The following is a 288,358-nucleotide window of genomic DNA, read 5'->3' on the forward strand; positions in this document are numbered from 1 at the left end:
TCCCCACATCTTCTAGTATGGTCCCTGGGGTGGGACTATGAATGTCACATCTGTACCCATTTCCATCCCAGGAGCCACACCAGAAGATGTGTTCCTCATCAATAATTTCTGTCAATTATTGTTGCCTATTCTGGGTTAGGAAATTCGTGGAGATTTGAGGCTGGAGGCTGGGGAGGGCAGCCTTTGGTTCCCTGGGCCTGATCCCTTCAGGGCCTTCCAAGTTGCTTTTAATTGGGGATGCTAGCCTCCAGGTGGGATCTGGAGAGCACTCGGAATTCCAGCTCATCTCCAGAATACATAGATCAGTTCTCTGAAGAAAATGAATGCTTTGGAGGCTGGAATCTGTGGTAATGTACCCAAATGAGTTCCTTCCTCTCCCCGGGTTTCATCCCTATATCTCTAGGACTTTTTCAGCCTGCGTGTGGCAACCCTACACCTCATCCCAGCTAGTGGTCAGGGTGGTCCTTACAACTCTATTTTTAATTTTACACATGTGTGAATGCATCAATCCATTATTGTTTCAGATCTTTGGATGCACAGTTTGGGGAAGCAAACCAACCTCCCCCCTCCCCCCCCCCAAGCACAAGAAATCCACAGATAAGTACTGAATCTTTTAAAATACACTTCATTTTGCTTTAGAGGCAATAAGGAAGGAACCAATAATGTGTGGATTCAGATTCTTTCAACATTCTTTTTCAAATTTCATTAGAAGCCAGAAGTCTGCTTCAATTTGATCTTTCTTGCATTAACAGATAAGACATTATAAATCTTACTTTGTCCTTCTTAGCAATGAGGATTTCATAGTGTGTTGATGTTTATGGTTATCTCTGATGTTTATGATTATTTCTTTAGCACAGAGAGCACATGGCAAATCATGCAGAGGCAATGAACAAAGAAATGCATTTAAGGAGAGACACTGGTGCTAGCAACATACTGATGTCAGGATTTTCCCTGTGTTTATTTATGTTCTTGAAATAGAAGGGATGAAGATTGATCTCAAAATCCACACTTTTTGAATATGACAATTGCTTGCATATTATCATCAAACAGTGGTACATGAAGTACCTATTTATGAGTTATGATGGTATTCAGGTTCTTGCTCTGTTTAGCTTTATGGAAACCATTACATGCTTTGGCATAGTTTAAAAGGCATCATACAAAAGTGTTTTGTTTTCTAATGAGGTATATTCTTCATCTAGTTGGCCTGATTCTTTCTTCTGATTGGTTTTATCGACTTTCTGCTCTGTTCTTATGTGCCTTAACCAAAAGGGATCAATCCCCAACACATGCATTCAAGAGATGTCAGTCCAAGCTGCTCAGCTTGCGGGCATGGGAACATTTATACATATTGACATGTGCCTAGAGTTTGGGATGCCACTAATCCAAAACCCACGAATTTCGCACCTAATCTTCTGGCTGATACTGCTTTCTACCAGGCACTAAATATAAAAATGTCACAAATGGATGCTTGTAATTACTTTGTTCACTCCCCCTCAAGGACTCAATAGAAATAGAGAGCGTTTTAATCTATAACGGCTTTACAAGCTAACAGGGCTAAAAGTTAATTAGAAATTAAGTCTGCATCCTGGGAAAATTATTTATGTTAAATCGTGTGTCGCTATATAAATAATATATGTTCAAACAGGCAATTGTAATTATTTTATGCTTAACGATAAACGGAACGTATTATTCCGTAATAGCATCTTTTTGCCAAGTCCAGCTTCATTTTCTCTCTCATAAAATGAAATGATGGTGTCACTTTATATGCAAGTCACAACTGTTTTATTTCAATTCTGCCCTTTCAGAACCTGCCTTAGGCAGAAGCCCCTTCCTATTGTATGACTCTTCCCAACTTTTCTAAAAAAAAAAAAAAAAAAAGGGCATGCATATATAGCCTCAAATTGCACACACTGTTTGGAAAAAAATTGGAATCTATCTATAAAATCAGTATGTGAGATCTCAATATTCTCCCCATAGCTTAACAGATCTGACAAGATTACATCAGCCAGCCAGCCCTTTAAGAGAAGCCAGAACAGTCTGCTCCTAAATGCATTTAATGAAGGATTTCTCTCGTAAAACAGTAAGCGATTATTTTTTCTCACATTCATGTCTTGCAGCAACAAATACCAAGGAAAAGCAGAGTTTTTTTTTAAATGATGATGTTACTGGGATCCTTTTCCCTTCTTTGTTAGCGGAGGTGTTGTTAATGCACTTCCCACATCCATTTAAATGCAAATCCTCATGCAAATAATCCTTTGGTGAGGAGAAGAAAAGAATGTGTTCAACTGAAGACAAAGCTGGGGGATCATGGAAAGCATGAATAGGGTGTCAGTGGAGGGCTGTACAATTTTTTTGTAAAGCCTTTTAGGAGACCGAGTGAAAACATATTAACTATTGTGTAAATACCTTCTCAATAGATTCCTCCAGCACTGGATTGATCCTGCTATGAACAAACAAAATGAATGGACAAAAAATATATGTGCATATTCTGGGCTCTTACAATAATATAGGCACCCGTAAATGCATATCATACTTGTGCTTATCTTTCCATACTGTCTTTTCTCCAAATGTGTACAATGTTCTGGAATTTCCTTAGACACTATTCAGATGTTTACACTCCCTTTCCAGAAGAACAGTAAGGGAAAAGAAATATATTTAGGCAGGTATATAAAATCTGACTACATTTAAGAACAACCATTCAGCTGAAGGATTATCCGTCTTCTTGTACAAACTTCTAATTCATGCCATTTTACAAGCTAATAGAATCTCACAATCTTAAAATGACATAGAGGTTTTTATTTTTGTCATAGCGTTAATGACAATCTCATGCCAGTGATTTAATAGATGTAGATCTACATTCCTATCAAGAGGGAAACAGATAATTCCCTTATTCCCACAGCTATCCCCATGCTTCCCACTGTGGGCTGATTATTTGCTTCCATGCATAATTCAAAGTGCTGGTGTTGTCCTTTAAAGCAGCGGTCCCCAACCTTCATCTGGTCGGGGACCGCCTCCGGGGGTGGGGGAGAGCCAGCGGCCCGGCTGCCGCAGTTGCTCAAAACGCGCACGTGTGGAACTGCCACGCATGCACGTTTTGGCCACCAGGTGGCGCTAACACACATGCGCAGAGTTGCCACACATGCGCGTTTTGGCCACCAGGGGGCATAAACGCGCACGCGCGGCAGTTCCGCACGTGCGCGTTAGCGTCGCTGGCGCGCCGGCTGCCGCACTGGCTGCCATGCTGGCCTCTTCCCCCCCCTCTTGCTGCAGAGGGGGAGGCAGGCACGGCCACTGGCGGCCCGCTTTGATGGTCTTTGCGGCCCGGTACCGGGGGTTGGGGACCCCTGCTTTAAAGTATAGAACCGTGGATTCCTCAATGTGGACTCAGAAGAAAAAAGGAAATCACGAGGCACTCTTCCAAGAGTGGTTGCTCTTCCAAGTGCACTTTATGAAATCCCCAGACGATTATGAGCATTTTGCCAATGTGATACTATGACTACTACTGTGACAATATATTGGAAGAGTAACCACTGACGAAGATAGAACAGAAAGCGGGTCACTTAACCTAGGACCCATTTTGGTTGACTCTTTATGTTTGATCATATGTTTGACCATTTAGACTTGATGTTATAACCTTTTCACCTATAAACATAGAGAAGACTACTATATCATTGTGCCTGGTGTTGTCCTTTAAAGCATAGTATGGCTTGTGGCCAGAATACCTTAAGTATCACCTACTCCTATATGAACATATCCAATTACTATGTTAATCTTCAGAGGCTCTGCTTCAGGCGCCTTGATCATCTGAGGTTAGATAGGTGGCAGGTAACCTGAGAATAAGCCTTTTCAGTAGTGGCACAGAGAAAATCTTTCCCCAGGGACAGCTAGATTCAAGTCCAGTAGCAACATAGAGACCAACAAGTTTTGAGAATCACATCTACCTTCATCAGATATAAAGAATACTCTTATTCAGGACATACCATTATTCAGGATGGTGAACAATAAGGCTGACTGCAGAGTTCCAAGAGGATCACCACAAACTGGTTGAGTGGGCAACAATGTGGCAAATGAAGTTCATTGATAAGTGTAAATGGCCATGATCACAAAGATGCACAGTCCAGAAACAGTTAAAATTGTGTCCCATCGACTTCAGATATATCCATTTAGCTTTCAAACTGAAAGTAAGGAGACTTTGAATTGCTTAGCTTTGGTAGCATGTAAGGGGCTTTTTCTTACAACGGAATACTTTTAAACTGAGTGGGAAAGAATAAGCAAAGGAGTTTGTGCTCTGGCTTGCCCATCTAGTTTCTGGCCTCCTTTACTTGTTTATAAAAAGAACTACTCAACCCTATAGCCTGCCAGGAGTTGTGCCAAAACACATGATGGGAAGTAGCACAACGTTGTCCTCTCCACCCTTACTAGTTTTCTGATGGCACCAGTTTATACTTAAAGAAGGCATTACATGAATTATGGACTGATTACTACTAACCTTTGTGCTATCTGTATGTAGAAAATCCTGACAAATGGAAAAGAAACAGTCTACCCTTGTATGCTGGAAGAATTCCAGCAGCTCACTTTACAGCTCTGTTACAGCTCACACACTACTAACTTTACCTCATAGTCTTGGGATATAAAGTTTGCAGAGGTATGGTAGTCTTACAGGGACATCCCTCACAGCTGTAACATTTTAAAGGTTAGGGGATACTGGCAACCAAAGCACACCAGGAGGAAAATCAGGAAAGTTTCCTTGGGAATTAAACTTTCCCACACTCTTGGAAGATATATTTTGAGATGGTTAGGAACTGTGGTTTTCACTTCAAACACAAGATTTTTAATCACCACTGTTAATGAAATTAAATCTACGTGTATGGGTATTTTAATCACACCAAGAGGCACTGAAGCAGAATATTTAATTAGAGTGTTTTTATTCTGGACTGCCCCTCATCTCTAAGCAAATCTTTTGAAAAAGTGAAGGCTAACAATGTGAAGAAAATTAGAAGTCTCTGTACAAAGAATGGGCAGTTAAAACATTGACCAATCCAAAGGACTCAGTTTGGATATGCATGACTGAATGTATGCAGTTCATCTGTTCTATTGACTGCTGGTACTGGCAAGAAAAAATACTGAGTTGTACTTACCTGTAACTGTTCATCAGCATCTTCTCTGCAGACAAATATTGGGACTGCACTTGCACAGGCCATCAGCAGACATGTTTTTAAGCTTAAAACTCCAAAGTGAGATGTCCCTCCCCCTTCAGAGATTTGCATGTGTGGTTTTTTCCACTGAACACATCACATGCTCCAAAGGTGTAACTCCAGTTCCCTCAGTTCCTGTCTAACCATTGCAGATTCCCCTAATTAACCTATGTTATTGTAATCACTTATTCTTAATTAATAAATAGTGAATTTCCTAGAACAGAAAATGTCAGTAAGAGTTCACAGTGAGGCATGAGGGAGGGAATGCATGTCTGCACAGAAAGCATTTTCATATTCTGTCTTCCTGCACAGCCCCACACTGGGACAATTAGTGAGCTGTACCTCTCACTGGAACAGAGCCCAAAGCAATCACTTTTCCAAAATCAGCTTCCTTTCTTGCCTGCAGTGCTAGAGCAAAATGCTTCATAAATGTGTCCTCAACTGACAAAGTCAGCTACACTCCCTCATCCACTGAGTTCCCTGCTGTTTCAACTCTCTGAGAAACTAACTCACTGGCAAGGGGGGCATGTCACCAATTGAGAGACCTAACTACCACCTTGCATATAAAAAATAGCACCTCGAATGGTTTCTATTTGTGTTAAGCCTTCTGACAAACCAGTAGGAGAAGAAGTCATAAGGCCCAGCAAACATTGGATGGCTCTCATTGACTGCCAGTATTTCCTGGTACAGCTCAGCACCAGAGCTCTGATGCTTCTGGCTCTGCCAGGAGGCAAAAGGGCCCTGCCTTGAGTGCCATCATGGACAGCTTCAATAAATTGAACTTTATGAGACAGTTCAAGGCAAGACTTTTACAATTCACCATCAAGGCCAAATTATTACTAGTATACACAACCTTCAGAATTTGAGCATATAAGGATTCCCAGGTGTGATCTACACAAGCCAGTCATCCAGCTATGCAAAAATAGTGCAATTTTGTGTTTTCAAAATGAGACTACCACATCAGTAAACCTGATAAAAACTCTTGGCATTGTAGCCAATCCAAATGTACGAGCAGAGTTTTGGAACATCCAAGAACCTTCTTTTTTTTGTTGCGGAAATAGCGTCCACTAGCTCTCACCCAGCTCAAGCAACCAAAGTGGGTTAGTTGCTGGGGTCGGTGAGGGATACCACTTGTCCCTTTGATACCTGCCCATCTTGGCTCCTCAAAGGGGGTGGCCAGCAGATAGGAGGTCAGCTCAGGGATATTATTAATCTCTCCATGTCAACCAACGAGTTCCCTGAGCTGCTGAAAGGGGCTGTGGTTCACCCTCTCTTCAAGAAACCATTGCTGGCCCCAGCCATCTACTGCTCAATCTCACATCTTGTGTTTCTGGGTTAGGCAGTTGAAAGGGCCACAGTGGACCAGCTCCTGGCATTCTTGGATGAAACTTCAGCCATCAATCCATATCCGTCTGGCTCCATCCTGGCCACAGGATGGAGAGTGCACTGGTCATCCTGATGGATGATCTCTGGCACCAGCTAGATCAGGGCAGGTCAGCCATTCTTGTAATGTTAGATCTGTTGGTCGCCTTTGATGTGGTTGACCACAAGTTATTGGCTCACTGCCTTGCCAGGACAGGGACAGCTCTTAGTTGGTTATGCTCCTTTCTCCAGAACTGGACCCAGAAGGTAGCAGTGGGGAATGGGTTGTTGCACCCCTGTCGACTCCCTTGTGGGGTTCTTCAGGGAGTGGTGCTCCCCACAGTTCTTTATAAGCTCTCTGGCATAGCTGGTTCAGAGTTCAGAGTTTGGGTCTGGGCTGTCATCAATATGCAGATGACACCCAGCTCTGTCTCCCCATGGACAGCCATTTGGACAGCCATTTCTCCAGAACCATGTGCCAGATATTTGGAAGCTGTGGCTGGATAGCTTGAGCAGAGTTGCCTGAAACTCAACCTCTCCAAGATGGAAATCCTATGGTTGGGAAGAAAGAGGGCAGAACAGGAAGCATGCTTACCCACCCTGGCTGGAGTGCAACTGACCACTGCGCCCCAAGCTAGGAATTTGGAGGTGACTTTGAATGCCTCACTGGAGGCACAGGTCAAGAAGGTAGCCCAATAGGCGGTTTCCACCTGCACACGGTGAGACTACTAGTGCCCTATCTGTTCTCCAAACAGCTATCCATAGTAATCCATGTGACAGTCACCTCCAGAACTGATTTCTTTAACTCACTCTATGTGGGCCTGCCCTTGTCCCTTACCCAGAAATTGCAACTGGTGCGAAATGTGGCTGCTAGGGTCCTCACAGGTACTTGGAGGGCGAACATCCAGCCTGTGCTAAGGAAGCTGCATTGGTTGCCAGTTGTAGCCCAGATCCGGTTCAAGGTTTTGGTTTTGACCTTTCGCAGTCTGGAACCCACATATCTGCAGTCCCACTTGTGTCTCTATGCCCCCCTCACTCTGAAAGCAATAATTTGTTGGTCATTCTCTGCCCCAGAGAAACCCATCTGGCTTTGACCAGGGCAGGGGCCTTTTTGATCCTGGCCCCTACTGGTAGAATAAACTCCCAGAAGAGCTATGGGCCCTAAGGAAGCTTTCAGCATTCCACCGGGCTTGCAAAACAGAGCCACCAGGTCTATGGATGAGGCCAGTTTTTCAGGGCATAGATCTGTAGCCACCCCTCACTAACAATTCTTTGGCATCTCTGGTGGTGACCAATTATTGCATTACTATCTCCCCTAGGTGGGTGTACCACCATAGAATGGGGTTATTTTTACTGCCACGTTGTTATTATATTATTTTTTTTAATGGGGGTTTTATTGGGCGGTCGGTTGTATTGGAACCTGTTTTTGTAACCCACCATGAGTTGGTTCACCGAGAGTGGCAGGCAATAAGTCAAATAAATAAATAAATAACCTGCTCTTCATATCTGTGTCAGAACCATGTAGTTTCTGCCAAGAGTTAGGGTTGTTTATTTATGTTGCTATGTAGATCTGTAGTTAATCTGCCCTGTTGGCCAAGTTTTAGTGCCCTGATATTCCTTCCTGCATTCCTCCCCTCCCTTCCTTGTATATCTCACTTTTTCCCCATTCATCTCTCATTCCCCTCCAGAATGCAACCTTGGGATCTCCCTATCTGGTTGTTGAGACTGCTTTTCCCATGTTCCCACGGGATTTGTGTGTGTGCAGGATCTGAAGTTATATGTTGTACCCCATTCCTTTTGCCTCAGATTTGACAATGCCTGGCTTATTCAATACTTGCTTATTCAATAAATGAAATATTTTGCTTCAAGTCATGGGTTTGATTTCCTGGGTAACTGAAGATCCTCACAATCTGTTGGGAATACATGTTAGGCCAGTTGGTGATGTTCCTGCATGTCTTCTATAATAATGGAAGGGGGGGGGTAGTAAGATAGTAAGGTCAGAAAAGCCCTCAAAATTGGGAATGCTAGTATACTGGGAGTCTCAGAATATAAACAATGTGGAATTTTATCCTTTGGGCAATTCTCAGATGAGGCAATATCTGTCTCAAGACCTTTAGCCATCCATAGCACTTACTTTCATTCAGCATTCAGAGGGGCTGCTGGAGAGAAGGGGAATAAGGGAAAGATACTTTCCATTGATGATGTGTAGCAGTGGTCCCCAACCCGTGGGCCATGGCCTGGTGCCGGGCAGTGAAGGCCATGGCGCCGGGCCGCGGCTCCCTCTCCCTGCCCCCCCCCCCGCAGTAAAAAACTTCCCAGGCCGCAAGCTTGCGGCCCGGGGAAGCTTCTTACTGCGGGAGGGGGGAGAGGGAATCAGGGCCGCACCCGCGCATTACGCGGGCGGGCAGTTGCCCTTCCGGTCCCCAGCCTCAAAAAGGTTGGGGACCACTGATGTGTAGGATCCAATTCTAAGAAAAGAATGTAGTTAATGTGCTTATTATGGGAAATATACATTCATCAGTTGTCTGCCCATGTCCCTTTCATACATGTTCTTTAGCCCACTTTGGCTTCTGAAGAAAAACTTTCTTTAAAAAAATCACATTAGGGGTAAAAGCTGATTTGGCACCCAAAGGCAAACATTTTTTTTTAAATCAGATATCTTAAGGATAGAATGCTTTTCTCCCACAATTCATGAAGCTTTAATCTGGGTTTTCAAAATCTTGTTTTGATTTGGCTTGTGTTGTTGTTGGTTTTGCATTATATTCTTTAGTCAATGAAATCTTTTTTTAATGTCTGCCTTCAGAAGCTGAAACAGATTTAAAGAATCTATATGAAACGGGTCTCAGGATGACCCCTCAAATGTGTTATGTTATCCTACAATAATATACCTTGCACTTGGTACTCTCAAATGTGTTTTATATCCATATTATCTTCCATTCCTCCACTGATATAGGGATCACATCAGAAGGCATGCATTTAACAAAGGTATGTGTTGCATTCTGTATTTTTAACAGATTGTGGGCTCAGTGATTAAAACCAGGATACTATTGTGTGGATTTCTGTAGATCAGTTTCTCATCTTCTGAATGCTCTTTCATGAATTCTGTATAGAATTTTAAGCGTCTGAAACCAATTTGTCCATTTTAGACCATTGCCAAAATGCAGAAACTAAGCCCATCTTTTACCTCAATGCAATTTTGCCATTATCATTGTGCACTTGTTTTTGCCTGCTCTATTTACACAGCAAGATGCAAGAATAAAATAATACCAAAAAAAATCTTCCTTTTTTCTTTCTTTTACAGCCTTCAACTGCACTTCTTTGGGGCTCTCTTAGTGCTCATATGGCGGGCAATTCTCACAGACCCTGAAGGATTATAAAATCTGCTTGGCAGCAATTCCTAAAATCCTTCAGAATTGGCTGGCTGGCACTCAGGCTTTATGAAATAAATGTCTCTGTGGATGGTGGAAGCCATAAAGAGTAAACCCAAAAAAGCAAATGAAAGTTAAAAGAACTCTAGGGGAACAATGTGAAGCTGTGCCCCCAATGTCTATTTCTCCCCTCAAAAAGAAAGTGTTCTAGAATTTTCTCCCAATACATTACTTAAGGGCTTCCAGCTCATAATGGGCAAATTTTGCTCACCTTTTCTGTGAAGGTGGCATAGTTATTCTGAATAAATTCTCCAACAAATGAGTTTGTGGGGAAACAGTTTTTGTTGCCACCAAAGAGACATTTAAAAAATGGATTTCAAAGAAAAATAATACACTGCAGAGATAATATATGCACAGAGACTTGTTTCATACACCTTCTCATGCTTAAGGGCCAAATGGAAAGAATCAAGTAAAGGTTGTTGACCTGTTGTATATCTCACTTCCAGATGATATGTAGATCAACTGTACCAAAGTATAGTAGTAGATCAAATAAATAATTAATCTCAGTCTAAAGCAACATTGTACCATAAACTGATAGTAATATGGCTTTAAATTTGCAGTTAGTCATGTTTTAACCTGTTTTCATGATGCCGAATACCATATATTTATAGTTATGATGCAATGTGTGCTCTTGCAGCACATCAAAAGGTAATGTGCACAATAAACAGTTGGAAGTTTATAACATCTTTGTTGATTTAAGAAAGCCTTCATACAACAGCTAAGGCTTTATCAAGCACTCAAGTGGCCAACAGATTCAGTTAAATTATTCAGAAATCCAAAAAGTTGCATTGCTATCCTACTTTCTTAGTACACATTCTTTCAGAACCCGCCACCCTCTAGATGTGGTGCATGTTACTCACAGGTGTCCTTCAAGAAAATTGTGAGAGGAAACAACAAGAGACCACCAAGACAGCTAACCATTTTAATGATACATTATAAAACTATTAAAATAAGCCCTCCCCCAAACATACCTAATTAAAACAACTTAAAACAGAATTAAAATACAAATCAAATAGTTAAAATACATACCAAATTAAAAACCTGGATTAGGAAGGAAGGATGATTTGAGGGAATGCCAACCAAAACTCAATAATACCCACTGGCAGAAGGCAGCAACAGAAGTAGACAGACAGCTCTCCCCTAGCTTTAGTGCTATGACCAATAAAAGTCTCTCCATGGTTGCTACCTACCTAATTTCAGAAAGCAAAGGCATGTGGAACCTCAGTTTGTGGGTTCTGTGGGTTCTGTGGGACAGAACGTGGAATGAATCTTTCAATAATTACCAAAATATACAAAATGATATATCATGCTAATATGAAATTAGATCCCCCCTTATTGCTGCAATACAAAGTTTAGGTGTTGTTGAGAAAATAAATCTAAATTATTTTCTTAAATTCCTCTCAAGAGGCAAAAGTGTGAAGGGTAAGGGTCAGTTAAATGGAAGGGAACTTGTATAGAAGTTTGCCTCACCATGCAGCTTCATATGTTCAGTCATACTGGTGAAACCATCAATGCAAACTTAAAAATCATATATACAGTACTTCAAAAACAAAACAAACTTGAGGGTATTGTAGCAGAATTATTAGTATCAGTACTCAACATATCTGAAGGCATGTAGAAAAGCAGGGCATATGCAGGACATGCTTTTTGTGCAAATTAGATTTTGACATCATTCAGTGGTACACACTCATAGCTAAAATAGGCTAGTTTTTACTACACATAAAATAACAAATTATGTAGTTGACATTAATGAGGTTTTATCAGAATCATTTTTACAAGGCACACCAATTAATAATTTTATGGTTGAAAAGGCCCATTTTTAATCTTTCCATTTGTTCAAATATCAGTTAGTGAACTTGCTCTGTAACTACCTTTTTCGTCTTCCTTTAATTAACATAGCTATCCATAATGTTAAAAGTATAACATCTTGACTAAGTTCATGTAGCGCCCATTCCCTCCTCTTATACACAGGGCCATTTCGCACGGCTTCAAAATAGCACAATGGTTGCTAATTGGAAACGCTACTAATTTGCCATAACCCACGACGTCGTAGACAATCTGCAACAATCCTGAAACCGACCCGCAAAAAGCGCTTCGTTGTAGCGCTTTCAGGGGAATCCAGAAAAGTGGATTCACCCTCTGGATAGCGATACACTCCTGCAACCAATCTGCAACAATAGCGCTAAAGACCTGTGCGTTACCATTGTTGCGGTTTCTTCAAAGACCCTCCTCCTGAGCCTGTCCTCCAAACTTCCGGCGAAGCGATCGCCATTTTTTTTTCTCCGAGCGAGCGGGGATAAACGCACCAGCGAGCCTCTTTCTGTTTAGAGGCTTCCCTGGCTTCAGTCCTTCACCTTTAGTCACTAAGCACAAACCACATAAAAGCCCGTTTGCTGAAATAAAGTCCCTTTATTTTTTACACATTAATTCAGCCGAAAATCGGGCCCGTGAGAGGGGGGGGGGATTTTTTTTTTATCACTCGAGGCAGCGTGCCAACGATCATACAATCAAACGACAGCTCACATTAGGCAGCTGGATGGGTCTCTCCGTTGCAACGAATCTACCTAGATTCGTTGCTATGGGTCTGTTTTTTTTTAAAAAAAACCTTTCTTAAAGGGAAAGGGGCTGTTTGGGAGCATGCTAACGGCTGCCCATTGGCTGCTTGACGGCCAGGGGCGGGATGAGCTCGGCAATAGCGCTTCCTTTCTAGCGATTTCTGCCGAGACCGGAAGCCTGTGGGAAACGCTAAAAAACGCAACTGATTCCACTACAAAGGCAGGTATGCATAACGACGAATTCCACTATTTTAAATGGCGATTTTTCATTCCGCAAACAATTTGCAACAAAGATCCCCGTGCGAAAAGGCCCACAATGTTGACCAAGTGTTATTTTAGAATACATTCACTTTTAATTTAGTTTTGGATCCATTTTTGTATTTATTAATTTGTTCATGGAGCTCACGTTTGCAAATTAAATGAAATAGTCCACCAGTATCAGTTATGAGCCACTTCACAGAAATAAAACAAGTAATACTTCAGTTCACCAGATAAGGATAAAGAATAGATTTGCAAGATACATTTTCTAGACTTTCAGATTAGAGATACATAAAATATTTGTATTCCTCTTCTTGTGTTTCTAATGAATTTCTGTTTTTCCTTTTTAATACTTTCATCACTAACAAAAAGAATTGGAAAGGTTTTATAGCAATTTATCACTCCTCCCACTATGGTTTTACCATAAAGCTTTTGCAAACCCACAACGTCACATCTGGTTTTTGGTAGGTAGTATCAGTGTGCTGGCATGACACCAGCATACCGGTGCCCACCCCCAAAATGTTCTCAGGGTTGCCATAGGTAACCTGGCAACCCTATACAGTTAAAATCATTAAATGACCCTACCTCAGCTGCTATAATACCATCTTGAATTATTTAATGTTGCAGAAAACTGATGGGAAACATATGTCACAAATCCAGAACACTTCTGAAAATGATATGATCATTGGATGTTATGTTTTCCTATTCTTTTTTAAAAACGGGGTTTAAAAGAAGGAGGATAGGTGATTATAATGAAAGAGTTTTCTGGGCCTTGAAAAATGGCTGGTAGGGGGCTGTTGTTTTTTTAATTCATTGATTTTGGGCTGATCCTGCGTTGAGCAGGGGGTTGGACTAGATGGCCTGTATGGCCCCTTCCAACTCTCTGATTCTATGATTCTATGATAAGAATAGTTTTTTTTTTCTTTTTAGCATTTATTTTATAGGCATTTGTGCATTGTCTGCCGGAGCACCAAAACAGAATGACCATTCTCAGAATTTTTAGAAAACCAATAAGAAGTGTAAAGGAGGGTCTGTGGCTCAGGGACAGAACATTTGTTTTGAATGCAGGGAAAGTCTTGATTTGATTCCTGACAACTCCAGTTGAAAACATCTGGTAGTAAGTGGTGTGAAAGACCATTATCTGAGGCTCTGAAGAGCTGCTACCAGTCAGAGTAGAAAATAGTGACCTTGCCAGACAATTGTCTGACTTGCTATAAGACAGCCTCATATAGTTCCTGTGTTTGTTTCAAGACTGCAGTGCTGCAGAAAGAGAGACTTACTAATCAAAAGAATGTATACAGAGAGAGAGAGAGCGTGCACATACTGGGGTTATTAAAAGCTTTAATAGGGAAGCTTTAAAAAATGCTCTGCATAACAGCTAAAAAATGCAAAAATTCACTTGCAGATTTTCTGGCATCATATCTATTTTGAACCTGAAGGAGTTAGGGAAATAAATGTCACATGCTGGGAAATTAGGACAGAAAATGTTGTGTTTTAAAGAACAAATTTTGAGCCCAGTAGCATCTTTAAGGCCAATGAAGTTTTATTCAAGGTATGAGTTTTCATGAGCATGCACACTAGAATATGTGTTTTAAAGGTATGGGCAACATGTTTGGGCTGACTGTATAAAATAAGGTGATCAGATTTTAACATTGGTAAAGCGGAACAGGGGGGGTTCTTGATTAAAAATTTGGAGCAACAAAAAGTTTCATAGAACACAAAATTAGTATTGTAATATATATTTTTAAATTTCAACATAAGTACAATTTGCCAGGTACCCCCATATGGCCCTCCAAAAGTGGGACAATCTGGTCACCTTAGTATAAAAGGCTAGGTAGCCATTGAGGAAGTATCACATAGGCCCATTATGCACGGCCGCCCAAACGGCGATTTCGGGTCACATGGAAAACGCGGAGGGGGAAGACGCGACGCACACCGGTTATGCACGGGGCGGGGTGCGGCGGCGGCAAAACCCAGAGTAACCGATTATGCACGCGGAGATCCGGGCGCCGCTTCTGGTTGTGCCCCGGTCACCTGGAAGCTGCACTTTCTTCCGCATTTCACTGACGCGGCTTTTTCGGCGGCATGCGCTGAAGCTGCAGCCGGTTGCAGTAGGCTCTGTGCGTTATCGGTGATTTTAGTCGCCGCCATTCCACCCCGTATGTGCATTATTCCCCCCGTGCATAATGGGTCTTAGTTTAGCACTTACAAACAGCATGTGAAGTGCTGTAATTTTATCAAGTTTTCCAGAATTTGTTGCTAAGATTTAGGCCATAAAACAGACAGTTGGACCACTATTCACTCAATATGAAGCAAGCAAAACTCTGTCTTTCCACTGGGTAACGTTTTCTGTTTATTCTTTTGTATGTCATACAAGCCCATTAATCATTATAACAGTCTCTCTACCTCATAGGAGATCTGAGAAAATGATAATGTTTTATGTAAGTAATTAATCCTGTAGCAGATGTGGAGTTTCCAAGACTGCTGCCATTAAGAGTATTGACAGTCTTCAGAACAAATACTAAGGCTTTGGCTCAGTAATGATTTTAATATGATAATATCCAGCTTCTCATAAAAAGGGAAACATTCAGGCCCAAAGTTTTATGTAAGTGTTCTAATTGCCAACTGTCTCAGAACACATGATGGGTTTTTCATATTCAGAGTGTAGAATAAACAGCACATAATTAACATTCTCATTGTAAATCCATAATCCTTCGTACTTTGGTTGGGTAAAAGCTGTCCTGCGTAAAGCTAGGGAAGGATTCATAATAAAAGTTATCCAAGGGAATAAATGCTACCAAGACTAGCTGTGTCTTATATTATAGGTGGGAAACAAAATGTATGACACCCTTGCCTTCTAAACATGTGAATGAGCTCACCACCCATACCTCTAAACACTGAGCATAAAAACACCTTTCTCCAACCTCCATGTGTTCCACATGTTGACATGAGGCATACATGGGTACAATTGCAAGTGTATGGAAATGCTACTCATGATTCCTGGGAATGAAAAATGCACTTCCACATCTGAAGTGTCTAACTATACATTATAAAGTCTTTTGGGTCACCACAAAAGCATTAAGTCACTTTCAAATTCTCCACAGGGCCCATTATGCACGGCCGCCGAAACAGCGATTTGGGGTCACATGGAAAATGCGGAGGGGGAAGACGCGAAGCACACTGGTTATGCACGGGACGGGATGCGACGGCGGCAAAACCCAGAGTAACCGATTATGCATGCGGCGATCTCGGCGCCGCTTCTGGTTGCTTCCCAGTCACCCGGAAACTGCGCTTTCTTCTGCGTTTTGCTGACACGGCGTTTTTGGCGGCATGCACCGAAGCTGCGGCCGGTTTCAGCCGGCTCCATGCGTTATCGGTGATTTTAGTCGCCGCCATTCCACCCCAAATGTGCGTTATTCCCCCCCGTGCATAATGGGTCCAGGAAATGCCAGTGTCAAACAGGCATACCCTGCAATTCACATTTAACTGAAATTATAATTAGGCCCTTAAAGAAACTGCTGAGAAGGTAGACTAACTATATCCTTTGGTGTCCTAGATCACATATTTGTGATATGCTCCCTGCTAGAAGTATACCCTATTGTGATTCCTATAACTGTATAGTTAATTGTCAGTAGGAAAAAATAGGATTTAAGTATATATGCATGTATGTACTGCCGTACACTGTAAAACGGAAGCAAATGTCTCCTCCTCGAATGTATTAATGGAACCTTTGGAATGGAATCACCAGGCTGTTTTTCTCTGATGCCTTCACCACTTGTGGTTATTCTTACTTTTGACATTTTAATGGCATGGATGGTTAGGTGACTGGTTGTAATGAAGTTAAGTTGTTTATTTATTTTAAAAATGTATTCCATCACTCCAGGAGCATGTTGATTATCATTATTATTAATAATAAAAAAACAACTACTATGGTAACTATAGAGGAGGAATTGATATAGCATTGGAATCACACTAAATTTTTGTTAAACTGTGTAGTTACTATTCCAAAGAAATTCCAGGTGATAATACTAAATATCATAATAGCTGCCATACTGATATTAACTAAACCATGGGAAATAAAGAAAATATCACTGAAGAGAAGTTTAGAGACTAGTATGTGCATATAAAACTTGCAGTTCTTCAGAATGATTTAGTACTGCAGGAAGTTTAAATTTGAATAGAATAATGATGTTTTTAAAATGATAATAATAATATAATAAAAGACTATTATTTAAGATATTATTTAAAATTACTATATTTTATTATTTTATATATTATTTTTAAATATTAATTAAAATCAATCATTCAGAACTTTAACCCAGAATAAAAATGTGGACCATAAAAGCAGACCCCAGCTTAATCAAGTTAAAACAGTGATAAAAATATTAACCTGTTAATTTAAAGTGTGGGTAAACAGAAACCTTTTGTCCCAATGCCTGAAAGAAAACAATGTAAGTATCAGGCAAGTGCCATGAGGGAGACATTCTATAAGCAAAATGCTTCCAATGGGAAAAACCAGACACCTTGTCTTGTTGCCCTGAAGGCAGGGGCACTGAAAACAGGTTTAGCAGGCAGACTTTAACTAGCAGTGTGGGCAATATAGGAGGAGGCACACAAAGAAGAAGCACATCATCTTTCTTTCTTCTGAACATTTTATTTATGTGTTTGTTTGTTTATTTATCTTTACATTTCTATCCCGCCGCTCCCACAAAGGCTCGTGGCGGCTCACAATAAAAACCCCAATACATAAAATCCCAATGCCTAAAACCCCAATAAAAACTTATCAAAACCAATAATTAATCTACATAGAACGATCCAAGCGTGGCAGTAAAAATGGGGGGGGGGAAGAATCCCCTTCCTACCAACACTAACCTCAGGATGGATGGGGGCTGATGACCTCAGTCTGCCTAGTATCCCCACTAGATTTCAAAAAGCAGGGCAAGGCAGGAGGGGCCCAGATGTACTCTTGCGCGCCAGCCTCAACCGTAGACCTGGCAGAAGAGCTCCATCTTAGAGGCCCTGTGGAATGCCGGAAGCTCCTGCAGGGCCCACAGCTGAACAGAACCCTGCCCCTCTACTAGAATGTCTATCTCTGCAAATCTACTTCTTATATTTATTTTCACTTTTTATATCAGAACTACGTGTTGGAGAGTAAGAAAAGGAAAAATAAGAACCCAGGAATTTATCAGCCAGGAATTCATGGGAGCATTCATGAAAGCATAAATCAGACAAAATAATGGAGAATTATGAAACAAAGATTCTTTGGGACTCCCTGTTGCAAATAGATAAGCACCTGAAGCATAATACCCCTGATATCACACCTGTAGGGGGGGGGGAATGAGAAACAGAGTTTAGATCACTAACACTGGATCCCAGGAAACAGCAAATACCAAGACCTATGAATAGAGTTAGAAGCCTCTGGAAGAAAAAAGTGGCTATGATGCCAGTTATTAGTGGAGCCTGTGGATCAGTGCCTAGAAGTTTCAAGAAACACTTTGACACTCTGGGCACTGAGGAAATAATGGTAGTGTTGCTTGGAAGGGCAGACAGGACTTACCCTGGGTGCAATTTGCCGCTGCAGGGAAGCAGTCACCTAAAGAGCACACAGGGAAGGGGACTACAAGTCCCATAAGCCCCAGGGGGTGGCAGCAGTGCTGATTGGTGTGCTGGGAGGTGGCGGTTTTTGGGCATGGGTAGGAATCATTGGTTGAGCAATCCCAACCTGTGTGCTGGCATGCTCTAGTGGAGGGACCTCCATAAGAGGCCGTGGGTAAGCGGAGCTGGGTGGCCATCACTCACGGAGGATGCCCCTGAATCCAGATCCACATTTCCGGGTGATTCGGTACGCGGCAGAGGTTCACACCTCAACGGGTTTCATAATTTGGTCACCTCCCTGTAACATCCAGCAGGTTATTGGGGGCACGGGGAGCCCGGCGGGATGCCAGAGGACCCGGCGGGATGCCAGAGGGGCCCATGCATACCTGCAGGATTAATCTATGGCTGCCTTGTGGCTAGTGAGCCACAAGAGGGCTGTTTCCTAATTCCCCATGCTATCCAACGCTCAGTAAAATGTTGAATAAAGTTGTGGCCTGTTTAAAGCCAAATAAAAGAAATGTGTGGCTCTGTGTCTCTGCAGTGAGAAAATCTTCCCCTGCAAGGCAATAGCAAGAATCCTGAGAAGATACTTCTGCAATTCCAAACAACGTGTCTAGATCTTGAATCTCAGAATATCATTACTACTCAAATATCTGACTGAGACAATTCATCATCAATATTATTATTAATAATGAGATTACTGGGGTATGTGAGTGTGTATATACACATGTGTGCAAATGATATTCTAAACTTAAATACTGAAAAGAAAAATACACTTGTCCTCCAGCTGTCTATTATGGGCAGAAAATATAAAAGATTGATGCAGAGACCATGGCACACCATCTTCTTCAGCTCAGGAAACTTTCCCCAGAATTCCATGTCAATATCAGGGTACTTCAGTTAATTTTTACTTTTTATGCCTGTCAGTTTGGTCCTCCATTTATCTCACTTTGCATATATATTGGGCTACATTGATATTAAAATAATGCCAAATATGCAGTACAAATTTACAAAGGAAGACGGCAGCAGCAATTATTCATTTATCCTTGACCCAAAGCAACTTGCCAAAACCTGGCTTCCCTGGTTTTGAGTCAGAACACATACCTTTTATTATTTTACAGTAAAATTGTTGTATATTGATTTTTATGGTCAATAAGGTAGATAGATAAAGGGTGAATAGTAAATGGATGGACAATCACTGGGGAGTCAATTCACCAAAATACCCATTCAACATGCCACCAGAAGATATAGAATATGCAATAAAGGTAAAGGTAAAGGTATCCCCTGTGCAAGCACCGAGTCATGTCTGACCCTTGGGGTGACGCCCTCTAGCGTTTTCATGGCAGACTCAATACGGGATGGTTTGCCAGTGCCTTCCCCAGTCATGACCGTTTACCCCCCAGCAAGCTGGGTACTCATTTTACCGACCTTGGAAGGATGGAAGGCTGAGTCAACCTTGAGCCGGCTGCTGGGATTGAACTCCCAGCCTTATGGGCAAAGCTTTCAGACGGCTGCCTTACCACTCTGCACCACAAGAGGCTCTAGAATATGCAATATTCACCACTAATATGAATTATATATGGTTGCCTCATCAGATCATTGGTCCATCTGGCTTAGTGCTATCTACTTTGGTGCCAGCTTTCTTGGGAAGGAATCTTTACAGCTAGACTGCCTGCTGTGTTTGTTACTGGGATAGCACCTGGAAACTTTAGTGTATAAAGCCATGCTAAATAATTTCATGGGGGTTGTCTTTTCTTTTATACTAATCTAAATTTATTTTTGGTTTTCTGTAGAATCTGGCAAAACATTGCTTGCTTTTCCAGGAGGATACTGTCATCTGGATTTGTTATCTGTACAATAGTTGAAAAATCCTTTAGCATATCTACTGCTGAACCGAGCACAATAGTTGAAAACCCATTTTATTTTCTCCCTCTTGCTCTGATCTGGTCTTCTCCTAATTACAAAAGGCTATTAATAAAGAAAAAGTAACCACTGGAAATTACAAGGAAATCTTTTTGAAAGAAAGAAGCTTAATTTGAAGTGCTATTTTTAAGTAAAAGAAATGAGGGTTGGCTTCATTATAAGGCATCCCACCCCCAGGGCCAGAGAACCATGCAGCCTCATTTGTGTGTGCCCTCATTTACTTTAAATTTATTATCCAGAAGTGAAACCCTCCTGCCCAGACAACCTTGGAAGTTTCAAAATTTAGGAGTACCTCAGTATTCCATGCTCATCCAGCTCCAAAGTGGGACAAATCATTCCTTCCAGAGCTGTTTCAGCTCAGGAAAATGGTACAGTGGGAAAGCAGAACCCCTTCCTCTCCGCTGCGCCATAGTTTACAGCTGAACTGGGTCCCGCAGGCTTTTACAAAGCTGTCACTAACCACTGCTGTATAACTGTGGGGAAAGCACATGGGGTTTGTGAAACTAAGTTGGACAGTTGGTAGGAACATCATGGTATGATCCTGGATGCCTCCTTATCAATTGAGGTGCAAGTCATCTGGGTAACCCACCTGGCATTTTTCCATCTGTCAGTCAAGACTGCTAGTGTCCTTTGTCCTCATAGCACCTGGCCATAGTCATCTCTAGGCTTGACTTCTGTAACTCACTCTATGCAAGCCTTCCTTTATCCTTGACCCAGAAATTGCAGCTGGTACACAATGCAGCTGCTAGGGTCCTTACAGGAACATCTTGGAGTGCCCATATCCAACCAGTGCTCAGGCCAGCTGCATTGGTTGCCATTTGTGGTCCTGGATCAAGTTTTTGGCATTAACATTCAAGGCAATCCACAGCCCAGACCCCACATATCTGAGGGACTACCTATTGCCTTATGCCCCCTGCAGGGCTCTCTACTCTGTGCTTGTAAACTTGAATGGGCCTTGATACATATTTCAGAGTTCTGGTGTTTGTTGGCAGATGACAGTATTATCCTCCAAACTCTGTGACTGTGATGGAGGTGTTGTCTCTCCTAACTATGACATGCAGGGACAAGCAGTTTCAACCTCTTCCCCACATGCCCATTTTGTATCATCAGATCATCCAGGGCAGCCACTGTTGGTTCGGTTGTGAAAATCACCTTACTTTGTGTGATTTTTACAAAGAGCCACTAGCAGCTCCATAAAGTGGTTTCAGGACCCAAAACCTTTATGTGGCTGGTAGGGGCTGAAGATGCTTCTTCCTGCTTACCATAGTTGCCTGTAGAAAAGAGCTGCCATGCATCTGTTTCGTGTCTGAGACAAAGTACTTGGATCATTAACCAACAAACAACAAGGAGTTTGTAACATGTAACACGGCCCTGGATTAAAATCCCCATTCTGCAGTTACCCTCTCTCAGCTTAGTTTAGTTTACCTGGTTGTCATGGAGATAAAATAGGGAAGGATTAGAACCATGTTTGCCATCCTGAGCTCCTTTGACAGAGGGGCAGGACAAAACTGCAGTAATTGGATTTTTTTCATTTTAACTGGGAACACTAGTGTCTGGAGCTGAGATTGTCTACGTACAGAAGCCACTGAGTGGAAACCAATGCCATCTGATCCCATATTTACTTGGAAGTAAGGGTCACAGTTAAATGGAATTTATCCCCAAATAAGTGTGCTCAGGGGTTGCATCTTCAATAATATACTGGTCCCAGTGATTTTAAGGGGACATGTTTGTTTACCTTTCTGTGATTGAAACCCAAAATGTTCAGTCATTGCCTGCTGTACAAGAATATTTAACTGCAGTTCCTTTGTTTGGTTTGAATTTCTGCGCAGAGGATTCTTCTGATTTTATTTTCCAGGTTCAAAAATACACTTCTGAAAAATCAGCCCGTGGCATAAACAATGGAGACATCACACCATGCTTGTTTGGGTTTCTGACAGTACTATGAAAGTCCTAGGCAGACACTTTTCTTTTCCTCATCAGTGATCCTGTGCCTCACAACAAGCTGTGCTGCTCTCTGAAACTGATCTCGGCCATAAAAATCCATGCATGATATATATAGTCATTTATATTCTAGGCACAGAAGATGAAATAATTCCTGTGCCATGTCCATTTTTGTGGTGTTAAGGCATTCTCTTGCTTTGCAAGCAAAACAGTAGATCTTTCATTTGGCAGTGACATTCCACAAAGTGCTTATAATTCAGGGCTCGCTTATCAGCTGTCCAATCTCCTTCTCTAGGGAATGTGTCAACCATCAAAAGCAGTGGAGGAGTTGTGCAGAATTTTAATGGCTTCTATTTAATCAGATTCACTTTCTTAAGGGCATTTAATCAATGAGGACAAGATGTAGGCAGCTTTTTAAATAAACGTGTCACTTTAGCATAATCCACAGCACATCTGAATGTATTTGTTTATGAGATTCTCCAAACATGTTCCTTGTTGCTCAGCTGAATCGATAATCTGTAAATCAAAACATGTTGCATGCCGTTTTAAATCAGCCCTCCAGCAATATCTTTATTCTGAGTATCCAAGGCATCCAGAAATTTTAGATCAGAGTGTATTTAATATCTGTGTTAATTTTACTGCTATAATATTGAGGGAAAGGGAATGTTCAGTTCTGTTAATTGTGAAATTGCCTTTCAAGAATCAATATAATTAATTTCTCTCCAACATTTCCCAATTTGGGTAGTACGTAGGGATTTTGCTGCATGAATACTGCTGCTGTAGTATTTAGGTATTATGGGAAAGGCTTCAAGATGGGATCTGTGGTTTAGTGATGCAGCATCTTTATTTCCAGAAGGTTTCAGCTAGGAGTGTGCTGTTTGACACTGCTGACCTACTTGGTATTATATCAGACTAAACTCAGGCTTCAAAGGCTTCCCAGAATGACTCCTGCATCGCTTATCATCATGAATTAGTTGTCAGAAATTTAATGGCACTTGCCTGTCCATTTTAATGTTTCTCCTCATTCTCAGGGAAACAGCATTTCTCCAAGCCAGTCTTAAACAATTACATCACACAACTTGCCTTGGCCAATCACACAATCTCCCTTGGTTGGGAGGGAAGATTTAAATTGCAGCCATCCATCACATGGACTGTTTTGCATGACATGTATGATACTTGTGTGCTGCTCACTGCATCTTGGAGGAGATTCCTTGTTTGGATTATGCTTGACCCTGGATGGATGGATCTTGCCTGGACAGCACTTCATATCAGACTGCTCAGATCAATTTCTTATAGCTACTAGTTAGCCTTCCCTCCAACCTTTTCCCACCAGGAGTTAGTAAAGAGAGGACATATTTTGTCACTAGGAGAGGGATTCAGGAGATATTTATTCTTGTTCTTGCTTTTGATTCTTTGCAGTGCTTTCTTTTGACCTAGTACATTTCCTTGTGCATGTGTGCATGCTTCTGAGGAATTTGTTTCTTGTTTTGCATTGTAGGGTCTCTTTCACAGCATTCCCCTGATCCAGTAAGGTAGTCACTGTCTTGAAAAAAGAGATAAGGTTGGTCTGACATGACTTGTTCTTGCGAAACCTGTGTTGAGTCTTAGAAATCACAGCTCTCTGTTCCAGCTGCTCAAGGATCGACTGATATGTTCCAACACTTTGCCCACTACAGATGTCAAGCTAACAGGTCAGTAGTTACCCAGATCTTCCTTTTTCCCTTGCAGGATGGTACCAGTAATTATTAGTCCTTTCTTCTTTCATCAGGGCCATCAAGGCAGCTTACAGATTTAAAAAATACGTCATAACATCCAATTTTAATAGCCATTGACACCAAACAAAAACACATTATTTTAACAGCTACAACCAATAAATAAAATTCACATGCATAAAACAATGATTAAAAACAGGGATCACTGTGGTGAGTCTGTCAGGCAAAGAGTCCCAGAGTTTTTGTGCTGCACCCATGAAGGCCCTGGGTTGCTACCTGCCTAATCTCACAAGGCACAGAGGCACCAGAAGCAGGGCCACCATGATTACCATAGTGGGCTCATAGGGTTGAAAGATGTAGGCAGACCATCAGCTGTGTAGATCCCAAGTCATGCAGGACTGTCAAGATCAACACCTGCACGTTTAATGGTTCCCAGAAGCAGACTTGGAATCAAACTGTCCAAGACTGGAGGAATATGGTTCCTATGACCCCTTCTAGTCAGCATTCTGGTTGCAGGATTCTGCACCAATTAGAGATTCTGAACACTTCTCAAGGGTTGCCCCATACAGAGTGTATTACTATAATCCAATCTGAAAGCAACCAGAGTACGCACAACAATGGTCAGATCTTTTCAGACCAGAAAAGGCTGAAGCTGGCAAACCAGTCAAATATGGTAAAAGACACACTTGGCTACAGCTTCTTTATGCATCTGCTGAACTGCACAAAGAGCTACTTGAGATACCAACTGCAAAACGTAGTTCAAAAGCTGAAAGAAAAGCCCACAATGGCTGTGGAGAAAATCCACAGAAACGAGTAACTGATTTACCTGGAATCTGATAATAAAATTGTATCTTACACTGCTATACATGTCAGCTTTTCCCATATGGTTTTGAATGGATTTGGTAGCAGAATCTACATATGACATTGCAATGGATTGCCTGGCAATTTTGTGCAGGAAACGTAAGTCTATAAACTGCTAGATATTAGGTGGAGCAAGTGCAATGTAATGTATCTGTTCTGGAGAATGTTATCCCAAAATCTCTAAAAGACACCAAAGGAGTGAAACACGCTTACAGACACACCTGAGAATACTTTGAAGATTACATATTTCTTGTTGCTGTTTCCTTGGTGCTAAATGGCTTTAACAGCTATTTAGAGAAAAATACTGAAATGGGAATCACATTACTACGTAGATACAAAAGCCCTCTCTCAAATGTATATTCATGTTACAATTTGTGCAGTAAGTTGGTTCTTTGAATTCAAGGACAAATTAAATTCATTCTTGTGTGTCCCACTGGAAACGTAATGTCCCATTAGCTTCTGAACAGCATTAGGGGAAATTCCCTACCCCACCCCCAGTCTTCTAGCATTTAAGCAGCATCTGATAATACCAAAGAAAATCTCTACAGTTCTGGGGGGAGGGAATAATCTTTAATATGGATCCCCAAAGTTACTTAAATCAAACCATTATGTAAACTGTGTCACAACCTTTTAAAATATATCTTTGTGTTAGCCTTAACATCATTATGTCCCTTTGTGATGAAAATGGACGTTCTATATCCTGTGATAATGAAAATAGCCACTTTATGTAGTTTCTGCCTGCAATTATCCAGGCTTTTCTCAAGCTCTAGAGAAATCTAAGCTAATTGCTTTGGGATTTTCACCACATTTCCATAAATTCTCTGTTAATTTTTCATGAGAAACTGTTATTGCAGTTGGCCTTAAAGTTCCCATTGTATTCAATAATGTAAAGAAGTCATTTGTGAAAACATAACCAATTCAACAGCCCTTGAATCAAAGCTTTCGTCTTTTTATCTCGCTAATATTCTCAGGTGAAGCTAAGTGTGACTCATCCGAATCATTCAGAGCTTTTTTCCCCTTTATTTTGATAGGAGTTTTTCCCCCTCTGTGCAAAGCAAATCTAAAAGGGGTGCTATGTGGAGCACGACCTTGTCATTATAGGACATGAATTGAGTTTGCTTTATCAGACAGTTTGGCTTGATGAGAAGGTATAAAAGCAATCCCACTGCCAAGACAAAGAACTGCCTGACAGACCAGGAGCAAAAATGAAGCCCATATCCAAGGGGAATGCTTTGCAGCTTGTGATCTCATATTTGATTTATTGATTGTTTCAAGCTGAAAGCCACAGTTTCAGTGGGCTCTAAATAACAACAAGAGCAAATGTGAGTCTATTTTATTGCATCCACTAGTCTAAACCAAAGACAAATTCTCTGTGGGGGTCAGAGCAGAATTGCTGCAAAAACTACAAAAACCTACCCCCAAATCTCACTTTTCCAACCAGCCTATTCTTTCTTCCATACACATTTATTTACTTTGGCACTGTCTGTGCTCATTGCTCATCCTTCCCAGTGTGGTCATGAGACCAAATCAGGCCTGTGGAATCTACTCAGCAGGAACTTTTGTTGCAAGTCAGCCATTCCACATCACTCCTAATACCTCTCCCTATGGCAGACTCCTGTGAGGAAGGTGGGGTAGAGAGCCTTGCTTGGAAGCTGGCAACCCTAAGAGGAGGTCTCTCTGTGCACAGCAGTCTTGACCTTAGTCAGGTTTATGCACACCTAGGTAGTGTGGAATTCCAGAACATGAACCCACACTAATCTGGCAACCTTACCTCCTCTCTGCAATGTTTTCTTGACCTGAAATAGGTCAGGGGGTGCTAGGTGGCTGTGGGGGCATTACACAGTTTTGAGGCCCCACTTCCAGACTTCAAGAAATATGTTCAGACCAGGGACAGCCAACCTCCAGGTGGAGCCTGGAGATCTCCTGGAATTGCTGCTCATCTCCAGACTATAAAGCACAGCTCCCCAGGCAAAAATGGCTGCTTTGAAGGAATGACTGTGTAGCATTGTATCCCATTGAGGTTTAGAGATACCAGACTCCAGGTGGGGTCTGAGAATTCCCTGGAAGCACAACTTGTTTCCATGCAGTTAGGCTGAAGGGAAAGCTCTTTCCCCTCACATGCATCCCTTCCGCTCTTACTCTTACTCTTTTAAGGAGCAACCATGAAAGAAGCATATGGGCCCATAACATTTTATCAATGGGGACAGATGGAGCAGGGGGGACACCTGTGTACTGTGACTACCCCCGTGTGGATTAGGGCAGGGGGATATTTCTGTGTCTGTGGCCTAATTCACACAAGAAAGGAAATGATGCTGAATGCAGAACAGGGAGGAATTGGTTGCCATGTAATCTCCCCCTAAGAAAAATCTCCAGTCTGATTTTCCCTTCCCATCTGAAGACATGGCTCTGGAAAGCTTATTTGGAAGCACTATGCCACAATTCCCAAAGGTCAGTCCTCTCCCACACTGAAAGAACATTCCAAACCACAAGTTATTGACACCCATCTCTCCACACCCACACCCTCATTTGTCACCACACCACTACAACCTCCCACCCAACACACACATTCAACCCCATACCCTTACAGACTGAACAACTCCTCCCCTTCCTCTTCCCACTGCCAAGCTCTAGTGCCCATTGTATTCCTGGATACAATGGCCTTTGCCTCTTTTTAAGTACTAAAAGATAGCTATGGCTCTTACATCTTCACTGGACTTTTTGTTGCTAGCACTTCCAGATTGTGCTAATTTGCCAGCTTTCTCTGAACATTATATACAAAACAGCTATTGCTCGGTCTTTCTCGCTATTGTTTTGAGCAATCTCAGTATTTATTTATTTATTTAGTTTCATAGAATCATAGAATCATAGAGCTGGAAGGGGTCATACAGGCCATCTAGTCCAACCCCCTGCTCAACACAGGATCAGCCCAAAGTTTGACATTGTGGAGGCCAACAGAGTGCTGGTAGCACAGAGACAGCTGGTATCTACCTTTTCTAATCCATAACTAGCTGTTTAACGATGGCTGGGTGGCACAACCAGGTTCAAGTCCGTTAAGGAGGGAAAGGACATCTCTGTCAAGTTCCTCCTTTCCCCTGTGTGCACTAGCAGCATTCAGAATTGCAACAGCAGCATTCAGAATGTTTTAAGCTGAACTGACAGGGGCTTATTGGCTTTCAGTAGGAAGAAAATGGCTTTTGGGCTTCCATGGTCAATGCTGGGGAAGCAATTGGGTTACAAATGGAGTGCAGCATGATAATGCATGGTAATGAGCAAGTTTTGGCTCTTGCACACACAAAAATTATATTTAAAAGACCCAGCATTCTCCAACTGACACTGGAAGGAGGAAAGAAAAAGCCCATTCATGCCACCCTATGCATGCTCTGCCCATTAGCATTTTTTTTACTACCTATGCATTTTGATAATGAGGAGTTCTTCAGTGAATAATTTCATCCAGTTGGGGATGGGTAGTAGGCATTATACCCAGATAAATGTTTCTGTTGAAGCCAATGGAAAGAGTTATTGGATTGATTTCCTAATGAGACTTTCTATGTTATACCACTGGATACAAAGCTTTAAAATGTCTGGCCTGAATGCAAACATTTGGGTAGTGGTTGGTTGACTGTATACTCCTGGCTAGTGGAATATTCTGTTCTATAGGTAAGCATCCCAGTGAATGTCATCCTGAGTCGGTAAGTGACCCTGAATCTTGCTACCAAGAAATGCGAAAAACACTGACTTTTTAATCCTCTCAACAGCTATTTTTTTATAGACTAAAGGGCATACTAATCTCCCCCCCGCCCCCCCACTACACAAAGAGACCTGTCTTTGGTATGTATGAGTAAGTGAAGTTTAGTGTTAGCACATTTTGAACTCCATTCGCTGATGTGGAGAAACAATCAGCTCCTGGAAATCCTCTGGGAAGACCATGTTCGTGTGCTTTTTGTAAATGACAATTCTCTTCGAAAAGCTAAATTGCAATAACTGTGAATCACACATTGCTTTACAGGATGTGAAGTTGCACTTCGAATGAATTTCTTTTGCAGGCAGCATTGAAATGGAGTGTCCCCTGACTGCTGGGTATTGGTTGGCTTTTCAGTGGTGGGATAGGTGTGAGGAGCAGGAGACTGTTTCAGCTGCCAGTCAGGTAAGAAGGGATTTTTATGCAATGCATTAAGTTATGCAGACAGCGTTGTCATTACTTAACTGCCATGGAAGACTGTGAATGTATCCCTGTTGGTTTTATTGGGGAGGGGGTTGTCAGGCTCTATAATTCACACATCATTAACTGCTTCATTAAGACTCCAGCAGGCCCACTGGGCCTGAAAACTGTTGCACTTTCAAGACAATGCAGCTGAATATTCACTGTCTGAGCTTTTCAGGAATCTTTAGTGATTGGTTCACCAGGTTCTTGAAAGTAACAGCTTTTAAAAGCATTTTTTTAAACACCAATTTTCGAGGTCACGGACTTTAAGCTACTATTTAATTTTCAGCAAGTTGCTTCTTTTCCTGCCAGCAGCTAGAATGAAACTTCTATCGCTTCAAATGTGCAGTAATTCAAGAATATCTGTGTTTCTTGATTTTTTCATGCTCTCCCCTCCCAGAAACACTTTTTGTAGCAATTACACCAAATATAAAGTTGTGTACATTTACTTTTAAGGTGAAATCTGTATATTTATTTGAAGCACATTTTAGTGGTGCCTATTTTTAATCTTGTCACAAATAATGAGGAACGTCACAGATTTCCCCCTCGGTGATTCTTAACATAAATGGAATACTCAAAACTGTATAGAATTGCATGGATATAATTTAGGAAGTCTCTGGATGTTGCCCTGACTGTTCAATCTCTCTCTCTCTCTCTCTCTCTCTCTCTCTCTCTCTCTCTGTCTCTTTTCACTTGCAGGCATGTTTTCACACTTGGGCGGAGATGGATGGGGCTGCAACAAATGGTAAAGTGACAGCCATTAATTACTAACACAGACAGTTTTTATTTCTCCAATGTTTTTGTGAACTACAACTGAATTTAAGGGCACTGATTGGCTGTTTTAGCAAAGAATTATCATATGGCATCATATGGCTGAATTTGGATGTTGTGACACAGTTTACTAATTTATCATAATTAGCTTTTGCCTTATATTTCCACTGTTATGATGGTTGTTCATTAGTCTAAGGAAGAGTGCTTACACTCGAAAACTCATGCCTTGAATAAATCTTTGTTGGTTTTAAAGGTGTTATTGGACTCTTTTGTTGTTCCCTCTCTCTAGTTAGTGTGATCTTCACTAATAGGCATGTCAGGAAACATTTTTGCTAAAAAGCATTCTTTACTTCAACAGCACAGGGTTGTTCCAGGATATCATCTGGAATGAGATATTGTTAATTTCATCTGGTTCCTGGTCTTCATGTCTCTTCCATCCAGATGTTTCTACAGAAGTTTTTTACATTACCATTCAAAACCGGATGTTATTCATTCTTGGCCCAGTTTTGAGTAAAGCAATACAGGGTTGGGTGTTTCATACAGCAAATTCCCTTCCATTAATGAGCCATCTTGAAGTGCTATGACTATTTCAAGCAGTGTCACTTTTTCCCCTGCCCTTTTTCACCACACAATCTTCCTTAGAGGGTTTTTTTGTTGTTGCTGTCATATTCTAGCTTGGCCACTATTCTGCTAAATATAGCACTTCAGTGCAATAGTGGCACCACTGAGATGCCTTGAATCCACTGTGTCAATGGAATCAAGACATCTCTATGGTGCCACACAATAGTGCTGAAGTGCTATATTGGTTTCAATCTATAGCACTCAGAACACTGAAAAACGCCAGTAGATGTTTGTATGGCAAAAAGAGCAAGGGGAAAGTGGCATTGCAGGAAGCACTATGGCCATTTTAAGCATTATGGACATTGTAGGAAGCACTATGGACCACAGTGATTCACAAGTACAATGAAGGGGGAGAACAGTATCCCTCAAAAGTGGCTCAACCACATTTTGCTAACCTGTTGCAAGTGGGTTTATATGAACAGGTAAATAAATTCTGCTAGCAGACATTTACTAAAATGGAATTAAAAGGCAGTTAGAAACTGGCCATAGTGTTTATTGATATATGCTGAACATGGAGATTCAATTTATTTCATAAATGATAACCATTGAAAGATCAGAATTCCAGCTATCTAATGCTAGTAGTCACCACTACAACATATGGCAATGGATTCCTAATTATATTGTACATTGTAGGGGGCATTACTTTTGCTATCCAGAACTGACTCCCCATCAACTACACTGGGTGAACCCAAGATCTGATACAGTGGGAGAGAAGGAAAAAGCTCTTTCTCCCAGTTTTCTCTATACCATGCATAATTGTACAGACTCCTACCATATTTCTCATTAGCTATTTTTTAAAACTAACATGTAATGGCATTCTGACACCTTGATCATTTTGGTTACCCTTTTCTATACCTTTCTCGGTTCTGCAATAACCTTTTTGATATCAGACTGAACACATTATTACAGATATGACCATACCATAGATTAGCGATCCCCAACCTGTGGGCCGCAGACCACATGTGGTCCGTCGACTAATTGGAGGTGGGCTGCGAAGGACGTCTTCTCCCCCCCCCCGGCTCTTTACTTCATCCCCCCCGGCCCTTTACAACACACTTCGGGTGTCATTGTCTCCCATCACTCCCAGATGGGACTATCTTATTGCAGAGAAACAAGCTCAGGGTTCCCATTGATTGAGTTAAAATTTCCATGAAAATAAAATGTTCCTTATGTTCATTGTTGTGGCTGTATCTTATTTTGAAGGGATGTTTAAACATTACCATAGCGATCGGGCCTCAGTAAAATTGTGAAGTGTTGAGTGGTCCCAGGTGATAAAAAGGTTGGGGACCACTGCCATAGATGTTATGAGTCCTAATGGGTTGCACAGGTATTGTAGTCAAATGCCAAACTATATGGTTATAGCTGTACTTACCTGACTGTCTGTCTGTCTTGGTTGATCAAAATAGATTGTGCAGAATTCAGCCCCTGAAGTATGGCACACAGAATGGGAAACATAAGATCATAAAATCTTGTTTATGTAAGTTTTTTTTAAGCTATTTGCAATACATTTGTTTAGGGCCTATGCATGAGGTGTCTTCACTGAAACTCTCTTTTCTTCTGATCTTGTTTCTTTGACAGGAGTCTTGAAGTGACTCTCACTAAAGAGTTTCATTATATTCTCTTTGCAGTCTGCTACATGAAATAAGTGATACAGTACGAGAGTGGTATATAAATATAATAATGATGATGATGATGATGATGATGATGATAAATATTCCTTTATAACAATCTAGGTGCATAATGAAAAGAATAACTGATTGATGACATGCCAGCTGTCTGAGTTTTTATCCATTAATTTGTAGTTATGCTGTTGGCAATTTGAACAGAATATTTGCTCTCCTAAAACAGTCTCTGGGTAAACATCCTGTCATCAAAGAGATTGTTCATTGCTTTGAGGTGTGATGCGAAAAGCTCTACTGATGCTTTTTGGTGGGATGCAGAAGGTCTTTTCTGAGTGGTTTTTTTTAAAGGTTCTCTTTTATATTCTCCATTAAGTAATGCACAGATATCTATCTGCTCAGTTATGGGCTTAAAATCAAGGTTAAATCCCAGATCTCACATAGAAGGTATTATTCTTGGCATTAGAAAATGTCAGTATTTAAATGTGAACTCTAATCTTTAATGGGAGGCTTTGGTCTCACTAAATGTTGATAACACTTTTTCTTTTTATCTTGTGTAAAAAGAATATACCAATGACAATGTATCATTCCTCTAATTCAGAAGAATGTATATGAGGAATCCCTTGTCACAAACCTAATTAATGCCTGTTACCACCTGTGAAAAGTGGATGATAATGTAAATTAAAAATAAATTAAAATTAAGAAAGGCATAAACAAGGATTTTTTCCCATCCGTGATTACTTTTAATAAACATTTTGGCTTTCAAATATACCAAAAGCTGTCCCTGGAAGGATGGGTGTTTTAAAAATCAATACCACATTATCTAGACTTGGTAACACTTTCAAAGCAATCTGTATCACACAAATATTGCCCAAAGAAGGATCCGAACAGTCCTCAGTTCCAAAGTTTCTCTGACCTAGGTGTAAACTGCATGGAACTTTTATTCCAATCCCAGGTCAATTCAGTCCCTGCCGTCTACACAGAATGCAATTTCCGTTTTGATTTTGTGCGATTTAAATTTTCTTTCTGCAGCAAGAAGTATTGATCCGGAGTGACCCTACCTTTATTGTGCAATATCTTAGAGTGCTTTTAATTCTCAATATTTTAAGATTTGGATTGAGAAAGCATGCTGTTTTGAATCTGGGCATTGCTCCCTGGCAGAGAACCCCTGATTGGCCAAAGCTGATCATGTGACAAGCTTGCCTTAAAGGAGAAGCCCCTAATTTCTCTCAACTTCTGTTGATCTTGGATTTTTTTCTCCCTCCTCTGCCTTCTTCGATCCTCTCCCCCCCCCCCTTCAAGAAAAGAAAGAGGCTCCCTGCTTGGCTCCTCTCCCCCCGCCTTTCAAGAAAAGAAAGAGGCTTGGCTCCCGCCCCCCGTCTGAACTATCTTAACCACATGCAGAACACTTTTCTTTTTCGATGGGGGGGGGGAAGAGGAAGACCCAAGTTCAAATCGATCTGAATTCAACAGGATTGACAATGGAATAAACAAAATAAGTGCAGACTCTGCCCTAGATGGCTCCCTGGTGGTAGATGTGGTTCACACTGTATCTACATAGACTTCTGCACTAAGATAGGAAGTTTTGACTGTTACTTCAGAATGCAGATTTGCTGCAATAGCAATAAAAAGAGTAAGTGATAGAAGAGGCTTTCCTTTCCATGAAAGAAGGTCCTTGCACTTGAAAGATGATGCTGCAATAAAAAGCTTCTTACAGTGGCTCTCATTTTTCCTTCCCTTGTGTCATTTTGTCACATCAAGAAAAGGATAATAAATCTATTTGTATTAGGACAAAGCAGGAGTCCTCAATCATCTACTGGTTCGTTTAATGTTTTGCTTGCATGTAACTATCATGGCAACCAAACATTCAAAAATCTGTTGGTATGAAATAAGCTGAAACATGTCTGAGCATTTTATTTGTTTGTTCAATTTATCTGCCACACCTCTCTGCATCTTTCCTTGGGGCAGTATACAACGTATATGTCTACAACAGTGTTAAAATCAGAATATAAAAACTATAATGATAAATAATATTAAAAACTCCATCCTATTGCTTCATCTAAACATCTCACCCTCAGTCGGGAAATTGGGAGTGATCCTGGAGGCTTCCCTTTCTATAAAGGCCCAGGTTATGGGAGTAGTGCACACAGCATTTTTCCACCTATGCCAAGCAAAGCTTCTAGTGCCCTACCTGTCATCAGATTGCTTGGCCACAGCATCCATGCAATTGTCACCTCCAGACTGGACTTCTGTAACTCACTCTACACTGGCCTGCACTTGTGCCTGACCTGGAAATTGCAGCAGGTGCAAAATGCAGCTGCTAGAGTCCTTGGAGATTCAACTAGGGCCAGGGCCTTTTTGGTCCTGGCCCCGACCTGGTAGAAGAAGCTCCCTGGAGAACTGAGGGCCCTGATGGAGCTTTCTCTGTTCTGCAGGCCTACAAGTGATGTCAGTGTTTTTAATGTTTTTATGTGATGTGAAGAGCCTCTTGTGGCGCAGAGTGGTAAGGCAGCCATCTGAAAGCTTTGCCCATAAAGGCTGGGAGTTCAATCCCAGCAGCCGGCTCAAGGTTGACTCAGCCTTCCATCCTTCCGAGGTCGGTAAAATGAGTACCCAGCTTGCTGGGGGGTAAACGGTCATGACTGGGGAAGGCACTGGCAAACCACCCCGTATTGAGTCTGCCATGAAAACGCTAGAGGGCATCACCCCAAGGGTCAGATATGACTCGGTGCTTGCACAGGGGATACCTTTACCTTTACCTTTATGTGATGTGGGGTTTTATTCTGTAACCCACTGTGAGTCATTTTACAAGAGAGGTGGGTAATGAATGAACAAATAAACAAATAAATAAATAAATGGCCCTGGCCCTAGCCCTGGCCCAGGTTGAGGCCAGTCACACTTCTTTAGGGCCAGGGACCACCAGCATATTTATATGTATCGTTGTATTCCTCTGGGAGAGGTGATGCCTTAGATACACAGAGTCTTTAAAATCAACATCCCTTCTCACACTAATTCAGCTCCACTGAACTTACCGGCATACATCTTTAGGATCATAGGCTCCTGAAACATTGTTATTTTTAATTATTTTCACTATTTAAAATTGTATATTCCAATTTTAAAGAATTTTATATAACTTATAATAAGCAACAAAAGCAAGTCTCACATCTTAAAAAAATAAGCAAAATGCACAACATTTATGCTTTCAGATAGCAGAACACCAAAATTACTTTTTAGGCACTGAGTGTGAGGCGGAGAGTTGGAAGTTAATATGCTTGGAAAAGAAAAATTATTTTCCTTATGCTTTATTAATGGCGTAGCAAATTATTGGGGAACCCCTAATTCATAAGTAAAACAATTGTGGAATAGCTTTTAAACTAGAGGAAAATCAATTAAAGTCCCAATGTCCCTCTCTCCTCTCACCCAGACCCACCCAACAGACCACCTCTGGAAGCTTATGGGGTTGGTGCAGATGTAAAGCCATATGCACAATGCCAGTAGCAGGCAATAAAGGCTGATAGCAGGTAATCTCCCACCACAATGGGAAATTTGGCAAGCCTACATATATTCATGCTGTATCATTACTATTTGGATCTCATGCAGGATTGCAATTCTCTGGCAATCCTTTTTTATGAAGTATTTTCACAGTGGCTGTAGAGGTGCTAACCATTTTTACTCAGACTCTCCCTCAATGTATATTGTTCCAGGATCCATTCTATGCCTTCAAAATATTATCATATGAGAAAAGAGGGGAGAGTGAGGGTGAGATTATTGTGAGGTCAGAATGAGGTTCTTAACTTAGTGTGTATATCAAACAGTCTCATGGACAGAGGGAGAAATCTAAATTTGCTGACCAGTTATTTTAGAAACAGAGGAATAAATTCAGTGATGTTACATGCTTTTCCTGCACTGTATGATTTCTGGTGCTTTCATGGTCAAAAAGAGATCATGGAAGGGTGATGATTTCTTTATGATAGTGGTTCTGAAACCAGCTGCTGCCACATAGACAATGTTGTTCCTTGAGAATCTCCCAGTTATCATGAACAGTTTTCAAGTATGTGCAAATGACTATAGTGGGGAATATATGGCTAAGTTCTTTTCCATGAGTAAAATTCTGCTTGTGGCAGAATTCAATAACCATGGCTTATGAATACTTCATTTTTGCAGTCATAAAGAATTGATTCAAAACACATCAGCACTTCTAAAATGCAATTTGCTTCACCATCAGCTAAAATTATAGCAAAACACCTTTATGAGTTAGAGGCATGCAAAAATGAGCATTGCTTATTAGCAGGCAAATTATATATGTGCATGTTGTGTGTATAGATTCACACAAACGTTTCTTAGAATCATAGAATAACAGAGCAGAAGGGACCTCCTGGATCATCTAGTCCAACCCCCTGCACTATGCAGGACACACAACCCTATCGCTCATCCACTGTAACCTGCCACCTCCTTGAACCTTCACAGAATCAGCCTTCTTCTTTCACCATACATTTGCAATTATTCATGCATACTAATTTGTTTTACGATAAGGACCTAAATATAAGGATCATGTGTGCTGATCCATGTATGCCTATCTACCCAACTGATACCACTGTTATCCAAATAGGATGTTCATGAGGATTGTTCTTTAGAGAAACTCAAAATAACCAGTCAGATGGTAAACTGGAAATGCTTTTTATTAAGGGTAAATAAAGAGGTACAGGAAACACACAACACACACACACACACACACACAAGGTAAGTACAAAAATAAGGGAGAAAAAGGGAGACAGTATTTTGAGAAAGTCAAGATGTGGAGAGGTCCACAGATTCAGCAGCAAAATGACCAGCATTTCATGGAAGAAGGGATCCTACACAAATATTGGGGTTATATATGGCACCCAGAACACACACACACAATGTGAGTGGCTAGATGCTCTTGATATGAGGTGAAATATTCCCTGAGGCAATTATGACATTTGCTGCCAAAATGACTAATGACACCACCCAAGTGGCCCATCCCTATGAACAACCCACCCCTGTAGGGTGGAGGGATACTGAAACTAAGATTTTTAGCTGATGTGGGTTAGATGAGGAAATAGTACATTTAACTATTTTGTTCTTAAATGGTGTAAACCACCCTGAGGAGGTAAACACTGTGCGGGGTGGTATGGAAATTTAATTATAAACAAATAAAATAATCATTAGATTGAATTTCTGGTATTATACAATAAATTAGGGAAAACATTGATGAATTCCTGGGTTCCCAGAAGATAAACTATGGTTGTGATTGCTTTAATTGGGATAAATCATAGAATCATAGAGTTGGAAGGGGCCATACAGGCCATCTAGTCCAACCCCCTGCTCAACGCAGGATCAGCCCTAAGCATCCTAAAGCATCCAAGAAAAGTGTGTATCCAACCTTTGCTTGAAGACTGCCAGTGAGGGGGAGCTCACCACCTCCTTAGGCAGCCTATTCCACTGCTGAACTACTCTGACTGTGAAAATTTTTTTCCTGATATCTAGCCTATATTGTTGTACTTGAAGTTTAAACCCATTACTGCGTGTCCTCTCCTCTGCAGCCAACAGAAACAGCATCCTGCCCTCCTCCAAGTGACAACCTTTGAAATACTTAAAGAGGGCTATCATGTCCCCTCTCAACCTCCTTTTCTCCAGGCTGAACATTCCCAAGTCCCTCAACCTATCTTCATAGGGCTTGGTCCCTTGGCCCCAGATCATCTTCGTCGCTCTCCTCTGTACCCTTTCAATTTTATCTACGTCCTTCTTGAAGTGAGGCCTCCAGAACTGCACACAGTACTCCAAGTGTGGTCTGACCAGTGCCGTATACAATGGGACTATGACATCTTGTGTCACATCTTGTGTCATAAACTATAGGCATTAAATGGTTCTCAGTGACCCTTTAATTACTGGATGGTAAAGCTACCCTGCCAACAAAAGTGCATCTAGTCAAGGCTATGGTCTTCCCAGTTGCAATGTATGGCTGTGAAAGTTGGGCCATAAGGAAGGCCGAGCGTCAAAGAATTGAGGCTTTTGAACTCTGGTGCTGGAGAAGACTCTTGCAAGTCCCTTGGACTGCAAGGCGAACAAACCGGTCAGTCCTAGAGGAGATCAGCCCTGGCTGCTCCTTAGAAGGCCAGATCCTGAAGATGAAACTCAAATACTTTGGCCACCTCATGAGAAGGAAGGACTCCCTGGGGAAGAGCCTAATGCTGGGAGCGATTGAGGGCAAAAGAAGAAGGGGACGACAGAGAATGAGGTTGCTGGATGGTGTCACTGAAGCAGTAGGTGCAAACTGAAATGGACTCTGGGGAATGGTAGAGGACAGGAAGGCCTGGAGGATCATTGTCCATGGGGTCGCAATGGGTCGGACACAACTTCGTACCTAACAACAACAAAGCTACCAGGTTGTGGTAAGATGTTACATATTATTAATTTAAGATAAACAGATGCAGAGGAAATGAGATTGGTAAATAGACAAGATAAGTTGCTAGTTCCTGGAAAAAGTATTGTCCTAAATTGTGCATCTCCTTGGGGTGGAGGAAGTCACCAGTGGGTAAACTGTTCTTTCTCACATTTACTAAACTATGTGTTGTCTGGCCTCCATATCAGCATCTTGTTGGGGATAGCTGGTATATTTGCACTTATGAGCTGGCTGACATCTACAGGCAGTGTAGTGCATTTAATATTTGAAGAAATATTATAGGAAGTGTGTTTATAAGGTAAACTGCCCCCAGTTGGAGAAAGGTCTAACCGCTAACACTACTGTCACCAAATACACCAATAGAGAATGGGGGAGACTTGTTTTGGCAGTATCATGTGCAAAAAGGATCTAGGAGTCTTAGTAGATCATACATTAAACATGAGTCAGCAGTGTGACTCAGTGGCTAAAAAGGCAAATGGGATTTTGGGCTGTATCAAATGGAGTATCGTGTCCAGATCACGGGAGGTGGTGGTACCACTGTACTCTGCTCTGGTTCGGCCTCACTTGTAGGCCTGATGTGGCAGCCATTGTGCGGAATCAGCCAAACTGTATCTAAAGTCAAGGAAAAAATAAACAAGAGTGATCTTACAAAAGTTGATTATTTAGATCCGTTTCTTTCCTGGACTAAATAACCGCTGCCTCTTATATTTCACTGTATCCAGAAATATCCTTTTATCCTCACAATTTTTGTTTTGTTTTCTGTCTTGTTTCATCCTGGTGAAATATCTTGCAGAACCCAAAACTTTATTTGCTACATTGTGCCACTTGTGCCTGCTCTAATACAGGTATTATGTGACAGTTACTGTTGTATATTTGCACAGTTACTAATTTATATGAAACAAGTTAATCTCAGATGTAGAGATATAAATTAGATTTTTCTTTCCTTTACTTTTTCGAGAAAGTGACTTGTGAATCTCAAATGACAATTATAGCCAGTCTTAACTTCTACTCTCAGAAAAGCCTCTTGATATGAAAATACATTCAAATTCTGCAACTTTTGGTTGTAAGAAAAGATACAAAGGAAAGGATACTATGTCTTAAACTTTCATCCAAGGTGAAGAGTGAAAAAAAATTAGGCAGACAACCCTGTGTGGGTGAGAGCAGGACACCGTGCTTTGTAAAGGCCAACTCCCTTAACAGCCATGGAAGAAGACTCCTTGAATGAGATCATTTTGACTTCCTTTGCTCACATGCTAATGTGCTAATTCTTCCTTTTAGCTAAAGCAGGTCAGCCGTGTATCAGGGTTCAGTGCTGCATTGTGTGGTGTTTCCGAACCCCTGGAGACTCTGCTGTGACTCAGGTCTGAGGTATGTGACTCAAGTCTGCAGTTTCTTGTTGTCACCACAGCTATCCCAGGCCTGGCATTCACAGCAACTCCTTTTGTACTTCCCCTGAAATCTTAACAGCAAAGAAACTTGGCAACCAAAGTGCTAGAAAGCAAACATCGCATGAGTAGGCTTGGTTTTAAAGCAGGCTGCCACTTGAATGCTTAGCAAAATGAATTGTGTGTGTTCTGGCCTACTTGATAGCCCACTAAATTTTAATGGGGATTTTCTCATGTTTTTAGGAGTGCAATCCTACTTCAGTGAGAAGACATTTGCCGGCAGCATTTATTTCTCTTTTCTTTGTGAGTTTCTTTTACTTAATTCACAGATTTCTATATTCTCAATTTCTTGTTATTACTATTCCACTGAATTATTGTGCCATAAGAATGTAAGCATCCTGTCTTCAGTGTGACACTGAATTTGAATCAGAGCGATTCTGCTATATTAGAGCTAGACTAAATAAAGGGCCTTATGTCATAAAACTAAATGAATCTTACAAACGCCACTGTTCACTGTATGTCCAGTCTATACCTATGTACTTTCACTGCATGGTTACCATAGAAAAATGTCCAGAGGGGATTCTTCATTGTCACTTCCACAACTTCTTAACCCAATATGGCTTGGTTCACAGCAGTAGTAACAGCTGCAATTTCTTGAGCCTTCCTTGTTCCAGGAGAACAGACTCAAAAGGCATCTCTAGGTTGGGGACAAGTAGGAAGCAGACTGTCCACTCCCTTCTTTGGCTAAATGCTGAGTGCCATGGACTTCAGGGAAGTTAAGTGTCTCCACAAAGAAACGGTATACTAATTAACTGAAGGGTATGGCAAAGCAAAGGTCAAATACTGATGAGTTCTGTAATAATATACTGCCACTCAGCTCAAACTATACACTGTACATGTGATCACTATGGAGACTTGCTGTCATACGGCCATGCTGAGCTCACTACGGCAGCTCATTTCCAAAATACAGAAGAGGCTTAATTCAGATCTGGACTACAGCACAGTTGGGAGAGGGGCGGTGGTCTCACCCCTGCACATTGGTGCAACTTCTGGTTTTCCCCCATTTTTCTCCAGTCTTTCCCCAACCTGTTTTACACTTCTGTTTTGGGGGAGAGTGCAGTAAACCCTATGTGGCTTATGTGTGGCTGGGAAAGTTTGGATTTCCCTTGTCCTCTCTAGACAACAGCCATTTCCTATGCACCTGCCCTCACAACAACTATTTCTTGCACTCTCCTTTGGAGATTTTTTGGGGGCATTTTTAATCAATGGTTGAATGTCGTTGTGTCTTTGTAATATTATACCAGTCCATGTTAGCTGGTTCTTTGAATTTCAAGGTTTCTCCCCACCACCACCACCACCCTCACTTCAGTTTTTAAGGGAAAGGCATGTGCCTACCAGCAAAGAGTATCATTTCTGTTTATGAAAAGCAGACAACCTGGTAGATAGTGGGTTACAATGAGATTCAATGACTATTTTTTTTAATGCTGAAATAACCTTGGTTGTACCTCTTGTGGTGCAGAGTGGTAAGGCAGCCGTCTGAAAGCTCTGCCCATGAGGCTGGGAGTTCGATCCCAGCAGCCGACTCAAGGTTGACTCAGCCTTCCATCCTTCCGAGGTCGGTAAAATGAGTACCCAGCTTGCTGGGGGGTAAAGGGTAATGACTGTGGAAGGCACTGGCAAACCACCCCGTATTGAGTCTGCCATGAAAACGCTGGAGGGCGTCACCCCAAGGGTCAGACATGACTTGGTGCTTGCACAGGGGATACCTTTACCTTTACCTTTAACCTTGGTTGTACAGTACGAGGAGAGGATTCCTGCTACTGGGAGACTGGGAAGCAATGGCAGAACCTGTCATGTAGGAGCGGCTGTTCAGCAACCACTGCAGGGATGGGAAAACTACTCAAGTCTCTCCAAGTACAGAAAACATCAGAGGTGTTAAAGGATTAGTGGAGGAGAAGATGGAGAGTGTCGACAGGCCAAACAAAATATTTCCGTTGATCTTCAGTGTGGAAAAAGTTGAACAGATGCTTATGCATGAATCATATTTGTTAGGGAGGTTTTATGAAGAATTAAGTCAAATAGAAGTGACAAGAAATGAAGTTTTAAAGTTAGTTGACAAATTATACATAAAGACGACATAAGGTCTGGCTGGCAGCAACTCAAAAACAGCTAAAGAACTCAAAAGTGAAATTTTAATTGTTTAAAAAAATCCATGCAGTATGTCACGAAATTGCCCATGTTGCAAAGATATAATTTTTTTATAAAGGAATTTGGAAGGAGCTATAAAGTTATAAGTCTGCTAGCACCATCCCAGATAAACTGGTAAAAAGTATTACAAAAGTAAGAATGATCAAGCATATGAAACAGAAAAAAAATCAGCATGACTTCAGAAGAGGGAAATCCTATTTCCCCAACCTTCTAGAATTCTTTGGGTGTGTTAATACATAGATAGATGTGTAGCTGAGTAAACAATATGAGATCAGACCTTCAGAAAGCTGGTTACAAAATCTCTCAGCAATGGACTCTACATTAGCAGCAATAGGATCAGATGGTCACAGGGTTCAGATTGCATTGAATACCTTTCAACTTGTGCAGTATGAGAACAGGCTTCTTGGAATGTTTGTATGACCCTTGCTTCTCCTGGTTGCTTAAATCTGCTGAGGGGGCTAGGTAGATGCCTCCGTTAAAGGTAGGGCAATCACTCCTACTTTGAAACATGCAGTTGTACCTCCACTCCTTAAAGAAACATTTCTGATAGTTGAATAATTACCATCCAGTTGGAAATGAACCATTCTTGAGCCAGGTGATTGAGAACTGAGCCAGCTTGGCTGAGAGAATCCGGGAGAGAGCTACAGGGAAAGTGATGGGTGATGTTGTTGTTTTGCCTTTCCTAAATTGCTAAACTACTGGAGAGCATTAACTGAGGTTGCTTTGTGAGAGGACAGAGCTTGAGAGTGAGTGGCTGCTTATAGCCTTCTGGAGAATGGTATTTTTGTCTGGGTGTTTTGGGAACTTTTGTCTGGTCTGTTGCTCATTGAGAAAGGTTGGTTTGCCTGGGTCTGATTGCAATCCACACCTTCTACTTTTGCTGCTGGGAAGCAAGGCTATGGGTCTCTGAACTGTAAGGCCCCTCCTGGACAGAGGCACAAGTCTTTGGTGCAAGTCGAAGGGCAACAGAAAAGGGGCTCTTAGCCTGGGAAGCAGGTCTAAGAACCCTGCATAACATTATCTACCTTTAAACCACTATCCAGTATTTTTCAGAGAGTGCTACAGACATGATTATCCACCTACTGGGTGGAAATCATGGGAGTGTGCTCACTGCATGGAGCATGTGGTTCTTAGGGGGCAGTTTCATTCCTTTGAACCTAGGGTATCTGACCTAGAGAAGCTGAGATAGAGAGTGGTTTGGGGAAGAGACCCTTAAGGACTTGCCAGAATGGTTCTGCTCCTGTGTTGACAGCTCTTCTGCTCAAGAATGAGACTCTTGAGGTTAGAGGGTGTCAGTGATGAGGAGGATTGTGACCCCTTAGAAGGTAGGCTTTTGTTAGTGAGTGATTTGATCATTGGCAATAGAGATAATAGGATCTCTGACAGGGGTTTTGACTGCATGTTGACTTGCCCACCTGATGCAAAGGTTACACACAATAGGCACTGTCAGATAGTGCTGAGAAGGAGTCAATTGTCATGTTGCACATTGGCACAAATGACAATGGGAAACGTAGTTGTGTTTTCCAGAGGGAAAAATTTAAGTTATTAGGCATAAAGTTATAGGGCAGGACCTCTAAAATAGCATTCTCAGAAGTACTGCTGGTTCTACACTGCTGGTGCCAGCTAGACAGGCATAGAGCAGGGGTCTCAATGAGTGGGTGAGAAAGTGGTGTTGGGAGGAAGGGTTTAGATCTAGGCGCTGCTGTTTTTATTGGAGCTGACAGCAGCATTCAACATAGTTGACCACGAACTTTTGATCTACCCTCAAGCTGACATAGGAATTAGGGTGGGTGACAATGTGGCAAATGAAGTTCAATGTTTGTAAGTGTAAAGTGATGCATATTGAGACAAAAAACATTCCAGCATCAAGTTTAGGCTAATGGGGTCTGAACTTGTTAAGATTGAAAGAGGAAAAGATGTTGGGGTCATAGTGGATAACTCAATGAAAGTGTCAATCCAGTTTGCTGCAGTGGTGAAAAACTCTGTTAGGGATTATTAGGAAAGGGCTTTGCTGGGCAGCCCATTCAAACCATTAAAGAGTTGATCCCTTAAAAGCAGCAGAAGAGGGGGCCAGAATTCAAGCCATTCAAGTAGAAGTGTCCCATCATTCATGGTCTGTGATGGTTGTGGTGACCATTTACCAAGAGAAAATGTAAAACCCTGAGGGGTGACTGGATGGGCCAGAGATCCAGGAAGTCTGAGTAGTTTTCTCACTCCCACATGGGATGAAACAGTGTTTATAAATTGTTTGTTGAAACAGTGTTTATAAAAATGTTTGTTGAAAAAGTGGTTATACAATTGTTATAAAATTGTTTGTTGTGAGAGTTCTCACAATGAAGGGAAGTAAGTAGTGGTGAACTACTCAGAATGTATTTTGGGACCTGTATTTGGTATAGAAACACTGGATTACATGCAGTGGCTGGGAAGAGGGATAGAAGGGGAGGGATGACAGCATGGAGACCAGGGCAATAAGTATAGACCTTTAATGCGAATTAATGCCTACCACCCAGCAGTTCACAGAAAATGTGACATACCTTTTTCTCATATACTAAGTTTCCTATCTCTCTCCATATATAAACATTACATATTAGGGAAAAGTCGAAAACCAAGAGGATTTTGTTCTTTCGGTTCTGATGGTCAATTTATTTATAAACTATTCAAAATGACCCTAACTCACATTAGATTCACTAATGGAAATTTGCATGTGTGCACTAGAGAGAGTACCCAGCTTACTGGGGGGGTAAACGGTAATGACTGGGGAAGGCACTGGCAAACCACCCCGTATTGAGTCTGCCATGAAAACGCTAGAGGGCGTCACCCCAAGGGTCAGACATGACTCGGTGCTTGCACAGGGGATACCTTTACCTTTACCTTACTAGAGACAAAGTGCTTCCCGCAACTATGCCTTACTTTTTTCTTCTTCTAGAGTTTTAGGGCTTTTAACCCTAAAGAATGGTAACTCAAACAACATACAGGAACAAAGCTTTTATTAGAGGCAGATTTTAGGAAAATGGGTTGTTCTCGGTTAAAAAGAACCATGCCTTTCCATAATGTACCTCTCCCTAAATCTCTCTGTTTATATTAGATCATCTCAGCCCAAGCAACATGACAGCATGTCTTACAGGGATCAGACATCAGTCTGTTTAAAAGAGACTTTCCCCCCAAACATCTGTCTGCCCTGAAGCTATGGTCAAGTACTTGGTGGAGGTCTGATAATTCTGCTCTTTTCCCCTTGTAGCTGTTCAAGTCTTCCTTAACTTGATAATATTGTGATAGTTTATTGCTGCATCATTTTGCTTAGAGAACTAAAATACAAATATGTGGTTGTACAAGCATAAAATCCACCAATAATGATCTTGTAATGTTTCACTCATAACCTTCCTACAGAATCCTGCCAATGGTTGCTAGGACCAGAATGCTAGGTTTTGGTCTTATCCAGCAAAGCAGTTCTTATATTTTGATCAGCAGATGAAAAAAAATGAGACTGGTATTGGGTGTAGGAGGGCAATTTATGCCAATCACTTCCAACATCCACACCTTGCAAGAAGTAGCGTGATACATCTTTATTTAGTCTGCAGAAATGCAGAGTGCCCAGTGCCTTTATAAGCAAGCCACTCATTTAGATACTATTCATTTAGTATATTTGATTTATATATTCATTCATTTGATTTATATACCGCCCCTCGCTGTGACGTCACAGGGCTGTGTACTGAAAAATGACAGCAGGGTGAATTACTGGAGATGGCTGGAGAATATCTTTAGAGAAGAAGAATGGCATGAGGTGATCTTCATTGAAAAGTCTGTGGGAATTGGCTGCCTAATTCCCTTTTATGCCGCTGACAATCTCCCCTGCAAGGCTGTCTTTAGTTTCTGGACTCAGCCACTGTTTCCTGTCATTCACTTCTCAGAAGGTTGTTCCAGCAGGAGCTTTGAAAGCTTTAAAATGCAGGTTCGGTGTAAAGTTCACAAGCAGAGCCTTAACTAGAGCTTTGTAAAACACAGCCTTGAGAAGCATAAGCATGGACTCCAGGCGATGGTTTTTGCTCAAAGAGTGGCGTGTTCTAGAATAAAAAAAGAGAGGCCCTGGCAGGCTCCCCTTAGCTCACTGGAACATTAGATTATTCACTTTCCCCAACTAATCAATAATTGTTATAATTAAAATTGATAGCTGCAAATAACATGACCAAGGGCCTCTGCCAGAATCCTGATTGTACATTTGGCTTGGGAAGATAGGTGGGAGCATGGAACACTTATTTTCCAATTTGCTTTTCGCTTGGTGCAAATTGCTTTAGCTGTAGCCAGCTGATTTAGACCTTGCCTAGAGGTACAAGAGATTAATTGGGAGCCACACTCTCATTGCTTATAGAATAGTCCCTGTAATTGGCGAGATTTGTTAGTGCCAGTTATAAAATAACTGAAGTGTCCCACTTTTCAGGGCATGCGGTTATTATTCGTTCAGCATGGTGCAAGAAGGAAACAATTAGAACCTCTCAAACAATTGAAATTGCTTTTAATTCTCTGTGTAAAACTGCTAGCCTACAGTCAATATTTCATAGCAGCAAACGTCAGTGTGAGTATGGTATTGATTCCCCTTTGCCTTCCCCTCCCCTCCCCCCATCCCCAAACTGAAAGCCACTTCAGGGTGCGCAAGTGAGAGGAGGATACCCTTGTTGCAACTTCGCTTCAGATAATGAAACCATTCTTGGTCACTACAGGCTTCCTTTGTCTCTTGTTACTTACACAGCTGATTACTAAACAAAAGGCAAATTCATCCTGCCTTCCTGACTACCCAAAAGCTGAACAACAGCAGAGCTGCTGCTTCAAACCAAGCGGCTACCCGCCTGAATTGAACAACAACAAAAATCTTAGCAAACCAGGCTCTAATAGTATTCTGCCAGCACCTTGAAAGAACAAAGGCACTGCTAGATGATGAACCCGTCCACACACAACACACACGGCATTTTATCTCAAGCAAGTTGTTAACTGCATGGCATCAGATTACTCTATTAGCACAGAGTCAGAGTTTCCCAGATCCCACCGGTTTCCAAGCTAAATGCACCATCTTCAGAATAAGAAGTTCGAGAGAGAAAATGGCTGCAGATTATTCTGTGTAGAAAGAACTCTCTGCTCAGGAGTGAAGTAGGGAGAGTTAACAGGGAGAGCTCTGCTTTGTTTAGTTTGCCTTAAAAAAAAGTATATCGAGTGAATCAACGAGCACAGGGAGCAGTTTTTCTTCAGGACAACGGTAGACCTAATGCATTTCAAGCTCTCCTTTGAGGGAATGACATAAGATTGTCATGCAAGAACAAGTGTTTAAATAAACACTTTACAAAGCTGGCGTTGTATTTCTTACAAATAAATTAGTAATGAGCCTCCCAAAGATGCCTGAACCCATCCTTCTTTTCAATTTTCCCAATTAGAATTATTCTCCGAGAGTTGCTGTTTGCTTCATTGTGGGAAAGCTTCCAGGTACGCACACATTATCTCGATTTATCTTACACGATAAATTGGAGCTCCAACAATGGAGAATGGGATTGGAAGAACAGCATTGGAGACAGGATTGAAAAGGACCCCTCCCTGTAATATACCCCAATCCAAATATACCCAAGTCAAATTACCTGTGTTCCAGCACTTTTTAGCTTTTAAAAGAACAATGTCTATTGTGAGTCTTAGACATGCCTATTTTGGATCTCAGTCATTAGTTATATAGAGGCTCTCTATGTACAATGGAACAAGTTGTCTATGCCAGAAGTCAAAAGCATCTATTCAGTCCAGAAGAGTATTCAGCTATCCATTTTATTCTCTTTAAATAAGATATTCCTTCTATATGTTGACTTTCTCTAGCTGCCTCCTATTTTAGCATGAATGCCATTATTTATTTATTTGGATATTCATAGCTTGCCTTTCTCCATAATAAGCACCCAAAACAATTTCATTCTTCTCTCCCGAATTGCATTTCTGTGTGGATATATGAATACATATAGAAGAAGGAGGATTGGCTCTTGGTAATCTTATCTATAATGTTATACCAAGGATGCACACTATATATACTGAAATTCTTTACAGTACATTTCATATTTAAGATCTGTTTCACAAGCCCTGCTCTTTAAACCACTACCCCCCCCCCATCCCACTTCAACAATGAGGTTGTGGTAATCAAAGACAGGACTTTTAAAAATAGTGGTGACTTCCATATGGAATACCCATTCCATTGAGGCTCACCTGGCACTTGTGTTGTTTTCCTTTAGGCCCCAGGCTAAGATGTTTCTGTATACCCAGACTTTTAATTAAGGGGTTGATTTTTAATGCTGTTATCTTAAGCTGTTTTTACAGTCTGTGTTTTGTAAACTGCCCTTGGGGAGGTTCCTGGAGAGATGGTATTAAAAATTCAAATCAATCAATCATTTCAATTATCACTTAAGTTTATAAAGGTGTCCAATAATTCCCATAGCATTGTAGGTTTACCATTGCCTCACAGGAAAGAACTCCATGTTGGACTTAATCCTGATAAGAGTTGTTGGACTTATGTATTATGTATCAGTGTCAAATCACATTGACTACCAGTTTTCGTTTGACTAAATGTTTCTGTACTGATATTTAAAGATAGCATTCTTAAGAGAATAATTTATTTGGTTGTATGGAAGAAAGATGCATGCTTTCTCAACTGTCTCCACTTTTGTTGTTTTATTTTGATTCTTAGGGTCACCAATGTTGTCCCATTCACAGAAGCACCAGTTTAAGTTAGGGTTCTTCCTACAGTTCTTGTCCTGAACATTATTTATCAATGGCTGTATCATTTACATAAGTATAATCACACTGTAGAAATGTATTTTACACATGTGGTGTGGTGCTTACCCAGATTCAGATCTGCATTCTTCCATGGAAACCCCTCAGGTCACAACTGGCCTAAGTGACCTTCCACCATTGTTGTGAGGATATTAGGGAGGAGAGGAGAATGATGGGAGCTGCTTGGGGTCCCCATTGGGGATAAAGGTGCGGTGACTCTCCCAGAGCATTCTCTGTCCTGGCCCCCACCTGGTGGAATGAGCTCCCTGAGGAAATCAGGGCCCTGACAGAGCTAAAAAAGTTCCTCAGGGCCTGCAAAAGGGAGCTCTACCACCAAGCATTTGGTTGAGACCAGGCATAACCATCAACATCTGCAGGGCACCTGCCCCCCTCCCTCCCAGAAATCCATCAATGCATTCTGGTCCTGGACCTGGACCTGTTTGCACTGTTACCATTGTTACAATCAGTGTTAATAGTATTAATGTTATGGCTATCTATATGCTATGGGTTGTTTCTTGTATTGTTTTCTATGTTTTATGTAAACCACCTTTAGCCTCTGTGGAGGGTAGTATATAAATAGAATCAATAAATCAATAAATGAATAAAACAATAAATAATTAATTGTGCCTCTCCACCATTGTGCTTGAGGCAACAGCATCAGAATTAGCAATAATTACAAGAAATATATTTATCCGTTTCTTTCTAGCCTTATTTTTTCCTTGAATCTTATATACACACAATAGAAAATTCTGTGTAAGTAGTATCTCACACCACCAAGATTCAATAGGATCTATAAAGACATCAAAATGAATGGCTGGAAGTAGTCACAGATGCTAGCTTTTAAGATGCGATACAGGGTTGTTGGTTCCTCTTGGAACGGTGGATACAAGTGTTCCGTATAGTGAGCAACATGTTAAGATAGGATTCTTTTGCAATCCTGATGCATTTTCTAAAAATGTTGTCAGGGACGATTATAACACATTTACTGACAATTTCTTAGTGCCTAATCCTTTCACTTCCCACCCTCTCCTTCCGTTGTTTTATTTTAATTTGCATACAACATCTGCCAGAAAGCAGTGTGCCCTGAATTTTAATTGACAGGAATGGCTTCAAAAGGTAGTGTCACCTGAAAAGGATACAGATGAAATAAGTACATATTAACCACAACACTTGTAATTGAAAAATAGTAGAAACCAAAGCTTCACTGCACATTTCAGACAATGCTTTGTCAGTTAGGGGAAAGAATGATAGATCATCCACGATGGAAATAGGATGAGTTCTTGCTCTGATGCTACCATTTGTTACTTATGTCAAAATGGCTGTGACTATTATCACTACATGGCACATCATGTTTCATTTGGGTTGTATGAGTTCTGTAATTTATGCTTCTATTTATGTTTGTCAATTTATGTTTATAAGTGTATTTTAAAAATGAAAAATACCTGCTAGGAATACTATTTTCCTAGAAAATAAGCATCGCAGCACGAGCAACTGGAAAATGCAACATCCCCTTTTATTATTTAGGAACAGAATAGTTTAATCCATCTATCTGCTTAATAGCATGTTATCATTGAAGACTTTTTAAAAAGGGAAATGTGTTTTCTGATGTTTTTCCTGTGTGCCAGGATTGCCATCTGTGCCATGCTATTGGTGTCATCATTCTCCCACTCATAGATAAATGAACAAGCACACCTTGTCATAAAGCTGCCTTTGGTCTACACGTGCATGTAAGCATGTTCCTTTTTTTCATCCTAGCACCATTAGTTCAAATTAGTTAAAGTCCACCCTCCAGCTATTTCTGCCTGGGCAGCTGATCTTTATAGTCTGGAGATGAGCTATCATTCTGGTAAATCTCCAGTTCCCACCTTGTGTTTGGCAACCCTAAGAGATGGCAAATGACCTTGTGATTTAGAAATGGGGCCTCAAAAGGTACAATGATTCAAAGTCCCCAGTCTTTCTGCCTGCCTCTTTGTGTATGTCATTCTGAGGAGCAGCCATTGCTGCCGCTTTTCCAAGAGCAATCCAGGGGTCTCTGTAGCCCAGTGCAATCCTTTTGCAGGGGCATGCATGAGTGAGGAGAACATTCTCCTTCAGCCTCACTGCCTGGATATGAGGAGAACTTCTGGGGGATCCTCAGATCTGGGTAGCATCTCTAAAGCTTAGTGGGGTAAAATGTTACAGAGTCCCCCCTCCAAACCAGTAATTTTCCTGGGAAGCTGATCTTTATAGTCTGGAGATGACCATTAATTTCAAGATATTTCCAGGGCCCACCTGGAGGTTTGCTTCTCTTGGGTTGGAAATATTCCTTGAGGTTTGGAAGTGGGCCCTCAAAAGGATATAATGCCTTTGCAGCCACTCAACCAACAATATAGAGGAGCCCCCTGGCCCATTTCAGGTCAAGAAAACATTGCAGAGAGGAGGTAAGGTTGCCAGATTGGTATAGGTTCATGTTCTGGAATTCAACACTTCCCAGGTGTGCTTGAACCTGCTTTTGGCTAAGATCAAGGACTGTTGTGCATAGAGAAACTTCCTCTTAGAGTTGCTAATTTCCAAGTGAGGTACAAAACCCAAACCAAACCATGAGCTAGTGCCTGTTGTATTACATGCTTTACTACTTGTTGTTGTTGTTGTTGTTAGGTGCGAAGTCATGTCCGACCCATTGCGACCCCATGAGCAATGATCCTCCAGGCCTTCCTGTCCTCTACCATTCCCCGGAGTCCATTTAAATTTGCACCTACTGCTTCAGTGACTCCATCCAGCCACCTCATTCTCTGTCGTCCACTTCTTCTTTTGCCCTCAATCACTCTCAGCATTAGGCTCTTCTCCAGGGAGTCCTTCCTTTTCATGAGGTGGCCAAAGTATTTGAGTTTCATTTTCAGGATCTGGCTTTCTAAGGAGCAGTCAGGACTGATCTCCTCTAGGACTGACCAGTTTGTTCGCCTTCCAGTCCAAGGGACCAGCACCAGAGTTCAAAAGCCTCAATTCTTTGATGCTCGGCCTTCCTTATGGTCCAACTTTCACAGCCATACATTGCAACTAGAAAGACCATAGCCTTGACTAAACACACTTTTGTTGGCAGGGTGATGTCTCCGCTTTTTAGGATGCTGTCTAGATTTGCCGTAGCTTTCCTCCCAGGAGCAAGGGTCTTTTAATTTCTTTGCTGCAGTCCCTATCTGCAGTGATTTTGGAGCCCAGGAAAATAAAATCTGTCACTATCTCCATTTCTTCCCCATCTATTTGCCAGGAATTGAGAGGGCCAGATGCCATGATCTTTGTTTTCTTGATGTTGAGTTTCAAGCCAACTTTTGCACTCTCCTCCTTCACCCGCATCAACAGGCTCTTTAGTTCCTCTTCACTTTCTGCCATTAGAGTGGTATCATCTGCATATCTGAGGTTTACTACTACATGATTATAAAAATTGAGTCCAGTGGCAACTTTAAGACCAACAAAGTTTTATTCAAACTCTGAGCTTTTGTGCATGCACACTTCCTCAGACAATTGTCATCTCCAATGTTGTTCTTCAGAGATACTTTTTCTAAGTACCACATATTTACATCTAAGAGAACTGAAGTAAAACCTAAGAGATTTTTTGGTACAACTGAACAGGTAACATTTTATCAGGTGTGGGATGAAATGGGTGCATGGTAATGACCACTACCCTGCAGTGACTGAAAGGGAAATGTTGGTCATGGTTGATGCCATGTATGATAGCTAAAATGCATATCAAATGAACCCTGACATAGTCTGTCAAGTGTGGATGTCTAACCTCCTTTTTAATGTGTTATGAGCTGCAGGGATTCCTGAGTTTTAATAACTATGTTATACCATAATTTCTTGTATGGAAAGGCAGCTCAATTGAGAAATTAAGATCTTATTAAGTATGAGATGGCAAAGGCATTTATCTTGATTTGTCTTTATAATGATGAAACAGTAGGGAGAAAGAAGTCCCTTTTATTGCCCTACTGATACTGGTGACTGCAGATCTTCTAGCGACACAGAACACTTCTAACTGCCCCACTTGAAACCCTGCAGACTATTTCACCAGCATAAATGGAGTCAATAAAAGACATTTGTTTATCCATTTTGTACCATATTTCAGGATCAGTCTGGCAATGATTGGGTATACGAAATATTAAACCAAGCTGACCTAGTATCTGGGAAGTAGCAAAATTGAGCCAATTTACTCAGTGGACATTACACAAGCCAATATTTCAATATAAATCTAATGCAAAAGTACAACTTGTGTAGTATCTTCTCTTTACAAAACAGAAAATAGCCAGACTCAAGCCTTGAAACAGATATCTAACAGATGTCACTGTTAAAGTTAGGCAGCTAGGTATTTGCATGTTGCTAATAAAAAAGTGAATATATCTGGACAATATAAAATGTCTGAACAGAAATATATATTTGTGTGTGTATATATATATATATATATATATATATATATATATATATATATATATATATATACATACATATATACACACACACACACATATACACATACACACACATATACACATACACATACACACACACACATACATATATATGCCCATGAGCATAAGAAATCTAGCACACTAAATTACATTTTGGATACTATCTATCATTTCCGGCATGTTCAGAGTTCCCAAGTAGCCTGAATGCCAAAGGCCTAAATAACAGCAAACTGCTGAATAAAAATAATTCCAGATGGGGAGCTGTGTTAGTCTGTAGCAGCAAAATAAAACAGGAGTCCAGTGATACCCTAGAGACAAGCTTTCATGAATCAGGGTTCATGTCATTAAATGAAGACTCATGAAAACGTACGCTGAAATAAATGGTTACTCTCTAACGTGCCATTTGATTCCAGCTGTATTTTGCCAAATAAAGAACTTTCCACCCAGATTTGCAGCCTCTCTTTTTTGGCAATGGCTGGGCACCTTGGCATGCACTCATCACACTGGTAAAGCCCCAACAGAGATGGGAAAACATTATGGAATGCATCCACCGGCATGTGGAAGAGCGAGGAGGAATGTCTGGTGCCGCTGGTTCTCACTCTGAGATACAGCCATTCGAAATCATTCCAACTGCTGCTACTGCTTGTAAAATGCATATTGATGGGGCCTCAACTGCTTTTCTAGAATCCCCTGTGTGGGGGAGAGAAGGAAAAAAAGCAATTGTTTACATCCCATGGATATGGGTGGTTCCTACTAAGCTTTTTACACATATTCCTAAAGAGAACATTTTTCTAAAATGAGTATGGGTGCGCTTCTCATTTAAAAGTTAGCACATTTAATGTATTTATTTATTATATTCATATACCGCCCTCCCTGGGGGCTCAGGGAGCCTTGTAGCATGAGGTAATCAGCAGAGTTTAATGCTTACGACTTTGATGTAACTGTTCCTTAAATTTTTATTTATTAAAATATAAATATCATAAAGCTGATGCTCTCTTCAGTCTTGAGAGTTTTACTGTTTTATTCCGGTTTAGAGAGATCTGTTCTGCAGTAGTTTGTTCTTGCTCTTTACCATTTAGAATTGAGGAAATCATTTACTTCCCCAAGGCCATGTTTCAACATGATCCTTGTTTTCCCAGTATCCCTATTAACTTTCACTTCTTCATAGAAGTTTCAGGTGAAACTGCTCTTTCATTTTCTTCTTATGAACAAAATCCTGTAGCAAATAAAGTGCTATTTTAGTAATAGCAAACTCCAATAACAGAAATTATATAATAGGAAAATGCTATTCAAATTCAAAATGCTTTTGGAACGACATAGGAAGAACTATACTAGAATACACTGAAACAGAACTGCCAGTATCGGTGGACTGCTCAATGGTTCATTTGCCAGTATTAAAAGCTGTTTCTGAAAGCGTCTAGTGCAATATTTTTTTATTTCTCAGTGTTAAATAAGGACCATTCCAAGTGATTAACAGTGGTGTTACCTGCCAATTGCCAAATTTATGGTAATAATTATTATCACCATGTATTAAGGCTTGCTTAATCAAAATAGATGAAAAATTCAGATTTGTGTGTGTGTGTTGAAAGCAATACTTAGCACATACAACACAGAAATTACTTGTAAAGACCTGGATCCGAAAGGTTTCTTCAGGCATGCCCCAAGCCTTGGGTGAACCCAGTAGAATTGTTGACTTCTTCTGCTTTGAAAAGCAGACTATTTCAACATATCACTAACTGCTTTTGCAACTCTGCTCTTTCAAAAATTGATCTATGGTGCAATGTTGGGTTATTTGAGAAGCACAAGCCTGGAGCCATTTGGATATGTACAACTAATACAGTTTGTTGGATCTGATCCTGCACCTCTAGCTGTGTGTGCGTGCACTAGGGGTGTTTGTCTCGCCCCCCCCCCCCCGAAAATCTTCCTGCAGGATCAGTTGGGCAGCCTGGTTAAGATCAAATTGCACAACACAGCCCACCCAGGAACCCTGCTGGCCAGCCTGGATTAAATAGGGCTGCCCAACAGACCCCTGCCAAGGAGCCAATCCAGCATAAGAACTCTCTGTGCAGACTTGGCTGGGGATATGTTATACAGCCAGGTTTGGGTCGGGCTGCCCAACAGAGCCTTCTCAACAGCCAATCCTGCAGGAAGAGTTCTCCTCACAGGCTCAGCTAGGCGGCCTACTTTGTACTGGACTGCTCGAGAGAGCTGAACCAGGAGCTGAACCTGTGGATGGAATTCTCTCTGGGGCTCTGCTAGACAACCTGGTATAAACCAGTCTAACCAACTTAGCCTGCCAGGGTCCTGTGGGGAAAACCAGGCTATTCAGAAAGTACTCCTTGTAGCCTCTGCTGGGGCTCTGATTTGAACCAAGAAGCTGATTCTGTGGGCAGAGTTTTCTTTTTGCCCCAAGGCGAAATCTAACTAAGGTCAAGACCTCTTCTTAAGGTTGCCAGCTTCCATGTGAGGCTCTCTACCCTACCTCCATCATGGGGAGTCTGCTATGGGGAGAGAAACGGAAGACGATTGGAAACGGCTTTGAGACACCTGAGGCCTGCTGGGTCACTGCAGCCCCTTCCCACTTCTCTCAGACCTCTCACAGCCCCACATCCCTCACAGGTTGTCTGTTGAGGGGAGACCAAGGGAAATGGTGTTTGTAAACCGCTTTGAGACTCCTTTGAGTAGTAAACAACAGGTTACAAAAAAAAAGTTCTTCTAAGTCGCAACCATGAAAGAAGCATGTGGGCACATAACATTTTATCACTAGTGAAAAAATGGAGACAGAAGGAGCAGGGTGGCTATCTGTGTACTGTGATTACCCCATGTGTATCAGGGCAGGGGGACATTTCAATGTCTGTGGCCTAATTCACACAAGAAAGGAAATGACGCAGAACTGTGAGGAATTGGTTGCCATGTAATCTCCCCCTAAGAAAAGTGTCCAGTCTGATTTTCCCTTCACATATCTGAAGACATGGCTCTGGAAAGCTCATCTGTAACCATTATGCCACAATTCCCAAAGGTCAGTCCTCTCCCACACTCAATGAACATTCCAAACCACAGGTTCTTGACACCCATCTCTCCAAACCCATGCCCTCATTTGTCACCATGCCACCACAACCTCCCCCACAATACACACATTCAACCCCATGCCCTTACAGACTGAACAACTCCTCTCCTTCCTCTTCCTACCGCCAAGCTCTAGCACCCATTGTATTCCTGGATACTGTGCTGGTAGTTTGGATGTGGATCTGGTCACAACAACAGCCGTGCCATGGTCAGACCACTATGCTCTAAAGGCTCGGCTAAGGCTCCCACCACCTCCTCAGTTGGGCGCCGAGCAAATTTTAGCTCGCCCACGGAGACTTATGGATCCAATAGGATTCCGGAATGCTCTGCGGGAACCAATGCCTCCTGGCACTTCTCTCAATGGCCTGGTCAGTGACTGGCATAACAGACTGCTGACTGCCATTGATAAGATAGCTCCCCGACGCCCTCTCCGGCCCCGTCTCAAGCGAGCTCCCTGGTACACCGAGGAGCTTCGCGACAAGAAACGGGAACTGAGACGGCTAGAGCGAGTTTGGAGGAAGACTCGTGACGAAGCCTCGAGAACATCTTATAGAATGCAGATGAAAGCCTATGAAATGGCGGTGAAGTCAGTAAAACGCAATTTTTACTCGGCTACCATCGCATCTGCAGACTCACGCCCAGCTCAATTGTTTAAGGTAGTTCGATCCCTCACTGCCCTGATTGAAGGGCAACAAAACAGTAGCCAATTGGATATCAGCTGCGAAGTATTTGCGAGTCATTTCGCGGACAAAATCTCGACACTCCGCCACGACCTCCCTCCAACCTTAGATACAAAAAGTGAACTAGAGGCCCCTTGGCCATCTTTGGAGAAAACTATGAGTAACTTCAGACGACTCACGCTGACTGAAGTGGACAGGATTCTAGCGACAACAAGACCAACTACATGCCCACTAGATCCTTGCCCATCCTGGCTCTTGAAAACAGCTGGCATAAAGATAATGGGCCCCCTCCAGGAGATAATAAACCTATCTCTAACAACAGGAGAATTCCCGGAGGGTTTGAAAGAGGCTGTGGTACGTCCACTGTTGAAAAAAACATCTCTAAACCCACAAGAGCCTAACAACTACAGGCCCGTGTCTCACTTAGCGTTTCTGGGCAAGATGATAGAAAGGGCAGTCGCAAACCAACTGACAGAATACCTGGAAGAAGCTTCGGTCCTAGACCCATCCCAGTCTGGCTTCCGGCCTGGCCATGGGGTAGAGACAGCGCTAGTCGCCCTGACGGACGACCTCCGTCGCCAGTTGGATCGAGGCGGGTCAGCACTGCTGATATTATTAGACCTCTCAGCAGCGTTCGACACAGTCGATCACGAGCTTCTAGCTCGCCGCCTCATCGATGCTGGAATACAAGGGACAGCTCTTCAATGGCTGATCTCCTTCCTCCAGGATCGTGGACAGAGGGTTGCAATAGGAGAGAAAACATCAGGCCGCCGGCAACTTACTTGTGGAGTCCCACAAGGAGCGGTCCTCTCTCCTATCCTATTCAACATCTTCATGCGCCCTCTCGCACAGCTGGCACGGATGTTTGGGCTGGGTTGCCATCAATATGCAGATGACACCCAACTCTTCCTCCTGATGGATGGCCACCCTGACTCTCCCCCAGAAGCATTAGCCAGCTGCCTAACACATCCTCACTTTATGGTGGCAAAAATTGAACCGGGGAGAGGGGTGTGTGTGCTCCAACCATAAGATATATGGTGCATTCAGTGGGAAGGCAGACACTTGGGGTGCACCAGGACACCCAGCCCGGCTTCGGCTAGCTTTACTTCAGTGCTGAAGCTTTGGGGCTCAGTGAAGGTGTCCTGGCGCTCCCTGATGTGCCCTTCCAGTTGTGGAAGGCCAGGGTTTTGTGGGTGGGTGCTGTGCACAACAACCAATTCTGCAGAGGCACATAGCCTCTTGGAAGAGAGGAAAGAGCCCACTGGGGCATTTCTCCAGTGGCATTGCCAGCCTTGGCCCAGCTTGGCTCTGAGGCTTGGTAACCGGGTGGGTTCTTCCAAAGCCTTTTGGGGCTCTCCTCGGCCTCTTCATCTCTGACAAGGCCTGCGGCACTTTGGGGCGTCCTCTTCCAGTGCTGGTAGTTTATTCTGATTCCCATGTCCCTGGATGACCGCTGTTAACTGAGCATTCGTAGGCTTAACAGAGGGGCTTTTCGCACGCCTTCAAAATCGCACATTGGTTGCCAATTGAAAACGCTATTGATTTGCCGTTATGCACAACGTCGTTGACAATCTGCCACACACCTGAAACCGATCCGCAAAAAGTGCTTCGTTGTAGCACTTTCAGGGAAATCCCAAAAAGTGGATTCACCCTCCGGAAAGCGATACACTCCTGCAACCAATCTGCAACACTAGCGAAAAAGACCTGTGCGTTAACATTGTTGCGGTTTCTACAAAGTCCCTCCCCCTGGCTCTCTCCTCTGATCTTCCGGCGAAGCGATCGCCATTTTTTTTTTCTCCGAGCGAACGGGGATAAACGCACCAGCGAGCCTCTTTCTGTTTAGAAGCTTTCCCAGCTTCAGTCCCTCCCCAGAGTCACTAAGCACAAACACAGAGAAGCCCGTTTGCTGATGTATTTTCCCTTTATTTTTTACACTTTTTTCGGCCGAAAATCGGGCCCGTGAGAGAGGGGGGGATTTTTTTTTTTCACTCGGAGGGAGCGTGGCAACGATGAAACGACAGCTCAAACACACCAGGCAGCTGGATGGGTCTCTCCGTTGCAACGAATCAACACAGATTCGTTGCAATGGGTGTGTTTTTTTTTAAAAAAAAACTTTCTTAAAGGGAAAGGGGCTGTTTGGGAGCATGCTAACGGCCACCCATTGGCTGCTTGACGGCCAGGGGCGGGACGAGCTTGGCAATAGCGGTTCCTGGCTAGCGATTTTTGCCGAGACCGGAAGCCTGTGGGAAATGCTACAAAACGCAACTGGATTCCACTACAAAGGCAGGTATGCATAACGACGAATTCCACTATTTTAAAGGGCTGCTGGGAAGTTTCCACTTCCTGTTTCTTGGTTTCAGTGTGGAGACAAATATGGGGGCTCAAATTGGGGGCAAACAGATGGCAAAGGAGTCCAAAGGCTCCCAATGAGGACACTGGAAATGGTCTGGGGTGCAATGCCAAACTTTAAAATCAAGAAGTATTGCCACATGACAGATGGGTGAATCCTCAGTCCTCACATGAAGCATGTGTGTCTGTTCTTTATGAACAGGCTATGGAAATGGAACACATTGGCTTTATTTGTTCCAAGAGAACCTTTGTGGAGGCATCATCAAGGGGAATGGAAACCAAGCTAGACTTTGTGGGCTGCTCTGGAACCTGTTGCTTAACAACAGTGGAATTGTTCAGGTGTGGAGGAACTTTGTTGACATCATCATCAGAATGGTTGGGAGATTGATATAAAGAAGGTGGAGATGAAAATGCAGGTATTGGAGAAAGCTGGGCTAGATGAATTGGGAAAATTCGATAGCAAGGCTAGTCGAAATGCATTCTGTCAGCAACAGTGGTGACTCTGAGGTGAGCCTGGAAACAATGGAATGTCGATGCCTTAGCGGAAAAGAATGGGAGTCTCAACACTTCATTTTCTTTGAGGGCAGTTCTGATATCGAGTGAATTGGCGCTGGCATGGCGGTAAGAACCTAAGTTGGTGCTGATGCTATCAAAGCAACCCTTGATCTTTTTCAGAATTTGTTTAATTTGGGGGTCTTGAACTCCCAAAGCCTACTCTGACTAACTCAAAACATCTGCTGGTGCCCCCCCAGATGGCCCCTTCCATGACTGAACAATTTGACTACCCCAAGGATTTGTTATAATGTTCTATGTAACTATTTTACGACATTCTATGTAAACTTCCCAGAGCCGTTTGCCCAGAGCAATATAAAAATCCAAATAAATAAATAAACGAAGTAGCTCTCAGATGTGCAGCTCTGTTCTCTCTTGCTTTGGGTGTGAGTCAGTGACACGCAGGACATGAGGCAGTGTTATGCCCTTTGCCTAGATAAAAGAGACAAGAATGGTGGTGGTTGTTTGGGGCCATTTTTGCACCACAGCCGTAGAAGCTGTTATGCTTATAATTAACCATGAGGTAAAGATTAAAGAGAAGGAAAAAGGCAGGAAGGGGTATAATGTGAGGATAAGGTGCAGCACTCAAAGGATGGAGAAGGATCTTTTTGTGAGCTTGTTTGCTCTCCCACACAACAGCACTTTATTGTGTTCAATCTGCCTAATGGTTGACACAGGATAGAGACATGAGGCCTTGAGATCAGAATCTACAATATCTTCCCTCTTTGCTTGGTTAAACAGTTCTGGAGAACTCAGGTGCTTACAAAAAGATATTCCATGGCTTTAAAATTTTACTTATTGTTTAAAGTCTTGGTAAGCTATTGTGTCTGAAAGCACGGATTTAATGGCAGTGTCATGAATGCAAAAAAAAAGTACATAAAGTGGAAGCCTTGCCTTAATTGGAAAATTAGACAGTGAAGTCTGGTAAAACAACAATAAAGCTGACAAGGAATTTGAACAAATTTCTAGCATGTAAAATCAGCCACAAACATTTCTTTAAATACACCAGGAACAAGAAAGCAAACTGGTAGTGAGAATGGTTGCCCTTATGTACTTATGGGTTTGTTGAAAACAGGATGTTTGACTAAATTAACCATAAAACTGAATTTAAAGAATTCTTGTTCTTAGGTTGGGTACAAACTGGGCAAATAAAGAAAAAGAACTACTATTCTGCATAACACGCACATAAGACTGTTAATTCCTCAGTAAATGTTAATTACAAGATTAAATTAGTAGTATCACCACAACCTCACAATATCATTGCTTGTTTCAACACTTGCTGTAAACAATGGACATGCCTAATGGTTTTGATGTAAGGTGGAGTATTTTTTAACATCAAAATCAATGCTCAGTCATGAAGTTCAAAGTGGATCTGGGCGGTTCTCTCTTAGCATGAATAATATCCAGCTTGTTGCAATATAGTGTTCTCTCTTATAGAAACCTCTTAGCCGCTTGATTTACTGACAGTGAAATTATCAGTAGTGCAAGTGGAAGGTGACTTGAAATTTTAAATGAATCCAACCAAATCAGGTTAGAGCTAATCTTCAGTCATACTCTATGACAATCATGATGCCAGTGCTGCTGAATGAAAAATACCCAGCCAAGCTGTTCTGACCATTGAGGGAGATTATCCATTATGCTTCTGATGATAAGGGTTGGAACATTCAGTTGTTCACTGTGATATTTGTGCTAAGCACTTTGCGGAAAAAATTGCTTGCACCTGACATAACTTAGAATCCATGGGTTCAACTGTTTTGGATGGAAGAACCTAGCCCACTATATTTTATCCCTTTCTATCTTAACTTAAATCTAGCCAGTAGTTGGGAGTGGTTGGTAGGGAAGAGTTTTTGATATGCTGCAGTGATTAATTTCTATCTGGCTGATCAGTACCAAGTACGAGTGTTGTGGAATAGCTTTTTAGGTCTTGGGCTTTTATACTACAGGTTCCAGCAGGGTTCTAACATGCTATTTAACACTGATCTGAAACTTGGAGTATGTTTGTTAACTGCCTTGTTGAAAAGGAAAGACAGGACAAAATCTAATAAAAAATGGGTTTTACCGTCATGACTCATTTGACACATTTTTACAACTCAGCTGTCTTTGAACCATAACTATTTATTAATCATGGGAGTATGTTTTTTCCCACCCAAATACCAATAGGCTGTAGAACATTTTTAGGGAATAATTAAACTAATTATCATTGTTCCCTCAATGGACACTGGAACAAAACATGGCTGTTTTCTGAAAAGTCTAATGACTTCCAGTGGTTGCTTCATAGCATAACAACTTCCAGGATTCCTGAGGAGGCTGAGGATGCATGCCATTATCAGTTTAATGCTATGTGGTAGAAAGGAAAGGGAACAACAGGGCTCATACTGTCCCTTTATCGTACAGTAATTGTTCTTCAAAGAAGTCCTTTTTAAAATGGACGTTGTATACATTAGAACATGCCTAGTACTTAGCGACTTATAAATCAATCATGTAACACCAAAAAGTACAAAAACAGCATTTTTTAATTCTGATTGCCAAATTATTTAAGGCAGGTATAAAAATGAAAGCATTCAATATACATTTTACATAAAATAAACTAGATTACAGCATAAAACAAGTAACCAGGCAATGGCATTAAAGTCTCTCTTCTAAAACGGGATAATTGTAAACATTAAAAAAAAGACTGCAGGACTATTCAAGTAATAGAACAATCACAGACGTCTTCTGGTATGCAGGCTATTGGGTTATTTGCCATTCAAGATTATAAAAAGGACATTTCATTATTCACAGATGCTCATTATTTCCCCATTTAAAATCTATACATTATGTACAACAGTTTATGTGGTTCTGGCAACCCCATGCCTTCCAAATGTATATTCTTCACAATACACAATTACAATGAACGGTTAATACAGTAACATTTTACACTGATGCATCTTAATAAGAGCCACCAAATAGACATCTAAATTGTACCAAAGTGTCATTGTCGTCATCACAGTTAGCCTCTATTGAGGGTTGTGGGCAATATTAGAAGGGTATACAAGGTTCAGGCACACAGATACATAACATTAGTTATTTACAATTTAAAAAAGCAAAAGGAAAAGAAATGACCTTTTGTGGTTAACACTTTCTAAACAAGACAAATACACTTTTTTTTTCATTGTGGTTTACAACTTAGCAGCAGACCCTGTGTGCGAGCCTGATTACTGATACAAAAAAGTAAAGAATATATATATATATATATTTATATAAGCATATATATATATATATAAAACAGAAGTCTAAATACAGCAACATTTGTAACTCTGTGATAAAAATCTGCAATTTACAAAAATGAAATGACTTGTTTTTGCCTGCCATTAAGGCATTTCAAATTAACACCATGGAACTGATGTCTGTAATAAAGCGCTTTTTTCATGTGATCCGGTCACATGACTACGTAGATTTCCAAAATCATCATTCTCTGAAACGGAAAAGGGGGGAAAATATCAGATTTTAGAATAATGTCTCATTCAATCTTTTAAATCATCCATCAGCTAAATTCAAATCAAATCAAATAATACTGCAGCAACACTACACGGGCTTATTATAAATTGCAACAAGCTAGTTTGCATTTAATTATAGATAAGGTTTCCATTTCCTTAGAAAGGGTGGAAACTAGTCCTATTTAAAAGCAGATAAATTATTTACTAAGAAATACACATCACAGATTATGTGAATGTAAGTGCCCCCCCCCAATTTTCTACTAATACTTTGTGAATCAAGACATAAGAAAGAGATGCACATCTGGATTACAAAAAGGCATGTATCTATCTATACGGCAAAATCAATTGACTTCAAAAACAGCAGAGCCTGCCCCTCTCCAAACCCCCTAATCCATGGAGTGCTAAATGACTTGCTTTGACATGATTGGTAAGATATGTACAAATATTTCAGGAGACAATAGTCTGCTTTGGTGATTAATTATCTGTGCAATGGTAACAGCTCCACAGGAAAAAAGCATACTATCTATCTAGAGAGAATAATGCCACTATTAAATGAATAAACAGCTGCCCTCTAAAGACTGCAGTCTATGCAGCCCTTTACTCTTGAAACCTGCAATTTGCTGCTTCTCCTTCCTATTAAGATGTCTGCATGAGTATAATTCAAGGTTTACAGGGTATTTACCTTCTTTGTGCAGGAAACATACCAGATGCAGATGCCTGAGCAGCCACCTGCTGAGTGGCAACAAGGGCAGCAGAGGTCAGCCCTGGAGGAAAGGTGAAACAGTATATCTCAATGGATGCATTTTCTCAGTTTGCTGGCACTTCAGAAAGTCGACAATAGCTGTGGTCCTCAGTTTTAACAAGACAAGAATCACAACAGCACTGCTGCCCTTTGTGCAAAAGGCATACATAATTATTGCAGGCAAGCAGAAGGAGAAAAACTGGCCTGCCTGTTCTAACCAGCACGCCTTCTTAAGATTTTTCCTTAACAGGCATTTTATACAGGGAAGAAGGCATTCCGCCTTATTGTATTCTTTTACAAGTGCCACACTGCATGGTGCTAAATGGCTTGTATGAATTTTTGAATAGGAAGCTCTATAGAAATAATAGGCACCAGGAAACAACAAGAATCAAAAGTCACAGTGAGTTACAGCAATGATGTGGTAGCTGCTCAGAACATAATACTTTCAGAATAGCTATCATTTTAACATTTTTCCTTTTGAATGCACATAATGTATCCCACAAGGCATTTGGAGCCACTGAATTGCATTTGAAACAGTCAAGATTTCTACAGAAGAAAGAAACTGTTAAGGTTCTGAATGAACATAATGAATTAATGCCATTTAGGCCAAACTGAATAACATCTCTTTGATACAGGTGAGAAAAATCTGTTTTTCAGATTGCTAGAACGCAGGGTCATAGAAAATGGCTTTCATTGTGCCTTACTAAGTAGCCATTTGTACCTCCAATGATATGTGGTATCTCTCTCTCTCTATAAGCCACATTCTATAGCTCTAAGAATATTAGGACTCACTGAACTGTGGATTTGTTTTTTTTAACATGCATCTTTGTTCCAATAGAAAAGAAATCACTTCATATCATGTCTTTAGTACTGTTTATGCAAGGTAAGTTATGCAAAGTGGTTTTCTTTTCTTTTTTAAAAAAAATCACCTGTTTTCTCACCAATTTACTATGAACTCACAGAGCATATCTTTCCCACCTATATTATGTGAACATGTCCAACAATCTAATACATCAAGCAAAACTGAAAATAACCTACTGTTTTTTAAAAATAGTATTATGCGATCTTTAGAGAAGATAATTAGCAAAAGTGTTCTGTTCTGGGACCTACATGTGGATTAATCTTCATATCATGTCGATAAATGTAGTGGAGAATAAAGCTGGTGTAACCTGGGATGCATGCATCTGTCCTAAACTGCAACAGCTACACTGGCTACCTATCTATTTCCAGATCAAGTTCAAGGTGCTGTTACTTCCTTTTAAAGCCCTAAATGATCTGGGACCATCATATCTGAGGGATCAGCTCTTTCACTATAATTCCATTTGTATGCTGCATTCATCATTGCACAGCTAAGTGATGATGTCAGGCTCCTGAGGTCCACTTGGCAACCACAAGGACAAGGGTCTTTGGTCTCATCCTGGTGAAATGCCTCCCCAGACAAGGTTTGAGCTTCTGCAGGACTCGCAAGACAGTCTTGTTCAGGGAGGACATTGTCTGATTTTGTTCTGTTGGCCCTCCTGGAACTCATCCACCCATTCGGTTCTTCATATTTTACTGATTATTTATGAATGGCCAGTGTATGATTTTATTATCTTATGTATTATCATATGTATTTTTATCTGCAATTGTTGTTTTATGTTGTAATCTGCCCAGAGCCTTTGGAAAAGGGCAGAATAGAAATCAAATCAATAAAGTTCAACCACTTCAGTAGCTCCATAGCAGACTCACCTTGAAATGGGTCATATTGGCCTGGAATCAATGGATAGCCCATTCCAACATGAGTGTGGTGATGTGTATGAAGATGCCGCTGGCTAAATGGCGAATGCCGATCACGCTCCCTTTCTGCTTCCCTCTCACGCTCAGCTGTAGATTTTTCCACAGGCTGGCAATCAAAAAGTATTAAAACAGTCAACATAATCTCAGGATGCAGAAGATCACAATCAAGCACACATTAGATTGGGGTTCTTTGCAGTCATTACTTAGGTTACTTTCTATCTTGAGAAAGCCGCCATTTCTCAGGAGGCCTGGTGCTACCTTTTGTAGCAAGAGATCAGAGGATTCGTTGGTGCGGCAGAAGAGTTTCACACCCTCTCCATACCCATCAGCTCTTTGGACCTCAGTTACTTTACATTTTGCTTGGCAAGTCCAAATTGCACCTCTGGCCCTGTGAGTCAACTTGTTCCCACTGCCATTCTATTTTACACTGGGAACAAAATCAGTACTAGGCTGGCCTGGGAGGCAGAATATCCATTTTAATTGAATGTTAGGATAAGTGGATTTTGTTTCAGAAATTAAAATGTGTTCTGACTTATTCAAAATTACAAACCTATTTCATATTCTGATAGTGAAACTGCAAAAACTTTGCAGATCTTATCTAATTATCCTTCTGCTCAATATATATGTACACATTTAAATCATAAAACCGAGTGCCCAATTCATCCACAGAAATTAATACAGAAATAAAAATTAAAACCTATGTATCCTGAATGGCAGCGTATTTCAGTGATGCAGTCCAACTTTCATTTTATATCTCAAAATAAGAATATTTTACTATAGTATAGCAAGGTCTGAACTTTCTGTACCTATACATTTCCATCCAAATCTACAGAAAGCCCCATTTGACATAATGATCAATTCAAATGTATAACAGGAAGACAACAAACATGTTCCCCTTTGTCAGCCCCAGTCAAACTGGCCTAGGACCCTTGTACATTGTCTCCGGGTGGCTGCTGATGTCTCTTCATCCCCCCCCCCCCGATAGATTCCTGTACATACATTATCACAGACTGATAACTAGCTATAGCAAGCAACAATAGTTAAGGTGGTGAAAAGGCAGCCATAGAGGGTATATTTGGTAAAGCTTAGCAGGCTGAGGAGGAACAGGGTCATTTCATTACATAGAAGTAGAAGGATGAAATCCCAGGATACTTCCTGCTGCTTGCCTCCAGTCTTCCTGTCCCCAATATATCTTTCTGAACACATGCAATTTTGTAGTAATAAGAAAAGATGTCTTACAGCAGGAGACTTGCTGCGGTATTGGTTGGCATGTTGTTGCAACAAATCCAGTGCTTTAGATTCAGTGGTTGATTTTACATTGATGCTAGGGCTGGTGTTGACTTTCTCCACCTCTTCTCTCCCTGACATCTTCCCATAAACAGGATAATGAAACCCTGGTGAGAGATAGGCCCCTGCAGATGAACAATAAATGACGCATCAATTGACCGTTTACATGGGAGGTGGACAGTCCAAATGCATCAAATTTAAGTCATGTGATAGGAAAAGGTTTTTTACATGTGAGTTACCACCCCTCCCCAAGATAATTCAATCTAATGAATGTGGGTATAGAGAGGGTTAAGTTTACAGCCATTTCAAACATTTATAGGTCCTCTTAAGTGAAAGGAATAGTAACTATAATGGTTCTGACAGTAAGTGCTTAGAATATTTTTATAGGCAATAAACTATCTGTCAGTGTAATGGCCATAGCAGAATGTCACTGGTTGTGGAAACTGTATCTGGGAATGCTGACAGTTCGTAAAAAGAAACAGCTTGTGTTAAATCTACATCATTCCTAGAATTCTGCAGAACAAATGTCAATGTGAAGCTTCTCATTTTCCTTTGCTGCTAACAGGCTGTGTCAAAATATATGGGCTCCTGCACTATTTACGTATGTCTAGATGTACTCCGTACCTACCTGGATAGCTGTGCATGAGGACAGGAGACACAGCACGGTATGCAGGATGATTGGGATCATACATCTGTGGGTAAGGATAAGCATGCAAGTATTGGATATATGACTGATGCTGAGTCATTGGAGAGGAGACAGCCACTCTAGCACCCCGGGACTCCTTCCAATTTACAGGAGTCTTTCGATCATCATTTTTTATCTTGTTCTCCTCTAGTGGCTGGGAATCAGAACGCTTGACCTCCTTAGGCTCCTCTTTAATGCTGTTTAATGAGACAGGAAGATTGGAAAAGGAGGCTTCCTTATTAGGTGTTTTTCTAGGGCTCTCTTCTTTTAACTTTTTTTCACGTTCCAGTTCCTCTGTTTTTTGTTGATCAAGATATTTTGGCTGATAAACATAATGATGCCACGTTCTTGTATCTGGGTCCTGATATGGGAAGGAGGAAACAAACAAAGAAACAAACCCTCAATTTCCTTCAAATTTACGTTTGGAAATAACAGTCTACATAGCCAAAGAAATCTATCCTGTGGTCAAAATGTAGTCACTGAAAAAAGCAAGCAAGCAGTACAAAAAGGCACTGAGACACAAAAGGTAGTGCCCTGGTAGAGATGTATTATTTCCACACATTGAGTTGTTAAGATGGGATGGGGAGGTATTTTTATTGGTCCCTCGACCCAAGGGGAAAACTACACATTTGCACGGAAACTGAAGTATATCCAATATATATGCAATATACCAGCACAAAGCAAAAAATTACAAAGTTATCCTCAAATTAAGCACTATAAGTAACACCGACCTTCTCCAGTGTATAACTGTAAAGTTGTGATTGTATGCCTACTTAACTGGAAGCAAACCCCACTGAACTCAAGTGGGACTTGCTTCTGACTAAACCAAGCACAGGTTCAAGTTGTTAATGCCAAAGTGAATCAAGACAAAAGTTGACACAGTGAATTAAGAAGAAATTAAGACCTTATTTAATCAGAATTAGTATCTTATCTTAGTTATTCATAACATACAATTCTGAACTCTGAGCCACAGAGACTTCCAAAAAGGGAAGATTTATATGAACAACTCTCTCAACTCTTTCACCTCAAGTTTATACTTAATTATGTGTGTGGGTTCTCAGTTTCTTTCAATTGACACTGAAGATGGAAAAATCTGAGATTCATGCGAAGCAAGAAAAATCAGAGGGTATACAATGGCCTTGTAAACATGCTGAAAGCACAGGACACTTGGAGATTCCCAATCTTGAACCAAATAATTCAATATGCTCTTCATTCAACAATCTTTTCAACACCATCCTAAATATGTCGGTTATTGGTAATCTGTAAAATGCAGCACCCCCTTCAAGGATCGCTGCCTTGTTGTGGCAAGGGGGCTTGCGTAGTTCAGTGAAGCTATGAGCTATACCGTGCAGGGCCACCCAAGACGGACAGGTCATAGCTGAGAGCTCTGACAAAAGGTGATCCACTGGAGAAGGAAATGGCAAACCACTCCAGTATCTTTGCCATGAAAACTCTATGGACAGTTCCAATAGGCATAACGATATGACGCTGGAAGATGAGCCCCTCAGGTCGGAAGGTGTCCAATATGCTACTGGGGATGAGCAGACGGCTAGTACGAGTAGCGCCAGAATGAATGAAGCGGCTGGGCCAAAGCCGAAAGGACGCTCAGTTGTGGAAGTAACTGGTGGCGAAAAGACAGTCCGATGCTGTAAAGATTTTTATTCCATAGGAACCTGGAACGTCAGATCCATGAATCAAGGCAAGCTGGACGTGGTTAAACAAGAAATGACAAGACTGAACATCGACATTTTAGGAATCAGTGAACTAAAATGGACAGGAATGGGTGAATTTAATTCAGATGACCATCAGGTATGCTACTGTGGACAAGAATCTCGCAGAAGAAATGGAGTAGCCTTCATAATCAATAAGAGAGTAGGAAAAGCAGTCTTGGGATACAATCCCCAAAATGACAGAATGATCTCAGTTCGAATCCAAGGCAAACCATTCAACATCACAGTGATCCAGGTCTACGCCCCAACCACTGCTGCTGAAGAGGATGAAGTTGATCAGTTCTATGAAGCCCTACAACACCTTCTAGAAGCAACGCCAACAAATGATGTGCTTATCATCATGGGGGATTGGAATGCTAAAGTAGGAAGCCAAAAGATAACCGGGATAACAGGCAAGTTTGGCCTTGGAGTACAAAATGAAGCAGGGCACAGGCTGGTAGAATTTTGTCAAGAGAATACAATGGTCATAGCAAACACTCTTTTCCAGCAACCCAAGAGACGACTCTACACATGGACATCACCAGACGGTGAACACAGAAATCAGATTGACTATGTGCTCTGCAGCCAAAGATGGAAAAGTTCTATCCAGTCAATAAAAACAAGACCAGGAGCTGATTGTGGTTCAGATCATGAGCTTCTTGTTGCAAAATTTAGGCTTAAATTGAAGAAAGTAGGGAAAAGCACTAGGCCACTCAGGTATGAACTAAATCATATCCCCGACGAATACACAGTGGAGGTGACAAATAGATTTAAGGAATTAGATCTGATAGACAGAGTGCCTGAAGAACTATGGATGGAGGTTCGCAACATTGTACAAGAGGTAGCAACTAAAACCATCCCAAAGAAAAAGAAATGCAAGAAATCAAAATGGCTGTCTGAGGAAGCTTTACAAATAGCTAAGGAGAGAAGGGAAGTGAAAGGCAAGGGAGAAAGAGAAAGATACACCCAACTGAATGCAGAATTCCAGAGAAAAGCTAGAAGAGATAAGAATGCCTTCTTAAATGAACAGTGCAAACAAATAGAAGAAAACAATAGAATGGGGAGGACCAGAGATCTTTTCAAGAAAATTGGAGATATGAAGAGAACGTTTCATGCAAAGATGGGTATGATAAGGGACCAAAATGGTAGGGACCTCACAGAAGCAGAAGAGATTAAACAAAGGTGGCAAAATTATACAGAAGAACTATACAAGAGCGAGCTTAACATACCTGATGACCACAATGGGGTAATTACTGACCTGGAGCCAGACATCCTGGAATGTGAAGTCAAATGGGCCTTAGGAAGTCTGAGTAACAATAAAGCTAGTGGTGGTGACAGCATTCCAGTTGAACTATTCAAAATCTTAAAGGACGATGCAGTAAAAGTGCTACACTCAATATGCCAGCAAATTTGGAAAACTCAACAATGGCCACAGGATTGGAAAAGGTCAGTTTACATTCCAATTCCTAAGAAGGGCAATGCCAAAGAATGTTCAAACTACCGCACCATTGCACTAATTTCTCATGCTAGCAAAGTTATGCTCAAAATCCTACAAGCTAGGCTCCAGCAATATGTGGACCGAGAACTTCCAGAAGTACAGGCAGGATTTCGAAGAGGCAGAGGAACTAGAGATCAAATTGCCAACATACGCTGGATCATGGAGAAAGCTAGGGAGTACCAGAAGAACGTCTACTTCTGCTTCATTGACTATGCTAAAGCCTTTGATTGTGTGGAACACAACAAATTGTGGCAAGTTCTTAAAGAGATGGGAATACCAGAGCATCTTATTTGTCTCTTGAGAAATTTATATGCAGGCCAAGAAGCAACAGTGAGAACTGAACATGGAATCACTGACTGGTTCAAAATTGAGAAAGGAGTTCGGCAAGGCTGTATACTGTCGCCTTGCCTATTTAACTTGTATGCAGAGCACATCATGAGAAATGCGGGATTAGAGGAGTCACAAATTGGGATCAAGATTGCAGGGAGAAATATCAACAACCTCAGATATGCAGATGATACCACTCTAATGGCAGAAAATGAAGAGGAACTAAAGAGCCTGTTGATGCGGGTGAAGGAGGAGAGTGCAAAAGTTGGCTTGAAACTCAACATCAAGAAAACAAAGATCATGGCATCCGGCCCTCTCAATTCCTGGCAAATAGAAGGGGAAGAAATGGAGATAGTGACAGATTTTATTTTCCTGGGCTCCAAGATCACTGCAGATGGGGACTGCAGCAAAGAAATTAAAAGATGCTTGCTCCTGGGGAGGAAAGCTATGGCAAATCTAGACAGCATCCTAAAAAGCAGAGACATCACCTTGCCAACAAAAGTGCGTTTAGTCAAGGCTATGGTATTCCCAGTTGCAATGTATGGCTGTGAAAGTTGGACCATAAGGAAGGCCGAGCGTCAAAGAATTGAGGCTTTTGAACTCTGGTGCTGGAGAAGACTCTTGCGAGTCCCTTGGACTGCAAGGCGAACAAACCGGTCAGTCCTAGAGGAGATCAGCCCTGACTGCTCTTTAGAAGGCCAGATCCTGAAGATGAAACTCAAATATTTTGGCCACCTCATGAGAAGGAAGGACTCCCTGGAGAAGAGCCGATGCTGGGAGCGATCGAGGGCAAAAGAAGAAGGGGACGACAGAGAATGAGGTGGCTGGATGGAGTCACTGAAGCAGTAGGTGCAAACTTAAATGGACTCCAGGGAATGGTAGAGGACAGGAAGGCCTGGAGGATCATTGTCCATGGGGTCGCGATTGGTCGGACACGACTTCGCACATAACAACAACAAAAATGCAGCAACATGGTGATCCATACGACAGTCATCTCCAGAACTCGCTCTACACAGGCCTGCCCTTGTTCTTGACCCGGAATGTACAACTGATACAAAATATGGCTGCTAGGGTCCTCACAGGAACATCTTGGAGGGCTCATATCCAGCTTGTGATGAGGCAGCTGCACTGGCTGCCAGCTGCAGCCTGGATGAGTTCAAGTTTTTTGGTTTTGACCTTTAAGGCCCTTCTTGGTCTGGGACCCAAGTATCTGAGGGACCGTTTGTCACCCTGTGCCCCCTGCAGGGCTTTGTGCTCTGCAGGTACCAATTTGCTGGTTGTTCCTGGCCCCAGAAAAACTCACCTGGCCTCGTCCAGGACCAGGGTCTTTTTGGTCCTGGCTCCTACCTGGTGGAATGAGCCCCTGGAAGAGCTGCGGGCCCTGGGAGAGCTTTCTGCTTTCTATAGGCCTCTTCCACCAGATCTATGGATGAGGCCAGTGCTGGAGAGAGATTAAATGCCCCCACCCCGAAAAGACACACTGCCACATTGTTACCATAATCGATGTGGCCATTGTTGTACTCCCTTGCTACCCAGTTATTAGCCCCTCTGTTTAGGAAGGTCTTACATCTTTTATTTTCTGCCGCCATGTTGTTATTGTTGCTGTATTCTTGTAATTGTTGGGTTTTACTGGGGATTTTACTGGGGTTTTATTGTACTAATTTGCTGTGTAACCCACCATGAGCCAGCTTGCCAGGAGTGGCAGGTAACAAATTTTAAAACAAACAAACAAATAAATGCATGCATGCATGCATGGGCAGTGGCCTGGCTGCTACCGTACATAAAAGGTCTAAGAGAGGCAAATCAGGGAACTGCACCAAAAAGAGGGAACTGGTGGAAATTACTCCACCTTTTCTGTGTATGGAAAATGTAGTCTGGATCCAACCCAATACCTGGATTTCTGGGCTATAAAGCAGTATCATCCTAAATACAGAACAAAACCATGTTGCTGGGATAGTATCATGCAGAGAGCTAAGAGTTTATATCAAAACTCCGTTCAATTTATGCCAGCTAAGTTGGTTTCCTATGTGCAATGGTACAAAAATGATCATTCACAACACAGGTAATTAAAACAAACTAAACCTTTATATAGGCTTCTGCCATGGAGGCCGAGCTCGAGATTCTTCTACAATCACAGGAGTCATATTTAAACAAGTGGGTTTAAAAATATTGTAACTATACAAAGACAACAAGGTGATAAAATTCTGGCTTTGAAAAAGGCCAGAAATACACACTAAAAGCTGTATCAATATTGTTTTACGGGGTGTTATTTTGTCACCTATTTACTAGTTACAACAAATGAAGAATTAAAACTATTTGAGTCCCAATGATCTTACCTGTTTAAACCTTGTAGTAGGATCTACTCCAGTCTGTTTCATAGAATCCATAACGGATTTCATTTCCACGGCCTCCTTTATAAGCTGGTGGTTTTCCATTTGCTTTGCTTTGAAGCTATCAGACTGAAGTTGTTGCTGATGATTGGAAAGTATTTGTGTTTTGCTTGTATCCTCAGTTTTATTAGGGACCGATGGCCCTATTTTAGGGTTGTTCTTAGTGGCCTCTGGAGTAGAAGGAGCTTTTGAGATAGTGGCAGATGGGATATTTTTCAACTTGTCATCTTTTCCTAGGTCCTTCAGAGGGAGTTCATTTTTCCTTTCACAGTCTCTTCCAGTTTGTGCCATTTTCTGTTCAGCCAGTCTCTGGTCCTCGTAATATTTTTCATACTGCTGCCTGTAAGTAGGGTTAGAAGCCATTAAGGACTTCTGGTCCATGTAAAGCCCATATGCATACTGGCCATAGTAAAGTGACTGCGCAAGTGCAGGATGTCGTTGAGTGATTACTGACTGGTGTTGGGGCTGTAGATTAGTGGCACTGGCTTCACTTTTCTTGGACTCTGCAGGCTCTGCTTTGTCTTTCTTCTCAGCCTCTTCCTCTGACTCCTTTTTGATCTTCATCCCCTGCGTATTATTGCTGTTCCCAGCCGCAGGAGTGCTGACCTGTCCAGAGTGCATGTAACTTGGAGAATAATAAGGATCGTAACCATGGTAATAGGGTGAATGAGACTCTTTTACTTGGGGTGGTTGTACTGGGGTTGAGGAATGCCCTTTTACAACGCTGTCCTTATTAGAAATAATATCTGAAGGGGAGCTGGCCTTTGACCTCATGCCCTCTGACCTGCTGTCAGAACCACCATCGTCTGCAGCATCAGAGATATCCGAGTAAGCGGGGCTGTTTGTTTTAGCAGCTGCACCCTCTGCCCCATTCTGTGTCAACACATGTAGGGGTGCTATAGAAGCTTGTCCATTCACCAAAGTGTTGCATTCTATTCGGGAGGCACTCCCTATTGAAGGGCTGGGTGCATTGTCTGTGAAAGTGTAAACCTTATCGGCTTCGGCTTTAATACTTGCCATCCTACTCTCTTGAGACTCTGACAGTCCATTAGCTAGCACTTCATTCTTGCTGAGGTGTTCCTTTAAAAAATGTCCAGCAATCTCCTTCCCCGACCCTTTTGTGTCCTCTAACTTTCCCAGCTTCAAGTCCATTTTGGGACTTCCACTCTCTTTGCTTTCTTTGTCCTTCAGCTTTCTCTTCTCCTTTTTCTTTTTGTCTTTGAGTAATGTGAGAGCCGGGCTTACAGTGCTTGGCTCTCCCATAATTGTGGGCTTTGGTTGAATAGGTTTTAATGGAGGACTCTTTGGTGTAGCCTGCACAACAGTCGTTGTTAGTGAGGGCAATCCTGGTATTGTCCCGGCAGTGGTGGTTGTAAAGGCTGCCGTGGGTATAGCTATTAATTGAGGAGGTGTTGGAGCTGGAGCTGGTGCAATGGGCCTGGCAGTTTTAAGCTTTGAAAGGTTTTTATCCACTTTGCAGTGGCTAGCTTTTTTGCCTTTGTCTTTTTCTACAATGTTTTTCTTGTCTATCAGTCCTTCAGCCTCTAATTTGGGCATTTCAGCAGCTAAACTGCCATCTGCTACTGAGCAGTTCTCCAAAGTCACTGTCATATTGGAAATTATGGGTAAGCTGTTCAATTCACTATTCAAACCTCTCTTTTTGCCAGAATTCTTGCCATGGCTAGCCTGTTCTCTCCTCCCCTTGGGTGTTCCAGGTGTACTGAGAGAGCAAGGAGATGTAGGGGACTTCAGCGGATCAAAATGGGATATGCTTGTGCTTGGCTCACTGCATTCAAGTGCCACATTGCTTAACGCTTCCTCACAATCTGAAATTTTGTCTTCACTATCAGGCTCAAATTCCAGTTTATTTTCCGGGTCTAAATGTGCATGAGCCTGGTGATATCTCAACCCATTAATGTGCTTGTACTTTTTGTTGCAGTTAGGATGGGGACAATCAATCAAAACAGGAGAAGAACAGCCTTGGTCCAAAAAAATAGTATCTGGCTTCCCCTGGGGGGTGGTTGGAGTGCTTCTAGAATTGGTACGAACACGCTTTCCAGATTTATTGTCTTCGGAACTGGAGTTCAAGTCTAGCTCCATTGGTGGCTTGTTTTTCCTCTTATTGGTAGACAAAGGGCTGACTTTGACATCTTCCAGGGCACAGTTTGGTGGTGTCCTGCGGCCACTTGAATTAAGGCTGCCCCGCCTCCCTTTTCCATTAGCACCACCCCTGTTCTTGTTCTGAAGTCCCCTAGATTCAGTAAAGCTAACATCATTCCCTGGGGCAGCTGCAGCTGCCACAGACCTTGCTCGTTTTCCTCTGCCCCGACCCCCTCGCATTTCCAGATCACTTGTTGGTGACTCACAAAACCTGTTGAAACAAAGCCAGATATCCAAATTAGATAGTGGACGGAAATATGATAAAACATTTATTAATTATTTATTTATTTATAATTGGATTTATATACCGCCGTTCGCCAAAAGGTCTCACGGCGGTTCACAATAAAATATAAAATCAAAGTAAAATCACATAAAATCCCAGAAATAACCCATTATTACAATAAAAGATGGCATTCTATTCTATAACTTTCCCCGCTTATTCAGAGAGAGGTCAGGCGTTAATTCTGTAAGAGAGAGAGGCAAGAAAGACTGGGCGATGGATTAGGAATCTTGGATGGAACTCAGGCTCTGCCCTGGCCTCAGCACATGCAGCACATAAAGAAATACCACCAGCCTCAACAAATCTTATAGAAAAAGAAATATTGCTATCATACTTTGCAAAGAAGAAAAAAGGAAAAGCATTATACATATTGGGGCAAAAGTTTTACTTTCATTTATACTGTGCCTGCAGCTGATTACAAACAAGATAAAACAATAGCACAAAGCATAAAATGACTCTTAAAAACCAAGTCACAGTATCTTTCTTTCAGCTTACTTAATTCAAGTAGGCAAACAGCCAGCTGAACTGCTTCTCAGTAAGCCAATCAAATAAATAAAGCAACAAAAGAGAACCCTCTCTGGATGGATGGCCGCCGGTGGCTACGTCTCTGAGGCTGAGGCAGCCATTACAGAACTCTCAACGCAAGAGAGGGAACACTTTAATACTGAATTCATTTTAACATCAGATAAAAAGTTTTCCTTAGTGTAATGCAGAATCTGAGAGTCTTGTGTATGGTTTTTAGTTACATGGATTTTTAAAATTAGCCTCTATTTTTCACACCAGAATTTGAAGGGGGAAGCAAAGCAAAGCAAATTTGTTTACCTAGGAGGGGCCCAATCGTGCTTAGTGCAATCAAGCAACGTTCCAACGTACGTTTTATTCCGCCATGTAACATTTACAACTAGAACACCTGCAGAAGAGAAGAAACAAAAAACAGATAGAACAATTTTTAAAAGCCACCTTTTAAAAAGAAAACCAGCAAAGCTTCATTTGCTTTCAAGGGCTGTGGTTTACAATAATGATCCCCAACCTATGGGCTGCGGATCACATGTGGTCCTTCGACTAATTGGAGGTGGTCCCCGAAGGATGCCTTCTCCCCCCCCCCCGGCCCTTTACTTCATCCCCCCCAGCCCTTTACAACACACTTCATTGTTGTGGCGTGTCTGTATCTTATTTTGAAGGGATGTTTAAACATTACCATAGCGATCAGAGAGCGCTAGGGCAGTGGTTGAGAGTAGAGGAGTAAACTACCCCCCCCCACACCGGGCCTCAGTAAAAGGCGTTGAGTGGTCCCCGTTGATAAAAAGGTTGGGGACCACTGGTTTACAAGCTTCGGCTTTTTAGGTTTCAGTGACCTCCAATTAAAAGCCTCAGAAAAGTATGCCTGCGTGGGAGTGTGCACATGGACACAAGAGACACAGAGACAGAGTAATCAAGATACAGCTGAGAGATGGTTTTTGCTCTGTCCTGCAGTAAAAAGGCAACGTTTACTTCTTAATTTTGATATTATTGCGCATAATAGCTTTTGTTTGGCAGTCAACTGGCATACATGGAGTGCCAATAGCCAGTACTTAAAGCACTAGGCAATTTATGAAGAATCTGCTTTGTCTTCAATAACAATGTGATATTAATAACAGCGATTTCATATATTTCAAAATATATTGTAGCATACCATTAAATAAGATGACTTTTATATATTATTTACATTTTAATATTGAAATTCTTAATAACCGATATATGATAAGAGTTTGGTAAAGATAATGCATTTATTCTTTTAAAGTATCTGCCATTGCTAAAGCTTTGACTATTTTTTTTGACACTGAATATATTCAGCCTGAAAATCAGTATGCCACTCAATAGTCTTTCTTAAACAAAGATCTATCTGTTTTTTTCCTTCAGCAATGATTATGTACAAAGACAATTTATAACAATTAGGCTTGTGTGTTAGAGAAATATAACGATATCTTTAACAGTAATTTCTTCCCTCAGAATGTTAAAACAGGCAACCTAAAACAATAATACTTTCTGAATAGTTAACACAAGGTCTGAATGAGTCAAAATACCCCTTTGCATCATCGAATTCCAATTCTGGCTTCTTAAAACAAGCAAAATAACACACAAATAAAAAAAGATGGCATTGTGCTTCATGTTTCCAGTTTGTCGGTTTGCTTTACGTCACCAGTGTGATTTCTAATTTTGCGTTAAACCTTTCCCTAGACTGCTGCACCAATGTAAAGAAAACATGTAACCTGCAACTTATTTCCTTAGGGTCCTTTTAGCAGCAGGAAAGTATGTTGAAATGTTATTAGCTGAAGTACTAGGGAAGAAGGGATTTCCTTTAAGCATTTTCAACAGCATATCCTGGGGAAAAATGGTTCCCTGCATGATTTCAGCTTGTTATTTTACAATGACAGTAGGCTCCCATACAGAGAAAGCATGAATATCAGTCTTTTAGTTTAATAAAACTCACATTTAAAGAACAGTATAAAATTTTTGCACAGATAAATTAACTTTATTTTAATATGTTGTATTTTGCTTTTAGCAAATTGTAACAGCTGGGAAAACACATTTTATTCCCACTCTCCCACTTTCAGGGTGTGTGTTTAAACAACACCAGATAAACTATGAAAAAAGTGGTCTGTTTTTCTCATCATTTGCTCTCTAGGGCACCGTGTGTGGTGTCAGAGACCTTTCCAACTGCTTAAAATTCTTCAGCATGTCAGCTACATTTACAGCACTGGAATATATTTGTATTGCCAGAAGGTTACTGCATTTTAAGCCCGAGAAGCAATAGGCTGAATTACTTTGTTCCAGAGCCTCTGATGTAGCACAAATGTATAATTAAAATTGCTTGAAAGGGAAACATGAAAGAAACAGCAAACCCTCCATTCTTGGAGTAATAAAATTAAAAACAGGAAAAGTCTGCACAGACACTTAACATTTGTCTGCAGTGAAAGGCTTTTGTTATTGCCTTCCCCTAAGGGCTTCATATTTCCAGCAAACACAAATTCTGGATTGGCTAGTGCCTGCTGGGAATGCTGTTATCTGATTGGCTGGGTTGAACACTGCAGCACAAGCCACAAAAAGCAAACTTCAAAGGGAAACAGGGATACACCACCATACCATCCTGTGAAAGGAGCAGGGGAAAAGGTAAGGGAAGAGAGGCAAGCCAGAAATAATCCCAGCTGTGATACAGGCTTGCCTAATGCTTCCTATCTCTGTAGTCAAACCATTTGCTCTAATCAGGCTTGAGAATATGATGAAACCTTACTGCCTGCTAAACTGCATTGCATTTATATTCAGCCATGTCAATACAACACTGGAATATAATTTAGTGCAAGGGGGCGGGGGAGAAAGACTAGAAGATATGGAGATTCCCAGAACAGTGGTACAGAGAAAAAGAATAAAGTCATTGGCTATTCTGGTAGTGAACCGTGACCAAATTAAAGTGAACCCCCAACAGTAAAGTATTCAAACCTCTTTAAACTGTTCAAACCTCTTGTGACTATTTCTGGATGAGTCTATTTAAGAGCCTACTAAAACTTGGATAATGTTACAAATTGCAAATATAGCTACTTGAGTAAACATTTCTATACCCAGTGGATCTGTGAACAACGGGTGTGTTTTCATGGACATATAGCAGCAGACTAATGAATATCTAGCCCTTCACTACAAAACAGGATTTGGCAGAAGCTCTGCAGAGTCTCAAGCCTAGCTGGTACAATTTAATTGGAGAAACCAGGATCTGCACTTTATTCCTGCCCCAGAGAACAGAATGAGGCTTGCTTTACAGGTTACTTTAGTAGCATGATGACAGAACCACATGAGTTCAGCTTCATGTGGTTGGCTGCTTGGAACACTTCCCCAATCCAGACTGATTTTAAGCACATCTGGGAAATCTGCTACAAAATTCCTCATGTGTCTGCTACTAATACCCCACACACACACACACACACACACACCGAGGGGGGTGTAGAGTCCAGATCACTTCCAAATAGGAAATGTGAGCCTCAGGACTAGTTCAAACACTAAGTAGTTGGGTATTTGATATATGTGCAGCAAAACTATGATTCTTTCTGAATACGTTCACTCTGCTTAACTGATTGGAAGGGGTGTGTGGGGGGGTTATTTTTCAGATATTTATCATATGTTGCTATGACTAATGTGCCTATGATCTGGATGGCCCAGGATCATCCGATATCAGATGTTAATGTCAGCCCTGGTTAGAACTTGGATGGGAGACCACCAAGGACATGGAAGGTAGGCAGTGGTGAATCCCCTCTGAACATCTCTTGTCTTGAAGAGTCTACATGGTCACCATAAATTGGCTGTGGCTTTTCAACAACAACATGACTAGTTTATTCTCAAGAAATCATAGTTAATTTGATTTATTGAATTTGTAGAACCACCCCTCTTAGTAGAGCCATCTTGGTTAAAAAGTCTTGAAAAAATAAGAGCTTGTTTTTTTGTGCCCTGCTTTTTACAGCCTGAAGGAGCCTCAAAGCAGTTTACAATCACACACCCTTCATGTCTCAACAGACACGCTGTGAGGTAGGTGAGGCCGAGAGAACTCTGGAAGAACCATGACTGGGCCAAACGTCTGGCTATATGTAGAGGAGCAGGGAGCCCAGATCTCCAGTTTAGAGGCTACCACTCTTAATGTACACCAAGTTGGCTGTCTTGAGAGCCAAAGAGTGCTGTTTGAAATGTTCTTCAGAAAAGAATTTTCATATTTGAGCCCCCAAATGCAATGAAATATAGATTTTTGTATAACAGAGTTTAATTATATCTAATTCTGAATCTACTCCCAATGTGGATAGAAAAACCCAGGCTGAAATAGTACTTTTCTGTAGATATGGAGGACCCTACAGAAAAAAAGGAAAAAAGTAAAAAAAACAAAAGAGAGAGAGAGAAAGAGAGAGAAAAGAGGGGGGAAAGCAGTGGCTTTCAGGCCCTTCTTCAAGAAAGGACTGTTATCTGTGCTTGTACAACTCACTAAAGGAGTGCCTCATGGGCTGAAAGTGGGGGAAGAATCTGCTGCCAGCTGAGTTGGACTGGCAGGCATGCAGACAGGAACAAGGGCACATGAGCCAGCAGATAGCAGGTGAACAGGGAGGAGGAGGGAAATTAGAGCCACTGTTGTCACCTTCTCCCCAGGATGGGAACCAGAGGAAGATGGGATTCCCAACTCTCATATGTTTTCCAGTTCAGTTTATGTTTAAAAAGAGTCCATATATGATAAACAGATTAAGTCACTGCTTTAAATAAAAGCTAAAATCAAAGATGTTCTTGCAACAAGGAATAAAAACTATGGAGATGGATGTTTTTCTTCTGGATTATAGAATAGCTGGAGGAGGTCATTTATTGCACTACATACACCTGCTTTCCTGCCTTCAGTCACAGGAATGTTCTCTCAGAGCAAGCAAGGAAGAACATTAATTCAGCAAAACTACTGTAGAAATGGGTCAAGCAAATGAACTGCTTCACTGAGAAGCATGCAACTGGAAAGACTAGCGCGGCAGAGGGAAATGGATATAATGAAAACACCATCCTCGTTCCCTTCTGCTCTATATGCCACAGAGCTCCAGACATTTCAATGTTAGTGTTACCTAAATATTATATAGTAGCAAAACTGCTTTACACTTTTATGACAATACGGATAGCCAGAAGACAAGAGTTCAAACCTCAACCCTTAAAAGGGGAAGTCAACCTGGCCCCACTACTCATTAATTTAGTAATTTTTTTCCTTTTTTTTTCCATTTTTCAAAAATGTGGTAAGAGTGGTACAGAGCAGAAACATTTTTTAAAAAATGATACAAATGGAATGGAATGATTGGTATGTAAGGAACCTATAAGGACACCAGTCCCCAGGTGGGATCTGAGGATCCCTGATCTTACAGGTCATCTCCAAGTGACAGAGATCAGTTCCCTTGGAGAAAATGGCTGCTTTGGAGGGAGGCCATTGAGGTGCCTTCCTGCCCACTCGCGGCTCTACCCCCAAAGTCTCCAGGTATAATTTAAAAAAGCTAAAGGTAAGTCCTTCAAAACCTGGTGGTAAAGAATGTACCAGATGAAAGGCCAGATCCCCTCCTCATTTTAATAGAGCCACAATAACACTAAACAGATTAGATTCAAGTGGTAGCCATGTTGGTCTGAAGTAGCACAACAAAATAAAGAGTCCAATAGCACCTTTAAGACCAACAAAATTTATTCAAGAGCAGATTAGTTAGTATACCTACTAGCTAAGCAACTGTCTGAGATGATCATGCTTTGTGAACTAGTACCTAGTCGTATGTCTAAATCTTAGCATTTTATGAGGAAAGATTGAGGGAGCTTAGTCTGTTTAGTCTGGAGAGAAGATGACTAAGAGATGATGTGATAACCACCTTTAAATACATGAAGGGCTGTCATACAGAAGATGGAGCAGGGTTCTTTTTTGTTGTCCCAGAAAGTTAGACCAGAACCAATGGGTTGAAATTAATTTTAAAAAATATTTGGCTACACATCCGGAAGACGTTCCTGACAGAGTGGTTCCTCAGTGGAACAGGCTTCCTCGGGAGTGGTGGAGACTCCTTCTTTGGAAGTTTTTCAACAGAGGTTAGATAGTCATCTGACAGAAATGCTGATTTTATGAACTTAGGCAGATAGTGAGTGGGTGGGCAAGAAAGGGATGTGCCAGTGTTTGTCTATTGAGGCCCTTCCTAGGATGGTAATTGAATTCCCTTCAGGCCAGGCTTACTTCTGGAGATTTTTTATTTGGGGGGAGTCACTTGGGCATGAAATTGGGATCACTGTGGGTAGGCAGGTAGTTGTGAGTCCCTTCCCACTCTATGATTCTATGACTGGTTTGGAAATACTTCAAATACAGCTTTCAGTCCTGTTATCTTCAATTAGACTAAAGCCTGGATTCCTGACCAGGGGGTCTATGGACTTGGCCACAATTTTGGGAACTGGCCACCTCCATCTGGAAGACTCGGTGGGTGTAAAAATCAATGGGGAGGGTGACACTTGGTTGTGGCATATTATAGGGGTCTGGGCTGTCTACTCAACTCCTGCCTTTCTTTTTGGCCTCCATGAGGCAGAGTCACCACAGAAGAGGTAAAGATGGCGGAAGGGAGCGAAAGGATGGTGAAGGTTGTGGGTGATGTCACTTCTGGTGGGCATGACAAGGAAGCGGGACCAGCTGACACTAATTCTAGGGGTCCTCAAAGTCTGAACAATAATTTCAGGGGTTACTCCATAGTCAAAAGGTTGAAAAAGGCTGGACTAAAATAACTTAAATCCAATTACCCCATCACAGCTTGTTTAGGATTGCAGTAATAGTGCCTACTAATTAGGTGTATATCTAGCAAATATTGTTTGAAAATGTTATATTTAGATAACAGTATGTAAACAGAGAAAAACAGGTTGGGAATTTTATTTTAAAGAGACCCATTGAAGAGCTATATGCTTGAAGAATCACTCTACACATCCTGCAATCAATCCATCTGGAACAGTACTGTGTCTCCTCACCCTGAATTTTATCTCAAGAAATATGGCAGTGGAGCCAAGGAAATGGCAGCATTAGTGACAAGCAATGCAATGGCCAACTTGATGCTCTATCGTGCTGTATCTACAACCACACACTTTTGAAACCCACAACACTATGGTGTTAATGCAGGAAAACATCATGTAAGAATTAAAGGTTTGAAGGACAAAAAGCTCTTTCTGTGATCTGGCTGGCATTAATTTGCTTTTGTTAACGGGGAGCATTTTTGCATGAGGAATATGTTATTAGACAGCCTCTGAATGTTGGTGGCTTTAAGAGCCTCCAGAGATTGACAGGCCAAGGAGCAGTGAGTAAAGAGTGTGTGACTCTCTCTTGTGCCTTTTAAAATGCTAGTGAGGAGGGGAAAAGGTGAGACATGACGACAGAAAAAAGCAAGAAGGCTTTTCAGTGTGGGGCGGGTGCGTGAAAAAGCGGAATTTACTATCCTACAATTGTGGATAGGAGACAAAGCACAATTTGGCACCCTGTGCGGAAATTCCCTAGAAATTCTACAACTCATTGTTCTTATTTTCATATCATATCTACAAAGGCTGTTCAATTACTGCTTGGTTTGCCATAAACTTGATTTCTGCATGTTGATAAATTCCAAAAGATTATTGTAGGATACATAAGCTAAATACAGGGCTGACCTGTGAGAAATATTCCTATTACTTGGCCTGAGAGAGAATAACCAGTAGTTACATTTTAAGAAAGATTATTTCTTCAAGCTATTGTGTCTGGCCATCAAGGATACGGGAAGCAAAGATTTTTTTACAAAAGACCACAGAAAGAAAACTAAAAACCATAACCGAAAAGGGACAATTTCCCCATGGGCTGTTGTGCTTTAATACTCAAAAGAACACATGGCCACTTCCATCACTGTCACATCCCTTGCAGCCTTTGTTCTGAAGCCTGATGAGTTGTATTGATTTGGGAAAATCATTGAGCTTCTTGGAAAACTAGACCCTAGCTTATTCACCACCATCTATTTCTTTCTCAGGAAGACAGCTGGTCAATATTCAGCGGCTAGCCCACAAAAATAAGTCCTTGCCGCTTCTTTCCCCTATTTGAATTGTGAGTAGTTTTTTGCTTTCCAAGCTGAGATATAATAAGCTAGGAAGTTTTGGCACAAAGAGCGGCATTAAATACAAATGTCTGTGGACAAAATCACCACCTAATGCTGCAGCTGACATAAAAAAAACAACAGAGGAACAAAGGACAATAGGAATCTGTTTGGCCTGGTGTTACAAATGGTTGTACTGTTTGTACTGGTGCTACAAACAGTTTACTTTTGAATCATTAAAAATTACTTGGCATCTATTTGGAAAAGTCTAAAGAAATACAAAATTACATAGTGTTCAAGGAGCACTAGAGCTGGAATATTTTAACTCAGTTAGGAACAGATTTACTAGGTTAAGACAAAAAACAGCAAAACAAAATCCCAAAGAAAATAAAACATATTGAACATATTGATAGCATACAGTTCTAGGCAGCATACTAGAAATTGAGAAAATAGGAAGATAGTTATGCAGCGTTCAACTTGGCATTTGTGTGTTTGCCTCTTCATTTTTCTCCTGACCTATGGACCACGTCATTGTCCAACCATTAAATACTTTTAAACTCAAGTAATTTAAATGGAAGAACTGAGCATAATCTCAATTTTCTCATAAAATCAGAAGGAATGTGTAGCTGCAAACACTGATCCTTTAACGGTTATTAGTGAAATCACATAACAGAGCTCTGCAAAAAAGTAAACCCTTGTGCATTCCCTTCAGGTAGACAGAACGGTCCTCTCTAGGTGGATTCTCAGAGGCTAACAGGGTAGATGCGGTAAATGCTTTCTCATTAAATTACAAATTTATAGTCTGGAAACGTTAATGGTTTAGTGAGACATATTATATGTCTGTACAGTCATGAAGAACAATAGTTAGGTAAGAAGTCTCCTTTCTTCTTCATGGTCTCTGTGCATATCCAGAGATGGTCGCCGGTCATTTCACAGGTTTTCCAAACACAGAAGCCAGATGACCTCTAACATTGAGAACACAATGTTTTACAAAAATATGTGCTGTGTCTCAAGTAAATACTTGATAAAGGTCAGGAAGCAAAACACCATGAAGGAAAAGATTAAATATTAATTTCCTATACAAAATGTTCCTTTGGGGCAAGAGATATCTTGGAATGAAGTGTAACAGCCAGAACAACCCAACCAGAAAGCCTCTGTCAGGAGCACAAGAACCCTTGTGAGAAGTGCCATAACAAACAAATTGAAATGGTTTTTGTATTCAGAAAAGAATAATACTTGCACAGAGCTTGTTTCAGTGGCTGAGCTATATGATGAACACTGTGGAGGTCATGAGTCCCAAAAGTGTTATAGTTGAAGCACATTCTGAATCAGGGACTGAAAAAAATATAAAGGTCAAGAAAACAATTTGGATGCTTAAGGAGCTCCTGGTCACACTACTAATGCAGTCAGGCCAAATATACCTGCCAGTCTTGTTAATGGGACTCCTACAGCTCCCCCCTCCCCCCTTTTTAAAAAGATTTCAGATTAGCATCAAAATCTGAAATCTTAAAATTGCTTTGGAGGATTTAAATCCCCCCCCCAATAAAAATAGTGCCATCTCCTCCATGCATTGTCAGTAATGGGGGTTAGCCAGGAACCACAGCAGCCTCGGTGACAGCAGTGGCAAGTTTGCAGAAAAAAACATCAGTATGTATCAGAGTGATCATAATCCATGAATTTAGATATTCACAGATGGAGATCATACTTCACTACAAGATAAATAGGTGTACTTCTATAAATCCATTTGGGACGAATTAGTGAAATACAGAGACTGAAAGCAGTCCTCAACAATTCTGAATTTGTGCATTTGTGCTTTCTGCTCTTGGATGAAAACACCTTAAGAAGAAGTGGTGTACCTGATAATTCTTTGGAGATGCAAAGAGGTCCACTGCTGGAAGACTGAACTGTTCCACAATCAAGTTGAAGGTCTCCTCCTTTAATAACCATTTCCCTTCTTGTATGACCTGGCAACTAAGTCAGTTTGCCATGACAATGAGGGTCCCCTGTTTGAGTTTGGCTTGAATAGATGAGAGATGTTTCTCTGCCCCCATCAAGATTTTGAGGGCCTTTCTGTGTAGGGTTGATGACTTGGATCCCCTTGTTGGTTTATATAAGTCTTGGCCAAGATGTTGTCAGTGTGAACCAGAATAAGAAACTGCACAATTTGTTTTCTGAAACTGAGCATGACTCCAGTAAACTTATCGGAAGAGACCTCGGATGAAGTCCACCTTCTTTGCATCAGGACATCATTTAGAGTTGCTCCCCAACTGGATAAGCTCTTGTGTGTGGAAATCAGGATCTTCTCCTGGATCGGGGAGACCTAGCCCTGCTTGAAGTTCTTGTCTTTAGTTCACCACATCAGCTGTGTTTGATTTCTAATGCGACTTGTGAAGAAAGGACCTGTTTGCTGGTGATTTGCAACTGGAAAGGCTTTAGAAATCGCTGAAACTGATGAGACTGTAATCTTCCTCATTGGGTTGTGTCTAGGTTGGATACCCAATTAAACTGGGTAGGTTCATCAGGGACAGTGATTTATTCTTTATGATGATGACTAGTCTTGTGTTTTTGACTTTTTTGTCAGTCATGAAAGGACAGTTGATATTTGTATCATTTATCACGCTGACATATTCCAATCTTTGAGTGAGAATGAGTGATATTCTGCAAATTTAGTAGGAAGTCATAATCTTGAAGAGTGTTAATGGCTTTTTGGGTATTTAGAAGTGCTTGTTGGCTGGAGACAGATTGGATGAGAATGGGTGGATGGAGCTGTATCCATTGATGTCTCAGGGAAACTACTTGATTTAGGAGAAGTCTGGCATAGCGGAGAGACCAAAGAACAGAGTTCTGAATTGTAGGTGACTGTCTTCTGCACAGAAACGAAAGACTCTCCAATGTCCACTGAAGATATGCTTTGGTCAGATCCAGTGAAATTATACATTTTCTCAGTTATAGAAACTCCATTATTGATTACCATGTTTCTAATCTGAAGTATCTCAGGATAATGAAACCATTCAATAATTTTAGATCAAGAATCACCTTCCAGATGCTAATAGACACTTTGCTTTGTCTCTTGCTCTCAGATAGCTCAGTTGCTTGAATTTTCGATACGTGGTCAATGGCAACCAAGGTTCTTAATTCTGATTTTGTTTGGAAGTGGGGGATGTTAAAAAACAAACCAGTGGAATATAGGAGAGTTCTATCGAGTAGCCCTGAGAAGTGACTTCCATCACCCAGATGTCCATCTGAGGAGAGGGCCACGTTTTTCTTCCACTGGTAGCCTGCATAAGTCTGACTTTGGACTGCTTGTATCATTGCTCATGTCTCTCAGTCCTTTTGACATTGGGTCTGCAAAATCTGGAAGTGAAACCTCCTCTATGAAGTTACTGTCTGAGTCTCTTCTGTATTACAGGAAAAAGAGTTGAAGGTTATGTGAGCACAATGCCTGATGTTCTTAGGAATCTGTCTCTTCTTATCCTTAGACAGCAGGAATTTTATCCAAGGGGGTTTGGCCATTCAATATGAGCCTCTTGAGAAGGGAATCTTCCCTGTGCTTCTTAGCATCCTTTTTAAGCTCCATGTTGTGCTCCTCAGCTGGGTTGGGCCTTTTTGAGAGAGCACCCTCCAGAATGATCATCTCCCCGTTCCTCATCCAAAATCTGCATTGGATAGAAATCTATTCCTGTTTTGCTCCCTTTCAGCCATGCTGACTTAGCTGAAAAGCAGCACTATCCAGCAGAGCAATAAAATGGCCCCCACAAGTGAGCTCTTCACTCTGTTCACCGAGTCAAAAATAGGAAAACAGCAGGGCATGGAAAGAAAAGGACAGAAAGAATGGAGTAGAGAAGTAATAAATGTAGAAGATAAAAGGAGTGAAGGAAAAGGTGAAGCTAAGGAGTGAAGGATAAAATATAGATCTAAAGCTAAGATTTATCTGCTCTCCCTACTGAGACGACAGAACTGAAACCTAGATGACTCCCACTGAAGGAGACAGGAAGAAGAAATTGAGTTCTTGCCTCCCTGACTGAATGGTGGAAACCAACCACTAAGATTCAGCAACCAAAGCTTGAAGGCTGATTGTCTCAGTCACTCTGGAACCACTCTCCAAGTACTCACAAATTGGACAACAAAGAAGATACTCCCCATTTAATCCTTCAATTACAAAGAAAACAACTGAGGAGGAAATACAGGTGCTCAGAAAAGCTGCTGTTGTAGAAGTCAGGAGCAGGGAGAAGTCTATGGTGCTCCTCAGAGCAGATGCAGTTCCCTCTCTTGAACTCTACAAGGTTCCAAAGATTACACAGCAGAAGTGTGGCATCCAACTGTGGGACTGCACAGATATGAAGAGAAAGAATTAGAATTGCCTTATTTAGCTGGATCACACACCACGTAAAATAGGATAGGTATTCTCAAAAACACCAAGTTAGATAACTAAGTATCACATTTACATTTTTTTGAGTCTTGAATAGGTTTTGCTTTCAAGTAAAGGTGTTAAGAACAAAATCTAATGCAATACATATTTATGTAGTAACTCACTAGTTAACGTTAACTTTATGACAAAGACTCTCCCATTATAAATTAATCTGTGACTGTTAATGTGCAATCCATTATTTTTAAATTAATAAATCCACTGTCTATAGACAGAAAACCAAAATAGTCATGCTAATCATCTAAACATTTAAGAAAATTCCAAATTAAAATGCTAATGAAATAACTCTGGAAACATCCAACATCTGTCTCTTTTGAAAACCTTATGATCCCTAAGTGTACGCTGGCTTTACGTTGTACAGGGATATATAGATATACAGTATTTGCTGGCGTATAAGACTACTTTCCCCCCCTGAAAAACATGTCTCCAAGTGGGGGGGTCGTCCTATATGCCAGGTGCACTTCAGTTGGGATAGACATAGCTGCCCATCATGGTCCATAGTACTGTATTTTGAGTGGAAATGTTGGGGGGTCGTCTTATACGCCCAGTCGTCTTATACTCCAGCAAATACGGTATGTCTGTGTGTATGTTTTAATTAATCAAAACATTTTTACGACATCTTTCCACTCAATCAGGGTTCCACAATCTAGAGGACATGAAAATATTAAAATATGTGAGCAATTCAAAACAACATTTAAAATTATGAAGTAATTCAATAAAAATAAACATACAGCACTGGTATGGATCTCATACTGAGTTTTATTGCACACTATAAGGCAATTTAAAAGTACATATTCTGTTTTATACAGAAATATATAAAGGTAAAGGTATCCCCTGTGCAAGCACCGAGTCATGTCTGACCCCTGGGGTGATGCCCTCCAACGTTTTCATGGCAGACTCAATACGGGGTAGTTTGCCAGTGCCTTCCCCAGTCATTACCATTTACCCCCTAGCAGCAAGCTGGGTACTCATTTTACCGACCTCGGAAGGATGGAAGGCTGAGTCAACCTTGAGCCGGCTGCTGGGATTGAACTCCCAACTTCATGGACAGACAGCTTCAGACAGCATTTCTGCCGCTTACCACTCTGCGCCACAAGAGGCTCTACAGAAATATATACAGCCAGACTAAATACTGAATTGAGGCAGCAAGTTTAGGCAGGGCTACTCAGAAGTAAGTTCCAATCTATTTAAAAATAAAAAGAAAAGGCCTACGATAGTGTCCTTAAGACTGCACCCTTGGTCTTCCACTCAGGGCTTTAGAGGTCAAAACCACCTTTCTGAATTTGGATCAGCAGGTTCAGTAATAGTTATAATGTTCGGGTTACATGCTCCCTGACTAGCAGTTTAGCTGCAGCAACCTGCACCTTCAAATACTTTTCAACGGTAGTCCAAAGTGAGGCATGCTGAAACAGCACAATCTAAATGTAACAAATGGCATAGATTACTTTGGCTAGCAATGGACACAGTTGAGGCACCAGCAGAATCTGGGCAAAAGCCATCACTACACCCTTTGGCAATGAATTCCATATACTGGGTATATTGAACCTTAAAAATATCAACATTTCCGGATATTCCTGAGTCACAGTATCAGAATGGTATTTGGAATTGGTAAACATTCAAAACCCTCATTTTTGTATTTTGCTTTGTACCCCATAAGGCCCCATCAAGGATCGCTGCCTTGTCGTGGCGAAGGGGCTTGCGTAGCTCAGTGAAGGTATGAGCTATGCTGTGCAGGGCCACCCAAGATGGACAGATCATAGCAGAGAGCTCTGAGAAATGGTGATCCACTGGAGAAGGAAATGGCAAACCACTCCAGTATCTTTGCCATGAAAACTCTATGGACAGTTCTGAAAGGCAAAATGATACGACGCTGGAAGATGAGCCCCTCAGGTCGGAAGGTGTCCAATATGCTACTGGGGATGAGCAGACAGCTAGTATGAGTAGCTCCAGAATGAATTAAAAAACTGGGCCGCTCAGTTGTGGATGGAACTGGAGGTGAAAAGACAGTCCAATACTGTACAGACTTTTATTCCATAGGAACCTGGAATGTCAGATCCATGAATCAAGGGAAGCTGGACGTGGCCAAACAAGACATGACAAGACTGAACATCGACATTTTCGGAATCGGTGAACTAAAATGGACAGGAATGGGTGAATTTAATTCAGATGACCATCAGGTATACTACTGTGAGCAAGAATCTCTCAGAAGGAATGCAGTAGCCTTCATAATCAATAAAAGAGTAGGAAAAGCAGTATTAGGATACAATCCTCAAAATGACAGAATGATCTCAGTTCGAATCCAAGGCAAACCATTCAACATCACAGTAATCCAGGTCTATGCCCCAACCACTGCTGCTCTCTCTCTCTCGTCTTGATGCTTTTAGCTATCTGCTTCTCAAAATCTCTTTCTGCATGGCTAATTACTGACTTACATTTCTTTTGCCATGGCTTGTGGTTCCTTGGGGCAAATCTTCCACTTTTTAAGAAAAGTCTCTATCCTTTTTAGAACTTCAGTGATTTGCATTGTTAACCACACAGGTTTTCTTTTAGACTTGGCAGTGGTTTACCTACTCTGTGGAGTAAATTCTGCTTGGGCTTTAATTAGCGTGGTTTTAAATAGTATCCAAGCATCCTCTAGGACAGGCATGGCCAACCTTACTCAATGTAAGAGCCACATAGGCTAAGCTTCAGATATCTGAGCACTGCAAGTCATGAGCAACTATTACACATGTGTTTTTATCATCAAATGCACATCTAGTAACAAACTTTTAATATAAATATAAAGAAAAACACATATGTTTGAGTTGAAAATAGAGGTGGTAACATTGGGGTGTCTGTTAAAAATGTTCAGATTTGCAGTACACCCAAATTTCAGTATTTTCTGGGGGTGATATTGGCTGCAGTGATGGAACAAGATAGCAGAAATGGATGGTTGAGCAAGAATTGAGATGCAGAAATGTAAAGTACAGATTTTAGCAAATGATTGGAGCTTCATTTAACACTTGAAGCATTAATCTAAAATCTTTAAATAGTAGAACCTTTAACTTTGTTTCCCCCCTCACTTCTGAATTAGGGTTTTTAAAAATCTTATCGGCTTTATAATGGTCTGCATCTGGTCTGAGTTCTGTTTTCTGAACCTCTGCAAGGGACTGGCAGATGGCTGATTTCTCTCAATTCTTTTGATGCTTGTGCTCTAAGTCAAGAATCAAAAAAGTAATGGAATAGGTTGGAGGAAACTGGTTTCCTTGCTATGAAGCCCAACACAGAAATGTGTCTCTCTGCCTTTCCTTCCCAAGATCTTGGGTTCCCAAGTGCAGTACTAACAAGCAAGTGAGCAGGAGCTGCAAGTGGCAGTGGGACCTCAGAAGAAACCTTGGGCCCTTGCAGCTACCCCATGGTTACAACAGCCCTGACTCAGCCCCTTAGAAGAATCAAGACTGCTCTGCTCTGTGCACTGGTTGTGACTGCCCCATTCACAATGCCATTGATTTTTTCCAAAAAGATTTGAGCAAATTAAAGGCAAATCACACCATTGGGTGTATGCCTTTAAATGTCACCTAGTAACTTATTAAAGTGCATAAATAAATACACTGAACTTTGCTTTGATTAAAAGTGAACAAGTAACTTTTAAAAGCATATATCTAATGATGTGATTTGCCTTTAATTTGTTCAGATGAGGAGGGGGATGGTAACAAGAGCCAGCTCTCAAAATGCCCATTGGCACTTACCGTGAAGGGTACTTCTCCCTGGGTTCTAGGACTCCATCCTTGATGGGTGGTTCTCACCGCTGGTGCTAGGGAGGCAGGCCTTAAATTTACTTCCTCTTCCTGTCTCCCTGGTAGAACCGCCCTCATCTTCAGTTGTGATCCTTCCAAAGCTCAGAGAAACAATACTCCAAACTACCGTAACCATAACTCTCTGTAATAATTTTTCTTTTCTTTCTTTCTTTTTTTTTTTTTTTAATAATAAGAACATGAAATAGTGGAAGAGGAAGCAGAAAAAACAGTTCCGAACAACTAAATTCCAATATTCCCCCTTTTCCTGTCCCATAATGACTATAACTGGACTAAATTTCAGACGACGCCCAGGGAGGGCTGGATGGAGTCCTAGAACCCAGGGAGAAGTACCCTTCACGGTAAGTGCCAATGGGCATTCTCCCCTGGTTCTAGGACTCCATCCTTGATGGGATATGCAAGAGCTTACTTTGTCCCGGGCGGGATTGTGTCGTCTGAATCTAAGCCTTGTAAAAGAACACTTCTGCCAAAGGCAGCCTCCGCTGCACTGTAATCACTAAGCTTATATGGCTAAATTTCTGTCCTCAGTTTTTTTAAACTTAAACTGTCCGATGCATCTTGACTATCTTTGTATAGCCTCCTAATCTGCTTTATGCCAATAAACGTATTGTATTGTATTGAATACTAAGCTTATAGTGCCTAATAAAGGTGGAAATTGAAGACCAGGTAGCCGCCTTGCAGATCTGTTCTACAGAGGCAGAATTTATCATGGCAGCATTTGTTGCAGCCCCCCTAACTGAATGCGCTGTAATGCCAGAGGGCACAGGCCTACCCAATGAACTGTATGTTTCAGCAATACAATCCCTGAGACACGTTCCAATAGCCACAGTAGACATCCTTTCCCCTTTATTAGGCGGAGAAATGCTTATGAACATTGACTCTGATCTCCTAAATGGCTCCGTACGTATAAGGAATGCCTTGAGGGCCCTTCGTACATCTAATCTATGCCACAAAACTTCTTTAGGATGTTTAGGGTCAGGAAAGAATGTAGGCAAATTGATTTCCCGCATCCTGTGGAATCTAGATTCCACCTTGGGCCTAAATATAGGATCTGTCCACAAAACCACCTTATCTTTGTAGAACACCCAAAGATCTTTCCTAATGGATAAAGCTCTTAATTCTGAAATTCGTCTAGCAAACGTTACTGCAACTAAGAAAATAACCTTGAGTCGCAAATGTCTCAATGAAATATCCTGTAAAGGTTCAAAAGGTTATCTCAGCAACGCTGATAGTACCACACTCAGGCTTCAAGTTGGGAAACGATGCACGGCTGGGGGAGAAACTACCGTGGCTCCCCTCAGAAACCTAGTAACGTGAGGATGCTTGGCTAAGGGAAACCCTTGAACCTTCGGAATAACTGTCGCCAAGGCTGCCACCTGTCTACGTAATGTGGATGGTTTCAAACCCTTATCCAATCCTTGTAAAAATTCCAAGATGACCCATAACCCAGTCTTTAAAGGGGCCTTTTTTTTTTTTTTTTTTTGGTCTGCACCACCTGACAAATACCTTCCAAGAATAGTTATATATCCTAACAGTAGAAGGTTTTCTGGCCGCCAGTATGGTGCTAGTCACCTTTTCACTAAGTCTGCATTTTAGCAGAGCTGACCGTTCAGTCTCCGCGCAGTCAGCTGTAGCCAGCCTGGCTCGTAATGCCAAACTGGCCCCTGTGTCAAGAGATCTGGTATTACCGGTAATGACAGGTGTTTCCCCACCGCTAGATGCAGGATTGTTGCGAACCATGGTCTGCGTGGCCAATAAGGAGCCACCAGGATTACCTGTGCCCCTTGCTGTCTGACCCTTCTGAGTACCTTGGGAATGATTGGGACTGGAGGAAATGCCATTGAGCCGTCAGGGCATCTATCTGTTCTGCTCTGAGTTGAGCAAACCTGGTGAAAAACCGAGGTAAGAGCGCATTCTCCTGACTGGCAAATAGATCTACCACTGGATTGCCAAAGTGATCCACAATCATTTTGAATACACCCCAATTCAAGGACCATTCTGCTTTGGAAATCTCCTGTCTACTGAGCCAGTCGGCCTGTACATTCAGGATCCCTTTGATATGTTCTGCTCTCAGGGACAGAAGAGTCTTCTCTGCCCATTGTAAAATCAGTGACGCTTCCTTGTGAATTGAGGGAGATTTCGTCCCCCCTTGCTTGTTTAAATAAGCCTTGGCTGCAACATTGTCCGTTCTTACCAGGACATGCTTTTGCTGTAATTTGATTTGGAAGTGTACCAAGGCCAGTCGAATTGCTCTGATTTCCAATAGGTTTATTGGAAACTCCCTCTCTTGTGCTGACCATTTCCCTAGAACATGCCTAGTCTCCAGAGTGGCTCCCCACCCCGACAGACCGGCATCTGTGAATAGGACTAATTCTTGTTCACGAAAAAGCGTCCCTGACCAAGATTCACCGGCTTCAGCCACCACAAGAGGCTGCTCCTTACGGCAGGAGTCAACCTGATTCTGATGTTTGACTTGGCTGTTATTTTCTCCTGAAATGGCCTTAGAAGGGACTGTAAAGGACGCAGGTGGAAATGCCCCCATTGTAATGCTTCCGTGTTTCTACCAGAACTCCCATGAGTTTTGCCAGTGTCATAAGTGAAGTTGATTTTTCTCGTATCACAGCCCCCACCAGATCTCTGGTCTTTTTGATCTTTTTGTTTGGCAAAACCAATTTTCCTTTTTTTTTTTTTTTTTTTCTGTGTTCAACAAAACTCCCAGATGCTCCAAAGCACTGGGTAGGAACCATGGAACTCTCTTCCAGATTGACTAGAAATCCTAATTCCTTCAGAGTGGTAATCACTCTCTCTGTGTGTGATGTTGATTCCTGAGCTGATGACGCTCGGATCAAGAGGTCGTCCGAAAATGATGTATTAACACGCCTGACTGGCGTAATGCCACAAATGGAATTGGACGCCAATCCCCGTTTGATTTTGGCACTGTAAACAGAATTTTCTCTGTTCCTCTGCAGGAACTATTTCTATTGCTCTTATGTTTAGTAGATGTTGGACTGCTTTTAGCAGAGCATCTCTCTTGAGCCGATTTGCGCTTAATGGGGACACCAGACACCTGTTGGGGTGAACTGCAAAAAATTCTATTTTGTAACCAACCTGAACTATCTCTGCAGCCCATTAGACGGACTGCGCTTCAACCATCTGTAAGGGAACAATGATAAACGACCCCCTACCGGAATCTCCCCGTCCTCTAGGGAGTCATGCTTTATTCTGGGAGGAGTCCCTGTCCGGCTTCTCCTGTCTGTTGAAGCCTTGTCTGCTATATCGGGAGTAACGTCCCCTACGAAGGGAATATCGACTATTCCCCCAGGATCCTCTCCTGTTCTCCCGAAATCTTGGTAGGGTGTTCTGTGATCTGAAAGAAAAGCCTTGAAACTTTCTATCATTACCACGTCTAACAAACTTTGGCATCATTTGCTTTTTATCTCGGGTTTCGATCAAAATTCTATTCAATGCATCCCCGAACAATTTATCTCCCTGAAAGGGGTAGGCAATAACAATGGATTTGGAATGATTGTCTGCAGGCCAGGCCCTCAGCCAAAGACCACGCCTAGCAGCTGCCAAGGACACAAGTCCCCTGGCTGCAAAAATAACTGCATCCAAAGTAGTATCTGCTAAATAACAAACTGCCTTTAACAGTCGTGATACACCTTCAGTAGACTTCTTGTCTGCTTCAGGAATTAATCTTACCAGCTTTCCAGTCCAGACTATCGAAGCCCTAGCCGTTATGGAAGCTGTGGACGAGGCTCTAATGGCCATAGCTACAGCCTCATGTGCCTTTTTGAGAGAAAAATCTCCTTTTTATCCATCTGGTCTCTAAGGTGACCCTCACCATTCTGAGAAACCAGACCCTGTGACTGCAAGGCCGTGACTGGTGCATCGACCAGAAATGTCTGTAAAACTCTTCCACATAGTCTAAGAGTTTGTACATTTTTTTTTTTATATAAATGCCGGAAATTGCTTGTTAGCCATAGGTTTTTGCCATTCTGCCTTAATCTTTTTTTTTTTTTTTCCCCCAAAAAACTCAGGCATAGGAAACACCTTTTGTACGACCTCCACAGGAGGAAAAAATTCTTCCTTACCTTTCACTCTAGGCTTCATATCTTTTTCTGGCGGTGCCTCAGCTGCCTCTGGCTGAATAAGGGCTAAAGCCACAATACATTTCTGTAATAAATCTTGAAAATCCTCCTCTTTACAAAATCTCTGAGTTGACTCAGGGACCTGAATATCTTCCTCCATCGCCTGTGTCCCCTGTTCTTCATCCATCAAAAACTCACCTTCTGGATCGTTCACAGACGATCCTGAGGACATAGGTAAATTATAGCATATCTTTCTAGCCGCCTTGGTGGGAACGGACTGAGGAACCTGCTCATAGTGAACAGAATGCGATGGGGAATAATATTGAACAGGAGGATGCAGCATCCTAGGCGGTAAAGAAGGCACATTTAAAGCAGACCTCTGCTGATAAAACGAATTCATTTCGTTTCTTAACATACACTTCATAAAATTGAACATTTCAGAGGACATGCCAGCAGGCAGCCCTTCACTCACATTTGTAGGTCTGTCTCCAGAAGAAGTGCCAGGCCATGGGTGTCCCAGAGAGCCAACAGAGGTTTGGGATTCACCTTGTATTATAGAGCTCGTGCAGTCATTTTGGCATTCAGCCACTAGGGGGACTCCTTCCCCCACGTGCAACTCAGAGCTCGGCACATGGCTGCCCTCCAGGCCAAAGCTCCCTGCAGAGCTAATAATGACGCAGTCAGAATTGCCTCCGGAGCTTGTTTGTTTAGGCAGAACGCCTCTGCTAGCCCGTTCACACTTCTCTCCACGCAGCCTTTTGGCTGTTTTGCAAGTAGCCTTCCTAGGCTTATCGGGCTGCTGCTGGGCTGCCACGGTCAGTAAGGTTCCCGATGGAACGCAATCTGCCGGGCCCGTAGCTCCACCGGCAGCTCCATGCGTGCCTGGGAGATCAGACTCCAACAAATAATCATCTTGAAAAACACTTGTTGCCATTCTGAACAGTAAGTAAATTTCCTATTAATCTAACTTTAAACTCTAACCTGGTAACATTAACTATGAACTGGGAGGGAAAGATACAGAGGAAAAGAAGTAGAAGGATTTTAGTATAGAAATTCCAACTAACAGTCTTAATCTAGCTTCTATAAAAAAAAGGTGAAGAGCTAATGCTCACACAACCGCACTCCCTGCAGGCAGGAGAAAAACTGAAGATGAGGGCGGTTCTACCAGGGAGACAGGAAGAGGAAGTAAATTTAAGGCCTGCCTCCCTAGCACCAGCGGTGAGAACCACCCATCAAGGATGGAGTCCTAGAACCAGGGGAGAAAGTGGCCACGCATCCAAGAGGTGCTGGGGCTGAGGCAGCTGCTCACCTGCATCGCCAGGGGCTCCTCAGCAGCAGGGAAGGAGGTGAAGACAATGAGTCCTTTCCAGAGTAGATTCGGGAGAAGCCAGGTGGGCTCTGGACAGCCAAAGCGAGGCAGCCGTGTTGTTTCAGTGAGCTGGTGCATGCTAGCTCAGGCTGTTGCCTGCGTCTGGCACCTCTCGATGAGCAGCAAGGAACATGCGCACACTCCCCCCCCCCATGAGTACATGGAGACAGAGGCAGCATGAACAACACGCACGCACACATTCCCCCTTTTCTCCCACATGCAGAGGCAGGCAGAGCAGGGAGAAATAGCACACAGTTGCAGCAAGGTGTAAGCCGAAAACACAAAATTTAAATTAAGTTAGAACCAAGGGGAAGAAAGGAAGACAGAGGGTACAACCATGGCAGGGTGCAAGCCTAAAAAATGCATTCAAATGGGGAAGCAAGCTAGGATCCAGGAGGAAGAGAAGGCAGAGAGCACAGCCACAATCTTTTTTTTTTAAAAAAGGGGGGGGGCATCGGACACAGCTGAAAAATTCAAAATTCAAAGGGACTAAACCTGCTCCCTCCCCAACCACTTTCGTGCTGGGACAGAAGCCAAAAGCAGGTGTCAAAGAGCCCCATGCGGCTCACAAGCCACAGTTTGGCCATCCCTGCTCCAGGGATTTTACTAGCTTGTGTTTCCCTTCAGTTCCCTTTTTGCTATTCACCTCATGTTTGTAAAGCTCCCTCTTTTGAAATCAAATGTGACAGTTTGGACTTTCAAATGATGTGAATGCTGAACTTAATAACATTGTGGTCACTATTCCCAATTGGTGTAACAACCTCTACTATGCTTGCTTCCCCCAGCTTTTCACCTTTTGATGAAAACTATGAATATAATCTGAAATCATCTAACTATATTCAGAAGAGCATACCATTTCTTACTTCATTCTTAATTTTAACCACACTGAATACACCATTATGAGGTAGCCTTATACGGTAATACATTTAGGCCTATTCTTAAGACCATTAAGTGTCCAATAAAGAAATCCTATTGTTTATTTATTATTATTATTAAAAACAATCTCATATAAAGAATGAAAAGGCCTTTGCAAAATTTCTCCCCTCTTCTAAAAAAGTACCCTTAAACTAATTCCAAAGCTTGCATACAACATTTTAAACACTAGCTGGTCCAAATACAAAGCTCTGTTTATCTTGTTTCTTGTTCCTGAACGAATGGCTATTACAAAGGTTTACATGTGAAGGAAGAACACAGTGGGAAGAGCATTTGTAAACTACAAGTAAATAAACCCCGAAGTGTGTTGGTGATTATTCCCCCATTGTTTTCAATGCTTATAAAAGGTTACCAGGTGGGAACAATGGCAAATTGTTGAACAACAGATAATGAAACTTTAAGAGGAAGGAGGGAATATACACAGTATTAGGAAGAAAAGAACAAGAAGGGGAGGGAAACAGTTTGTTTCAGGGCAAGATTATCAAGATGCAGTAGGACAAGACACAGATGATCACAAGCCTCCAGAAGGCACCATTCATCCACGTATCATATAAATTACAGGGCTTTAAATAAATAAAGTCAAAGCATTTTATTTTCTTTCATGCCAGCTCTGGGGTCCTTTTCATCTCAAGCTTGCAGACCCAAGAGAGAACACAGTCCTATAGCTCTGTTGGCAGCCAGCTGTGGCCTCTGTAAATCATAAAACCTCTTAACCAGCCGTTCTTTGCAAAGCCCAACTGCAGTCACTAGACACAATCACTCCTCTACTATTCCTCACAATGGAATTTAAAACAGCAATTGAAAAATAGTGAAAATCATTGTATTTTCCCAATATACAAGAGGGCATTAAATTCCAAGTACTATTTAAAGAGTTCATTGTCTTTACTTTGAAGGAGAAAGTTAATACATAAGCCAAATGTACCTATATCTTTCTAATAGGCAGCATTTAAATAGGATTATTTTCATATATATCCATAATAAATGCATGTGTACGTGTGTACATAAACCTGCACAGGTTTCAACTTAATAATTCTAACAGCATCTTACTATTTTTCAGTGACTATCCCTCAACACCTAATTAACCTTATTAAAACATCAGCATTTTTCGACACTGAAATTTTCCCCTTTGGTCTATGTAGGTTGTATGCAGACTAGATTTCCCACTACAGAAATTTGTGCTAATTCCCCATTTCTTCTTTAAGATGTTCCTCAGGGCCTACTATTCAGCAGGAAAAGCATTTCATGATCAGAGAGCTACAGGATGAAGAAAGAGGCAAGAGAGTTCAATTTCTCAAATGGAAAATTTAGTCCCCTAAAAATTATGTATTTTCTCTTTGCTAAGACTCCTCTTGATATCTCCCATTTCCCTGTTGATTAAGGCCACTCCACACATACATTTAGTATAATAGAATCATAGAATAACAGAGATGGAAGGGACCAATGGGTCCAGCATTTCCTGGCAGGGGGTTATGAGAATTGTAGTCCATGAATATCTGGAGGACCACAGGTTGACTACCCCTGATCTAGTCCAACCCCCTGCACTATGCAGAACACTCACAACCCTATCGCTCATCCACTGTAACCTGTCACCCCCTTGAACCTTCATAGAATAGCCTCTCTGTCAGATGGCTATCCAGCCTGTTTAAAAATCCAACCTCTTGTTTAAAAATTTCCAAAGATGACGAACCCACCACCTCCTGAGGAAGCCTGTTCCACTGAGAAATAGCTGCCAGGAACTTCTTCCAGAAGTTTAGACAGAATTTATTTTGAGTTAATTTGTATTGCACTGTATTACATTTGTACTGCGCTGTATTTCATTTATGCTGTATATAACAGCAAAGCTATTTCATAGGAATCTGGAGCAGTTCATGAAATAGCTGCCCTTTCACTCATATTTGCAGCATTTAATGAAATTCTTCCATGTGATGCAATTCACCATGGCTGTAGACTGCATAAACAAGGCTAGTAAATGGACATGGTTGATCCAGCAGGAATGAACAACATGGGTAGGGGCTAACTAAAATGTAAAGGCTTGTTTCAACACAGCTGTGTGTATCAGCAAACATTAAACTAATGGTTTCCTTTTATTAGTAGAATACATAACCATAAATATCGGAGGGTACCTGTCACAAAGATCCTAGCAAGGTTTTATTTTAAAGGTATTGCCATTGTGAGCATTTTCTTTCAAATCCACACATTTGCGCAATACTGTTGTTTAAGATGTTAGTTTCTTTTAAAATAAACTCAAACTGAGAAATAAAAGTAAGGGGGGAATCTATTATATAAGAAAAAAACCCAAACCCTAGCTCTTGATCAGATTGTTAAATGCTAAAATAATACCTAATACGATATTCTGCAAATGAACAGTAGCAATGCTCCCACCTTCCTTTGCTTTGTTCCTACCTACCTCTACTTTGCAAAATAATCAATCTTTAGGCAGTTCCAGTATTTCTATAATGATCCTTCAGACAAACGCTCATCCAGTAAACAAGCCCAATGTTGTGTAACTAAAGATTTCTACAGCAGAAGAAAAGTAAAAAACAGCCTTGGTTAGTAACTAGGCAATTTGCTGGGACAAGAACACTTTACTGGTCAGTTATTTGGATCAAGACAAGTCAGCGTGTATCTGGACAGACTGCATGCTTCCCAAGCAGGTGAAATTGGTAAGTTATTGAAAAGAATGCTTTGTCTGTTACTGAGATAGCTTGATATATTTTCTCTTCAGCTATGTGTAATTAAATGGCTAGCATTCTGATAAATTTCCCTTCAGTACATTGTGCTCCTATTGCTTAGTTTATTATGAATATATACGCAGGCTTGTGCTTTACTTGACCTGTAGTCATATATGTAGCTAACACTCCCCCCCCTTCACCTGAATACATGGTAAATTGAGGTATCTTTGACCAGAGAAGAATAGAACTAAACTACTTGGGCAAGCTTTAAAGCTGTATAAATTTATCTTCTTTAAACAATTCTTTTGCAGCCAGTGACAAATTACACTGACTAGGAAATCTTCTATCACACACATTTATGTTCAAATATTACCAGCAACGTAAACTATTTTTAGCTGTTTCACTTGGGGAACACATGCACAAATTCATTTGAATTATTGACTGCACTTCAGCCTCATCTGAAGTGTTGGCCCCTCTATCTGATAAGCAATGACCCCGAGTGGCGCATAAAACCCTCTCCAAAGAGGCAGGGACATTATTGCTTTGAGCTGGGGACTGCAGCACAAGAGCCAATCAATCACATTTCTTGACAACTTTTACAGCCTCTTTGCATTAGGCCCAAGTCAATCTCCATGGCTCCTATTGTTCACATTCTTCTTCTTTTTGGCTCTGCTCTGAAGAATTTAGGGCAAGTCCAAGGATTCGGCAAAAGAAGACTATTATAAGCAGCTCAGAGCTCCTTGCCTCCCATCTATATAGCAAGTCTCTAAGCCCCCCCCCCCCCCCCCCCGCCAAAAGCAACATACTGTTGCTTAAACACATATATACACAGCAGCCAACCACCCACCAACACAGTGTGTCTCATGGGCATTTCATCCCCAAAAGTGGATGTTTAAACAGTATTAATGAAACAAAAAATACATGGAAACAATCCTGTAAAAAACCCTATAAATTGTATAACTCATTGCAACAGCAGCCTCTCATTTCACAATGGCAAAATCTTTCAAAAAGAGACTAACAGTACAGCTGCTTATCAAACACCTGGCATGAATGCTGTGCATCTACAATTCCCATGCGATATCTTTCATGATTAATATTAGATGTTAGCATTTTATTAACATGCGTTTACAAGCATAATGACCTGTACTTTTTGCTGCATCTATATTTTACTAACTGCATCAGGTAGATTCAGGTGGGTAGCTGTGTTGGACTGAAGCAGCAAAACAAATTTAGAGTCCAGGGGCACCTTTAAGAGCAACACCATTTTATTCAGGGTATGAGCTTTTGTGTTCATGCACGAAAGCTCATACCTTGAATAATAACAAAAAACCTTGTTGGTCTTGCCCTGCTGCATCAGGTAGATTGTTATAATGTCCCAGGCCATAAATCTATATATGCTGGATATATCTATTGACTCTGAGATTAAATTTTGCTAGCAAAGAATCGTAACATTTCATAAGAGAAAGAAATCACCTAGCCCATATATTAAACTACATCAACAGCAGTATAATTAAACACCAAGAGGGCCACAACCAGGGTTTTTTGAAGCCAAAAATAGAGGGCTTTTATTCCTTTAACTCTGCAATCCTGAAGAGAACTAATCCTAAATCCACTGAAATATGTAGGTTTACAGTGTAACTCACTCAATTGTCACTTGTAGCTGCACAATTATGTCCAATTATTTATCTTGCCCCAAATGTGGGCCTTACTCACTAGTGCTATAGTTTCAATTGTGATTTGATTAATCTGTGATCTGCGACATATTAAAATTAGAAGTGTAAATAGGTGTCCAAACATGCAAGTTAAAATTAGAGTAAATAGGTATCCAAACTTGCAAAGCAAGTGCAAGGGAAAGCCATTTGTGTTCTGTAATTAAGAGAGCTATTGATCAGCTGGTCAGAAATCAAATGTAGCCATTCTAAAAAATCAATTATCTTGGAATCTGAAGAAAAAGTAAGCAAGAATACCTTTGACTCTTCCCCTGCAGCTCCCACCCTCCGTCCCTGGATTCTAGCTTCTTTGCTCTCAGAGGCACCTCTGAGCCTGGAGCCAACAGCAGGTAAGGGGAGAGGCCCTGGGCAAAGGGTTGTGGTGGAGGGCCTGCTAAGGAGGGCTTCCTGGCCTGCTGACTGCCTGCAAAGGAGTTCTGTCCCGGACCTGCTAACGAGCTGCCCAGCCCCTGCCCGCCCCGTTTGTTCTGGCTGCGAGCTGGGGCCCAAAGCCACCTTAAGCTGCCTGGCAAGGGGCCAGGGGAGGGGAACCTTTCAAGGCCCGTTCTTAGGAACGGGCTTGGAAGCTAATTTCTTGATAAGTTACACTTGCTATAAACAACCCTAGCTTCAATTGAAAATAGTATCAGGTAGCTTCAGCAGATACTTTAGGCCAGGATAAGTCATCTCATTTTTGGTACAGAAACTGCCATTATCCTGAATTTGGTGTCCAAACTTCAGATGCCTTCTTTTTTATTACTGATATGCTGTGATACAACTTCTCCTTCCAATACAGCCCAGGATTTTCTGATTCTCCTCATACTTGGCTCTGCAACTCTCATGATTATCCTGAAGCCATTATAGCCAATCTGAGAATCCGAGCTACATTCCCTGAAAAATTATTTATTTATTTGTTATACTTCTATATTGCCCTCTCTTGCAGCTCAGGGAGGGTAACAATGAAATTTATGGCTCACTGGCATAGTGCAGAATGATTGACTGATCGTACGCAAAGGGTACTCGTTAATGGTTCAACATCCTCTTGGAGAAGAGTGACAAGTGGAGTGCCCCAGGGATACACCAATATACACCAATATAGAATGGGGGAGACTTGTCTTGGCAGTAGCATGTGCGAAAAGGATCTAGGAGTCTTAGTACACCATACATTGAACAGTAGTCAGCAGTGGGACTTGGTGGCTAAAAAGGCAAATGGTATTTTGGGCTGTATCAAACAAAGTATCATGTCCAGATCATGGGAGGTGATGGTACCGCTTTACTCTGCTCTGGTTCGGCCTCACTTGGAGTACTGCATTCAGTTTCAGGCACCAAAGTTAAAGAGGGATGTAGACAAACTAGAGCGTGTCCAGAGGAGGGCAACAAAGATGGTGAGGGGTTTGGAGACCAAGGCGTATGAGAAAAGGTTGGGGGAGCTTGATCTGTTTAGCCTGGAGAGGAGATGACTGAGAGAGGATCTGATAGCCATCTTCAAGTATTTAAAAGGCTGCCATGTAGAGGATGGAGCAGAGTTGTTCTCTCTTGCCCCGGAGGGATGGACCAGATCCAATGGAATGAAATTAATTCAAAAGAAATTCCGTCTAAACATCCAGAAGACGTTCCTGACAGTTAGAGCAGTTTTTCAGTGGAACAAGCTTCCCCAGGAGGTGGTGGGTTCTCCATCTTTGGGAATTTTTAAACAGAGGCTGGATAGCCATCTGACGGAGAGGCTGATTCTGTGAAGATTCAAGGGAGTGGCAGGTTATAGTGGATGAGCGATGTAGTTGTGAGTGTCCTGCATAGTGCAGGGGGTTGGACTAGATGACCCAGGAGATCCCTTATAACTCTATGATTCTATGAGAACACAATAACAGTTTTGGAATTATAATTTTTGAATAACAGTTTAACACAACAGTATAACATTTTTAACTCAATAACACTTAACAGTCATAAACTGTGTACCTAAACTGTTATCCACTCAATCTTTCTTTGTTTAGTGGATTTACAGGTCTGGAGTTGCCTTATGTTGTTCTCTGTTGGGCATTACTGGTCATTGAGAGGGGCTATTGCTGTATTGCTCCGACTGGCCTCAACCAAAGGCTTCGTCAAAAAGCTCCATTCTGCAGGCCCTGCAAAACTGTTTCAATTCTGGCAGGGCCCTGATCTCTGCTGGAGGCTCATTTCACAAAGTGGGGGCCAGGACAGAGAAAGTCCTGGCTCTGGTTGAGGCCAAACGGGTTTCCTTGGGACCAGGGATCACCATCTTGTAGAGCATAGTGCTCTCTGTGAAGCGTAAGCAGGGCGATCCCTCAACTAAACAGGGTTCAGGCTGCATATGGCCTTGACGGAATGCAACTGGTAGCCAGTGCAGATGTTGGAGTGTGGGCCAGATGTGGGCCCTCCATGGTCTTCCTGTGAGGACCTTGGCTACTGCATTCCGTACCAGCTAGAGTTTCCGGAACAGGGATAAGGGTAAGCCTGCATGACACAGGCAGCCAGACAGTCCTTTTGTTATAGACACACACTCACTGAACCAAACAGAATAAAAAGATGAGAAGACTGTTCCAGAAATAAAGCAACAGGATACATTTGCCACTTAGCTAGTATATGTCTCCTAGTCTCCTTGCACAGCTTGATGGTGGTTATTTCTTGGAGCCCAAAAGAGATTTGTCATTGGGTAAATAAGTTTAACAGATGTAATAGATAAAGGCTGTAAAGAAAACAAATGCAGCAGAGCATAAAACTGTTCTTTCAAAATATGGGTTCTACTATACACCATGTCCAAACAAAAACAGAAATACTCACAAGGTCAGAAAGCATGAAACAATGGCCTCCTTTGCCTTTCAGGGGACATAATTTTATTTTCAGAATGTAAATCTGAAACCCATATTCTCTGTATGTGCATATGCATTATCTAAAATTGATTTCAAGGAGATTTGCTCAGTGGCATAGATCTTTCCCAGGATATTATTTGGTGGAGAATGGGTTCTTATATTGTATGGCATTTTGGGATCTGATTGTAACCTTGGTTTATCAAGGTTTTGATTAAATTACATATATTTCCAAAAATGATTTTAAAAAACACAATGCAAAAACGTACAGAAATCAATATTCCCCTTACTTCAGTTATTTTGTTGCTGCTGTTTTCTGCCTTTATTATTGCTGTAAGTATTCACATTATGGAATTTCTGAAATATTATTACGGTACTTTCACTTTCAATGTTAAAACAGCTAGCTAATTCTTTCTCCATATGGATTCCTCCTGATGGAGGACCGCCCTGACTCCCCCCCCCCCCAGAATCCTTAGCCTAATGTCTGGAAGCAGTGACAAAATGGATCAAGCAGAGTCGCCTGAAGCTCAACCCTACAAAGACAGAGGTCCTATGGTTGGGTAGGAAGGGACCATGGGAGGAAGTGCGTCTGCCCACCCCGGACGATGTGCAGCTCTCACCAACGCACTCCGCCAGGAACATGGGTGTGATCCTGGATGTTTCCCTTACAATGGAAGCCCAGGTCACAAAGGTAGCGCGGCTGGCATTCTGTCACCTCCGCCAAGCCAAGCTACTAGCACCCTACCTGGACCCAGAACACCTAGCCACAGTGATCCATGCGACGGTTACCTCTAGGCTGGTCTTCTGCAACTCGCTCTACACAGGCCTACCCTCATCCTTGATCCGGAAACTACAACTGGTACAGAATGCTGTGGCCAAGATTCTCACTAAAACATCATGGAGATCAAACATCCGGCCGGCACTCCAACAGCTTGGCTGGCTCCCAGTTGAATTCCGGATTAAGCTTAAGGTTCTGGTAATCACCTTTAAGGCCATACACAGTTTGGGCCCAGTGTATCTGAGAGACCGCCTTCCTGCCTATACCCCCAAAAGAGTCTTATGCTCTGCCACCTCCAACTGGCTGCAGATCCCTGGCCCCAGAGAAGCGCATCAGACCTCAACAAGGGCCAGAGCCTTCTCGGTCCTGGCCCCCACCTGGTGGAACAAGCTCCCTGAGGAGATCAGAGCCCTGCCCGAACTTCCACTGTTCCGCAGGGCCTGCAAGAGAGAGCTCTTCCACCAGGCATTTGCTTGAGGCCGACCGACTCAAAACACCTGCTGGTCCCCCCAGACGCCTGCCCATGACTCTCCCAAAGTTACTATTAATTGTTATTATATTATAATTGTGATTTTGTAATCTTTTGATGTTTTTGAAAGTTGTTTTGATGTTATAGTCTGCATAATGTTTCATGTAAGTTATAATGTTCTGTGTAAACCACCCAGAGCTGCAAAGAAATGGGTGGTATAGAAATCTAAATAAATAAATAATAAATAAATCTAGTTTTATTTGATAGGAAAAACACAAAAAATGGTATATTTTAGATGTTTTCTAAATAAGGAAACAATTGTCCTGTTGATACAGTGATTTACAGGGATCTGGCCCACTTGGTGTCAACAATGGCTGACAAAAGGCCAAACGATTACGGGATTACAGCTATAGCTGGAAGGAGGGAAGGATGAAAGACAAAGCTGGAGCTCTCCTGCCCATTCCTAACAAGCTCTTCAATGAGTTTCTCATGAGCCCTTTGACAACTATGCCTCAACTATTTAAAGCCTCATTCCTGAAAGGACAGCTCAAGCAAGGAAGTTTGATAGGGTTTCCGCTAAGGGTTTATGCTTATCTTTGATGTGGGTAAATCCCATGCCATGCACCCTTATTGTTTGAGTAGATTAATTTGGAAAGGAAAGAAGGGCATTCTCAGAGTGAAACTTCCAAGGTGGGATGCCTTGCACAATTTACAATCTCATACCATGCTCTTAAGTTTGTAAATTACAATATTTCCTCCAAGGTTCGAGGCAGCGGGTGACACTGGAAGAGAGAATCTCCCAGTGACATGCTCTCATGTATGGGGTTTCTCAGGGAGTTGTCCTCTCCAATATTATTTAGTATCTGAACCCTTGCCCAGCTGATCCAGAGTTTTGAACTGGGGTGTCATCAATATGCTAATGAGACACAGATATAGCTGTTGGTGGACAGTCATTGATCTACACCCCCAGATTCTTTGGCCAGATGTCTGGAGACTGGCAGATTGTTTTAACTAGAGCTGGCTGAAGCTGAATCTAAAGATGGAGGTCTTCTGGCTGGACTGGCATTCCCCAGATAGGTTGCTACAACTAACTCCTGACTCTTGACGGAGTCCAGCTGACAATGTTGGCAACTGACATGATCCTGGATACCTCTCTATCTATGGAGGTCCAGGTCAGAAATATTGTGTGCCTGGCCTTTTATCATCTTTGCTGGGCATGACAGTTAGTACCTTATCTATTGGCATCAACCTAGCTACTGTGACCCATGCAACAGTCACCTCCAGACTGGATTATTGCAACTTGCTCTATGCAAGACTACCTTTGAGGCTGCTCCAAAAACTCAAACTGCATAATGTAGCTGTGTGGATTCTTACATACAATCTGGGCTCTTCTAGCGTCACTGGCTGTAGACTGGAGACAGAATCAAGTTCAAAGTTTTGGTCATGACTTTTGTTTTGGAAAAACAAGGGGAATTTATGAAAATTAATGAACGTAGGAGGTCATATGAACTAGCAGAGTGTACTAGTCTTGGTGTCTGCTTCCCCATCTCCTGTTTGGGGGTGAGTTACTGGCCCCAACCAAAAGCCTGATGGAAGAGCTCTATTTTGTAGGCCCCACAAAATGAAGGAAGTTCCTGTAGGGCCCAAAGCTCTTCCAGAAACTCATTCCACCAAGTAGGAGCCAGGACTGAAAAGGCCCTGGCCCTGGTTGGGAATCACCAGCCAGTTTGTACTGCCTGAGCAAAGTGCTCTTCAGGGACATAGTCAGCTAGATAGTCCCTCAGATACACTGGACCCAGATTACATATGGCCTTGAAAGTCATAACCAGAACTTTGAACGATCTGGAATATAGCTGGGAACTAGTGCAGTTGCCTAAGAATATGCTGAATGTAGGCCCTCCAAAATGCTTTTGTGAGGACCCAAACTACAGCATTTTGGACCAGTGGTAGTTCCCAGGTCAAGGACAGTAGTAGTCCTGCATAGAACTAATTACAGAAATCTAGGTGCCAGGTAGGGCACTAGTAGCTTGGACAGGCAGAGTTGATAGAATGCCAGTTGAGCTACTCTAGTGATCTGAGCCTCCATGGATAGGGAGGTATCAAGAATCACTCCTAGATTCCTAGCAGATGATGCAGCTGTAAGCTGCACACTGTCTAGGTAAAGCAAGTGTGCTTCCTCTTCTGGCTCTTTCCTTGGACCTCCGACTTGGAGAGGTTGAGTTTCAGATGGCTTTGCTTGATGCCCACAAAATACAACTGAAGGGAAGAATCCTTATTACTAACAGTAGCATGTAGGGAAAAGTTAAGTACAGTGTGTAAACTGTCTACTTTTATTTTTGCAAGGAGCATAACTGAAAAGACAGCTAAAATTATCTTGTAATATGTATGTATGGAGTTTTTCAATATACTTATGGTCTTTTTACCATAGCAAAGGTAAGGAAGTTTGCAAGAATCATGACTAACAAAGGTTTAAAGGTATTAAGATTTTTTCATTATGTACTTCTGCAAGAAGATCATGCAATAAAACAATCCAGTTCAAATGAAACCTCATTGGAATGCAAATGGACCATGCGAAAAGGCTCATCTTGGCTGGAAAATATTTGATATTCTACAATAGCTATTACAAAAAACAATGAGAAGATGCTGCTACTGTGAAATACCTGCCTAATAGCTGTTAAAATAGCTGTGAAAGGAAAATTCATATTGCTTTTAAAGAACTAATATCTGTATATTCTCATAGGAAAAATAAAAATGAATGCTGCATCGAGTTTCTCTCTATTAGAGTACAATGTTTAGTGGAGAGAAAATTTCAATCTGCTTCTCTGTTGTCTAAATAAAGTTCATATTTAACAATCCTGAGACAAAATTAAACTACTTTTTATGATTTAGAAAAATCAGAGTGAAGATATGGATATTTTGAAGGCATTCTATTTTAATATAACACCTTATACACATTGCTAGATAGAATACAATGTCCACTATTTTGGTGTACTACAACAGGGTATTGTGATAACTGATTAACAAAAGAAAAAAGGAAAAGGATTAACAAAAGGAAAAAAGGAAAAAAAATCTAAAGAGCCTGATTTAAGTAGCAAAAAATGGTTACTAGTACTAGTGTATAAGAGTTACCTTGCACTAACTACATACCAGGACTTCTACAGAACATACATAGGACACTACATGAGATGGATTAGGCAGGGATGGGCACAGGGATAAGAAAGATCTCCTCCCAGCAGCTTGTGTGCAGCTTTCACATAATTTAATGTGATCCTGAAGGGAAGACAGATGATTTCCCACTCAGTCAGCAACCTCACTACCAGCACAATGCCCAATGCACAAGAAAGATCCATTTGTTCATGTTACTCAGACATGCTCCCTGAGCTGTGCGATGACTGGATCTGGGGGAGGGCATGAGAGGGGAATCTACAGAAAAGGCATATCATGAGTGAGGATTTACTAATAAAGAAGTATAAAATTTGTTAACTTAGACAAAAGAATTAGCTCTGTTAGCAAAAGCAAGAAGACTTGTGCCACCTTATAGCCAAATTAAATAATTGTGAAATAACCTTAACACTTAGAATGGGGAACAGGGGGCGGAATATGAAAGGGATTATCTTAAACATCAACACATCCTACTTATTTTTAGCAATTCTGAATTGAGTTTTCACCAATTAGGTGTTCAAGATGATAGAGTGAATACAACCTCTACTGCTCCTTAGAAAGCTTAGAAAGTGTTCCTTGGATTTGAAACACTGAAGGATCTAGAAATAACTTTATGCTGCTTTTATTATGATCTCACAAAAAAGTAATATGGGATAAGGCAAAATGCAAAAAGAGAAACAAGCAAATGACCTCAACAGTAGTCACAGCTTTCTTACCAACCTTTTGACTATGGAAATAATTTTTCCCTGAAATAATTTTAAAGACTTCAAGGTGCCCTAGAAGTGATGTCAGCTGACAACATCCTCTGCCACGCCCCTGGAAGTGGCAACAATACCCACACCCTTAGCCCTCCTTTTGGTCTCTCCCCCCACCTTTACTACTACTATGGCAGTCCTGCCTCATGTAGGCTAGAAAGAAGAGTAGGAGCTGAGAAGACAGCCCAGATTGCCCCCCCCCCCATACTTAAGAGCTCCCGCAGACTCAGAACTCTCACAGACTCTTGGTTGGGAATCCCTGCTCTAGACTTACAAATTACATACCACACTATATCACACGTCCAACACTACCAACCAAGCAAAATCATTCTAAAAATGGGATATATATGTTGCCTAAGAATCAGGTAAACCAGAGATTTTGGTTCAGATGAGAAAGAGGCTGACTGTCGTTGTGTTTTATATGCTATCCTGTACTTGTTGTCTACTGAAACTGGTTCTATTACATTGGCAACATTGTTATCATTACTACTATAAAATCCAATCCTGAGCATCTCTATCTCTAATACACAAAACTCACTCTTCCTAGAAATCTTATATGGAATTTCAAATGATAACAGAAGATCATTTTAGGACTGAAATTTTAAAAATAACAACTCAATAGAGTCTAAATTTCTTATGAAACTAAAAATTGCAATTGTCAACTCTGTAAAAAATATTCGTTAGGTGTCGTTAATGGAGGATTAGAAAATGGATAAGGGCAAATGGATTTTTAAAAAAAGAAATGATCCAAGTGTAAGCCAGAAGATCACATGTATTCTGGCCACTTTAATATCCATTTCTGCCTTACTTCAATGGTTCTAATGTATTTAGCAATCATGAAATAAGTGGACAAACCCTCAAGGATTTGCAAGAACCTGTTTACATACGAATAGGCTGTTGGCAACTGTAAAAGTATTTCTTCAGATAATGTGTGCTTCTCCAAGGCCTGGGAGTGGGGGATTTTGCATTAGAGGCTCCAAGCTTTTGGGGTGGCTTCAGGACCCTCTTCTTTAAATACCCTCCAGGTTTCAAGAAGATTGGACGAAGGGGTACCATTCTAGGGGCACCCAAAGAGAGTGTCTGCTTCCGGCATCATTATATCCAATGGAGCTAAGATTAAGCAGATAAACTTTTCCCCATTATTGAATACAATGGGGCTGGAAGACCCTCTTTGGGTGCTCCTAGAAATGGATCCCCTTTCAGCTTATTTCCAGTGCCAGCTGGATCAGGGCAGGGCAGCTATTCTTGTGCTTTTAGATCCATCAGCTATGTTTGACTGTAAGTTGTTAGCCCACTACCTCACTGGGACAGGGGACAGCCTTAGGCCCATTATGCATGGGCCAGAATGCCCGCACTGGTAGCAGGAGCACTTCAGTTAAAATCACCGATAACGCTTGCTGCCACCACCAGCACAGGTGCCTCCCTCCCCATGGCTATGGAAGGCCCGCAGTAAGCCACCACAGGATCTTCCGCAACTTCCTGGGTAAGCCGGGGCTGCGGCGGGCCGGTGCTGTGTGCAATCGCCAGCACCAAGCTTGTCAGCCTGCACAGCCCTGACCCTACGGTGTCCCCCGACCCTACGGCAACCCCCTGCCCCCACCTGGGCTTGTGGAGGGGGCCCGCCGTGCCGGCTTACCTTCTGGCCCCAGCGTTCAGCGCACACGCTACGCCAGGGCAGCCCAGCAAGCCCCACTCCCATGCATACACGGGGAACGGTGGGCATCCTGGCCCACCGCAACCGGACGGCGGCAGCACACAGCAGCTGCCACCATGCATAAGAGGCTTTACAGTGGTGAAAGAGTTGTTGTGTCCCTTCATGCTCCCTTGTGGAGTGCCACAGGGAGTGCCCCATGCTCTTCAATGTCTATATGGGCCCTCTGGCAGGTCACCCAGCTCACCCAAGGCAGCAGCCAGGGAGAACAAGGAGGAGCCTCGGCCCGGTACCGACGGTCCACGGACCGGTACCGGTCCCCGGATCGGGTGTTGGGGATCACTGCCCTAATGGATGGCCGGTCAGACTCCCGGTCAGGATCAGGTGAGTCTCCCTTCCTGAATGCGGTACAGTTGTTGCTGTACCTACCAACAGGAATTGGGGAGTGATCTTCAATGCCTTCTTGTCTATGCAGGTGCAAATCATGAGAGTATGGGCCAAAGTTACTATTAATCAAATAAATGCTAGTAAAGATACCGGAATTCCATTTGCTTCTGTATTCTACATCAAAGTTTTTTACCTCTAGGGTGTGTTTTCATTTGTAAAGGATCCAGTTGAAAACTTCTGTTTCTTTGATAAATGCCATGGCTAACCATTGCCCTTTTACACTGAGTTTATTTTTTTTTAAGAGTCCCCCTCTGACATCCAGAAGGGAGAGGCTGTAGGTTTTACTGCACTGCTTATCACAAAAACCTCCCGTGAGGTCTGGAAAAATAACAATTCAGCAAATGCAAGTGTGATGCAGTCACTGATTCAATCCCCATAAAAAGGCAGCTTTCAATGAATCTGTTTTCAATGGGTTTTCTCTCCACCCAGAATGTTACAGGAGCTTCTCTTCCCTTCCCCCCACTGGAAATTTGGTAACCATAGTTTCTATATCCTGCTGAGACTTGATATGTAGAGCTGTATTCTACCTGCTATTAAGCTGCTGATAGCAGTGTTTCTGTTGCAATTTATGAGAAATGTCAGTTGAAGGCACAGAGTATTGTACACATTTTATTTTCCCAGCTGGATGCCTCTGTGAATGGAAAGCAAAACCATGAATACATGTGCAATGTAAGCTGGAGTGGGGACAAAGAATGGGGGGGGGGGTATACAGGTTAGATTTGCTGGGTGGTCTTGACTTGGAAGACTATAATACACACACGATGGGAAGGAACACGGAAGGTACCAAGAAACAGATTAAACACAACTGACTGGGAGCATCACCAAACATTTTGTTAAATAAATCGTATCTGGATGGATACAGTATGCAGATATTTCTTTTAAAATACATATTAATGTGAGAATCATTTTCACCTACTTTTGCACAGGCCTAGCACAGCAATAGCAGTAAATAAATACAAAGTGTGCAACTGCCAGGCATGCTAAGTGTTGAGCGACATCAAAGGCCAGTTTGGCAGATGAATGAGAAATAAAAGCTAATTAATTATAGATCAAGTTAGGCAAACCCTGGCATGTATACCAAATGGTGGTACACCAGACCATGTTGCTTGGTACAGCCGCTGCTTTCCTGGGATCTGAAGTGGCAGTTGCCTCACCAGAGCTCCTTTTGGCCCTTTCTTTGATAAGTGCCACAGCTTTGCTCCAACAGTGGTTGTTGTACTGCACCAACGTGCAACACTGACAGTGTGTTTAGACAATCCTTTCTCAGCTTTTTTACTGTTGAGATGCCCTTGAAACATTCTTCAGACTTTGAAAAACCCCAAAGCGGTGTGATTGTGCAGAATATGGTTGGGAAGGATAGCTGTGTACGTACCCACCCAGGGCCCCTTCCCTCCCACCCCCTCCAGGACCATTCATTGGTTGTTTTGGGAGAAGGGTCAACATAATCATATATGGCCATATCACCTGAAAGGGAAACCTTAAAAGAGAAAGTAGCAGAGATCTCTGTCTATGTTGTCTCCCTATCTTGAGGCAAGGGAAAGTCTGGAGAATGAGACACTTCACACAGGACAGGAAGTGAGGGAGGATGTTTTAATTAACCCCTGCCTCCCTGAGAAGCTGAAGGGAAAACCCATCCTTGCAGATGTCCTCCCATCCAGGGGGAGAACCCAGGGTTTCACAAAACCCCAATTGAGAAAGTCCGGGTTACTCTGTGAGGTAGGCCCAAGAACATGTCTTTTGCATCTGAGGTACCACCACATTTCTGAAGAGCAGAAGCTATTGCTGCCACAGCCTTTCAGATGGAACATTCTCTGCAGCCAGCACAGCCCTCACCTATGTTCACAGGTCCACTATGCATTTCATTTGTACTCAGGCCAAATAGATTCCCTATTCCTGCGGCAGATGATTTCCTCAGATTTGGTGAGGTCGTTTCACACACCAGATGACAAAATATAATGCTACACGTAAATTGATATATACATATAACATACATGTTTTACTACATAGCTGCTGAGTGTGTATACAGACGCACACTCTTAAATAGTTTTTCTAACCTCAGTTTTCAAATTGTAAACATTTTCACTATTCATTTAGATGTATTCAGTCCTTTAAGAGTAGAACTTGTGTACATTGTTCTGTTTAAGAACAGCCTCTGTAACATAAATTAAGTTTGTCTAGACATAACAAATTGTAATACAAGGCTAAATATGCAAAGATGAGTGAGATATTTCTATTTTCAGTTCTGTTGTCAAGGTGAAAGATATTTTCTCTTGGAGGTTTGAAAATTCTGATATTTAAAGACTGACCCATCTGTTTCTGTTCTTCTTATAAGATCATGAGCCTCCATAAAGATGGCCGTATGTTACCCCACAGTAGTCCTGTTTTTTGTTTGTTTGTTTGTTTCTGTTTTTTGGGGGGGGGCTCAGAAAATTAAAGGAAGCTGACAATTTACAAAACTAAATTTTTAATGTGGCATCTCTCTCACAGATGAATAGTGGGCAGGGTTAGTATCTGCAGAAGCAAAGTCATCAAATGATAGTTATGTCAGGAATGGAACCTCAGATGGATTTTTTTTTAATGCTGGTATTGGCATCTGCAATGCTATTTTTGTATAGCAAGCTAGAAGCTGTAAAGGATACCATCCTCAAATCTACTAAACAGAGAATCCCCTTCTCAGAATCACAATAGCAAGTGAGGTATAAGATAAGTGGTAAGGCTCAAATATTTCTAGAAGCCGAGATTCTTGATCCTAGAGATGGTTATTAAGCAGTAAGAGCAAAGCACTGCTGCAGCTACTCAGAGACACTTTCCTGCCAGAAATGTCCCAGATAACACCAATGCAGCTAGAGCTGAAAGGAGGGTCCCAGGAATGAGGCCCACCTAAGGTTAAGCCCTGACAATGGAAAGTGGGACAAATTATTCCCCATATATTTTCTGTGCAGAAACAAATCAAATGTGGTAAGATGCATTTCTTCCCTCTTCTGCAGATTATTATGCAAGACAAAACATTTTCAGGAAAGTGACTTGATCAAGTTTCACAGCTTGAGCTTAATAAATAGTCCACATTGTAAGAAAGCTTTCAGCTGTCTGTAAGAAAGCTAATCCAGATGTGAAATTCAATAGCAAGGGGGAAGGCACACAATTGCAAAAGCAGAACCAGACAGAACTAGGCATTTTAAACACGCGTTTCTCAAATTATTTTTTTGGCCTTCCTAAAGTTATCAACGCCTTCTACAAGGATAGGTTTTATCCCCCCTTCTCCAATGGCCCTTGACTTTTCCTATTAGAAGCATCAACTCAATAACATTAAAATCCAAATCCTGCTAAACACATCAGAGCCTGAAACAAAGAATGGAGACTAACCATTTAAATAACAACATGAAACTCTTTGAAATAAAAGGTCCTTTTGATCTTGAAAGGTTTAAACACCGAGTCCTTTATATTTCTAGGGACAAACTGTAGAAATGAACGATGCTATCTACTATATGCTAAATCTTTTGCATAGTACAATGTTAACCTAACTTCGCCTTTTGGTTGTAACTAGCCAGCATACAATGTCTGAAACGCTTTGCATATTCAAATTCAGATGGAGGAAAGTGTTTAACAAACCTCTTCTGCTTCTATTAAAAAGTTCTATCTTTGGCACATCTGAATCTGAACATATATATATAATTATAAGAGGGTACTGGGAAAAGTTGGGACTCATTGCCTAACCACCAATCAGGTAGGCTGTCCCGACTGACCCATCCCTTATTGGCCATTTGTGCAATGAATGGCCAATCACAAAGGATGTCCCGTCACAGGCTGCATCCCCCTCCAACTTATTTCATATGGAGGAAGTGCCAGCCTCTGGTAAGGTGGGCAGCCAGTGGGAGCTAGGAGGGAGGGCGGAGGGCCTAGGACTGCGGACCAGTGGGGGTGGAGGGAGGGAGCCCCTGCCAGCACTTGCCCCCGCCTCAAGCAGCCCTGGCTGCAGCTTTGCCAGGCTTTAGCAGGGCTGCCTGGGGCGGCAGCAGGAGGAATGGACTTCCCGCCAGTGCTTCCACTGCTTCCCCAAAAAGGCCCTCTAAGGCCTCTGCAGGTGGAGAGAAGAAGAGTTCCCACCAGCGCTTCCCCTCCACCCTAAAAAGGCCCACCAAGGCCTCTCCAGGCCTCGGCTGACCTGCCTGCGGCAGCAGGGCTAGGACTTATCGTATTTTAGATACAACAGGCTTTGTTACTAGTAGTACAAATATGACAGATTTTATTCTTTTAAAATGTGATGTTTTCAGGCATCCACATGAAGATGGATTAGACAACATTCATCCAACACAGATAATATCCAGAAACAAAAAATAGTATAGAAATCATGGTTTATAGTGTCTCAGCTCTATCTTTCCATCTCTCATCAGGCTAAAGGATGACATTTGTAATCCTTCAAAACAAGATGGCAGAGAATAAATATTTTCCTGGAATACTTACCTCTGCTTGATTTCCTATATTCTATAGAACTGGGCGCCAGCCATTTAACAATAGTTAGATATATAAATTTCTAAACATAAAATAATACCATTCTAATGAATTATTATGTAGAAATGCAGCCTTTGGCAGCCTGTGTACTTTGAACATATCTATTATAAAGGTAAAGGTATCCCATGTGCAAGCACCGAATCATGTCTGACCCTTGGGGTGATGCCCTCTATTGTTTTCATGGCAGACTCAATACGGGGTGGTTTGCCAGTGCCTTTCCCAGTCATTACCGTGTACCCCCCAGCAAGCTGGGTACTCATTTTACCGACCTCAGAAGGATGGAAGGCTGAGTCAACCTTGAGCCGGCTGCTAGGATTGAACTCCCAGCCTCTTGGGCAGAGTTTCAGACTGCATGTCTGTTGCCTTACCACTCTGCGCCACAAGAGGCCCTTTATATCTACTATAGCAATTGACACATTTTGCAAAAAGGCCACAGCTGCCCTCATTATGAACCCCAGGCAATTGGTATTCCTGAGTACACAGTATTCGCATATAGGTAAGGAGGCGGAGTTGAGTACTGGGTCTGGGTTGATACACCAGAGGAAGTTCCTATGCTGTACCATGGTTAAGTAACTGAAGAGCAGACTGAAGCTGAGCTGAAGCCAAAAACTAAGGGAGATCGAGGGCCAACCTGAGGTCAGGGATCAGAACAGAGTAAACGAGTCAAACCACAGTCAGTAGTTGGAATTAGGGTCATAGAATCATAGAGTTGGAAGGGGCCATTCAGGCCATCTAGTCCAACCCCCTGCTCAACGCAGGATTAGCCCTAGCATCCTAAACGCTCCTGTATCATGGAGCCTTGACTCTCCATGATACAGGAGCGTTTGCCTAATTATACTCAAATATTAACAAGGACGGACTCACTGCCACTGACGAAAGATTGAAAACGGAAAACAAATCTAGAGACCGTTCTGGCAGAGTCGAAGCCTGAATAAATAACATAAGAAACTCTTCATCTTTTCAAGCTTTATTAAGCTACTGGATAGATTCTGTTTCTCCCTTGTCACTAATTTGGAATTGTCCATTTTTTTCGTGCAGCAGCGATTTGTGTTACAGCATGGTTGCTCCTGCTCCAGCGAGTCTTCTGGGCTGGATGGGGTCTTCCCCTTTGGCCTCAAGGGTGCTGGCAGGTATAGCTGAGCTGGTGCCTGGCTGGCCCCAGGCTGTTTTTCATCTTGTCCCAAATCAGATTCTCAGTGGCAGACAGCAGTAACGCTGAGGGAAATGTATTTGGCCTGGGTTCAAAGTCTACTCCAATTGTGCCTTCTGGAGCACCCATTGACAGCTAATTTGGAGGCCTGAGAAGCATGGGCTTGTTGCTTGTTGGAGCTCCATGTTTGGGCCTCGTAAGTGACACACCCAGGAACCAACTCTGGTACCCTGTCTCTGATCTGCCTCAACACTACCTGAGCCTCAATACTTCAGGGTGTCAAATAGCTCTCTGCACATGCTCAGAATGTTTTTCTTCCAAGGCGGAGTCCCTGTACTTTGTATTAAGCCCCAAGCCATCTGAAGACTGAGGTGAGAGATGGTAGGTAAAGCAGATTTATGAGAAGGACAAGGAGATACAGAGAAGGACTTCTGTTTAGTTTTAAGCAAGGTTCATATGAAGGAATTATCTCTAGAAACAGTTTCCGAAGCCCTGGAATCTGTAGTAAGAAGAGATTATAAGCAGATATAAAGCATTTTTGATTACTGTGGGTTTCCTGTGGCCTGTTTGCCTTCCAGCTGTCACTGCCAGTGGTAATAAACACTGACAAGCCCTGTCAAGGCTCAATAAACTATTATTCCACTGTGGATAAGGTGAGGGAATTTGCATATGGTCATCTTAGTAAACATCCCGGACGCTAGTTTTTTATGAGTGCCTACTCCCAGGGTAGAAGCAAACATCCGTAAAGCACTCAAGGTAAAGGAAAGGAAGAACTTTGCACAGTTTGTAGAACTTGCTACCATGGTGATAGTTGCTAGTTTATGTGACCTGTAAGGGAGAATTCACGGTCGAAATGGAGAAGAAGAATTCTCCTAACATCAAGGTTGTACCATTCCTTTTCTTCAGAATGCTTAGGATCTGGACAAAAGGCCGGCAGGATGATTTCCTGCAATCTATGGAAGATAGTGTCTATCTTGTGTCTGAAGGTTGGATCGGTTCGTAGAACTATCTTGTCCTTGTGAAAAACGCTTAAGTCTGGTCTTTTGGACAGGGATCCCAACTCAGACACATGTATTGGCTACAAAAAAAATCACCTTGATGCTGAGTAGATTCAAGTGAATGCTTTCTATGGGTTCGAATGGTGCCCTTGTTACGGCCTGTAGGACTATGTTCAGTTTCCATGTTGGGAATCTATGCACCTGGGGAGGGGCTTTTGCTGTGGCTTCCTTCAGCAAAAAGCAACAAACTCTTCTCTCATAGCCTTATGAAAAAATAATAGCATTTCATCACTAAAGGGGCTTTCCCCCTCTGACACTTGGCTAGTTGTCCACAGTGTCTCTAGGAGCCACAGCAGGATCAGGTGCTGAATATGCATGCGCCTTGCTCAGAAGCCTTGACTGGGTCATCATCTGCTGTGCTCTTTTTATGGCTGTCAGGTTCGTCCAGCCTTTTTTGGGAAGCTCGGGAAGAAGAAAAGCTGCCCTCGCCAGAGGCGGCTGATACAAGGACAGCTGATTTTTTGGGGACTTTCTTTGCCGTGGTTGGTGTGGCCTGGAGTTGTTCCGTGACTGCCAAGGGAGCCTCAAGCTCATTTGCCGAGAGGAAATCTTTTTTGTCACTGTAGGACATCATTTTAAAAGAAGAAACTCCGCCATGAAGAAAGTCTTCCAAAATGGCTGCCGTAGCTCTGCACACACAAAAAATGGCTACTGTGCCTCCTCCTACCTGTCTCTCTTTTAATTCCCCCCTCTGCAGCTGTCTGTCACCCAAACCTGGAAAAAAATGGAGTTGGGAAGGGGAAGGAAGGGAAGGAAGATTAGAAGCAATTAGAGAAAATGTTAGATCACTAGCTATACTGCTCTCCCATTCGAGGCAGGAGAAACACGGGGGATGAGACACAGCACACAGGACAGGAACCGGTATGGGAGTGTTTTAATCAAACCCTGCCTCCCTGAGCAGCCAAAGGGAAAATTCTAACAGATGTCTTCCAATCCAGGGGGAGAATGTCATCTCTGCCTTCCTTCTCTGTTCTTCTCTCCTTTCTCCTGTTCTCTTATGACTGCTTTTTCCTTTCTCTTATTTTCTTTCATCACTTTCCCCATCCCCCCAAACTTTTTATCAGCTTCCTCTCGGCACAGAAACAAGCTACCTACCCTTTCACATACATGCCCCCCTCCCCTGAAAATATAACCTGATCTGCTAGAGTTTAATTTTTGACATGTAGTCCATGTAGTTTAGAGAACCATACACATGGTGTGATGATTCAGTGGAAAAGAAACAGTGTTGCCATCTGACAGATCTAAGGTAGAAGTAGCAAAAGTGCTAATGTGCTTGCTCAGCCACCAACTAGTCACTGTTCATGACTCTCATGTAGGAGGCTGTGAGAAGAGCATAACGCTGCAAGCCCTGTTCTGCTTGAAATGCATCCCCACCCCTACCTCCCTTCAGTCCTTTCTTCCTTATCAGGTCCTGGAATCCACCTCCATTTCAGAGGCATGATGAGCATCAGGCAGGGACACATTTCCAGAGGCTTTTTGACCCATTAGAGCAGCAGTTCTCACCTGGGGGTCGAACCACCCCTTCACAGGGGTCACGGCAAGGTGAGCAGCTTGGCCTGGGGGGGTATTGCTATTCCTCCTGAAGGCGCTCAGCAGTTTACATACAATTTATATACAATCATGAACAATGGATCTTCACACCATTGGTCAGTTTTGGTTTAATTTCTGTGAAAGAACACTTGCATAATTTTATGGTTGGGGGTCACCACAACATGAGGAACTGTATTAAAGGGTTGCGGCATTAGGAAGGTTGAGAACCACTGCATTAGAGGCTTCTATTGTGTGGGTTTTTTTTTTACTTGTTCCCGTCACAGCACAGGAGAGTTCTGTATAAAGGAAAATGAGATCTGTATGACATCTTGAGAGCAAATGGATTGGTGGATGCCTGTATGTAGTATGGCATGTGGACCAGTTACCAGGACAGTCATACTGTTATCAGGACTTAACTTGGAAAACATTATACAGGCCAACACCATGCAGAGGTAGGCAATGGAAAACCACCTCTGCTAATCTCTTGGACTGGAAAACTCTACGGGTCACCATAAATCAGCTGCAACTTAACAGCCAAAAATAAAAATATAGAGGTTGTTACCAGAAGTATAGCTATGTTTGTTTGTACCAGCAACAGCATACAAAATGGAACATAATATGGTCTTTTGTTTCTTTGTATCATTCTTTAAGTACTTCTGGTGGAACTGATAGTGTGCATACTTGTATTTTAGTACTTTTAAATATGAGTACCTGTACTGTCTAGAATGTACAGATATGTTTCTCTTTACTATATGAAAGGCTTGGAAAATCTAGCAGAGCTGTCTGATGTCTATTGCAGAATTACAAGGCAGATTTTATTTTTTAAATGGCTGCACAGCCTTATAAGGGCAGAGATTCAAACAATGAAGCTAATACGGAATGCCATTCTAACTGCTCTTTTTTTTTTTTGAGAAGGGAGGGAATGGATTTCTTTTTCCTCTCCTGGAAAAGTCGTGAATAAGAGGCACTTTTGAAAACTGCTTTAGCCTTTGACAGCTTGTGCAGACTCCTGATGTCACGCCTCCTAATTGACACAATGCAGGGTCTGCACGGCACATTGCTGCAACATTTGTTTTACAAGCACACATTTCATAGGAAACGAAGGATTAATCTTCCTAAGACTTACACGCATACTCTCCCCAAAAAGGGAAAAATAAAACTGTTACACATCCACACAAATGAAAATTCATAGGATGATGGCAGACAGCCAACGAACTATTTCAGGTCTGGCCTTCCATCTGTTCAGCCTGTTCATGATTAGAAAACACAATCATATTGCTTTTTCTCCAACTAATTCTCAGAAGGACTCCTTAAAAACAGATTCCATGATAATAAGACAGAAGAATTTGCAATGATCAATAAACTGAATCCTTCCAGCAATGAGAATGTGATTCTCCACCCACCCCTGCCCAGTTGTCTTCACAGCATTGCAAAGGCACTATGCCAAGGAGCTATCAAAAAATCAGGAAAAGTGACATCTCCTCAACAGGCACACCCCTCCCCCACCGTACATGAAATTCTGCTATGACACATGTAGAAATTAATTTGTGCCTATTTCTTAATCCATAAAGTAAAAATAATTGGATCACTCCATTTCAAAAGCTGCCCATAAAACATCTTGCCCGGTACTGCATCTCCAGTGGTAAATTTCTCTCAGTTTCCTTCTGCATCACAATCACCTTTGCATGCTGCGAACTTTAAGCAAGATTTTTCTATTCAAAGTTATTTCTAGAAAGACACCCTACCAATGAAATATAGTTTTAAACACTGTCCCAGTCTTTACTCTTTCAGCAAGTGCCGAATTATAAACATGCTGTATTGTTTCCATACCAGTGAGGTATGCCATGCCAGAATGACTGCACCCAGACTTTACCTGTACATTTTCTTCCCTTGCTAACTAATGACAGAAATTCATGCAATTGTACAACGGCAGAAAAGTTGAAAGGCTGCTTGAAAACAAAAGAGAACTAAACTGGTTTGTCTGGTAGCACATTGATTCTTTCAGCAGAAAGAACTGGATTCAGAAAAAATTGTGTTCTTGTGCCACGTGTTCTGGTATGAAATACAATGATTAAACAATATCAAAATAAGCATTACATTTCCATAATGCACCAGGAATGTATCTTCAAGAAGAAGGAGAATCCTATCAACATTTCACGCCATTTATGAGCACAAGACCGTCTAGTACAGGGTTTGTGGGCTGCTTCGATTATAATGGTCCTCTCCTCCCCAAAGGGGTGAACGTGTGGATCAGCCACACTGAGAGCTGTAAGGTCTGTGTCCCTGGATGCTGATGGCTGCCAATGTGAAGCAGATCCGGGACTGATAGAAACCGTATGTGGTGGCTGATTAATAGGGCCCACAGGAGTAGGAACCATATCCTCCTGGGCCAAAACGGGGCTAGGAGAATGTAGTGTGACCTGTCGGACTGAAGTTTTGTGATTATTCTGTTTAATATGCCTAAAGGTAAGAATGTGTAAAATAGGCACCTTGACCAAACCCTCCAACAAGGCACCTTCAAGACAGTTTGCACCTAACCCTGCTTGAGAGCAGAACGCCTTGTGAGGTAAACAGATTGATAATGGGGTGCCCCACTGATGGAAAATTGGTAATATGTACTCTGTGTTTATAGCCCAGTCTTGCGCACCTAGGGTATGTCTGCTGAGTATGTCTGCAATAGTTCTGCATGTCCCTGTGATGTGAATAGCCAAAAGCTCCACCTGGTGATCTACTGTCCAGTGCCAAATTTCTACGGCTTCCTGGCACAGCCTTACAGAGCCTGTACCGCCCTATTGGTTGACATAAAACTTTACCATCATGTTGTCTGCAGCTATGAGAACATGATTGCCAGTAATCAAATCTGAAAAAGAAGCGAGAGCATATTTAATTCCTCTAAACACTAAAATGTTAATATTTTATTTATTTATTTATTTTATTTATGCTGCCCTTCCCTATGGCTCTGGGCGGTTTACATAAAACATTTTAGAACATTTACATAGAACAATAATTGATGAGAAAACACAATCACAAACACAATACGAGGGACACTATCTGATGGTGGCCATTTCCCTTGAGTTGGTCTACCGTTGTAATGTGCCCCCATCCCAATGGTGATATGTCAGTAAGCAGGGATCTGCTTACCTGACTCTCTCTCTTTCTCAAACAAACACACTCTTACTCATTTTGCTTTCACCCCCTCCTCTTTCATAGTCAGTCTACTCCGCAGCTTAACAGGCAGCATGGCTCCTCACCTCAGTCGAAGCTGGTGAGGTAGAACATGCTGCTGCATCTGGGTCCTTTCAACATCAGAAATTAACACACAAGTTCTCTATGCTTGCGCTCTTTGGAAAGCTGCCTGTCACTCAAATCAAGGGCTTTGCTGGGAAGGCAGTTCATGAGGCCCCTAGAGCTGCAGGGCTCGTAGCATGTGTTACAATGGCTGCACAGAATAAATTGCTAATAGGAACAACATAGGAACTACAAGCCCCAAGAGTCCTTGCCCTGAAAAATGAACCAATGGGAAATCACCAGCAGCCAAGAGAGATTGAAAACCCGGCACACATTCTGACTTTGCAGTATTTAAAGCAGTTTCCATTAAAACAGGAGGGAAAATGTCACAGGCCCCTTCCAGATCTTTTGTGGACCTCTGAGGGTTTGTGGACCCATGGTTGGGAATGACTACTCTAGGGGTTTTCCCGGTCTTTTGCTCTGACTTCCAGAGCAACAGGAGGAAGGGGGAAGATGCATCTCTGCATCCCAATGGCAAAATCACCTCAGGGGGACCTAGAGTCAATAATAGGAATGAATGAAGCAGCTAGAAAAACGTGCTCCCCACTTTTCCTGGGTATCTCTCCAGCACCTGATAAATTAGCATTCTATTTTTCCCATCTTGTTATTCCCCAACAACGCAGGGCTTTTATGCTTGCTAGGTTTAACATTCTTCCATCAGCAGTCATGGCGGGGAGATTTCAGAAGATCCCTTACATACAGAGACACTGCCCATGTAAACAAGGCTCTATAGAAACCATACAGCACGTTTTTTTTTACTGCCCTATATACAATGCCATTCGGGCTAAAGCTCTAGACCCACTCCTAGTTAACTGTATTGCCTACTCTGATAAATGTAAGGCACAGTTCCTTCTCTCCAATCAGGATCCAGATACAATTGATAAAGTGGCCAAATTCTTACAAATGGCAATTAAGCTGCGTGAATTTAAGAACTAATTGACTGGATTCTTTGTTTTATTTTTATGCCAATAAAGGTTGTTGTTGTTGTTGAATAATAGGAATGCTTTTGCAATCGGCATTGCATTACAGGTTTGTAGCCTGCAAGGTTGTTGGCTTCAAATGTGAAGTTCAACAGTAACTGCTTTGCTTTTCCCATCTATTTCCCAGGGGGAGAAAGATAGGGGAGGATTTGGGAAATAGAATTTCAGGTTAAATGGAAGAGTGAAGATGATGATGATGATTTCAATTAATTACCCACCACTCCCAAGTGGCTCATTACAATAGTCTGAATAAAATCCCCAATAAAACTTCCATTTAAACGCCAGACATAAAAGCACTAGATCCATAATCACAAAAAAAAGCCTCTTGTGGCGCAGAGTGGTAAGGCAGCCGTCTGAAAGCTTTGCCCATGAGGCTGGGAGTTCAATCCCAGCAGCCAGCTCAAGGTTGACTCAGCCTTCCATCCTTCCGAGGTCGGTAAAATGAGTACCCAGCTTGCTGGGGGGTAAACGGTAATGACTGGGGAAGGCACCGGCAAACCACCCCGTATTGAGTCTGCCATGAAAACGCTAGAGGGCGTCACCCCAAGGGTCAGACATGACTCGGTGCTTGCACAGGGGATACCTTTACCTTTACCTAATCACAACCAAAAGAGAGGTACGGCAGAAAAAGCAATTTGAAACACTATGCATTCCCCCCACCAGAAAACGCATAAAGGGAGGTGGGAAGAGGGGGGCAGATGGAGCGTGCAGCCACCGTATACATTGCTCTATCCTGGAAGGGGGGGGGCATACAGATCTTCCTTGGTGTGCCAATCACAGAAGTTTGTTGTTCTTTGAAATTCTTCTGTGCATGGTCAAAGAATATAAAAGCAAGAGTCTGGCTGAGCTGGGCTCTATTACTGCTGAAAGCAGTGGGAGAGTGTGCACTGGCTTTGGCTTCAGCTGCTTCTCTGAGCCTGACACCTGCTGCCTAGGAGACCCTGCTGTGCACTTCAGATGAGATCCTGCCTGCCCGGAGAAGACAGTGGCTGGTTTGGTTTTTTTTTTTAATTTATGCTTTCTTATTTTACTGTTAGATGTTCTTTGGGCTTGGTGAGGGGAGGCGAGACCAAGGACCTCAGACCTTTTTGTTGTTGTTTGCTTAGGGTTTAGAGTACATCCTGGTTTAGTGGCTTCAAAGTTTGGTGTTTTTCATTACTTATTTGGGCCTGGTGGTTGTTTGCAGGAGAGGTGTTAGACCAAGGGCCTCAAGCCTTTTTTTTTTTTTGCCGGGGGGGGGGATGCTTGAAGAAGAGTTGGTTCTTATATGTCGCTTTTCTCTACCCGAAAGAGGCTCAAGGCGGCTTACCTTCTCTTACCTCTCCCCACAACAGACACCCTGTGAGGTGGGTGAGGCTGAGAGAGCCCTGATATCACTGCTTGGTCAGAACAGCTTTATCAGTTCTGTGGCCAGCCCAAGTTCAACCAGCTGGCTGCATGTGGGGGAATGCAGAATTGAACCCGCCATGCCAGATTAGAAGTCCGCACTCCTAACCACTACACCAAACTGGCTCTCATGATTTGATCCTTAGGTTTTAAATTCCCTCTGGTTTTATGGCTTTATTTTAAGGTTTGTTTTGTTGTAGATTAGGCCTGTGGAAAGGCCTTTGGGTCTTTGGACTTGCTTTTATACTTGGTTTCCTTACACATTTTTTGTTCTCTTGGTGTACTTGTTTGTTTACTTGCAGTCAGAATGATGGCAAGTCCAGGAGGCATGCCTGACTCACCTGCACTGGTGGTGGTAAAAAGGGGGGGCTAAGAGCTGCTCCATCCCCAGTTATAGTAGCAGAGATGAGGGGAAACTGTGGCAGATCTAATGGCAAGGCCAGATGGTGCCCCTCACCCAGGTGCAAGGGGAATTCAGCAGCATCACTGTTCAGGGGTGGCCAAGAGCTACAGTGGGCCCAACAGATGTAGGAGCCATAGTGAGCCTTACAGTTGCTGCTGCTGGGGGAGGAGGCCCAGCAGGCCCAGCAACATTTATGCTTGTGAGGGGGAGAAAGGTGAAAGAGATCTCCTCCACAAGTATTGCAGGTTTCCACTTGTAACTTTACTAATTCTCATTCTTCAACATTACTGTTTTCATATAGAACCAGTATTCATGCAATTTATATGTCTGAAAAACTCCACACACAATTTTAGGCTGTTTGTCAACCAGCAGATACCTTATATAAAATGTGTGAGAACCACAAAACTCATTAATTAAACTTCTTATGCATGACATTTGTGTTAATGACATGGAAAAACAGTTATTTTTACCTTATATGTATTATAATAAAGGAAGCAGCTGTGCTATTTCAGCACAGAATTGATTTGCTAGTTATACAAAATCTATTGGGCATAAGCAACCTTACAAAGAACATCTAAAGAAACTACAATCCTGCTATGCACATATTTGTTTTGGTCAGCCATCTTTAATTTTCAACAATCCTTCAACAATTCCATAATATGCAGAGAACATTTCAACTTAGATATTGATTCAGTGTACCACTCTTGTGTTTGTTTTTAATTTCTTGACACTTGGGTCTTCAAAGTAATCCTTTTCACATTCATAGCAAAAATACTGACTTCCTGCTCAATTGTTTAACCACAATGTTTCCAATTTAATTCAATAGTTCTCCAATCCCTTCTTTTTCCTTACATTTTTTTCACTCATGCATCTTTGCTTCATGCCTGAATATGATTTTACAGAGAAACACACAAAGAATTCACAGGGTTGTTGTTGTTGTTTTTAACTATAAATCTGTGGACTTTACAAATCACATCACTTTCTCAGTCACTGCCTTGGGTTATAAAAAGAGAGGTTCAGTCATTTATGAAAAGTGACATTTGTTGATTGCCTTTAAATAAGTTGGTCTTTGCAGCCCCAGTAAATAAGACACCAGCAGTCAGGTCCTATGCTTGTTTATTGGAGGTAAATCTCCCTGAGTTTAGTGGGACTTAAGTCTTAAAGACCTGCTGTCCTAAGCCTATTCAATCAGCTATTTAAACTATATAGTCAAAATAAAATTAATATGACCTGCTGTCATTAAATCAACAAACCAGGGCATCTTCAAAAGAGATGTTCCAGTGGGCTCAAGGAGAGGCCAAAGCCTGCCCCTCAAAGCAAACTGCAGCCATTATCACCCAAAGCAGAATATTTTCATTTATTTAGACTTTTCTCCCCAGCACCCAACCCAAGCAACTTACAGACTTGTGAGAACCAGCATGGTGTAGTAGTTCAGAGCAGCAGATTCTAATCTGGGGTACTGGGTTTGATTCCCCACTCCTCCACATGCAACCACTGTGTGTCTTGGGCCAGTTATAGTCCTGCTAGAGCAGTCCTCTTAGAGCTCTCCCAGCCCTACCTCACGGGGTGTTGTGGGGAGAGGAAGGGAAGGTGATTGTAATTTATACCATTACATTTTGTTTACCGTAGTGAAGGAAATAAATATGACAAAATGTGAGAGCCGTGGGCAGATGTGCCCTTAATGGTTGAATGTTGAGAGTAATTAATGGAGACCCTGCCCTTATACTCCATCCATTACCTCTCAAGCCGGGAGGCATCTTGGCAGTATCTTCTTCGTAAAAGTGGGGTGACCAGCTGTATAGAGTTATTTCCCCTCCTGTCTCCAGATGGTACAAACTAAGCTTGTTATCCCTGTTTGGTCCAGTAAGAACTACACTGCCAGCACAATGCTCTGCAGAGCTGCAGGCCCTGCGAGGGCTTTCAGAATTCCACAGGGCCTGTAAAAGGGAGCTCTTCCACCTGATCTATGGATGAGGCCAGTACGGCCCAGGAAGATGGGCCCCCTGTCAGGCATTTTTAGGCACTCTGTGATAGTTTGCAATCCAACACCTGTACCCTCCTCACTCCACTATGAGTTGGTTTTTGGGGCTATTAAGGCTCGTTTTTTCGGACATATCTTGTTTTGACTGGATTATGATTGTGCTTTTATGTTGGGTTTTTAACGGGGGTCTTATGCATTTGTATGTAACCCACCACGAGCCGTCTGGGAATGGCAGGTAATAAATAGAATGATGATGATTAACAAGACAGATAATTGATAAGAAACCATGAATGTATACAAGTATTACAGATGGAAGCCATATGACTCTTCTGGCATAGAAATATTTTAAAATAATGTTTTGCATTTGTAGTCTTCATTCAGTAGTTATAATGAACAGTTTACCCATAACTATTTCCATATAATATTTTATTAAAACTGATGACTTAAAATCACAACCTTCAACTTTGAGCATTAAGATGGTTGTGGTGAATTTCTAGATTTAGGGTTATGTTTTTGCTATTTGCAACTTGCCTTAGTTTATCATAAATGCTCAGAAAATGAGCAATGGCCATGAAGATGCTAATCTTATGAACCTGTATGGTGGAAGGTATAGTGAAGCTACAATGTGGTTTTTCCCTGTCTTATCACTTATCACTGAGGCAGAATCTCTGGCCTTGGAATGGTTACCAATGGTCAGTTGTTACATGGCCTTGGCTATAATGCCTTTTGGACTGCTTCTATCCCCCCATACAACAGTCGGGGGGGAATCTACTGAGAAATAGGGGTAGATTTCAGACACACCATACTTTTACAGTTCCATCATTCTCTAATGTTACTGTAGTTATCGTGTTAAGGTTATTGTTGTTATAATGTTATTGCTGTTATCATATATTGTTACCATATGTTATCTATATCTTTTTCCTGTTTCCTATAAACTGCCCTGAGCCTCCAGGGAGGGCAGTATATAAATATAAATAAATAAAATACTATGTAAGGAGAATAAACCTGTGCAGTATTTTGAGTAGACCTTCTTAAGATAGCTCTCTGCTTGTCATTAATTATTGCAGGCAATAATAGCTCTAAATCTGACAATTAGATTCCAATTCTTGGCATGTACAAACCACAAGGAAGGAAAGATTAATGACAGTCACCACCAGTTCTCACAATTACTCCTAGTGATAACTTTCTCTACTAGTGCCAAAGGGCTTTTGGTTTGTGGTTGTGCATGAGCCAACCCACTGAACCCATGACATACAGGCTGTTCTTTTTATTCTTCTTCTATTTATTTTTGAACTGTTATAAGTTGCTCTGGGAACATAAACACACAGAGACACATATAGGTACTTGCAAGTGGAGTATGGAAATTTGGATAATTCATAAAACATGCAAACGAATAAAAAGGATAAAATAAGAGAAGCCAATTATGACAACATTCAAAATATGAGTGCCTAGCTGGCACTAGGGCAAGTATTACATCAAGCTGAGTGCAGATTCATAGATTCTGGGCTCCTCTAACAACAGTGTATGTTCTCCCCGCTTCTGGGATATTCCGTTATCTTACAAATCCATGCCCATGTATCTCCAAATTTTGGAGACACACCAGTTAAGAAGAGCATTTCTAGTAGCTCGCTTAAACATCTTTCCTTCAAATGTCACCCGAGGTAGATTTTTGAAGATCCCTCTTCAGGAGAGATACTGTTTACATGCATGTAGTGTCCCTGACACGTTGCACCATATACTTCTGGTGTGTCCTAAGTTTGAAGTATTTTGTCGCCCGTTAGCTAATCATCTGAAGAAATTGAAATTCAGCTGTGTTAATGAGAAATACTGTATTAAAATGATATTAAATGTGAGGGACAGAGTAACTATTATAAAAGTAGCAAAGTTTTTACTGGCAATTTTAAATGAAAATCTTTAACGATAGATTTTGCATCTGAAACTGTTTGAAAATTTCATTTTATGCTTTGCAATTTTATGCCAATAAAGGTATTCTGATTCTGATCAAGCTGTGCTAGAAAGACTACATATATTAGAAACAACTCTATAGAACTAAACTACCGTATTACAAAGCATACATACTGTGGTAGGAGAGCAGAATAACTGAGCTGCAAAGGTGATGCAGCACGAAGACATAGATCCAGCCATCTTTTTTCCTTCCTATCAATAGCCCAACAGAAGCATAGGGACTGAATAACAGCCCTGTTGAATCAGACCGCTAGTCCACCTAATCCATCATTCTGTTTGATATCGTGACCATCCAACTGCCCTCAAGGCACAGAGGCCAAGGGCTTCTCCTAATGCTTCCTAACATGGCTACTCAGAGATTTACTGTCTCTGAAAATGGAGGTTCCCTTTAGTCATCATGAAAAGTAGCCACTAATGCACTTATCCTCCATGAATCTGCCTACTCTGCTTTTAAAGCCATCCTGGGTAGCAATCAACTGGCGATGAATTCCACAATTTAATTATTCATAAAGAAACACTTTGGTTTTATTTCTTTTTTAAAAGTTTCTACGCAATTGTTATGTTTTTTCATTTCCTTGCTGATTGTACACTAAAGTTATATATATAGTTGTCTAATGGGGTCGCAATGGGTCGGACACGACTTTGCACCTAACAACAACAACAACTAATGTATCTCTAATCACTTGAGTACAATTAAACTTATTCGCTTTAACTGTCGTTACAGAAATCATAAAGGTAAAGGTAAAGGTAAAGGTATCCCCTGTGCAAGCACCGAGTCATGTCTGACCCTTGGGGTGACGCCCTCTAGCGTTTTCATGGCAGACTCAATATGGGGTGGTTTGCCAGTGCCTTCCCCAGTCATGACCGTTTACCCCCCAGCAAGCTGGGTACTCATTTTACCGACCTCGGAAGGATGGAAGGCTGAGTCGACCTTGAGCCGGCTGCTGGGCTTGAACTCCCAGCCTTATGGGCAAAGCTTTCAGACGGCTGCCTTACCACTCTGCGCCACAAGAGGCTCTTAACAGAAATCATATAAGATATTAAATTATAAGAATCCCCTCCCTCCTTTGCAAGCTGACTAGAAAAACAGAGCTTCTGGAGATCATCAACCCACTAAAAGCCACTAAAGCATTTTCAGTTGCTATAGAGAAAATTCCTCATCTTTGAATGACTATCCACAGGAAGCGTGGTTCTGCCTTCTCACCATTCTTTCCCCCCCCTCCAAATGAGGGAATTGTCATTAATGGTAACGTTAATAACAACCTGTCACATTGCATACCTTCAGTCACCCCTCCCACCAAAAATTGATGGCAGTTCCTGGTAACTGCCTTCCAGGACCCTAAATTAAGTAAATAATCCAGAAAAAGGAGGTAACTTCATGTAGTAGTTTTCAAGTCCAGAGACTATATGTCTATGGCCGTTTTGAGAATACAAGGATTTTCTTTTCTTTCCTTCTTTTTTTCTTTTTTCTTTTCTTTCTGGACTTCAGTATATACAAAGAGTGCTTTAGCCTTTTAAAACTGCACTATACAGCCAGAATAATTCTTTATGACCTAACAAAATTTGAATCCAATGGTACCTTTAAGACCAACATGAAAACTTACACCTTGAATAAATCTTTGTTAGTCTTAATGGTGCCATTTGACTCAAATTTTTTTGTACTACTTCAGACCAACACAGCTATCCATTGAAACTATTTTTTAAGACCTAGTATGTGTTAAAACTAACCTGTAAATACACAAAAGATCATCCATCTTTGTTAAGACAGCTTCTTAAACGATCTGAATATATAGCATGGATGACATGTAAATAGTTCTACTGTACTATTTCATCTACTTTCATCAGTAGAGTTTAGGTACAACAATTTGGGAGTTCTGACAACATGCAAGTATCTGATTCTCATATCTCAACCTTAACCATGTGTCATATCCGCCCTCCTGTCTGGGATGGGAGAGTTGAGCTAGAAGTCTCTTGAGTTCTACTGCCACCCCTCATGGAATTCCTGACATTTCTCTGAACCTTCCCCTGCCTCCTTGGCCAGGTTTTTCTTCCCTGATGTGAGAACTCGCTCTTATCTACCAGTATCCTTGGTCTGTTTGGGAGATGATAAAAATTTACTGCCAGAAACAACAGGCAAGACAGACCAGATGTCTCCAGCTATTCTTGCCTTTTTAGGACATTAACTTTTTCCTATGTAAACCCCTCTTCCTGCCTAAACTCCCACCCTATATATCACTACGGGGGCTACCCATCCTTGTCTCTGTCAATCCTGCACTTGCCATGCTTGTCCTATTATGGAACCTTTCAAATAAAGCCTGATTTCTTAGCGCCACATGTGTCTGGAGCAGCTTTGTGCGAGGGGGTCAGCCTACGGTTCATGACACCATGCCTACTTGGGCAATCATTCTCAAACAACTATGCTTAGGATTGCAGCCTTACATATACTGTACAGTATGCTATGGACTGATTTTATCTTAAAGCCATTGTTAGAATACTGAGCATAATCATTCTTGTCACCTTCAAGAAAAGAACACATGCAGTGAAGTGTGACAGGCAGTTACAGCCTTAAAAGAGGATATTAGTGACCTTCACAAAAATAGTTTCAAGCACGTTTCTCCTAAATGCTGGATCAGCATATATTATTTTTAAAAGTCATGTAAAGATAACCACTAAACGCAACACGACTCCAATTGTTGTTTCTAAGAAGAATGTTTTCTGCTTCTGCATGGCTTGTGCGCCATAATAAAGACTGTTATTATATTCCTTTCTCTTTGTTTCCCTTTCCTTGAGGAAATAATATAGTCTCTTCAAAATACATTCTGAGCGTTGCTCCCACATACCCTATATGACACTGCACAATTCATCCTGACAAATTACTTGGTAACATAAACACAACTTTCCTCTCTCATGAGAAAGGAACATGAGTACTTACCATGATGGCTCCTTATGCTCTGAGGAAGAGAGGACATCTTGACATGGGTGGTTCCCATCTATCAAGGAGGCAGAACTAAAAATTTTCCAGATTTTCTGTCTCGTGGGCAGAGTCATCTCCTTTCCTCAGATTGGTAATTCTAACACGCTATCTATGCTAAAATACTAAGCAAACTATGCAACATTCTAGGAAACAGAAAACATTTTAAAATAGGAAGTGAGAAGGACATGGAGAAAACAGCTACCTCCCTTTACCTCCCTTTAAATTAGGGTGAAAGACAAAATTACAAAACCGGTTCATTTATCTTGCAATCCAACTCAATGGATCCAACTCAATGAGGAGAGCAATTATGCTAGGATTGGTCAGTGGTAAAAAGAAACTAGGTCAACAAAGAACATGGTGGTTAGAAATGATCAAAATGGGCAGTGGCCAGAGCATTACTAAAAGAAGCAGGCAATATCAAAAAACATGGTGACAATTGAGCCACAGGATTGCCAAGTCAGGCACAACTCAATGGCTAACATCATCATCAGATTGGGGTGGGACCAGGTTCCCTCCATTCCTCAGAACGAACCATTATAGTAAATTCTGATGTTCCTTTCTTGCTCTGAAGGGAAGGATATCTTGACATGGGATATCCAAAAACAGGTGTATCCCATAATGGGTGGGAAAATCAGTCCCCCTCACTACTTGCTATAAAATCCTCCTTCCAAAGTCTGCATCACCTCAGGGAATGGTATTCATTGTGTAGTGTCAGACAAAGATACTGTAGTGTGGTACAGTAGTACACTGTAGTACACATTGTGTAGTGTCGAGATGACCATCTGGCTACCTTACAGATTTCCTCAATAGACATTACAGTATGCAATACTGCATTAGCTGCAGTACTACAAATGGAGTGAGCTGTAATTGGTTTCTGCGTGGATCATTTTTTGTCCCATTTGGGCAGGTTCACTGAGATGAAGAAAGAGCTAGGAGTTTATGAATTGGTGCTATGTACCTGATGTGGGAAGCTTGTGGGGCTTTGTTGGAGACCTAGGGCTACTAGAAACTGTTGCTGTTGTATGAAGCCTTCTGCAACTGAAGGGATGTGAGATACCACAGTACCTTGCCTTGTTGAGCTTCCTTTGACCACCAAAACCCATTAGAAACAAACCCTAATGATAGAGAAGAGCTACTATGATGACCATCACTTTAGAGAACACCTGGTGGCAAGTCTTGTGTAGGTAAAATTTGGGAACCTGTGGTGACAAATAGTAAACAGCGTCTCATGCTCTGAGCCGCGGGTTTCTGTGTCATTACTGCTGACACTATAACAGAGAAGAAAAGCAGAACATGCAGAGTGGCATCAGCCATACATGTGACTGCTTTAGGAGCATACTGACACCTTCTCTGGTCTCTATTTCTCCTCTGAAATCAGCTGAACTAGCTTTCTATTTCAAACAATGGAATTTGTTGCAAACAGAGATGATATAGCTGATGCCCTAATTGCAAGGGCTGAGGTCTTATGGGACTTTCTGAAAGCCTAATCAAACTTATGGTCCAGTTGGCCACATAGGTATCCATCTCTGTCTTCAGTAACCAAGTCCCCTAAGACAAGAGCCATGATAGGAACATCTACTAATCCAAGGGTACCAAACCAAATCCAGCCCATTCATGTTTCTTATGTGGCCGGTAAGCAAGGGTAGGGGCAGCAGCGGTAAAAGCAGCAAAAATATCTCTATTAGATTGGCTGGCTGGAGGGTCCCCCCCCTTCCCTCCCCCTCTCTGTTGGGCTACGCTGTGAACATATGACCACTTCCCCTTCTCTTGCTTTTGTTGAGAGGGGACATGATAACCCTCTTTAAGTATTTGAAAGGTTGTCATTTAGAGGTGGGCAGGATGCTGTTCCCATTGGCTGCAGAGGAAAGGACACACAGTAATGGGTTTAAACTACAAGTACAACGATATAGGCTAGATATCAGGAAAAAAATTTCACAGTCAGAGTAGTTCAGCAGTGGAATAGGCTGCCTAAGGAGGTGGTGAGCTCCCCCTCACTGGCAGTCTTCAAGCAAAGGTTGAATACACACTTTTCTTGGATGGTTTGGGCTGATCCTGCGTTGAGCAGGGGGCTGGACTAGATGGCCTGTGTGGCCCCTTCCAATTCTATGATTCTTTCTTCATAGGGCTTGGTCCCTTGGCTCCAGATCATCCTCGTCGCTTGCTTTTCTCCCCAAATGAGGAGCCAAAGCAATTTCCAGTATGATTTTGTTCTTACAACAACTATGAAGGGGTACGTTAGGCTGAGAGAATGACTGGTCCAAAGTAACCCAGCAACTTCCAGGGCAGAGTACAGCTTATGAGCCTGGTTCCCCCAGTTTTTAGTCCCTGTGCTCAAACCACAGCACCATGGGGTTTATGTATATCTTTGTGGAAGGTTAGATCTCTAAGTTGGACTGAAGGGCAAGGAATGGTGTGGTCAGTGGGAGTGAGGCTAGGAGGAGAGTGGTTTGGGGTAGATGAATCACACAGGGGTGGTAGGAGAAAAGAGCTGATTTAGGAGTTCTGGTCATTGACCAGTCGCTGGTGAATCTGTGGAGGGCTCATGATTTTTGTGGGGGATTGAGCAAGTGTTGAGGGTAGTGGCTCCAGTTTCTTGGAGAGTTTATACTGTATACATAAATTTTGGGATGAACCTCTCCAAGTGGGGAATAAATCCTGCTTCACACACAAAAATGCTTCCATGGTTGCAGAGAAAAAGTAGCTGATATAGTGTAACAGGGAAGTATATTTGCAGAGAGGAAAGAGGACACTGTGATTACTTAGGGAGGGAGGTGGACAGGAAACATTTCTCTAATGTGGGAGTTGTACTCAAAGTGGATTACGCATAGTGTGTCAGTGCAGTTGACAAAATGGGACATTCACACCACTTCCCACCTACCAACGAAAGGATGCCACAAATTGCAGGTAGGTGGGGGAGCAGTGTGATGCTGTACTGAAGGATAAGCTTTCTGAAGTTGGCTTTAGCAAACTGAATCAGTTTTGTGGTCCAAATCAACCCTAGCTTAAAGATTTTGCTTCTAAATTTTATCTTCTGTTTGGGACAATATCCGTCGGTGAACAGTTCTTTCCTGTAATAAATGTCAACGAATCAAAAGTACATTCTAAATTTAGTTACACACCTCAACAGCATACTCAAGCTTGCTGCAGTATACAATGACTCCAAATTTTGTTATAATAATTCAGAGCAAGAGGTGACAGTTATCAAATAAAGGATATACTGTAAGAATGTTAGCATTTTAAGCATTTTTAAGTAAAATTAATATTGCTAATTAGGTTTGTCTATGTCTATGAAGTTTAAAGGATTTTAGCTAAACCTGGGTTTTGTTTACCAGAAAGAGGGTTTATCCATTCCTCTTTTATTTGGTTTCCAAAGAATTCTGCGAATAGCACTAGCTTTTCCACACTATGTAATCTGGGGGGGGGGGGGATTCCTTTTCTCTTTGCTTTTGGCTTTAGGACTGTTCTCTCTTCTCCAGTTTCTGGGGGCTCAGTGAGATCTAGTGCCATCACAGTCTTGGCTATTAGTCGTTGTTAGTCCTCTTGATTAAAAAGATTACTGAGTGACAATCGAACTATTATATCATCCTGAGACATTTCCCTTTCTTCCTCAGTAGAAATGTTTTGACTCCCCTGAAACTTCACAGGAGGGCACTAGGTCTGTGCACCAGCACTGCTTGTGCTGCTTTAGTCAGCCAAGGTTAGTGCCTTGAAACTTGCCCCCATTTGAAGAATCCTTCCTGCTGTCTAAACAATCCACAGGAAAGCGGGGCAGAATGTTATCTGGAGAAGGACTTGTAACAATATGGGCCATTCCGCACACCATAAATTTAGCGTTACACTCCCCCCCCAAAGATGCTATATTCCGGGCGTTCCACATAATGTCGCCAACCTCCCGTGTCCAGCAAGCAAACTACTCATGACATCCGCCATTTTAAAGCACAAGTTGGTGAATCCCAAAAAAGTGGATTCACCAACTTAAAAAGTGCTTTCTCCCAGCAGGCAACCAACTGACTACATGCAAAAGAAACGTATGGAGGCAAAGAACTGCTATCTCCACCTCCAATGTCCCGCCCTTGCACCTGCCTCCCTCTCCCTTCTTCTGGGAACAGGATTCTTTTTCTTTTAAGATAAACTGCCTGGAGTAACAAATAGGCATACAAGCATGCAGGCAAAGCCAAAAATACTTTTTTCCAAAAGTTAAAACATAAAGAATGCCTCTCTAAAGTCTCCCCCCCCCCCAAAAAAAAATCAGGAACGAGATTCATTTTTAAAAGACTCGTGATTCCATTAGGGGTGGCATTCTAAAAAACACTATGCATCTATGATTAATCTATGATTAGATGCATAGGTTTTTCAACTAAGAACTATTAATTTTTTAAAAATAAATTGGTGGGGATTGTTGGACCTTTAAAAATGAGATAAAGGGGAGTGGCTGCCTGACTTGACTGACAGATGGAAGAGAGTTGCGTATAAACCACATTGCTCTCTTCCGCCATTTCCAGCAGCACTTGTGGAGGGTGAGAAGGGCGAAAAGGCGGCAGACTACAGCGAGACATGAAGAAGATGAGGAATGGCCGGGAGGCATCATAATATTTAGCACTATGCCATTCAGCTGGAGTAACGCTATTTTTAGTGATAAGTCAGCTTGTTAACTCCATGGAGCATCCCATGAGCATCCTCTGAGGCATGGTCTAATTATGCAGCATGCCTCTGCCTGCCATTGGCTTCGTTTCCATAGGTCTGGACATGCTTGATCACACCAGGGACAGGTCCCTTTCTCCCATCCTCCTTAGAAGCTAATCTGTCAGAGGTGTTGTCTAAGTTCTTCAGGATCTCTATTGCATCAGTCACCCCACTCTCAGAAGAAAGGGTGAGAAGGCCAAAACGAGGAATTGAGGTATAAAGAAATGAGAAAAAGTACACACAGAAATATAAGACAAGAAGCACTAGGTGCTAAGTTGCTCTCCTTAATGAGGCAGGGAAGGAACTGAAAGTGTGTGACTCTAACCAGAAAATAGGAGTCTGGAAAATTTTTTGTCCTGACTCCTTGATGGACAGATAGGAATCATGCAGTTTAAGTTGCCCTTTGTTTAAGAGAGAGATCTAGCATTTGTGTATAAGTCTTGCTGGATGGTACTTTAAACTTTGAAATAAACCTTCAGTATATCTGGTGACAACAGTGAGGGATCAGAAGCAAAGCTTTCACCACAGTATCTATGAACCTCTTGGATGATGCCTGAAACTGTGATTTTCTTAAGGAATTTGGAAGAAAACCTACCTTTTCAGAAAGGCCTAAAAGTCTTCACTGAACAATAAGTGAAAATTTCTCATCTTGTATTGCTTTTATAGTGTATAACTTTTAGTAATTTTTGGCTGTGAGACTTATTTTATGATGTTTTATTGGCATTTTTATTGTATATTTAGTTGGAAACTTCAAGGCTTAGAAATATCATTGCCAGTTATATATGCTATATATACTAGAATACAACCTATAACTTAATGTTAACTTGCCATTTGAGATTTAATATTTGTTGGGAAATTTAAGAACTCCTTACATGTATCAGCCTGGCGCTGATTTAATACTTGTTCCATGAAAAGCATGGTTTACAAATAACGTGCCAGCCACAAATACCTACCAAATGCTAACATAGGCCAGATTCTTACAGCCCAATTCCAAAAACCCAACAATGTGGAAGAAATTTCCCACGAAAATAGGATTGACTTCAAAATGATGAGTTTTTGAGAAGGGCAGTTTTCCTTTTAGGCCCATTATGCACGGCCACCGAAACGGCGATTTCGGGTCACATGGAAAACACGGAGGGGGAAGACGCGAAGCAAACCGGTTATGCACGGGACGGGGCGCGACAGCGGCAAAACCCAGAGCGGCGGGTGTCAAGGCATCGATGCGGAGCCAAGGGGAAGCGAGGCGAACGCGCCACTGCGTTGCCGAGCATCGGAGGCGGAGGCCAGGAAGGGTGGAAGCAGCCTGCGCAGGCGCAGCCCTGCTGGGTTTGTTAGGCATGGAGGGGGAAGGAGCATGTTTCCCCTTCCCCTTAGTTTACTCCCAGTTTGCCTCTTCGCTTCTTTGCTGCCCCGGTTCCTCTGCCCCATAGGACTCCCCTTTATATTGTTTCCCTTACTTTAAGCTTTGTATTGTATATTTGTGCTTTGTTCATTCACACTGTTTTTGTATTTTCTTAGAGACCTCACCTCCGTTCTCGTTTGTGGTTGGGGTGTGTGTTTGAGAATGGGTAGGAGGTGGGTGGCCGGCCTCTTTGCCATCCTTAGCCGTGGCGATCCCCTCGCCCCCCTCCACTGTGAGCTCTCCGGCCGCCGTTCCGTCCGTGTTTCCTTGGGTTCCCCCCAGCCTGCACCGCAGTTCGTTCCGGCAGCCGCTTGAGCGGTCGCGCCGCCTCCGACCCTCTGGCCTCCCCGATTATGCATGCAGTCAATTCGGCGCCGCCTCGGGTTGCACCCTGGTCGCCCGGGAAGCTGCAATTTCTTCCGAGTTCCGCTAACGCGGCTCTTTTGTCAGCGTGCACCGAATCTGCGGCCGGTTGCAGCCAACTCCGTGAGTTATCGGTGATTTTAGTCGCCGCCATTCCACCCCGAACGCGCGCTAAAACCCCCATGCATAATGTGTCATATAGAGGCACACTGGTACATTTCCTCTATTAAACAGGAACTAAATCATGCCTCTTTCATTTTTTCTTTCAGTGTCAATAATTCCCATTCAATGATTTATCAGTACTAGGCCATGTTATCAATTTTATTCAACAAGCTTTAACACATGTCAAGCACAAATAACTTTAAAAAATTGACTATTCATATTCTCTACAGCTGTGAAGGTTATTAAACCTTGCTTATGCCATACAAGTGCTCCAATTGGCATGTACACTAACTGTACGAGTGATGAGCAATATATATCAGCAAGTGCATATATGTTCCCACACTAAGAATGTCCTTTTTCCCAATGAAGAGAAGAGGGAGTACAGGTGTACAGAAGCAGGCAATGCCCTTTTTCAATAAATAAAAACCCTCTGAACTGGACATGGAAGAAGACAGTTGGAATGACATTCTTTCCAGCTCAGAGCACATTATAAAATACCACACCGGTGCCCTCCAGACCTTTAACAAGGAGCACTTCTTAATTCAGTGGGGATCAGAAGTTTAGTTTACTCAGCAAGAATACTACTATTAAAAGCTACTGCTTTTCATGTCTCTACAATTCACACTCACACATTTCAACACTAGTTAATGCAGGCCAATGAAATTAACATTAAAGCTAACATAGGTACTCTTCTCAGGCAAGATATTTTAAAAAAGAAATTATGCTTGCTATAAAAACAATCTAAAAGCATAAATCCATCTTATGAATCTGATATAGGTACATATGGAAGGAAAGACAAATGGATGGTTCAGAGCATATAAAAGAAAATAAATCAATTTTTTTTCTTATTGATTATTAAGCAGGCACTGTAAAGCACTTTTGTGATGTATTATATATTACTGAACAGAATCTAATATCTAATGCTGAACATAGCCCTAAAGAACATGTCAAAAAAATCCACACAATGAGGTTATTTATAGCTAGAGGAAATTTTTCAAGCAAGTCCGGAGAAATTCCCAGCTTTGCAGAAAAAGCTGAAAACTGAAGGAGAGGAGAGGGATACTAAAAAACCCACAAAGGTACATGAACTTGAGATCTCATACTGGGAGCTCCAAGATCTCAGTCTCACTTCTGGGGGTTGCTTAGCAACCCCAGTAATTAATGACATGGCAAGACAATGATGAAAGTGGTAAGGGGAGGAAGATGGAGGTACTGGAAACAAGAGAGGAGGTACATGAAGGAACAAGAGGGTGGCAAAGATGAAAAAGGTTATAGGAAAGAAGAGGGGCAGACCATAATGGGAAAAGCAAGGACCAGCAGCAGAGAAAATGCTGTCATGGCGGTGGCATTAGAGGAAGAGCAGCAGCAGGAAGAGAGGTAGTAGTAATGGTAGAGAAGAGGCAGAGGAACAAGGAGGACAAGATGCAGAACATGAGGACATGGTGAAAAGAAGCATGGTAAGGAAAGAGGTAGATAAGGCAATGACAAAGGGCAGGCATACATTGGAGGTGGGGAAGGAGAAAACTGCTGAGGGAAGGGAGGAAGCATCACTGGTGGGAGGGTGGGGAAGAGGTGGAAGGATTAAGGGAGAAGTAGGTGAAGGCTTGGGTTAGGATTCCTCTGCATACATTTCTTGCAGATCTCAGTTTATGAATTGCTATTGTGCAAGTAGTTGAAATACAGAAGGAGGCCCATCATCATCAGTTATTATATTTTGGTATCCTTTTGAAATGAACTTTCTTGACACAGATGTTATCAAATCACCACTGTTTCCTTTCAAGGTAAAAGGAGAAAATATCTATAATATTCCAGCAATTCTTATTTGAATTCTTCATCAGAATCAAAAGTGAAGCTGACACATACAACAATTATGTCATTTATATCAGGCAGTCCAGACCAAAAAATTATTTATTTATTTTAACAATAGCCCGTATCCTTGAAACTTTCCTCTAAATTAAAGTTCTTCAGGAAATTATCCATCAATGTTCTGTTAGATAATCCTTATTTTTAATGGAACATGTCACATATAGAACATCTCCTAGATTCAAGAAAAACTATCACACAATTCTCAAGACAATTAGAACAAAACATCTTTAAAATCACCTGAAAACTTACTTATAAGAAAATGTATCTTTATAATACAAAGATAAACAAGAAGTCACAACATTCACTCCACAAAACAGGAGCTGACTATGTATATCAAAGGAATAAAACACACAAAAACCCAACAATGTAAGATTGGAATATAATACTAGGATTGAAAACGTTTTCATGGGTTTCACTGAGCACAAACGAAACAGCCTAATGCCAATAAAATCAGAGTCCAGTAGCACCTTTAAGACCAACAAAGTGTGAGCTTTCGAGTGCAAGCACTCTTCCTCAGACTAAGAACTCCCTATATGACTGTAGGAATATATAGCAAAAATTAATTCTGTTAAATTAGTTAATTGTGTCACACATCCAAATACAACCATATGATAATTCTTTGCCAAAACAGCCAATCAATCCCCTGGAATTCAGTTGTGGTTCACAAAAAACATAGGAGGAATAAAACTCTGTCAGTGATCAAAGGCTCTCACTCCACCATTTGCTGTCTGCCCCATCTGTCACCATGCAAGTGTGAAACATTCCTGTAAGGGAATTGCTGGCAATTATCTCATCCCAATACCAGGGATTTAAACTTAAAATTGCTTTATCAATACCGTCACATTATCACAAATAAAATACATTGTGAGTAATATAGATACACGAGTTGAACAAGGTTAGCTTTATACCAAGTTAGACAACTAGTCCATCCAGCTCAGTACTGTATAACTATCAAGCAGTGGACTTCCAAGGCCTCAATTAAGGAAAGGTTTTGTTTTGTTTTTTCCCCAGGCACCTGCTACCTGAGATCCTGTTCTGGTGTTGCCAGCGACAGAATTTGGAACTTCTTGCATGCAAACCACATGCTCTACCACTGAGCCAAAGTGCATCCCAAAGGTATAGTTTCCTTCTTCCTCCAGAAAAAGACTAGGCAATCATACAAATCAGCAGAGTTCCCAAGTCTACAACAATCCTTTCTCTAATTCAGCTTCTCTATGAACAATTTTATTTTTAAACAGAGATGTTAAATATCCGGCCACAACTCATCCTTATAGAAATACATGATTAAGTCCATATTTGTGATCTGAAACACAAACTGATGCATTACCAGAAGACATCTGATTTGAACAGTATTCAAGATCAGGTTATAACAGCAAGACAAGCAAAATGATACTTTCAAACAAAATGCAAATGAAACCAACTTACCTTCTTCCGTTTCATGCCATACAATCCCTTCCAAATTCACACTGGTCCCAGGCTCACAAGGTCCAAGGCATTCAGGTTCTGTTACTATTCCAACATCACAAGTATTTATACCCACTGAACGAGTCCGTACCAAAAGTTGTTCAACTGGGGCTGCAATGTTGGATGATGATGGGGAAAAGTAGGAAGGCAGAATCTGAGGTGTAAGACTACTGGAAATAGGAGGTGGTGGTGCAGGCACTGTAAAGAGAGGGTCAACCTAAAATTAAAAACAGAGAAAGAACCAATTACATCAAATGCAAAGGGGAGATAGATACAGATTGATACATTTATGAAAGTAACCTATAACATTTTGTTCTGAAAATAGCTCAAACTTGGAAACAACAGTTTGAAATCAAACTTAAATCTTTTACATAACACTCCTCAAACATGTGGTTAGTTGTAATTCTTAGCCCACATTTCATTCTCTATAAACAAGACAACCTCACTACCACTGGTTTAATTTAATTAGAACACAGTGGACCTTTAGCTTGAAGGTCAACAACAGTAGTAACATTTTAGTAACCCTTCTTTAGTTTTACATTCTGCTCATTTTCATATTTACTCCCACTCTGAAGGAAGGAAGGAAGGAAGGAAGGAAGGAAGGAAGGAAGGAAGGAAGGAAGGAAGGAAGGAAGGAAGGAAGGAAGGAAGGAAGGAAGGAAGGAAGGTCCCAGTTGAAACACTGAACCAATAGTCTGCATCAACTTATTTGTATCTATCAAAGAGGCATACTACGCCTTACTCCCCTTCATGTCTAAAGTGCAATCAGATCAATACCACACAATTCTTTGTCTGTATGCCAAAAAGCTTTCTTTCAGAACCATAACAAACAATGGATATATCTTATGCTCCTAATACCAAAGCTCAGCTAAGTAAGGATCCATGATGTAAGAAAGCTGCCATTTATGAAACTGCACCCAAGATTACACTGATGAAATTTGTTTCATAACAGACTTTTGACACAAAAATTTAAGAAAAATCTTGCTTTCCTTTTCATTATTGAAAAATCCTGCTGACTTCAACATTGTGGACTTAGGGTGTATTGAGGAACCTTCCCTCTCCCTTTATTCTAAACTAGTCATTGACTAGAGATACATGCTTATCCATGGTTTCTCTTAATATTTGTGAAACCGGCCAGGGGATGGAGAGAGTCCTGAGTGTTCGAGTTGGAATAGGGCTAATCAGGGTGAGGACAGCCTGATTGGCCCCACCCCTACAAGCTCCCGCCCTCCCTCGCCGGCCAGATGGATGTGCTGCCACTCACCAGCCTGCCCCGGGCTCCACTGGACTCTACAAGATGCCAAGAAGGGAGGGGGAATGCCCGTCGCCTTGCCCTGCTCCCAAAGCCCCGCCGCCGTCACATGCAGACCTCTGGAGCTTCTCGACGACAGAGAGCGGAATGGCCGCCCCCTCCTCCCGCACCTGCCTCTGCCCGTCTCACGGCCATTTTGGGGATGTGGGGCAAAACTGCTGTAAATCAGGGGGTGGGGGACAGTGCAGCTTCTCCTGCATTCCCTACCTCTGCCAGCAGCTCTTGCAGTCTTATCGCTCCCGAACTGGCCTGGGTGTGACAACACTGAAGGCCATTCCACATCTTCAACTGCTTGTTGGCACCCTTATCTCTGCTGGGAATGTGGCTCACTGAAAGCCCTGTCGATATCTCAGTCCCCCATCTTGGTGTTGAGCTTGTGTCTATCTGCCGTTCAGTCGACCATCGCAGGAACATGGGGGAAAATGGCCGCCGCCTCCACCCTCCCAAATCCCCATGACTCCCTCTGCAGAACTCTCAAGAATCACCGCAACGGACCGGAACATGACCACCGTATCCCCCCCCCTCAAAGCTCCGTGCCTACTCCCTGACACCATGCAGGGCTCTGGAAGGGCCCAGAGAGGGAGGGGGAATGGCTGCACCCTCCCCCCACACCTCCCTTCACGGGCCTCTGTGGTAACAAAGCGGAAATCGCCGCTGCATTAACCTGATCCTACAGGCCCATGCCTCCTTCCCCGGGGCTCTCTGGCGTCAAGCTGACGGAACGCCCAATGGCGGCCACATTCCCCCCTCCCAAAGCCCCGCGGCTGCTTCCCTGACACCCTGTGGGGCTCTGGAGAGGGCCGGAAAGCCAGGGGGGATTGTCCGCTTCCTTCCCCTCCCCATGTTCTGCAGCCAACTCTGTGCTCTTTGCGCTGCCACCACTGCTTGGGGGGGGGGGAAGGCTAGAGCCCATTTTATTTAGCATACAACAGGCTTATCTGCTAGTGTTGAAATAAAATCTAAAGATAATAGTACAAAACCTCCTTATATAAATGAACACAGTACAGAAGCACATATAATGAGAGTCTCACCTGCAATCCTCATTTAATTCTAGAATGACATATCCTAAGCAAGAGAATTAATTTGAGGTCTGGGCAAGTTAAAATATGGTTTCTGAACTTCTAGGATTGGCAATACTTAACTCCTTTGATTACAGTGGTGATTACCTGATAAAAACTTGAAAAAGCATGTCTGAGTATACAAGCACTGTACTTCTGATCTGTGTTTATCCTCCTGCCATCACTCTTTAAGATGCTGGCAGCAATAAAAGAAAGCTTTTCAGCAATAAGCCAAACATGCACACCATGCAGATGTTACTTGCAAACTAGTGGTCAGCTAAGCAAGGTTGGAAAAAAAATATATTTATCTACTACTATATACTACATTTTAAAACACGAGGTCAGAGTTTGTAAGGTAAGAATTTTGGCCATATAAGATATCTTTAACCGCTCCAGCGGAGCAGAATAAAAGAGTAAGCCCTAAGAGGAAAGGGCGGGCTCTGTCCGGAATAAAAACTTGGGAGTGTCACTCCAGGGCCAAGCAGCCAATGGGGAGCCGCTTGGCCCAGCCTCGCCTTGCCCGGCCGGGGACTCACAACACATAAGGAGAAGCAGCCTTCCCCGACAGTGAGTACTCCCACTGGCTTCCCCTCACCCTCGCGAAAGGAACAGGGACCCTGCTTTGCAGGGGCGGCGTCCGTGCTCCTTTCCCACCCGGGGTCCCTTCCCATCATGCCGCCGCCGCTTCCCCGCACCCAGACACACACACACACACACACAGCCTCACCAGCCAAACCCCCCCGCGATCACCCCGCCACCGCTTCCCTGCCCCCATAGACACACACACAGCCTCACCAGCCAAACCCCCTGGCCGCCCCCCTGCCGCTTCCCCGCGCCCATAGAGACACACATACACACACAGCCTCACCAGGCAAACCCCATTCCTGACTTCCTCTATTTCTCCATCTCCTTCCTGTCTCTCCCTCCCACTTGCTTCCTGTCTTTCTCCTTTACTTCATTTCTTTCTCCCTTCTACCCATCCCTTCAACCACCCCCTTGCCCTTTTTTCTCCCTCCCATGCCTCCTTTCCTCTTCTTCCTTCCTTCCATTCCTACAATCTGCCTCCCCATTCGCTAGCGCCCGCTGTGTTTCTTCTACAGTGCGCTTAATTTCTTCTACAGCGCGCTTAATTTCTAGTTTCTTATAACAGAGGTCATAATTTTAAAAACAGAGGTCATAATTTTAATTTAAAAAAAAACTTCCAGATTAATGACAACAAAGTTTTTTCCTGTTTTTCCCACTAACATTTTACCTAATGGGCCTTACCACAGTACAAGCCCAATTCTGCTTTTTGTGCAATGCCTTTAAATAATCTGAAATGTCTTATAATTCTCTGAGACTATGAACGGTGGTGTGTATGCCATGCCACCACCAGTTTCTTGCGGCAGAGCAGCATGCTCCACCGCTTCCCATATACATATGAGGAATGATTTTTCCTGGTGCACACGGTTTGTCCCAGAGCTGCACACGGTTTGTCCCAGGTTTTGCTGTGTTTCGCTGTTGCAGTGGAGAGGGGAGGCAGAGCGGGGCGGTTATGCAATCCTACCTTCGTGGATGGTAAAAATACTCAATTCGGCTCTGTAGAGCCACAAAGCTGAACAAGCCATTTTTGTCTTTTCTAGGACATCTTGGCATGCCCTTGTTCCCTGTGTGCATGTACCTGGCCAGACATAGCTGCTGATTGCAGCTGTGGCAAAAAAAAGTGAAAAAATCAGTATTCTCTTGCTGTGGGACATTGTAGGCCCTAAAGTGGGCCAGGGCCAGAAGGGGACTGGGCCGGCATCAATGCATAAGTAGGGATTTGCCCACTGCCACGCAAGTACTGGCCCAGCCTTTTCACCCTGTGTATAATCATAGAGTCATAAAATCATAGAGTTGGAAGGGGCCATACAGGCCATCTAGTCCAACCCCCTGCTCAATGCAGGATTAGCCCTAAGCATCCTAAAGCATCCAAGAAAAGTGTGTATCCAACCTTTGCTTGAAGACTTCCAGTGAGGGGGCGCTCACCACCTCCTTAGGCAGCCTATTCCACTGCTGAACTACTCTGACTGTGAAAAACTTTTTCCTGATATCTAGCCTATATCGTTGTACTTGAAGTTTAAACCCATTACTGCGTGTCCTCTCCTCTGCAGCCAGCAGAAACAGCATCCTGCCCTCCTCCAAGTGACAACCTTTCAAATACTTAAAGAGGGCTATTATGTCACCTCTCAACCTCCTTTTCTCCAGACTGAACATTCCCAAGTCCCTATCTTCATAGGGCTTGGTCCCTTGGCCCCAGATCATCTTCGTCGCTCTCCTCTGTACCCGTTCAATTTTATCGATGTCCTTCTTGAAGTGAGGCCTCCAGAACTGCACACAGTACTCCAGGTGTGGTCTGACCAGCGTCGTATACAATGGGACTATGACATCAATGGGACTATAATCAGTCTAAGTGAGACTAAAATGAACATCCAAACAGGGATATTGTGAAAATAAAATGGGAGAGGGAAAAATCATATACCCATCATCCCTTTCTCACAGAGACTATGTCCTTGAGTTGAGACAGAAACAACCAAATATTATACTGTTCTATTTACAATGTCATCAGACACAATTTAATTCAGCTAATACTAGACAGACACATTTCCTTTATTCAAAGGAAAGGTTAAGAAACATCTAGATAATGAAAGCAGACAAATAATTCTCTCCGCTACTAAATTCTATGCTGCTATTAAATTGCATAGTTTATATACAGGACTGAAATCACTTCAGCAAAACATTTCATTCTTCAAAATCAAAACAGTATTGTTTTAAGTGCTTGTTCTGTGAAAAAGTTCTATACTGCTGCAGTGCTTGAATACCAAAGACTTAAGAAGAAGGAGTTGGTTCTTATATGCCGCTTTTCCCTACCCAAAGGAGGCTCAAAGCGGCTTACAATCGCCTTCCCATTCCTCTCCCCACAACAGACACCCTGTGGGGTGGGTGAGGCTGAGAGAGCCCTGATATCACTGCTTGGTCAGAACAGCTTTATCAGAGCTGTGGCGAGCCCATGGTCACCCAGCTGGTTGCATGTGGAGGAGCACAGAATCGAACCTGGCGTGCCAGATTAGAAGTCCGCACTCCTAACCACTACACCAAACTGGCTTAAGAATCCTGAGAATTCTAATGCAAGTTCTCTTACTCTTTGAGATGGCAAAAATGAGTTTGCTACAGCTTATTGCAGCCCTTAGACTAGGAATAAAATATGTCTTGCAGAAAAATGCCCCGAGACCTCACAGTAAGCAGCGGTATATAAGCTGAATGAATAAGTGGACATGTGTCTAATATGGAGCTTTCGGTACATTTCCAAGTAAGAATGAGATCAGCCACATCAGAAGGCTGTGTGTAGGAGAGATGCATCCAGCATCTTGAAATTACACGATCAAAGCATCTTGCATCTCAGATATGATCACCTCAGTCAATAATGGCAGCATCAAACCCAAGTTAGACAGAGAAGGAATAGAGAAGGGAGAATCACTTCTGCTGATTTTGATAGAAGTCCTATCATACACATATTAGGGTATATATATGTGCTCCAGGACTGCAGCCTTCTCATCACATTTTAGTCAGGGGCAAAGGAATGTGTGATATATTTAATTCTTTAGTACACAAATGTAGTACACTAATTTAAAATAAAATGTATGGTCTCATTCTTTTACAATATGTTCTATGGCAGCACAAACTTGAAAGTATTCTTGACTGGGGTACAAACGCTGCAGATTTCTATGGGTATCACTGGAATAGTAACCATTGTTTGTACTTCCTGTTTAGGATAGCCTATGTGTGGCCTGAAATAATGTGGGCTAACATGTACGCATGTATGTGAGTGCCTGTCGTTAGCGTAAAAGGTTGAACCATCGAATACCTTTCCCTCCTGCAAAATCATTAATCCAAACAAAAAAGAAGTAAGGCTTGCTGAAAAAGAAGAAATGCGTCTCAATAGATTCTTAATATCTCAAGAGCTGATCTAAATATTTAACTGCAGCACTTAGTAGTGGTACAACGTACGACTTCAATTTATTAACGAATGAGAGCTTTTTGGTGTTAAAATCGAAACTGAAACATCTTCCTGAGCATGAAAAGATGGAACAACCTAAACTAATGGACTTTTTCATTACACATTAGATTTCTATAGCAAGGATTATTTCTTTCTTCACTTTAATGCAGGAACACATTCAAACTCGTCACTTTGGGACTGCTCACTTTGGTATTTCTGAATATCTGAATTGGCTTCCAAATCCTGCACCAGAATCCTGATTCAGAATAGGTGGCTAACAAGTGACTAATTGTTTTCAATTTATATAAAAGTGTAGGAAGCTTAACATTGCATCCCAGTTTCAAACAACTTTTAAAATGTTACTATTATCCCTCCTTATACTGTAATCACCATATTGGCAGAATCAGGCTGCAGTTCTTCAATAGATTTGCATGGTAAGCCCTTAAAAGAACAAAGAGGCAACCTATTATAAGCAAAAAAGGCAGAAACAGGAAGGCAGCCATCTCCAGTGGGGGATGGTGGAGGGAGAAGGAAGGCACACAAGTCTAACATCTGCTGGTTGCAGTCTGTCAAGCTGAGGAAAGTTAATGTCAAGAACAGACGCTCTGCAGTGCCTTGCTGTTGTTTTTGCATGATTATTCCCAGGTGTTAGGGCATGCTGAGCAGTAGCCTCACTATTTATCACAGAAGAGGTTCCAAGGAGGAAAAAATAAGCAACATTAAAGGCAGCCCCGTCATACAGATTGCAGCATTTGTGTACACAGTCAGGCAGCTTAGAAAAGCTGCGAAAATATTTTCTTCCCTCACCTTCTTTCATGGGCTTTTGGGGACCTGATTAGCAATGAAGGCTACAAAGTTTTAGAGTGTTGTGCTTGGCAGATTTCCAGTGCCCAAGTGTATGATTGCATCAGGCAGCGATGGCTCTTTGTACTAGAAAGCTGACAGTAAGTATCCGCCAATAAATAAACGAAGCACCCTAGCGAGCTCTTTTCATTCAGAACATGATGCACACAATAAAATGTGGGGAGGGGAGAACAGGTTGGAGAAGAAAAGTCACCATTATGAAAACGTAGCACTGATCTTCCCTTTATGTACGCAGATATTTCACAGTTCTTCTCTGACTTTGTTCTAGACACTAAGACTAAGCTGTGCATCTGAAAGCCAGTCTCTCCAATATAGTCACAAATCTCCAGAATTATACTGCTGGAGCCATAAAATCCCACCTCTCCTATAGGGGATTTCCTGCACTGCAGGGTGGAATCCACTGAATAACACAGAGTTCCTGTAAAAGGGGGGGGGGGAAGGGACAGACACAAAAAAACATTCCTTTCCTACTAGATATGTGGAAGCAAAGAGCTGGTTTATTTCACATTGTGGGTGTGGGAAAGCTACATAAAGAAAATACAATCAAATTTAGGATTTTCAAAACGCAATTCAGAATTTCGCTCTAATTAAAACATTATCATATTTACAAATGTTTCTGCATTCAAAATTAGATATTTCTCTGATCATTTATTTCATCTTTATTGCTTTAGAACATTTCAGGGTTTAATAGGCTTTGATCCAGGATGGGCCCTTGCCGTGATACAAATGTTTAAACTCCGTCAAAACAGAAGATTTATTTTAAAAAAGAAAGGGGACATGCCTGATGTGACAATCCAGGACCTTGGATTGATAATGATAATGAAATAGCAAGACCTTGGTCTAAGGGTGAAAAGATATATGGGTTTTTTACTGAGCTCCTAGAACACTGGAGGGGAAAAACTGAGGTTAATCTTTTGGGTGTCTGGATCAGGTCCAGAATTGCCTGCTATTGGATCACAGAACAGAATCAGAGTTGGAAGGGCCATAAAGGCCATCTAGTCTGATCCAATGCAGGATCAGCCTAAAGCATCCATGATAAGTATCTGTCCAGTCCACAGGAACTGAGAAGTTTCTTTGATTGTTCATTATGCAATAAATGCAAATATATTTCTATGCAGGGCCCCCAAAAGAGCTTTGTATTGCTTTTGTAGAACAATTTCTGAGGATTCCAGTGCAACAGGAAGATATATTTAGAGATATTATTATAGCATATAACTTTATTTATAGACTGCTTTTCCTTTTTAAAAATCCTCAAGGGCACTGGATACATCATCATGAAATACAATAAAAAATCAACACGATAAAATAATAAAATACTAAACTGATAACAAACAATGAATTGTTTATCAACAGCGTCACTCCTTTGTCACACCATTCTTATCTAACTTAAAAACCTTCCAGAAATGGCAGGTCTTCAAACTGTCAGTAACTGCATGCTTTTCTGATTAAATATTGTTAGGTGATAAATTTTCTGAATAGTCTAGACTCAGTTGTGCATTTCAATGCAGATGAAACTCTACAGCAGAAGTGAAATATCTTACTTTTTAAGTGGAAAAAATAATCAGGTTCCTCCTGCTCATCTTTTTGTAGCTTTTAGCTGGAGTACACAGCTGCAAATTTTAAAAATTACAAGGGAAAAAACCTTACAGGATATAACTTCAAACATATGGGCCTCAGTGGGAAGGACATCCTCTTCAGTATACACTGGCAAACGCCAGTGGAAAATGCTAACCAGTTGGCAAAATATGTAAAAACAAACAAAAATGCAAGCTTTTGTTCAGCGCTTTAGGGACAAAGCCTATTAGGTTTTACATAAAAATAAAGTATAGCATTGTTGCCTTTATTAAGATATCCACTGGTTTTATCAGCTGTGGTGCTGTGGTACTGCCCTAATCATACAAAGAAACACAGTGTTTATGGATCAGGACTGCCATGCTGTATGTATGGATAAACCACACTGATTGTCTTTGCATAATATGTAAGAGATTCCAGGACTGCTACCCAGATCTTTACAATAAGATCACATGCACAGCCATAAGCCCATTCCCTACACTTGGTTAATGGAACAGGAGGATTAAATAGTCACTTTGTTACTGTCAGTGCTCACCCCAAAATAAAGGAATTCCCTTGTATCTAAACATGCAAGCATATTGCTATGTATATTCTTCATCTGGGGCAGTAAATGTAGAAAGAAACACTTGGAAATTGATCTCAGGGTTTTTTTACAAGTGTTCTACCTTCATGAAGCACTTTTAAAAGTGATTAGTCTGCCTGGGAGTCCATGGGTGTATGATACTGCTGAAAACTCTAGTACAGTTGCACCACTTCTCACTGAGGTAGTAAACCTGTGTATGGGCTACAGATTCCAGTTTGCCAGTTTAGATGAATAAATGCTTCTCTATGCTTCTCCACAAAGAAAATTGTCAGCAACAAGGGTTCAAGTCCAGCCCTTCCACTTACATGCTAGGTTTCTACATACAAGCTTGTTTGTATTTAATGGAAAAGACATTTATAATATTATAAGCCTTGTCCACAGTGAGATCCAAGAAGCCTTGTCCACAGTGAGATCCAAGGTGACCTATCTTGTCGGATCTCACGGCAGACCCTTTTGTTTTGGGATCACAGAATAAAGCAGAATTATAATTATGGGTAAGTTTTCATTTGATGATGTTATCCATTCAGTCATGTCCAACCCTCGGCGATTCTATAGGAAACTCTTTGCCACATGTCTCTGTCAATGACTGCCTCTTTCAGTTTACCAAAGTATAAAACAGCTACTCAATTTACAAAATGACCTTGACGTTATTGTGCTAAATGTCAGTATTAAAACATGGAGAGAAAGATTAAAAGCAAAATAATGTTCTTATCAAGCAACACAGTAGTTCAATGTTACGATACTTAGGACTTGAAAAAAATTAGAGGTCTCAAGAATAGTTCCAGAAGCCAGTCACAAATGTTTAAAAACACAACAGTTCAACTATAACAATATCAACTGCATGCACTTTTACATCAAAGCAAGCTGTCAGTGGTCAGGGATACCCCCTCATGCAGAACGGTGGACTCTGGCTACAACCCCTGCCTGAGTGAAGCACTACCAACATACCTGGGCCCCAGGAGGAGACAGGAACTTCAGCAATGATGGCAGCTGCAACCCTAGGCCAGATCCCAGATAGGCCTGCTCATAGACCCAAGAGCCCTAAGGCTCTTAAACAGCAGCTGGCCATTCAGACTGGGCGCAGTTGAGTATACCTGAGGCCCCAAGGAAGAGCAGGGCCCTTTGGTCGTCACTGCAGCTGGGGATGCCCAGGACGCACTAAGATGTCTGTTCCAATCCTGGCTCAATGATGCCATGAACACCCAGGAATGCCTGGAAAAGCCCCATCATGCACGGAATGGAAGGTCTGCATTCAGGGTGGAATGGTGGCGGCTAAAATAACCAATTATGTATGCTGCAGGCGGCAACCAGGTGCAGAGTCAACGTAAGCCGACAAAAAAGCCACGCTAGCAAGATGCAGAAGAAAGTGGAGCTTCCCGGGACCAGGGCACAACCAGAAGCGGAGTAGCCGCATGCATAATCGGATACTCTGGGTTTTGCCGCTGTTGCGTTCCATCCCGTGCGTAAGCAGTTTGCTTCACTTCTTCCTCCTCCACGTTCTCCATGCCGCCGTGTCAGCGGCTGTGCATAATAGGCCAAAGAGAAGCCCTGCCACTCCTTGCAGTGAGAGGAGGCATGAGCTACAGGCCCATACAAGGCAGGGGCAGGTAAAAGCTTCCTGTTCCTCCTCCATCCCAATTGGAGTTCAAGGCTGGACAGAACGGAGGAAGTCTACAGAGGACCAAGAGAGGTCTTGGGGGAATGAGGGGGTAGGAGGCCCATTGGGAAGGCACAGGAATGGGAAACCGGAAGAGGAAGACTATAACTCCTCTCAGTAGGTCAGGGTGCAGCATGAGTCAGGAACCGAGCTGTACAGAGGGGGTTGCCTGGCAGCAGAGGTGGTCTTGGGTATACTAAACTCACTCCCTTCTTATTTTGAGGCTTGGGAGGTCCCCATCATGGTCAGGGTCAAAATGGTGGAAGATGGCATTTCTCTTGGGGCCAAATGCACATTGTGACACATGCTTATATATTAATTTTTAAAGTACAGTCTCATCACCACTTAATCCAGTTGTTGTTTTTTTTGAAGCATTTGCCTATTTTTTGAAATGTCATGTACGGGTGAAATAAGGACACATCTAATTCAAGTATTTCTAGCTGATGAAAAATGTTAAATGAGATGCATTATTGTGCACTGGAAGATGCTGTCAGTTGACAGAAGTCTTTTTTTTCTTTCTATATATTCCATAATGGCAGGAAATAAAGAAGCACACTACAGTGTCATCAATATTCCCACTTTAAAAGGTAGAATGGAGAAAAGAACAGAAAGATTTAATGTGCTGTGATGCCTCATGGGAGTCCTATGAACTAAGTGGAGTCTTAGTCCAGTTATGTGCCTAACTACAAATTAAATATGCTTTCTTTTAGATTATTTTCAAGAGATCAGAAAAGTGGAGAAAACACTGCTTGCTAAAAAAATATGTTCAAGAGCTCTCAAGTTTCATCTGCAACACCATGTTATATATAACATGTTCTATTATCCACTGTAGTACCAAATATTACTTTTGTTCTAATCATTCAAAACTATGTCTCAACACTTCACAGAAATTCAGATGGTTTTACCCATGCAAAATGTAAATAAACTCAACCTAAATGCTTGTAAAATCATGAAATGCCTCTGGCAATTCAATCAAAAGTGTGTAGATGCGTACAGAACCTTTGAAGAAATGAAACCACCGTTTATCAAGTATGATTTATAAGCAACACTGATTTAGCTGGGAGATAACACGAAGGTCTAATCATTAGTAGTCAGACAACAGCCATGTGAACACATCAATTATGGGCCAATGCCAAAAGCCCTTGAGATTAACAGCCAATCCCCTGTTTTACAAGTTCACATCAAAAAGAATATTAATAAGAGGAGGGGCAATGTGAAAGCAGGTCAGACTGATTCAGCCACTAAAACAAGGCATTCTTTAGCTCTTGCTGAGCTTCGAACTGGCCCATGAAAATAGCTGGCATCAGCTACTATGTGTGGATCTGCCAATTTTCAGAAAATGTTTTCATTAGCATATGGGAAGTTGTAAAAGGCTGAAGAAACTATTTTGTGTATTATGAAAGCAAAACCTTTTGTGCCTCTTTCTTTAAAGGTAGCAATTATACAGAAGCAATAATATTTAAATATCAGGTAGCCTCCTAAACATATATTTCCAAAAGCTAGTATGAATATTCTAAGAACTACCAACAGGTGGAAATACTGAACTTCTTTAGAGGCAAGCTCAATTTTTAGGACCCAGACTTAATTATTAACACTGCAACTCTAAATAGAGTTATATGCTTCCAAGGACAGATTTGGGACTGTATAAATATTGGACATGACTGTATAAATATTTCAAATGTTCAGCAGCAGCTTTAAAGTTCAAGACACTTGGGCAATGTTTCTGCTGTGTATTTCCTTATCCTTAAACCGCCTGCGGCGCGGACTAAATAAAACGCTAAGGGCTGTTGGGGAGGAGTTAGGGCGGGCTCGGTCCGGGATAAAAACTCGGAGGAGCGAATCAGGAGCCGCTCCTCCGAGTGTCAATCCTGGACCAAGGAGGCAATGGGGAGGCACGCGAAGCGCGCCTCCCCATTGCCTCCTTGGCCACCATTGCCTCCGAGTCGATGCGAGGAAAGGAGCAGGGCTGGGCCTTCTCCCGGCCGCTGGGTCGCGGAGGGGGGGGGGGCTGCGCCGCCTTCTCCCGGCTGCTCCAATGGCCGGGAGGTGGCTGAAGATCGTTGCCGTGGCCAGCCTGGGCCCTCCCGCCTTCTCGCCGCCACAAGCCTCCCCATGGCTCGCGCTGGGGGGGCTGCGCCGCCTTCTCCCGGCTGCTCCAATGGCCGGGAGCCGCCTGCAGATGGCTGCCGTTGCCGGCCTGGGCCCTCCCGCCTTCTCGCCACCGCTGCAGCGCCCTTGCAGCCTCAGGATCGTTGCCCCACCGTGCCTGAGCTGCGACACAAGCACGGACGACGCCCACAAGGTCAGTCTAGCTTTAACTCTAGTCTATGTTATATTACAAACAAAGTCAGAAGTTTTCTATGTTTATGTCTCTGACAACAGTCATGATTATTCTTATATCTTGGATTACATTACTTTCATAGTGGATAAAAAATACAGACAACAATCCTGAAGGTTGCCATACTGTTTAAGGAACTACTGCTGATAATCTTAACTCTACAGAAAAAGTAACCTGACCAATTCTTTCCTCCCAAGTAAGCCCTCAACTAATATATGAAGAAGATTCCAATTGACTTCTTCAAAGCTACCCTTCTTCCTACTGGACTACAAAAGCACACCTGGTTCTTCAAGATAACACCAAAACTTCTGCATACTGCCTACACTCTCCTTTCAAATGGTTTTTGACCAGGTTCCCCTGTGATGTCAGTAAGAATGATCTAAGAATCGAAGGCCTGCAGCGGGGTGGGTCATTTGATATTTGCAAGTCCCATGTGGCTTCATAAGTACTGGGTATGGAAGGGCAAGTGGCTGCTTACTCAGCACAGTGGAAGAAAGCTCAGCTGGGAGCCATTTTCAGTAGTACTCCATGGTCGAAGGGATTGCACCTAAATTATTCAACTAGGTGATTTCTGAATGCTTATTTTTCATTTAAGCTTATTTTATTAATCTTTTATGTCTCATCTCCAATGAAATAAAAACCAGGATAAAAACTGGGAGGAAACCATGAAGGGGGGACCCTAATAAATGTTAAAACAGTGTTTCCTCTATATTTGTTGTACCTTTGCATGATCTACGACAGTTCAACAGTTAAATGATATTAACTAAATTAAGCTGAAAATTTGGTCATCTCACTTATAGAGCAGCTATAAGGCCCATTATGCACGGTTGCCGAAACGGCGATTTTGGGCCACATGGAAAACGCGGAGGGGGAAAAAGCTAAACAAACTGCGTATGCACAGGACGGGTCGCAATGGCGGCAAAACCCAGAGTAACCGATTATGCACGTGGTGACCCCGGTGCCGCTTCTGGTTGCGCCCTGGTCACCCGGAAGCTGCACTTTCTTCTGCGTTTCGCTAACGCGGCTTTTTCGGCGGCACCAAATCTGCAGCCGGTTGCAGCCGGCTCTGTGCGTTACCGGTGATTTTAGTCACCGCCATTCCACCCCAAATGTGCGTTATCCCCCCCGTGCATAATGGCCCTTAGGCACTCCTTACCACTTGCTAGGTGTTTTGAGCTGCCATATTGAGTCTGCCATGAAAACGCTGGAGGGCGTCACCCCAAGGGTCAGACATGACTCGGTGCTTGCACAGGGGATACCTTTACCTTTAAAATTACTGAAAGAGGAGAAATATGGGCGCCTTGAATCTTTTTGTGCCGTGCCCTGACGCAAAATGATCAGGACAGTTTTTTACATTTGCCCCTTAAAAAGCATAATGCAGTATTCCTTATAAAGTGACAAGGAGAACATAAGAAACCAATCTAAAAGGTTTTGAAGTTAATGTTAATTTAGAAGACTTTTTTCATTTTAGAGCTCTGAACATGGACTAGCAACCACACTTTAAGGAGACACATAAGATTCCAATGTTTAACTCATACTCTATTCGTCATTATCACTCACAGGTCACTGAATTCTGGCTAGGTTGAACATTAGCCTATTATGACAGCCCCGTCCACTTCTCATCCTCAGAGGCAAAATTTTCCCTTTGTTTTTCTTTCCTTTTACTGACTGAGCTACCCTGTGCCAGAACAGGGGTCTCTCTATTCTTCTTACCCAACTCCCTGTTTTACTAGGTATGGAAATTCTCCTTTGGCTAGAAGATCTAGCCCCTTTCTTTGTGCCAAATAGGAGTCTGCATCAAACTACCCACTCATCCTTGCAAACTTTTCCTGTATATATTAAACTGCTTCATAATGAGGGCTGAATTCTGAATGAATTCTCCTTCTCAGCATTCAGCTCTAAAGTCTCTGTCAGCTGAACTAGCCAATCAGATCTCTTGGAATAGCCTGTCACTCAAGGTTTTGTGTTTCACAGTCCTTCAACTGTTTCTACAGTACTTCTGAACTTTTAAAAAACTGCCGTCCATTGTACCTCTCAAAGGCATTAAATAGTAATTAGGTAAGCAAGTCCTGAGATTTTCTCTAGGTCATTTTCAGTACCCATAGGTTGAAATAAAAGAATCAATGGATTACAACAATTCTGTAACACTCCCATATAATTTCTAACATTTTAATGCAATACCATATACAATTCTATAATTTTATTTCACATATTATCAATGTTGCTCCATTTCAGGATTAAGGTTTTGAGTACTGAGTGATGAACACTAGATACAAATAAAAGTAAACATTGGTGACAACATAAGTTTGAAAATACATACATCTATCTTAATTGAGGTGACTTCTGTGCAGGCACACGTTCTAGATACTGCATTTGTACAGGCTACCCACTGGAAGGCTCTCCCTACAGCTTTTATAATATACTTTATTCAGTCCTCCAAGGAGCAGCCCCTCCCCTAGAGAGCTGTAGATGCTGTTTTCCCTCTGAATGGTCATGTGCTCTGTGGAAGGAGCCCTCTTCTCTCTTAGTCCCCCTAGGCATCTACACATTTATAAACCGTATACTCACAACAAAGTTGAAGGGAGGAAATGTGTGCTTCCACAGAAGACACTTCTATGAATCACAGTTACAGGTAAACACAGCACTGTCTTATCTTCAGTCTTCTGTGCAGTCCCATAATGGGAGATTCTGACACTGACATCTAAGTAATGCTTTATGAAGGTATCCAATGAGGAACATATACCGTGTTTCCCCCAAAATAAGACACTGTCTTATATTTATTTTTCCTCAAGAAGACACACTATGGCTTATTTTCAAAATTATTTTAAATTTTTTATTTTTAAAAATGGAAGCCAATATTCAATATTTCAATTAAACAGGTTAGACATACTATGGAGGGAGGGGGGCTGTGTACATTATTTACTGTTTCCTCTATCATCCTGTCTAAAAGGGTAGGGGATTATTCCATTAGTAGGAATGGTGAGAGAAGAACAAATAATAAAAGATTAAACATACAGACCATAAGCAAAATTGTTAAAATCACAAAAGAAGAGTCAGTAAAATGGATGGAAAACTCAATTACCTTTCAAAACATTCTTAGCTGCAACAGCACCAAGACAACAATTTCAGTTTTGTTTTATTTGCAAGATTACACTTGTATCCAGTGCTTGCCAAATGGGACTGCCATCAAATACTTATAAAGAAGACTTGTGAAGAACAAAGAGAGACTTGTAGGTATGCAGTGCTAATGGCCATCGAAAAGATCAATTCAGGATGGCTATATCTTCTTTCACATTCAAAGCTGCAATTTAACTAGAATAGCCATCATCATCATATATCATAATATGCAATCATTTTAAAACCATATCCTGAAGTCTGAAAAACTGCTGATGTGAAGCAATAAAGAGGTGCTAATCTGAGAAGTGAATAGCAATCTTATTTTAATTTCAAATGTTATTATAAACTTACAGTCTACTCTGCTGATTTGAAGAAATGTGCATAGGGAAAAGTAAGACATGTCAAGAAACATGGCCCATTCACAATATTCCATGTACAAGCTGATAAGTTTTATTAATTAAATATTTATGGCATAAAAAGCAGTATGATGTTAACAAGATTTCTGAAGAGATCATTAACCTTGGGACAAATTTATGTGACTTCTGTGTCCCTTGAGCTTTCACACTGAAAACTGTTATGGATGAAATTTCACATTTGGAGATTACAAACCACAACCAGCACAACACATCCTTGTCTTTTCAATTACACAGTCTGTTTTTGTTCGAATAGTAGAGAAACAATATTACAAGACATTTCTTCCCTACAGGATGACCGAAAACTTGTTTCCTTCCCTATTTATCATTAAATAAAATCACTTGTTAGTCATCAGTCAAGGGTAATAAAACTAGGAGTGAAGCATTGTCTTCCACAACTGTGAAAATGTTATCAATCATCACTCTGTTTTTTTCACTCTGGTAATCACTCCCATGTTTTCTCTTTTTAAGTATTTGGAGGGGAAAGTTCTAGACTGAAGTGATGGGATTGTGCCAGTTGAAACCATCAGGTTCAATAGGAAGTTAATTGTAAGCAAGGGAAAAACTATGTTTTGTTTTCAGCTGAGAATTTTAAAGAAAGCCAAGGGGTGATTATACATTTTTGTATGCTTCCTATAAAGATGAGAGAGATGAAAGCAGGGTTCTTGATTGCTTCTGGCAAAACAATCTAGAATAGCTTACGTTGTATAAATAAAAGGGTAATGGGTAGGTGAGCAGAGAGTGGGCGGGGCCTGTATGGCTTTTGGGCCATTCGGGACACATACAACACCTCCTGATTGGCCCAAAGTCTGGACAGGGCCGGCATCCAAAATGGCCCGGCCCCACTTGCACCCATCCCCATCAGCCCGGCCCGCCCAATCATACTGCGTCTCCTGCCCTATCAGGCTGCGTCACCCATCCCTAACTGTCACGTACAACAACACTTGAGTTAGAATTATTCCTGTAGGTTTAGAGGTGCGACTTCAAAATGGTACAATGCCTCAGAGTCCAGCCTCCAAAGTAGCCATTTTTGCCTGCAGAGCTGATCATTGTAATAATCTAGAGATGAGCAGCAACCTAGAGACAACAACAGAGGCTTGCAGACTGAGGTTGGGGTGGAATAGTGCAGGTGTGTCCCTCCTGGGCTTTGGGCTTTCACCAGCCCTTACCAGCAACTGTTTGTATTCTGGGGTGCAGACAGACAGACCAGCATCGGTCCTGTGGGTCTGAAAAGTGCAAGAAGATCTAAATAAAGAATATTTACTGCCTGAAACTATAAATAGTGAACAAGTAAATGACTGGAGAGACATGGAAACTGAGGTGACTTTTCTCAAGCCTGCCCTGGTGAATAAAAAACAGTATTTCCCAGGAAGGTTCCATGAAATCATAAGCATAAGTGGCCCAGACTTTCAAGTGGAGTTACCTTTACAGGAAAGTAGACAGTGAGACTTTGGGGGAAAACTAGGTGATCCACTTTTATTAGGCAACAACTTGGACTTCTGGACAACAACAGGGACTGCAGTTGCCAGCAGTATATCACTAGCCAAGCAACAGATTAGCCAAGGGGTGTCTGGGGCCACGTGCATTCCTTTTGTAGGTATGTATATGAGGGGAGAGAGCTTTCCCTTCAGCCTAACTGCCTGGAGATGAGCGGTACTTTCAAGGGATTCTCAGACCCGACCTGGAGGCTGGCATTTCTAAACCTCAGTGGGATACAATGCTATTGAGTCACCCCTCCAAAGCAGCCATTTTTGCCTGCGAAGCTGATCTTTATAGTCTGGAGATGAGCAGCAATTCCAGGAGATTTCCATGACCAACCTGGAGGTTGGCTATTCCTGGTCTGAAGACATTCCTTGAAGTCTGGAAGTGGGGCCTCAAAAGTGTGTAATGCCCCAACAGCCACCTAGTACCCTCTGACCTATTTCAGGTCAAGAAAACATTGCAGAGAGAAGGTAAGGTTCCATATTGGTGTAGGTTCATGTTATGGAATTCCACACTACCTAGTTGTGCATAAACCAGACTAGGGTCAAGAATGCTGTGCACAGAGAGACCACTCCTTAGGGTTGCCAGTTTCCAAGTGAGGTACTAAACCTACCCCAAATCATGAACTAGTGCTCTCTCTACCCCACCTCCCTCACAGAAGATCTGTTATGTGGAGAGAAAGGGAAGGCGATAGTTAACTGGTTTGAGACACATGAGGCCTGATGGGTGACTGTGGACCATTCCCAGTTCTGTCAGACCTCTCACAGCACCACATACCTTACAGGTTGTCTATTGTGGGGAGATGAAAGGAAAAAGTGTTTGTAAACTGCTTTGAGTAAACAGCAGGGTAAAGAAATCTAGTTCTTCTAAGGGGCAACAGTGAAAGAAACATGTGGCCAAGTAACATATCAACAATAAAAGAATGGAGACAGTAGGAGCAGGGCCTGTGTACTGTGAGTACCCCATGTGGATTAGGGCTAGGGGACATTTTGGTGTCTGTGGGCTAATTCACACAAGAAGGGAAATGAGGCTGACTACAAGAACTGGAAGCAATTGGTTGCCATGTAATCTCCCCCTAAGAAGAGTCTCTGATTTTTCCTTCACATATCTGAAGACATGGCTCCGGAAAGCCAATCTGTAACCACTATGCCACAATTCCCAAAGGTCAGTCCTCTCCCACACTCAACAAACATTCCAAAACCACAGGTTCTTGAAACCTGTCTCTCCACACCCACAACCTCATTTGTCACCATGCAAACACAACCCTCCACACAGCACACACATTCAAACTGGACAACCCCTCCCTTTCCACTTCCCAATGCCAAGCTCTATCTATCTTAATCTCTTTCTACCTCCCTCTCTCTTTGCTATTTTTCTTAGCTTCAATGCGAGTCTATAATAGGACAGTGAAGTGATATGAACTCCATTAATATCGTAAGTCCCTTTCCTGTCTGAATAATCACAAAGGACAACAACAAGTAACAACACCAAGTGTATGGGTTTTAAAAAGCAGCAGTAATTCTGTACTTCTGACTTGAAAACACTGTATCATAATGAGAACACTCGGGCAGAACCAATAAATAGATATTTTAACTGTGAAGTGTCACTAGACATGTTTCACTGCCACACCTTGCAAGCCAAAGCATCCAAGCTTCCATCATAACATATACTAAATCTCTAAGACTACTGCCTTGTCTTCTGCCTCTGCTTCTGTGCTTTTAACAGCAGCCCATTCAAGTTTTATCTACCACTTATCTTTACTGGATAGAGATTCAAGAAGTGCACTTTTGAATCAGACAGCTATAATTGCACAGGTGCATGGCCTGTGGAAATAGTGGTACTCTCACAAACCTGTTTCACCAAACATAGCTCATATAATACTGTTTATAGCACTCTTCCTTTTCCTCATGATGATTTTAGTATCATCCCTCTTTCTTGAAGTGACTTATATGTGACTCCTGTTTAATACAGACACTAGTCCAATATTATTTTGTATACTGCCTACAAAACTGCTTTGTTGAACAGTCTTTTCACACTATATATGTACTCCTTCTAACAGCTAAAAATCTTAACTCCAAGAGTCTTCATTCTTTCTGAGAATAGTTAACTACAGAAGGCAGACCAAGCAAATGGACTATCTTGTCAGAATGCCTGAAAAAAACAGTCAATGAAGAAATTGCAGACATAGTGGAGAGAGTTGGTTAGGTACTACCCCCTCTCTCTCTAAGATAGGTCACTTCACAGGTTGAAGAATACAGAATGTGCTGCACAACACATTAACAGACAATCCAGATTAGGCAGCCAATGTATGAAACATGCAGCTGAATTACAAAACATGTTTTTTAAGTGGCTAGGAATGCCCTCCTGACAGAATGATCAGAGAGAGAGCGATATTTTGGATTCAAAGGCAGAAAAACATTGGATAATTTCCAGTTACTCCTAAACCCTGTTGAATAAAATGGGACTTAACTTTCCAGTAGAACTTCCTAGGATTGCTCCTTTTGTGTACCAAGGCATTAGAGACTGAAATACCTTGATTACTGCCAGGGCATCAGACCTGAGTTGCTTGATTGTTTTTACCTGCAAGTCAGTAAACTAAAGTAGAAGATTTTTCAAAATGGAAAATTTTCCTGAAATGTTTTCATTTCTGTATTCTTCCATGGAAAATTTTCTGCACCATATAATTAAATACAGTAGTTACAGTTGCTGGGCTATGCAGTAAATCAAGCACAACAGTGGCTAAATCTGAAATGACCATTAGATAAATATCTTGATGGGTGATAGGAACAAAATTTTGTTCCTATCTCCTGACATGCGAGTCACCCAAAGATCAGTCTTGCACTACCTAGAGCTTTAAGGCTATCATATACTGTTAACCAACAACAAAGATCAAGAAACTTTTTTTTGAGACAGAAAGGAAGAAGAAAATCAAGAAGAAGAAAACTGTTGGCAGGGCAGAACAACTGTTCTACACTCAACCCTAAGGTGCAGAGAAAGCCCCACAAAATGTGAAAACCTGACGATGAACCCAGGGAGGGACAAGTTGTCGTCTAACCTCAGGGTGGAAGAGCCCTTCATGGTATGTATCCAATGGTTATCCCCCCCCCCTCCTGAGCAGAAGACATCTTGATGGGATCTAACAGAGCAGTCCCCCAAACCCTGGGTGGGAAAGAATCATCATCATGTATCACCTGTTGCAGTACAAATTTTCCAAAGGTGACATCTGCTGAACTAAACGTATTAATGTTAATACTGCCTAATAAATGTTGAAATATTAGACTCCCTCACACACCTGCTTGATAGTGGCCCTGTCAGTAAAGGAGGCATTTGTGGTTGCACAACACACGGAATGCACTGTAATACCCCTGCAGATAGGTTTGCTTCATGCTCTATATGCCTTGTCCATACAGGCTGAAAGATACCTGCCTAAGGCTGCTGTTCAGAGTGCCTTGCCGCTGTTGGAGATGAGTAGAAAATAAACAGGGCCTCTGTCTGATTTCCTCTGTTTGGATTAGATAAGCTTTCAGTATCCATCTAATATCTAAGTTGTGCCACAGTTTCTCTGTAGAATGCTTAGGCAGATTACTCTCCTGGTACAGGTGGAAGTTGGAGGACACCTTTGGCTTAAAGGTCAGATCCATCCTTAATACAACCTTATCTAGATGGAACACACAGAGACCAGGTTTAATCAACACGGCCGCCTACTCTGAAACTCTGTGCATAGAAGTTACCACTACAAGAAGCAATGCTCAGGGACTTGGATTTATTCTTCCCCTTCCTCATAGGAACTCTCCTTCCTCTCTGGAGTACTCATCCAAAGACTCTCCCTCTCAGGGACTCATTTTCCTGGCACTTTCTAGCAGCTTTGGTAGGCCAGGCAGAATGACCCTACCTTAAGACCTCCCCAGCCCTATTCCCCAGCAGAGAAGGAGAGAAAGGGTAGCTGTAATAATGCCTATTTTGGAAACCTTCCCCCTTTTGGCAAAGGTTAGATATCCGTTACTTAATAGTCTCATTAATGAATTGAAAACATTCCGGTGTCATTTGGAAGTGAGGGGGCTACATTACCCATCCAATGATTAGTGTGTGGACTGTAGTCAATACTCTCCTGGGTCTTCACCCAGCTGGTATTGGCTCAGTCTGGGATGTCTTCAGCAAAGGTCCTAAAACGGCTATCACCATTATCTACCTCTGGATAGCCCATCTGTCTCTGCTGCCTTTTTTCATGCCTCTTAGATAATGCTGCTTTTGGCTGGTGTCGCCTGGATCAGTGCACAGGCCACCATATACACCGCCTCCTGAGGCTTTTCAAATGGCATTGGAAGCTTTAGGTGGCAGTCCAATAAAAGCCCGTCATCAGCCATGCAGCTTGCCATCGCATTCCTCCTTTTATTATCTGATTTGCCAATTCCCTGGTTTTTTGTACCTTCTTTTCTGTCATGAAGAGTCTGGATGCCATCGTATCTATCAGTACCCCCAGATGCTGAAGGGACTGAGATGGGATTAGCGAACTCTTCTGAAGGTTCACGACGAACCCAAAGTCTTGAAGGATTTGCAACGCGATTGCGGTGTGGGTATTGGCTTGTTGGAGGGGCTGAGCCCCCAGTAACAGGTTGTCTAAATATGGATGCAGGTGAATTCCTTGCTTCCGTAAATAGGCTACCGGGGCGATTAACAGCTTCGAGAATACTCTGGGTGCCGTTGAGAGTCCAAACGGTAAAGCTCTGTACTGATAGTGGTGCTGACCCACGCAGAACCTGAGGAACTTCTTGTGTCCGTTCCGGATCAGAATGTGCAGGTACGCCTCCGTGAGGTATGATGTGAGGTACTCTCCTTTTTGTATCGCTTCCGAAATGGATTTGAGGGTTTCCATCCTGAAATGGCGAAGCTTGATGAAGCGATTCAGGAACTTTAGATCTAACACTGCTCGCCAGTCCCCGTTGGATTTGGGTACTGTGAAGAATACCGAATATACTCCTGTCCTTTCCTCTCCTTGAGGCACGGGTTCTATTGCCCTGATGTCGATCAGGTGTTGTATGGCGGCTTGAGTTCTTTCCAGCTTTGGTTTTGATCTTGGGTAGGGTGACTGAATGAAGTGATTTGGTGGGAACTTGAAGAATTCTATGGCGTAACCCTGTTCTATTATTTCCAACGACCAGCTGTCTTCCTGGTATCTTGTCCACTGATCCAAGAACAGGGCTAGTCTTCCTCCCACCGGAATGATGGAGTCACGCCTTGTGAGGTTTTCCATCTCTTTCCTGCTTTGGGGGAGGTTTTCCTCTCTGGAATCTGTTGGAGTAGCCACCCCTGAAGTTCTGTCTGGCATTGGACCAGCTAGATCTCCTGTCTTGTCTCTGTTTGCTGTATGAGCCGAAGGAGCGAAAGGAGTTACCTGCGGGTTGAGAGAACCTTCTATCCGTTCTCCGCAAGTTCCTTGGCATTATGCGCTTTTTATCATTTGTCTCCACCAGGACCTTGTCCAAAGACTCTCCGAAAAGTTTCGATCCATGAAATGGATAAGCAGTGACGATTGATTTCGCTCTCGTGTCTGCCTGCCATGCTCTCAGCCACAGTGTCCTTCTCGCTGCTGCCGCTGTGGCCATGGCTCTGGCATTGAAGATGGTAGCATCCAAGGTGGCGTCTGCTGAAAAACAAGCTGCTTTTAGTACTCTATTTATTCCTTCTGCCACTCTCTTATCTGGTTCCGGCAACAGTTGAATCAGCTTCTTGACCCACATGATCGTGGCTCTGGATACAATTGAAGCTATTGAAGATGCTCTTAGAGACATTGCTAAGGTTTCGTGAGTTTTACGTAAGGCAAAGTCCGCCTTCCTATCCATTGCATCTCTTACAGAACCTTGACCATCTTCCGAGAGAAGACCATAGGATTGCAGCCCTACTACCGGGGCATCCACAATGTTGTTATGTTGTTATGTGCGAAGTCGTGTCCGACCCATCGCGACCCCATGGACAATGATCCTCCAGGCCTTCCTGTCCTCTACCATTCCCCGGAGTCCATTTAAGTTTGCACCTACTGCTTCAGTGACTCCATCCAGCCACCTCATTCTCTGTCGTCCCCTTCTTCTTTTGCCCTCGATCGCTCCCAGCATTAGGCTCTTCTCCAGGGAGTCCTTCCTTCTCATGAGGTGGCCAAAATATTTGAGTTTCATCTTCAGGATCTGGCCTTCTAAAGAGCAGTCAGGGCTGATCTCCTCTAGGACTGACCGGTTTGTTCGCCTTGCAGTCCAAGGGACTCGCAAGAGTCTTCTCCAGCACCAGAGTTCAAAAGCCTCAATTCTTTGACGCTCGGCCTTCCTTATGGTCCAACTTTCGCAGCCATACATTGCAACTGGGAAGACCATAGCCTTGACTAAACGCACTTTTGTTGGCAGGGTGATGTCTCTGCTTTTTAGGATGCTGTCTAGATTTGCCATAGCTTTCCTCCCCAGGAGCAAGCGTCTTTTAGTTTCTTTGCTGCAGTCCCCATCTGCAGTGATCTTGGAGCCCAGGAAAATAAAATCTGTCACTATCTCCATTTCTTCCCCTTCTATTTGCCAGGAGCATCCACAATAGGAGTCCTTAATATCTCCTCTGCGTAATCAGGCATGGTATACAGCTTTTTGGCATACGCTGGTAACTGCCTGTTTGCCATGGGCTTTTCCCATTCCGCTCTGAATTTTTTTTTTCTCAAAAAATACGGGCAGTGGAAGGTTTCTAGGAACATCTTCCTCTGGGGGAAAATATTCTTTATTGCCATAAGGCCTTCTAGGGTCCTGATCCGCTGGATCCTCCGTCCCCTGTTTCTATTTTAAGTCCAATGCGTTAAGACATTTAAACAAGAAATATTGATAGTCTTCTGGTTTGAAGAATCTTTTGGATACCTCAGGTAATTCCATAATTTCAGTCACTTCTTCATCAGATAAAAATTCCCCATCTTCCTTTACTGAGGAATCATCTGCTGTAGATGGGTAATCCTCCCTGTCAGGACTCCAATGGGGTCTTTTGCGTGCTGCTTTTGTGGGCCAGGGGGGTCTTTGTTCAACCGAGTCCCCATATTCCTCCCTCTCTGAGTCAGGGGAGGCCTGCCTGCGACATCTATGCCCTTCAGGCCCTCTTTCTCTTTTTTCTAACTGAGCTTGGACAACCTCTGAAATACAAGCAATTAATTCCTTAGATAATAAATGTTGCCCACTGGGCCTTACTGTACTCCTGGATTGGCTCTCCTCTCCTTCCTCCTCGACCCCGGTCTCCTCGCGAGCAAGCGTGGACCGGGCCGCAGCCGCGGAACCGCCCACCCGATCTTCTTCAAAATGGCCGCCGCGCGTCTTCTCCCTGCTTCTTTCCTGCGCATCGGACTTCTTGCAGCGTTTTGCCGCTTGGCGGCCTGGATCCTCGTTGGCTGGTTTGGGGACGGCCTTCGGCACGCCCTCCAGCTTCCTCGGCTCCTGTTCTGTGGGTTCCATTGGCGCCTCTAACTCCCCTTCAGATAAGAGGTCATCTGCCATCGTGATCGAGCGGAGCCGGCAATGGAGCTTCGCTGGGAAGTTTTTGCCTTTAACGGCCTTTTCCCAGAGCCGAATTACCAACAGGGTGGGGGGGGGGGATTCTTTATTGCCATAAGGCCTTCTAGGGTAGCCACACACGAGGAAAAGGTAGGAAAGGAATAGCAATGAAGGTAAAGGTAGGATTTGAGGTGAAAATCTACGCAGATCTTCCAGCTCCCTGCTCTCCCTCCAAGGCAGAAACCGAACTGAAGGGGCCGGGTGAGTGCCACCTAGGGACCGGAAGAAGAACTGTCAAGTTCCTGCCTCCCTTGATCTGACGGTGGAATCTCATCCAGCAAGATGTCCTCGCCCCAGGAGGAGAATGAAGTTAACTGTTGATGAAGAACAATGGCTTTTACCTATGCAATCTGGTCAACATGCCTTCTAGCTTTAGCTGCTATTAGTAATGAGCACTGATAAGCACTGTCAGACACAAGAAATTATTACTCCACTGTTTAAAAAAACTGTTTAAATTAGGTCATCATAGAAACAAGTAGAAGCATCTAAGAAGCTGGATTTCTTTCATGTCATTTTTTCATGTTCTTTATGGGTTTTAATACCATGAAGTACTCAAGACACTGGAAACACACTACTGGATACTTACCGTGAAGGGTTCTTCTCTTCTGAGGAAAGAAAGACATACTGAAGGGCCATTCCCACAGTTCAGTAAGGAAGGTAGGAACAATTTTTCAACTGTATCTAGCCTGTGGGAGTCACCTTCTTCAGTTTGGGCAAATTGGAAAGCAGTTAAACTATATTAGCAGTTCCAGAAGAGTTTAAAAAACAAACAAGAGTAGAATAAGAAACATACAGAAATAACAAGTAAGTGCTACAGCTGAGAAATCGACCTGCTAACTATTTGACAATGTCTCTGGGAGGGACAAGATGTACTTCTTTCTTCAAAGGAGAAGGACCCATCATGGTAAATATCCAATATTTTATTCTCTCTGAGGTAGTGGAAATCTTAAAGAGACCTCCCAGAGCAGTGACCTTAGATTTTGGGTGGGCCAGAATCATACTCACTTAGGATACATTGCAACATTTTCCTGCCAAATACAGCTTCTGCCAAGTTACAGGAACTGATCTTGTAATGCCTAATAAATGTGGGGAGAGGTGACCAGGGTGTTGCTTTGCAAACCCCCTCAGTTGTTGAATGCATTGTGAATGTGGAATTGGTGGTGGAACTTATAACCAAATGGCTTATAATCCTAGTAGCAATGGGAAGCTTGTGAATTTTATAAGCCTTTGTGATACACAATCCAACTCAGACATTTTTAGACCAGTATTTGTAAGGAATTTAATTCTTTTCTTTCTTCACCTTTTCCATCTGTCTCCCACAACTTTCTGTACTCTTCTTCCTAGTGCAGAAGGAAGTCACTAACATGGTAATAACCAGTTTATGTGGCTTTAAATGAGACATTACCAGGAAATAAGGGAGAAGAAGAGAGTGGTCAAAGGATGGAACCTCCATATGCAGAGACTGTGAACTCTGGAATGCCAATTGCTTGTGGGAAGAACCTTTTTAAACAGAGAGAATAACACAAATTCATCTCACGGACCGAATATGCACGGTGGCAGCCACGCTAGGGTAAAAAGCCCTGCCATCCGAGTACACACGGGGCGGGGGATCCCGTGCGCATGCTGGCCGCAGCAGTACAACAGCCGCATGCACACAAAATGCAGGGCCGGGAGCACAGGTAAGCTGCAGCAGCAGCTGGGGGAGGATTGGGGGGCAGGGGGCCCTAATGCAGGATGGTGGGGAGCAGCATGCTGCTTTCCCACCATGGCTGGGGTGGGGGGTCGCCCCTGTCGGCTCCGGAGCCGTGGAGCCTGCAGGGATGCCGTAGGTCAGGGGAGGAGCCAGGCCAAAAGCCCGGCTCCTCCGATTATGCATGGGGCTTGGTCAGGCTGGCCCTCGCTTGCGCCCTTGAGAGTCCCAGGACTGGAAGAACCCGCATTCTGTTAACGCAGGGCTTCCAAGGGCCTGGGCTAGGCGGGGCCCTGGCTGGCGGTGGCGGCATGCATAATCGGGTATTTTCCCCAATGTCCTGCCGCCGCCAGCACGGGTGTTCCAGCCCGTGCATAATCGGTCACATGCATTTACTTTTTCACCTTTAGCACAACTGATAAAGGCATTATAAACATTGGGATTTTCTTTCAGACATCCCTGGTGTGAGTTAACACCATTAATTGGCTTCAGAAGACCCAAGTCATTTCAAAATGTGCTGATTAGTTCTGACATCATGGCCCCTTCTAAGCAAGATAGAGTTGGGGCTCACTTTAAATATGCAGGATGCAGTGTTTGACCCTTCATCTGGAAGACTAAATACATTATTTTTGCTTCTGTTTTCAAAAAGGTCTTGTAACATTGCAGTAACTATGGAACCAAACATGTCATTGTGGGTTTTTAAAGAAAATCTTTTTGAAGACAATTTTGTTTAGCTGTCACTATCGAAAATAAGCTCCAAAGCTGTGGCTATTCTGCTGTTACTCACAGTGGAGAGGCCAGTTTTTTGCAGCATTGAAGAGCTGAAGGCTTTGCCTGAATAAAGACTTAAATTACATACTACAGACTCCGACAACAATACTTTGCCCTATATGCCCCTGACACTGTCCATACGTATGCTAATGAAACTTTGATACAGTGTAGTGTTGCCAAAAATACATACAGTATTTAAATCCACAAATATTACCATCATTATCATCTATATGTAATCTTAATGAAATTGAGTTTAGGCTGCTATTCACAAACCATTTAAGCAAGTAAGTCTATTTGCATGCAAACCGCCTTCATTTTATTGGCTGTGTCCCACTTGCCCATCTGTTTGCTTACCTGTCATATTCTAGATGGATATATGGGATGGCCTGCAAAAGCGGGGCATGATAATACCACTCTGCTGTTTTCAGCCAAGAATAGAAGTTAAGATGCAGATGTAGGTATATTATTTGGGGGGATGCTTAAAAAGCCTACTTGAGTTCTGAACATCAGAATATAACGTGATAAATTATACTGTAATTCATGTTTTCTTTTCTATCCTTTAACAAACTGATAGTGATGCATCTTTCTTTCTTACCATAGTAATGACAATTAAGGAAAGTTAATTTTCCAGAACAAAATAATTATTTCAGTATTAAAGGGGAATGGGGGGAGGAATTCGCAAACAAAATTAAATTCTAATGCAAATGCTATTTCTGTACTAATTATTACTATGGCACCACTAGCAACCTAACAAATGACCTTATTTCATATTCCCAACAAGCATTCCACATTGTTTAAAGAAGGGAATATCCTCAGAAGGCAATAAAGTATTAATTATTTGTAACTTATCTTACAAATAAATTTATTAAAAAGTTACTCAAGAATTCAACAAGAAACCAATCATGTTTAAAAAAAACAAGCCTTTTCTGTCTGAAATTGAATCAACAGGCTGTTCCAATGAGCTTAGGAACACTAACGATTGGGCAATAAGCTGAAGTCTGATTCATAAGAAAATTTTTATTTGAAAAGACAAATTTTGTTGAAGAAGCAATTGGTCTGTTTTGTTCACACTTTGAAAATGGTTGGTAACAATCTCTCAGGTGTGTAATCCTGAAAAAACAGGTGTTTTAGAATTCATTTATTTCAGTGATTTTTATTCTTATATACAGAACATTTAGTAACATAACACAAAGACTCTTTTAAGATAAAATTAGCTAATATATCTACACTGAGGTTTTATCCATGATTCATGTGCCATATCCAGGCACAGTGAATATTCTCCATTCAAGGGGAAAGACAGACTTGTTGCTTGTCTACTTGGCAAAAATTCCCAGTGATTATTTTTGCTGTTATTATTAATATATATACATACATAAATATCCTTATCCATGAGCTCCTATTAATATTTCAGAAACTGCCCAGGGGTGGAGCATGTCTGCCCCCTGGCGACTGTCCGAGCTCAAATCCAGCCCCTACAGCTGCTGCCCTTGTGGCTGGCCGCTCACTGCTCTCCCTGCAGACATGCCTGGCTCCCGGGAGCCAGCGTGTCTGCCACAGTTCGTGCAGCACAGTGGCCGGCTGCAGTAGCGAGGAGGTAACATTTGCACCACTGAAGAGGCTGTCGCTCCCACACAGGTGGCGGTGGCCATGATGAGGCCACCAGCAATGCTGTTACGGTCCCTGCCGTTGCTTTATGCCACCTGTGCCAGGCCACGGCAGCTCCTGCACTCCAGAGACATCACCTGAGGACCGAAGAGGTGGCCATGCCACCGTGTGTGACCCATCCACCTCATCCACACAGGAGGAGGCAGCGATCATGTCACAGCCACCAGTGATACCATGACAGTCCCCAGCACCACTGTACACCACATGTGCCAGGCTGCAGTGCCTCCCACGCTCTGGATCCATTGTCCGAAGACTGCCGTGAGAAGAGCCGCTGACGCCACCAACTGTGAGGATGCCACGGGCCTGCTGTCACCTACCATGTAGGACAGCAGCCCCCAGTTGGCTTCAGACCTGGAAAGTGGGCAAGGGGGCGGGAGGCCTTTCCACGCCTCCAGTGGCCTGCCTCCAATCCCCCCTTTATGCTGCTAGCACCCGCTGCAATTTAGACTGCAGCAGGCTTGAAAGCTAGTATATAATAACAGCGAAAATAAAATACAGACTAATTTTTAAAAAGTAACTGACTTATATGTGCATACTTTTATAAGCTCTTTCTAGACCTGACTTTCTCAACCAGGATTTCATAAACCCTGGTTGTTGTTGTTTGTTGTTCTTGTGTACAGACTTGTAAGTGTTTCCTGAATGCATGTGAGTTATTTTTAAATATATTTTAAAAATTCGTTAAGCATTTACCAGGTGATGTTGACCCCCCTCAAAATGGCCAATGATGGGCGTGGATGGGGTGGGAAGGGGAGGGCTCCAGTTGGGTATGGGCACAACTATGTTTCCTAAACATATTCTGCATGATCAAACCCCTTCTGAAGTTTCTCGAAGCCTGAGGAATGTTTCAGGATCTTCTCAATGGTAAAAAAGTAGAGAAAGGATGGCCTAGATATTAAGTTAGGATTTTGAAATGAAGGTAAATGCAATTTCCCCACTTCTTTGTTGGGAGGTAGGGCTATGAGAAAGAGGAATAAGAATCTGTGGGCAAGCCAAATGGAATTTCAGAGAAACAAGTTAAAGTGAATGCATTAACAGCAGTATCCCTTTCTCTGTATTCCTTTCTCTCCACTTCTGAAATTCAAGCAAACAAAAGAGGCAAGTTCGATTTGCCAACAATTGGTGCCCCAGAGTTGTCAGGCTCTTACTAGACAGCAAAGATTTACCCATACTCCCCTGCTCCCTGTCTTTTGTTGCTTTTTCAAATATGCACTTTGCTCAGTAGTACTCACTATTAAACAATTCACTTTTTTCTTACTTGGCTTCTTTGTTTCAGGAGGGGGTAAAAAGAGCAAAATGTGGTCAAAAAATCTAAAGCTAGACATTCATTTCCTGTACCTCAGCGCCTCGTTCTTTCACCTCCTTGTCCATAGGATTTGGCTACCAAATAGGTCTTAATCTGTAAACAAATGATTTGCTCTACAATTAAACCATTCATCCCACACACACCCCTTCTTCAGGCCACTTGGCTGCAGTCCAGTATAGAGGCTTATAGGTTCTTTGGTTACTTAGAGCTCATGATGTTTAAAAGCAATAAGCTCATTGAAACTTTGTAAAACTCTGGCATCACTAAAAAACATTGTGTGTGTCTCAGAAACAGCATGACCTCTACCTGAAAATGAATTCTTAAATGTTTATACCAAGTGGCTTTAAAGTAATTTGAACATTTTTTTATCTTATAGAATAATAAACCATCAAAACAGAGGTAAAGATTATAGCCTTGACTCAGCTGTTGCATATAAAACTGCCCACATATGTGCATGCAGGGTTGTGGTACAAAACTACCAATAACAGTGATCAAATGTCTTGCCAGGAAGTGTTGCAGGATGGTTGATCTTCTAACAGCTCCGCATACACTGCTCCAAATACGCACGCTCATACGCAGTACTCTTCAGTGTCCCTCAGTTGAGAGACATTGTGTCTAGCGGTTAAAGTGTTGGATTTGGTTCTAGTAGACCTAGATTCAAATACTAACCATACTTAGAAATTTTATGAGTGACCTTGGACTTAATCATGCACTCTAAGCCTAACCTACCTCAAAGGACTCTTCTGCTAATACAATGGAATCAGGAGAAGCATGAAAACTATCCTGAGTGCCTACGAAGAGGAGAAGGATAACCTATATTAGATTGTCTGCACATGCCTTGCAGAATCTAACTTTTTTTTCTTTCAAATGTCAAAATTTCTTGCCACATCATAAATTGCTTTTGAAACTCTTCCTAGTCCTACCCCGAACTGGGTGCATCATCACTCCAACCTGGATTGGGACATGCATCATTTTTTCAAAACAAGTTAATCAGGTGCATGAAGATAATAAAATATATAACAAGTTTTAGGCTATCACTTGAGGGATCAGAAATAAAAATATCTAGGATTTGTGTTCAAAACAAAGCCTAAAGTCATGTCTCACCTCAAAGGAGTTCTTAAAGTGGCAGAAACAGTTCTGTCTCCCTCTTCCATGCCTTATAATCCTCTAAATTTATATAAAACCATACTCTTGAAATGAATTCTCTACCATCATTACTGATGGGAGAAGCCATACCAGCTAGAAGGTCCCACTTTAGGTAACTCTGAAACTTGACTTAAATGTAGGTGTTTTCATTGCAAGCAACACATTTTAAACAAGTCACTTTATTAGTATGAAGTACCACAAGTGGATGTGTTTGCCTCAGCTGTTTCTATAGGTTTTCTGACTTTCAGCTTCTATTAATTTGATCCCTACAGTCTAAAGGCACTACTGTTCCTAACTGCTATGCATTTATTTATTACATTTATATATTCAGCATCAGGCCTCTACTAGTAACTGTTTCTTCAAGTCTTTTCTATTCAACTAACTTATTGTTTCCTCCTGATGTTTATGCAATACCTTTTTTACCATCCTTTCTAATATAATGCAAGGAGGAGGAACAATAACAATAACAATAAAGGTAAAGGTAAAGGTATCCCCTGTGCAAGCACTGAGTCATGTCTGACCCTTGGGGTGACGCCCTCTAGCGTTTTCATGGCAGACTCAATACGGGGTGGTTTGCCAGTGCCTTCCCCAGTCATTACCGTTTACCCCCCAGCAAGCTGGGTACTCATTTTACTGACCTCGGAAGGATGGAAGGCTGAGTCAACCTTGAGCCGGCTGCTGGGATTGAACTCCCAGCCTCACAAGGCAGAGCTTCAGACTACACTCCCAACCTCATGGGCAAAGCTTTCAGGCGGCTGCCTTACCACTCTGCGCCACAAGAGGCTCTTACAATAACGATAACGATAACAATAACAATAATATGAGGATCCACAAGGGTTGGATTTCCCACAGGGGAAAACATTATTCCATGGAGAGATGAGTCACAAAAAGAGTCTCCAAGAGCTATACCACTAAATGTGTAGCTCTTCCTTCTGGGAGATTCATAGAATTATCTACAGCTTGGTGCCAAGTAACAGCACGCTTTGGTCCCGATCCAGGTCTTGCATGAGATCTGGACTGTACAGCAATTCCCAAAGAGATAGTTATAAAAGAGTTTCTGGGCTTTAAATTCTTAGAGGCATTTCTGAAATTAATAGGCATGGCCTCAGGCCACAACAAGTTTCTGGCCTCAGTCTATATTATGGTGACATACCAGATGTGACAGGCTTTTATAAATCAACTATAAGATGATCCACGCAGCATATTTAAATAAAACTCTCCTCAGATTTTCCCCTATTTTGCAAGGTATACTTGGGGTAGCTTGTATAAAAGCTTTGGGTTTGCTACCATGTGTTGAGCAAGTAGAACATGGATATCACATAAGCAGGAGTTGTATACAACTAACAAATATTTATATACAGGATGTTTTTAATGAACAGTTCAGTAAAAAGTCTCCAGACAGTCATAGGAAAAGTCTAGTTGAGGTACTCAAACTTAACCCAGTTACAGCTTCAAATCCTTTAATTATTAGTTACAAAAACAATGTTTAAGTCTAGGAGCACCTTTAAGACCAACCGAGTTTTATTCAAGATGTTTGCACACAAAAGTGTATACCTTAAATCAGTGGTCCCCAACCCCCGGTCCGCAGACCGGTATCGGTCCATAGATCAGTCGGTACCGTGCCGCAGATCCTCCTCGTCCTCCTCCCCGGGGGCTGCCCTGCCACTCTGCTGGCGGCTCACCTTTGGTGCTCTCCAGCGGCCGACAGGTCTGGGGCTCCCCCTCGGCGTGGCACTGTGCAGCTGCTGCTCGCAGCACCCCCCAGCGGGCAGCAGGAAGTCAGAAACTCTGGCGGAAAAGCAAGTGGAGCAGGGGCTCAGGCGGCAGCAACGTCCCTAGGCAAAAGACTACACCCCCCCGCCCCGGCCTCAGTAAAATTGTCAAGCGTTGACTGGTCCCCGGTAATAAAAAGGTTGGGGACCACTGCCTTTAATAAAACTTTGTCTTAGAGTCAATGGATTCAAATGTTGTTCTTCTGCTTCAGATCAACGTGACTACCCTCCTGAATCTAGTTACAAAAACACTTTCTCTGCTTAGCTATCAGACTGGATCCTTTTTACACACTCATGGGATTTCACCCATACCAGCCTGCCCTTTCTCAAGAGTCAGATTAGATAGGACCAAGTCTGCTCATCACCAGAGACAGGCCTTACAGGTGGGCAATCCCAAGGGGTAAACCATCTGTCATGCTACCAAGCAAAGCTACTCTATATGTCAGCCTTTTTCAATCTTTTGACCATGGAGGAGACCCTACGATAATTATTCAGGCTTTGAGGAACCCCAGAAGTGATGTAAGCTGGCCACCCACCCCCAAAATTACGTGTCACTGATAGTGACATCACCAACATGTTAATAGGCAGGTTTGAGGAGGACTGAGGGAAGAGGAGAAACAGGAGGTGGTTTAAGGCAGGAGTAGGCGTGCAGGCTCTGTCCCCTCCCAGGCACAGAAACCATGAGAAAATTCACTCATGCTTTAGTTTATGGCCGAGTACATTAAGACTGAAGTCATGGACCACCTCCAGATCTCCTGAGGACCCCTGCTATAAACTGTCTACTATTCTGCTGAGACAGCCCCAAACTGATTACTGCTGTGCTTTCCTCCAACATGCCATTCCCCTTCTGAAAGGTGACAGGATGCCAGAATAGCACTCCCATAGCACTCCCATAGGTGCAGAACCGCTCTTTCAGGGAAGAACAGCCTCTCATCCATCATACCTACATATACCCATCCTTCCTTTGTTTTTCATAGAATCATAGAGTTGAACAGAATCATAGAATCATAGAATAATAGAGTTGGAAGGGGCCATACAGGCCATCTAGTCCAACACCCTGCTCAACGCAGGATTAGCCCTAAGCATCCTAAAGCATCCAAGAAAAGTGTGCATCCAACCTTTGCTTGAAGACTTCCAGCGAGGGGGAGCTCACCACCTCCTTAGGCAGCCTATTCCACTGCTGAATTACTCTGACTGTGAAAAACTTTTTCCTGATATCTAGCCTATATCTTTGTACTTGAAGTTTAAACCCATTACTGCGTGTCCTCTCCTCTGCAGCCAGCAGAAACAGCATCCTGCTCTCCTCCAAGTGACAACCTTTCAAATACTTAAAGAGGGCTATCATGTCCCCTCTCAACCTCCTTTTCTCCAGGCTGAACATTCCCAAATCCCTCAACCTATCTTCATAGGGCTTGGTCCCTTGGCCCCAGATCATCTTCGTCGCTCTCCTCTGTACCCTTTCAATTTTATCGACGTCCTTCTTGAAGTGAGGCCTCCAGAACTGCACACAGTACTCCAGGTGTGGTCTGACCAGTGCCGTATACAATGGGACTATGACATCTTGTGATTTTGATGTGATGCCTCTGTTGATACAGCCCAAAATGGCATTTGCCTTTTTTACCGCTGCATCACACTGCCTGCTCATGTTTAGTTTACAATCCACAAGTACCCCAAGGTCTCGTTCACACACAGTGCTACCTAGAAGCGTATCCCCCATCCAGTAGGCATGCTTTTCATTTTTCTGACCCAGATGCAGAACTTTACACTTATCTTTATTAAATTGCATCTTGTTCTCATTTGCCCATTTTTCCATTGTGTTCAGATCTCGTTGAACTCTGTCTCTATCTTCCGGAGTATTTGCCAGTCCTCCCAATTTGGTGTCATCTGCAAACTTGATGAGTAGTCCCTCCACCCCCTCATCTAGATCATTAATAAATATGTTAAAAAGTACCGGGCTGAGCACCGAGCCCTGAGGTACCCCTCTTCTCACCTCTCTCCAGTCTGATGAAACACCATTGACAACAACTCTTTGAGTGCGGTTCTCTAACCAATTCCCTATCTACCTAACTATCTGAAAATCCAGATTGCAGTCCTTGAACTTATCCATCAGAACATCATGGGGAACCTTGTCAAAAGCTTTACTAAAATCCAAGTAAATGACATCAACCGAATTTCCCCGATCCAGCAAACCTGTTACTTGGTCAAAAAAGAAATCTAGGTTGGTCTGGCAGGACCTGTTGGAGACAAATCCATGCTGACTTCCTTGAATCACCAAATTGTCCTCCAGATGTTTGCAGATTGCTCCCTTTAATATATGCTCCATTATCTTCCCCACAACAGAGGTCAGACTCACTGGTCTGTAGTTTCCTAGGTCATCCTTCCTCCCTTTTTTGAAGATCGGAATAACATTTGCTCTTCTCCAGTCCTCCGGGACATCTCCAGTCCTTAAAGAGGTTCCGAAGATGATGGACAAGGGCTGTGCAAGTTCTCTGGAAAGTTCTTTGAGCACTCTCGGGTGCATTTCATCCAGACCAGGGGATTTGAACTCATCCAGTGCAGCTAAATACCTCTCAACAACCTCTCTATCCATGTTAACCTGCCACCCAGACACTATGGCTACGGCCATCTCTAGATGTGCCTAAACACTTTGACCTGTGGGAAAAAACTGATGTAAAATAGGCACTAAGCCTTTCTGCTTTCTCTGCATCTTTCGTTAGAGTTTGTCCATCTGCACCCAACAGTGGGCCTATTGCCTCCTTTACTTTACGTTTGCTCCTCACATAACTGAAAAATCTTTTCTTGTTACAGTGGGCTTCCCTGGCCAATCTTAGCTCACTCTCAGCTTTGGCCTTTCTGATGATTGATCTACAGTGCCTAGTACCCTGTAGGTACTCTTCTTTAGAGCTCTGTCTTTCCCTCCATTTCCTGAACATTTTCCTTTTCTTTCTTAGTTCCTCTTGAAGTTCTCTGTTCATCCAAATAGGCTTCTTAGAGCTCCTGCAGTGTTTTCGTCTTTCTGGGATAGTCATTGATTGAGCATGCAATAGCTCTTGTTTGAGTAGCGCCCACCCTTCACATGCTCCCTTCCCTTCTAGCATTCTCGTCCATGGTATGACACTCATCATGTCTCTGAGTTTATTTAAATTTGCCCTATGAAAATCCAACATCCGCGTCTGGCTACAAGCTTCCTTGCCTCCGCATCTCAAAAGGAATTCTATGAGGACATGGTCACTTCCCCCTCGGGTCCCCACCTCCTTCACCTCATCCACCAACTCTTGCCTGTTGGTCAGTATTAAGTCCAGTATGGCTGAACCTCTTGTGGGTTCATCTACCATTTGATAAATGAAATTGTCAGCCAGGCAGGTCAGAAAGTTGCATGACTGAGGACGCTTCGCAGAGTTTGTTTCCCAGCACACATCTGGGAAATTGAAGTCACCCATGATGACAAGGTCCTGCTGCTTGGATATTTTCTCAAGCTGCTCACAAAGTGCAGCATCCACATCCTCTCGTTGGTCAGGCGGTCGGTAACAGACACCAACCACCACACTGTTTGTTTTCCCCTCGCTTATTTTCACCCAGATGCTTTCCACTGTAGATATGCTCTCCTTCACTAGAATTTCCTGACAGGTAAGCCCTTTCCTCACATACAGTGCCACTCCTCCACCTCTTCGATCTATTCTGTTTTTTCTGAACAGTTCATATCCATCCACCATTACATTCCAGTCATGAGAATCATTCCACCAAGTTTCTGTGATGCCTACTAGATCATACCTTTCCATCAGCATGAGAAGTTCCAGCTCTTCCTTTTTATTGCCCATGCTTCGGGCCTTAGTATAAAGACATCTGAATCCTTTTACTTTTGGTTCCCTATGAGCTGGCCTTGCCGGTTGGGCTGCCTCCGATCGTTTTCCTTCCATACACTCCCTATGTTGATCGTCTCCTTCCCCTAGTGGCTTTAGTTTAAAGCTCTCCTGATGAATCTCCCCAGGTTCCTGCCAAACACATTCTTCCCCAGTTTCGATAAGTGCAGTCCATCAGGTGCTAGTAGGCCTTCCTCAAGAAAGCCTATCCCATGGTCCCAGAAACCAAATCTCTCCTGCCGACACCAACTACGCAGCCAGTGATTCACCTCCATTATCTTCCTCCCCGACGCATTCCTCTTCCCTTGACAGGCAAGATTGAAGAGAATACCACTTGTGCCCCCATTTGCTTGAGCTTCCTCCCCAGATCTTGATAGTCTTTTTTAATAGGAGCGATGGTATTCAGGGACATGTCATTCGTTCCCACATGGACCATCACAAATGGGTAGCGATCCGTAGATTTGAGGAGTTTGGGCAGCCTTTCTGAAACATCTTTAATTTTCACCCCTGGCAAGCAACACACCTCTCGGGTTAGGGGGTCGGGCCCAGCCACATGGCGATCCATTCCTCTTAGCAGGGAGTCTCCAATTACCAGTACTCTCCTCTTTTTTTTCTTCTCAACTCCATTTCCTTCTGTCCCCGTGGCCTCTTCCCTTTGTCTTAGAGTTTGTTTTGGGACCTCTTCCCTTGTTGACCCTTGCACCTCCTCTGCAAGAGCCTGAAATCTATTCTGGAGCGCCAAAGGCCCTGAGAACTGTTTCGCCCTTCGCCGTTCAGTCTTTTCCCTAACTGCCTGCAGAGGCTCCCTATTGTGGTCAATCTCCTTATCCTCTTCAGGACTGGTTGTATTGTCTTTTTTTATATATAATTTTATTATTTATTATTATATAAAGCATTTACAGAGAAATTGAGAAGAAAAAGCGACCAGCTGATATGGTTTGCCATCTCTTTTAACATACATATTCAATTCCCATCACATATTATTCCTAATCTAGAAGTTTTTACCATTTTTCTTAGCCAAGTGATTGTTAATACATATGAGAGTATGATCTGTTATAAGAATACATTCTGTTATTATCTTAAATGATATTAGGTCAGTCTCCTTCATAAATTGGCCCTGACCCAGGAGTTACTACTGCCGTCTTGTTAATGCCTATGAAGTATGGTTTGTCATCCTCTTTTAGCATACATATTGACATACATATTTAATTCCCATCGCATATTAATCCTGATCTAGGAGTTATTACCATCTTTCTTAGCAAAGTAGTTGTTGATACATATGAGAGTATAATCTATTATAAGGATATATTCTATTATTGTCTTAAATGATATAAAGTCAGTTCCCTTCATATATTGGTCCTGTCCTAAAAGTTACTGCTGCTGTCTTTCCCACAGGAAGCCAGGAGAATACTCCATTGTTCAACCCATCCTTCAGGTGGTCGCAGAAAATGAAATTGTGTTTTTTTTCCATAGAGTGTTTCTGATTGTCCTTCTGTCAGGGCCAAAGAAGTCTCTTACTTGATTCTTGCTTACAGTCGCCTTTGAGTAGGCTCTGGATACTTTATCAATCTGGATCTCTTCCTCTGGTCGCACAGGAATATCTCCTGATAGCTTCCTGGTTGCTGTCGCTTTTGAATAGACTCTTTTTATTTTGCTGATCCAAATCATTTCCTGCTCTGAATAGACTTCTAGGTTTTCGGTGCTTTCCTTCCTTGAATCTGTTTTCCCAGGTTCTTCAAAGGTACTTTGGGTTTTTACATCTCTGGCTATCTCTCCCTCCAGTTGATTAACTTCCAGACATTGAAGTTTCATTTGATTTATTGTTAGCTGAGCTACGTCATCAGCTGGTCTCTCCGGACCATGGGCTCCGTCCAAAAGCTCCCCCTTAGTCCCACGGATTTCCTTTTCCATCTTATTGACTGCTTTCAGTATCTTTGAGTTTCCTTCGCATAACAAATGGAAAAGCTGTGCCTTAGTTAATTTTTCCATAGTTCTAGGCAGTCACAAACTATAAACAGAAAGTCTTGTGAGGTCTCGCGGGAGCATGAGCGATCCCAAATTATCAGTTTGTCGATCTCCGTATCAAGTCAAATTCCCCCACTGAACTTTCACCAACAAATCTTCAAAGCTCTCTCTTTGTTTGGTTAGTGGGTATAATTAGCTGGGAGTCTCTCACTCGACGAAAGAGGGAATTCACTTGTGAATTGGTTGAGGGGGGGGGGAGGGAAGAGCTTGTGGGAGAAGAAAGAATAAAGCCAGAAAGCTTTCAATCCTTACTGTTGTAATCTTCAGCTTCTTTTGACGCTCCTGTCAATCTGGTAAAAGATGGTCTGGGAAGAATGTGAGGTCAGCTGGTCGTTTCAAGCTTGTAAAGTTGTTTGCGACAAAGGCGCCATCGTGACCTTGAGCACACGCCGCTATTAATCCGGGGAGTTCGGTCCCCCTACCTCCCCACGGATCTGTAGGACCCTCAGGATGCCGTTCCCGGTTCCTGGGGCAACCGGCGAGCAGATTTGCGTATCTGCTCTGGTCAGCCAGGTGCAGAAGCTCCTGACCCTCGGCATGGCTTAAGAGCTGGACAGAAGTCCAGCTTTTTATGGCGCCATCTTCAGTCGACTCAGGACTGGTTGTATTGTCTTTATTCCAAGTTGCAGAGCTCTGGACTATGAACTCCTCCCCTTTCTTACTTTGGGTCAGAGTAATAATTCTGTTTTCTAGTCCCCTAATCTTTTCCTCCAAAAGTCTTACCAGCTTACACTTGGGGCAGCTGTAGTCCATCTTGTCTTCTGGGAGGAAGGCAATCATGTCACACTCACTGCAGATGATGGGATGAGTGTCCTGGAGGTCCATTGTAATGTCTAGGCAGTGCAAGTACTAGGGAAATATAATCTACTGATATAATCTACTGATTCTAATTGCTCAGCCAAGAACCCCAGGCTAAGAGCCACAGGCCAAGAGCCCTTTGTCTCTTGCAGCCCTTTTTAAGCCTCCCAACAATTACCCAGCAATCACCTCACCCAGGCAGAACAATAGCCTCACCTGGTCAGCAGCAACTCTCCCCAGTAGCTCTCTCCACCTGCTCTCAGTTGTCTGAGCTCATGCGTCATCTAATCCAATCCCCGCACTATGCAGGACACTCACAACCCTATCGCTTATCCACTGTAACCTGCCACCCCCATTTATATTTTTGAAGTATCTGAAACTTTTGTGTTTTCAGTTTTTCTGGCAGCAGTTCAAGACGTTCCTCCAAGATTGTAGGGACCCTGGTCCCTGCTCTGTCAGCAGGGGTGTTCATATACCCCCAGATTTCAAATATTTGTGTACAATCACCATGGTATAGTGCTTAAAGGTAAAGGTATCCCTTGTGCAAGCACTGAGTCATGTCTGACCCTTGGGGTGACGCCCTCTAGCGTTTTCATGGCAGACTCAATAAGGGGTGGTTTGCCAGTGCCTTCCCCAGTCATTATCGTTTACCCCCCAGCAAGCTGGGTATTCATTTTACCGACCTCGGAAGGATGGAAGGCTGAGTCAACCTTGAGCCGGCTGCTGGGATTGAACCCCCAGCCTCATGGGCAAAGCTTTCAGACGGCTGCCTTGCCACTCTGCGCCACAAGAGGCTCAGGTATAGTGTTTACAGGAGGACATTTTTCTCCTCGTGTGTAACAAGGGGCTCCGATCTCAAGTCCAAACATTTTTCACCTAATAGTGATGACAGATTCAACCCAGGAGAAGTTATTTCTTTAGAAAGACAAGAAGCATAGGCCTATTAATTTGGCCTAGAATTTTAGTTCTGCAGACTTCATCTTAGCTCATATGCACAGTCCAATTATCTTTTGCATCTATTCTGTGCAATAGGTGAGTTTCCACATCCCTTTGCATCTTATCTGCAATCTATCCAAGATTACAGTGGAGCAAAATGAAAACATCAACATTTCCATTCTCTGAGACAGCAAACTTGGTTATTTAGTCTCTCCCAAGAAGAGAATATTGAATACCGGCTCACATTCTGAAGAGTTTGGAAGTATTGACAGGATGGAGAGCTACAGATCAGAGATAACATATGTCCAGGATACTGAACGGTCAAGAAAGTTAAGACTAGAAATCACGGCTATCAAATTAGCTTTTGTTCTCAAGTATGTCAGAAATTTGGTTGGAGGGTGTAAAGTCACAGCCAACATAAGATGTCCTGTAACATTTCCAAAGCAGCAGACATTTAGGGGTGGTTTGCTATTCCTTGCCTTCACCTCACAAACCTGGTAAGTGGTCTTACATCCAAATACTGACTTGGGCCAACCCTGCTTCTGAGATCTGGTGAAACTCAGTCATGACATGTCTTGGTTACATCAAACAACACATCAACCTAGTTCATTTAAAGATAAACCAAGTCTCTCTTTTTCCACCCACAAACTATCTTCAAATGTTAGAAAAGACACACTGATTCCAATATAGCAAAGTATATTCTGAGGCCAACTGGTTCAATATTTAATAGTTAAATGATCAACCACTATGAGAAGTCTTAGAAACCAGATAAATTTCAACAGGTCTCAGCCAGATCCAAGACTCCACAAGCAGACTCCCATCCATCCATCCCTACTGCTTGTTAGGTTCATCTCCAAAGACCAGACATCAAGTGTAGAATGGCATGATACCTTGATATCCTCTGAACCAGGTAGTCTGATGTAAGTTCATGAGGAAACACATATAGAAGGCTACTCTGCTGCTTGATGCCTTTTTGACAACATAGATCATGCTTCTCCAGTCTACAGAAGTTGTTTTTAGAATTGTGGGGGATTTAGGTGGTCTAAGATAGCGATCCCCAACCTGTGGGCCACGGACTACATGTGGTCCTTCGACTAATTGGAAGTGGGCCCCGAAGGACGCCTTCTCCCCCCCCGGCCCTTTACTTCATCCCCCCAGCCTTTTACAACACACTTCATTATTGTGGCGTGTCTGTATCTTATTTTGAAGGGATGTTTAAACATTACCATAGCAATCAGAGAGTGCTAGGGCAGTGGTTGAGAGTAGAGGAGTAAACTACCCCCCCACCACCAGGCCTCAGTAAAAGGCGTTGAGTGGTCCCCGGTGATAAAAAGGTTGCGGACCACTGGTCTAAGATACACTCACATAATCCACTATGGCCCATAGGACACAGTCTGATGGAAATTTATCATCCAGATACTGAGTGCTTTCCTGAGAAAGTCTGGCCCCATTAGATCAGGTAATGAAGAATATGATTTTGCTAGAATCCTTTTCCATGGAGCTCTATATATTTGCGAAACAACCCAGGGAGGGGGTTGGAGCGTGTCCAGGCCCCGGAGTGTCCGAGAGTAAATCTGGCCCAATCAGGGTGCGGCCAGCTGATTGGGGTGTCCCCTCAACACACTGCCCTCCCTCCAGCCAGCAGTAACAGCAGGAGGCGCTGGCAGTGGTTAGAAGGAGCCAGTGGTGCCAACGCCGCTGCAGAGGCTGCAGCCCTGCCAACAATGAGCACACCATGCAGCAAGCCACAAAGAGGAAGCGCCGCTGTCACCGCACAGGCCATGCTGGGGACACTGGGCTGTCACCAGAGGCCTGGCAGGGGTGCTATTGCTGTGGCACACCCGGCCCCGAGGACAAACACTGATGCTTGGAGTCTCGCCGCACCACCCTGCCTCACCCACCGGTCCCTTGTGCCACTGCTGGCCGCAGTGCCAGACCAGTGTCATCCAGCCCGAACCCACCCTCCCACCTCATCTTCCACCAACAAGGTGAGTGCTGCCAACAGGAGGCCCATCCCAGCCTCACAGACCAACCCTCCCTGCCCACTCATCACCTCTACAACCCAATCCCACACTCCCACTAGCGCTCGCTAGCATCTACTAAGACTCCTAGATCCTTTTTGCAGATGCTACTGCCAAGACAAGTCTCCCCCATCCTATATTGGTTTATTTGGTTTTTCCTACCTAAATGCAGTATTTTACACCTGTCCCTATTGAACTTCATTTTATTCAGTTTAGCCCACTTCTCGAGCCTATCAAGATCATCCTGTATTCTGATTCTGTCTTCGGTTTTGTTTGCTACTCCTCCCAGTTTAGTATCGTCTGCAAATGTATCCCCTCTAAACCCTCATCCAAATCATTTATAAATATGTTGAACAATACAGACCCCAAGACAGATCCCTGGAGTAAAAGCTGTATGTAGAAGCTGTATGTATTTCTAGATATTCACAGGTGGTCCAGTTCCTGAAAAGTGGTCTACAGGTCTCTATCCCACAGTCTACTATCATACTGTTGGTACTTTAAACTTTCACAATTCAAGTTCTTTTTCCTAACAACAGTGACTCAACCTGTAGAGTATTAGAACATGGGATTCTGTCTACATGGAAGGGACACTTTATACATTCTCTTAACAGGCAGCAACTGCATTTGTGTGCAATATCAGTGCTTCTGTACAGGAGTACCAGCAGTCACATGGGCTTTAGCCAAGATGCCCTTCCCCTGCTTAGAATGAAAAAAGAAGACTGGATTCTTACTGTAAAAGTTTATCCTACTAAGGGAGGGGGTAATCCTAGCTCATGCTATCCAAATGGAGAGAGCCTTACATCACTAACAAAGCTTCAACGTGATGTCAGCTGTCAGAATTCTTGGGAGGAGGGGGCTAACTCTGACTTTTGGGCAAAATTCTATGGTAGAGTTTTGCCGAAAACCCAGAGTCACCCCCTGTGACAACCCTGGTATGCCATTTTTATTTCTGGGTGATGTTAACATGTTACATTAAAAAGCAATGTTCCTCAGGGTTGGGGGGCGGAATTCAGAGGCGTTAAGGTGCCCCCACACAGACCAGTAAACCCTACCTGTAACCCTTCAGAAGATAGTCATTGAAAGCTTTAAATGGTCAGCTGTAGACTGGATTAGTGTAGTGAAATAGGGTTTCTTCCTCCCCCCCTCCCTTTTTGGAGAGGGAAACATTAAAATGAAAGTAGATCAAGAAAAGAGGTGAGGGAGGTCTATCTTGGAGAGTTCTTCAGAAAGCCTGAGATGCTTTTCTAGGAAGGAATTGTTGGATATTTGAAATCTTCATGCAAGAGGATCTGGAAGGAAAGAGATTTAAGAGAATTCTATCTTTTAGGTATATTTGGCAGTTGAAGTCACCCTCTTCCTGGTTAGTTGTTGAGCCTCCTTGGCCCTTGCTTGCCTTCATATACAGGATCTAGCTTCTTCTTTCTGAAGTTAAGTAGGTGTTAAATGCATCTACACGAATATGTCATGTAAGATGTGCTTCTATTTTTATAAGTAAAATGTTTTTCTCATGTTAACACTAGAGTCAGATAATTTTTGTAATTTGTTTGAACAGCATTTTCCCTTAACTATGAAATATGGAGAATAAGAGCTACTGTGTAAATTTTCTATACTTTCAGAGCAAATGTTTTATTACATTTAATTTTTATTACAATAGGAAATAGGCACCCCTGGTGGAGACAGGATATTGATAATCATGGCTTGCCTTTTTGACTAAATCTTGGGTATCATCCATACCAAGATGCCTTTCCCCCCGCAGGGAGAAATACCTCTTTTCAGGTCTCTAGTTAACTACTGAGCTCATTCTAGGGCCAGCAATTCTAGGGCCAGACACAATTTTCTGTCCTAACTTGTCACCTGCCTGGTATGAGGATAACTTTATGAAATCCCCAGACGATTATGAGCATTTTGCCAATGTGATACTACGACTACTACTGTGACAGTTTATTGGAAGAGCAACCACTGACGAAGATAAAACAGAAAGCGGGTCACTTAACCTAGGATCCCATTTTGGTTGACTCTTTATGTTTGATCATATGTTTGACCATTTAGACATTATGTTATAACCATTTCATCTATAAACATAGAGAAGACTACAATGTGCCTCGTGATTTCCTTTTTTCTTCTGGTATGAGGATAATACTGAAGGGAGAAATCGTCATGTAAACCAATCTGACATCCTTGGATGAAAACTGGGATAACATTGTAATAAAAAATGTATTTGTACACATAGTTCCTACTGTTACTAGGACCTGTGGGACATTTAAATTTTAGCCAAATTCACATTTTTATTACCCTGACATAAGCAATATTATTCACAAACAATGTTTTGTTTATAATTTCATTTCTGTAGCAATTAAGGTATCTGAAATCATTCCATTGTACCAGTTTGGTATGTCCAGTTACTGCCAGTAGTTTCACTACTTTAAACTCTCTTAACACTTCGAAATCCAAATTCTAACTCAAGTTTCCTTCCACTGAAAAACAGCACTCTTGATTGGATTTTATAGAAAAGTTAATGACAACCACAGGAACTTTGGACGTTAGGTCTAAATCTCCATAACTGTCTTCAATTTAGCAACAGATAAAATGCTTCCTGAAAAAATATACTATGTTTTAAAGAAACAACCACAGAATTTTATAAATAAACACTAGTAATACTTTCTAGTTAAACCAACAACAACATTCTTTCAACTTTTTTCCACTTATTAGTGGAAAGAATGGTTTCCTGTAAGACAACATATTCACTCATCAGCTGCACGCATCTAAGTGTGCTCTGACAGGAGAATATTGTGCTACAACTCTCATGTCAGTCTAGTGAATTTTACTATTATTTTCCCCTGTCTATAACTTATGGAATTATTGATGACAGAGCAATAACTAAATGTACATGCGGAAATCTCATTTAGAAATGGCAGTTACTTAACAATATCAACGTTCACAATTTATTTTCAATGAATGAATTCTGCAAGCCTATTTAAAATCTATTATAGCTGCTGACATCAATCTGCCAAGTTGCACAGTGCTAACCTGTATGAAAAATTTGCACCTATAAATTCAGGCACTGTACACTTAAATAACACAGCTTCTCTCTAGATAAGATACTTGTGATAATAATTCAGTATAGGAAAAATGTAACCTTTATTTAAACCCCGTTTTATCCTTAGTTCTCACAAACCACAAACTTAAGAGAGAGACCAGGGTGATAATTCTTATTCTGCAAGCACCATAATACTTATAACCAATATAAAATCACTCCCACAGACACCACATGTGCCCACTGTTGTAATGTGGTCTTCAGATTCACAGCACATACATTTAAACTTGGATTATTACAACATACAGTAAATGGCATCATAACAAATCGAGTTCTTTGAAGCCTTATTTATTTAGTATTACATGTGCACTGCACTATCATTAAGCTATACCTAACTGCCCACTACAGTTCTGTTATTGGACTTCACTGAGTCATGTGTCCTGCTCCTGCTCTGGCACTATATGATCTTTTGGGGGGACTGAATTGCTTGGTCTCATATTATTCCTAACACTGCATCTGGGCATGAAATTAAGGCCACTGTTGATGGACAGATAGTTATGAGATCCTGCATTGTGCGGGGGATTGGACTAGAAGACCCTGAAGTTCCCTTACAACTCTATGATTCTATTCATTGAATTTAGTAAACTCATGGATACAATTATTATTAACATTTGCTGCTAAAAGTTATACCTTCCCTTATATTCATTAGGATTCCTATCTGCTCCACATAATATATTTCTTGTAAGGTGTTGGAGGAGAAGCTGGTCTCATGGCTTAAGTACTTAACACTCACTCAAGGTCGCTGTCCTCCCCCTGAGTGCCTCCTCCTCGAACCAGCTTGCATGTCTGTCCAGCAGCCAGCCAATTGGACCACCCCTCCTCCTTCCACTTCCTTCTGAGTCTCAGGAGCTGCAGATCTCTGCTACGTGAGAGCTGCCTCTGCCGGTGAGTTCCCTTCCTGGGGCCTCCAGCCTGCAGCCTTTCCAGGTCCTGGTGGGGAGGGAGAGGCCATCCACAGAGTTCTTCCACACACACACACACACACACAATCTAATGCCCACTGTATTCCTGAATGCAATGGGCTTGGTCCCTAGAAGCTCATAAAAACAGTTTAACTATAAGATAGTAATGGTCCAAAGTGCCTCTTGTATGACAAGGACACGCCTGGCTTGCGCTCCAAGGAAGTTGCTAACTTCCTTTTCAGCTACCAACACTAATGCATTGCACTGAATGTTGATCTGAGATACCCTCCAAGCTTTTATGTTGGGGGAGGGGGCACTGAGAAATTTTGGGTTGTGTTTGGGATGCTGATCATGGATTGTTCTTTGGTCCCTGGCTATGGTTAACCCCAATATATTTGGTAAAAGAAAAATGCCCATTATTTATTTTGTGTCCTGTACAAAGAACTCTGAATGCAGAATAAACTGCATTTCCAACAGCTCAGAAAAGACATTTTTTAAAATACGCTTCTCTGTCTATAGTATCTTTCTGGTAATACCAAAATGCCAAAAAATATTTTATTTGTGGGATTTAAAAAAATCAGACACTATTTAAATTTAAAACCTGTAGAAAATATTAGAATTTAAGTAAAAAAATAAAGCCCTTAGATGTCTCTTGAAAACATTTGGCAATTTTCCCCCTGGAAGTAAATCCAAGGGCTCAGAAAATAAATATTCAAGAGCATTAATTTGTTTCTAGATGTGTTCGTGCAAGTAAAACAGCAGTCGTAATGTGGAAATTTCAGTCACATTTTGCAACTAATTGGAAGCAGATTAGAATTCTGCCTCAGGGGAACATTGTCAAACTAGAAGCTGGAGCAAATGAAGAAAGAGGTGAAAGCATCGTGAAGAGCTGACAGATTTACAGTGCTCAAGGCAATAAACGGGTACTAGATGAAAATGAATGTGCTTCACTGTACTGCATGCAGTTCTCTCAGTAATATCTCAGAAATAACAGCACAGCGCTATGAAACTATTATTTTCAGTGGAGGCGGAGAAGGAAAGTATAAAAATGCAAAGCAGCTATTCATACTGCATATATAAAAAGTTCACATAACTCAGATCTGTTAAAGCAATCATTGTTATTGATTATTAATCAAAGGCCTCTTTTGCATACCTCATACAGAGTATGCAGATTTTACTCAGGTAATTCCACTATTCCTGGCTACTCTCATAAAGCAGACCTACAACTGTTGCTGGACAGTGATACTGCTCTCTTGAACCCATGGGGAGGCAAAGGTTTTCTTGCCCACAAAAAACTTAAACACCCACAAAATGCTGTTCCTAAAATGAAAATGTACTCTGGGACAAGGGCCTGAAAAAAACCACGGCGCCAGGGCCTGCTCCCATATCCACTGCACAATAATCAGGCCTAACAACCTTATATTTTCTCAGGTTCATCCACTTGTTTGTCTCCCAGTTATATATATGCTATCAGATGTCAGCAATGCCCTTCCACTCTACTTTGGACAGCCAGTCCTTATGCAAACAAAAAGGTAGAAATCAGGCATTAAAACCCACAACATTAAAAAACCAGTGGAAGAACATTTTAATCTTCCAGGTGATTTCATTGCTCACCTAACAGTGGCAGTCCTCCAAAGCAAAAGTTTCAAAGATGGATCACAGCACAGCTGGAGTTCATTCACAAGTTCAGAACAATGCCCCCCCCCCAAGATGAATAGGGATACAGGATTCTTATCTCTCTTGAGATGCTAATTTGCTGCCCTCTAGCATTTATCCTCTGCTCTCATCAAGCTGATCACTATGCCTTCTGTACCTCTGTGCCATGAGTTCCTTCTCTAAAACACCTCTCCCACCCTCTAACTAGGGTGTAAAGAGTTACAGCAGTCATTCTCAAATGGGGGTCTCCAGAGGGTACATAAGGGGTCTGCAGCTGATTACCCCCTGATTACCCCCCATAAGAAAACCTTCCCATGGTCCTTTGGCTGCCAGGCCACCCCCCCCCCCAGCTATTTGGTCCTTCAATGGCCAAGTCTGCTTCCATCCTCACCTTGTTTGGCCTCTCTAGGAAGTGCAGGCTGGACTTAACCCTTTCAGGACTGCAGGAAAAGGAAAAGGAAGAGAGGAGTTCCCCTCTTGCCATCCCCACCAGGCACAGTGCCCAAACCTGGGGTCCTCTTGAGAGTCTGCCCTGTTGGAAAGGGTTGCAACCTCATGCTTGGGAAATCTCTGGAGATTCTTGCCCTCTTCCCTTTCCAGGGTGTGTGTGTGTGCAAAGTCCTGTTTCCACAGGGGGGAGGGCTAAGGAAGGCATTCACATCGTTCCTTCAAGGAACCTTTAGCCCTTGGGAGGGGGGAGTCTTCTGACATCTTGCGGACCAGCACCTCCAGGAGCTGTAAGTGGAAAAAGGCATTGAGGGAGGAGATTAAAGCAGATGTTCCTCAAATGGGATTTCAAGTCCTAAAGGTGGGGGCAAGGGGCTGTTTCAGCCATGAGAGGGCATTTGTTTGTGTGTCTGACTGGGGCATTTGGCAAGAGAGGGTCTGTATGCTAACCAGCTTCTTTTAACAAGCATTTCAGCCCATCTGCTGAATATTCCCAGTCAGGAGTTGGGCTGCTTCTGCAAGACTACACTGTCGGGAGGTGATGAGAAAGAAGCTGTGGCAGGGCTTGTGGCAGAGGGAGGAACTTTATTCTGCCCAGAGAGGTCTAGCCCACTTGCTCAGGCATTGTCCCCAGCCTCTTGAATCCACCACAGGCATCTTTTCCTTGAAGCGGAGCAAACAGCCAGACAGCCCAGAATGCAGGTATTGTTCTGTTCATGAAACAAAGGAGATCAATCTGTACTTCTTTGAGATCTCCAGACCCCCCCCCCCTGAAGGTTGATTTCTCTTGCAATGTGTGAAAATCAAATGTAGATGGGGGTGAGGTAGGTCTAATAGATATGTCAATTCTGGTGTCATAGGAAGTCCTAGTAACACTACTTCTTGTGATGTGGGAGTGATCTGGTGATGTCACATCCAGTGGAAATGTATGGCTGATGTCGCTTCCAGTGACATATGACTTCCAGGGGTGTGGTCAGCTGACATCACTTCCAGGGGTCCTTGAAGCCAGAAGATTGTTTCAGGGAGTTCTCCATGGTCAAAAGTTAGAGCTACGTTTCATCTTGTATCTGTCAAAGGAAACTTTGACTCTGGAAAGGTTATATCCCCAAAATCTTCTTGGTCCCTAAGGTGCTACTGGTCTAACGGTCCTATAAAGTAAGGAGTCAGCAAAAAGATATTTTTTTCATAGAACTAGGGACTTAAATTTATGACACCACCTAGCCTGTAAACATTTGCAGCTCATTGTGTAATTATAATTTGGATGGGCTGGGAAATGACATATGTCTTACAAAAAAGGATAAGAACTAAGTATGAGTCCAGCGGCACCTTTAAGACCAACCAAATTTAATTCTGGGTGTGAGCTTTTGTGTTCATACGTGCTTCATTAGTTACATTGAAACCTTTCCTCAAGCCTAACAGATAGGATAACGTTGTGGAGAACCATGTTCCAGCAACATACCAAGCTTGGTGCAACATAGCACTAAACTGAAACGTTTAAAGTTAATAACGCCTGACCAAATAAGATTTCATGATCAGATTCTATGATGATTCCATGCAGAGAACAGATTTCCAAGGCTTCAGCGAGTGTAAGTAGAATCAATTTTTAACCAAATACATACACAATCTTTAACCAAATTCAACCGCAGTCTTTAATCAAATACTAGCAAAAATCTCTGGGCTAGCAGAATCCCAACAATCAGAACAGAAAACAGGGAAAAGAGCACAATTCTGTTAGTTCAGGACCAGAAGCTGTGAACCTAGCAAAGGTGTTGAAGCTCTTCACAAAGAGGTGATTTACTAACAGACACATAATGGAGAAATAGCAGAAGCTACAAACACGAAACACACTTAATCCACTAACTATTCATGTTAGAAGCCCTGTAGAGATTACCCATTTGTGCATCCACTGAATGATCTGTACAATGGAAACATGTGGAAAGGTGTTTGCATGTACACCCCCCCACTGTGATTCAGAGTCTATACTTTAGAAACGTTAGTGACCATGGGGAGAGAGCAAACCGAAGCTGAATCTCTCAACAAAGTCATGGACAGAAGATCTGACCCAAGACTAAGGAGTCACCCATTTGGGATGGGCATACACTCCTCTCGAGGAAACAGCCCATTGTTTCAGGGTGCTCTTGGACCCATGCCTACTGCTGTATAAGCAAGTGGAAGCTGTGAACAGGAATACTTTTTATCAACTTTGACTGAGTAGTTAGCTGCAACCTTCTCTGGATAGAAATGATACCCCTTTCCAGTGCATGCCCTGATCAAACCTAGATTAGATTACTGCATAAATTTAGCATGGGACTGTCCTTGAAAAGTGTTGGGAAACATCAACTGGTACAGAATGCTGCAGCCAGGATATTAACTAGAGTGAATAAAATAGACCACAGATTCCCAACCAGAAGCCCTGAAGGGGTTCTGCGGCCTTTCCCTGCCTGCCTTAATGAACTTGGCCACATGCCCTGGCCTGATTCATGTTCCCCCACTCACTTCTGGAGACAATGGATACTAAGAGTAGAACTTAACATGAGGACCTGAGCTAGTAAATTGCACTATAAAGGAGGAGGTAGTCCTGAGGATACCCTAGTCCCAAACCATTTAGTTAGCCATCTAAAAAGGCAGGAAGGGGAATGAAAATAAAAATAAAAATATAAGGAAACCGATAAACGTGATCAAATGCATTCAGCTTCAACTATCAAGCCTCAACTTCTGTTTTGAGTAAATTTCCAAGAATACAGAAGCACTGCTGGCATGCACTTATCCCAGAAATAAGAACCTGTGAGCAAAATTATCTTTATGAAATGGGGAAATGCTTTATCATCCCTAAGAATAAATCAAAATGGATGTTTTTGTATCTATGCAACTGAAAGGAGTGCAAGAAGCAGATCATTTTTTTTTCTACTGGCCAACCAAGGTCATATATTAAAATGGAGATGAACCAAAGGACATTTTATATTTCCAGCAGCAAATGTTTGTGCTTCCATTGAGAGGGTTGCCTCCTGCTTTGGGAACTTTGAGTGCAGACTGATATACATTGATTCTGAAAATTTCTATGATTCTTTTAAGGTTTCCAAACACCTCATTTTAAAAATCCTGATACACCATTCAAACAACAGCAGATCACCCTGAGCCACAAAACCCCAATAATATAAGTAGCGCTGCTAAAGATGCACCTGCAATTTTTTATAGTTAATAGTTTGCCGTATAAAGATTTCTAGGAAGACAAAAGCATTCCCTATGCTTTCCAAAAAACACTATATTTATTGTGTTTCCATTCTACTGTTTTTACTGAATTGGTTCAAAGATCTGATGTACTATTTTAGAATGTTATGATCTGTAAGCGTCATCTACATCAGTGGTCCCCAACCCCCGTTCCGGGAACCAGTACCAATCTGTGGATCACTCGGTACCGGGCCAAAGCCGGCCCACATTGGGGGGTGAGCGTGGTTGGGAGGCACTTCGCTCCTCCCAACTGGTCAGTCTTGGGGCAAGGGGCCAATCATTCCCCCCCCCCATCATGGACAGCGCCCACCCCCCACACACACCTTACTCTTTTATTTATAACGCTCCTGCAGAGTGGTTTAATTTTCACTACATGTTAATTTTCACTACATTTGTATAGGGCCTTAGTTGGCTAGTAAAAACACTCATCTCTTCCTTAATGTGCTGACAATATAAATTGCAGAATTTGGTCACTTTTACATGGAATATATAAACAACTACGCCTGGAATATCACCAGTTTTTATTTATTTAGATTTAGATTTTTATGCCACCCATCACAACAGACTATCCTGGGGCAGTTCACAATATAAAATACATTATAAAACCCCTTAATTATACAAATAGAAATAGGAATAAAAGTCAAAAAACAGATGTTGGTATAATTTCTCCAAACCAATAACTTTTATATCCAGCAAAGCATATATTTGAATCCTGTCCGTCCAGGGGGCAGATCATGCACATAGGGTGGGATCCACAGGTGCCATCTCTGGTCACTGCCCAGGCCTCAACCAAATGCCTGGCTGAAGAGCTCTATTTTACAGGCCCTGTGAAACCCAGTGAGTTCTGACAGGGCCCTTAGTTCTTCCAGGAGCTCATTCTACCAGATTGGGGACAGGGCCAAAAAGGCCCAAATGTTCTGGGGGTCCAGGACAACAAGCAAATTCATACCTGCAGAGTGAAGAGCTCTGAGTGGGGGCATAAGCAAATAAGTGGTCCCTCAGACAGGTGGGACCAAGGGCACGTATAGCTTTGAAGGTCTAAACTATAACCTTGAACTTGATCTGGAAGCAGATCAGTAACCAATGCAGCTGCCGCAGCACTAGTTAAATGTAGGCACTCCAAGATGTCTTAGTGAGGACTCTTGCTGCTGCATTTTGAACCAGCTGCAATTTCCAGACTAAATACAAGGGTAAGCCCACGTAGAGCGAGTTACAGAAGTCTAATCTGGAAGTGACCGTTGCATAGATCACTGTGGCCAACTGTTCCGAAGGCAGGAAGGGTGCTAGTAGCCATGCTTAGCAAAGGGGGGGAAATGCCGTCTGGGCTACTTTCATGATCTGCACCTCCAATGAAAGGGAGGCATCAAAGATCATTCCCAAATTCCTGGTGATTGGTACAGCTGTTAATTGCACCCCATCCTGGCATGGAAGATGCATATGAATACAGCCAACCTTGGAATATTTTTGACTACTTTCTCAAGTCATGATGTTTGTGTTATTTTCCTATCCTAAATAAAAAGATGCATAAAACCAAAATTCAATAATCTATGTACTGTGGCAAGTCATATATGTATCAACATTTCTCATTGAAGAATATAAACCCCAAACTTTCCTGTTCAAAAATTATCATTGCTGAATCGCCTATGCAAATCAGCCAAAAAAATAATAGGAAATCCAAAAATAATATGGTTTGGCCATGTATACTTTATAAAAGGATATTACAAATCAGGTTTGTTTTTTTATTTAAAAACTTTATATATGGCTGAGGAGAAAGAAATAGGAAAAAAACTAAAATCACACTGTGGGGTGACCATGAGAGAAAATTAACACCTGCTTTTCCTCATACAACTATTTAATGTAGCTGGAACGAATTAATAAAAGTCGTTTCTAAGTAGTTCAGTGGTTATGACTAATATTTTTCTTTTTGAAAACTGGAGAAAATATTTGTATGGGTACAAGATTAAATAATACAATATGAAACAATTTTGACAACAGATGTTATCCAAACCTTCTAAGGAAAATCCACCTCTAAACTCAAGTGTTTTCTTCAGTTAAAGGAATGAAAGAAAATTATTCTACATTATTGCTGGCTTGAGCATAGTCTTCTGTTAACTATAGCATAAAAAGTGAGTCAGATTTTTACAAACACTACTAGGATATACTTTTAATAGTCTATCGTCACATGATAAAAACCTGAATCAATCTGACTAGTATAAAATTTGACCAGCAACCAAAGATCATAATATTATTTGAAACTATCATGGGAAGGCAGTAAAATTGCTGCCAAGTCTCCTCAAGTTACCCTTCAAGAAAATGAAGCCATCAGGGAAATAAGAGGGAAAGAAAAACAGCAAAATTGTATAGTTTGTCTAAATTATACTTACGGCACAATGAAATCTGTTTCCTGGTTAACACAAATCAATTCCATTATTTAAATATCAACTTAAAGTCTAAAAAATTAAATAAATATATTCTCATTTCTATATATATTTCCTATAAATAGTCTATATATTTAACTGCAAAAACCACATCCACAAGTACTCCTGAAATATGCTTTAAAATCTCTGTTGAAATTTCTCTTATGCTAAAAGTTGACAATGAAGATTCACAGGAAATAGGAATAAGCAATAGTCAAGTAGTACTGAGTAATAGTCATACTGAGATAAGAAAAACGGGAATAACTGAAAAAGAAAGTAAGGAATTACATTTCTCAATGGGACTGAGAAAAGACTGTGGATTGGATTTAAGTACAAGGACTGAATCAACTTGTCCTAGATGGAGTGACATTTTCAGAACAGGCTAAGAGCTTTGATACAACCCTGGTATACCCTTTTGTGGAAAGAGGAAAGTGGCTGCAATCCTCTATTTTATTTTTAACTCTCTATAAGTAAGACAGGTCAGAGGCCAAAGGTAGCCTACAAAGAAAATGTTGTGTTTTATAAATAACCTAAACAGTTGCTCTATGACCATTTACGCACTGGGAACTTCACTGCTCCAGCTCCCATGCAGGAGCATAAATCAGGGGCGGATGAGGCGCACTGGGCCAAATGCTCCCCCATGTGGGTGCAGAAAGAGGTGGGGCAACCTGCCACGACTAAAACTCCAGCCTTCAGCCTAGCATGAAACCTCCAGTGCATAAATGGTGTATGTGAAGCTTGTCTCACCTAAGTTTCCTGGCTGTCATTACAGTGCTGCAATTAATCTGCACACAGGGCTGGGTAGTATGATCTCTCCCTACTCTAGAACAACAGGAACAAAGGAATAGGACAACACCTGGACCAGTGGCTGATCTTATCAATGATCCTGTATTATTTTTACTGATGATGATAGGATACAGGGCCAGAAGTTGGCAGTTTTGTTGAAATTGCCTAGCAATCACCATTGACGGTATTTATTTTCAAAAGTGATGCTTCTGAGTTTTGGGGGGGGAACGCCCCTAATGTTATTTTTCCAGATTTCAGGTTTTCCTGCAAACTTAGTGTTTTCTAAGGTTTGCCAAAACAGCTACATTGACTGTTCATGGCTGTGGTCCCCAGATTCATGTGTCCCCAGATTTGTCCATGTTGAGATTATGATTTATTGATATCTAATTTGTATCTCCCGGGAGAGCAGTCAGTCTATGAGAGTGGGAAACTGAGGGATATTGAGGAATTTTTCTACTTATATGGCCTTACAGTATTTTCTGAAGATCTCCAAGGAAGAGAGCCCCCTTATCTATTTTGAGGGTTCTTCCACAGAGTTGGACCTATGATGGAAAAGGTCTGGGTTCTGTGATTCGGCAGCTGAAGCAGCCAGTCCCACCTGTAGCAGCCAGTCCCACCCCACCAGGGAGGGGAGCTCTGCGCCTGCATGTGTGCATTGCCCGGCATGCGTGCGCCTTCCCCTCTGCAGCACAGTGCTGGCTACAGGTGGGAACAGCTGCTTCAGCTGCCAGTTCGTACAACCCTAATCCAGACTCTGGTCAATGCCAGACAGACACCCAAGTGGAGGGATAGCCAATAGATAGCTGCCTTATGACTGTAGTTAGTGCACAAGGACATATGGAAGGAGACAATCAAGTTCGTGTATCTAAGTTTGTCAAGCACTTTAAAAGTCATAATCAGCACCTTGAATTGAACTTGAAAACAGACTGGTGGCCAATGAAACTGTTTCAAAATGGGCAACATCTTCCTGATAGCTAGCCTGTGATAATATTCAGGCTGCCCCATTTTGGACCACTTATCGTTTTCGAGGACAGCCATGCAGTTACAGAAGGATGGATCTACATGGCGAGACTGAGTCGAGATGACAAAACAGCTGTTGAATCAGATGTAGATGACAGAAGGCACTCCGGGCCACAATTCCCCCTCCCCCGCTTTTCAAACAGTAAGACAGGGTTTAAGTATCCCCCAAACTTGTTACCTGAAATAGACCTATCTCATGAATTTATGAGTAATTCTAGGCAAAATAAGCAATGTGCGAAGGGCAACTGTATATGAAGACAGCATCTGGTCAGAAATCTTAATATGAACAGAGAATCTGGTCAGAAATCTTAATAAAGGATTTTTATTAAAACAAATTAAAAGGCTCCCTAACAACATACAGTCAATTTAAATGAACGTAACCACATAGATGAAAGTAAAGAGATTCAATAGGGGTAGAATTTGGGTCAGAGAAAAATATATTTACCATCTAACAGGAAGAGAAGGGTCTAAAATAGTGGTTCTCAACCTTCCTAATGTCACGACACTTTAATACAGTTCCTCATGTTCTGGTGACCCCCAGCCATAAAATTATGCAAGTGTTCTTTCTTAGAAATTAAACCAAAACGGCGTGACGATCCATTGTTCATGATTGTATATAAATTGTTTTTTTTCCCCCTGAGGTTTCTAAGTTCAGCTCTGCCTCTTGTCCCATCATGACGATCTTACTCTTTTCCTCTGCTCCAGACAGATGAATGCTCTCTCTTCATCTACTCCGCAAGGCTGTAGTGTGTGGATGGCGTCTCCCTTCCAGCCAAGCTGCTTGCCCTGCTGCGACTCCTGTGAAAGGGTTGTTCAACCCCCAAAGTGGTCCCGACCCCCAGGTTGAGAACCACTGATCTAGAAGGTGCAGCCTGCCAGCAAGCTGGGTTTTGTGTAAGAAAGATCCAAAAACGAGAATGTACTTTTTTAAAAGCAAATTTTGTACCTTGGGGGACTAGGGGCAGGGCATAGAAACCCTAAGATAAATCCTTGATGTGAGCTTTGTCAAAGAATTGGAGGGTTTGTTAACGGGTGAACCAGACTTTGATAAAGGAACTCTAGTGGGCCATTAGGAAACTCCTGAGTGAAAGACTCTGGATGAGTCCTGGGAGTTGACCACTTCTGCATTTTGACTGGAGTCCAGGTGTGACAGACACTCTGCCAATGAGATTTTGATGTGCCAGTGATTAAAGGGCAATAGGAAGCTGCCAGTTGTATTACTTCACCATAGAGAGTCACCAAGTAAAACAGGGAGAGAAGGCAGGTTACAGGTTCAAATGCCCACTCTTCCATGATAGCTTAACCTGTCTCACAGGTGGAAATGATGATAAAATAGAGGAGCAAATAATGCAAGCTGCATTAGTTAACCATTTATTTATTTTATGATTTTTATACCGCCCTTGCATGCAGCATTTCAGCAGTCTTACAAGTAGCCTTTTTCAGCTTAACGGTTTTCTCCGGGGCTGCCTTGGTCAGTAAGACCCTTGGCTGGACACAATCCACCAGGCCCATTCCTCCACCAGCTGCAGCTTGAGCGGCTGGGAAATCTGACTCAGATAAATAATCATGTAGTGTTTAATTATTATATTTCTATGGCTGGATCCAACAGGAAGCCTACCAGACACCGCTTACTACTTCTCCTAAAACACTTGACCCCGAAGTTAAAATACTTCCAACCCTAGTTCATTATTAAAAAATATATCAACCTTTAATTTGATTCTTTTCATATTAAAACTCACAACATAGAATTGTGGAAGAGCTTGTTTATATGATACTCTTCATTTTAAATCATGCTATTTTTAGAAAGACTCTTACTATAAAACATTTTTAGGCTAAAAAATCCAATTTAAATTTTAAGTATTTTTTCTGACCTCAATTTATAGCACTAAAAGTTGTTTTTTAGGATTAGGGATTCCCTTGCTTTGATAAGTAAATACTAATGTTAAAAGTGAGTGTTCCGTCAAAAAAAAATCTCTCCACTCAAACCACCACTCAATATTGTAAAATGAACTGCAATATAATAAACTAGTTGGATAACAAACTACACCACAGCAGCTCCAGACAGGATACATTTTTAAAAAATATATTTTTGTTTGTTCTTTTAAAAATGTAATTATAGAAAAATATACTTTAAAAAGACAGAACTATTTCAAAAGAAAATGTGAGTACTGGAAAGCATTTGCAACAAACCAGAATGATGATCAACCAACAGTAATGACGATGGAAATCATGAATGAATTTATAATGCTAAGCAGAATTATACTCTTTTTATTAAATTGACTTCAATGTATTTAGAAGGGTGTAATCCTGTTAAGGATGGCACTGTTACCTGGAAGGAAATTCCAGTAAATGAATGAGAATTAGGATTAGTCTGCCAGTAATCTTCAAGGCTGAGTGGAGACCTGAACCCATATTCCTGCTTCTAATCCATAATAAACCTACTCTTACAATTATTCACAGTGAATCATTGTATTTTAATGGTTACTAATTAATGCACACTCCTGTATAGTAAACATGAACTACAAATAACTTTTTCTGTTGGGGAGATTTCAGCTGCAACCCTACGTTACTTTTACTGATTATCTATCCTGGCTTCAGCTATATGTCTGCAAATATGAACAATATTTATTGATAAAGCAGGCTAGTAATTTAAATTATTCATAAATTATCAGTAATCAAGCAAGAGGAAGTTGGAATCCAAAATAGACACAAAAAAGGGTATCTTAAACCAAATTAATAGGCACCAGAATGGCTGATGTTTTCATTTTCATTATTAACTATATGCAAAGAGAAAACAAATTCTCACTACATATACATTGAAGAAGTTATGAACTAGCTGTAAGGTAAAGTGCAAGCACTGGGTCATGTCTGACCCAACTTTTGTGCCAGACCATCCTGAAGGAACTGTAAGGTAAAGGTAAAGGTATCCCCTGTGCAAGCACTGAGTCATGTCTGACCCTTGGGGTGACGCCCTCTAGCGTTTTCATGGCAGACTCAATACGGGGTGGTTTGCCAGTGCCTTCCCCAGTCATTACTGTTTACCCCCCAGCAAGCTGGGCACTCATTTTACCGACCTCGGAAGGATAGAAGGCTGAGTCAACCTTGACCCAGCTGCTGGGATTGAACTCCCAGCCTCACAGGCAGAGCTTCAGACTACATGTCTGCTGCCTTACCACTCTGCGCCACAAGAGGCTCTTGAACTAGATGTAAACTGGAAGAAAATCTATTTGGAGCGCAGCAGACAGCTAACTGAAACTATCAACTTAATACACTGCTGCAATTAAATAAGCAAATCCTGATGAGGCAGGTTCAATAAATCTGTTGAGTTTTTTTAACTAAAAAAACCCCTTACTGATCTAGAAACAAGGTATCTGTATATGCTGCTCAGCCACCATTGCAATACTGCCTAAAGTTCCTGATGTACTGTCTCCAAAGAGTATCACGGCTGGCCAGTGTCATTCCTACAGCATCAGACTAGGAGTGAGGAGAACCAAATGGAAGGTTGGATACAGATTAAACTGGCAATTTCCACAGATTCTCCCCCCCACCCCTTCCTGGTGCAGACCCCTTCATGCCATTCCTCTGGGTCCCCTACCTTTGAGGAGCAGGAACTGCAGTGAGATGGGTTCCTGCAGGAGCTGCAGAAGTACTCCATTTTGCCCCTGGAAAATTTAATCTGTAAGTAACACTTAGATCCTTATTCAGTCACAAAGCTCGCTGGGTGATATTGGCTCAATCACAGCTACCCACTTTAAATCCCAGAGTTATTGTGAGGCTAAAATGTGGACTATAGGGAACTTTGGAGGAAAGGCTGGATATATTATTTTCCAACCCTAGCATAGTTGATAGAGTTGGAAAAGTTACAAAAAAGCACAAATAAAACAAACAAGTTGGACATGTTCCAAATGTCTAGAAAGCTAAAGTGTATTCATTTAGAGGGCAATCTAAAACAGAGCCCATTGAAGTAAATAGAGCTTAGAAGGATGTAACTGTGCTTAGAATTGCTGTGTAAAAAAATAATAATAAGGACCAAGATAAATATAATGTGAAAGTAGACTGTTTTTGTCTCTCAATACAAGAACTCAGTATCAAACAATGATTTTGACTGGAAGGAAATTCAAGGACAAATAGAAACACTCATTCATGAACATATAGTTCCCTTCATTGTACAAGGTGTGATGGTGGCAATTAGTTTAAATGGCTGGGGGGAGGGAGTTTTGGAGACTTATTAGCTATCATAGCTAAATTGAATTCCTGCCCAGATGCAGTATTTCTCTGAATAAAATACACTGAGAAAGCAGCTTCATTCATTTCCTGCTTCTCAAAGATATGTTACTAGAAACAGAAGGGTACATTCGTTGGTCCTCTGGTTTGATCCAGTCAGTCAGTCCTTTTGCATTTGCATCTGTCACAAAAAGTCCCTGATTTTTAGCTAAAAGTGGTATCTAACAGGCTGGGTGGCATTATGTGGGCAAAGTCATCTCCCTCCCCCAGTAGGACCTAGTGCAGACACAGTTACATTAGCAGCCAATTAATCATGTAATATGACTTGATTTATAATGCATCATGCTATGTGAAGCAGATGCTATGATACTAGCTCAACTTTAACAGACTCTGCATTACCTACTATCAGTTCCTACCCAACAGTTCTTAATCAGTGCCAACTTAAAATTTCCCAGTAACTACTTACAAAAACTGGAATTATTTCTGTAAATCCCAAAAGAATCACAATATAAAAAATGAACATATAAGGCTTCTATACACAAGCCTCTTGTGGCGCAGGGTGGTAAGGCAGCCGGCATGATGTCTGAAGCTCTATGAGGCTGGGAGTTCGATCCCAGCAGCTGGCTCAAGGTTGACTCAGCCTTCTATCCTTCTGAGGTCGGTAAGTCTGCCAAGAAAACGCTAGAGGGCATCACCCCAAGGATCAGATATGACTCGGTACTTGCACAGGGGATACCTTTACCTTTTGAGGCTTCTATGCTATGTGACAAAACCTTGCTACGAACAAAACTTTACTGAAATGCTTAGGAGGTATCTTTAGAGGTTATCTTCAATCTTACTGTAATCTGTAAGGAGATTCCTTGGGTTTCATTCTATTGGTTTTGAATGTTAAGGTCTTAATTGTCATCTGTAAGCCACTTGGAGCCATGAAGAAAGGTGGGATAAAGATACTTTAATACATTTATTTACTTCAATTATACTCCACGTTTCTCCCCAAAGTGGCTCCATGTTATTCTTCACAAATAATGCAAAGACCAACAGTTTACTGACCCCTTCCCTGAGGCTAGGCAGTTTTTATCACGGTAAGTTTACAATATGCCCAAATAATGTATTTTGATTTTAAATAGGGGTCAAAAAGCACAGTTCCATCAGACAGTGGGATCTGTGACTAAACCAGCAACATTCCTTATAGTCAACGAAAGAGTGTTTTGTTCCTTAACCAACAAAAGAGTGTTTACAGCATTTCTACAAAGCCAGGCATCTTGACCCTTGTTCCCCATTTGGGGCAAACTGCACTATTAGAAAGGGTTGTTTAACTATAGCCAGCCTCCAATGTTTAGCCAGCCTCCAACTATAGCCAGCCTCCAACTATAGCCAGCCTCCAAGCTCCCCTTAAAGAAACAGATTCATAAAGTGGGGGTGCTTCTGGCCTGTGGCCTTCTGTTGGATGAGTAAGTGGTGGCTGCTGCTGAGGTGCCTTTCACCAGCTCTGGCCATTCCAGGGAAAGCAAGATCTTCCTGTTTTGGCACATGCCCTGGTAGGACAACTGCTATATTCATACGTTTTGTAAGTATGTTATATGTGCTGTCAAGTTGCTTAAATAATGATAAAAGGATAGGGTCTCCCCCAAGTGAGATTCTAAACTATAAAATTCCAAGTGGTGGTTGTCATTCTGTCAACAGAGCCAAAGAGGGCAATCATTCCAGATTAAATAGAGTATAAACATATATGATCTGTTCAGCATTAATAAGAGTTCTCTGCCACACAACATTGTCCTGATAAATACCTACCTTCGTATCATGAAATCTGTTCACAAGTCCTTACCAAAACTGATCTCTTACAGTATAATTATGGATCTCTTCAGCTGGACCTCTTTATAATGCAATATTATGCAAACATCCTGTTGCTTCCCAATACTAATATAAGGCTCAATTACAAATAAATAGATAAAAGAGAACCACAGAATTTCCTCTGTCTGTGCTTAATACTATCATTTAAATACTATTGCTCTTTCTATAACAAAAGGCCACAAGTTTGTGTATGCAAAGATGCTGGAGGAATCAGTTTTATGGTTTAAGTAATTGTTCGTAAAGTAGCTTTCCAATTATCACAAACCAGCTAGGAAAAGCAGGAATGCATTATGCAGTTAATGATCACAACCAGGGGTCCAGGCTGAACTCTTTTGTCAGAACTATAGCAGATCCTCCCTGCAGCTTCACCATTAACATGTCTGTTTCCTGTCAGCCTACTCAGAGATAATGCCATTTATCTCAGGGCGGCACAAGACCAGTCATTAGCTTCAATAACAGACCTCAAACAAAGGCCGGATGATGTTTTATCCAAGGTGCATAGTCTGCAGCCAAGACTCCTATTGGCTTACCGTTCAGAAATCACTTTTTATCTTACACACTGATTGTTTTCAGTTACTGTATCAACCATTTCAGATAGCCTCTTTAAAGAGTACTTACTGAAAATTTTAGTGAACAGCTTTTATCATGTAGCATTTGATAACTGGTAATAACTTACTAAAATCATCCTTTTGGAGCTCCCCCTCCCTCTTTGTTGTTGTTGTTGTTTACTTTCATGCCTCTAAGAGAAACACTGACAGAATAATTCAAGTACTGGCTAAATAATGGGATATTTGAAAAACTGACCTTCACTGTGGTTGTCTGCAGGGCTTGATTCCCTATTCTCAATTCCTTAGTGCTTAGCTTTTAATAAAAACAGAGTGTTGAAATATATGTATGAACATACATTTCCCCCTCAATTTCTTGCATTCTAACAACACACAGCACTGCAAAGTTTTTTTCAATAAAAAGCAAAAATGTCATCAAATCTCATTTTACACAGTTCCTGTTTTCACATTGAAACTACAAACAGATGGTACATTCCATGTTAACTTGAAAGTAGTTATTGAACACCTCTGTGATTACAGGAGATTTCTGATTCACTCTTTTAACATACATTTCATTTACTGGACTATAAAATGCTATTTTGCAAAATGAATAAACTTTTATTTAAGTCTGTATATAGCCATAATTAAAACATGCCTGCAAGAAAAGCCTTTTAAAGAACATCTTTAAGTTATCTATTGTTAAAAAATATTAAGGATGTCCGGTAGAAAACGTGCATTTCTTCTAGCATTAGCAACAACCTTTAAATCCTGTTGTTTATGAACGTTTCACACCAACCTCTATTGTTTCAGTGTTACTTCAACTTTTCAAAGGAATTCAATACAGAATAGCTCTGATCTGAAAGGTCAGTGGGTTCACAAAGAAAGCTTTCCTCAGCCAAAGGGCAGCACCTCTTCACCTAGATCCAAAAAAAGCCTTGTCACACTACTAGACTGTGCTTATTGTTAAGCACCCAATAGTTATCTGTGTTTTCAACAGCTAAATCCCCTATGTAGCTTTCAAAACAGTTTGCTGTCAAACAACAATGGACTTTGTTCTTTAATTACAACCAGTGACCTTTCTGCCCTTTTCCTCCCAAAAGGGTATAAAGGACCTCCAAGTAGACACGTTTGTAGACATATTTAAAACAACAACAACACATCTCCATAAACTCATTAAGTCACAATATGTCTTTAAATCATAGGGTTGTAAAAAAAATCTGTCCAAGATACCATGATGAGTTATGTGGGTGTGTTATAATAAATTTGAGAAGTATGATGTACATGCATAATAATTAACTACTGTGCACATATGTGCAAACCTTGGGAAATGTGCATAAATACAGGACCCAAATGATTTTTTTAATGTACCTAATTTATATCCTTTGTCCATAGTGGGAATCAAAAGTGTCTTATATTGATGTCTTCTCATCCACTTTATCCTCACAAAACAACCCTGTGAGATAGGTTAGGCTGTGACTGTCACTGGGACAAGATCACCCAACACCCAATGGTGGTATAGTGGATATTTGAACCTGTGTCTCACAGATTCTGGTCCAAGACTCCAACAACTACACCTCTCTGGAACATGTGCACATGAATTATCTGGAGTCAATGAGTATCAACAGCTAATGTATTCTAGGTTTTGTACATATGCACAACAGTGAGCTACTAACGAACTTTGAAGCCCTTTATGGCCTAGGATCTACATTCTGGCAAAATAACCTCTTCCCATATGCCCTGATGTGCCAGCTGTGGTCTTCAAGCTGTCCCCTGCTAGAGAGCATATGCTTTTTCCTTAGTAGCTGGGGTGAGGGAAGCACTGTATCTAGATGCATTTAGAAGTTACTACAAGACTATTGGAGACCGACAAAGTTTTATTCAAAGTACTAGCTTGAAAGCCCATTCCTAAGAACGAGCCTTGAAAGCTCCCCTAGCCCCCGGCCTAAGTTGTCTTTGGGCCGCAGCTCACAGCTGGATCAAGTAGGGTGGGCAAGGGCTGGCCAACTCATTAGCAGGGCCGGGCAGAGCTCATTAGCAGGCAGTTGGCAGACCAGGAGGCCTTCTATAGCAGGCCTAGCCTAGTAGGCCAAGAGGCCCTCATTAGCAGGCCCTCCACCATGACCCTTTGCCCAGGGCCCTGTCCAGTTACCTAGTGCTGGCTCCAGGCACCAAGGTGCATCTGAGAGTAAAGAGGCTACAGTCCAGGGACAGAGGGCGGGAGCTGCAGGGGCAGGGCCTGATTGGGCCCTATTCCAACTTGGACAGCCAGACACATTCCACCCCCAGCCTGTTTCACAAATATATAGAGGAACCATGTATAAGGATAAAACTTCAATAGTTATATGCCTTTAATAAAACAGTTAGTCTTAAAGGTGCCACTGGACTCAAACTTCATTCTGCTGCTTCGGACCAACATGGCAACTAACCTGAATCTATCTACAAGGTTACGTTATTTGCCAAGGAGGAGTAGTGTATATTTTAAATTTAAGGTTGTAAGTCACCTTCAGCTATTGGGGAAAGATAGGATTTAAATAAATAACCAGGTATAATGCACACTGATAGCTTGGCACAAATGCTGCAATGTACTTACATATTTACTTACAAGAACAAGTGAATGCAATGTCCAATAATGAGTGGATGCTGCTATAGCATTGACCTGACAATGATATACATCCCTTTTTAAAGCCCTTTTCCCAATGAAGGAATTGCACTAACCTCCCCATATTTGAAGCTATATCAAATACTCCAGCAGACAATCTAAACTCGGTTAAAGCATGGCAGAATTGCAAAATAACAAAGGAGGAAATTCTATTGGCTATCATTACAGTTGGTATGTGGGAATGTTCAAAGGAATCAGGCTGTAAAATTCCAAGTCTGTGATAAGTAGTTAGCCTACTATTCAAAACTTGGTAATTGAATGTTGTTCTTTGTTTTACTTACTTAAGCATACCAATGAAGGCTAAACCACCAAATGATCTGAAAGCACATGGTAACTGTAAAATACTTTTGATTTTGTTCAAACACACAAGTGTCATTGACTGAACTTGCCTTCCAATGATTTAACAGATCATACTTTACAAGACTATCTGCAGCATAAACAGAAGAAACCAATCCAAAACAGACACTTAAACTAGATCTGAGGACTGCAATGTTTTAAAAATCTGCTCAGAACCCATACCACACAGTCCAACACTGAATGGACAGCTTAAAGTTTAAAATTATTAATTATCTTCAGAAACCATTCACTGGAACTTTGAGTTTAAAATTAGAATTGATATGACAATTTAGTGTTGGCAAAAGCATACCGAAGCCAGGAAATATGCTGTTTTACTGTTAGTCACACATCTATGTCTAGCAAGCCAAATGAATATAGAAAGATTAAATCTTAATTTTCCAAATGACGGGACACTTGATGCTCTTGAAGACTGCATGAGAAACTGCCACCCTGTTTACAGCAAGGTTCTGCATTCAAAAGCACACTATTTGATTGAAATCAATAGTTGATTTCTCTCATAAGTAAAAACTAAAAATAAACCCGAGGGACATTTTAGACAGTCAGGCAACACACCAGCAGGACAGACAATGGGCAGCCCTGCAGGGCTCTAACAAGTAAAGCCATTAAAGTCAGTACAAGCCAAAAGCAGTGGGTGTTACTGGTAATTCAAGCTCCACCAATTCTATAAAAGGCAAGAACTGAAATGTGAAGTGGTGCTTTAGCAAAAAGCTACTCCAGACAGGTTTGTTCCTAGTTTACACATTACCTCATTTACATCACACTGGCTGAAATGTACTTGCTTGTGTATGAATTCATTCCTCATATAATTTCCTGTGTGACTGGAATGAAAAGGAACACAAAAACTGGAGAAAACCACACCACTCTCTAATCTCTTGTTGCCATGACAGCAGCCTTTGAGATACTGAAATGTTCAGATTGCCAGCTAAACAAAATTGTTGAATGTGAACATTTGGCTGAAAGATTAAAAGGCTAAGGGGGTTACAAAAGGGCAGTACCTCCCACATTCCAGGCATCCACTGAATCCAATCAAATGGCCCTGACTCTTTAACCACAACCATTGTGAAGACTGGATTAGGGCAATTTATCTAGATAGTTAAAGCAGATTAGAGAACTGCAGTTTGAAGACTATTGGCAACAACAGCAAATGCCTACTGTACTCAGTTAATAAAAAAAAACGAACACGGGATTTTAGAATCGGTTTCAGAGCAAGCAGAACCATTTTACTAAACCAGAACACAGAAACATACTGAGGAAGCAAACCAATCCAAGGTCCCAGTTCTCCCCCCCCCCCCCACCCGCTATCTGCATATAGGAAACAATCAAGCAGAACATTCACACCCATGTTTGCTTTATTAGCAAAATCTAACACAAAGCTCTAAGCAGAACAGATATATCTACCAAATGCCTATTAAAGTGTGATCTCCTCCCAAAGACTGTAATTCATATTTAAACAATTATTTGTTCACAAATAACAAGTACTGCAAGAGGGAGGGGGGTCAGACTTGCAGATCCACTGGTCACTAAAGCATTATGAACCAATCATAAGACAAGCCACCCAACATGTTGCAAAGAGTGGAAACTCTCTCCTGGACACCTGTAAACAGCTGTGTATGTTTAACACATCAGTTAAAAAGTTATCCATATGTGAATGTTTAGCCTGGGAACTTATGATGGAAGAACAATTATATGTAATCCTGACAAAAAACAATCCGCCTTAAGGGCTCTTCTTGGGGTGGGGAAGGTCTTGTCTCTGTTTAAACAACCTGTAGAATTAATCTTTAATTATAAGCCAACAATCAGTCCCAAGATGACAAAGAAACCTTCTGTCTGCTGCATACAGAACAATCCCTGCTCACACCAAACCTTGCCCCAGTGAGCAATAACAATAGTCCAGAGAAACCAGTGCTTTCCACCTCCCCTCAGGACGCAAGACCATTTATCCTTAACAGAGTACATCCTTCAGACTTTACTGGAGAGGAAGAAACAAACACATTTTTCACCTACTCCATAAACAGGCAGTTCACATCCAGGAACTCATTGGGCATTTAGATAAGAGGAGACTGCTGGACACAGAACAAGGTGCTCCCCGTATTTGGAGTGAAATATTCCGGACACATCTCAGTCAAGCATGCTTGTCCCCGCCCCCACTACCCCCTTTCCAAACAGGTTGCAAACTCATTGCATATCTGTTGACAAATTACTCCCTCCTGTAGCTGCATCAGAACTATGTTTTGCTTCTTGGCTTTTGTACAAGTAACCACCACCCTCCACTTCACCCCACCTCAGCCCCCCCTCCCCCCAGAAAGGAAAGCTCCAAGAAGAACCAATGGTCTGCTTTGTATCTCTCCTGGTTTTAAACTAAACCAAACAGAAACACAGTGAGTATGGTACAGTTTTCCTTAATGCCTGAGGAGAAGGGTTGCCCACTCCATTTTAGGATAAAGGCAGTAAATAACACACAAAAACGGCTTGCATCCAAGCAGCACACATACCAACTAAAGCAAGCCTGCAATTTGTAAAATAAACATTCTGAAGCCAAGGCTAATAAAAAAACATGCAGCTTGGGTACCATTTCCCACAAAAACACTGATATATACAGATTTTTTTTACTCCAGCATATAAACTAAGTCAGTGGGAAAATTAATCAAATAGAAGAGTTTGAAATATTTGACAGTAAGCAAATGTAACAACAAGCACGCATAGTTTTGGAAGTGGTATCACAAAATGGAAAAAGGATGGATTCTGTCCTACCTTTTCTGTTTTCAGTTTCTTTATTCGCCTGTGGCTGTCCTCCTCTTCCTCTTCTTTCTTTACTAAAATAGAGTTTCCCATTAAACCTGACTCTGGGGCACCTTTGTTCACATCCCCCACAGTTGAGGCAGTGCAGTGGAAAGGGCTGTTGCTCCCAGCACCACCTCCCTTGGCCCCAAAGCCATACAAGTGCCCAGGAGGAGTTTGGCTGGTGTTGCTGGGGTGTCCCTGCTGGAGGTCAAGTTGCTTGTCTTTCCTGGATTTCCCTCCATCTTTATCCCTCTTGGAGCCTCTGCTGCCCTGGGTTTTACCTGGTTTCTCCTCTTTAGTTTTCCCACAAGAGGCAATAATGTTGTTATTGTTGCTGGTGGTGTTATTGCCATTTGGGCTGTTGTTCACACTTTGACCCAGTGCTGAATTCATGCCAGTTGCCTCGCCTGAGCGCCCTTGGACTTCCTGCCTCTTGCCAGCACTGCTGATTTCAGGAATTCCATACAAGGCAGCAGAAGGCAGAGATTTACTAGCATCTTTCGAAGTTTTACTCCTTTTCACTTTTGATTTGCTAGTTTCTTTGTGTGAAGAATTCCCCTGAGAAGCAGGAGGCTGAACAGATGCAAATTTTAGGCCATCAGCTAAGGCTGAGGTAGCATTAACCCCACTAGAAGCAAGACCCCCACAATCCTTGGAACTGGTGGAATTATTCATCTCAAATTTTTGTCTGTCCTTTTCCAAATCAGCATCCAAATCAATTATTAAATTACCAACCCCAATTTCCCAGTCATCACCACTGTCATAAGTATCAACTGTGTTTGGATCCACACCTTTGCCAGCAGTGGAAGTGTTCAATGACATCCTGAAGATGAGACCTCTTGAGTAAAAATCAGACGAACTTTCCTTTGGAGATGAGGGGACATTCGTTTATCTCCGTGGGGCTTTTTAAAGTGTAACTCTTCTTGCCTTCCTTCCCCAGGTATATCTGGGTATATACCCTGAAGTCCAGGTCCACCTTTTCCTGTGAGGAAGGGGAAAAGTCGAATATATCTTGGCTAGGTGTCACCAGAATGTAACAAAATTACTACTATTGAGGCAGGGAATAAAGAGAATACTTCATATTTTAATTGTTAAGAGGTTTGTTAAAATGCAGGCTTTGATAATGAATATCTTCCCATGCTTCAGGATCACTCTTAAAGTGCCAAGTCCAAAAAAACAACAACACACACACAACCCCTTTAAACTGCAGTATTTAAATCCACAAAGCCCCCCCCCCCCAAAAAAAAAATGCAAAACTGGGAGTATGATTCTGGGCCACCACCTAGCCACAAAGACAGTTCCCTCCCAAATGCATGCTCACAGATTTTTGTCATTTTAAACCAGAACCATTCAAGTTATGTGACTTTTCTCTAGATTTGATTAGCCTGTTCTCTGGGGGGCATGAAAGACAGAGGACAGCACTGATATATAACAAAAAGAACCAACAGAAGTGTATCAATTTCAGAAATTTTAACGGGGGAGGAAAATACACAATTTTGATTTAAAATGCACACAAGATAACATTCCTAAATGTGCCTCCAATATCCTCTTAGGTCACTTACAGCTCACTCTGTTAAATACAGTATTACTGACTGTACAGGAAACTGATTAAGACATACACTTTAAATGATCTACACCAAGGTGGCCTCTAACCACAAATGAGTGTGCTTGACACAGCTTAGCTAAATTATTTTTAAAGGAATCAGTCCTTTTAAAAATGATTTGGTGTCCAAATATTTACATACAGATTACATACATTGCTTACCTTTAATCCTTTATCATTTTTAATTAAGCCAGCAAATCAAAAAATCTGTCCTCACTGCTATCAGCAAGAACTCAGTGCCCCATTTCATTTTACTTAAACAGCAAGTGAACAAGAAGTAGAAACCAACTAACATTTCTGCCAGAGCGATCGGTGAATAACATAACTCCCTCCACTTTGGCACACGAACCAGAAGTCTTTTTCCCCCCCTCTTTTGATTTGGTTTTCCTCTTTTAAAGATTTTGTTCCTCACAACTTCGCAGGCTGGAAGATAGTATTTCACATTCACAACACCAAAAGCCTCAAGCACCAAAATAGCCTTCCCCCCCTTCCCTGCTTGAGCAAGCACCAAGATGTGTTTGTAGTAAAAAATAAAAATTGCAAAATGTTTTTTCCCAAGTTCACATTCCGTCTTCAGTTCCAGATTCTACAGCCATCCTGATCAGTAAGTAATGATTCCATGAAACAAACCTACAGGCGTCCGGTTGTTACAAGGCAGAATGTGCTAACATCGGGGAAAATTAGTGAAAGAGAGGGAGGGGGAGGGGGGCAAAGAAAGGACTGAAAATCTGGGCTGGATTCCGCCTGTTAGTCGGGAAGTGGCATTTTTTTTCTCCAGTCCTGACAGATTTGACTTCTTGAACTAACTTGAGGGGAAAAGAAAGGGGGTGGGGAGGAGGGGGGGGGAGGGGGGAGAGAGAAAAATCAAGGCTTGATAAAACCAGTGATCAAAATATTTGATGGGAGTAAAGGAGCAAAAGTGTTTTCAATAAGTATTTCCAGGCACATGATTTTCCACCATTTAAACTTTGGGTTTAAAAAAAATAAAAGATCGTATTCCAGATGCTGTCCAGGAAAAGAGGCAGCTCAAAAGTGAATAAGTCATGTGGTAAGCAATTCAGTAATTAGAGTCCAAAGAGATAAAATGGGCGACCTTGTTTTCAGGACAGATTTTTTTTTTCAAAATCGCTTTCAGCACACGCTAGTTCATCTCGCTCTCATTTATTTCCCACCACCTCCTTCCTCTTCGTGCCTTTCGGAGCTTGGCTTAGTATTTTTAATTGGCTGGCGCTTGGAAGCTAAAAGCTGTAATGAATTGTTGATAGATTGGAAAGCACAGAGTTGCTTCGCTGGAAATGTATGTGGGGGGGAGGAGGGGGGGAGGGAGGGAGCGGGGGGGATGGGCGACTTAGTAACAACCAACCATCTGAAAGGAGCGATTTTGTTACAGTTCAAGCTTTTCACATCACGTGAGGATCAAGGGCTCAATTGGTTGTCGTGAGAACAAAAAATGGGTGACAACCGTATCAAGAAAATACTGATCTGGTCTTTAAAAGGGAAAAAAAATTAAGGTCTATTTTCTCTTCTCTTCTCTTCGCTCCCTCCCTCCCTGTCTAGTATTGGCACAGCTACAAGTTATGAATCTGAAACATTACTCCCCGGGAACTGGCTTCTCGGTTAGGAATGAGCGAAATGCACGACTGCAAAAGCATCCACTGCACAGAGGAGCACCTTAGCAACCTTTCCTCGGGTTCTGTGCCATGGGTAATTGTTAACACGGCACGGATCCTTTCCTAGCGATTTTAAGCCTCCTGCTACCCAGCACAACAAAACGCCGCATGGCGTTCAAATTAATCTGTTCTTTATTTGGCCGTGGCAGCTCGGTTTTTTTTTGTTTTTGTTTTTCAGTGGACTGCGATCTGAGCGGGAGAGACACTGTGCGTGGCGATGGAAAAAAATGCTCATTGCACCAAAAACGCATGGGCGTCCTCCTGCCCCCCGTTTAACCATAACATTTATTTACATGTCAAAGAAGATAAAAATCTGATTCTGTTGCTTTATTTAGTCAGGGGCTGTCGTCGAGGTTCGGGAGAAATGGCAAGGCGAGATGCAAAACGGATAAGAATGATGTCGGTTTTATTTGCCCCACTAGGTCAGTTAAAACCCCGACACGCCATAGGCTCCCACGCGCCCCTGCCCCCTGCCCCTCCCCCCACCTCAAGTGCACGTTAAGGATGATTTGTGTGAGAAACTGCAGCGCTTTTGCCCTCTCCTAAATATCCCTCACCTATTCGTGGAGTTATTTTATTTAAAAACCCGAATCACCAGCTTCTTTTTCCGATGCCCAAATTTGTTAACACTCACTCCCCTTCGCATATCTATCTATCTATTTATATATATAAATTCCCATCTAAAGTGCTAGAGATACGCAACCGTACTTACGATCTGTATTGAATCGAGTTGACCTTTTCCTCCTACAACTGCATTGAGTGTGTTTTTGTTGCAGCCGGTTTTTATTTTTGGGAAAAAAATTCTAAATTCTTCAACAGATTTATGGGGGTTTTGAAGAAAAGAGCATCAGGTTTCATGAACTGTCCTTATTTTAAAATAAAATGTTTGTTTTTAAAAAGTAAAAAAAAATCCCTTTAAAACACACAGAGACTGTCACACACAACACACTACACAACTAGCTGCCTTTACTGCAACAGTGAACAGCACAAATCAGGACCGAAGAGAAGAGAGAGCGTGAAGCAAGCACAGGCGCCGTACCTGAAAGGGACTTTTCTTTGTTCCCAATGCCCTTTCCCATCTACCCAATCAGAGGCCAGCTTTTATGAAACTGGGCTCTGTGATTGGATAGTTGCTCTTCTCAGCTGCCGGGGGAGGCGAGGGGGAGAAATGCACACACACATAGAAAGCCTTGTATTTTGCAATCTCCAGACTATGCTGTGTGCTCCAATAGGCAGTCTCCTGCTGCAGCAAGATACAAATCATGTTTCCCATTTCAATTACGGTATTAGCCTATACATTTTATTTAAATTAAAGGACAGGAGGGGCGGGGGGAAGTACGGGCGAGCCGTATCTGCAGCACAGCCATCCCTCTTTCGATTTCGGTGCTTTTTGCGAAACCACAACTAATGGCTTCCCTATGGGTTTTTCCAAGGAGCAATTGAAAATCTCATTTATCTTTTCTCCAAATGGCCCCTCGCTGAAAATCTGTAGCAACTTGACACTGTCTGTTGATCCTCTTAATACAGATGTGGGAGCGTTTTTATGTTCTACTATTGGACGAAAAAAAACCAAGCGAAGGTTCCCTTCCCCCACATACGCAGCATTGCAGGGGTACTTTATGTAGGGCGGCGTGATCTCGTTTCTTTCCCTGCCTTTTTCCTTCGTCCTTTCCATATTTTATACTCTGTTCTTTTCTCTTTTTTTAACAATATGTCTTAAGTAGGCTGACTCGATTTTTATTGGAAAGCAGTAACCCTTTTGTCTCCAGCTCTCTGTTTACTACTGCAGGCACTGGACTGGAATGGCAAGAAAACCACTTAACGACCATGTGAACACATCAGTGAGAATACAATTATGTGTCATCTCCCTCGTCCTTCCAGTTAACCTCCTTCTAGTAACTCAGCTCGTCAAGAATTGCATTTAGCGTTGGATTTAGATTCAAGACTGCATAAAAATAGCAAGTACATTCCAGTGTCAGAAAACTCATAAGTCTTGCTTTGTACTACAACCTTTTTTATTATTATTATTTTGCAAATACTGACCTTCCCCCACCCTTCCAACACAGAGTGTCCTCTTTTACCTCAGAGGGCCCAACCTACCAGGCTTGAAAGAACACAGAACAATAAAAAATATCCTATTATTGCAGAATGGTTCTGTGCGCATTCATTATCAAGGCCATGGTAATGAAACCTAATCTCCGTTAAATCAGGCATCGTATGTGTCCTTTATACTTCAGTTCAAAGATTTTGTGTTTATGGTTATAATATTTTACTGTTGGGGGGGGGGATCAAGATTTTTTAAAGCAGATAATATGCAGTTTTTACTGAAAACTCCAACCATGAAATTTCCAATATGCTGTACAAAATGATAATGGATTGTGTTCAGCTGAGAAAATACATGCATTAGTGTTGTTATCAGGACATCATAAGAGTGTTTTACCCTCTGTGGATGAGTAAGCATATGAGCCTCATTTCAAGAACTTACACTTAAAATAAAACATTTGCCTGACAAAAGATTAATGTTGACTTAGACTACACTGCTGTTCATTACATGCTCTCACAAATCCTATTGACTTCAAAAAGGCTTACAAGTGTGCATGGGAATGCAATGCATTTTACCCTGACTTTACACACCCTCCTTTCCTTTTACAGCACTCCTGCTTCTGAGGAAGTGTCCACATCAACTTTAATACAATATACATTACAGAGCTGTTCCAACATTTTCCCTGACATAAAAGGCTAATATATTTGCTAATTAAAATTAACTTTATTTTTGTAGTTATTTACAGGAGGGCATAACTCACATCCATGAATATTTCCCACTCAGGTCTTTCTTTGACATTTTCTGTTTGCTGATTACACCCATGCCATGTTGCATTCTGGAAACATTTCCAATGATCTTTATCTCAAGACGTATTTGCTCCATCAAAAACATATTTATGTGGAAGATAATGCTAATTTACAAATCTACTCTGCATATATTTATTTTGAGCCCCGCTTGCATTGTGCTTATGGATAGTCTGAATAATTTTCTGTGAATAAAGGCTTGGATTTTGCATTTCACAGTTCAACTTGCATTATTTATTTATTTAAATCATGTACATATCTCTGGAAATTCTCGAGGTGATAAGAGAAAAGGTCAATTACATTTTATAATCCATTAAAAAAATAAAGTTATTGGGAAGATTTGCAGCATGGTGTGAAATTGCACTTTGTGCTCATGATGAATAATTTAGACAACATAATCCCCCATGGGACGGGTGTACTTCAGAATAGGAAAAAGGACAGAATGGTCATGTGAACTGATCCTCAGTTATACTTTGTTTCAGCAGAATTCAACAAATAAGAGTAAAACCTTACATTCTAAGAGCAACGTGGAAAAAATGGAACTGTGCATGATTTCTATATCTTGTAATATTGAAACATATTTGAATGCTTAGGACTGCAGCTTTATAATCCCTGATGGAGCTAATTGGGGATCTCTTGAAGGTAAGAAAACTCCTTGCATATATTTGTGAGTGCATTACGTATTACGGTGAACTACAGCAACTGATGCTGCTGATCTGCCCTCCTGTTAAAACTATCCCTCTACTTTGCATCCTAGTCTATTTTAATATGTCATTTACTACAGTGTTTACATAAATGCAAGAACAGTCCCCCCCCACACACACACACACACACACAAACCTGACCTGGCCAGCCCAATCTCATCAGATTTTGAAAGCTGAGCAGGGTTGGCCCGGGTTAGTATTGGATGGGAGACCACTATGCAGGCAATGGCAAACCATCTCTGGATGCCTCTTACCTTGAAAACTCTATTTTATGTTTTATTTATATCTTAGATTTTTATATTGCCCTCCTATAAGCCTCAGGGCGAATTACATAAAACGTCATAGGCATATAGCACAGTCATAACATAACATATCAAAAACAGTTCCCACAGTGGTTCTTAGATTAACAGAATTTCAGTAGTTTTGATTAAAAATACTGTAACAGGAATGACAACTTTAACATAACCCCCTAGGAAAGTCAGACTGATTCAGGCTATCCAGGGGGTGTCTGAGGGGTGACCAGTGGATGTTGTTAGGTTGGTCGGTCTCAAACAAATGCCTGGTGGAGGAGCTCCCTTTTGCAGGCCCTGTGGCATTGTGTGAGTTCGGGCAGGGCCTGACCTCTTCAGGGAGGTTGTTCCACCAAGTGGGAGCCAGTACAGAGAAGGTTCTGGCCCTTGTTGAAGTCTGATATGCTGCTTTGGGGCCAAGGATCACCAGCCAGTTGGTGGTGGCGGATCATAGATCTCTTTTGGGGGTGTAGGCAGAGAGACGGTCTCTCAGGTACACTGGGCCCTGACCTTGAAGGTAATTATCAAAATCATAAACCTGATCTGGAATTCAATTGGGAGCCAGCTGAGTTGTTGAAGTATAGGCTGGATGTGGGATCTCCATGGTGTATTGGTGAGAATCCTGGCTGCAGTATTCTGCACCAGTTGTAGTTTCCAAATCAACGATAAGGGTAGGCCTGCGTTGAGCAAGTTGCAGAAGTCCAGTCTTGAGCTGACCATCACATGGATCACTGTGGCTAGGTGTTCTGGCGCTAAGTACAGCGCTAGTAGCTTGACTTGGTGTAGGTGGTAGAAGGCCTGCCGCACTACTCTCGTGACCTGGCCTCCATGGAGACCGAGGCATTAAGTATCATACCCAGGTTTCTGGTGAAGTGAGCTACTGCTAGATGCACTCCAAATTGGGCAAGCGGGCTTTCTTACTTGGTCCCTTCCTGCCCAGCCACAGGACCTCCGTCTTTGAAGGACTGAGCGTCAGATGAATCTGCTCGATCCACTTCATCACTGCTTCCAGGAATTTGGCTAAGGATTCTGGGGGAGAATCAGGGAGGTCATCCATCAGGAGAAAAAGCTGGGTGTCATTGTGCATTGATGGCAATCCAGCCCAAGCCTCCTCACCAGCTGTTAACATCCTGTTCACTTCGGTTAATGAGAGTCATTTGGAGTAACTCAATGTTCTCTCCAAGAATGGTCAAGGGGTATCTAGATCTCTTTCTGTTTCCAAAGCTGAAGGGAGGTCACAGTGGAGAGTCAAAATTTTGACTGCGAAATGACTCATGAATGCCTCACAGCTAATATACAGTTGGCTATTGTTTTTGCACCCTTCATTGAGGGATCAGATTACCTTAAATAATTGTGCTGTGTGTGAATGCACAGACCTGATGCATGTCGAGTAAAAGTTGTGTTTCACTGACTTCACCGCCATCTCATAGGCTTTCATCTGCAGTCAATAAGATGTTCTCAATTCTTCATCACGAGTCTTCCTCCAAACGCACTCTAGTCATCTCAGTTCCTGTTTCTTCCAGCGGAGCTCCTCAGTATACCAAGAGGCCCACTCGATACAGGGGCAGAGAGGACATCTGGGAGCTATCTCATTAATGGCGGCCAGCATCCTGTCATGCCAGTCGCTGATTAGTCCATCTAGAGAAGTGCCAGGAGGCATTGGATCCCGCAGAGCATTCTGGATTCCAATTGGATCCATACGTCTCTGCAGGTGAGCTGAAATCTGCTTGACCCCCAGCAGAGAACCCATCAGGGGCTAGTTCTTTAGGGGTGACTGATTTGCCATTCCTGGTCCAGGTTTCCGTCACTCAAGCCAGGTCCATCCCTGCTCTGCAAAATAGGTTTGCAGAGTGGAGGCTTTGTTGTTAATCAACCTGGCATTGCACAGCACCAGGGTTGGAGGAGGTTGTTCACCTTTGCCTTCACCGTAGTGGCCCAAGATATGGGTCTGAGGTTAGAAGGGGTTATAACATGATCGTATTTCAAGTCCCTTTTTCTGTCCAGCCTCCTCCCACCATTTTCTCTGCCTCTTCTCCTTGTTATGGGGATCCCTCACCCAGTTGGGTCCCTCGTTGTCATTACTTCACCCGCCAAGGTCACCATAAGTTGGTTGCAACATAACATCAATACATAAATAAAAAGAGGGGGCCATCTTAGATTTGCAATCATGTACAATTGTATCCAATATTAGTTTTGGTATATATAGCATTTGTAAAGCAGTTGTCTTAAATTCAGAGCCAATTTCCTTTTGAATAAATATATCTGTGTAAATAGCCTTGGCCTGAACTTCAACTCTGCATTTTAAATGGGGAGGGGAGACGTAACTAAGAAAAAAATGCTTTCCATATTATTGAGATCTTAAAATTATCTGCTGTAATTTGGGGTTGCTGTAAAATGGAACCAAAGTAGGACCATACATAGGTAAGAACACAGATTAAAATACAATAACAATATAGCAACCAGCAAAAAAAAAATCCTTCCAAAACATTAATGAGCTGTGATGTTTCATCCAAAGCCATTATTCACCACTATTGGCTAGTGAACCAGTAGTCAGGAATCATGGTAATGAAAATCCCTAGGTACCTGCTGCCCTGCCCTGGACATCCCAAGCTAGCCCCATCTTGTCATATCTCAGAAGGTAAGCAGAGTTACCCTGGCTAGTATTTGCATGTGTGACCCCTAAGGCAAACAATGGCAAACAATGGCCTGTTACCTTGAAAACCCTACGGAATCACCATAAGTCCACTGTGACTTGGCAGCACTTTCAGCTACCACAAGGTGCGTGCCTACTGTAAGAACCTCCATTTCTATAAATGCAGCTCAGAGAGCCAAAGGGTCATACATTGGACACATCCCAGGCTTTTCAAGGTAACCAAAGAGGAAAGAGGCACATTTTCAGTAGCTTTCCCATCAGGCCCAGTTTTCTGGACTGCTCTCTTATGATAGCAAATTCCTGACATCCAGAAAAAGACCTGTGTAGTATACCCCTTTTCTTCTACTTGTCAGGCAAGAATATGTGTAAACCATGGGAACAGAGAACAAGATTCAAAACAGAAACAGTGCCTTTTTCTAAACAAAAGTTGGATGATTGCGGAACAGTGGATTTATGGGAAATTTGTCCCCAATGCTGTATCTTTGACTCCTTAGCTTAGATAAAAAAACTGTTAATGATGTTTTCATGTGCCTTCATTTAGAAGAAGCTGAGTTCTTCCTCTTCTAATTCCTGTGTTGGATTAGTGTTCAGATTATAGGCCCTCAAATACAGCAGTGAGCAGCGTGTGAAGAATTTCATGAGACCATTGTTGTGCATTCATCCACAGAACTGATGGCTGGTGGTGCACTACAGGGAGTGAATTCTGAAGGGGGAAGGGGACAAAGTGTTTGAAAGATAAGGGGGAATGCTAATTTTAGCAATGTAAATAGAATGAAAAGAGATTTTCTTGAGAATAGGTCTGTTTATAGCAGCACAGTGGCAGTGGAAATAAAGTCTCTTGTGTAATTTCTTATTAGGTCCTTTCACACAAGCTGCCTCTGAATACAAACATTATTCTAACAAAGATAAGTGCTTGCAAAGTCAAAATTTTCAGCCCAATGGAAGCTGCTTATTAGAGAACTCACTAAACATTTACAATAATTGGATAGTAGGGTAGTGTTCATTTCAGACTCACGTGGAATGTGTTTGCCGTACTAGTTTTCAGGCATATATACTGATCCTGTGTATGACTACCTAAAAATAAGATCTGCTGGCTTTGGTGGGGTTGCACAGAATAGTCTTCATTGTGAAAATAGTATGTGTCAAATGAATTTTGCAGCCAAATCCTCTGTAAATCAGATTTATCATCCTAATTCCTAGATAAGTGAACATATTTGCAGACTTGACAACAACAGGCTCTACCCTTTAAGTTTCAGGGGCTGAGATGCTGTTGATATGGCTCAAACAGACTGGCTTCTTGTTCCACAGTTGAAAACTGCAGCCTCATGCAGCTTCAGTTTGCTTTAGGGTTAAGGAGGGAGGGAGAGGCAGTTTAACCTTTCAACATCCAATTGTTTTTATTGCCAAAAATCTGATTCCCTCCTTTGTTGTTAGCAGTTTAAGGGGGGGGGGGTATCCTGGGTGTCTATGCTTCTTGGCAGCTTGCCAAAGAGTTACCATCCATCTCTTGAGTCATTGCTTCAGTGTCACCTAGCTGCCCCGATACTGCTGAATGTAAGCCTCATGTTGTGCACCCCTGATCAAAAAAGGAAACCATGAGGCCTGCCCAATCTGCAATATGTTGCAATAAGAAATCCTGTGGATTGCAAAGTCTTGTCAATGTTGTGTAGAGCCCCACAATGTCTTCACAAGAAATGGAACCTGCAGAATTTCCAAAGTCTCCCTATCAAATTAACTAAAGCAGCCATATTTTTCAGATCTCATCTTTTGTTCAATGACAAAGAAGTTCCCAATACTGGGCTGAAATTTCAGCTAGGACTTCCCATGCATAAATCTCTGCTAACACCTGTGTTTCCAAGTTTCCTTTTGTCATCACACTTTGCATACAACACCAGAGTCTATTCAATACCACTTGTTCACCAGACAGTGCTTCTTACTACTGTACCTAAGAACAATGAAATAATGATTTTAAACCATCAACTTAAAAGTATGTAACATAGGTCAGTGCTGTATTTTTCTTTCTTTTCTCTCTCTTTTTTACAATGTATATTTTACTTATCTGGTTAATAGCCCTGTTTTTTCAGAATCGACCTCTGTTTAGACATGTTTCACTTTAGGCTGCTTCATGTCTGCAAAATTACAGTCATTTGCACATTATTATTACAGTGAGTGGGAGACAGATTGTATTTAGCACTGGGTAGGGGGAAGGGTTATGGAAAGTGATCTGCTACGGTCAGCACATAAATTCAGCCTGAAGAAAATTGCTTCTGAATAGTTAGCCTGTTAGCTCGCCAAGGAATGGTCACTGGGTGAGATTGCAAACATGCCTTTGCTTTATCTGTATTACACAATCCTAATGTTACAGAAGGATAGTCTACAGAACAAATGTTTTTGTAACTGAAACTGACAGGGGTGAAATAGCATTACTCTACCCCACCACATTCTGATAATTCAGAAAATATTTGGTGAAAATGAGTCAGTGTTTTAGAAAAAATACATTGATTGCAATGGCTGAGGATTTTGACCCATGCTGTTTTCTAAAAGGTGCAATTACCCATAGCATAGCAACGAGCACATGTAGTTACTGCATATGTACCAGCAATGTGTTGTTAATAAAGAAGAAACTCTTTTCTCATCTTAGTCAGCTTCTTTGTTTTGTAGAGGAAGAAAAATAAGGAGGATCAACCACCCATCAGCAGGAGCTAGTTGGCAATGGTGCTGGGAGTCACCGTGCATAGGAAGGGCTGTTGCATTGAGGGATAACAATGTGGAATCAAATGAAGTTAATTAGCACTTTGGAAATAAAATGACAATAATTAAGATAAGTCAGTTATGAAAACATTTCCCCTACTAACTAGTTATTATTAACACTAGAAATTAAGCCCATTTTATATCTGAATAAAATGGGCGCTAGGCTTGTGTCCCCGGGGAAGCCTTCGCAGGGCAAAGGCTTCCCGGGGGCTGGGATGCCCTGGCCAGGCCATGACCTGGGGTGTTCTCCCGGTTGTGAGCTGCTCCTGGAGCTGGGAGAAGGCCGTGCCCCCCCACCCACCCGGCAGCATCCCGGGGCCTTCTCCTGGCCCCAAGAGCAGCCTCGCCACATCTGCGATGTGACAAGGGTTCTCCTGGAGGCGGGAGAAGGCCATGACCCCCCCACCCACTCGGCAGCGTCCTGGGGTGTTCTCCCAGCCCCAGAAGCATCCTCGCTGTGTCTGCGATGCAGCAAGGCTGTTCCTGGGTCCGGGAGAAGGCCCCCACCTACTGCGCCCCCCCCAGCGGTAAGGACCTGGGGCGGGAAAGGAGCAGGGACGCTGCGTCTTCAGTGGGGTACGACACCACAGAGTCTACCCTGCAAAGCATCCATCTTATTCCAGGAAATTGATCTCTGTAGTGTGAAGTTGAACTAAAATTCTGGGAGAATCCCCAGGTCCCACTGGAGGTTAGCATCCCTATCTCTGACACTCCTCACCCCAAGAACAGAAGGAGCCCAGTGGGCTGCAGCAAGATGAGGCAGATGGGAACATGTTTTTCTGTGAACCAGATGGATTCATATTTAGGATTCCATCCAAATCTGTCATAGCAATATTAAAGAATACAAAGGGTTTTTTAACAAGCAAAGTGGATCACAACTAAGTGAAATCTGTTTACATCCATAGTCAATACTTTCTTCTTCATTCCCTGCCATATTAATGATGCAATTTGTGTCTTTCTATGATTAACTTCAATGGACAGAAGAGTGTAAATGTTCTAAGGGTGGCACTTCAACACACTAGAACCAGAAGTGCATACCCATAGCTCACAGCACCAACAGTTGATTCTGCTGCCCATAATACTGATGATAATACTGATACTGTTAAAACTTCCATTGACCAACCTACTGATTGAATTTTGCTTCCCTGTTATTACATCTTCTATGTCTTACTGTATTTTTTCAGTTGCATTATGTGATGCTCCCCTGACCACTATGTAGGAGATGGGCTGGTGGGGCTATCACTTTTAGAGTCCGGGGTGGATCCCCCTGGCACCTGTCTGCCTGTGGGGGGAAGGGAGGGAATGTCTTCCTCAGGGTCCTCCTCGTCACTATACTCAAGGGACTCTGTGGGGGGGGGGGGTTGTTGACTAGCCAGCCTCAAATCTTCCTTGATGCCTTCCTCCTTCCTCCCATCTCCTGTCTGGATCCATTTGCCTCATTCTCTCTCCTTTTATATATCTCCCTGAATGGTCTTTGTCGCTCTAAGTAGTCTTGCTATCTCTCCATCTTCCCCTGTCTCTTCTTCACTTGCCATCACTCACCACCCTGCCCATCTGCCCATGCTTTCTTTTACATTACTCCTTCAGCCCATCCTGCCTATCTGTTCCTCTGTCGCTGGCCCACGTGGCCATCTATTCCCCCATTGGCTTCCTTCACCAGTCCTCCTCATGCGCCTCCTATATGGGAGTGGGCTCTTCCCCCCATTCCTTGTCAGCTGCATCCCAGCAAGGTGTGGCCAATGCAAGGTTCCAGGGCTGTCAGGCCATCATGGGCTTCAACCAGCCTTGCTGCAGAGACAGAGACATGGCAGAGCAGAAACAGGAGCAGCAGTACGGGAGCAGGAGCAGGGGCCAAAGCAGAACTCCACCAGCTGCACCTGAAGGACCTCCAAGTGCATCAACGGGGATCTTTTAGGGATGCTTAGGAGCAGTGGGAGCCCGTATCTGGACACATTACAGCAGCTTCCTAGCAGTTTACAACCTTATAAGCAGGCCTGGTTTATTCATGTAACCTATGTAGCAAGGGTTATGGGCCCTACAATTCCAGAAGCCCTGTGTGGGGCTTTCACCGTATGGATAAGGTCCATAGCCTCTCTCCTCCCCCCCCCCCCCACAAACACTTTTTCCATCTTTAAGCATACTCATTGGCACCCCTTTCCACTGTGAGGGGCCTCTTCATTCCCAGTCTGCTCCCGCGTCATCTAGGGCCCCACAAATCCTTAAACTGGCTCTGGTGCTATAGGCCCTGGGAATCCTTAAACCACTCCTATTTATCAGCAGATACAGACTCCTTTCCATTTCAGCCAGTTTGCTGCAGTCCTTTGTAGTATTCAGGAATGTTCTATTATGTCCTAAATCAGTATGGAAAATCGGCAGGTCTTGTTTTGCTTTTGCCTGGATTAATTTTGTAGATAGTTTTTTTGCCTAATATTTTACAGTAAAGCACAGAAATGTCTGTTTGCTGTTCTCACAACACAGTAACTGTGACTATGATCATTAATTTACAAAACACCTAACTATCAGCTAAGCACTTAACAAAATTAAAAATGGCATTGTGGGCCAACTCACAGATGATAAGCAAACAGATGTGCAGGATAGGAAGGGAAGAGAAATATTGAAATACCAGTCAGGATTAAACATAATAAAAAAGTACAATTTCAGTACTCCTTTAAATAAAGCATAGAAGAGGCCATGCAGATATCAGATGGAAGGGAGTTCTGGTGATAGTGAGTGGTGAATGAAAAGGGGACTGAAGCACCAAGCACGATAATAACTTTAGGTCTGGCAGATAGAAGGGCAAGCATAGAGCACATTACAGAGAACACATTAGGTTGTATATATTCAAAGAACAAAGCTCTACCAGCTATTTTTGATTTTCCTGTGTATTCTTTTTTTTTTTGAGGGAATAAAATCTTTAAGGATGAGATTAAAGGTTGTAATATGCAGGTTGCAGTTTTGTTGTATTGCAAATTTCAAAATTTCAAAATTTCAAAATATGCAGGTTGCAGTTTTGTTGTATTGCAAATTTCACAGGTGAGCTGTATAAATTGGTTAATGCATTAGCAATTGGATAGAAAAAGTTATGTGTAGTGTGTATAGAGAGAAAAATAGTTCTATATTAAACACCTTTTAAAATGAATAGATTTCATAGTTTTATAAATCTGTTTTGAAGTCATTTTCTCTACAAGGGTTTTCATGAGTGCTACATTCCATCATTTTAAAGAAAATTATCCATTCCAATAATTTTATGCTATAAGTATGATAAATAAATAAATAAATAAATAAATAGACAGACAAAAAGCACCCAGCTGGTTAAAGGCAGTCACACAGAGGCTGCCTCTCATTTGGCTTGTTTTATCTTTGGAAAAGTGGTCAGTTTTCAGCATGCTGTCATAAAATCTGAAGGTTTGTAGTTGTGTAGAAATAGGTTATGCATAGGTTATGCATGGCATGAATAAAAATATACAGTTTCCATGGAAAGAACACAATGTCATTACTTTAATTACATAAACCAGAAAATAGATAATAGTAATCATAATTTTATATCTCATGTACAGCAGCCTGTATCGTGTTTAACATTATTAAATTGTTTAATTTAGTAAATAATAATAATAGTCCAGTAAATAATATATGGTCACTGATGTTCTGGGACTGATGATTATCTACTTGCATTTCCCCATAGTGTTTTTTATAATTAGACTGTTTAAGAATAGTCATTAATATTGTTTGCCACAATGTTTTCATGCATTTCTCCTTAAATGGCAGCTTCTCCTTTCACTATCTTAAAACAAACATTGGAACTAAAAGGTTTCCAACAAGCTCCTAACAATCTATCTTCACTATATTGTTGAGGTGCTCACAGTGCAGCAACGATGTCTCGAACAGTTTCTCACCAGCCGTTCCTGTGGTGATAGTAATAACATTCCAAATATTTTCAATGTAAGCTTATAGAGTTGAAAGGAGCCATACGGACCACCTAGTCCAACCCCATGCTCAATGTAGGATTTGCCTAAAGCAGCCTTTTTCAACCTTTTAACTGGAGGAATCCCTGAAATAAATTTTCAAGTTTGGAGGATCCCAAGAAGTGATTTCAGTTGGCCATGTTTCCCTGTAGTGACATTTCACCAGAAGTGACATCACCACCTTCACCCTATGCCCTCCTTGCCCTACACATCTCTACTATTACTACGGTGGCTCTGCCTCATGTTGGCTTGAAAGAACAGCAGGAGCTGAGGAGGAGTCCTGATCATCCTTACCACAATACAACCAACTGTCCCCCCTTTGATTTTTACACCTACAACCTACCCTCCAAGCCCTCTGGTGGGTAGCTTTTGGCCAATTCATTAAGGTAGGACAGGAAAGACCATGGATCCATCCAGCTCATTGATTAAAATGTTGAAAAGCACCAGACCCAGTACCAAGCCCTGTAGCACCCTGCTGCTAACTTCTCTCCATTCTGATGAAACACCATTGACAACTACTCTTTAGGTTCAGTTTTCTAACCAGTTCCCTATCCATTTTGTCTTCCAAAAATCCAGTCTGCAGTCCTCCGGTTTACCCATCAGAACATCATGGGGAGCCTTGTCAAATGCCTTACTGAAATCCAAGTAAACAACATTAACTGAGTTGTCAAGGAAAGAAACCAGGTTGGCCTGGCAGGATCTGTTGGAAACAAATCGGTGCTGACTTCCCTAGATCAACAAATTATCCTTCAGATTTCTGCAGATCAACCACTTTTAATCTGCCCCATTATCATCCCTGCAACTGAGTTTAGACTTACTGTCCTGTAATTTCCAAAGTCATCTCTTGTCCCTTTTTGGAAGACTGGGATAACGTTTGCTCTCCTCCAGTCTTCTGACATAACTCCAGTCCTCCAAGAGGTCCTAAAGGTGATGGACAAAGATTCCGTACTTTGAGCACTCTCAGATGCACACCATGGGATTCAAACTCATCTGGCCAGGTTCCTCTCAACAGCCTCTGTGTCCATGTCAACCTGCCACACAGACACAATACCTTGCCTACTACCAATCCTAGATGTATCTGTATTCTCTGAGGAAAGAATAGAGGCAAAATAGATACTGAGCCTTTCTGCTTTCTCTCTTTCCTCTGTCAGAGTCTCTCCATCTTCACCCAACATTGCGCCTATTGCCTCGTTTTCTTATGATTGCTCCTCACATATCTGTTCTAGCTATAGTGGACTTCCCTGGCCAGACTCAGCTCACTCCCAGCTTTGGTCTCTCTGATGGCTGACTTACAGTGCCTTATAACCTTCAGATACTCTTCTTTAGAGGTCTGTCCTTCCCTCCGTTTCTTGAAAACATTGTTTTTCTTCCTTGGCTCCTCCTGAAGTTCTATGTTCATCCGTATATGCTTAATGTCTGTGCGCACACATGAATGTGTATAGTTGACTAAAACGGCAGTCCATGTGTTCTTTCCATTTTGAATTGTGGTGTATGATACCACAGCACAATATCATATATATATGAAGGACTGCAATCTGGATTTTGAGATAGGGGGATAGGGAATTGGTTAGAGAACCACACTCAAAGAGTTGTTGTCAGTGGTGTTTCATCAGACTGGAGGGAGGTGAGTAGCGGGGTACCTCAGGGCTCGGTGCTCGGCCCGGTACTTTTTAACATATTTATTAATGATCTAGATGAGGGGGTGGAAGGAGTACTCATTAAGTTTGCAGATGACACCAAATTGGGAGGACTGGCAAATACTCCAGAAGATAGAGACAGAGTTCAACGAGATCTGAACACAAAGGAAAAATGGACAAATGAGAACAAGATGCAATTTAATAAAGATAAGTGTAAAGTTCTGCATCTGGGTCAGAAAAATGAAAAGCATTCCTACTGGATGGGGGATACGCTTCTAGGTAACACTGTGTGAACGAGACCTTGGGGTATTTGTGGATTGTAAACTAAACATGAGCAGGCAGTGTGATGCAGCGGTAAAAAAGGCGAATGCCTTTTTGGGCTGTATCAACAGGGGCATCACATCAAAATCACAAGATGTCATAGTCCCATTGTATACAGCACTGGTCAGATGACACCTGGAGTACTGTGTGCAGTTCTGAAGGCCTCACTTCAAGAAGGACGTAGATAAAATTGAAAGGGTACAGAGGAGAGCAATGAGGATGATCTGGGGCCAAGGGACCAAGCCTTATGAAGATAGGTTGAGGGACTTGGGAATGTTCAGCCTGGAGAAAAGGAGGTTGAGAGGGGACATGATAGCCCTCTTTAAGTATTTCAAAGGTTGTCATTTGGAGGAGGGCAGGATGCTGTCCCCATTGGCTGCAGAGGAAAGGACACGCAGTAATGGGTTTAAACTACAAGTACAACGATATAGTCTAGATATCAGGAAAAAAATTTTCACAGTCAGAGTAGTTCAGCAGTGGAATAGGCTGCCTAAGGAGGTGGTGAGCTCCCCCTCACTGGCAGTCTTCAAGCAAAGTTTGGATACACACTTTTCTTGGATGCTTTGGGCTAATCCTGCATTGACTAGATGGCCTGTATGGCCCCTTCCATGATTCTACTAGTAAAAAAGCCCATTTGTAAAAACGGGCAGAGTTTAGGCATTAGGCGCGGTCCTCCTACCGTATTTGCAGCGGCTGGAGGAAGGCGCGGCTTGGAAGGGGGGGTGGCGCAGGCGACCGGAAGCACAGATCCTGGATAGTCTGGGCATGCGCCCTGTAGGGAGGGTGGCGGGGCTGCGTCGGGGCGTCGGTGTGAGCAACCAGGCATGCGCGTGAGTCGGCGCATGCGTGGTTGTGTGTTCCGGCATGGCGGCCGCCGCACAGGGCGCGGCGGCTGGCGGCAGCGGGAATCAGAAGGGAAGAGAGGGGCAGGGAGCAGGAGGACCGGCAGAAGGTCAGTGTGGTGGCGGGGAGCGGGTATCGGCCGTGGGAAGCATGAGTTCGGTTGGGGTTGGGAAGTGCGGGGACGGGAGCTGGGGGAGCGGCTGCGGGTGGTTGTTGGGGCGGGTGATGAAGGGTTGTGTGGAGGGTGGGGGGTTAGCTGGCAGCGGGTGGGTGGTGTAGTGTGTGTTGGAGTGGTTTGTCGGTGTTGCGGGCAGCGGCGGCTGGTTGGAAAGGGGTCTGGGGAGGGTGGGGTGTGAGGTGGCGGCGGGTGGGTGGTGGAGTGTGTGTTTGAGTGAGTGTGTGTGCATCTTGCGGAAAGCGGCGGCGGGGCGGGAAGGGTTCTGAGGAGGGCGGCGGCTGTGTGCTGCGGGGTGTTTGTGTCCTGGGCAGGGGACGCGGGGCGGGAAGGGGCCTGGGGATGGAGGGGAGTTAGTTAGGTAGTAGCGAGGTGTTGGGGGGTAGCGGGAAAGGAATCTCCTGACGGGCGAGGCTGGGCCAAGCGGCCCATGGGGAGGCGCACTTTGCGCGCCTCCCCATGGGCCACTTGGCCCTAGATTGGCACTCGCCGGGGCGAATCAGGAGCCGCGAAGCGGCTCCTGATTCGCCCTGGTGAGTTTTTATCACGGACAGAGCCTGCCCTAACTCCTCCCCAATAGCCCTTAGGGCTTTATTTAATCCGCTCCACAAGAGCGGTTAAAGATAATTCTACGATATCAATTTTAATTAGAATCTATTATTTATTTAAAAGACTCTAATGCTCTCCCTTCGGAAGTAGCTAAGGAAACCATTTTAAGCAGGTCTACTTAGAAGTAAGTCCATTCAATAGGGCTTATTCCTAAGAAAGTATGCTTAAAATTGCAGTCTCTCCATATATATCAGTGGACACCTACAAGAACCTTTGCAGCAGAAGCCAACAAATAAGAGGAGGTGCAACCACGCCACAACTGGCAGCCAAGAGCTTGCACACAGTCATCTCCATCTCCCCCATCTAACAGATGAAAGCCTGCCTGTTTCCAGCCCTCCATGATTACCTGAGCTATTAGAGAGATGAAGGGGCAGACTTAGAGCAGAGCAGAAGGCTAAAAGGAGAAGTGCTCACCTTATATCTAAATGTCAGCTGTTTGCTGAGATTGATGATGAGTTGTTGCAGGATTGAATCTCAGCAGCTGGCATTCAACTATAAAATCTCTCAAGAGCCACTGTGGGGTGGTGAGGAGGTGATATAAGTTGTGATTTATAGTTCCCTTTTTGAAAACCTTGATTTTTGGGCTTGAGCTACCACTTGCCTGACCTCTGAAAGCCCTAACCCTTAGATTGGAATAACATTGCATGTTGAAATCTCCCTTGGCTTTTGTTTGCTCAGAGGAATGGTGAAGGTCACTGCAACCTGATACCAACACCTGGCCAGCTATTACATTCTGCCATCACACCCCATCACTCCCTTTTTTTTTTTTTTTGCCTCCCTACCTCATCACTTTTTCTATAAACCTGGGACCCTTTTCAGGTTTGTAGAAAAATCTGTGTAGCCCAATGCCAATCACCGGATTTAAGTATCCAAAGACTGGACAATGTTGCTATTAGAATATAAGATACATTTGCTGTTTTGTAGAAATATTTAATTCAAATCTGTTTATACCTGTTTCTATAAGCACAGTTTACAGACTGTCATGTATTAAATCTATAGCCTTGAAAACATTCTTTCTGTGAAACAAAAAGCATCCATTAAAAAAGAATTGCCACCGCTTAGAAAACGTAATTTCTGTTTCTTGCAAGCTGCTTTTAACCTGAAGTTACTGAAATAAAGAAAATGACAAAACTCTCAGCCTTGTGGACTGATTTATCATTTCTAATAATTACCCTTTCTTTAATTAGCACAATCACCCTAGAAACAGTATTTTCCAGTCACACATCAAAATTGCCTAGGCTTTTGCAGTCTGAGAGTGTAATATGAATTATAGATATCAAAAGGAAAAAATTCTGGAGCAAGAAGTTGCCTGTATTTCTCTCACACTTTCACAGGGACAAATATTCACTGCAATTCTTGTACCAGCCACCAGGCTCTAAGAAAATGTTTTGCTGAGGGAATAAGTCAATCTTATGTTGCTACCATAAAATGACTCACCAAACAAAATATGACTTATAAAATTTCTCTTTCTCATTGTAATTAAAGGGGAGTGGAACTGTATACTGGGAAGAAAACATGAAGCGAAAAAGGCAGCACTATTAGTTTTGAAGTACCGAGTGGTGATGGTGAATGAAAAAAACACTGGTCTCAGTTTTACTACTACAATAGCCTTTTATGAGGAGGATTAGATACGCCTAAAACTGGTGCAGCATTCACTCACATAGTGGCTAACAATTGGAGCAGGGGGTGGGGAGCCAGTTTGTTGTAAGGTTAAATAACCACAGACTTGCCCAGTTGGCTTTTCCAGATCCTTTTTTCACTTGGGAAGGAAAATTTTGGCCTAAAAGCTTATTCTCGTATATTTTCTCTCTTCCTTCCGCAGGCTATAGTGTTCAGAAAACATGTTGAGCGAGTTGAGGCATTAAAAAAATCTGTCTTTGGCTGCTGAATGAAAGCCTGTTGTGTGTGTGACTCACATACTAAATGGGAATCTGCCTTCAAAGACTATTTTACTGCCTAATTATATATACACAAAATGTAGCTGTCTTTTTCAATCAAATCATAGGAAAAGAAATAAAACTCTTCTTCAGATGCAATTTTCATGGTTTGCCATAACCTTCCAACATACACGGCTAATGCAAAAAGCGGAAGTACAGCTGCAAAGTCCAGATAAGACTGTCATAATTGTTTTTTCTTTTAATTATTACATTATAAAGACATTATACCTCCTATTCAGAAACAGGGAAAATTGTGTCCTTAGGGTTTTTTTTTTTTAATTTCTCCCCCCTTCTTTACAGAGAAAGGCTGTTGATATTAATCTGCAGAGTAGTTAGCCAACAGGAAATCTACTTTCAAACAACTTTGAACAATTCTACAATTCTACAGTTAATATGATGTGAAACTCTATTTTTACTGGACTAGACATTCCAGCCTCAGACTTGGAATCAAACAGTTCTGCCCATAGTCATTAGTGCTTATTAGAGATGCTCACTAGAATATACGTGTTGAAAATGATAGTTTGAGCAGATTAAATGTCTGGACATGTGCATACATTTATACATTGGTGAATCAACAATGACCAGAATATGTTGGTTGATTCTTCTGTGCAAACTTATTTAAGTTCAAAGGATTACAGAACTGGAAAAGATACAATGGAATATAAATTTTAAAACATCATCATTTCCAATACAAGTATTTTGATAACATTAAATTGCAAATTTTAAAAGGCTCTTACTAGTATGCACCCATCAGTGAAATTGCTGTTTGCAGCAAATAAATCTATCTAATTCCAAATATCCTATATAAAACAGAATTTTGGGGGGGATTCATAGGTTGCAGTATCACTTACAAAAGGCATGAATCATGAGAGGGACAGAAGATTTTGTGTTTTTATCCAGTTCAACAAGATGCAATTCAATAAGGATAAGTGCGGAGTTCTGCATTTGGGTCACAAAAATAAGAATCGTACACCTTGGCTTCCTTGGACTCCTTCCATCCTTTCTTCTCTAGGGAATTGTTTGTGATTGATCCTTTAGTATTTCACTTTTAAGAAACTCCCAGTCCTCGGTTCATTTATATCCCACATTCCAGTCTTGTTTTATCAAGGAGGCTATACTGGTAAATTTATGCTGGGTATCATAGTTTAATATACAAGGTTTAACTTTTAAACACATATTTTACCCTTGAACATGCTGGGAATGGGTTTTCCGAGGACTATCAGGCAACATATGCATACAAGTGAGATCCATAATTGGATTCTTTCAGTGTTCCATTTAACATGATGAAGAAGCAGCCATGGCAAGAGAAGGGCAATCTGAATCATGTAATAGGAAGTAGACGCTATCCGTTAAACCAGGGGTGGTCAAATTGCGGCCCTCCAGATGTCCATGGACTACAATTCCCATGAGCCCCTGCCAGCAAACGCTGGCAGGGGCTCATAAGAATTGTAATCCATGGACATCTGGAGGGCTGCAGTTTGACTACCCCTGCCTTAAACTGATATTAGTACTCCAGTTATGCCTTTGGATTCTTTGCCTACCATAGTTAACAGGAGCTCTGGAGGGAAAGGAGGCTCAATTATTGTGGCCCCATTGTTATACAATGAATAAATGTTAAATAAAACAGCTCATAGATGTGCAGATTGGGCCTCAGAGCCTTAATGCTGACACTTTATATAAGAGTGTGTAGTGATTAAATACTTTCAAAGGACCCATTTGTTCTTAGACATTAAATCACCTTTCTGTTTCCCAAGTTCCTTTCTATAGGAAGAAGATGATTTTTTTCCAATGGATTTTTGGGCGAGCCAAGTGAACATATGGTCCCAGGTTCAGTCTCTGCCAACTCCACTTAAAGGCATCAAGCACTAGATTATGTGAAATATACCAACCTGAGAGGCAGTTCCATTTGTTCACCTGTTTACAGGGCTTAGAAAGTAAAACATCTGGAAAACACTTGTGAAAAAAGGTAATGTGGAATTAAGATCCTGCTAATGTAGTCTCTTAACATTTAGAATATATGAAAGGGTGGTAAATGTTAGGCAACAACATATTCTGCTAAACAAACCTGACGAAAAATAATGCTCTTATCTTGTCTGCTTTTCTAACATGCCAGTCTTTGCCTTTGTATTCCCCTTGGAACTCAGATATTGAGAAATGGAGGAGACCGGTAGTGTATAGATAGTAATCTCAGAGTTTAAGGAAATGCACAATTTGAACCCACTGGAAGATATCAAGAAAGCTCTCTACCTTCTGCACCCCTCAAGTCTGTCCCTAGCACAAGAAGTTAACAGATTAGCCCTGCTCAATAGTTACTGTGAATGTACGTACAATCTGTGAAGAGTATACACTGATTGTTCTTTATACATGTTTCAAGTCATTCCCATGTTACATTCATACTGTTGTATGTGCGATTCAAACTTTGCATTTATTCAGGTACTTTTCCCTCATTTAATTTGCAAAGGCATCTTTCTTACTAGCAGATGTATGCATGTATTTGCAAGATGTATGTATGTTCACTGTAACAGGTGAACAGGGCTAGTCTTCAAAAGTGTAGTAATATTCTGGCAGAGTTTGTACTGGTAATCTATATGAGGAGTAGGAATTGGTTTATATATTTAACTCTATAGTCTACTTAATTACTTCATAAGAGAAATCCAAGCACATTCTGCTACAACTTGATAGCTGATATGCATCTGCAAGTAACTAATAGTTCCATCATACTGGGAAAAATAGGCTGTGTGCATCTACAGTATTTTAGTATGCTGGTTTATAAAATCTGGTGTTCCCGAGCACAGCAGGCCACATACCTAGCTGATAGTATTTTATCAATCTTCTTAGTTTAATGATGTTAGTTTTTTGCATAGGAAGCTTCAAGACTGTCATGTTCAAATGGTACCCTCAGTCCCATTGCTAGGAACATGTATTCATTGTAGAACCTAATCAAGTCTTTAGCTTTTGTACCTTCTACTCTGTCTCACACAGTTATAGCTGTGCCAGAACTGCAATGCCAGAACTGTGTTTATTTGAACAGAGTGTAAGATTGACAGATTCAGTAGGTTCAGGATGGACAACAACAACAATACTTTATACAGACAGTGATTAAAATGTGGAATTCATTGCCAGAGGATGTAGTGATGATCACAGGAATAAACAGCTTTAAAAAGGGATTAAATAGATCAATGGAGGACAAGTCTATCAATGCCTACAAGTTATGGTGACTGCAGATAATGTCCACATTCAGAAACACTAAGCTTTTGAATCGCAGAGCCAAAAGGTGCCATCAGCCTTGGCCCTGTTGTTAGTCATCCAGGGCAACTGGTTGGCCACTGTGTGAGACATGATACTGGACTAGATTCCATTGGTCTGATCCAGCAGGGCTCTTCTTATGACAGAGCAAGTCTAAATACTGCCAATTATATTTTACTTTAATATTGTGTTTGTAGACAGAATTTCTATAATGTGTAGAAAGTGAGCTATTGCACAGTGTTGACAAACCAGGACCATTTCCACACCGGGAACTTTGCTGCCCCAGCTCCCATGTGGGAGCACAAATCCGGGGTGGACAAGGTGCACTAGGCCAAATGCTCCCCCGTGCAGGAGCAGTAAGAAGCGGGCAACCTGCCCTGACTCAAACGCCAGCCTGCAGCCTGGGGCAAAGCTTCTACCTTGAAGTGGTAAACTATGGTAACTTTTTGGTGCTGGGTGATACATCTATTATACTGTTGCATTGTACAGTGAGAGTGTTTAAGCTTCTCAGAATATTACTTGGTGAACAGAATTAAACTAAATTAGCATTGCTTCCAATGTGGTCAATTTTCTCATTAAATGCCTGACCTTAGTAAATTATGCCAACATAAAAGAAAAATACTCTGTCGCAATAAATGCTTGGTAAAGCAACACAAACATATTTTATTACAATGTTCTCCCTCTTTTCCCAATCCCTTTCACGTCCTTCTCTTGCAGGGTTTAATGTATGTGATTAATCTTGACTCGGCTTAATACTGCTGGAATGTGGCAATGACCTCAGCAGAACACTGGGAAAGTGATTAATGTTACATGAATGGGGATATTTCTTACTCTGGGTCCTGAATAAACACAGACATGCAGGATTCTGTTACAGACCTTTGCTCAATTGAAAATGTACCATAGTTTCAAAGACTAATGTTTCAGATGCAATAAACAGTGTTAGAGGAAACATGGCTCTTGTTAAAGAAAATGCTGTTTCAAGCTAAAGTCCCAGTGAACATAAAAGATATATGGTGCAATAAACAAAATGAACCACAGGCAAGACAGACTCATTCGATGACTAACCACTGATTGAATTTTCCAACACTCCTGGACGTTCTAGGAGATAAACTTTCACAAAAGGTCCATGTTAAATGTAAGCTTGTAATGTCTTCTACTTAAAAAAAAAATACTGCCATCCAAAAAATGGTATATTTTCAACCTTAGTTTGTTTGTGTTTTTGAATTTTTTATGATGTGGGAAGACAGGCAAACAGTTGCTATGATTGTCAAATGGCTTAAATCAAGTAGAGAAAATGTAATAAAACACTGTTTCCATAGCAACACATTGTAACCTAGTACCTCTGGATTATGAGCCAGCTCACTTCTATGATCATTATTTGTTGACAGACATAAATTCAGCCTAAAAGCATTAATTTCAGAGGGAAAAGAAAAACCTGGAATGTTCAGCTACAATATAATAGCATTTAAATGTTCTTAAGGCAGGAGCAGCACACTGACAATTGTTTACATAGCCATTTTAATATTCTAATGCTAATACAATAAAAAAAAAACATTACCTTTGAAACAGGACAACAAACATACATTTCCAAGGGTCACTGACATGTACTCTTTATTGCTCCAAGCAAATGCAAGATACTGAATTTTAAGTGGTGACAAGATTTTTATAAAATCCAATAATGTTTTTTGTCGGGTGGGAGGGAGGAACAAAGAGGAAATATTTCAAATGAACAACATGCAGGAGGAAAGCAAGTGGGCAAGGCTTCCTGTCTTTTCAAAAAAACTGTGTTCCCATCTGTCACCCTGTTTTATGTGAATATAGAGGTCAAAAAAAGCAAAAGAAACCCATTCATTTGTTTTAATGGTTTTGGCTTTCCTAAAAATAAACAGGCAGGAGTATAGTTCATGGTAATAAACTTTGTTTTTTATGTTCATTGCCAACTTGTTAATTATTAATCAAAGCAATCAACTGTGATAAGAATTTTCTAAAAAAGATTTCCCCCCCTCTTTGTTCTTCGCTTGCTAAACTACCAGTGATTTGAAAGGACTGCTTGAAAGTAGAAATGCATTGTATGACAGGCATAGTTAGGAACCATCCAAAGAACAATGCCATATTTATTTGACATATACTATAAATAAGAGTTCTTAGAAATGAGAAAACTGAAAACAGAGGTTATCACTTGAACCGTTTCATGAGGCAATAATTTTTAAAGCGGCAGTTGGCTATTATGATTATTTTAGATTAGATTTAGACTCATTAACATAATATTAATATAGCAAAGGTACTGCAGAAGCCTCTGAGCCTCTTGTGGCGCAGAGTGGTAAGGCAGCAGGCATGCAGTCTGAAAGCTCTGCCCATGAGGTTGGGAGTTCAATCCCAGCAGCCAACTCAAGGTTGACTCAGCTTTCCATCCTTCCGAGGTCGGTAAAATGAGTGCCCAGCTTGCTGGGGAGTAAACAGTAATGACTGGGGAAGGCACTGGCAAACCACCCCGTATTGAGTCTGCCATGAAAACGCTAGAGGGCGTCACCCCAAGGGTCAGACATGACTCAGTGCTTGCACAGGGGATACCTTTACCTTTACCTTACTGCAGAAGACAGGCATAAACCCAACATCAATAGTGTATGGAAATATCCTTGCATGACAAAGTCTACAGCATATACTGTCAATAATGGCCAGGACTACTCATCTTTTTTTCAGTTTAGAAAAGGGCTGAACCCACGCAGCAGGATTTCCTGGAAACCATTACTCTCCAATTTCTGTCTCTGTTCTCATTTCCTCATAGCGTCCAAACCCTATCCTCAATCTCAAAGCCATTTCTTTTTGGTGGAAATCATCAGTAAGTGCAGTAAGTAAGGAATTTCACTTGGTTTCTTGTTTTTGAGCCGCAATGAAACTTCAGCAAGTAGCCCCATACCAGTGCCAAGCAAAAATCACACACCCAATTTTCTTTTGCTGTCAAATCACAGCTGACTTATGGCAACCTCATAGGGGTTTTTAAAGCACGAGATGCTGAGAGGTGGCTTGCCATTGCCTCCCTCTGTGTGGCAATCATGGTATTCCTTGGTGGTCTCCCATGAAAATAGTGGACAGTACTGACACTGTTTAATGGCTAAGTTATGAGCTTGGCCTGAGCCATCAAGTCATACCTGAAATACCACTGTGCCAAGGCCCTTGCCACAGGACAGCTGACAGGGGAGTGCCCCTCCCTAATTCGGCCACCCCCCTCAGAACTGCTCACCAGCCTCATGGTTGCCATGGGGTCAGCAGCACTCACAGAAAACCAGTCCAATTGCTGCGTAAAGGCTCCAAGGAGTCTCTCTTAGCCTATAGATTGCTGAGCCAGCTGGAGAGAGATGTGTATTATGGGAGCCCTGGCCAACGTAAATCCTCTCATCTATCTCCCTGCTATTTAATAAAATGGCGCTTACATCTGAGTAGGCTTTTTAGAGATGTGCAATACATGCACATGGCTCTTGTAATACTAGAGGTATGTCCTTACCAGTACCCGGAGTTGTTACTATATGTAAATTGCAAACCAGTTTTTTGTGAACACATATTTTTCCACACTGACTTTAGTAGAATGATAATTGCTATGATCTTTGGAACTAATCCTGTCTAGAAATGAACCTGTAATGATTGGCCATGTTTCAGTAAGATATTGGCAATTTTTATATTTTTACTCTCTATGTAGTGTTTGTGCATGTTGCATATCTTTTATAAATGTAAGCTATCTAAAATGATGGGTAAGTGTATATACAATTTTAAGTTGTGAAAATAATCTCCACCGTGCTAAACTGTTCCTTTACACACAGAAAAATTCCCCCTCTAACAAAAAACTTCTGGCTATAGGCCTGCACTGTGCTATTTCCAGAAAGAAGAAAAAAAGCAATCCTCTGTTAAGTTTTTTTGGTACACTTATGTCATTTCATAAAAAGTGCAAAGGAATGTGCTAAAAAGAAAAGAATGAAACAGGAAATAAGGGCATGTATCCAACCATGAGCTTGGTAGAACAGACTTTGTCAATACATCTTCCTTCTAAGGTTCACTATGCCCTCTGAAAATCTTATGAAGACTGTATACATAGTACCTCTACCAATGCAGTCCATTAGGGATGCACCTGCAGGCATAATTTGGCATGTATATCTATGTAGCTTTCAAGTGTTAGATGTTCCCCACAGCATGCTTTTGTATATACAGGAAACCATCTGTGTGCTAAAACCTACTTGTTAACATTAATCACCTCCACAAGAATAGTGTGAAGAGGGTTTAATTCTTGATTAATTATTTGGTTACCATGATTTTGGAATACTTGTTAACACAAATCACTTCCACAAGAATAGCATGGAGAGGGTTTAATTCATGATTAATTATGTGCTATGATCTTGGGAAGCCTAAACAAATCTGGCTTGCCAAAAATTTGAGAGAACCAGTTATACAATCAAATAATTCTCTGATGAAACTCTGTGAAGCTGTTTCTCATTTTAAGTGTTCTGTAGAAAGTAAAAATGGCTGTGCTATAAGAGTTGGGAAGTCCTTTGCATTGCTAGTGTTGGTGTTCCAGCACATGCCTGAACTTACCATCGCTTACCATCACTTGCTTGATTTTACCAACGTTATCCTTTTTCATCTCAGTTTAAATGTCATCACAAACAAACTTGGTTCCTAATGAACCCCTAATAACCACACACATCTCAGTGAATAGGAGAAGCCTAGATTCTACTCTTGTGGCGCAGGGTGGTAAGGCAGCCAACATGCTGTCTGAAGTTCTGACCACGAGTCTGGGAGTTCAATCCCAGCAGCCGGCTCAAGGTTGACTCAGCCTTCCATCCTTCCAAGGTCGGTAAAATGAGTACCCAGCTTGCTGGGGGAGGGGGGTAAATGGGGAAGGCACTGGCAAACCACCCTGTATTGAGTCTGCCAAGAAAATGCTAGAGGGCATCACCCCAAGGGTCAGACATGACCCAGTGCTTGCACAGGGGATACCTTTACCTTAGATTCTACTACAACGGAAAGAAAATGAAACCCATTTGCCTCTGGCATTCCTTTGGTCAGAAATGATAGTAGATAAGGTAACACCTCTGATGGAAATAACTGAATTGCAGAAAGATTTCTCCTTTTTTGAATTGCACAAAGTCCTTGAAAGGAACTTGCAGCAAACATTCCCTGAATTCACAGTAAATGAGTGGCAGAAGGCTTGAGGCTAACAGGGGTTCTCATTTTCCTTCTGTTTCTCTTTGACAATGGGAACAACCAGAAACCAATGTCAAATAGTTTCAGATAGGCTAGAGAAGATTAAACTATCTATAAAGCCTTTCAATTTAAGCTGTTCTTTACAGAAAGGATGGAATAGCCAACTGAGTTCTCTTTTATGGGAATGAGAAACCTGGCTTATAGTTTACCTGTACAAAAAAAATCCAGAGAAAAATAACATGGAAATGTCCTCCAGAAGGTGAGGCTGAGAAAAGGCTTCTATGTATCCAGCAGAATTCATGCCATTTTTAACCTCTCCCCAGTAAACAGTCTTCACTTGCTGAATTCAGAATATAGCCTATGATTTGGTAGGGAGAAGTTGCAATTGGGAAACAAGAAACATAAAAACAATACTGAACATACAGAATTGCCCACATGATCCTCTAGCCATGATGACAATCAGGACACTTATTTATAGGCTCATCTGATCCAACTCAGTTCACATGTGTTTCTGCATTTCCAAAGATGCAGTTGCAAGAGTTGCATTCTGCATAACCCTGCTAGTAAGCTCTCTCATCTTTCAACTTTTTATTTTTTATTTCTTAAAAAAAATAAAAAGGACAAGGGGGGGGATTCTGGAATCCAGTAACTAAACAGAATTAAAAGGGAAGGGAGAAGTATTAAAAGACATCTAAAAATCATGAAACATGTCCTGAAACTTTATTGCTAAAACATCAAACTGAGGGCCATCCTGGCACACCTTTCAAGTTAGCCAAAATTGTTTATACTTTTCAGTTTAGTAGAGTTCGAATGCATGAAGGCTATTCCCTCCCCCCTTGAGATCGTAGAATGAAAAGCAACATTTTTTCACCACCTACCAACAGAGAATGTTTTCTTCTTTAAAGATAGCTTTGTAGAAAACATCATGCTCAATGTAGGGTACTTGTATTGATTTTTTTTAAAGAAATCTTCACTGCCACTTTGAGAAGGAACGTGACTTGATTGAAAGTAAGATTGGTTGGATAGGGTAGGGAGGAAAGCAGGCTGTTTGTGTTCTTCTTCTTGTCATTAGTAATTCCATTCCATTCTTATCTGATTGTGCAGAAGCATATTAAGTCACTGGTAAATGTAGAAAGAGAGAGGAAATCTCCTCACTTGTAAACCAAGGCAAATTGCTAAAGCTAAAGGGAAGAAAGAGCAACTGTGTTGTTCTTTGTAAAGTAAGACACTACTCTTCAGAAACAACAAAATCCTTCAGATTTTAAATAAAAACTGGTATATCTGCATATGTTTTGTTCTCAATACTCCCAGATTTGTGTGTCTATCACAGCTAATCCTTTGGGAATGCCCTACAGGTTTGTTTTTCCTGAAGTTAAGAGCAAGGACAGGATTAGGTAAATGGGAATGAAGCACCCTTACTCACTCTGTACTAGACAGTATGGAACAACTTAAAAATGGAAGAAAGCGATTTTGTTCATGTCGTATAGCCCATTGGTGTGTTACATTGCCATTCAGCTGAAACATGGCTAATTTATTAAGGAAGCAGCCATAATGATCTTTTGGATACTTTTAAGGAGCCCATGAAAGGATAAAAAATATAAACCAACAACAATCTCATTCTTGGGGCTCCAATTTAGCTGTAATTTACTCCTTCATTAGAATGGTTAATTTTTGATTCTAAGAAATAAAAAAAGCAATGTTTCCCACTTGGTTGGCCAGAATTTGTCTCAGATGAGCAGTATAATTGTAGCGCTCTACATTTTATGCTTTCTACATCTGTATTGACTACTGTCAATTGACTACTGAAATTCATGATCCTGTTAGGCACAATGGTTGTTCATTGCCTTACTGCTCTTGGAATGCTTCAGCTGAAGAGGAGTATAGAATCCTGTCACAGCTAATGAAGCTTGCAACTCAGCTCCAAAGGTACACTTTTGCAAAGAGCTCCCATTTTGAAAAAAAAAATGTACAACTTTAAAGGATGCAGCATTGGCTGTGGTTGGGTGGTAAAGCACTGTGGTTGGGTGATAAAGCAAATGATTTGCATGCTCCAAAAACCATGATCGATCCCTAATTTCTCTATTTAAAGGGCTTCAATTGAATTAGAAGTATAGTACTGTTTAGGATTGTATTGTTCATTGTTATGTTTCTAACATTATGAAAATTATGTGAAGCTTTATGAAATGGTTTTCACGTTCCATTTCAAATAATTTCCCCCCTACTTATGCCCCATCTCCCGACAGATATTTAGGGGAATGACATAAAATCGTGTGAATAGAATGGAAATTTGTGAACAGCATCTGTGAATTTTCTAAGTTATGCGGTAACTATGGCTTGAGATCCATCCCCTCCCCATTTCCTTAGCTGCCCAGGCTGCTTGGCTATGACTGACTTGTTGATGATGAAGCCTTTGCTGGCAGGTTGCCCAGATAGCAGCTCTCCTACAGATTCCAGTCTCTCTCCAGGAGTTGCTTGCCTTCAGCATAATGGGCAACATTGAAAGCAGCAAGGCATTCGGTCGACAAGGTCAGAGTGCCTTTCATTCCTGCAATAATCAACCAGTGTAGCTCTTCCTCAGACCTGGGGAGAGAGAAGATAGAGGTCAAAAGAGCAATTACATTTCACATTGACTCTAGGAAAGACTTGGAACACAGTACTGAAAAGAAAAACAGCACAGAGGTTCACTTTTTTCTCACTCCTTTCCTGGTCATTATTAATTTGGGGTAAAAGCAACCTAGCAGCCATTTCTATTACAGAAGCCTGGAAACTGTGTGTGTGTGTGTGCGTGCGCGTGCATGCGTGTGTGTGGGAGGGAACATTTTGTTCCGGTTTGTGAAATCTGTATCCTCACCGCCTTCTTTCTTTCCCTGAAGCATTTAGCACTGTCAGCATATTACAAAGGCATGTAAATGAGATACATGATGTTATAACCAGATAGACAGAACAAAAGCTATTAATTATGTTAAAAAATGTTAACCCTAGCAGACTGAAGAACAAACAATTGCGCTAATTTTCATGCTGCAATCACTCCCTGCATTAACATAACAGTATTTGTTTAGCATTAAGACAACAATTTGGAGAATATAATTTACTTATAAATGTTCGCAATCTGCTGGCATATTATTGTTACACAGCTACCTTTAGTTGACCTTACAAGCTGCCAGTCTTAATTAGTATTATTAACTGTACTGACCAGTCTGATGTTGACATTGCTGTTACTGCAGAGCTGAGAGTAGAAGTAAGGCATGCCTCAAAGTGTATTGATTCCTTGGAAGTGCTTTTGCTTTCGTTCTTAAGAGTCTGTTTTTTTAAATAAAAAGCACAGTCATACAAAGCCTGACCCTTGATTCCTGCCAACATTGGGCACAAGGCAGACTCATGAAATTTCAGTGCATGCCTTGTCCCCACTTAGGTAGCTTACGGATGTCAGTCTCCAGGTGGGATCCCCCAGTTTTGCAGGCGACAGAGATCAATTCCCCCTGAGAAAATGGCTGCTTTGTATGATAGACTGCATAGAAGAAGAGTTGGTTCTCATATGCCACTTTTGTCTACCAGAAGGAGTCTCAAAATGGCTTACAGTCACCTCCCCTTTCCTTTCCCCACAACAAAACACCCTGTGAGGGAGGTAGGGTGGAGAGAGCCCTAATATTACAGATCGTCAGAATAGCTTTTCAGTGCTATGGTGAGCCCAAGGCCAGCCAGCTGGTTACATGTGCAGGAGTGCATTATACTTCACTAAGTTCCTTCCTGCCCCAAATCCTGCCCACTAACAACTTCCTATCCCCCGTCCCCAAATCTGCAGGTATTTCCCAACCCAGAGCTGGCAACCCTGGGATAGCTGCTATTGTGCAGCCACTACCACGTGCTACTGCCTCCATTTTTGGCTAATACTGATTTAATGTTTCCCTCTGGCAGTGTTGATCTAAGCAGAATTACAGCCTCCTTAGCCTATTGACGTCAATACATTTAGAAGGATGTAATTCTGCTTAGGATTCCACTGTCTCAGTGTTTTTTAGTTCACCTCCTGATAATGGTGTGCACACATCAGAAAGGAAACCTCAATGTGCTTGTACCCTGTTCTGAACTGATTGATGACAATGGAGAAAGGCTGAGTTAGGGATTTCAGTCTTCCTGCAATGCATGTTTCAGTTCAATTCTAGATAGATGGGAAATTTTAATCTTGTCAGTTTCAGTTATCAGCTGAAAGACAGTACATACAGAAATCAAGTGGCAACCCTGTACTCCTCATTTGATGGAAAATCAAATCTTGTCCTTTGGTATTTGTAAATTCGGGCAAGTCTTCTTTTTTCTTGAGAGTGAGAAGTCTGCATTGCTGACATTCTCTCTTCCACATGCTGCCAGCAAAGGACTACCTCCAATGCTTCCCTTTTGTGCCACTCTTTATGGGTGGAAGTTCCTGGTATGTGGAATTACATGATCCTTTACATCAGTGGTTATTTATTTATTTATTTGGATTCGGACAATGTATAGCCTAACTTTCAGCACCCATAAGGTGTCACACATGAATACATATACAGACAATGAAACAAGACACAAAAATAGCATAAAACAGACAATAAAGCCTAAGTAGAAAAGAGCATATAAAAGACCTAACATTTAAAATTAAAACATATTAAATCATAAAATTATATCAATTACACTATTTGTATGAAATAAACCCTCTGAGGCTTTTAAAATAGACTTCCAATCTCTACTATTTTACACATGATCAAGAAAGGTTACCTGGTACTGAGTTTACCCTGGGGTGGGGGGTCTCAGTAAGAGACCGGCTCACACGGAGCATGACCTTACCCAGATGGAATGGTCAGGGGCTTGGAGCCAGGAAGAAGGGATGGTTGAATGAGGTGGGTACCCAGCAACCATTTAACCAGCCTCCTCCCTGAGGAGGGCATCAAGGGCCAAGGGACTCACCCACCCAGCTGGGAGGGAGGGGAACCCAGGGTGCCACTTGACTCCATGTCAGCAGCCAGACAGCTGCACAGAGGATTGCTCTAACCTTGTGCCAGGCCAACCCTTTGGTTATGTGGTTAATAAAGCTGTGGCCTTTACTTTGCCAAAGAAACACGATTTGTGCCTTGATTGGCCCAATACCACCCTGCCTGTCAATTTTATTCAACAGGCTTAGTCTCAGGGAAGTTTTTCATAGGATTGCAGCCTTATTATTTTAATATGATATTCTCAACACTAATAATTGTCATGCTGAAGCCCCAGTTCTCTTTCATGTACAGGAAGTATTTCACCTAGCTTATCAATGGTCTGTGGAATCTCATCTGGTTTGGTATGTTTATGTGTATGCTTATTTCTGTTGCAAGGGCAAAATCTTAGCTCTGTTAACAGGGTAGCTGGAATATTGTCAAAGGATAGCATAGAAATTTGCCACCCTTCCCTTACCTAAAACCTGCCTGTCTATCCTCAACTTCTGACTCTTCATTAAAAATTATTGTTGTGGCTCACAACATCCAAACAAAATATCCAAAGTTAAAACAGCACATGTGATATATACGGTTTTCTCCATATGCTCTGAGATTTATTTTATGAAATTTTTGTTTTTTGTCTTCTATTTATCCATTCATCATTTATATATTTATTTAAAACAGTTTAATGCTATCTCTTCAGACATCTAATCTATTCGTTCAAGGTGCCCACTTCTCAGATTCTCACATACCAAAAAGGACATGGAATTAGGAAATCCTCCAAAATCAGGGGAATGGTACTATGGCTGATGGACTTTATATGCATGTACTGGCTGATAATTCTCTTTTTTTGCTTGCTGCCCAAGCTGATAATAGAGTTCAGAATACACATTCCTATAGAGTAGGAAAAGGAAACAAACACTCCCTGTCTTATCTTGCAAGTGACTAGATCCTTCCCTTGGCTGTGATTATTTTCCCTAGAGGGAGAATAACCTCTCCACAGCCCTTGGCACTCAAGTTACCGGGAGAGGCCAGATGATCACTGCTATCTGTGTGCTTTCGGCAGTGATGACAGAGTTCTATGGCATATGCAATTTTATGTCCAGTAGCCATGTGAAATGTGCTTAAATCTTAGCCACTCCAAAAGTCTACATGTTCTGCATGCAAACAGAGTACAACAGCTGGAATGTAACTGAACCACCTGCCCCTCTCTGATTTTATAAAAGAACTAACTTTCTGTTGACAGAGGATTATGAATCTTGGTGATGATATCCCTTAGAGCAAACACCACCACCCTTATTTCATGTTACATACTGAAGGCAGCCACTTTCCTTTCACTTCTTTGTTTCCTACTACCAAAAAATGGGTTTCTTCCATGGTTTCCTTGAGACATAAGGTGTGATTACTGCTTTCTATGACCGGCAGAACTGCTAGTTATATCTTGCTATGAACTCAGAAAACCAAAATATTCATTCACCCATTATTTCTGTTTTTAATTCCTCTTTTTAAAATGCAGAAAACTAGTAAACAGGAATATTACCAGATGGGAAAGACAGTTGTACATTTTATACCAAAAGCCAAAGCTTTCAGTTGTATAGTTGTAATATCCTTTCCCCCCAAAACCCTAGCCACTATGAAAACCCTCACCAATTATAATAAAAAAGTGGGAAAAAAACTATACAAAGAATAAGGATCTACATGAACAATAATAAAAAAGCAGTGAGGAGGGAAGCACAAGATAGCAGTGAGGAGGGAAAAGGCCCCTCTTGCACTAGTGAAAAAACAGTTTATACCATGCCATTTATTATGATCAACAATGCCAAAGTAAGTGTATTATATTAATGTTAACTCACAGATGTATCTGAGAAAATGGGATGTAGTTCACAAAAGCATGTGCTAGATCTTTAAGGTCCTGCAAGATAGCTCTTTATGTTCAGTATGTGAGAACTTAGAAAGAAGTGACAAACTTGTACTTCTAAAAAGAAAGTAGGAAAAAGAGAGAATTTTGCAGCCTCTTGCTTCCTAATAAAGTTAATAAAGCCTTGATATTTGCTTTGCACTGATTTAATTTTTAAGCAAAGACTATCTGACTGAGAAGAGAATTAGAAAGTACTGTTCTGAAGAAGGTTATGTCTAAATTAACAAGAAATGAGCACTATCTTGCCTTCTCTATTAAGGTGTCTCAGTAAGTCACCACACACATAAAAGCTTTTTACCAACAGTAGATTATATTTGCAAGAGACATACATACATAAAGGAAAACACATCTAGGCTGATTCCGCATGGGTGGAAAAGTCCAAGACGGAAGTCATATGGAAGCAGGGCACATCCCCATCCTGGTGTGGATCAGAAGCTCCAAGGTAAGGGAACACGGGAGTTTCTGTAGCCCACTGCAGGGGCCAACAGGGCCTGTCCTACAGCAAGCCTGTGTGGACAGGGAAGGCCTGGTTCCTTCATTTCCTACGGTGGCACAGAGGGGGCCAAAAATGCCCCAGCTGGCTTCGTGGTGCTTTGCCACACTGTGTGGTGGACTAGGGCATTTTTTTTTTTATTTTGCAGGAATATATAGGGATTGCATTCCACACATCCTGCAAAATACCACCCCCCTCCGTGATCCCCTGTGCAGCAGAACAAATCTGCTGCTGCTTGGTTTCCCAGGAGGCTAATTGCTGCTGAAATGTGTCTTCCATGTGGACACAGACTGCTGTGGAGCATGCAGCTCCACAGCAATGCACCACTGGCGGCCCTGTGCAGGGGCCACCGTGCAGAATGGTCTGTACTGTTATTTATATGGTCTCTCTCGAAGAAAGGTCTACCAAAAGACCAAAGTAACAGAACAATATAACAGTGTACAGCGAGTTAATACTTTATATCACTCAATTTGGTGTACCAACAAATTACACATCTAATATACTCTGTTTATTGGTGGTAGAAAATGCCATCGAGTCACAGTTAACTTATGGTGACCCCACAATGTTTTCAAGACATTCAGAGCTGGTTTGCCAGCTTGGCGTAGTGGTTAAAAGCAGTGGTTTCTAATCTGGCAAGCCAGGTTTGATTGATTCACAGTCCTGATGGTGCTGTTCACACAGAGCAGTCTTGCCAGAGCTTTCTCGGCTCCACCTACCTCACAGAGTGTCTGTTGTGGGGAGAGGATATGATGGTCCTTGTAAGCTGCTTTAATACTACTTCTGTATAGGGAAAAGCAGGGCATGTAAACCAACTCTTCTTCTTACTATTGCCTGCCTCAGTATCAGAACCCTGATATTCCTTTGCGATCTCCCGTCCAAATACCAACCCTGTTTCGCTTCCAAGATCTGATGAGATCAGACTAGCACAGGCTTTCTAGGTCAGGGCTATTCTGTAGCCCTTTACAGCCCTGACTTTGAATTGACATCTAAAATAAATGTGTCCTTTTACTGTCTTTATATTATTAACCTTTGGCTTTGTTTCACAATTGTATCTGGAAAAGTCTGTTTGCTGACCTAAGTTGTTTGGTTCTTGTTCTAATACTTGCACATCTTTTTCTTCCATGGTTGTATTGTTGGCTGCAGTATCTTCTTTATATTCTACTTCTTTGTATGTACAGTAAATTCAGACATTTCTTCTACTTTGAAATGTGGCTTTTGAAGTTCTCTTTTGCACCTGTTTATAGGTGCATGATTTGCTATGCTATTTAATGTATCTCAGTTGCCTTCTATTTCTTTTGTATTCTTTCTCCCTTCTACTGCTGTTTGTGATACTCTTACTGAACCTTCTTTTTTCAGAAATTTTAGTAACTTGGTACCTCTATCATAATACATTTTCTGTTTGAGCTTTGCAGTGCTGTTGCGTTTTTCTAAGTATTAATTAATTATTATAGTAGTCATTGTTGATGTATGGGAGATTGTATTTCAATCTATTCGTGAACAGTTTTGCTGCTCAGACATCTGCCACTACTGTGTTTTGTTTTGTTTTTGGTAATTGAACAAACCTAGGGCCATTCTGCACAAGGACCAATTTTGCTGAATGTTTGCAGTATGCAGAAACGCTGTATTTAATAGTGAAATTTTGTCATTCCACACACCTTTAATTCTAGTGAAATATTGAAGTCCCAGTAGCGTTGTATTCATTCCCCACTTTCCAGTCTCGCTGGAATTGCAACAAAGGAAGCGATATTTTTCTACGCTTCTTCTCGCCCCTGGCCGTCAGTCCAACAGAACAGCCAATGAACTGTTGTATTCATGCTCCCGAAAAGCCCCTTTCCCTTTAAAAACTGTTTTTTAAAAACCCAAATACACCAGTTGCAACGAATATTTGTTCAATCATTGTCTCAGAAAGACCTTTTTTGCTGATGTAGGAGCTGGCACTGAATTGTTTACACGTTCTTCAACACCCCCCCCCCCATGGGTGCAATACAGGGGGCTGTATTGTGCTTGGGAACTTTAAAGACACTTGCAGTAGGGAGCTTTGTTTTACTTTTAATCGCTTCTGTGGAGGGACTTTAGCCGGAGAAGCCTTGCTTGTTCGTTGCTTTCGCCCGTCTAAGGTAAAAAACACCTGGCGATCGCATCTCTGGAAGCTCGGGGTGAGAGCGAGGGAAGGATATTCTTTCTACCGCTACATTGAGAACACACATGTCTTTTTCGGATGTGTTGCAGGTTGTTCTCAAGAGTCTAGCGGTTTTTTTAAGGGGGAACCCACTTTTCTGGATTTCCTGAAAAGCGATTTTTGCGGGAGTGTTGCAGGAGTGTTGCAGATTGTGCACGACATCATGTGGAACGTTGAATTAATAGCATTTATCAAAGGTAAGACTTCTGCTACATTTAAGTCGTGCGGAATGGCCCCTAGAGTTATGTCTTGATCAGTTTTACGTTATTCATTAATTTTTCACAGTGCCATTTGACAGTGGATGGTATTGACTTGTACTTGTACAACACCACTCCTTAGCAAATGTTTCAAACACTGATGATATATATTAAACACCATATCTTCAGTTAAACCTGATATGCCACACTTTTAGGGTGGCCCACAAAAAGAAAGGGACGGTTCAAAATTATTGTAACAGAAAACAGAACCTATCCCGGGCTATATTAAACAATTTTACAATAAATACAAATAAACGTTTCTTATCTCTTCTTATATATTTATGTGTATAAGCACAACCAGAACGGCCTCTAGATTAAACCATTTTCAATTTTGTTTTCCTCAGTGGTTGTCCTTCTTTAAATTATATTATATATATATGTGGCCTTTGGCTCTCAGGTTTGGGGAGGTCTGTTCGGGATTTTGAACAGACCTCCCCAAACCTGAGAGCCAAAGGCCACATATATATAATATAATTTAAAGAAGGACAACCACTGAGGAAAACAAAATTGAAAACGGTTTAATCTAGAGGCCGTTCTGGTTGTGCTTATACACATAAATATATAAGAAGAGATAAGAAACGTTTATTTGTATTTATTGTAAAATTGTTTAATATAGCCCGGGATAGGTTCTGTTTTCTGTTACACTTTTAGGGTGGCCCAAAAGCAGCATTCTTAGGCATACTTACTTATCTTTAAATCGCTCCGCGGGAGCGGTATAAATACAGCCATAAGGGCCCTTGAAGTGGTCCCTGTCTGGGATGGGGAAGGGTAGCCATTGGCCCCTTCCCCCTGGATTGACAAGCCTGGCGATTGGCCCCCCGGTTGTCAGTCCGCCGCCAAGGGGACAATCGGCTCCTTGCCCCTGACTGACGAGTCGGCAGGCGTGAAGCAAGGTGGTCAGGGCGGCCCTCCCAGCTTCAGCCCGGCAAAGGGACAGCCTGGCTGCAGCGCAGCCGTGGCCAGGCTGTCCCTTTGCCACGCTGGAAGCTCCAGACCCGGCCTGGAGCCTGCCAGGCCCATCGGGCTTCCTGCATGGCAAAGGAACAGCCCAGCCGCGGCACAGCCGCGGCACAGCCACGGTGGGGCTGTCCCTTTGCCGTCTAGGAAGCTCCGGACCCGGCCTGGAGCCTGCCAGCCCTGTTGCCCTTCCTGCGCTCCCCCGCTGCCTTCTCCCCAACCCTCCAAATGCCCATTTTTAAAAATGGGCTTTGTCCCTAGTACATACATAATTTGCACTGAAATTAATGGGACTTACTTTCAAGCATATTTTTAGGAAGAGTATATAAAGCCGCTTACCATATAGCCTTCAACTTGCTGAAATACAAATACTAAGTGACACAAGTTTATTCTTCTAGAATTTGTAATTGTCGTGTTTGTGATTCCTAAACTTCTACCCATCAACTTTTTAATCTCTTGTAAATTGCCAGTGATATCTCATCAGCATTGAGGCTTATTGTCACCCAAAGAGATATACACACTCTGCTCATTTAAAAAACAGAGCACGTAGGTACAAAATTTAGAAAATTTAGAAACTAACCAGTCTTACATAGATTAGCCTTTTCCATACAGTATCAATTGAGCTGCCTTCATCAATGAATGAATGAGGGGAAATTGAAAATCGGAATACAAATAACAAGGCCAAGTCTCCAAAAAATTCCCTATCCGTTTCACCAAAAAAGCTTTGTCAGGGGAATCAGTTTGTCTTTCAGTCTTTACTTTGTTTTGAAGAACTACTGATGGAAACCTTTTGACAAAATGCATAGGGAATTTTTAGAGACTTGAGTAATCAAGTATGTTTATCTGATTGTGCATCATCAGCTGTAGCCTTATTTTTTGTACTCTGTGACTGGTACAGCTGGGTGCAGTTTAAAGATTTTGTGCACCAGAGCCAGCGGGGCCCTAGCAGAGCACAACTGGCACTGTTATTTGTGCTACACATGTAACAGCAGGGCACCTTTCCCAGAGATTGGATCTTTGGAAGCAACTGACACCTTCCCTCTGCTGAAAACATTTACTAGTATTATCCTGAACATTAAACTTCCTTAGCAATAAAAAAAACTTTTAAGAAAAGGGAACTGTCATCATAATTCCAATTCCAGAGCGTTAATGTCTCTCCCAGGGATTATTTTACATGTGCCAGCTACTCACTGCAGTTCAGAAGGCACCCTCCTGCCTCAGCTGACACCAGCAGCTCCAACCTGCCCACAACCCCCCCTCATGCTTTCTTCAGCTTTGCCCTTCAGATTGGGGGGGGGGGTCTGTGGCATTCCTTCAAGGGTTTTCTTGTGGGAGAGTCTGATTATTTGGTTCTGGCTTTTCTTGTCACTTGGCAAGCTGCAGTGGAGGCCATCAAATGCAGCACATGCTGCTACTAGAGCATTCCCTTCCCCTTTCTCCTGTTGTGCTGTGTGCCTCTGTGTATAAATGTAGTAAAATGTAGCAATGAGTTAACTGAAGCCAAATCAGGAGTGCAGGAAAACTGCACCCCCTGAATTTGTTAGCTGGAGTTGGGATACAATAAAATATTATGTTCTGCACCCTGATTGGCCCTATTCCAACTGGGACAGCCGGAGACGTTCCACCCCCCTGGCTGTTTCACAAATATATTGTGGAACCATGGATGGATAAGGATAAACAAAGATTGATGAACTTGTAGTATGAAGCTGCCTTTGTGCTAGTCAATGTTGGCCTTTCAGTTGTGTATGGGTAAAATGGCACCAAGTCCCAGACGAGTTAGGGTAATCCTATAGGGCAGTGGTCCCCAACCTTTCTGAGGCTGGGGAACGGCAGGGCATCGGGCCGCACCCGCGCGGACCGCACCCACTCATCGGGCCGTGCCCGCGGGCCATGCCCGCGCATCAGGCCACGGCCGCGCATCAGGCCACGCCCATGCCTGCAGGCCGCGCCCGCGCATTGGGCCGTGCCCACACGGGCCACGCCCGCGGGCCGCATGGAGGGCGCGACCCGGCCCTGATTCCCTCTCCCCGCCCTCCCGCAGTAAGAAGCTTCCCGGGCCGCAAGCTTGCCTGTTCCCACATAACAGCTTCTACAGTCTCAGTGTATCTCAGTGGAGCCAAGGCATCCCAGTGGTTTTACTGTTTAACACTGAAAATGTTATATTGGTTTAACACTATAGCACTTAACTTAGAACATTCAAAAAAATTCAGGAAGATCACACAGTGAAAAAAGCAGGAAAAGCAGCATTGTAGGGAATGCTACAGACACTTTAACAGCACACTGCAGAAATTCAGAAATGCAACTAAGAAATGAAAATGGACAAACATATGTGGCATAAACTTAGCCACAGCCTTCATTTCGGACTGAGTGTGGCTTAGCATGGGTAACGGATTCTGCCCTCTTGACCACAAGACAGCCCTTATCAGCAGGCCCCTTCAACAGGTTCCACCAGCTGTGTAGCCCAGATTTCCAGACCTAATGGCCTGCTGACCATAGGAGGTGGTAATTGGATGCGAACCTGCTGGGTGTCTGCCTCTGTTGAGTTCACCTGCCACCTGGAAATGTGAGCCCTCAGTCTGGCTCTGCATCCACACAGCCCCTTATGGGGGGGGGGGCAGAACCTGGGAATGCCAGTGCACAAGCTTAGCCATACCACAAAAGATCCACTCTATGCTTCAACCTGCAGGCTGTGACAATTAACATAGTGAATAAACAATTAAATAACTCTTACATCCACATCCAACTTCAACAGAACCATAGGGAGGGAGGATGGGATGTGTCTTTGGTACCAGGAGGGGGAAAGAGGCTGAGCCATGCCACACTATCCCTTATAAGGACTCCTGGCTCAGCCCTGTTCCCATTGCTGAAATGCCAACACTCAATGACTGTTATGCTAGGGCTGGGAGTCACACTCCCTGCTGCCAGGTCCTCTCTCAGCATTAGACTCCCCCCCCCACAGCACCAAAGACCCCCTTTGGTAAGTCTCAGGGGATTCTTCTCTCAAGAATTTCTCAACCATGGTTTGCTAACTTGATGCAAGTGGCTTTGTGTGAACATGTAAATAAAATCTGTTAGCAGCCAGTTACCAAAACGGTTCTGTCCGAAATGGCACAAAAAATCTATTAGCAAACAGCTACTAAAACAAATATAAAGGCTGTTTGAAAGGGGCCATTGTCTTCTTTTTTACCAGTTTGCTCCACTCCAACAGTTCTCCATTGAGTCAATGAAGTCAAGGCATCTCAATGGTGTTGCAATAGCACTGAAGTGCTATATTAGTTTAGAACATAAACTAACATATATCAACTTAGAACATAAAAAAAGTCTATGGACTGTTATGTGGCAAAAAAGGGTAGAGGGAAAAGTGGCATCATGGGAAGCATTATGGACATTTTAAACAGTATACTATAGAGTTTCAGAAGCGCAATGAAGTGTAGAAAAGGAAAGAAAGCAGTTTCCCTCAGGGCCTAGAAGCAGCTGACATTTTCCAACAGGTGGGGGGAGGGGTACAGAGTGCTGAGTTTTGATATGTCAGTCATATTTCCAGCGCTTCATGATGTCTATGCTTATATGTATTAGTGTACACATGAATACGTAGGGAACCCAGGTGAGTTACAGGCCTCTATCTAAAATGGAATATGAAGGTAGTTTGAAAATAGCACTGTCTTCCTTCTCATGGTATAGCCCGTTCTGAACTATGTTCAAACAGCCCAGTCCCTCAGAGACCAAAAGGCCAGTCTGTTACCGTTGGCTTGATCTCATGCCAAGCTGTGCCATTGTTTGACATCAGGAAACACTCAGTCCAGAAAAGGTTGTTTTGTTAATGAGAGAAAAAAAAGCATGACTGTTTAGTCTCAATAGTTATATGTCATCGATCTAAGAAATTCTATCCAAGTTGCTAAACATTCTCTGAATGTCCAAGCTGCGCATACTTTCTGTCTGCATATTTGCTTACATTTGACAGACTGTACAACAGTGTGACTAAATGTCATCATTTAATAATTAATGCTGTTCTAATTCCCATTGCCAAAGAGGGTGAACTCTGAGGTAAAACCTATTACTATACTAGACCTTTAGACTGCTGTAGCTGTTGCAATTCTGCAGAGAGGACATGGTTCCCTCCCCTTTTTGTGAACAGTCAAAAATGAATCCAGTAACAATGGGGTTCTTCCTCTAGTTCTCCTCAGCAGGCCTTCATGTTATTTAATTCCACAGGGTAACTGTAGATTCCCTATCTATGTGCGTGTGTGTACTGTAAAGCAGCGGTCCGCAACCTTTTTCGAGTTGAGGACCACTGCTAAGGGGTGAGGGGGAGGGCGACCCGGGGCCCCGCACATGCACGGCAGCCCCCGTGCAAACGCGCATGTGTGGACCTGCCGGGCGCACACATGGGAGTTTTGTGCATGCATGTGCAGGCCTGTCGCGCATGCAAATTTGCACTCCCAGTGGGAGCGCATGTGCACATGCGCAAAACTGCCATGCATGTGCGTTTGCAGCCCCACTGGGTGCAAATGTGCTTGTGCGGCAGGTACGCACATGCGCATTTGTGCCGCCGGCATGCCAGCGGCTGCGCTTCCCTCCCCCCTTCCCGCAGCAAGAAGCTTGTCGGGCCACAAGCTAATCGGCCGCTTTGGCAGCCAATTTGCTCACGGCCTGGCAAGTTTCTTGCTGCCAGGGGGGGGCGAGGAGATAGAGTCGCGGCCCGGTGGGTTGGGACCACTGCTGTAAATTACTTTCTCATTAGTAAGATAATAAAATTCTGCATTTCAGGACTATATAATTTTAACATTAGGATATTTAAAACATACATCTTAAAAAGTTCTCTTTCTGTGTCCCTGTAAATATGTGAGGAGTTAGTTAGCATGTTGACTGGTGTGGGTTGTAGGGACATATCACTTCTGTCTTGGAACCATTTACATTGACTCCCCATCTGTTTCTGGGCACTATTCAAAGTGCTGGTGTTCACAGAATCATAGAGTTGGAAGGGACCTCATGGGTCATCCAGTCCAACCCCCTGCACTGTGCAGGACACTCACATCCCACATCTACTGTAACCTGCCACCCCTTTGCCTTCACAAAATCAGCCTCTCCATCAGATGGCTATCTAGCCTCTGTTTAAAAATTTCCAAAGGTGGAGAACCCACCAACTCCCAAGGAAGCCTGTTCCACTGAGAAACCACTCTAACAGTCAAGAACTTCTTCCGGATGTTTAGATGGAATTTCTTTTGAATTAATTTCTTCCCATTCGTTCTGGTCTGTCCCTCCGGGGCAAGAGAGAACAATTCTGCTCCATCCTCGATATGGCACCCTTTTAAATATTTGAAGATACTTGAAGATGGTTATCAGATCCCCTCTCAGTCGTCTCCTCTCTAGGCTAAACAGACCAAAGAGGAGACGACTGAGAGGGGATCTGATAACCATCTTCAGGTATCTAAAAGGGTGCCATAAAAGGGTGTTAACCTTTAAAGGCCTATATGTTTTGGTTCCAGCATGCCTGTATTACCATCTAATCCCTTATAAACCTGCCAGATTATTACCATAATTTTCTGAGACCCTGCTTCAAGTGCCCCACCTTCTTAGATCAAGCAGGTGGCTATCTGGGAGGGGGCCTTCCAGGCCATAGTACTGAAACTCTAGAACTCATTCCCCAGAGAGTCTCACTTATCCCCCAGTTTAATCTGATGTTTGTTCTCCAACCTTTCTTTCTTGACCTATTTTTAATGGTTGTTTTTAAGTATATGTACTTTATTGTCGAATTATGGTGGAGACAAATGCTGCGAATACTATGGACAGCCAAAGTTACCAACAAGAAGAGCAAACCAACTGTGTCATTAGATGGCAAGATATTACGGCTAAAGCTCACTTTGAACACATCATGCGATCAAACTCACTAGAAAAATCATTAATGCTCGGCATAGTCAGCAACAAAAGGAAATGTGGTGGCCAAAGGATCCGCTGGCTTGACATGATCAAAACCGATACAGGGATGACCATGAACCAACTATGATAAGCAGTCACTGACAGAAACGTATGGCAAAAACTTTCCTATAGAATCACCAAGGGTCGGACACGACTAAACGGATAACATCATCATTGCTTTATTGTTTTGCATATATAGTTTAATTTTGTTTTAGTTGTTTGAATGACATGTTTCTTGATTGGTTTTAAGTTGTGTTTTTATTATGCATGTTTTTAAGCCGTTAACTATCCATGGCTGTGATGAGGGAAGAAAGGATATAACTTTTGTGAGCAAATAAATGCAAACAGTTTCGCATAGGATACTCTTTCAGTGCTTAGAGTGTCAATGCTGTCTAGGATGTTCTTGGTATTATGTATTTGGGAGAACTCTTCTAGCCAGGTAAATTGGTTATCCTAATCTTATAAAACTTTTAACAACAATCCTAGAAGGGAGTAGTACACTGGTTAAATACATTACTATAAACAGAGCATAGTGGCTGTAGGTGTTATGTAAGTAGCAAGGTCACTGACTGTTCAGCTGTAGGAGCAAACTCGATTAAGATGGGGATAATCTTTTAGAAGATACCCATTTATCTTGATCTGAAGGTTATTATCTTGGCTCTACACAGCTATCACAGACAGCAAGGTTAACAAATATTCAGTGATGAATTTTTGAAAGCTCGAGTCTCATCTTATTCCTTTAAACCTTTCACGTGTGAGAAAAACAACTGTCAAATTTGTACACAGGATTACTTAATGGGCTTTCTTTGAGAAAATGTGCATGAGTCACACTTTATTTGTATTAAATAACACTTTGTTAGCAGAGTCATCTTTGAAAGATTAGGTTTGAAAATGTCCCAGTTGAAATAAGGAGATATACAATTCAAAATGTAAAGCTTCTGGTATCCATGTCTGTGAATAGTTATTACATGCTGCTGATCAAGATTAGAAAATACAGACTATTTAATCCCGCTTCCATACAAAATATCATTCTACGGTTCACATGTAAAAGAGTTCTGATTTCATACATTCTGGATATGTATTTTGGAGGGCTATTTTATTTTTTAAATACCTTTCGTTTTATAAGAGACAGGGCAAAGATCATTTTGTTGAATAATGCACATATAAGATGATGTTCCTGTTGTATCACATTTACTTAAAATATAAAAGGTAGCATATGGTGCCGCTGATCCTTTACCCTGTTTTGTGTTGGCTTTAAAAAAAATCACTTATACCACGGGACATAGTGACACACATTCCCATATCCATGTAGCAGCAAGCTGTGCATGGTTTGATGTATCAAAGATTCTACAGGTATTTGCTTCATAAACAGATGGTTGTTTATGAATAGCTTTGGTAGTTAGATCAGTTCTTGTGCAACTGTTTGGAAAGGATGCTTTGATTTCCTCTATAAGTGATTAGTGCTGCAAAACTGACTATGCCGACCATCTTTTTGCTAAACCTAAGCAGGGTCCCCATGGTTCTTGGATCACTGACACACGTGCAGTTTTTTATGGAGCATTTTGAATGTGCATTGGTCCCTTTGTACTGCAGTGAGTGTTACAACCTTCATAACAACAGGGGGGCAGTGAACATTACAAACCCATTCCAATGAGAAGCACAATTATATAATGTTCAGCAGAAAGGAGGAATGGGATATATAGTGAAAAGGGATAAAGCATGAAGGAATATGACTTCACTTATGCGTATCAACTTGAATGATCCTAGGGGAGAAAATATGATGTAGTGGCCAATCATTGGACCTCAAATATGTTCCAGTAAAAGGCCCTTGCAAGAACACCTACTATATTATATGTAAATATTTATCTGTATTGGAGACTCATAGAAGAGGAGAACCACAGATGCCTCCATAAATTACAGTACACTTTAAGACCAGTGACACTATGGGAATATATTTATTTGTTTGTTTTCTCCATTTAGACTCACTTTACATGGTTCCCCATTGTTTCCCATTGTTTTCCTCTTCAGGGCCCAAGTGTCGAATGGAATAATTGACTTTACATGAGAATCAGAGAGCCACAGAATGGGAGGGGGAGAATTAGAATAATGGGGCAATTTTTCAGAGGGTTCTATTGAGAATGTGTTCTGATTGGTTCATGGTCATTGCCTGACTCAAATTGATGAAAACCTGTAACTGGCCGGAGAATTAGAGAGAAGGTTGACTAGCTGGAATTCTCTGAAACCCAAAGCCTGCCCCTATGAACAGCATTGTAGAAAGCACACTTGAACAGAGGCCTGCAGTTTTGAAAAGTAAGACTGAAACACCTAACACAGTCTTCCAAGTATTAGGTAGTGAGCTAGCTGTTGCCATATTCAGTGGTACCTATCCGATGTATTTGCTGGCTCAGATTGAAAAAAAGGAAATCTGAAGGTATATAAAATGTTCTATATCACTTACTTGATATTCAAATAGCAAACTCAAGTCACAACTGTGGTGGTGTTGCAGGCCTTGCCGAACAATTAAACAACAGTGTTTTCCCAGGCTATTTGCGGTTTGGCAATTTAGTTACATTACTGATATATATATATATATATATATATATATATATATATATATATATATATATATATATATATATATATATATATATATATATATATATATATATATATATATATATATATATATATATATATATATATATATATATATATATATATATATATATATATATATATATATATATATATATATATATATATATATATATATATATATATATATATATATATATATATACAAGTTTTTTCATTTACATAAAGATAGAAATATAGAATGCAACATGAGTTATTAATACAAAGAACTGTAAAATATAAAATATAATCATCATTTGAAAATGTACGACCCCACATTAACTACACAATGAAATAAACTTTTGCCCAAAACTGAGTCTAAGAGCCATCCATATTTCCACTACATTTAAAAAAAGGCCTATTTAGATATACAAAAGAGAAGTTGTTAATAATCAACCTACTTGAGAGATCGTAGACCTCACGTTAACTGCTTGATACAATCTAAGAGCTATCCTGACAGATATTTCTAGGTTTAAGTTAGATGCTTAACATTAAACATTTCTTGTAAAACAGTATGAGTTTTGGCCCTGTATCAATACTCTAATGAAGGGAAAAGAAAGTAGGGCTTTGTCTTAAAGATGTACAAAAAAAAAATTACAAGAGGATTTCATAGCTTCTCCTTATCCTTAATACAGATACATCTACAAAACAATTTATACTTGACCCATTCTAAGAGCCATCCTGACAGGTATATTTTCAGATTTAAGTTGAGAGCTTAACATTAAACGTTTTCTACAGATCAGTGTGAGCTTTGGCCCTATAACAATACACTAATAAAGAAAAAATAAAAAATAAGGGGGGAAAACCCCGTTTTATATTTCCAACACTAACGATTATATTACCTATATGCCTACAAAAGAAAAGAAACAAGAGAGAAAGAAACACTGCTTCCCCTTTTTCATAAAAATAGAAATATAGAATATAGTATATGTTATTAATACAGAGAATAGTAAGTTTCCAGGTTTAGATTAAGTGCTTAACATTAAACATAGAACAATATGAGCTTTCGGTCTTTTTAAGGGGGTCTCATCTCGAGGCTTGCTACATCTTGTCGTTCCTGTAGACTTATATTCTGTCCCATTGGCCTTTGGCATAGAAAGTGCAGTTTTTCCCACAGAATATGCATCGATAAATCTTGAGGCCGTTGCACCTCCTGGACTCCAGTATCAATACAATTTTTTCCCCAAAAAAGCTCCTTTAAATTGGTTACTTTCACTACAGATCCATATATCTTTTGATTGATTTTTGTACACTGTTGCTTTGAGATGGCTGTATGTCTTTTTAAAAAGGGTGTCCTTATCTGGGCTGCAGAACTCCGACATCCCCTTTTCCGTCTCCAGAATTTCAGATTTCTCTTCTACTGTTGGTTTTCCACCTTGTTTAGAGCTGTCATCAGCCACTTTTATTGATCCATCATTCCTGTTGGAGACCTCTTCCTTGCCATCTTGGATCTCCTTGAAGATATTTTTAACCAATCCTTCTGTAAATGCTTTGAAATCTTGGGTTTGTTTCTCTATTAGATGAGCCAAAACATAGACATGTTTTTGACTTAAAAAACAACAGCCAGCCTCAAACAATTTTACAAGTGGCCAGTAGAGGTCCTCTGTTTTATCCTCTAACGTTCTGGCACAGGCATGTGACGTATTGAAGACAGTAAGGCAGATATTCTCGTGCTGGAACAGAGTTCTCGTGAGATCTTCCCATTCACAGCTCTTATCTCTTATCTCCGAAAACCAAAACAATTGTAGTAAGAGCTTTTGCCAATTAATTTGAGTTGATTTGAGTCCTTCTTCTGCTTAGTTAGGAGAATTAGCCTACCTCATAACGAGGTGGCTTCGGGCAGAGCAGAATAAAAGGAGGGGGGAAACAAAGGGAAGAGAGATGGAGAAAAAAAAAACCGAGAGATACTTGCAGTAAATGATGTTTTGGAACTCAGCCGATGTCCTCCCCTCAGTTCACAATGTTCATTTGCAGTAAATCGTCATGTAGGGTTGAAGCAGATACTTTAAGATTAGAGAGAGAAAAGAAAGTCCGAGATAGAATATGGCAGTCGTCCTCTGGACCTGAAACGCTGACAGCCTATAATCCAGGGAGATATACTCCCTAAAGGATTGGAGACGGCCCCAAGAACTTCCTGGGTAGAAAGGTGAGGTGGGGTTTGCGTACCCCTCCTCTTCTCTGCCAATTGCTTGCGCGATTGACCCCTGTCAGGCTTCAGAGATAGCAGAGCAGATGTCCTGCAACCCTCTCAGAACGACATCTTAGCCGGAAGTCCGGAATTGTCACATTACTGATATTTCATCGACTTCCCAAGGAAAATTGTTATGGACAGAGGGAAGAAGGTTAGTGAAAATCAAAAACTGATGTTTATCCAGGAATTGGGAAAAAGGAAATATTTACAGATGAACTTGTGTAGATAAAAATGCTTCATTAATGCTTAATTAAATGCTTAAAGGAAGTAAGTAGAGAAATAAAGATAATTACATGATGCCATGTTAAGCTATGGTCTTCTGAAAGTTCCTTCACTTTTGGTCATGATGGTACCTAATAACTAATGAGATTCTGATTGATCGAAAATAATCTTGAGCAAGATGAAAACAAATGTTCCAAAAGTTATTTCTCTTTATGAGGCCACAGGACTAAGTTTTATGTGAAGTTAGATATTTTTGGATTCACTGCTGGTCTTAGACATTTTTTTCTCCAAAGCAACTACTTTATGTTGGTTTGTGGTAAGGCTGGCTTTGCTATGTGCTAGAAGCAGTCTGCATTGACAGGGAGTGGCCAGGAAAAGGGCTAATGGGGGGGGGATGTGTTTTTTGCTATGTCATCTTCATTTGCCTATTTTTTTTGTTTGTTTTTTTCAAAGTTTCTTCTATAGTATCACATTCAGTATCAGTTTGGCAATCCGATTATAAGGATTTTTACTAATGTTGCTGAGACTCAGCGTTTGTGTTTATGGTTAAAACCCCGACAGTATTTTGATGCAGATTTCCCTCTAGCTGGTTCTAAGAATAGAATGTCAGTTTTATGACTTTGGAGAGGCAGCATAAAATCTCCTAAATAAATATTTAAATCTTCATATCATTCCCTGACTAGCATTTCTGTACTCACTTGATTCTGCTTATTACCACCATCTTTTAAATAAATTATATAGCACCTTATAAAAGCAAAGCATAGAATGTGGCTAAAATGAGACTTCCCCTATCCACTACTTTACAATAGAGAACAAAGAAACAAAGAAACTATCTTGGGGGAAAATAGAAGGTTTGGCTTAGAGTCTGACCAAGAGTATCGGAGTGTGGCCTTTTGTTTCTTTCAAGATAAATGATGTATTTTAGAAATTTTCAAGGCTTGGAGTGCTGAAAATGATCTTCCATTTCTCTGTGATTTTTTTCATCACCTTTAATGGTAGTGAAAATTGTTTCATAAAAGTAGAGATGTTTATTTCTTGTCCTGACTTTGGTAATCTGCTTTCCTTTGGGAAAACTGCTAAATTAAGGGTGCATTCATATTAGCCCTTCACTGTGGTTTTAACTCAGGAACTGCCATGGGATGTGCCCTTGCCATAATAAGGTTCACACATCACCAGCTGTAGGTTGGTATGATGATGACTGATTCATTAACGTAGGAAGATTCCACCATGGCTTAATCCCTGGAGAACTAATATTATATTGGCCAAGAATTCTAGGCTAGAAAGAAACTATTTCCATTCTCTACTGACAAAAATAGATAATCTTTTCTCATGAAAAGCCATCTCTTTGTTCATGTCAACAAATCTACACATGTCTCCATACACCATATAATGAAAACCTACAACTTCCTGAGGGATAGCAATGGTAGTCTGCTTTAGGATGTACAACTGAGAGTCTTGTGATTCTTCTAAGATTAAGAGACTAATTGGAACACAAGACTGTGCACTAGAGCTCACTTTATCAGATGCAATAAATTGGTTCCAGTCCACAATATACTTATTAGTCTTTAAAGAACCATAAGACCCTTTCCTGTTTTTACTTAGTCTACCCTGCCCTGGGAATCTCATATAGACACTAAACGCTACACATCAGGGGTAAGAGTCAAAGTGCTTTTTCAACATCTTCCATCATAGTACAACACACTGATAGAGCAATCATATGCTGAGCTACATCCTCCTAAACCCATCACTTCAGTGGATTAAGAAGGATGCAACTGCTATGAGTTGTATTGTGAGCTCCACAGAATTCTGTTATGGGGATCAGGGAGCCTTTACTAACAGCATTGGAGGCAAAGTGTGAGAAGTAGAATCAGCAAAAATCTCCACCTTCTTTCCCCATAAGATGTGACATTCTACTAGCATAAGAGATGCTGTGCCAGCACACCATAGGATCATTTCTATACTGTCTGGGAATCCATGGTAACTTACTCTTGGAAATAGTCTATATTTTTCTGTGCACTTATAGAAATAATAGATAAATCCTCAAAATTGGTGGCAAAATAGAATACTTATGGAGTTTAAAACATTTTTAAAAAACAAATAAAATAGTTAAAACTAGAGGTGGAATTTCAGGACAAAAGCACCATGATAACATTTGTAACTATAAAAATCATTTAACATGACAAAGAAGGATGAAATGGAAATGCATTAAGGGAGTGAAGTTTTATAGCACCTAAATATCTGATATAAATTAAATGGGAATAAATCTGCTGTCATATGCATTCTTCAGAAAAAACTATAAACAGTGAAGATAGAGATGCTGAGTGATTACGGAGAATAAAAGATTTTAATCATTTCCCATACAATCTGCCCCCCCTCCCCAGTTGTTCTTTTCCTCAATATAGCTGTTCATTAGATTCTTGTACTAGGATGTCTTTCTGTTTATAGCCTTGATTTCATTAGTGCCATGTGTATATTGAATTTGTTCCTTGAAGCACAGCAACAGGCATCCTCACAACAGCTACAGATATCACTAATTGATTACATTTGATTAATTTGCCATTAGACAGAAGACACCCACAGACAAAGTCACATAGTCACACCATGTCACAGAGGCAGATTCCTTAAATACATTGACTGAGTTGCACTTTGAAATTTCTGATTGAAATTGTATTAGTGCAATACTTTCAGCATTTGGAAATATCAACTGCCCATTAAGAAAGCCAGTTAAATAATCTCTTGAAATATTATAAGAAAAGAGAACCTGACAGATCAATTTAACATTTTTAAGAGTGAGTCAGTGACACTAAAACTGTTGACTAGAAACATTTTACTTGCCATTTTATTTGAAAGAACACTCATTGGTAAGAACAAAGGGACTGACAGAAGCTGTTTAGAATACAAAATAGCTTCTCTGGAAGGTATACTACAGGTATACTGGTTGGACCAACTTGCATATCTAAAAAGTTTGGGCCTTTGTATGATTGAACCCCTTTTGAAACATCAATTTATGGGTACTTGCCCAATTGTAAAGAACCACACATTGCATTTATTTATTTCACTAGAATTAAAGCCCTTGTAGCTGATACAATGAGCGCTAGCAAGGGGGGAAGGGGGAAAATAGCAAAGAGAGAGGGAGGTAGAAAGGAAGTGATTAAGATAGCGAGAGCTTGGCATTGGGAAGAATAAGGGGAGGGTTTGTCCAGTCTGTAAGAGCATGAGGTTGAATATGTGCGTTGTGTGGAGGCTTGTGGTAGTGTGGTAACAAATGAGGGTGTGGGTGTGGAGAGATGGGTTTGGAATGTTCATTGAATGCGGGAGAGGAATGACCTTTGGGAATTGTGGCATAGTGGCTACAGATGAGCTTTCCAGAGTCATGTCTTCAGATATGTGAAGGGAAAATCAGACTGGAAACTCTTCTTAAGGGAAGATTACATGGCAACCAATTCCCCCCAGTTCTGCGTCATTTCCCTTCTTGTGTGAATTAGGCCACAGACACCGAAATGTCCCCCTGCCCTAATCCACACGAGGTAGTCACAGGTGTCTACTCAAGGCTCTCTGGCTCTGTGATAAATTAATGCTTCACAGTATCTATATGTACAGTACTTCTAAGCTATTTAGACCATCACAGAAGTGCATAGAAAATCCAAACATAAGCAAAAGAAGTACATTCTAAAATGAGAATTATTGTTTCTTTTCCAAAGTGAAATTATGTTCCAATTTCTCACTGAAGCCTTTTTCTAAGTTTTTGTTCCACAAATATATTTTATCTTTTGGTATTTAACTACATTTTTACAGATTTGATGTTTTGTTATGCCAACAAAGGTGTATTGAGTCTTGAGTTTCACAAAGAGCTGATTCCTAAGATAATGGAAACAAGGAAATCAAAGACTTGCAAAGAAAAAAAAGGAACATTATTCCAAATGCAGGACCCTGTGGCTCTGAATAATGGCAAAATTAACACATGATTGCCATAAACCTTACTATCTTGTCTTGTCAATGAAAAAGGCAATTTCAGCTTCTTCTGGAGCAGTGCTGAATTTTGTAAATATGGGGCTTCCTCCTTGTTTTTTGAAATGCAACCTGACATCCTTAGTTATACACATTTTTTTCAAGCTTTTCATTTGGCCCAACTCTCAAGCAGTTAAACAGGTCCCTGCAAGTTGGATAGATACACAACAGAAATAAAGGGTTCATGAACAGAGGCAGGGTAGAGGGAATGAGAAGTAAAAGTTCATATTTGGGTCAGTGAACAATTGCTGGTGCCTGGAAAACAATGTCAATGAACAGCAGCACTTAATGTCCCTTAAAAAAGAGTTAGAGTGGGGTGGAGGAAAGCCAGAAGGCCTGATTTAACACTCACTGAAGGAAGTGTGAATTTTCTCAAAAGCCCAGTAGGAGAGATGGTTTAGTAAGGAACAAATGACCTGCCCCCCTTCTCATATAAGAATTCATCTAATCACTTCTATCATAGAACAGCTGATGATATAGAAAAGCCTAAGCAGCATCTGAAATACAAAACAAGTGTGTTTCAGATGCTATATTTGCAACCAGCTTTGAGAAACATTGCTATTTTTCCCCTCATAGCCACATGTAAAGCTGTTCGTATAGAAACAAGAAATAAAAGTTTTACAATAGATTTTCCAGGGGCACTTCTAGTCAGTTACCCTATATTTTTGAGTCCACTGTATTTCTGGAGGACTACAGCGTCAGCTGACTAAGGGTCCGACTATCCACTTTACAATGTAGTGAGGGCTATAGCATAGATGACTTCAAAAGGGGATTAGTCAGATTTATGGAGGATATAGGTCTATCAATGGCTACTAGGCATGTTGACTAAAGGGGAGTCTCCATGATTAGTGGTTGGTCACTATGTGAGACAGGATGCTGGACTAGATGAACCATTGGTCTGATCTAGCAGGGCTGTTATTTGGATCCGTAAGAAAGGAAGATGCATATGCTATTTGAGGAGCTGTTGAGGACTTTATTTGTCCTATTGAAGGCAGCACATACATGGAATACATCCATGGGCAGACTCTCAACAGGGCAAATAACACCCCCAAAGTCTCTGGGCCATTTTGGCTCCCAAATATGGAACAGGGAAAAGGCATGAGCCTTTCATCCCTCTACACTATGGTCCTGATCTGAATTAGAATCCTGGTGCATTGTTACACAGCAGTTGCCATCAGGAACGCGTAGGCACCGTATGGCTTCAACTCCTCATAGTCAACTCATTTAAAGCATAACATGTCCAGGAATGCAATCCTAAGCATACTTCTTGGAAGTAATTGCCATGGGAATCAAGGGGATTTAATTCTTAGGAAATATAGCTGTGACTGTGTTGTAAGTGATTATGTTAACAGCAAATTTTGTAGCTGCTATTGTAGTTTTTGTTCCTGGTTTTATTTTGTTACTGGCCTTTCCACTGAGAGTTAATGTTTTGTTGCTATTTTATTGTCTTTGTTCATTCTTTGACTGGTCTTGTAGTGGACTGCAAGATGTAAATTTGTATATAGAGTGTATACAAATTTACATCTTGCAGTCCATTGTAAGGCCAGTAAGTCCATTACAAGGCTCAGTGGAAAGGCCAGCAACAAAATAAAATCAGGATCAAATACTACAGCAGCAGCTACAATAGCCCCAAGGATTCTTCAAAAGCTCTAGTAAATAGACCAACCTTAAGCATCATCCTGAAGACACTTGGTAATGATACTTCCTTCATTAGTGAGTTAGAGTGGCAAAATGCCAACACAAAGAAGATCTGTTTTTCAATAATTAAGGATTCTAGACCAACTAATGCATGAGGGATGAAGGAATTAGGTTCTGCTGCTAAATTCATGTTGACAGTCATATTTATTTTCAACACTACATCTTTGTTTGCTGCCCTACTGATTTCTAGGAAGAGTCCAGGAACATTGATCTGTGTTGTTATGCAAAATAGTATGCATAATATAATATGCATATATCCCTCAACCAACTCATTCACCTCATTCTGTTCACTCTGCTACTCTGCACCTCTGTTATGTTTTCTTCCTATTTCCTTGCAATACTGTACCATAAGAGAGCCTCTTGTGGTGCAGAGTGGTAAGGCATCCGTCTGAAAGCTTTGCCCATGAGGCTGGGAGTTCAATCCCAGCAGCCGGCTCAAGGTTGACTCAGCCTTCCATCCTTCCGAGGTCGGTAAAATGAGTACCCAGCTTGCTGGGGGGTAAACGGTCATGACTGGGGAAGGCACTGGCAAACCACCCCGTATTGAGTCTGCCATGAAAACGCTAGAGGGCGTCACCCCAAGGGTCAGACATGACTCGGTGCTTGCACAGGGGATACCTTTACCTTTACCTTTACTGTACCATAGCAAAGAAAAAATTGCAGCATGGCGGATTGTGACGTTCGATCACAGCCAAAGAATCATGAATGAAATAAAAGTCACTGATTGATGTTACCTCAGTGTCTTTATTCTTGTGAGATCTTGGTATCTTAGCCAGGAAAGAAACATTCTTGTTCATGTTAGTCATATCCCACAGTGCTCTTGTCATGGGCATATCAAATATACATCCTAATAGTATCAACCTAACTTACAACGCAGTTAATCCAGTTATGATGAAAGCAGCTTAAATCCAAGAATCTTTCTTCACTTAGCAGTGCACCGGGTAGCATGTTAGTGCTATTTAGACAGTCTCGGACTAAGCGTGGTTCAGTAGGATCAGAAAATGCAGATGTTCAGTTCTCCTGGGAGAGATGCATATTTGAAAGTCCCACCATCAATATTTCTGTGCTATTTATTTATTAGGATATTTCTATACTGCCATCTGTTCAATATAGCTTCCAATTAAAATCACTGCACTATTAAAGACAGGCTATTAAAATGAGCCATTGGATATAAACAGCATAAAACAGAAAATGTAAATCATAAAACTGAAGCAAACCAGGGGCACAATGGTTCTCTTTATTTGAAAGGCTTCTGTTTAGATGTGGGCAGGGAACTGTTCTGTTGGCAGCAGAGAATAGGACTCACAACAATGTAATTAAATTGATTTAAAGTGGAAAGGTACTGTCTGGATATTCTAAAATGGCTGAGTTCCTAGGGGCAGCCTCGTCTGGCTGGCTTGCTGGGCACTCGGGCCTGCTCCAGGTGCCCGGCCATTTCAGGGTCCTGTGGAACGGGTGTGGGAGAGGCTGGCTGCCATGCCTTCCAAGCCTTCCCCAGGCCGCGCCAGCCCGTTCCTGTGGGGTGGGGTGGGGGTGGGGGACGGAGGTCTTACTTTCTTCTCTACCTTCATTATTTTTATCCCTTTCTTCCTCCATTCCTCTCTTCCTCCCTTCCTCCCTCCCTCCCTCCCTCCCTTCCTTCCTATTTTTATCTCTCTGTGGATTTTCCTGGGGGGCACTGCGGGCAGGCTGAGAGGGAGGGGGGAGAGCCTTCTCTTCACCCTTGGCCCATGAGGCCCTCCACCTGCCTTGCTGGGGTGCCTGGAAGGATTCGCACCCCAAGGGAGTAGAGAGACCTCCCCCTCCCCCGTTCTAGCGCCTGTTGTATCAGTTACAATGGGCTTTAGTTCTATTTTCTTATAATAAAAGGAAATAAAATTACCTCCCATTTCTTGATTGGTTGAAATGTTGATTATATCTTTCTTGACTGTAGAAATATATATTCCATAGCAGCAAAGAGCTCAAAGCTGATACTTTGTTGCTTTCTGTAAGTTCATTTTCCTCTCTCTTGGACCCCAGTTTAGAAGATGTTAGTCATAAGTAAGACCCTTTGAGAAATGAGAATTAACTTCTTTACAAGAAACTTGTTTTCATAGCTACAACTAAGAACTATATATTGAGGTTGCAGCTATCAGTTATTGTTATTACTTAGTAGACTTACTGGATAGTTTGACCATAAGAACTTTCTTTTATCCACTTCAATGACATTTGGGCGATTTATAACTTGGATGTTACTCCTCTGCATTGTAACTATCCTGGAGGTAGCTTCACTATTGTCAGAACAGAAATATAAGCACTTTATATTATACAACATTTCTTTCCCTTAAATCAAACTAGAGCCTGCAACTTGATCTAGTCTGCCTCAATATCATATTGAATGAAAAAGTATGCTGTCAAATTCTTCCTAGCAGAACAGCAAAGTGTGCAACCTAGAACACTGAATTTGATGTTTAGACTTTATCGACATACATTAATTTTTAGACTGCAGTTTAGTTGCAAACAGGAAATTGACTTTAAAAATCTTTGAACTAGCTTCCATGTATTTTGGTAACAACAAAATCAATTGGAATCAATATATCTAATTTTCAGTATGGTCAAATCTGTGGATAGTTAGATGCAGACACTGAAGCCATAGCGAGACAAGACAGAACTTTCTCCAGCTCTATAAAATGCCCCCCTGGGGGGGGGGAGCCTCCAAATCAATACAGTCAGCAGGCATAGCTTTAAGAAACAGATGCTCCCAGAGGCTACTGCCAGACAATTCCAACAGTATTGCCAGCCTTCAAGGCTTGGTTTCTGTCATTAAAATGAGAGGAAGAGGGAGGATCATTTGTAGGGTGCTTTGGCCTTTGAAGGCAACTTGCTACCACCCAACTTGCATGACTTACCCAAGCCTGCTGCTTGCTGCTGTTCAACAGTAGTCTCCCCATGAAAATCAGTGCAATGTAAAGGTTAGAATTTTACACAGGATTTCAATGGTCTAGGTTCAAATTCTACTCTGCTGTGGAAACTCACTAGAGACTGTTTCTGCACTGGGAACTTCGCTGCCCTGGCTCCTGTTTAGGAGCACAAATCTGGGTAGACGAGGTACACCAGGCCAAATGGCTCCCCGTGTGGGAGCAAGAAGCAAGGCAACCTGCCCCGGCTCAAACTCCAGCATGCAGCCCAGTGCAGAACCTCCAGTGCAGAAATGGCTTTGGTGACTTAAAGCTGGTTACACACTCTCATCTTGAAATACCTCACAGGGTTGTGTGAATTAAAAGGTTTATTTAAAGAGTGCACAAATAAGTTTCAAGTTACTGTCTTCATGAAATCTGCTAAGCAAGAATGGAGTGTTGCTCATCTACAAATAATAAGCTATCCTGAAAACATACTTGTTCATGTTCTGTTGCTTAATGAACTGGGAAGTAAAGTCTCATTTAACACTCTTTAATATATTTCACAGTAATATACTTGTGAGACCTATCAAAACATCAGTTGTTATGAACCCCTTGCTAATTACAACTGTACTGATGAAAAATGCAAACACTTTGATAATAGTCTTTTAAAACTAACGCTTAATGAAAAAAAGATATTTTCTTGACCAAACCATTTAGGGTATTACTGCCCTAAAATGAAAACAACACACCATATTTTAGATTAGGCTTTCTCAACCAGAGTTTTGCGAAACCCTGGAGTTTTTTGATGGCCTTGGAAGGGTTTGTCCAATGGGTGGGAGTTAATTAATTTTTTTATATTAAAAAAATTATTAAACATTTATTGGGTGACATGATCATAAATGGTCATGTCTACCTGCTCCCCCTCCAAAATGGCCGATGGCCTGGAGGGGGTGGGAAGAGGAGAGGCCTTTGGTGGGTGTGTTGCTCACTTTGAAACAGCTTCATTGGCTTCCAGGCTATTTCCAAGCTCAATTTAGGGTGCAGGACCTATTTGAAGGTCTGTCTCATTGAGCTTCTTTGGAGTTTCTAGCAGGGGATTATAGCTATTGTATACTCTTGACCAAATAATGGTACATTCCTTTCCGGGATGGTTGTCCTCTTCCTCCAAGTATATAGCTTTGGGAGGGACACACTTGAAGTGGTAAGTGAGATAGGAAACACACACCTCGCCAGCCAGATGAGCCAAATCAACCCTGGCAATCAATGGGTTGACAAATGTTACAGCCAGATCATCCTCACATCCAGACTGTCTCCTTCCATATGCCCCTGTGTCCCAATTACAGTAATTAGACAGCCAACTAGTTTCCCTAGTTCTGATGAAGGCTGTATTCCAAGATAAGGATTACCATCACTCAAACCTGTTATCCACTGGTAGCACCACTTCCCGTGTCCCCATGGGGACTGTTTTCAGTGGTGCATCTCATCTGCCCCGGACTTCTGCCCCCTCATGAGGCAGCAGGTTGGGAAATGTTTCACTGTGTGAAAAGAGTTTTTCCCTCCCTGTTTAGGAATATGGTAGCAATACTGCATTCCTAAACACACAAAAATAATGCCCTAGGTGGCTCAGTGGTGCTGCACAGCACCACATAGTGACCTAGGACATTTTGTGTCCCTTCAAGGACACCATAGTTGGCCTAGGATGGGGTGACAATCCAGGCCTTGAAGGGCCTGCTCCGGTATAGGGCCCATTGGTGCCTGGGGCACAAAGGGAATGCGGAAATATCTGTACTTCCTTGCCGCTGGGCAACAGGGGGCCTGAACTGAGACAGGCCCAGGACAGGTCTGGTCACTGACATCATATGGAAGCGGGAATTAGCCCCACAACCAGACGAGCGCTAGCCCGTGCCTAATTCCCCATGCAGAAAAGTTCTGATATTCTATTAAATGCCTGATATAATATCTTTCCAGTGTAGCAGTACCTGCCTAAATTATTTTTGTATTTTTCTAAAGTATAACCACAATCCTTTGACAGGCAATATCACTGCTTTATCCAGCAATGTGTTAAGGAATTGAGAAGCTTCAAAACAGGTATAGGGATGTAAATAATGCAGCAGTGGGAAAGCGTAGCCCTAAACGTAGCATCTGAGATGTTCAGATAAAATGCTATCCAATATTTTTATTTTTACAGTGACAAGGTATGTGGCAGTTAAACATATTTCCCCTCTTTCTTGCAATATTTTAAAAATAAAGTTTGAAATATGTTTGTGTAAGATTCTGTTTTGTGAAGAGAGCTGAGAAAAACTTTCACTAAGCATATATTGGCCTGAGCTTTATAACATTTATCCAGTTGGATGACCTTAGTTATTATCTGGGTCTTTGAAAAAGTGAAGATAGTGATAGGGGAGTCCAGTTACACATAATTCATAAACCTGAATGCAATGGAGTTTATTTCTGTGTATGCGTAAAATTATTCTGAATGTAGCAGGTTTTAGGACTGGACAGATTTCCCTGGCTGAGATGATGGGAGTATAAATTCACCACTCTATTCCTCTTCTTCTTTCATCTTGTCTTGCATTTATTTTCACTTCTGATAGTGAGGGTCTTTCTGCTGCTGTGAGGAACCAGTTTCAAACAAATCACCCTCCTAATGAAGACAAATGGAGGCAAGCTGTGAGCTCAGGCATCCATTATACTTAGCTCTGGCTACTGCTAAACTTTTGGGGAGGCAGCTGGAGCTTTACCAGGCCACTCCCATCATCACCATCCTCGCGTTTCTTCCCATTGCCTGCAAAAGCACAAGTGGGGGACAGTATGGTGATGTACAAAAAGTCTCAAGAAAGAGGAATAGAAAAAGGGCCAGAAGGAACAAGGAAGACAAAAAAGAGTGGGAAATGAAGGAGGAGAAAATGAAAAGGAGAACCTGAACACTGATAAAGGAAAGGGTTTAGGGAGAAGGCATTGTTGGCACTAGGAAGCACACTGACAGGCACTACAGTGCCTGTGCGCGCCCCATTGAGAATCTCACCCAGATCGACCTTATTCACTGCTGTATCCTTTTGTGTGGTTTTTGGACCTTTATCTCAGATTTTTGCAATGGTTTTCAAATCTCTTAGTGTTTTCAAAAATATTAGCACTTATACATAGTATAATGCCATGGAATCACAAGGAATACAGATTTAAAATACTAAAATATAGAAGTCTGAATTTGGGGATTGTGATGCTAATATATCTGCAGCATAGCATGTTGTAACCTAGCTAGGAGAAAGTGATTATTTTTAGAATAATACTATGCATCATTTAACTGATTTAACCTAAGTTCCTATATTTTTCATGTTTCATAAGATTCAAAACTGAGTTGAGACACAACTATTAATCAAAAGTACTAAGCAAGTATAGGATTTACTGACACATGAAAACAACTCCATAGATGTTGACTGGCAGGTTGGTATAAGGCCAATCAATACGCAAGTCAATTCTTCGGCATAAAACAGGCCACAGCTTTATTAATCACACTAATCGGAGGGTTGGCCTGGCACGAGGTATAGAGTAAACCTCTGCGCAGCTATCCAGCTGCTGACATGGGCTCAAGGGGTGCCCTGGGTCTCCCTCCCTCCCAGCCAGGAGGGAGAAAGGATCCCTTGATACCCTCCTCAGGGAGGAGGTTAGTTAAATGGTTGTCAGGCATCCACCTTATCCTGGCTTTGAGACCCTGACCCTCCCAGCCATGCAAGGTCACTCTCAGTCTTAGCCAGTCTCTTACTGAGACCCCCAGCCCCAGGGTCCCAGTACACAGATTGATCCCTGACCACAATACCATGTGTCCGTATTCTGCAGCAGTGAAAAATATATTTTACAACTCCCAAAACCATTCAACAGGGTGGGAGGGTGGGTTGCTGTCCTCCGGCTCTCAACGACAGACAAAGGGGCAAGCTCCTGCATGTGGCACCTTAAATAGGAGCCCAGGAGCCCCACGCCTTATGCCACCTCTGTAGTGTGCTACGTGGGCATGCCCACACTCTTGCCAGGTTTGGCACACATGTCCTTCCTGGCCCCTTCCGCTGCGCCAACTGCGGCCTCCAATAACTCATGGATGTTCTTTCAGCAGCTTCCCCATTATTTCCAAAATCAGTGGTATGGAACATCTCCCCATATATTTCCACAAGGAAAGGGGCTAAAGTTTTACTTTAAAAAACCTGGAAATTCATAGATGGAAGCTGGTACATTTTTAAGAGGCATTGCTCTCATATGCCCCTTCTCTTTGTAACTATGAACCCACTACTCTAGCATAATTTAAGCTGATACATGGCCTCTTTTTTTGTATTCATATTCTGACTTTTGGTTTCTTCTCTTGAAATTAGAATTGCAAAACATTTCTGCACTGGAGGCTTTGCAACAGGCTGCTGGCTTGAGTTTGAGTTGGGGCAGGTTGCCCTGCCTCATACTGCTCCTGCATACAGGAACATTTGGCCCGGTATACTTCGTCCACCCTGGTTTTGTGTTCCTGCACTGGAGTCAGGGCAGCAAAGTTCCTAGTGCACAGAGAGAAAGCCTAAAGTTCCCTCTGAACTCTCTACACTAGGACCTCAGGGTCCTTTTTCTTTCCCTCCTTTCCCCACTTCCATTCCCAGGCCACAATTCGATTGACGCTTCTTTTCTGCTTTGAATTTTTTAAAGTCACCAGACAGCTCTAGAAATTGAGAGCCATCAGTTTCGGGATGAGAAAATCAAGTGCAGCTCATGCAGATTTGTGAATTGATAGGACTTAATGGACAGCTCACATGCTTTGGTTTCCAGGCAGAGTTAGAAGGAACAGAAGCCCTGTGGGGTTCATTTGGGCAGAGATAAAGCATGCTTTTATTCAGCACTCATGGAGAGAGCATAATTAACCTTTTAGAAGTTTAAGAATGATCAAATTGTTATTCATTTTTACAAATGAGAAAAGAGCTTCTTTTTCTGCCAGCCAAATGCCAGTGCGGATTTCAAGGTCACTTGATCTGTGCTTGGGGCGGCGGCGGGGGGGGTTGGGAATTAGAAATGATGAAAAAAAGCAAGCAGATTGAGTAATGTTGCCATCAAAATATATATCAGAATATAAAATATATCTGTTTTTCTATCATAACACTAAATGTTTAACGAAAATTTATCATTAAACGAAGACAACATGGCAAATTGCTGTTTCATACCACCAACATGGTAGCAGCCTTCAACATTTGTTTAAGGGGAAGCACAATCAGGATATGTAAGATTTTTTTTAAGAACTCAGGGAGATGGTTCATTTATTTATTCATAAGACATATATTCTTTCAAGCGGAAGTTTTCCATAGGGGATGAAAACGTGTGTTTTCTGTCACAGCTATGAATGTGGAAACAAAAAGCATTTTATAAAGCAAACTAAAGAAGAATAAATGAAATTTGTGAAACAGTTTCTAATAAAAATGGATACTTTCCTCAGAGCAGACATCATTAGCAAAATAAGATTTTATTTTTCTCTTATACAATGTTCACACAGACATTTTTTTGAGAGAGCCAGCTTGGTGTAGTGGTTAGAAGTGTGGGCTTCTAATCTGGTGAGCTGAGTTTGATTCCACACTCCCCCACATTCAGCCAACTGGGTGACCTTGGGCTCGCCATGGCACTGATAAAGCTGTTCTGACCGAGCAGTCATATCAGGGCTCTCTTAACCTCACCTACCTCACAGGGTGTCTGTTGTGGGGAGAGGAAAGGGAAGGCGAATGTAAGCCACGTTGAGACTCCTTCAGGTAGAGAAAAGCAGCATATAATATAAGAACCAACTCTTATTCTTATTCTTCTTTGAGGGGGGTTGCCTAGTTTCCTTCTCTGAATGAAAAGTCAAATACTGAGGAAGTAGTCAGATAGCAATACACAGATCAAATGAGGGAGATAATGAGTTACCACACAGACGAGTAAAATACGTGTGGCCTCCTTTTAGCAAACACGGGATGGTAAACCTAGTGTTTGCAGCTTTCCTCATGGGAGACCCCTTGTACGTTTACCCACTACCCCGTTGCGGCTTTTTGCCTCCCAACGAGGCTGCAAGGGAAAATAAGCTGAACTTTTCCTGCTGCTCTTTGGCTTGTCAATGAAAACAAGCCACCAATCACAGCCCAGCAGTTCTCTTGTGGTCTGCAGCTTTCCCCCAGTGCCCAAATTATTTTTTAAGGCACTTTTGCATTGCTATGTGGTAATGCCACAACACACATTCATTTTAAATAAAAATCAACACTGCCACGTTGCTATGGAGAAATGCCAGAACAATACAGCTTCCCCCCCATTGGGGGAAGATTCACATTCTTTTGGACCTTATTTATGTCTGGGTGGATTTCTGAGATGCTAAACATGGTCCCTGGACCCCAAAAGTCATTTCTGGTAAATGGTTGGCTTAAAAACAAAGCGCTCCTACATCTGTATGATCAGGAGAAGGCTGCTCGATCACCAACTCCCCCCCCCTTTCCCAGCTCATTTCCAGCCTCCAAAAAACACAGATGGGACTGTTTTTGCCTGCCAGCAACCAGAGGCTATCTGGGGGCAGATTCTCGTGTGGAAATGGTATATGCTGTCAGACTGATTCCCAGACCTACCAGGCCAGAATTATGTGCTAGAAAGGCTAGATGCCTTGTGCATGTTAATGTAGCAGTCATTAAAGGCCAAGAAAAAAGAGACTTCTGTAGGTTGATCTGGGGTCCAGATCCAGCTCGCGGGTTCCAAGAAAAACACAATTAGGGGACTTGGTGGGGGATTACTTGTGACATTAATCAAGGCTGTACCATCTTGTTCTGAGTGAATTGTTCCTATTTCAAGATTCTCCTTTCACAATGTAACCAAAATTACCCTATGTTAGAACCTAGTCAAATCACTGTAACAAATACCATAAAAGAAGAAGTTCTTATATGCCGCTTTTCTCTACCCAAAAGAGTCTCAAAGCGTCTTACAATCTCCTTCCCATTCCTCTCTCCACAACAGACATCCTGTGAGGTGGGTGAGGCTGAGAGAGCCCTGATATTACTGCTTGGTCAGAACAGCTTTATCAGTGTCGTGGTGAGCCCAAGGTCACCCAGCTGGTTTCATGTGGGAGAGCGCAGATTCAAACCCAGCTCGCTAGATTAGGAGTCCGCACTCCTAACCACTACACCAAATCATATAAAGGTTATTATAAAGAATATAAAAAGGTTTTAAAACAGTATAGTCCCAATGAGGGTTCAAAGTATATCAAAGCACAAAAAGCTAACTTTCTAGATCTACTCCTTAAAAGGTTCTGAGGTTAAGTCTTTGAAGCACTGGCAGACAAACTTCAAAGTCAAACAGCAGAATCCAAAATAGTTGCAATACAATATAACATTGCAGAGGCAAAACCATTGGTACTGAAGGGAAAAAAAATGGTAAGGCCTACCAGGACAGTACATTTACAGGAAACTTAGGCTACTGATCTGTTAACCTTCTACAACCAATCAGGACACTGTCACTAGAAAGCTTTCTGAAAGGTGAGTAAAGCTTCCCTCTCTCAACCATTACAGCTGTGATCAGTAAATTAATTAATTATGATCAGGACAGTTCTAGGCCTGTAGAATGGCCTTGAGTTCCTAACCACCAGTATGGGGAGGGCTGCTCTCACCAATTGTTGATAAAAGGGGGGGAAATCTTGCAGATGAATTTTATGTGAAGAAAGCTCATTCCCTGACAAGGGGGACATGATGTTGGGTATATGGTTATTACATGTAGTTTAAGGAACAATGGGGGGGGGGGGGAAGAAATGAGATTTGTACCTTCAATCCTTTGAAACAAGATTCCTGTGGTACTGAATTCTCCTTCTCCATCATACAGAGAATATCTTTTTGGGGGCTAGTGTGGGTCCTCCTGTAGGAAAAGTTGTAATATAACTCCCAGGCTACCAAATCATATGTATGATGAACAGATAGTGTGAAGGTTTCTGTCCCCTAATGTGAGAGCAATATAAAAGGTCCCTGACAAGTTGAGAGAAAAATACCACTTAACCTTTGTGGTCACTGAATCTATGTCCATTGTAGACGCTAGGACCCTGTTTGGATGACAAGCCTTATAGAATCCACACTCTGTCATGAGTGCTTTCATGGTTTTGTCACACAGCCTAACCTATCTCAAAAGCTTATTTTGAGGGTAAAATGGTAGAGAGAAGTGTTTGCTGGTGGGCCTAGTATCAAGTGTCTTCCTTCAACGGCCAAAACAGCCCTGGGAAGTCTTTCTATCCTTTCCTGCCTTTTACTGACAGAAACCAAGGCTGGACAGTTGGCATTCCAGTTAAGGTTGTCTAACAATGGTCACTAATGGCATGCTTTTTTAAGAAGAAGAAGAGTTGGTTTTTATATGCTGCTTTCTCTACTAGGAAGAGCCTCTTGTGGCGCAGAGTGTTAAGGCAGCAGATATGCAGTCTGAAAGCTTTGCCCATGAGGCTGGGAGTTCAGTCATAGCAGCTGGCTCAAGGCTGACTCAGCCTTCCATCCTTCCTAGGTCGATGAGTACCTAGCTTGCTGGGGGGTAGACGGTAATGACTGGGGAAGGCACTGGCAAACCACCCCGTATTGAGTCTGCCATGAAAAACACTAGAGGGCATCACCCCAAGGGTCAGACATGACTTGGCGCTTGCACAGGGGATACCTTTACCTTTACCTTCTCTACTAGGAGTCTCAAAGCAGCTTACAATCGCCTTCCTTTCCTCTCCATAGGCACTGCTTCTATTACTTAAAAAATTAAAATGGTGGATGTAGAGAAAAACCTGATTGACCGCATTTCCCCATTTGGCAGCCCTGGGTAAGACTCCAGTAGCCCCGCTTTAAAAAATGAAAAGTAGTTTTCTGAGGATTCTTTTGCTACAGATAAAATGAGGGGGAAATCTGGGTCTGCACCTGAAGAGAATTTCAGTGCGGAAATGGACAAAAAACTTGACCGTTTAAAAATACCAATCCAAACGACATCCCTAGTGCAGAAACAGTCTTGGACTTGGACAGTTTCTGGATTCCACCCTGACATCAGCTACAAGCAGCCAGCATTTTTATGGCATGATTATGTGCATCTGTCAGACTAGGATATGGCCATTTGGCTACACAGCTTTCGTCATGCTGAGCATTGGTGGGTGCAGGTGGGTTTCCCCTTGACTCTGTTGGTTGTTGTGCATTTGGGAGGAGGCCAAGCTTGTGCACCAGCCTCTGAAAGTTAGGAGGCCTCCATAAGATGCTAAGCCACAGCATCATCCCTGGAGGTGGAGGAAGGCTACCTGCCTCATATTTCTGAGTGGTAGGAGGGACCAAGTGGAGGCTGACACCTGCAGGCTCCTCAACCTGTCTGCCACCTCCTGTGTAACTAGCAGGACTTACAAACACATGTACATGGACAGATGCTTGCCGGTCTGGCTGTTAAGATGGGGGTGTACTTGAGGTTGGCTGACCACAAGATGACTGGATCCACCCCTGTTGCACCTATGCTCATTTGCATGACAATAAAGCTGTGGCCAAAATATATTTTTAAAGATTATATTTACATGTAGTCCTCATTCTGTCTTGGAAAAATGTCCCTTTGCTATGCAGTGCCTTGAGCTCTAAGTCAGACTTGGCACTTCCGAGGAAGCTAAAAATACTGATCATGTGGTCCATGAATAATTCAGATATTCTGAGGAATTCAGGAAGATCAGTGGGAACAATTCTGATTCCGCCTCCACTCATTTGTAACATGCACAAACTCATCCACACAGGGCTTTTCTTACTTTGTTTCTTATCAAAGATGCTATGGTTTACTCCAGAGCACATTTTAGGGCATTTTAGTGAGCTGTCACACATATGCACATGAATCTTATTAATCAGTATTCAGTATTGTGTACTTTGCCTGGCAATGGCTTTTGAGGATCTCAGATGGAGACCTTTCACATCTCACATCACCTCTTGCCAGACCCTTTTAACTAGAGAAGTCAAGGACCAAACCTGAAATCTGCATACAAAGTAGATCCTCTGCCACTGAGCCACAGCTTCCTCCCTGTTATGTTGATGCTAATGCCAAGCAGCTAAACTCCTTTCAAACATGCAGTGCTGAAAACCTGGTCCTTATCTCTGAATTTAGATTATATTACAGAAACATAATTTGCTGACACTCCTTACAGTAATATGTTCACTTTCTAAGTCTGCTGCTCTCAAGTTGCTATAAAGAAATAGCCGCACAGGATCCATTATTCCAGTCTATGACCAAACAATTAAAAGTTCACGCAGGATCCATATTAAAATCAACAGGCCTCTTTTAGGATTATTTAGAAGGAAGTGGTTTGAAGTTTTCAAAGCATACATTATTCTAAAGAGTTTATTTATGCCAAGAACTGTCATCATGAAACTTAACTAATCTGAAATGCAGTTTCTTTATTAAAATATCAGTGCAAACTCACAGTAGAGTATAGAGAAACTGAGTTTTCGCTATTCCGGCTAAAACGTATCAAGTATATTACAGCATATTAGGATCTTTGTTATCAGACCTGAATGGCATTTTTTGTTTTGTCTTCAGATGTGTTGAATAATAAATGAAAACAAGTATTCTGCTCTAGTGTGCTCCGAATGTCAGTGGAGGTGCAGTGAAACAGATCAATTGTGAAAAACAAGATGACTTCAGGTATGCATTTTTATGATAAGTCATGCTTAAACAATCCACTTGGATCACCAAAGCCTGCACAGACATCACACTGCTAATGTTACACTGGACTACATGCTTGTTATATTGGTTTCAAAATGAACAGCAATGACCAAATGGTGTTCATAACTTCAAGCTTGGCAGCAGGTCTTCAGGTTTTCCTGTCTTAAAAAGAAATCTTATTTAGTTTCACAGTATGGAAATTATAGACATGCTGACATTTAAACCTTTGCTTTTCATTGCATTTTACACTTACAGTATTTTAAAAGACAGCTATTAACATTTACAAAAATCTTTCCAAAACCAAATGTTCTAACATACAAAATTCCAATTATACTGCGTAAGGGTGTTATCAACCATTCTTCTACAAGACCACTTTGAAATGTTTGGTATTAAACGAAGAGCTAAAATGTCAGTTGCACATAGACAATAAATTAAGGTTTATAAAACCATGTAAGATTTATTTAATATTACAATTTTGACCTTTAGGGTGCCTTAACTGGAGCTTATGCAACTTTTCTCTCTCAGTTGCCTTCTTTCTTTATGTGGCTGATCTTTCTTGAATGTTAAAACAAAGATTGCAGTGCATACTTTATAATCAATGTTTGTGACATTAACACATTTCTGTTACTGCTTCATGTAAATATAGTAAAATATTATTTCTCAGCAGATATTTGACACAAAGCTGTTCCCTAATTGGAACTCGTCAAAATTCCTAGTAATTTCTCTCATACCTTTTAATCCAAATGAACAAAGGTAATTTCATTTATTCTGTTCTGCATCCAAACCTTGCAGCTATCATTTGAAGTACTGTTTCATTGTCACTCAAAAGGAGAATTCTACAGCAGGGTTAAAAAGAAAGCCAGATATAAGTGCCTTAAAAACCATGCACAACTTTATATAACAGGCATATCTTATGCCTTTTTCTTCCTCTAAATCATAAGGATTCTATGATACCTGAATGGTGCCTTGTCCTTAGAATGTTAAATTTTATTGGCTTTGTTTCTTTTATTCAGTATTACATCTGTGGAAAGCCAAGATCCCTAAATTTATTTTTGGGGACAAAACACATTATATTCCAGAAGATGTATATTCTTAACATTTTTAAAAAGGGAGATTTCAGGCATAGATAGCCTTGGCTCAGATTGAAGCAGGGAGCAAGCTTATCCGTTTACCTCAACCTGTTTCTGCTTATTGAAACTGTCTTCCTGTTCTAACCTGCCATCTTGTTCTTATCAGCATTGGAAAGAGACTGAAAGGTAAATGACTTTTTTCCCTTTCCAAAGCGGGTAGGAACATGGCCGAGGGACAATAGGTTTATGGTCACAGATTAAATCCCCTCTATGGTTCCTGTGCATTCCTGATCTGAAAATTACCCTTAAAAGCTAATCGGTGTTCTGTGACATCTGGTATGATTCTTATCTGTTTTAGCATCCTCTCTCACATTTTGCTCTAAGAGGCACTGGTCTTATGCAAATAACCAGCAGCCTGGTCATATCTTATTTTGTTTAATACTCTTCTTGTTATTATTGTTCTCAATGTTCTATTGTTTCATAATGTTGTTATTGTTATTATTGCATTATTATAAACTGAGTTTTGTATTATTCCTGTTTGATGTAAACCGCCCTGAGCCTCCAGGGAGGGTGGTATATAATAAACAAATAAACAAATAGTTGTTATTCACTTTCTAGACCACCTCTGTCCCATTGGGCTCAATTATGGCACATCCAAATTGCAATATATTTATTGTATACATTACAATAGAATGGTTTGCTTCCCCCCACAAAAAAAAATGGTGTGGTTTTCACCTCATGGGTGGAGTCCCCCTTTAGTTAGTTCTGTTTGTTAGTTGAGAGGATGGCTGGAATGAGTTCCCTTGTCCTGAAACTAGTTGTTCTCATTTCTGCATTTACTTGTTAAGAAACAGTTGTTTTGAGCATAGCCATCTCTG

General features: G+C 41.9%; 1 protein-coding gene and 1 long non-coding RNA gene across 6 annotated transcripts in view; both read right to left on the reverse strand.

Moving 5' to 3' along the window:
- Positions 1–62,426: 62,426 nt before the first annotated feature.
- On the reverse strand, positions 62,427–219,207 carry ZNF608 (zinc finger protein 608). Of its 5 annotated transcripts, none has more exons than XM_077344432.1 (10): positions 219,010–219,207; positions 214,995–216,006; positions 145,059–145,314; positions 77,084–77,171; positions 73,768–76,192; positions 67,841–68,258; positions 67,165–67,337; positions 65,878–66,031; positions 64,090–64,171; positions 62,427–63,385 (listed from the first exon to the last, which is right to left on the reverse strand). In XM_077344432.1, the coding sequence occupies exons 2-10, from the start codon at positions 215,844–215,846 to the stop codon at positions 63,379–63,381; spliced, it is 4,455 nt and encodes a 1,484-aa protein (XP_077200547.1). In that variant the 5' UTR covers positions 215,847–216,006; positions 219,010–219,207; the 3' UTR covers positions 62,427–63,378. The 5 variants fall into 5 exon arrangements, with proteins under 5 accessions (XP_077200547.1, XP_077200548.1, XP_077200546.1 ...); XM_077344433.1 differs by lacking the exon at positions 219,010–219,207 and adding an exon at positions 216,921–217,901; XM_077344431.1 differs by lacking the exon at positions 219,010–219,207 and adding an exon at positions 216,790–217,901.
- A 67,000-nt stretch (positions 219,208–286,207) lies between these two features.
- LOC143841794 (uncharacterized) overlaps positions 286,208–288,358 on the reverse strand; it is a 4,337-nt gene continuing 2,186 nt past the window's right edge. The window contains exons 2-3 of the long non-coding RNA XR_013232839.1: positions 287,142–287,246; positions 286,208–286,572 (exon numbers count right to left, since the gene is read on the reverse strand). This is a non-coding gene — a long non-coding RNA (uncharacterized LOC143841794). The remainder of the gene's footprint in view (positions 286,573–287,141; positions 287,247–288,358) is intronic.

Source organism: Paroedura picta, chromosome 7 (assembly GCF_049243985.1).
Source record: "Paroedura picta isolate Pp20150507F chromosome 7, Ppicta_v3.0, whole genome shotgun sequence".
NCBI lineage: Eukaryota > Metazoa > Chordata > Lepidosauria > Squamata > Gekkonidae > Paroedura > Paroedura picta.

Excerpts from the sequence above, each read along its gene's own strand:
- ZNF608 (XM_077344432.1), bottom strand. The coding sequence starts at position 215,846 with ATGTCATTGAACACTTCCACTGCTGGCAAAGGTGTGGATCCAAACACA. Across the intron at positions 66,032-67,164 it reads ACCGCAGCAAGTCTCCTGCT|CCTGTGGAAAAATCTACAGC; the intron begins GTAAGACATCTT and ends TTTGATTGCCAG. Across the intron at positions 64,172-65,877 it reads CCAATATGACCCATTTCAAG|GGCTGACCTCTGCTGCCCTT; the intron begins GTGAGTCTGCTA and ends CCTTTCCTCCAG.